Raw genomic sequence first — 286,046 nt, 5'->3', positions numbered from 1 at the left:
ATTCGAGAAGTCATTGTTTTTTACTGCTGAGTAGTACTCTAATATGTATATATTCCACACTTTCTTCATCCATTCCTCCATTGAAGGGCATCTAGGTTGTTTCCAGGTTTTGGCTATTACAAACAATGCTGCTATGAACATAGTTGAACAGATACTTTTGTCATTTGATGTGGCATCTCTTGGGTATATTCCCAATAGTGGTATTACTGGATCTTGGGGTAGGTTGATCCCAAATTTCCTGAGAAATCGCCACACTGATTTCCAAAGTGGTTGCACAAGTTTGCATTCCCACCAGCAATGAATGAGTGTGCCTCTTTTTCCACAACCTCTCCAGCAAAGGCTATCATTGGTGTTCTTGATTTTAGCCATTCTGACAGGTGTAAGATGGTATCTCAAAGTTGTTTTAATTTGCATTTCCCTTATCGCTAAGGAGGTTGAGCATGACCTTAGGTGTCTTTTGGCCATTTGAATTTCTTCTGTTGAGAATTCTCTGTTCAGATCAGTGCCCCATTTTTTTATTGGGTTCATTAGCATTTTAAAGTTTAGTTTCTTGAGTTCTTTATATATTTTGGTGATCAGACCTTTGTCTGTTGCAGGGTTGGTGAAGATCTTCTCCCAGTCAGTGGGTTGCCTTTTTGTCTTAGTGACAGTGTCCTTTGCTTTACAGAAGCTACTCAGTTTCAGGAGGTCCCATTTATTCAATGTTGCCCTTAATGTCTGTGCTGCTGGGGATAAACGTAGGAAGTGATCTCCTGTACCCATATGTTGTAGAGTACTTCCAACTTTTTCTTCTATCAGGTTCAGTGTGTTCAGACTAATATTGAGGTCTTTAATCCATTTGGACTTGAGTTTTGTGCATGGTGATAGATATGGATCTATTTTCATTCTTCTACACGTTGACAACCAGTTCTGCCAGCACCATTTGTTGAAGATGCTCTCTTTTTTCCATTGAATACTTTTAGCTCCTTTATCAAAAATTAGGTGTTCATAAGTTTGTGGGTTAAAATCAGGGTCTTCTACTCGGTTCCATTGGTCGACTTCTCTGTTTTTATGCCAATACCAAACTGTTTTCAATACTGAGGCTCTGTAATAGAGTTTGAGGTCAGGGATGGTAATGCCTCCAGACGATCCTTTATTATATAAGATTGTTTTGGCTATCCTGGGTTTTTTGTTTCTCCATATAAAGTTGATTATTGTCCTCTCAAGATCTGTGAAGAATTTTGATGGGATTTTAATGGGGATTGCATTGAATCTATAAATTGCCCTTGGTAGAATTGCCATTTTTACTATGTTGATCCTCCCTATCCAAGAGCAAGGGAGATCCTTCCATTTTCTGGTATCCTCCTCAATTTCTTTCTTCATTGACTTAAAGTTCTTGTCAAATAGATCCTTTACTTCCTTGGTTAGGGTTACCCCAAGATATTTTATGCTATTTGTGGCTATCGTGAAGGGTGATGCTTCTCTGATTTCCATCTCTGCTTCCTTATCCTTTGTGTATAGGAGGGCAACTGATTTTTTGGAATTGATCTTGTATCCTGCAACGCTACTAAAGGTGTTTATCAGCTGAAGGAGTTCTTTGCTGGAGTTTTTGGGGTCGCTTATGTACACTATCATATCGTCTGCAAATAATGAAAGTTTAACTTCTTCCTTTCCGATTTGAATCCCTTTGATCCCCTTATGTTGTCTTATTGCTATTGCTAGAATTTCAAGCACTATATTAAAGAGGTATGGAGAGAGTGGACAACCTTGTCGTGTTCCTGATTTTAGTGGAATAGCTTTGAGTTTCTCTCCATTTAATTTGATGTTAGCTGACGGCTTGCTATAAATAGCTTTAATTATAGTTAGGAACGACCCTTGTATTCCTAATCTCTCTAAGACCTTTATCATAAAGGGATGTTGAATTTTGTCAAATGCTTTTTCAGCATCTAATGAAATGATCATATGGTTTTTTTCTTTCAGTTTATTTATATGATGGATTACATTGATAGATTTTCGTATGTTGAACCAGCCCTGCATCTCTGGGATGAAGCCTACTTGATCATAATGGATAATTTTTCTGATGTGTTCTTGGATTCGGTTTGCCAGTATTTTATTGAGTATTTTTGCGTCGATGTTCATGAGTGAGATTGGCCTGTAGTTCTCTTTCTTGTTTGGGTCTTTGTGTGGTTTTGGTATCAGAGTAACTGCAGCTTCATAAAAGGAATTTGGCAATGACTTCTCTGTTTCAATATTGTGAAATACATTAAGGAGTATAGGTATTAGGTCTTCTTGGAAGTTCTGGTAGAATTCTGCATTGAAGCCATCTGGACCTGGGCTTTTTTTGGTGGGGAGGTTTTTTATAACAACTTCTAATTCTTCACGACTAACAGGTCTATTTAGATTGTTCACCTGGTCCTGGTTTAACTTTGGTATATGGTACTTATCTAAAAAAGTGTCCATTTCTATAACATTTTCCAATTTTGTGGCATACAGATTTTTGTAGTAAGATCTAATGATTCTCTGAATTTCCTCTGAGTCTGTGGTTATGTCTCCCTTTTCGTTTCTGATTTTGTTAATTTGCGTATTCTCTCTCCGCCGTTTGATTAGTTTGGATAGGGGTTTATCAATCTTATTGATTTTCTCCATGAACCAGCTTTTTGTTTCATTGATTCTTTGGATTGTTTTCTGTGTTTCTATTTTGTTGATTTCAGCCCTCAATTTGATTATTTCCAGTCTTCTACTTCTCCTAGGTGAGTCTGCTTCTTTTTTTTCTAAAGCTTTCAGGTGGGCTATTAAGTCTCCAATGTGTGCTTTCTCCGTTTTCTTTAAGTGGGCACTTAATGCTATGAATTTTCCTCTTAGCACTGCTTTCATAGTGTCCCATAGGTTTGAGTATGTTGAGTCTTCGTTTTCATTGATTTCAAGAAAGACTTTAATTTCTTTCTTTATTTCTTCCTTGATCCAGGTGAGGTTCTGTAGTTGACTGTCCAGTTTCCATGAGTTCATAGGCTTTCTGGGGATAGCATTGTTGTTGAATTCTAACTTTAATCCATGGTGATCTGATAAGACACAGGTGGTTACTGATATTTTTTTGTAACTGTGTAAGTTTGCTTTGTTACCGAGTATGTGGTCTATTTTCGAGAAGGTTCCATGAGCTGCAGAGAAGAAGGTATATTCTTTCCTATTTGGGTGGAATGTTCTATAGATGTCTGTTAAGTCTATTTGATTCATTACCTTCCTTAATCCTCTTATTTCTCTGTTAGGTTTCTGTTTGATTGACCTGTCCATTGGTGAGAGAGGAGTGTTGAAATCTCCTACTATTAGTGTGTGTGGTTTGATGACTGCCTTGAGTTTTAGTAACGTTTCTTTTACATAAGTGGGTGCTTTTATATTAGGGGCATATATATTCAGGATTGAGATTTCATCCTGGTGAATTGTTCCTGTTATGAGTAAAAAATGTCCATCTCCATCTCTTTTGATTGATTTTAGTTTGAAGTCAACTTTCTTAGAAATTCGTATGGCCACACCTGCTTGTTTCTTAGGTCCGTTTGCTTGATAAACCTTTTCCCAGCCCTTTACTCTGAGTAGATGTCTGTCTTTGTGGTTGAGGTGTGTTTCTTGTAAGCAGCAGAATGTTGGATCCTGTTTTCGTATCCAATCTCTTAGCCTGTGCCTCTTTATAGGTGAGTTGAGTCCATTGATATTAAGTGATATTAATGACCAGTGGTTGTTAACTCCAGTCATTTTTCCTTTCTTTCTTTCCTTTGGTAGTAGAGTTTGTGTGTTTCCCTTCTTCAAGTTGTGCTGGTGAAGGGTCTTTAGATGTCTGAGTTATTGTGGGCATTGTTGGACTCCTTGGTTTGTGATTTTCCTTCAATTACTTTCTGAAGGGCTGGATTTGTGGCTACGTATTGTTTAAATTTGTTTTTATCCTGGAAAACTTTGTTTTCTCCATTTATAGTGAACGAAAGCTTGGCTGGGTATAGTAGTCTGGGCTTGTATCCATGGTCTTGTAGTTTCTGCAGTATATCTATCCAGGACCTTCTGGCTTTCATGGTTTCCATAGAGAAATCAGGTGTAAGTCTGATAGGTTTACCTTTATAGGTAACTTGACCTTTTTCCTTTGCAGCTCTTAATATTCTTTCTTTATTCTGTATGTTTTGTGTTTTGATTATTATATGACGAGGAGATGTTTTTTTTTGATCCAGTCGATTTGGTGTTCTGTATGCTTCTTGGACCTTCAAAGGAATATCTTTCTTAAGGTTGGAAAAGTTTTCTTCTATAATTTTATTAAATATATTTTCTGGACCATTGAGCTGTACTTCTTCTCCTTCTTCTATCCCTATTATTCTTAGGTTTGGTCTTTTTATTGTGTCCCAGATTTCCTGAATGTTTTGTGATGAGAATTTGTTGGTTATGCTGTTTTCTTTGATGAGAGTGTTTATTTTCTCTATGGTATCTTCAGTGTCTGAGATTCTTTCTTCTATCTCTTGTAATCTGTTGGTGGTACTTGTCTCTGTAGTTCCTGTTCGTTTATTCAAATTTTCCATCTCCATCCTTCCCTCGGTTTGTGTTTTCTTTATTACTTCCACTTCGTTCTTCAAGTCTTGAACCGTTTCCCTTACCTGTTTGATTACTTTTTCTTGTTTCTCTTGGTTTTCTTGGGTATCTTTGAGATATTTATTCATTTCCTCTACCTTTTTGTTTGTAATCTCTAATTGGTTGTGGCAGTTTTTCACCTCCTGTTTAAGGTCCTCTATTATTTTCATATAATTCACTTTTGAGTCGAATTCTTCTAATTCTTCTGTATTAGGGTTTAGACTTCTCATTTCGGGATTCCTGGATCCTGGTGATGTCACGTTGCCTTTCAAGTTGTTGGGGGAATTCTTGCATTGGCGCCTGCCCATCTTTTCCTTCAAATGGAGCCAGGAGAGGCCTGATGTCTTGGACCAGTCTTTGCTGTGACTAACTCTCTAGGTGTATCTCCTCAGTGTAGGGGCAGGAACCGTTCCCTTCCAGGTGAACTCCTCAACACCAAAACATGGATGCGTGGTATTCCAATGACCCGCGTAAAGAAGGCCGAATGCAAGGGGTCGGACGGGGTCCAGTAGAACACAGGCGACACTGCAGTACAAGCTGGAGGTGCCTGCGCTCCCTTTTGGGGGTTGCTGAGGCCTGCCCGCTGCTCTGGTTGGGTAGCCTTAGTGTAGGGGCGTTTGTGCTCTCTACCGGGACCGTCCGCTCCAGGATAGTACACACTCACCCGTCCCGATGAAACTTCTTGGCACCTACACAGGAACTCCTGGATGCCCCAATGAGCCAGGGACTAATGGAAGTAGGGCACAGGCAGAGCAGGTCCAGCAGATCACAGCAGAGACTGCAGCCCCAGCAGCAGGGGCCCGCTTTCCCTGGCGGGGACCTTGAGGCCTGCCCTCTAGTCAGGGACTCACTGCTCTGGGTTGGTAGCCTTAGTGAAATGGCAGGAAACTGTTCCACAGCTAAGGACCTTGCAGACAAGGCAGGTTTGGGGGTGGGGGTGGGGGCGGGTGTGTAGGAGAGCAAGCCCTGCAGCAGGAGCTGGGGGAGGGGTGTTTGTGCTCTCTACCTGGACAGTCCGCCCCAGGATAGCACACACTCACCCGTCCCGATGAAACTTCTTGGCACCTACACAGGAACTCCTGGATGCCCCAATGAGCCAGGGACTAAGGGAAGTAGGGCGCAGGCAGAGCAGGTCCAGCAGATCACTGCAGAGACTGCAGCCCCAGCAGCAGGGGCCCGCTTTCCCTGGCGGGGACCTTGAGGCCTGCCCTCTGGTCAGGGACTCACTGCTCTGGGTTGGTAGCCTTAGTGAAATGGCAGGAAACTGTTCCACAGCTAAGGACCTTGCAGACAAGGCAGGTTTGGGGGTGGGGGTGGGGGCGGGTGTGTAGGAGAGCAAGCCCTGCAGCAGGAGCTGGGGGAGGGGTGTTTGTGCTCTCTACCTGGACAGTCCGCCCCAGGATAGCACACACTCACCCGTCCCGATGAAACTTCTCGGCACCTACACAGGAACTCCTGGATGCCCCAATGAGCCAGGGACTAAGGGAAGTAGGGCGCAGGCAGAGCAGTTCCAGCAGATCACAGCAGAGACTGCAGCCCCAGCAGCAGGGGCCCGCTTTCCCTCTCTTGAGTTCTTTATATATTTTGGAGATCAGACCTTCGTCTGTTGCGGGGTTGGTGAAGATCTTCTCCCAGTCAGTGGGTTGCCCTTTTGTCTTAGTGACAGTGTCCTTTGCTTTACAGAAGCTTCTCAGTCTCAGGTGGTCCCATTTATTCAATGATGCCCTTAATGTCTGTGCTGCTGGGGTTGTACGTAGGAAGTGTTCTCCTGTGCCCAGGTGTTGTCGAGTACTTCCCACTTTCTCTTCTATCAGGTTCAGTGTGTTCAGACTGATATTGAGGTCTTTAATCCATTTAGACTTGAGTTTTGAGCATGGTGATAGATATGGATCTATTTTCATTCTTCTACAGGCTGACATCCAGTTTTGCCAGCACCATTTGTTAAAGATGCTCTCTTTCTTCCATTGTATACTTTTAGCTCCTTTATCAAAAATCAGGTGTTCATAGGTTTGTGGGTTAAAGCTAGGGTCTTCTATTCGATTCCATTGGTCGACTTCTCTGTTTCTATGCCAATACCAAGCTGTTTTCAATACTGTAGCTCTGTAATAGAGTTTGAAGTCAGGGATGGTAATGCCTCCCGACAATCCTTTATTGTATAAGATTGTTTTGGCTATCCTGGGTTTTTTGTTTTTCCATATAAAGTTGATTATTGTCTTTTCCAGATCTGTGAAGAATTTTGATGGGATTTTGATGGGGATTGCGTTGAATCTATAGATTGCTTTTGGTAGAATTGCCATTTTTACTATGTTGATCCTCCCAATCCAAGAGCAAGGGAGATCCTTCCATTTTCTGGTGTCCTCATCGATTTCTTTCTTCAACGACTTAAAGTTCTTGTCAAATAGATCTTTCACATCCTTGGTTAGAGTTACCCCAAGATATTTTATGCTATTTGTGGCTATCGTTAAAGGTGATGCTTCTCTGATTTCCCTCTCTGCTTCCTTATCCTTTGTGTATAGGAAGGCAACTGATTTTTTGGAGTTGATCTTGTATCCTGCCACATTCCCAAAGGTGTTTATCAGCTGTAGGAGTTCTTTGGTAGAGTTTTTTGGGTCGCTTATGTATACTATCATAACATCTGTAAATAACGAAAGCTTAACTTCTTCCTTTCCAATACGAATCCCCTTGATCCCCTTATGTTATCTTATTGCTATTGCTAGAACTTCAAGCACTATATTGAAGAGGTATGGAGAGAGTGGACATCCTTGTCGTGTTCCTGATTTTAGTGGGATGGCTTTGAGTTTTTTTCCGTTTAATTTAATGTTGGCTGTCGGCTTGCTGTAGATAGTTTTTATTATATTTAGGTATGATCCTTTTATCCCTAATCTCTCCAAGACCTTCATCATAAAGGGGTGTTGAATTTTGTCGAATGCTTTTTCAGCATTTATTGAAATGATCATATGGTTGTTTTCTTTCAGTTTATTTATATGGTGGATTACATTGATAGATTTTCGTATGTTGAACCAGCCCTGCATCTCCGGGATGAAGCCTACTTGATCATAATGGATAATTTTTCTGATGTGTTCTTGGATTCGGTTTGCCAGTATTTTATTGAGGAGTTTTGCATCAATGTTAATGAGTGAGATAGGCCTGTAATTCTCTTTCTTGGTTGGGTCTTTGTGTGGTTTTGGAGTCAGGGTAATTGTAACTTCCTAAAAGGAATTTGGTAATGACTCTTCTGTTTCTATATTGTGAAATACATTAAGAAGTATAGGTATTAGCTCGTCTTGGAAGGTCTGGTAGAATTCTGCATTGAAGCCATCTGGTCCTGGGCTTTTTTTGGAAGGGAGATTTTTGATAACTGTTTCTAATTCTTCGCGACTAACCGGTCTATTTAGATCGTTCACCTGTTCTTGGTTTAGCTTTGGTATATGGTACTTATCTTAAAAAATGTCCATTTCTTTTGCATTTTCCAGTTTTGTGGCATACAGGTTTTTGTAGTAAGATCTAATGATTCTCTGAATTTCCTCTGTGTCTGTGGTTATGTCCCCCTTTTCATTTCTGATCTTATTTATTTGCGTGTTCTCTCTCTGTCGTTTAATTAGTTTAGATAGGGGTTTGTCGATCTTGTTGATTTTCTCCAAGAACCAGCTTTTTGTTTCATTGATTCTTTGGACTATTTTCTGTGTTTCTATTTTGTTGATTTCTGCCCTCAGTTTGATTATTTCCAGTCTTCTACTCCTCCTGGACACGTCTGCTCCTTTTTTTTCTAGAGCTTTCAGGTGTGCTGTGAAGTCCCCAATGTATGCTTTCTGCGTTTTCTTTAAGTGGGCACTTAGTGCTATGAACTTTCCTCTTAGCACTGCTTTCATCGTGTCCCATTGGTTTGAGTATGTTGTCTCTTTATTTTCATTATATTCCAGGAAGACTTTAATTTCTTTCTTAATTTCTTCCTTGACCCAAGTGTGGTTCAGTAGTTGACTGTTCAGTTTCCATGAGTTTGTTGGCTTTCTGGGGGTAGCATTGTTGTTGCCTTCTAAATTTAATCCGTGGTGATCTGATAAGACACAGGTGGACACTGATATTTTTTTGTATCTGTGGAGGTTTCCTTTGTTTCCGAGTATGTGGTCAATTTTCGAGAAGGTTCCAAGAGCTGCAGAGAAGAAGGTATATTCTTTCCTATTTGGGTGGAATATTCTATAGATGTCTGTTAAGTCCATTTGCTTCATTGCCTCCAACAATTCTCTTAATTCTCTATTAGGTTTCTGTCTGATTGACCTGTCCATTGGTGAGAGAGGTGTGTTGAAGTCTCCTACTACTAGTGTGTGTAGTTTAATGTCTGCCTTAAGTTCTAGTAATATTTCTTTTACATACGTGGGTGCTTTTATATTAGGAGCGTAGATATTCAGGATTGAGACTTCATCCTGATGAATTGTTCCTGTTATGAGTATAAAGTGTCCATCTCGATCTCTTCTGATTGATTTTAGTTTGAAGTCCGTTTTGTTAGAAATTAGTATGGCCACACCTGCTTTTTTTTTTTTTTTGGACCATTTGCTTGAAAAACCTTTTCCCAACCCTTTACTCTAAGTAGATGCCCGTCTTTGTGGTTGAGATGTGTTTCTTGCAAACAGCAGAATTTGGATCCTGTTTTCATATCCAATCTCTTAGCCTGTGCCTTTTTATAGGTGAATTGAGCCCATTAATATTAAGTGATATTAATGGCCAGTGGTTGTTTGCTCCAGTTATTCTTATTGTTTTTTGGTAGTAGAGTTTGTGTGACTCCCTTCTTTGAGTTGTGCTAGTGAAGGTTCGCTAGATACCTGAGTCATTGTAGGCAGTGTTAGCCATGTTGGATTCCTTGGGTTGTGATTTTCCTTCTATTACTTTCTGCAGGGCTGGATTTGTGGCTATGTATTGTTTAAATTTGTTCTTATCCTGGAATGTCTTGTTTTCTCCATTGATAGTGAACGATAGCTTGGCTGGGTATAGTAGTTTGGGTTTGCATCCGTGGTCTCTTAGTTTCTGCAGTACCTCTATCCAAGACCTTCTGGCTTTCATGGTTTCCATAGAGAAGTCAGGTGTAAGTCTGATCGGTTTACCTTTATAAGTTACTTGCCCTTTTTCCTTTGCAGCTCTTAATATTCTTTCTTTAATCTGTATATTTTGTGTTTTGATTATTATATGGCGAGGGGATGTTTTTCTTTGGTCCAGTCTGTTTGGTGTTCTGTATGCTTCTTGAATATTCAAAGGAATTTCATTCTTTAGGTTGGGAAAGTTTTCTTCCATAATTTTGTTAAAAATATTTTCTGTGCCTTTGAGTTGTGACTCTTCTCCTTCTTGTATCCCTATTATTCTTAGGTTTGGTCTTTTTATTGTGTCCCATAATTCCTGAATGTTTTGTGATGAGAATTTGTTGACTTTGCTGTTTTCTTTGATCAGTGCATTTATTTTCTCTATGGTGTCCTCAGAATCTGAGATTCTTTCTTCTATCTCTTGTATTCTATTGATTATGCTTGATTCTGTAGTCTCTGCTCGTTGACCTAGATTTTCCATATCCAGCTGGTCCTCAGTTTGTGTTTTCTTCCTTGCTTCCATTTCAGTTTTCAATTCTTGAACTGTTTCCATTACTTGTTTGATCGTTTTTAATTGGTTTCCCAGGGTATCATTCACATATTTACTCATTTCTTCAAACTTTTTGTTATACTTCTCATCCATTTCTATAAGGGCTTTTTTTACATGTTGTTTAAGGGACTCTATTGCTTTCATAAAGTCAATTTTTTCCACTTCTTCTGTGTTAGGGTGTTCAATCCTTCTAATGTAAGATCATTGGGTTCTGGTGTTTTCATGTTGTTTTTCAGATTGTTAGGTGAATTCCTTCCTTGGCGCCTGCCCATCTCCTCCTATCGATGCTATCTAATGAGTCTTTTAAAGCAGGATCAGGTTTCCCTGCTGGGCCAGGGGCCTCGCTTACAAGATGCCCTCGCTCCGTTTCCTGTCTCCCACCGCGGGCCAACGTCCTTCTCACCACTCAGAAGGGTCTCCAGGAACAGGGCCAGGCTCCCCGTTCGCCAGGGATCCCACCAACAAAAGACCCACCACTCTGTGGGCCAGCCACCAAAACAGAGAAACTCCCGCTGCCCTCTGTCCCGAGCTCCCGACCCAGAGCCCAAACAGGCCAAACTGGGTGATCCCACAGCCCCGAACAAGGGAGGGAGAGTGAAGGGGGCCCCCTGGGCGCAAGCTGGGATGGGCCAGGAAGAGAGAGGTCGCAGCAGAGGAGGTGCAGCACCAGCAGAGGGGACCAGCCCTCACAGACTAACCGAGGGGTCAAGGAGGTCTGGGAATGCCCCCGCTATACTTACAGTGGCCCGCCGTGGGCCAAGAACACTCTCCCCACCCAGGAGTGTCTTCAGGGACAGGCCAGTGGATCTCGCCAATAAAAGGCCTCCCAATCTGCAGGTTAAGAACCAAGAAACCTACTTGTTTTAATTGTAGTGGGACGATCTGCTCAGTGTGGGCCTCACTGTTTCATGCTTGGAGTATCCCACATCCACCAGTCTCCGCCGCGTCTGTGTGCCGGTCTGTCTCCACTGCTTCTGCACGCCGGTCTGTCTCCGCTGCGTCTGGTCTGTCTCCGCTGCGTCTGGTCTGTCTCTGCCCAGCGCGTGCATAGGCCCGCCGGTCTAGCTACGTGTTGTTTAAATTTGTTTTTGTCCTGGAAAATTTTGTTTTCTCCATTTATAGTAAATGAAAGCTTGGCTGGGTATAATAGTCTGGGCTTGCATCCATGGTCTCTTAGTTTCTGCAATACATCTATCCAGGACCTTCTGGCTTTCATGGTTTCCATAGAGAGTGTCAGGTGTAAGTCTGATAGGTTTTCCTTTATAAGTAACTTCATCTTTTTCCTTTGCAGCTCTTAATATTCTTTCTTTATTCTGTATATTTTGTGTTTTGATTATTATATGACGAGGAGATGGGTTTTTTTTTTTGATCCAGTCTATTCGGTGTTCTGTATGCTTCTTCGAACTTCAAAGGAATATCTTTCTTAAGGTTGGAAAAGTTTTTTTCTATAATTTCATTAAATAAATTTTCTGGACCATTGAGCTGTACTTCTCCTTCTTCTATCCCTATTATTCTTTGGTTTGGTCTTTTTATTGTGTCCCAGATTTCCTGAATGTTTTGTGATGAGAATTTGTTGGTTTTGCTGTTTTCTTTTATCAGTGTGTTTATATTCTCTATGGTATCTTCAGTGTCTGAGATTCTTTCTTCTATCTCTTGTAATCTGTTGGTAGTACTTGTCTCTGTAGTTCCTGTTCATTTATCCAAATTTTCCATCTCCATCCTTCCCTCAGTTTGTGTTTTCTTCATTACTTCCATTTCATTCTTCAAATCTTGAACCGTTTCCCTTACCTGTTTGATTGCTTTTTCTTGTTTCTCTTGGTTTTCTTGGGTATCTTTGAGAGATTTATTTATTTCCTCTACCTTTTTGTTTGTAATCTCTAATTGATTATGGCAGTTTTTCATCTCCTGTTTAAGGTCCTCTCTTATTTTCATATAATTCACTTTTGAGTCGAATTCTTCTAATTCTTCTGGAATAGGGTATACAATTCTTCTTATTTCGGGATTCCTGGATTCTGGTGATGTCACGTTGCCTTTCAGGTTGTTGGAGGAATTCTTGCATTGGTGCCTGCCCATCTCTTCCTTCAAATGGAGCCAGGAGAGGCCTGGTGTCTTGGTCCAGTCTTGCTGTGACTAACTCCCTGGGTGTATGTCCTCAGTGTAGGGTCAGGAACCATTCCCTTCCAGGTGGACTCCTCAAAACCAAAACATGGACGACTGGCAGTCCAACGACCCGTGGACAAAAGGGTGAATGTGGGGGGTAGGGAGGGGTCGAGTAGAACACAGGCGACCCTGCAGCACAAGCTGGAGGTGCCTGTGCTCCCTTTTGGGGGTTCTTGAGGCCTACCCGATAGGCAGGCACTCACCACTCTGAGTGGGTCCCTAGTGTAGGAGCAGGAAGCTGTTCCTCAGCAAAGGACCTTGCAGACAAGCCAGGATTGGGGGTGGGGGCATGTGTAGGAAAGAAAGCCCCACAACAGGAGCTGGGGGAGGGGGTTTTGTGCTCTCTTCCGGGACAGTCTGCCCCTGGATAGCACACACTCACCCATCCAGATGGAACTTCTCAGCACCTACACAGGGACACCTGGTAGCCCAATGAGCCAGGGACCAAGGGAAGAAGGAGGCAGGTAGGGCAGGTCCAGGAGAGCACAGCAGACCCTGCAGACCCAGCAGCAGGGGCCTGTGCTCCCTCGCGGGGACCTTGAGGCCTGCCTGCTAGTCAGGCACTCACTGCTCTGGGTGGGTAGCCTTAGTGTAGGAGCAGAAAGCTCCTGTAGTAATTCTTGAACATCTATGTTCATTGTTGCTCTATTCACAATAGCCATGAAATGCAAGCATCCTCAATGCCAATCAACTGATGAATGGATATTGTAACTGTGGTACATGTAAACAACTGAATTTTATTTGGCAGCAAATACAAATATAATTATACAATCTGCATGTAATAGATAGAGTTGGAATTACCACCTGAATGAGGTAACCCAGACACAATAAGACAAAGTCAAATGCTTTCTCTCATATGCAGATGCTAGTTTTGAATCTTCAGGTGTCTCTACTTGTCTGGAGTACACATATTAGCCAGGAAACTACTAAGGTGCAAAGGAGAGGGGATTTCACTAGCAGGGAAATAGAACACATGTGGTATAAAGAGGGGAATGGAAATACTGGAGCAGGAAGGGTTAAGTAGCAAGTGATGGGGAACAGACCAGAGGGAGTGTGTGAAGGAATTACTAACTCTAAGACCTTGGAGAAAGCTTATGGAAATGTGCTCCTATAGAAGCTTCTTAAATACATACACTTATAAAGCACTATTGCTGGGGGAGAATGCCTCTCCCAAAGATCATGAACCATTAAGCAAAAAGACAAGTGCTAGGTAGGAGTTAACTGTCTTAAGTTGTTTGCAAATCTTTGTCCCTATACACACAAACATGACCAGCTCTTCCTTTGCTCTTGGTTACCCTCCAAAATCTGATGGCAGCACCAGTTTAGTGGGAACATCACATAGTTGAGTCACAGGACATGGAGTAATTAAGCTGTGACTGACATGGAAATTTCATTCATACCTGCAGCATCCACAGTAATGAAAAGGTTTATACACATTAATAAATAATGTAATAAACTGTCTAACACACCAAAATTCCTGAAACCTACAATTATGACTGGCAGGAAAACATATGCCCACTGATGACATATCTTTATACTGGCATGAATATTATGGGAGTAACCCACAACATTCTTCTCAGATTTAAGTCCAGCTCCACTAGGCAGATACCATGCCCCATTAACCTAAGAAACTGAGGTTAGTTGTGTCATTTGTCCTAAATGAGAGCCTAATAATATTATTATGCTAAATAGACAAATATGTTACCTACCTGCTCAGTTCTTACCTTTAAATGGGAATTTCACTGCATACTTCCCTCATACCTTCTCAGGGAGGCTTCATTTTCCAACAGATGATGTTTAATACATAAACCTGTAAGTAGTCACCAACCAGATAATGAGAGATTGTGGAGTACCCAGCTCTACATGGGACACATTTATCATGTATTCTCTTCCCTCAAAACTCAGAAGAGAGGGTAGAACTTTCTAAGAGCCAAAGATAGTGCAGGACTGGGTTGAAATTGTTTGTTCATTAAATGACATGAACTGACTGAACAGGACCATCAGGAAATGAATACAAATTCCCCGCATTAATGGGAGAGAGGATCATGAATACTGCTCCTGCCTAAGGAGCCATTGGCAGTTTGTAGCTGCTTGGGGTAGGAAAATTGATTTTCTTCAGGATGTGAGCACTGAGAGGATTCCCATTCTCCAACAGAAGGCCTCACTCCCATGTATATGCTGGTAATGCAGAGCTCCCTCTATGGGAATTTACAGAGAATGCACTTGAATTTAGGTGGAGAAAGTGTCAGGAAGGATAAGGGAAGAAGTGGTGAGGGAGGTGGTGTGGATTTCATGAAAACACATTCTATGCATGTAAGATATTTTCAAATAATGAAGACATACATACTTTTATAAATGTAGTGGAGAAAATTTGAAGCAAGTTTAAAAATAAAAAAGAAGTTGAGGGTTATCAGAAAGGGATCTCCCTCTCCTCAGTATTTGCAGACTTCCTGCTGCACAATGGAGGGAGTTCAGTTAACAGTGTGAACTCTTCTATTTCCTCTGGCTTATGTTGTTCCTGTGATTTTGTTGAATGAGGGTCTGATATCCACCAGCCTGTGTTAATAGAAGCCATTTTCCTTCTTTGAACATCAGAGCTCCGTAGCCACATTGAGCTGTGAATTCTAAGGGCTGGCTAGACTCTGTCACTCTTTGGGACCACTCCAGACCATACTGCTCTTGTTGCTGTATAATCAGAGAGTGTCTCTACAGTGACATAAAACTGGAAAACCTCTTTATCATGAGAACAGTACACATGTTGAAAACCTGTTGGTTGTAAACCATCAGGCAGGAGGATGCTGGGTGGATCTCAGACACACCACAGTAACTCTCAGGCTTCACTACAATGATCAACAGATTCACAGATCTACATTTTTACCAGTCCTGTGGGCTAAGGTTCAGAGGTTCCATTCAAACTCCAGCATAATTCTCTAATAAGAAGCTTGGTTTGTGGTTGCCCATGGCTGGACTCTCTTTCTTATGTCCTTCCTAGACTACATGATATGCTGCCTGATCCTCTAGTGCATAGTATTCCTGCACTGCTGTTCTCTAAAAAGCCATGATCTGTGCTTTCTGTCATTCAGAATTTGTAGCAGACTAAATACAGTATCCACAACCGGTGGGGTTTCCTTAATGTCAATTGCTATATTGCTAAATCTTTAAAATTTTTGTATATTGAAATTTTTATATAATTACTTTTCCTTTTTTACTAAAAATGTTTGCAGACAATATATTTTGATCATTTTTTCCTCTACAACACCTCCACATTTAAAATATAATTCTCTTATTTCCTCCTCTTTGCCTTCCTCCAATTCTATCTTGTCTCCCAGGGCCATTTCCTCTCAAATTCATTTTTTTATAATTATTGTTATTTAGAAAAATTCACACATATAAATAAATAAGTATGCATATATAACCAACTGAATCAATTGTTTGGTGTATAGTATTATTTTGTGTCATTGAAAAAACCTCAGTTCTGAACTCAAATGGAAAAAGAAAGAATTTATTCTAGAATCAAATTAGTGTGATCATGGCCAGTGAACACAGATTTAGATGACCCAAGATCCATGTTCCCTTGAGTGGACAGTTTCATGAAGATTTCATAGTAAAATATAAAGCAAGTTGTAAATAAAGTATATTAGTGAGTACGTCAGCCAGGAGGTCTGAGGCAAGTTAAGAAAAACCTACAAGCCCAAGATGGCATCTGATGTCATTTTTAGCTTTTAGGTTGTTGGAAGCCAGTGCTCTGCTAAGTTACTAGATTTCAAGGGAACTTTACTCATTAGTTATAGGAGATTAACTCACCTCCAGAATAGTCCATAAATGGCTGTTTATGGTGATGCAATTAGCCTGGAGTAAGGTAATGAGCTTCTAGATCTGCAAAATTCCAACATCTCCGCATCACTGAAGTTGATATCAGCCAGTCTCTGTAGACACAGATCTTTCCAGGAGTTCTCATGTATGCATTTATACATATGAATACATTTATACACCTCTTATTCATATGCACACATGTATACATTTATACACATGTGTACATTTCTACTGTTAAACACTCAGTATTGAATAATCCCCATGGAAGACAGAGTTCTCCCTCTCTCAATAGTGACACTCATCAGTTATGAACAACAGATTCTCTCTTAACATAGCATCTAGCTATAGAACTCAAAATCACATAGTATAAACAAATGTCATATATTTTCTGCTGCCAACAGATCTCTAGGTAGAATCTCTCCTTTAAGAGAACTCAATGGAGGCATGATTTCTCTTACTTGCCTCCAGTAGGGCTAACCAGGCTCTCATTTAACCCAGGTTTTGAAAGTACATTCTAGGAACCCCTCTCCAATGACCCAATGCCAAAGTGAGAGAGACAATTTAGCCCACCTTCCTACTTCCAAAGTTTCCTTTCCTCTAATTATGAGTGTTTTTACTACCCTCATGAATTTGGGAGCTTTTCCTCTTTTTCATATTCTATTTTTACTTATTATTTTACTTACTTTGTTTCTTTCACTGGCAGGAGACTCTACTCACTGCAAGTTTAGAGAATAATTTTTCTTTGTTTACTAGTTTCTGAAACTTCATAAACATTTCTCTTTTATTTTATGTGCAATTGTTTTGTCTACGTGTGTGTGTGCGTGTGTGTGTTTAACATTTGTACCTAGTGCCTGCAGAGGCCAGAAGAGGAGATGAATCACCAGAAAACAGGTGTTGCAAACTATTGTCACTCAAAGAGTGGCTGCTGTAATCTGAATCAGAATACTACACAAGAGCAGCAAGTAATTCCAGAAACAAATTATTGAAACATAATTCAAATACCAAGAACTTCATTAGCCATGCCCTGATATTCCTGAACTATCAGCAGCTCATTCATGCAAGTTTTACATGTAAGAAGAGAAATCAGGACTTCCTATTCCTGAGTTTGCTAAGGAGTTTCTGAGAATAATGACCTGACTGTGCTCATCATTCTGCCCCTCCTGTTTAGGGAAAGATGGAAGAACTATCAATATTTGCTGACCTTATACTTTGCTATTGAGGAGATCAATAAAGATGCCCACCTGCTTCCCAATGTGACCTTGGGTTTCCACCTCTACAACGCTTTTGACTATCACTACAGAACCTTAGAAGGACCTCTGATGTGGCTGTCTGGAAGGAATGAGTTTGTCCCTAACTACAAATGCAAAACTCAACACAAAGCTCTTGCGATCATTGCAGGAGTCAGGCCTGAATTTTCTGCTGCAATTGGAACACTTTTAGAACTCTACAAATATCCACAAGTAAGTTAATAATGTTCTGGTGACTACACTCACATACCGCGATCTGATGTAGGAAGGTCATTTGTCTATCTGTTGCTTTCATTGGTTAATTAATAAAGAAACTGCTTGGCCTGATAGGTCAGAACATAGATGGGTGGAGTAGAGAGAACAGAATGCTGAGAAGAAGGGAAGTGAGGGCAGACACGATGGAGCCAGCTGCCAAGTCAGACATGCTGAATCTTTCTTGGTAAGCCACCACCCTGTGGTACTACACAGATTATTAGAAATTGGTTAGTCAATATGTGAGAATTAGTCAAGAAGAGGATAGATATAATGGGCCAGGCAGTGTTTAAAAGAATATATTTTGTATGTTGTTATTTCTGGTGTAAAGCTAGCTGTGCGGGAGCCGGGCAGGATAAAAAGCAGGCCAGCTCGCCCCATCACTACAGCGACCATTAGGCATCACTGCAAACAGAAAAACCTTAGATGAAGACCATGCTCAGGAATAATCAAGATTAGAACATCAGACAGTGCAACAATGATTATTATCACTCAGTTAAAAATTGACAAGTGTATTGGATCATGATATAAGAAAAAAATTATATACATGATAATTTTCATTTTTCTCAGATACTTGCATTTCATATTAGTTGCTCAGTGATGACTCATCAGATCTATCATTAGGGAAGGAGAAGGCAACAAAACTTGCTGATATTCCCCTAGATCTTCATGCCTCTCTCTTTTCTAAATGCTATGTTCCTCAAACTAGAGGTTCTAGTACAGATGCTGATATGTAGTCAGAGTACAGCACTTGTTAACGCTTCTGCAGTCTTTCTCTACAACAGATGCTCCGTTCCATTGTTATTGGAACAATAGAAATCTATTGTACCTTTCAAATCTGTCATGAAAAGAATATCTGTCACTTTATAGGTGCTTCAGAACTCTTAGTAACTTTGGAGCCCATAGTACTTGAAAGTGACCATAGTCCATCACATGATGAGAGAGAGAAGCTAATCTTAAAAAGACACTCTCTTCACCAATCTTCAGTTCTCTGATCCTCTTCTGTGAATAATAAACTCATTTCCTCTCTAAGGGTGATAACTCCAAATACCTAGAAACTCAGAATCACTATTTTGTTTCCTTCATCAGGTCTCATATGGAACTTTTGATTCTGCACTAACTGGCAAAGATACATTTCCATCTCTTTATCAGATGTCTACAAAAGACACAGCTCTAATCCAAGGGGTGATCTCTTTATTGCTGCACTTTGACTGGAAGTGGGTGGGGCTCTTTGTGGCTGATGACCTAAAAGGTAAGGAGTTCATCTCTGGCCTGAAAGCAGAGATGGCATTAGAAGATATCTGCGTAGCTTTTACAATAAAATTCCCAGCTAATTGGAAGTTTCAGCTAGTATCTGAGGTTGAGTTGCCAAAGTTAAATCAAGATACAAAAATAAATGTGCATGTATACTATGGTGATATGAATGACCTAGTGCTTTTCTGCCTCAAAAATGGAATCATGTCAAACAGAAGGAAGGTGTGGATCATGACAAAACTACAATTATTTTACTTAGATTCTGCATTATATGTGTTCAATGGTTATTTGGACATTTTTGGAGGAAGCTTCTCATTTTCAAAAAATAAAATTATCCCTGGCTTTAAGAACTTTATCGAAGCACTTACGCCCTCCCAGTACCCAGAAGATCTTTACTTCTATAAATTCTGGATTGACATGTTTTATTGCACACTTCCTCCCGTACTTTGTGGAAATTATATACCCTGCCCACCAAATATATCCCTAGAGACTAAACAAAAAGAAAAGGTTGTGATGATAACTTCTGAACCCAGGGTTTCCATATGGAATGCAGTGCATGCAGTAGCCCATGCCCTTCATAAAATGCTTTTGAGTAAAACAGAAATAGCACCTCACAAAGCGGCAAACAAGGACAGGCTTCTACCTTGGCAGGTAAGCCTAACACACAACCAAGGGACACATATTATTAGTACATAATTCACAGTATTCAAACACATAACACATTTTCACCTTATTATTAAAAGAGTAAGGAGGTTGAGCATGAAAGTGTAAAGGGGTTCTTTCACAGTGGGTGTGTATGTGTCTGTAAATATGGTGCTTGCTTTGGGAAATGGTTGATTTTCTTGCAAGACATTAATTCTGTACATATTTCAGCAAATGGTTTCCTAGTATGATCTGAAATTCTTTAAAATATCCAAAAGCAATTAATGTCAAAATTTGTAAATTCAATAATCAAATTTATACATTTTCATGGAATATTTCTGGTGCCACCATGTAGAGATATAGTGACCATATTTAATCCAAGACCGAAGGGTTAAACTTTTTAAAAAGTAAAAATAGCCTCCCATTGACAAAAAAGTAACTGATGAAGAAATTGCTTTTAATACTTTATTTACTCTGTTATTAAAATTATTTATTTATTTTTGGAAAAACAGTCTTTTCTAATTTTACATGAAAATACCAGTTCCCACTCCCTGCCCTCTTCTCACTCCCCTACCTTCCCCACCACCCATCTACTCCTCAGAGAGGGTAAGACTTCCCATGGGGAGTCAACAGAGTCTAGCACATCGCTTTGAGGCATAATCAAGGCCCTCGCACTATGCCTTGGATGAGCAAGGTATCCCTCCAAAGAGAATAGGTTCCAAAAAGTCAGTACAAGCAGTAGGGGTAAATCCTGGTTCCACTACCAGGGGCCCCACATTCTACCACAGCCATGCAACTGTCAACCACATTAAGAGGGCCTAGTTTGGTCCTATGCTGGTTCCCCACTGTCAGAATAGATTCAGTGAGTTCCCATTCTCTCAGGTAAGCTGTTTCAGTGGGTAGCCCCATCATGGTCTTGACCCCTTTGATCATGTTATTGTTCCACCCTCTCTGCAAATGAACTCTGGGAGCTCAGCTCAGTACTTCATTATGGATTTCTGCATCTGCTTCTATCAGTTGCTGGATGAAGGTTCTATGATGACAGTTAAGGTAGTAATCAATCTGATTACAGGGGAAGGCCAGGTCAGACACCCTCTTTACTATTGCTTAGAGTCTTAGGTGGGGGCATCATTGTGGACTCCTGGAAATTTCTCTGCTGCCAGGTTTCTTGATAGTCCCACCTCAATCAAGACAGCTATTTCCTTGCTCTCCTCTCTATCTTTCCCCCATCTCATCTATCCCATTCCCTCAAGCTCTTCTCCCCCTCCCATTCTCCCCTCTTCCTCCCTTTTTACCCTCCTTTTCCCCACACCCCCACTCTCCTAATTTTCTCAGGTGATCTTGTCTATTTTCCCTTCCCAGGGGGATATAATATATGTATGTGTATGTTTCTCTTAGGGTTCTTATTGATACCTAGCTTCTCTAAGGTGGTGAACTATAGGCTCATTATCTTTTGATTCACTTATGAGTGAGTACATACTTGTAGTAAAAGGAAGCAGCAGGCCATTTCCACCAGCCGGCTCCCAGCTGCCTAACTTTACCCAAAATAATTACACGGAAACTGTATTCATTTAAACACTGCCTGCCCATTATATCTAGCCTCTTTTTGGCTCTTACGTATTAGTTTAACCCATCTTTATTAATGTCTATTGCCACTTGACTGTGGCTTACCAGCATGAATCTAACCAGCATCCATCTTGAAGAGGAGAGCCATGGCATCTGCCTGACTCTGCTTTCTTTCTCCCAGCATTCTGTTAGGTCTACTCCACCTATCTAAATTCTGTCCTATCAAAAAGCCAAGGCACTTTCTTTATTTGACCAATGAAAGCAACACATAGAAAGACGACCCTCCTACACCACATACTGTGCTCGTTATTCTGAGTCTGAGCTACCTCACTCAGGATTGATTTTTTTCTAGTGCCATCCATTTGCATGAAAATTTCAAGATGTCTTTTTTTCCACTGAGTAGTACTCCATTGTTTAAATGTGTTACATTTTCTTTATCAGTTCTCTGGTTGACCCCTCAGGTTCAGAACCTGAAAAATCTAGGTTGTTTCCAGGTTCTGGCTATTACAAGTAATGTTACTATAAGCATGGTTGAGCAAATATCCTTGTAATATAATTGAGCAATAGGAGTGCTGTTGCTGGGTATTGAAGTAGGTTGATTCCCAATTTTCTAAAAAATCACCAAGTTGTTGTATGACTTTGCATTCTGACTATCAATGGAGGAGTATTCCCTTTAGTCCACATCCTCTCCAGCATAAGCTTCATGGTGTTATTGATCTTAGCCATTCTGACTAGTGTAAGATGGTATCTCAGAATTGTTTGATTTGCATTTCACTGATGGCTGAGGGTGTTCATTAGTTTCTTTGGTGTCTGTTGGTCATCGAAGATTCTTCTGTTGAGAATTCTCTGTTGGTTCTATACCCCATTTTTAATTGGATTATTTGGTATTTTGATGTTTTGTTTCTTGAGTTCTTTATATTTTGGAGATCAGTCCTCTATCAGATGTGTGGTTGTTGAAGATCTTTTCCCATTCTGTAGACTGAAGATTTGTCTTATTGATATTGCCCTTTTCCTTAGAGAAAGTTCTCAGTTTTAGAAGGTCCTGTTAATTTATTGTTGCTCTCAGTGTCTGTGCTGGTGAAGTTATATTTAGGAAGTGGTATCTTGTGCCCATGCATTTAGGCTACATCTCACTTTCTCTTCTATGAGATTTAGTGTGACTGGATTTAAATTGAGGTCTTTAATCCATTTTGACTTAAGTTTTGTACATGGAGAGAGAGATGGATCTATTTGCATTCTTCTACATGGTGACATACAGTTATGCCAAGACCATTTGTTGAAAATGCTTTCTCTTTTCCATTGTATAATTTTAGCTTCTTTGTCAAAAATCAAGTGTTCATAGTAGTGTGGATTAATAGAGGGCCTTGATTCAATTCCATTGGTCCACCTGTCTCTTTTTATGTCAAAAGCAAACTATTTTCATTACTGTAGCTTTATAATAGAGCTTGATGTCAGAGATGGTGATGCCTCTGGAAGTTCCTTTCTTATATAGGGTTGTTTTGGTAGTTTGGGGGTTTTTTTTTGTTGTTGTTGTTGTTTTCCATATGAAGTTGAGTATTGTTCTTTTGAAGTTTATGAATAATTATGTTGGGATTTTATTGGGGAATGTATTCAATCTATAAATTGCTTTTGATAGGATTGCCATTTTATTGTCTTAATACCACCTATTCAAATGCAGGAGAGATCTTTTATTTTCTGATATCCTCTTTAATTTCTTTCTTCAAAGACTTAAATTTCTTGTTGTACATGTCTTTAACTTCTTTCCTTAGTGTTACTTCAAGATATTTTATGTTATTTGTGGCTATCGTAAATGGTGATGTTTCTCTGATTCTTTCTTAGCACACTTATCATTTGTATACATGAGGGCTATTGACTCTTTTGAGTTGATCTTGTACCCTGCCAAATTGCTGAAGGTGTTTATCAGCTGTAGGAGTAACCTTATAAAATTTTTGGGGTCACCTATGCATACTATCTTGTCAACTGCAAATAACCAATATTTAACTTCCTCCTTTTCAATTTATATGCCCCTGATCTCCTTTTGTTACCTTATTGGTCTTACTAGAACTTCAAGTGCTATATTGAATAAATATGGAGAGAATAGATAACCTTGTCCCTGATTCTAGTGGAATCTCTTTGTGTTTCTCTCCATTTAATTTGATGTTGGCTGTTGGATTGCTGTATATTATTTTGTTATATTTAGATATGTTCCCTGAATCTCTCATTTCTCCAAAACCTTGAAGGGATGTTGGATTTTGTTGAATGCTTATTCAGTCTCTAATGAGATGACCATATCATTTTTCTTTTTCAGTTTATTTATATGGTGGATTATATTGATAGATTTTCACTTATTGAACCATCCCTGCATCTCTGGGATAAAGTCAACTTAATCATGGTGGAGGAATTTTTTATGATGTGCTCTTGAATTCATTTTGCCAGTATTTTTTGAACATTTTGCATCAATGTTCATGAGGGCAATTGGTCTGTACTTCTCTTTCTTAGTTGAGTCTTTGTATAGTTTGTGTATCCGAGTAATTGTGGTTTCATAAAAAGAATTTGACAATGATCCTTCTGTTTCTATTATGTGGAACAATTTGAGGAGTATAGGTATTATCTATTCTTTGAAGGTATGGATTAATACTGTGCTGAAGCCCTCGAGTCCTGGGGATGTTTTGGTTGGGAGAATTTGATAACTGCTTCTATTTCCTTACAAGTAAAAGGTCTATTTAAATTGTTCAGCTGGTCTTGATTTAATTTTTATAAATGATATTTATCCAGAAAATTGTCCATTTCTTTTACATTTTCCAATTTTGTAGAGTACAGGTTTTCAAAGTATGACCTAATGATTGTCTGGATTTCCTCAATGTTTGCTGTTTTGTCCTCCTTTTCATTTATGATTTTGTTAATTTGGATGTTCTCTTTCTGTCTTTTGATTAGTTTGGATAAGGATGTCTATATTGTTGATATTCTCAAAAAGTCAGCCCTTTGTTTCATTCTTTATATTGTTTTCTTTGTTTCTATTTTACTGATTTCAGCCCTCAATTTGATTATTTCCTGTCATCTACTCCTCCTTAGTGAATCTGTTTCTTTTTGTTCTGTAGTTTTCAGGTGTGCTGTTAAGTTGATAGTGTGAGATTTCTCCACTTTCTTTATGTAGACACTCAGAGCTATAAACTTTGCTCTTAGCATTGCTTTAATAGTGTCCCATTGGTTTGGATATGTCATACACTCATTTTTAATGAATTCTAGGAAGTCTTTAATTTCTTTATTTGTTTCTTGACCCATAGGTGATCAAATTTAGTATTGCTCAATGTCCATGAGTTTGTCGGTTTTCTATAATTAGCATTATTGAGTTCTAACTTTAAGTCATGGTGATCCAGTAAGATACAAGGGGTTATTCCAAATTTTTGTATTTGTTGAGGTTTGTTTTGTTACTGAATATGTGGCCAGTTTTAGAGAAGGTTCTATGAGGTGCTGAAAAGAAGGTATATTCTTATGTGTTTGGGTGAAAAGTTCAGTAGATGTCTGTTATGTTCATTTGAGTCATGACATCTGTTAGTTCTCTTATTTCTCTCTTAAGTTTCTGTCTGACTTACCTGTCCACTGATGAGAGTGGAGGTTTGAAGTCTCCTGTTACTACTGTGTGGGGTTTTATGTGTGAATTAAGCGTTAGTAATGTTAATTTTACACATGTGGGTGCTCTTGTAGCATAGATATTCAGAATTGAGACTTCACCTTGATTCATTTTTCCTGATGATGATGAGTATGAAGTGTCCTCCATCTCTTTTTATTGATTTTAATTTGGAGTCTATTTTGTTGCATATTAGAATAGCTACACCTGCTTGTTTCTTAGGTTCATTTGATTGGAAAATATTTTCCCAGCCCTTTTCTCTAAAGTAATATCTGTCTTTGTAGATGAGGTATGCTTATTGTATGTAGCAGAAAAATGGATCCTGTTTGTGTATCCATTCTGTTAGCCTGTGCTTTTTTATAAGTGAGTTGAGTCCTTTGATATTGAGATATTAATGACAAGTGGTTGTTGATTTCTATAATTTTTCTCTTGTAATAATTCTGTGTTTTCCTTCTGTGGGGTTTGATGGTATGAGGTCATATATTGCCTATGTTTTCATGGGTATAGCTATTGTAGTTTTCCTTCTAGTACTTTCTGAAAGGCTGGGTTTATGGATAGACATTGTTTAGATCTGTTTTTGTCATGGAATATTTTGTTTTCTCCATCTATGATGATTCAAAGTTTTGCTGGATACAGTAGCCTGGGCTTGCAACCATGACCTCTGTAAGAAGTTCTTCTCTCTATATATTGTTTTCATTGGTTAAATAAAGAAACTGCCTTGGCCATTTGATAGGGCAGAGCTTAGATAGGTGCAATAGACCAAACTTAATGCTGGGAAGAAGGGCAGACAGGCAGATGCCATAAATCTCCTGCCTGAGATGGACGTATGTTAGAATCTTGCCAGTAAGCTGCAGTCATGTGGTGATACACAGATTTAATAGAGATGGGTCAATCAAGATGTGAGAGTTAGCCAATAAGAGGCTAGAGCTAATGGGCCAGGCATTGATTTAATTAATACAATTTCTATGTGATTATTTCAGGGGTTAAGCTAGCTGGGTGGCCAGGACGGAAAGCAGGCCCGCTCCTTCCACTACAGACCTCTTAGTGTCTGGAGCAAGCACAGCTGTCCAGGATCTTCTTGCTTTCAGGATTTCCATTAAAAAGTCAAGTGTGTAATTCTGATAGGTCTGCCTTTATACGTTACTTGACCTTTTCCCCTTACACCTCTTAATATTCTTTCTTTATTCTTATATTTAAATATTTTTATTATTGTATGGTGAGGGGACTTTTTTGTCCAGTCTATTTGATGTTCTGTAAGCTCTTTGAACCTTCATAGGTATTTCATACTTCATGTTGCGAAAGTTTTCTTCTATGATTTTGTTGAATATTTTTCTGTGCTTTTAAGCTAGAATTCCTCTCCTTCTTCTACCCTAATATTCTTAGGTTTGATCTTTTCATGGTGTCCTAGATTTCTGGGATGCTTTGGGTAAAGAATTTGTTGGATTTAGCATTTTCTTTAACCAATGAATCTATTTCCTCTATTGTATCTTCAACTTCTGACATTCTCTCTTCCATTTCTTATATTTTGTTGGTTATGCTTTCACCTGTAGCTCCTATTCCTTACCCAGATTTTCCATTTCCAGAATTCCCTTGCTTGTGATTCTTTATTGCCTCTTTTTCAGTTTCCAAGTCTTGAACTGTTTGAACTATTTGCTTCACCTGTTTGGTTTTTCTTGAGTTTCTTTAAGAAATTTATTGATGCCAGGCGGTGGTGGCGCACGCCTTTAATCCCAGCACTTGGGAGGCAGAGGCAGGCGGATCTCTGTGAGTTCGAGACCAGCCTGGTCTACAAGGGCTAGTTCCAGGACAGACTCCAAAGCCACAGAGAAACCCTGTCTCGAAAAACCAAAAAAAAAAAAAAAAAGAAATTTATTGATTTCTTCCAATTCAATTTTTGTTTGTCTTTTCCTCCATTTCTTTGAGAAAATTTTTCATTTCCTCTTTAAGTTATTATTTTCATAAAATTATATTTAAGGTTGTTCTCTTCTACATCTCCTGTGTTAGGATGTTCAGGTCTTCCTGTTGTATGACCACTGGCTTCTAGTGTTACCATGTTGCTTTTTAGGTTGTTAAATGTATTTTTACATTGGAAACTACCCATCTCTTCCTTGAATTGGTGTTGGCAGTGTCTTTCCCTCTTTCTACAATCCTTGCAGTTGGTATATGTGTCTCAGGGATCCTCTCTTAGACCGATTGTTGCAATTGCTGTCTGTGTCCTAGGGAGCCACTCTTGGTCTGCTCTGTGCAGTCACTTTCTGTGTCTCATGGAACCACTGAGGTCTCTGGGCATGGGGAGTATAGGAGTGGAATGGGACTTGTAGCTTACAGGGTCTGATTAACAGGGGTTGGAGCAGCCTATCTACAGGATATTTGCCTTCAGACAGGTAAGTTTAGTGGAGGCAGATAGAGAAAAGGCCTGGAGTTTTGCCCCAGGGCTAGGGTCTAAAGACTGGGATATCCAGTTGGGGAGTTGGTTACTTACCTCTCAGTCTGCTCTGTGCAGTTGCAATCTGTGCCTTACAGAGCTGATGAGATCACTTGGGATGGGTGGGTTTGGGAGCAGAGTGGGACTTGCAGCTTACTGGGTGTGATCAATGCACTGGGTGGAGCAGTCTACCTGCAGGAGACTTGCCTTCTGTCCAGCTAGTGAAGCTCCAGTTTATTTACTCTTAAATGAGATTTTTAAAAAAGATGAAACTTGAGACTGTGCTCCCATTATTAAAGGTTAGAACACAGATGGTGCTCACACATAGACTGAATCTCCATCTATTAGTGGTAAATGGATATGTTTGTGTTTTTTTTTTTTTTTTTGGTTTTTCGAGACAGGGTTTCTCTGTGGTTTTGGAGCCTGTCCTGGAACTAGCTCTTGTAGACCAGGCTGGTCTCGAACTCACAGATATCCGCCTGCCTCTGCCTCCTGAGTGCTGGGATTAAAGGCGTGCGCCACCACTGCCCGGCGTATGTTTGTGTTTTAAACCAATTCAATAAACCAGTCTTATAAACTTGTAATCACTTATACTTTTGAGCATTCACCTTCAAATAGGTTATCATCAAGAAGGTTGTTGACCAAGTCAAATAACTTTTCATTCAGTCAAAGATAAATAAGTAAAAACTTAACTCTGAATGTTTTCTCTATTATGTAGTTTTTACTATTATGGAAAACAATAATATTTGACATAGACTTTGAAATAGCTGTGAACATGGCTTCCACAGATATGCTATTAGTTAAGTTAGTATGTCTCTTGTACATATAACTAAATACCTATAAAACAGGTCTTTATATCACAAGCTGCTAATTAGTTAACACAACAGTGAATCTCAGAATTGAAGTATTAACCCATTGTATTAATTTAAATATGTAATTAAATGATTACATAGAAGGATGGATCAGCAGTTAGGAGCACTTGATCCTCTTGCAGAGGAAACGAGTTTAGTTGTTCATACACACCTGGTGGCTCACAACCATGTGTAAGTTCCATTCTAAGGAATGTGACACACGTAGAAATCATACATGCAGTTTGTGTATATGCATACATATAGACAGTACACCGAAATGAGAAGAACACATATCTAGGAGCCAGAGATGGCTCCACTGTTAGGCATACTTGCTGCTCTTTAGAAGCCCCAGGTTCAGTTCCAAATATCCACAAAGCAGCTTACAGCTGTCTGTAACTCTGCTTATAGGGAATTCAGCACCATCTTCTATCCTTCAACAAAAACTTACACACAAAATTAAAATGAATTAATCTAAAAATAAATCTTTTCAAATTCTAATTAAAGCACCGAATATTTGGATTTTAATTTGCATCCAATAAGGTTCACACCAAATTTAAAAGGCAAATTATGTGATTCAAACTAAATAAAGAAAGAATGGAGGCAGTTAGTGGGTCTCTTTACCATTTCCTAAAGCAGAAATGACACACAAAATTGCTGCATGTTTTATATACATTTTTATGAATTAGGAGATTTGTGTGAACTCCTGCTAATATTATAAGGTTAAGATACTCTGTATATCTACATGTATTACTATCTACTTAGCTAACTATACATATATATGTTCATTGTGTGCTATAAAAATATAAATATCTTAATACCTGTACACCCAAATACATAGTGTTGCTTACATTTTTACCTCATTTTCACTCAAAAACATGTATGTTTTCTAATTGGAAACACGGGGCCTTGCTTCCACTAAGAACATGCTTCCAACTATACTTTCACCCCTTAGATGCCATTTCTATTTACATTCAGCTACTCCTACTTTTGTTTCATGAGTAGCAAAGTTCATCTCACTGAAACAACTTGGGAGACAATAATTCAAATGAAGCCTTTTAAAAAAGAAATCCAGAATAGGGGGAGAGAATTAGAATAATTCTTAGGAACCATCTGTGAGAAACTTTTATGCACCACTCTTATCCAAATGATGTCTCTCCCCAGCTTCATCCATTCCTGAGGAAAATTCAATTTACAAGCACTGATGGAGACCAAATATGCTTTGATGAAAATAAGAATCATGTGGAAAAATATGATATATACAATATTATGATACATGCTAATCATTATACATTTCTAATTAAAGTAGGAGAGTTTGTCTCCAAGAGTCCACAAGATCAAGGCTTGTTCATCAATGAAGTTATGATCAAATGGCCAAGAAACTTCAATCAGGTCTGACAAAATTTCAACCTTTAATATGCTGAAAAATATCTACAAAGAGTTCTGTGAATTGTACAGTATCTCTTTGAAATTTTCAAATAATTCCTTTTTATAATTTATTTTATTTTTTAAAAAAGAAAACAAACTATCTTTTTTATTTTACATACCAATCCCAGTTCCCACTTCCTCACCTCCTCCCATTTCCATCACCTATCCCTACACACCACCCCCATGCACTCCTAAGAAAGAGTAAGACTCATTGTTTTTGGTAAGGTCCAAGGCCCTCCCTACTATACCTAGGCCTAGCAAGGTATCCATCCAAAGAAAATAGGTTCCCAAAAAGCAGTACAAGCAGTAGGAATAAATCATAGTGCCACTGGCAGTGGCCCTGCAGTCTGCCCATCCATACAACTGTCATTGTTGTATGAGGGTGAGGGGGGAAGGGACAGTGGAAGAGGAGAAAGAGGAGAGAAGGGGATCAACTTGGGGGAACAGGATAGATGAGATGGAGGAAGGATAGAGATGAGAGCATGGAAAAAGAGTCTAGATTGGTCCTATGCTTATTCCCTCCCTGTCTGCCTGGAGTTGGTGAGCTCCCATTTCCTCAGGTAAGCTGTTTCAATGAGTGTCACCATCATGGTCTTGACATCTTTTCTCATATTCTCACGCCTTGCACTCTTCAACTGAACTTTGGGAGCTCAGGGCAGTGCTCCACTGCGGGTCTCTGCCTCTGTTTTCATCAGTTGCTGGATGAAGGTTCTATGGTGATATTTAAGGTATTCATCAATCTGACTAGAGGGCAAGGCCAGTTTGGACACCCTCTCCTCTATTGCTTATGGTCTTAGCTGGTGTCATCCTTGTCAATTCCTGGAAATTTCTCTAGAGCCAGGTTTCTTGCTAGCCCCATGGTTGCTCCCTCAATCAAGATATCTCTTTCCTTGCTCTCATCTCTGTCCTTCCTCCATCTCAACTATCTCATTCCCTCAAGTTCTCCTCCTCCTCTCCTCTCCTGCTCTTTCCCCTTGGACCCTTTTTTCTACCCCCATCCACATGCTCCCAATTTTGTCAGGCAATCTTATCTATTTCCCCTTTAGAGGTGGTCTATGTATGTTTTGCCTATGTTATAAGTTCTTAGCTCTGTTGTGAGTTTGTGTGTGAATGTTCATGCATGTGAGTGCATGTGCCTGTGAGGCCACAGTCAGAGTGGATACCATCTGCAATCATTCTCCATTTTATTATAAAAACAACCTCTCTCTCAACTCCTTGCCTGCTGATTTAGCTTTCCTTACTGTCCAGCATGCCACAGGCTGACTTCTTGTCTCCATGACTGTCATATTTGAATAACAGGCATACAGTTTGGCACCTGACTTTTTTATACCTCCATTCTGCATGAACAAATTCAGGACTGCATGCTTATGTGGGAGTCACAGTAAATACAGAGCTATCTCTTTTGTTGTATTTGATGTCTTTAATTTAAAAATAAATCAATCTTTTTAATTTGACATATATATATACATATACATCAACATATGCATATACATATACAAACAGGCAAGAACATATTGTTAGCTAATTCCTGTAAATAGAATTAGGTTGAATTTAAAAAATAAAAAAAAGAATTAGTTTGAATTAAATTTGAACTTGTATGTATTTATTCACATTATAATAATGACTAGATCAGTTGTTTTGGCTATATATATATGATTGTATGTATATTTCCAGTGTATACAAATGCACACAATCATGTGCATACATATACACAATTTATTATACATGCATATTGATGCTCAATGCATTTTTCCATTAAACACAATTCATACTCAAACTATTCCATAGTCCTTATAAAGAAGATGCAAATTATGAATCTTTATATAAATCATCTCTATAACCAATGTTTGTAAACTATCTTATTTGTGTGCTAGGAGTTGACCTCAGGTTTCTCTGCAAGAGTAGTATGCATTCTTAATGGCTGGGCCAGTTCTCCAGCCCCATATACTTGTTAATATGTAGATATTTATGAGACAGAAACTGAGTCAAATTTATGACAAGAAGCATGGCTAAAGGAAAGATAGATATATTTTCTTGTACACACAATTTTCAGAAATATTAACAAACTGATGTTTTGTTAAAAGTATAGTGGTTAATGTAATTAACTTAGAAGTAAATTGGTTTTTAAAAAACAAAATGATTATGTCACTAATGTTTGGAAGAAAAAGCATGGTATTACTCTGAGTGTGTGGAGTCAAGGATGAAACTCACATTAATGAATCATATTTCATTATCTCTGGAACATCAACATGTGATGAAGTCAGGAGAAGCTGTGATCACCCACCAATGGCCAAACTTTCTTTCATGGGACATGTCAATCAGAGTGAATGGTTGTGACTACAAGCTTGGGAAGCTAAAAGGAGAAGTAGATAGGCAAGAGTGACTGGGTTTCTGTCTAACAAGTCAACTGATTTGTAATTCATACAAGGAAGGAGTTTTTGCTTGCTCTTTCACAGGAGGTAATATATGGATTTCAACACATTTCACAAAAGGTAGCAGAAGTTAGTTACAGATTTGTCAGCATAAAGAAACTTTGAACATTTATCATCTTGAAGTGTGCTAACTTCAACTCTACACTCTACACTCTACTCTCCCGTATGGAGACTCCACAAAACCTCATAAATATGTACAACTTTCATAGTCTTCATGCAGTTTAAATTGATTTGGTTAAAATTACCTTAAGTCTGTGACTGATGTACAAAATTATGACCAGGTTTTCTGTTTTGCCCTTAGACGCCTCAATCTATATGTACACAGAGCTGTGGTCCAGGTTTCTGGAAAATTCTAGAAAAACACAAACCTATCTGCTGTTTTTCTTGTGTGTTTTGTCCAGAGAGACATGTTTCCAACCAAACAGGTAATAAAATAATTTTCCTCAAACTTCTTGTTAATGTAGAAGGAGAAAGATAAGAAGTGACCATGATGTCGTAATACAGCATGAAGAACCCATGTCTCTTTCATTCATCCCCATATTCCTTAGTAATCACTACTGATACCACACAATGTGTGAACATTTGAGTGGCATTCTTCATGTTATTGTGTCATCTGCATCCATATTTCCAAAACCTTCTTTTCCTTGCATGGTAGTTTTACCTCAGCTCTTGCTGTGATCCATGCTAGAGGCTGCCCAGGCAACGTGAGATGTGCATATAACCATGCCACCTGTGTGGTCCTTGAATAAATGAATTCAATAATTCTTTCCTGAAAATAAGCCCTGGAAGGACAAGTACATGTGGGGCTGTTTCCAAAATATACCACACAAAGAATTAAAGTTTATAACACTTTTATCTGTCATTTGAAATATCAAAAATAGTATGAAGAACAAGTCTTTGTAAAGAAAGGTACAGCAGCTTGTAAATCTTTGCCATGTTGTGGTCAGCCCTGATATCATTTAGCAGCTAATTTTATATGGACTGAGCAGGTGGTATTTAGTAATATATACACACACATACACTCACACACAAGTCAACGATTAATGAAAAAGAAGAATGAATTTAAGAGAAAACAAAAATAAGGTGGGTCCAAGTGAGGGATTAGAGAGAGTAATGAGAACAGAAGTAATGAGGTAATTATGTTATAATTTTAAAAATTGAAGATATTATAAAAAATAATTGGGAAAAGTAAAATATAAAAATCTAATGATGATGACAATCTACTATTTAATTACTGTCCTCTGTAAGAACAAATCTTAAAAAAAGAAAAGAGAGAAAAAGAACTCGAAGTCATCAACAAAAAAAGAACAACCTTACACAAATGTATAACAAACAGATTATGTTATTCCAACAAATGAAAGGGGAGATTAATTAAATATATTTCAATTTTCTAAGATTTAGTGTTACAATAGGTTAACTTTTTGCAGAATCCTTAGCGATGTCATCATCTTGAGGACAGGAATCTTTATTTCCAATTACAGAGCAGAATTAATAGATATTTTCAGGTAATGAAAAGATTATTAAAATAAGTGTTTTATTATTGTATGTGTATCATATGTGTGTGTGTGCCTATGTGCTTGCATGTATGTGCCACAGCTCACATATTAGTTCAGATGACATCATTGTGGAGCTTGGTCATCTTCTTTGACTTTGATGTGTGTTTAGAGATCACACTCAGGTTATCAAGATTGCATGGTAACTCACAGAGTTATATATCATACTAACACCTACCCTGATTTTTAGAGCATTTGCTACATCAAATATTTGTTTTTGTTTTTTTTTCTTTCTATTTTGAAATTATTATACCGTTGCATTATTTTCTCCTTTTATTTTCCTCAGTGCAAAACCTCCCATATAGCCTCATTACTTTCTTTCACATTATTCATTTATTGGGTTACAGGCATATACATATACATATAAATTACTAAATGTAACTGGATTGGTCTGTATGGATATTACTTGCACATATGTTCGTAGGGCTGACCATTTAGTATTGAACAACAAGTAGATGTGCTCTTCCCTGGAGAAGACCATTTCTCCCTCTCTCAACACTGCTAAATTGTATCCTGTTCTTTCTCTGGGGTTGAGTATAAGGTCATCTACCTAGGGAGGGTTTCCTGCTGCAGAGGACTGAGCCCTGTACACCAATGAAAATAAGGACAGCGCCTCACAGATATCTGCCCCCCCACCCCCACCTTAGGGTCTCGTTCACCTCCTGGATCCTCCAACAATTGCTGATCCATTCTGGCCAGTTGAATGGGAACTACAACTCTTTTCAATTGAATAATGGGTTGGTGACATAAACAGAAATTCTGTAACATTTCCCCTTTTTTGACCAATAAAATGGGCAAGGCTCGAAATGTAACATAGTAAAAGTATAAACAATAAGAATTATCATCAAGTATTGTCCAAATAGAAAGAAAATATAATAAACTGAGCAGAAATGAAACTACTTACAAAAAGGAAACTGTCAAGTAATAAAACCATTCTCTACTGTACAGGATTGTTTTGGCTAACCTGGGTATTTGTTTTCCCATATGAAGTTGAGTATTGTTCTTTCAAGGTCTGTGCAGAATTGTGTTGGGATTTTGAGCAGGATTGCATTGAACCTATAGATTGCTTTTGGTAGGATTGCCATTTTCATTATGGTAATCCTACATATCCAAGAACATGGGAGATCTTTCTACTTTCTGGTATCTTCTTCAATTATTTCTTCTAAGATTTAAAGCTCTTGCCGAATAGGCCTTTCACTTCTTTGGTTAGTGTTACCCCAAGATATTTTGTGTTATTTGTGGCTATTGTGAAAGGTCATGTTTCTCAGCTTCTTTATCATTTGTATATAGGAGAGCTACTGATTTTTTTTAGTTGATCTTGTATACTGCCATATTACTGAAGGTATTAATCAGCTGTAGGAGTTTTCTGGTACAGTCTTTCAGGTCACTTATATATACCATCGTATCATCTGCAAATAATGAAAGTTTGACTTCTTCCTTTCCAATTTTAATCCCTTTGACCTCCTTTTGTTGTCTTATTGCTATAGGCAGAACTTCAAGAACTATGTTGAATAGATATGGAGAATTCAGGAAAAGACATTTGTTCAAATATGTTCATAGAATAATTATTCATAATAGCCGGAACATAGAAACAACCTAGATGCCCCTCAACCAAAGAATGGATAAGGAAAATTGGCACATTTACACAGTAGAGTATTACTCAGTGGTAAAAAACAATGTCATCCTGAAATTTTTCATGCAAATGGATGGAACTAGAAAACACCATCCTGAGTAAGGTAACCCAGACACAAAAGGATGAATATGGTATGTATTCACTCACAAGTAGATACTAGCTGTAAAGCAAAGGATATTGAGCCTATAGTTCATGATTTTAGAGAAGCTAAGTAACAAGGTGAACCCTAAGAAATACATATAGAGTTCCATCTAGAAAGTCAAAATAGATAAAATAGCCTGACAAAATAGGGAGTATGGGGGTGGGGGAAGAAGGGAGGGTGAAATGAAGGAGAGAAAGGGAGGGGTGAGGAGAACTTGAGGAAACAGGATAGTTGAGATTGAGAAAGAAAAAAGATGAGAGCAAAGAAAGAGATATCTTGATTGAGGGAGCCATTATGAGGCTAGCAAAATATCTGGCCTTAGAGAAATTCCCAGGAATCCACAAGGATGATCCCAGCTAAGACCCTAAGCAATACAGGAGAGACTGACCAGACTGTCCTTGCCCTATAGTCAAATTGATGAATATCTTTTTTTTAATTTTTTTTATTTTATTTTATTATTATTATTATTTTTTTTTTTTTTGGTTTTTCGAGACAGGGTTTCTCTGTGGTTTTGGAGCCTATCCTGGAACTCCCTCTGTAGACCAGGCTGGCCTCAAACTCACAGAGATCCGCATGCCTCTGCCTCCCGAGTGCTGGGATTAAAGGCGTGCGCCACCACTGCCCGGCCTGATGAATATCTTAAATGTCAACATAGAACCTTCATCCAGCAACTAATGGAAACAGAGGTCGAGACCCAGATAAGGAGCACTAGACTGAGCTTTAAAAGTCCAGTTGAAAAGTGGGAGGAGTGAGAATATGAGCAAAGAGGTCAAGACCATGTGGGTACACCCATTGAAACAGCTTACCTGAGCTAATGGGAGCTCACCAACACCAGCAGAACAGGGAAGGAACAAGCATAGGAATAAACTAGGCCCTTTGAATGTGTTTGACTGTTGCATGACTGGGACAGACTGTGGGGTCACTGACAGTGGCACCCAAATTTATCCCTTCTGCTTGTAAAAAAAGAAAGACAGCTTTTTGGAAACCTATTCTCTTTGAATGGATACCTTGCTCAGCCTATATGTGGTAGGGAACGCCTTGAACCATCCCCAAAGCAATGTGCCTTACCCTCTCCATGGAGTGGATGGGGTAGAGTGGGGGGTGGGTGGAGGGAATTGGAGAAGGGGAAGGAATGAGAACTTGGATTTGTATGTATAATAAAAAGAGATAGTTTGTTTTATTTTTAAAAAAATAAAATGTATATATAAATATAAAACAATGCCAAGGTCATATGTAATTGGTGTGCTTAGAGTGATTGTTCCATTAGCTGTCCTCTTATTCCATTAGCTGTCCTCTTATAAAGAGTCCAAAGTTTTATATTTAAACTATCTTTTGACATGATTTGGGAGAACAGAAACTGTAACTGTGTGGTTTTCAACCAATCAAAGACCTGAGAAAGATATATTATTACCTGAGTAAACAGGAAGAAAATAGCATATGATTTCCAAAGTTAAGAGAAATTACAGAAACAACTGGCTGTTTGCAGAGTCCCCCAATGTTCCTCCACAATGTTGGGCCATTCATCTTTGTCCTAAAGGCCTAGAACATCTGACAGAATTTTGTGACCTCCAGAATGTTGGGTCATCCATCTTTGTCCTACAGGCCTAGAACATCTAACAGAATTTTTGTAAAGCAGAAAATTTTGAAGGCCTGTTATACCCTGTCTTGGAAAAATTCAGCAGTCTTTTATCTTTGTGTCTTGTTTGTTCAGTTTGAAGAACACACTGTTAGCAGTTGAGGCAAGTGCAGTTTCTTGCCAAAACAGCTAGCTTTTGCAACAAAGAAAACTCATTATGGAATTTCTTTGATGCCCATCATTCTTTTTTGAAGGTCATTGTTACCAGGAACAGATGTTTCTCATCTCAAGTAAAGTCTAAGTCATTAAAACATTTTAAATGCCATATTCTGTAGTTCTTTGAGGTGTTTGAAAATTATCTATTCAAAATATATCTCTGTATGATCATGAAAATATAGCTAACATGAATATAAGTTTAGTTATAGGTGACTATTAGCCTTTATTTCTTTTTATTTTTTTTATTTTTTAAACAATCTTTTTTATTTTACATACCAATTCCAGTTCCCACTCCCTCCCTTCTTCCCACCCTCCCAACCTTCTCTCCATCCCACCCCCATCTACTCCTCAGAGAGGGTAAGGCCTCTCATGGGGAGTCAACAAAGTCTGACACAACACTTTGAGGCAAGATCAAGCCCCCCCCCCCCATATCTAGACTGAGCAAGGTATCCCTCCATAGAGAATGGAAAACTGTATTTCTTACTTACACTAAACAATTTGTAAAGAACTTTCAATGACTAGAAATCTATATTACATTTTAAATGAGTTGTACCTTAAATAAAAGTAGAACAGTATATTCTAATAAAAATAACTTTAAAGTTGTATCAATATGCAAAAATATCTAAAGCAAGAGTAAAAACATACATGTAGTATAACCTTAAATTTCTAAAAAGATATAATAAACAAAAGTAGAAGCATACATATAGTATCACAAGAATAACCTTAAAATTTGTTATCAATATACAAAAATCCATACCAATGTAAAATATTTAAGACTAGTACTTACTTTTTCAGTTTAAAAGTAGATTCAATAATCTACCATTTTCTCCTATCATTTCTATATCCCCCATTTTTTCTTCAGAATGAAATCTCTGAATCTGATGTATTCTGTTTAGCATTTTTCTTGACTATTATTCCTAAGAACTTTCAATCAACCACCCTAAATAATGACAAATATCTACAACCGAGCAGAAGACCAAGAACCACCAATCTTACCTCTAGGGAATGTGAGCATTGTGTTTTCTGGATTGCTTTATGCTGTCTAGGGGTTGATGGCATCCCTAGGGGACTCTGATAAAAATAAAATAATGGTCAAGTTCTAGGAGAGCTAGACATATCATTTGTCCATTCACTGTGAAGTGTGAAAGTGTAGAGCTTGTCTAAATTCCTGGATGAAGCAGTGCATGAGGCTGAATCATCTTAGATAGCCATCCTGAAATTGTCCTGAGTAGTCTGTAATCCAAAACTGATCTTTGGGTAGAGTTTATCAGATTAGTGGTATTATTATAATTCAGGTGGAATTGTCATTGTGGAGCCCCATTATCCCTTTGGACACATTAGAGGTCATTGTTAGAAATGTTTATCCCACACTGTGGAAAATTTAAGCATATTAAATGTCATATGCTCTAAATCTTGAGGAGGTTAAAAGACCATATTCTATTAAATATCTCTGAGATACCCAGGATTAAATCTTAAATATCTGCTTCAGACTCACATAAGAAATTGCATACAAGAAGCTACATGAAATCTACAGTTAGACTTAGTTAGTACTTAATACCATTAATATCAAAACAAAAAATTTAAATTTTGAGATAGGATTTATACTTTAAGAAAGTGTTAAAGAGTCAAAATAAATCCAAGGGATATGAGATTAGTGACAATATAACAGTCCCTAGATTTTGATTTTCTTCTCTTCCATACCAGGTGGTCCTTCTAATATGAGGCAGAGACTTTGGATTTTCTTTTAGCAAATATGCTTGGATTTAGAGGAGAGAGCCATGCTCCAACTTCAGAGACATCTTTATTTTTTTATTGAATAAGAACTACATGAACACCACCTGTTTAACATGTCTGTAGAGTTTAGACAAACAGGCATTTTAAAAGGCTTATAAAAATTTACACTGTTGGAAGTGTGCAATACAGCCAAAACAATTTATTCAGAGGAATCTCTCCTTTTTTCTTCTCATATTTATTATTTATTTTTCATACCAAACACAGTTCCCCTTCTCTTCTCTCATTTTCCCCCTCCCCACCATGTTCACTTCCCCATCCACTCTTCCTCCATTCAGATGGGGTAAGGTCTCGCACGGGAATCAACAAAGCATAGCACATTAAGCTGAGGCAGAACCAAGTTCCACCCTCTGCGCCATGACTAAAGAAGGCATCCCACCATAGGGTTCCAATGATTTAGCCCACGCATCAGAGACAGGTCCTGGTCCCACTGCCAGGGACCCCACAAAAGACCAAGCTACACAGCTATTACCCAAATGCAGAGGGCCCAACTCCGTCCCATGTCAATTCCCCTTCTGTCTATTCAGAGTTCATGAGTTCCCACATGTTCAGATCAGCTGTCTCTGAGAGTTTCCCTGTCATAATCTTGATGACCCCTTGCTTATAGAATCCTTCCATCCTCTCCTCAACTGGACTTCTAGAGCTGGACCCAGTATTTGGCTGTGGATCTCAGCATCTACTTATATCAGGTACTGGATGAAGGCTCCGTAATGACAATCAGGGTAGTCACCAATCTGATTACAGGGGAAGGCCAATTCAGATACCCTCTCTACTCTTGCCAGGGCTTTTACCTGGGGTCATCCTTATGGATTTCTGGGAGCTTCCCTAGCATCAGGTTTCTCTCCAACCCTACAATGGTCGTCTCTATCAAGATATCTCACCAACTACTCTCCCCCTCCCTTCCACACGCAACACCAAACTCCTGGTCCCTCCTTCTTCCATCCCCCCATAACATCCTCCTCTACTCCACCCATCCCCAGTTTACAGGACATCTCATCATTCCTCTTCCCAGAGAGATCCACGTGTAACTCTCAGGGTCCTCTTGCCACCTAGCCTCTCTGGGGGTAGCCTGAGGACTGTAGCCTGGTTAATTTTTGCTTTACATCTATTATCCACAAAAAATGAACGCGTACCATATTTGTCTTTCTGTCTTTATTACCTTACTCAGGATAATTTTTTTTCTATTTCCATTTATTTGCCTGCAAACTTCATAATATCATTGTTCTTTTCTGCTGAGTAATATGCCATTATGTAGATATATACCACATTTTCTTGACCTATTCTTCAGTTGAGGGGCATCTAGGTTGTTTCTAGGTGCTGGCAATTACAAATAATGCTGCTATGATCACAGTTGAGCAAGTGTCCTTGTGGTACGAGTGTGCATCCTTTGATTACATGCACAAGAGTGGTATTGTTGAGTCTTGAGATAGACAGTCCCAGTTCCCTGAGACACCACCATGCTGTTTTCCAAAATGGCTGTAGAAGTTTGCACCCCACCAGCAGTAGAGGTGTGTTCCCCTTATTCCTCATTCTTTCCAGCATAGGCTGTTATTAGCATTTTTTTATATTTGCCATTCTGACATGTGTAAAATGGTATCACAGAGTCATTTTAATTTGTGTTTCGCTGATATCTAAGGATGTTGAACACTTCCTTAAGTGTATCTCACCATTTGAGATTCTTCTAATGAATTTCTCTGTTTAAATCTGTACCCTGTTTTTAAGGTATTTGGTATTTTGGTGTCGAGTGTCTGACATTCTTTATTTATTTTGTATTACAGTCCTCTATCAGATATGGAGCTGGAGAAAATCTTATCCCACTCATAAGATGCCATTTTGTCTTGTTGGCAGTGTCATTTCCTTTACAAAAGTTTTTCAGTTTCATAAGGTTGCATTTATTATTTGTCAATCTCAATATCTGTGCTACCGGTGTTAGATTCAGGAAATAATTTCCTGTGCCAGTGCATTCAAGGCTACTTCCCACTTTCTCTTCTATCAGGTTCAGTGCAACTGGATTTATATTGAGTTCTTTGATCTGCTTGTACTTGAGTTTTGTACATGGGGATAGATATGGAACTATTTGCATTCTGCTATGTGCCACTATCCAGTTATGCCAACAATTGTTGAAGATGCTGTCTTTTTTCCATTGTATACTTTTGGCTTCTTTGTCAAAAATCAGGTGTTAATAGGTGTAAGGATTTATGTCAGGGTCTTTGATTTTATTCCATTAATCCACATGTCTGATTTATGCCAATGCCAAATGGTTTTTATTCCTAGAGCTCTATAGTAGAGCTTGAAGTCAAGGGTGGTGATACTTCAAGAAGTTCCTTTACAATACAGGATTGCTTTAGCTATCCTGGATTTTTTTGTTTTTCTATATGACTTTGAATATTGTTCTTTCAAAGTCTGTAAAGAATTGTGCTGGGAGTTTAATAGGAATTGTGTTGAATCTGTCTATTGTTTTCAGAAACATACCTATTTTTACTATGTTAATCCCACCAAACAATTATAATGGGAGATCTTTCCATTTTCTGATGTTTTCTTCCAAGACTTAAAGTTCTTGTCATACAGGTTTGGTTAGAGTTACCCTAAGATATTTAATATTATATGTGGCTATTGTGAAGGGTGATGTTTCTCAGATTTCTTTCTCAGTCAATTTATCAATTCTACATAGGAAGGTGTCTGATTTTTTTTTTCTTTTTTATTGACTTTATTGAGCTAATGGTCATTCAGTAGACTTGTTCAGTTTTCAAGAGTTTGTAGAGTTTCTGTTGTTTCTGTTGCTTTTGAAATCCAACTTTAATCCACAGTGGTCTAAGAGGACCCAGGGGATTTTTTACATTTTATTGTATGTGTGGAGACTTTCTTTGTGACTGAGAATATATTTTTAAATGATTTATTCATTTTTTATGTGCATTAGTGTTTTGCTTGCATGGATGTCTGTTTGAGGGTGTAGGATCCCATGCAACTAGAGTCACATACAGTTATGAGCTGCCGTGTGGGTGATGGACATTAATCCCAGGACTGCTGGGAGAACAACCTCTATTCTTAAGCTCTGAACAATCTCTCCAGCCCCCAAGAAGGTTCCATGGAGTGCTTAGAAATAGATATAATCTTTTGTTTTTGGTTGAAATTTTCTGTTAGGTCCATTTGAATCATAAAATCTATTAATTACATTATTTCTCTGTTTAGATTCTGTCTCAATGACATGTCAGAGTGAAAGTGGGGTGTTGGAATCTGCCACTACTAATGTGTGGGGTCCAATGTGTGATTTATGCTTTAGTAACGTTTCTTTCACAAATGTGGATGCTGTTGCACTTGGAACATATATATTCAGAATTGAGATCATCCTGGTAGATTTTTCCTTTAACAAGTATGTAATGCCCTTCTCCATTTCTTTTAATTAACTTTTTTGAAGTCTATTTTGCTAGATATTAGGAAAACTACACCAGCTTGTTTGTTAGGTTCATTTGGTTGAAAAACATTTTTCAATCCTTTACTCTGAGGTAATGTCTATCTTGGATGTTGAGGTGTGTTTCCTGTATGCAGCAGGAGGATGTATCCTGTTTTGTATAAATTCTGTTAACTTGTGTCTTTTTATTGGGAAATTGAGTGCATTGGTATTGAGAGATATTAATGACAAGTAATTGTTAATTCTTATTATTATATTGTTGCACATAGTGGTAGTGTGTGTGTGTGTGTGTGTGTGTGTGTGTGTGTGTGTTCCTTCTTTGGGTTTTGCTAGTGTAAGAGTATCTATTGCCTGTGTTTGCATGGGTGTAGTTAATTTCCCTTGAGTTAGAGTTTTCCTTCTAGTACTTTCTGTAGGCCTGAATTTGTGGATAGATAGTTAAACTTAACTTTGTAATGGAATATCTTGTCTTCTCTTTTCAAAATGGTGATTAAAATTTTTGTTGTGTATATTAGTCTAGGCTGGCATCTGTAATCTCTTAGAGTCTGAAAAACATATTTCCAGGCCCTTCTGACTTTTAAAGACTCCATACAGAAGTTGGGTGGAATTCATATAGGTCTGCATTTATATGTTACTTGGCCTTTTTCCCTTCCGGCATTTAATAGCCTTTTTTCGTTCTGTTCCCTTAGCATTTTCATTATCATGTGATACAGTGACTTCCTCTTCTAATCTATTGTATTTGGTTGGTGTTCTGTAAGCTTCTTGTACCTTTATAGTTATATCCTTCTTCAAGTTAGGGAAAATAATTTTGCTGAATTATCTTCTATGTTTTTATGCTGAGATTTTTCTCCTTCTTCTATTACTATTATTTTTACATTTGGTCTTTTTATAGTGTCCCAGATTTCATGGTGTTTTGTGTTAAGAGTTTGTTGGATTTGACATTTTCTTTGACGAATGAATCTATTTCTTCTATTGTACCTTCAATGCTTGAGATTCTCGCTTCCATCTCTTGTATTCTTTTGGTGATACTTGCATCTGTAGTTCCTGTTCATGCACCCATTTTCCATTTTCTGAATTCCCTCACTTTGTGTTTTGTTTATTGCTTCTATTTTGATTTTCATGTCATGAATTGGTTTTTTCAACTGTTTTTTTTTTTCTTATCTTCTCTTGGCATTTTTTTATGGATTAGTTGATTTTCTCTACTTTTTTGGTTAGTTTTTTCTTGATTTCTTTAAGGTAGTTTTTCATTTTCTCTTTAAGGATATCTATCATTTTCAATAAAGCTGTTTCAAGTTCATTTTATTGTGTTGGAATACTCATGTTTGCTATCATAAAGTAGATGGACTGTGGTGAAGCCATATTGCCCTGGCTGTCATTGATTTTTACATTGACATTTAGGCATCTGGGTTTGGGATTAACTCCAGTTACTGATTTCTGAGTTTGCCATTCTTGGGTGGGTATTTTAGTTTCTATTTCCTCTTTGGTTTTCTAGTCTTTGTGCCCTAGCTTTCTGGTGGCTGATGTGGCCTCTGGTCTAGTTTGGAGTCTCTGTCCAAGTTTAGAGTTGGCCTTCTGGCAGTCAGTTTCTACTGGGTGCAACAGGGGGGTTCTGTTCTTTGCATAGTTTGGCCTGAACCTTGGCACCTAGAGTTTGAACAAGCTGGTGTGGGTTAATTTTAGTATTATTTAAAGGATCACTTGACAGTTTTACTTCATCTAAATAAGTAGATTACTATTTTATTCTTATTGCCCAGAAAAACAGTAATGAACTTGATAGCACATGGCTTGTCTTGAAGTAGACATGACAGATGGTAGAAATGGGCTTTTAAAACAGTTATTGTTCTTCTTGGCACTAGAGTAAAGCAGAATGTGCCAGGCTACAAACAACAACAGTGGAAAACATTCTATGTGGCATGAATGTAAAATGAGTAAATAATTGTAGAAGCTGACATGTTGGTTCATTTCCTCCTATAGATCAGCAGGAGTGTACCCCTTGCCCAATTCAAGAGTACCCAAACCCTGAGAGAAACAACTGCCTACAAAAGTCAGTGACATTCCTGTCCTATGATGACTCTCTGGGCATGGCTCTGGCCCGCACAGCTCTGTGCTTGTCTGTCAGCACAGCTGTAGTTTTGGGAATCTTTCTCAAGCACCAAGATTCACCCATCGTGAAGGCCAATAATCGGACTCTCAGCTTCATCCTGCTCATCTCCCTCCTCCTCTGCTTCCTGTGCTCTTTTCTCTTCATTGGCCAGCCAAACACAGCCTCCTGTGTATTGCAACAAATTACATTTGCTCTGGTGTTCACTCTGGCTCTTTCCACTGTTTTAACCAAAACTATAACTGTAATTCTGGCCTTTAGAGCCATGACACCAGGAAGAACAATGAGAAGGCTCTTTGTCTCAGGCATCTATAACTCTGTCATCCCCATCTGTGTCCTGATCCAGTTTATTCTCCTTGGAGTCTGGCTGGGAACCTCACCTCCTTATATTGAAGCAGATTTACACTCTGAACATGAACACATCATCATTTTGTGCAACAAGGGCTCAGTCACTGCTTTCTACTGTGTGCTGGCATACTTGGGGACCCTGGCCCTAGTGAGCTTCACTGTGGCTTTTCTGGCTAGGAACCTGCCTGACACCTTCAATGAAGCCAAGTTCCTGACATTCAGCATGCTGGTGTTCTGCAGTGTCTGGGTCACCTTCCTCCCTGTCTACCACAGCAGCAAGGACAGGACCATGGTGGCTGTGGAGGTCTTCTCCATCTTAGCATCCACTGCAGGGCTTCTTGGGTGCATCTTTTTCCCAAAGTGCTACATAATACTCCTAAGACCTAATAAGAACTCTTTGAAATGTTTTAAGAATAAAACACAATCTAGGAAAAACTGATCGTTTTGATGAATTAACTCTCTCTCATAAAATCTTAGTATAGTCAGGTGAAACTATTACCTAATTTTCAGTGTGTTTTTCTGAAACATTGTTTAAACAAAAATGAAAGAGTCCCTCGCTGTTTCTCACATACAGACAACCTATTTCAGAATAGATGCTACTACTGAAAATGCATGTTAGTAAGTCATGAATGTCAGTTATTAACTTGTAGCCATTATAAATATTCAATATACATTATATGATAATAACTTAGACAAATAACACATTAACTAAATTATTTTCTCTCAATCTTTTATTTTTGAAATATAGCAGGGCTTTGTGTGATAATTGAGTTCTTCTTCTTGGGACAGGCAAAGAACTATCTGGGCTAGGGTCTTGCCAACAGGTCCAGCCACTGCGTAAATCAGTGTGGAGAATTTTCAAAATGCTAAAAATAAACCTACCATATGAAACAACTATACCATTCCTTGACCTATGCACTAAGGAGTCACCATCCCACTCCAGAGATACTTGCTCAGTCATTCTCATTGTTGTTTTATTCACAATAGATAGGAAATAGAAATATGTAGATCTCCTTTAACTGATAAATGGATAAAGAAAATTCTGTATGCATAAATGAACGGAAGTAGAAAACACTATACTAAGTTACGTAACCCAGACCCAGAAAGTCAAATGTCACATGTTCTCTCTTCTCTGAGATATCTAGCTCCAAATCTTCAGATGTGAATATTTACCCCAGACTAACAGTGTCAAAACCAGGAAATAGGGTTGGAAAGCAATGGAGAGTTAAATAGCAGGGTACAAATGATCTGATTGGGGAGATGGTACTCTAAATATGAGGGGGAGAATAAATACAAAAGAAGAAACTGGTTGTAACAACAGCAAATATGCCTGAAAGAGTCATAAGCAATTATACTATGAACTACATATGTAAAACTACCTATAATATACATAAGTTCATGCATAAATATACTGGAAAACCTACAAGCCTTGATTTAACAAGGCAGAGTATAGGCTAATTAAATATTTATCATTACACCCGCAGGTAAATACAGTTCCACACTCACCAAAGGAACTTCCTTTGCAACAATTCATGAGATAAAACCACAAATAATTGAAAGGCAAGATTCTGGACTCTAGTCACCACTGACACATCTACCAAACAATTCCTACATTTATGGCTCACAGACATGCACAACATGGAGCTAAAAGATTGTAAAAGGCAGAGGATCGGAGTTTACTCTGAAACTGTGTCTCCTAATAATGCCAGAAGCAACACCCATAAGAGTTACCAATATGACTGCATGAACATGAACTGAACAAGGGAAACGATAATACAGATGCTGAAGTGGACTAGGAAGAGACCATCAGACTACAACCTTACACAAAAATCTACACAGCTGGGAGTGGAAGAAATAATCTTCCCCAGGGAGGAGCACAATAATGAGTTAGTTATCCAACACCAAATGATCAGCTCTGAAAACAGAAACAATAATATGATAAGATGGAGAAACTTATATGTAGGAGTATATACTTCTGTTCAGAAAGAGGCAGGCCTCCCATGGCTGTCAACAAAGCATGGCATATTGAGGTCAGACTGAGTTCCTCCCCAAGTATTAAGGCTGGGAAAGGCAACCCAGTATGAGGAATAAGTTCCTGGAAGCTAGCAGAAGTGTTAGTGACAGGCCCAGATTCCACCACTAGGAGTCCCACAAGTAGATCAAGCTACACAACTGTTATACATATGTAGAGACAGGGATTCATGGATCCCTGGGAAGGGGAAATAAAAGAGATCTCCTAGGTAAACTGGTGGTCAGTGGGGATGGGAACAGAAGCAATAGGACCTCGTGGCTTTTTTTCTTTACTGTTATTTCATGCTTTATACATACATGTATTCTGAAATATAACCTGTTTAGTTTGTAAAATGCTACCTGTATATATGTTTTCAGGACTGAGCATCATATTTCTTTTTAAAACAAGATTAAATACTCAAAAGTAATTATACTTAAATTATAGTTAAATAAAAAAATAAAAGGTGACCAATATTAATCATTTTTTAAAAATTGAAGGAAACACCACAAAACAACAAAATAATGAGAATTTATAAACATCTTTCACTAATAGCTCACTAGTAATAGACTCAATTCTACAACAAAGTGGCAAAGATTATTTGATAATAAATTCAATTAGAATTTTTGCTGCCTTCAAAAAACTTACTTCGATACATCAATGATAGACCCAAACTTAGATTGGTTCTTTGAAAAGGTTAAGAAGCTTAACTGTGCTGTTAAGTCTCTAATGTGACATGGGGTGGGGGTAGGAGTGGGGTGGGGTTGGAGGAAGGAGACAAGGGAAGAGAGAAGGGAGAAAGGAAAGACTGGAGAGAGCTTGGGGGAGTGGGAGGGTGGAGATGGAGGAAGGGCAGATATAGGAGCAGGGAAAAGGATATCTTAACTAAGGGAGCCATTTTAGGGTTGGAAAGAGATTTGGCTCTAGAGGGCATCCCAGGTGTCCACGGGGATGTCCCCAGCTAGGTCTTTGGGCAGCAAAGTAGAGGGTGCCTAAATTGGCCTTGCCCCACTATCACACTGATGATATCACCATATAATCTTCGTCTGGCTATGGATGTAGATAGAGACAGAAACCCTCATCAGAGCAACAGACTAAGCCCCCAAGGTCCAGTTGAAGAGCAGAAGGAGGGAGAAGATGAGCAAGGAAGTCTGGACTGCGAGGGGTTGGTTCACCCACTGAGACAGTGTGCCTGTTCTAATGGGAGTTCACCAAATCCAGCTGGACCAGTACTGAATGAGCATGTGATCTAACCGGACTCTCTGAATGTGGCTGACAATGGGGGCTGACTGAGAAGCCATTGAAAGGCACTGGGACTTGTTTCTACTGCATGTACTGGCTTTTTGGGAGCCTAGTATATTTGGATACAAAGCTTCCTAGGCCTGGATGTAGGGGGGGAGGGCAGGGTTCCCTGCCCTCTCTTAAGGAGGGTGGGGGAGGGAGGAGGGAGAGTAGGGGAGTGGGAGGGGAATTGGAGGAGGGGAGGAAGTGTACATTTTTGAATGGATAAATAAATAAATAAATGAAGCTTAACAAGCTTTAGACTAATAAACCCAAAGAAAGAGAATATGACCTAATTTGATAATATAAGAGTCAAAAATAGAGGCACTGTACTAGCTAGATTTATGTCAACTTGACACAGGCCAGAGCCGTCAGAGAAGAGAAAATCTCATTTGCGAAAATGCCTCCATAAAATCAAGCTGCAGGTATGTCTAGAGGCCAATTTTTAATTGGATTATTTGGTATTTTGGAGCCAAATTTCTTGAATTCTTTACATATTTTGGAGTTCAGCCCTCTGTCAGATGTGGACTGGTGTAGATCTTTTCCCATCCACTAGGCTCCCATTTTGTCATATTTACTACATCTTTTGCCTTACAGAAGCTTCTTAGTTTCAGGAGGCTCCATTTATTGTTGTTGCTCTCACTGTCTGTGCTACTGGGGTTATAGTTAGGGAGTGCTCTCTTGTGCCATTGTATTCAAGGCTACTTCCCACTTTTTCTTCTATCAGGTTCATTGTAACCGGATTTATGTTGTAGTTTTTGATGCTCTTGGACTTGAGTATTGTGCATGCGATTAGTTATAGATCTATTTGAATTCTTCTACATGTCAATATCCACTCATGCCAGCACCATTTGTTGAAAATGCTTTCTTTTTTTCATTGTACAATTTTGGCTTCTTTGTCAAAAATCCAGTGTCCATAAGTGTGTGGATTAATGTTGGCATCATAATTCAATTTCGCTGATCCATGTGTCTGTTTTTATGCCAATACCAAGTTGTTTTTATTACTGTAGGTCTACAGTAGAGCTTGACATCAGATGGTGATGCCTCTAGAGGTTCCTAAATTGTACAGGATTGTTTTGACTGTCCTAGATTTTTTGTCTTTTTCATATGAAATTGAGTTTGCTTCTTTCAAGGTCTGTGAAGAATTTTCATGGGATTTTAATGGTGATATCATTGAATCTATAGATTGTTTTTTATGAGATGGTCATTTTTCTTATGTTGATCAAACCTATCCAAAAACATAGGAGATCTTTTCATTTTCTAATATCTCTTCTTTTTTTGTCAAAGATCAAAAGTTCTTATCATACAGGTTTGCTTAGGGTTAAGTCCAATATTTATGTTATTTATGGCTAGTATAAAGGTTGTTTTCCTGATTTCTTTTTCAACCCATTTATCATTTGTGTAAAGAAAGGTAATTGTTTTTTTGAGTTAATTGTGCATCCCCCCTCATTGATGAAGGTATTTATCAGCTGTAGGTGTCACCTGGTAGAATTTTTTGGGATCTCTTATACATATCTTGTCATCTGCAAAGAGTGAAAGTGACTTCTTTCCAATTTGTAGCCCCTCAATCTCCTTTTGCTGTCTTACTGTTCGAGCTAGAACTTCTAGTACTATATTGAATAGATTTTTTTCTCTTTATTTTATTCGTTTTTAATTAAGATTCTGCCTCCTCCCCGTTTCCCATTTCCCTCCCCCTCCTCCCTCACATCGCCCCCTCCCCCCACTCCCCCTCTCCTCACTCCTCTCCCCCTCCCCCCCACTCCATTCCCCCTTCCTCTCCATACTGAAAAGCAGTCCAAATTCCCTGTCCTGCGGGAAGTCCAAGGTCCTCACACTTATATCTAGGTCCAGGAAGGTGAGCATCCAAACAGGCTAGGCTCCCATAAAGCCAGTTCATGTATTAGGATCGAAACCTAGTGCCATTGGCCTTGGCTTCTCATCAGCCTTCATTGTCCGCCATGTTCAGAGAGTCCGGTTTCATCCCATGCTTATTCAGTCCCAGTCCAGCTGGCCTTGGTGAGCTCCCAATAGATCAGTTCCACTGTCACAGTGGGTGGGTGCACCCCCTCGTGGTCCTGACTTCCTTGTTCATGTTCTCCCTCCTTCTGCTCCTCATTTGGACCTTAAGAGCTCAGTCCATTGCTCCAATTTGGGTCTCTGTCTCTATCTCGATCCATTGCCAGATGAAGATTCTAAGGTGATATGCAAGATATTCATCAGTATGGCTATAGGATAGGGTCATTTCAGGTTCCCTCTCCTCAGGTGCCCAAGGTACTAGCTGGGGACATCTCCCTGGACACCTGCGAGCCCCTCTACAGTCAAGTCTCTTGCCAACCCTAAGATGGCTCCCTTAATTAGGATATATATTTCTCTGCTCCCATATCCACCCTTCCTTTATTCCAACCATCCGATTCCCCAAAGCTCCCCCATCCTCCCCTTCTCACGTTTCTCAGCTCATTTACCCTTAGCCCCATGCCACTTCACCTGCAAGTTCCCAGTTTTTGCCCGGCAATCTTGTCTACTTCCCCTGTCCAGGCAGATGACTATGTATTTTTCTTTGGGTTCACCTTCTTATTTAGCTTCTCTAGAATCACAAATTATATGCTCAATGTCCTTTATTTATGGTTAGAAACCAATTATGAGTGAGTACATCCCATGTTCATCTTTTTGGGTCTGGGATACCTCACTCAGGATAGTGTTTTCTATTTCCATCCATTTGCATGCAAAATTCACGATGTCATTGTTTTTTACCTCTGAGTAGTACTCTAATATGTATATATTCCACACTTTCTACATCCATTCTTCCATTGAAGGGCATCTAGGTTGTTTCCAGGTTTTGGCTATTACAAACAATGCTGCTATGAACATGGTTGAACAAATGCTTTTGTCATATGATAGGGCATCTCTTAGGTATATTCCCAAGAGTGGTATTACTGGTCTTGGGGTAGGTTGATCCCAAATTTCCTGAGAAATCGCCACACTGATTTCCAAAGTGGTTGCACAAGTTTGCATTCCCACCAGCAATGGATGAGTGTGCCCCTTACTCCACAACCTCTCCAGCAAAGGCTATCATTGGTGTTTTTGATTTTAGCCATTCTGACAGGTGTAAGATGGTATCTCAAAGTTGTTATTTTTGTATTTCCCTGATTACTAAGGAGGTTGAGCATGACCTTAAGTGTCTTTTGGCCATTTGAATTTCTTCTGTTGAGAATTCTCTGTTCAATTCAGTGCCCCATTTTTTAATTGAGTTAATTAGCATTTTAAAGTCTAGTTTCTTGAGTTCTTTATATATTTTGGAGATCAGACCTTTGTCTGTTGCAGGGTTGGTGAAGATCTTCTCCCAGTCAGTGGATTGCCTTTTTGTCTTAGTGACAGTGTCCTTTGCTTTACAGAAGCTTCTCAGTTTCAGGAGGTCCCATTTATTCAATGTTGTCCTTAATGTCTGTGCAGCTGGGGATATACGTAGGAAGTGATCTCCTGTGCCCATATGTTGTAGAGTACTTCCCACTTTTTCTTATATCAGGTTCAGTGTGTTCAGACTGATATTGAGGTCTTTAATCCATTTGGACTTGAGTTTTGTGCATGGCGATAGATATGGATCTATCTTCATTCTTCTACACGTTGACAACCAGTTCTGCCAGCACCATTTGTTGAAGATGCTTTCTTTCTTCCATTGAATACTTTTAGCTCCTGTATCAAAAATCAGGTGTTCATAAGTTTGTGGCTTAAAATCAGGGTCTTCTACTCGGTTCCATTGATCGACTTCTCTGTTTTTATGCCAATACCAAGCTGTTTTCAATACTGAAGCTCTGTAAGAGTATTGAATAGATATTTTTTTAAAAAATAGACTTCCTTATCTTGTTCCTGATTTTAGTGGAATCACTTTGTGTTTCTCTCCATTTAGTCTGTCGGCTTGCTGTGTAATGCCTTTATTTTGTTTAGATATGTTTCTTGTATCCCTCATCAATCCAAGACCTTTATCATGAAGGAGTGTTAGATTTTGTCAAAGGTTTTTCAACATCTAATGAGATGACCATGTTATTTCTTTCATTCAGTTTGTTTGTATGGTGGGTTACATTGACAAATTTCTTTACGTTGAACTATCCCTGCATCTCTAAAATAAATTCTACTTGATCATGGTGGATGATTTTTTAATGTGTTCTTGGATTCAGTTTGCTAGTATTTTATCGAGTATTTTTACATCAATGTTCATGAGGAAGACTGGCCTGTAATTCTCATTCTTTATTGAATCTTTGTATGATTTGCATATCAGAGTGACTGTAGCCTCATAAAAAGAGTTTGACAACGCTCCTTCTGTTACTATTGGATGGAAATATTTGAGGAGTATTGGTATGAGGTCTTCATTAAAATTCTGGTAGAATTCCATGTTGCAACCATGTGGCCTCGGACTTGTTATGTTGGGAGATTTTAATAACTGCTTCTATTTCCTTAGGGGTTATAAGTCTATTTAAGTTGTTTATCTGGTTTCTTTCAGACTTTCCAATTTTGTGGAGTACAGGTTTTTGAAATATGATCTAATGAGTCTCTAGATTTCCTCAGAGTCTGTGTGTGTGTGTGGTTTTTTTTTTTTTTTTGGTTTTTCGAGACAGGGTTTCTCTGTGGTTTTGGAGCCTGTCCTGGAACTAGCTCTTGTAGACCAGGCTGGTCTCGAACTCACAGAGATCTGCCTGCCTCTGCCTCCCGAGTGCTGGGATTAAAGGCGTGTGTGGTGGCGCAAATGAATGTAGACAGATTATATAGATATATACAGCTTTAATAAGAAAATAGACTTACAGGACCACAGGTTCCCCCGGAGTACTGGAAAAGCGGAGCAAAAGAAAAAAGGGCTGCTGGGCTCACGCCCGGCAGATTTATCCGTAAACATTAGCCCGAGGCGAACACGCCCCCAATGGGTGGGGCTATGTCCCTACATCTCCCCCTTTTGTCTAAATAAGATAGAACCAAACCAAATACAACTATATACAATAATAACAAATAATAAATATAACAAACAATATTGAGAACAAAACTTTTGCTAAACATTCTATCTCAAGGAGTCTAAATAACATAGAGAGTAACTACAATTATATAATCTTCAACTCCGTCAAAGATCTGAGAAGGGAATAAATATTACTTAACAATCGAGAGATATCCAAAATGTACAACAATTGACAGAGACAACTGACTACCTGGGCAATCACCCAAAGTCTCGTTTGCAATGTTGAGTCAACCAACTTTGGCTAAGGCCTAACATAACTGGCATACCATTATTAAAGGCAAGGAACTTTCTTAGGACTATCCTACCCTGTCTTGGCAAGATAAGACAATCCTGTTTCATCCACTTAGGGATATTCTGTATCTTTGTCAGAAGTTGAGGTATGGGCTTTTCTTAACCCAAAGGCCAGTTCTGCCAAGAAGACAAGCTCCCAGTGGAGTGAGTGTCTTTGGTGCTCAACGTTCTCTCGGGAGTAGACTGGTGTTGCCAGGAGTAATTGTGTCTCTTTGGCACAGAAATTTTAGGTTAGATTAAAGGCCATTTTCTACAGCTCTTCGAAGAGGCTGAAGATCATACTATCTATACTAAATATAATCTCTATGTAACTAAAAGACCTAATAAACTTAAAAATAAATATGACAAACATATAATTCTCAATACCTATCTAACTTTGAAGACTAAAAGAATAAACAACTGTGCAATATATGAAGACAATGATCTTCAACTGTAAACAATGTCATAGTATCAGAGGTAGAAATGTACAATGTAATATGGTAGATGTATCAATACAATATAGACAAAATTATAAGCATACTCATACAAAAATAGAGGTAGGAACACTCACATTCAATATTCAACATATCAATATACAAGAAACAGTACCAGTACAATTTTCTATAAACAGTAATTCACAAATACCAATCATCCCAAAAAACCAGTTACCCCCTTCTTCTTCCTCTTCTTCTTCTTTTTTTTTTTTCCAAAAAAAATATCACCCCATCCCCTCAACCCTAAACCAACCATTAAAAGATGTCCCCAACCCTGAGGGCAAACTCTGTTGGGAGAGGGGATGTCGTCCTCTAAGATTGCTTCTAGCTGACATGGGGGCGACGTTCTTCTTAGGGGGTCCTGTGAAAGCAAATGATGGTAAAATTCCCAAATTAACCTTTGACCTAAGAAAATTGTAACTAGTCTCAGAGCGTTTTGAGAAGGTCCGACCAGAGTGTTGTCAAAAATGTGCACCATTCGAAATTGTCTCTTGTAGTTGGTACCAAAAAACAGGTCTAATATTAGTGCTTTAAAAAAAAAAAATTCATGACGTCATAAAAACCAGATGGAGTTGATGTTGTGGGGCCCCATCTTCATCCTGGAAACTTCAAAGATTACTGTAGGAAAATTTGTTGCTTGTTATGGGAAATTTAAACATTAACAACAAGGACATATACTGACATATAAAGAAAGACACAGATATGAGGAAAAGCAAAGAAAGTTTAAGACATATATATATATATATATATATATAAATTAATACTTACAGAACAAGTCCCTCCATCAGTAATTAAATATTAGGGGTACCTTAAATTCTTTGAAGATGGGTATTTTCCTGTGGAGATAAGAAGAGAACCCTGCCCCCAACCTATTTGTATTACTTACCATCAGTATGATTGCCATCCATGTGATTGAATTGTTATTTATCTTTCCCAACTGGCTTCTCTTCATCAAAACGAACCTTTATCAATTTTGATGGAATCCACAATTTTTCCTCACCTGTGGAGACAAGAGCAAATCCCCTTCCCCAACGCAGCACATCTCCTGGCTTCCATTGTGAGGTCAGCACATCCTTGAAATAAACTGGTTGATTTAGTTCAGTAGATTTTCCATTATCCAATGTCTTTCTGCAGCCGATGTTCCCTTCTCATTAGCGTTGAGGAAATTCAAGGTTAACAAAGCATTATGTAACCTATTTCTGGGGGTGTTTTCCACCCCTTTCTGTTTGTTCAACATATCCTTTATAGTTCGATTTGATCTTTCTATGACTGCTTGACCTGTAGGATTGTATGGTATACCTGTAACATGCTTGATATTGTAATAATCAAAAAACCGTTTCATTTTCCTAGAGACATAAGCAGGACCATTATCTGTCTTTATTTGTGTAGGTATACCCATGATAGCCATGACTTCTAATAAATGAGTGATAACTGAATCAGCTTTTTCTGAACTTAAAGCCATTGCCCACTGAAAGCCTGAATACGTGTCAATGGTGTGATGAACATATTTTAATTTGCCAAATTCTGCAAAGTGGAACACATCCATCTGCCAGATTTCATTCCTTTGGGTGCCCTTTGGATTAGCCCCTGCAGGCAGTGGCGTTTGGTTATAGAAAGAGCAAGTAGGGCATTTCTTTACAATCTCCCTAGCTTGTTGCCATGTAATAGAAAACTCTTTCTTCAAACCTTTGCTATTAACATGATGTTTTTTATGAAATTCAGAGGCTTGTAGCACACTACCAATCAATAATTGATCAATTTCTGCATTACCTTGTGCTAGAGGACCTGGCAGACCCGTATGGGATCAGATGTGTGTTATGTACATAGGGCAAAGCCTGTTCCTAATCAAATCTTGCACCTGGATAAACAAAGAGGTTAGTTCTGTATCATCAGGTATAAATTCAGCAGTTTCAATATGTAAAATAACTCTTTCTGCATATTGTGAATCAGTAACTATATTAATAGGTTCTTTAAAATCCCTTAGCACCATAAGAATGGCATATAATTCTGCCTTCTGGACAGAATCATAAGGACTTTGTTCCACCTTACCCAAGTCTTCTGATTTGTAACCTGCCTTCCCTGATTTATTGGCATCAGTATAGAACGTACGGGCTCCAGTTATTGGAGTATCACGGACGATTCGAGGAAGGATCCAAGAAGTTCTCTTTATGAAGTTAAGCCTCTTGCTTTTTGGATAGTTGTTATTAATGTCTCCCAAGAAATTAGCACAAGCTCTTTGCCATGGTTCATTATCTTCCCATAATTTCTTTAGTTCATCAGCAGTGAAAGGCACTATAATTTCTGCTGGGTCTATGCCTGCTAGTTGACGAAGTCTCAACTTGCCTTTTATAATTAACTCAGAGACTTTTTCTACATAAGTTTTCAGTTTCTTACTTGGTTTATGTGGTAAAAAGATCCATTCCAAGATAATATCATCTCTCTGCATTAAAATTCCTGTAGGGGAAATTTTTGATGGTAGTATGACGAGAATACAGTCGAGCTCTGGATTTACCCTATCCACATGTGCCTGTTGTAATTTTTCCTCAATCATCGTCAGTTCCTTTTCTGCTTCAGCTGTTAATTCTCTGGGACTGTTTAAATCTTTGTCACCATCCAAGGTTTTGTTCAAATGAATTATTAGATCAGGTGTTATCCCAATAGCTGGCCGTAGACTGGAAATGTCCCCTAATAGTCTTTGAAAGTCATTAAGAGTCCGTAGGCGAGCTCTCCGAATTTGTGCCTTTTGTGTCTTAATTTTTTGTAAACCTATTTTATAACCTAAATAATTAACAGAATCTCCCTTCTGAATCTTTTCAGGAGCAATTTGCAATCCCCATTTTGGTAAAAGTATTTTTATTTCTTCAAACAGTCTGTTCAAGGTATCCATGTTTGAATCGGATAACAAAATGTCGTCCATGTAATGATATACTATCGATTTGGGAAATTTCTTGCGTATTATTTGCAATGGTTGATTCACAAAATATTGGCACAGGGAGGGGCTATTTAACATACCCTGGGGGAGGACGGCCCAGTGGTACCTCCTCGAAGGTTGAGAATTATTATAAGTAGGCACTGTGAAGGCAAATTTTTCTCTATCTTCTTTTTGTAAAGGTATAGTGAAAAAACAATCCTTTAAATCAATAACTATGAGAGCCATCCTTTTGGCAATAAAGAGGGCAAAGGAATTCCAGATTGCAGATGGCCCATAGGTTGAATAACCTTGTTGATAGCCCTGAGATCTGTCACCATTCTCCATTTACCTGATTTTTTCTTAACCACAAATACAGGAGAATTCCAAGGGCTGGTAGATTCTTCTATATGTCCAGCATCTAATTGCTCTTGTACCAACTGTTCTAAAGCCTGTAACTTTTCCTCAGCTAAAGGCCATTGCTTTGTCCATATTGGTTTCTCAGTCAACCATTTTAAAGGCAAGGCTGTTGGTATCTCTGAAGGGACATCAATTGCTTGTTCTTGTACAGCCCGAATGGCCGGTTTTCTCCGTTTGTAATATCTTTTAATATTATCCCCAGAAATATAGGCTCTAGAAGTAGCAGGAATGTTAATTTGGGTATTCCATTGTTGTAATAGGTCACGACCCCATAAATTCATTGCAATATTGGCTACATATGGCCTTAATTTTCCTATTTGTCCCTCTAGTCCTATACATTCAACCCATCTCGTGCTCTGCCTTACTCGAGATAGGGTTCCAATTCCCAGGAGCTGAACATTTACATTCTGAAGAGGCCAATATGGATGCCAAGATTCTGGGGTAATGATACTTACATCCGCACCTGTGTCCAGCAGGCCAGTAATAAAAATGCCATTTACACACACTCTCAGCTTTGGTCTTTGGTCATTTATAGAAGTTTGCCAAAACACACGGAACTCATCTTTCTGATCATTATTGCTTGTAACAGTAGGCATGGGGCTTTCTAATTGTCCTGACGAGTCACGTTCTCTGTAGTAACTGGAAATGACTGAACCATGTTTGCCATGGGGGCCTGTGAGGCCCCCCCTCTCACGTTTCCCGTCTGTATCAGGTTGCCTTGTCTATCTCTTGTAGACCTGCACTCATTCGTCCAGTGTCTGCCCTTTCCACATCTTCTACATAAACCTGAAGGCTGAGTCCTCCTATTTCTGTTATTTCTAGAAGATGCATTATTATTATTTCTGAAAATCCGTTGTCTACAATTCCTTTTCATATGACCCATTTTGCCACAATTAAAACATTTGGTATTCTGATGTCTCCTTTTACCATTGGAAATTGCTTCTTCTACCCATGCTTCAGTGCCATAGTCAAATGTATCAACATCTAGTGTATGCAAGACCCATTCTTCTAATGGTGCTGATCTGAGCTTTAAAGTTCCCAAAATCCTTTTGCATTCCACATTTGCATTTTCATAAGCCAAAGTCTCGATCATTATACGTCTTGCTTCTGGGTCAGATATCCCTATTTGTACAGCTTTAGTTATTCTTTGTAAAAAGTCACTAAAGGGTTCTCTCTGACCCTGTTTAACTCTGACAAATGATTCCATCCTCTGTCTTGGGTCTTGCACCCTGTCCCAAGCCCTTAAGGCTGCTGTAGTACACACAGAGAGTATGTTTTCATCCAAATTAGCTTGTTCCTGAGGCTCAGAAAATAGCCCCTCTCCCAAAATTTGATCTATGGAAATCTCAATTCCCTTTGCTCTTTCCTGCTGTTCTAAAAGTCTAGCCTCTTGCCTGAATAAGCATTTCCATTTCAATTGCGTTCCACTCTCAAGGACAGCAGAGCTCAGTTGAAACCAGTCAGAGAGCGTGACTTTATTCATGGTGGCCCAAGATCTTAGCATCTCTTTAACAAAAGAGGCATTCATTCCAAAAGTCATTACAGCCTGTTTAATTTCTTTGAGATCATTCATACGGACAGGTTCCCATGTATCTTCCTTGATGACCCTAGGGTTTCTGGAACCAACTACTTTCTCTGTTGTTACAACTGGAAAGGCAGGTAGAACTGTAGGTAGAGCTTTGTGGGAATTGTCCCGGAGGGATTTACCCACAGATTTAGTTAAAATATGCCTTTCTACCTCTTGCTCTTCTTCCTCAGAATTTAGAAATTCCTCAATCTTTTCAATTCTATTCACCATTGCCTTCTTTAATGTCTGAATCTCCTGTCCAGAATTATGTTCTAAAGCCTTCATTGAGGATTCTAAAGTATGAAGTTTGTCCATTAGAGATAACATCTCATCTTTGGACATAATTTTTATAGCATATACCGTGCCTTCTTGTATAGATAATCTTTCTGTCAATCTGTCATAAGCTTTAGACAAAATCCGATTGTCACATTCAGCAGTTTTGATTCTCTCAGTTAATGTTTCTGTTCCTACTGAAAGGGACTGAAGCTTACGATCCAAATCAGCTGTTCCTTCTTCCATAGTAATAAATTTCTCCTTAATATCAGCCGTTAATATTTCAGTTCCTACTGAAAGGGACTGAAGCTTACGATCCAAATCAGCTGTTCCCTCTTCCATAGTAATGAATTTCTCCTTAACATCAGCCTGTACCTCTTCTAAATTTTTTTCAGTTTGTCGAGTTGTGTTAAACAAAGATCTGTTCTCTGCCTGGAGAACTTCAAACTGATTTTTGAGAAGATTGTTGTCATTCTCAATTGTTTTTAAGCGTTTTTCAGTTTGTCGAGTTGTGTTAAACAAAGATCTGTTCTCTGCCTGGAGAACTTCAAACTGATTTTTGAGAAGATTGTTGTCATTCTCAATTGTTTTTAAGCGTTCAACCTCGTCTCGTAAAGACTTTATCATATTTCTATTATCAAACCATACAGTACCAAGGAAAACTACGAATCCCAGAAAGATCCATATCTGTGGGCTGACAGACACTTCTTGTAAAATCTCCCACATGGTACAACTGAAAAGGCTGTTAAAGTCTTGAATGGTAATGTTTTCAGACATTTTTCTTATTTATAAAAGAAAATTATGTACCTGTAATGAAGTTTTCCTGCCAGTGGTGGCTAAAGAAATGCACCTGAGTCCACGTGGTCTAAGCCAGAGCCGGTCTGAAACAATTAACTCAAAACAAAAATTATTGTACTGCCTGTTAAGGGAAGGGGTTGGCGGCTTTTGCTTCAAAACCGCAAGTGCTTCACTTAAATCAGGCAGTGAGGGTTTGGAAGAAGCAGGGAGCTATTAAGTGCTCTGTGGGGGTCGCTGCTCTGCGACTGTAGTGGCCTGGAGTGGGGGAAGGGAAAGCGAGCAGGGAGCGCACTGTAAATCGCCTTCCTGAGCTCAGGCAACTAGCCGGGAAAGGTGGAGCTTGCGCCCCCCCTGTGCCGGGTCGGGGGCAAAATAGCCCGATGTTGGGACGCCAAATGTGGTGGCGCAAATGAATGTAGACAGATTATATAGATATATACAGCTTTAATAAGGAAATAGACTTACAGGACCACAGGTTCCCGCAGAGTACTGGAAAAGCGGAGCAAAAGAAAAAAGGGCTGCTGGGCTCATGCCCGGCAGATTTATCCGTAAACATTAGCCCGAGGTGAACACGCCCCCAATGGGTGGGGCTATGTCCCTACAGGCGTGCGCCACCACCGCCCAGCCTCAGAGTCTGTTGTTATATCCCCTTTTCATTTCTTTTCTTCAGGCTAAAAGAAATTTATTATTTGTTTTAAAGAGTAATATAAAGTCAGTTTTCTTCTAACAACTGATCTACTCTAAACTTCTAGAGAAGAGAGAGACAAGAACCTGGGAGATAAATATTCTGCTAATTGCTCTTGCATTTTCACTGTTTTGCTGGAGATGGCAAAGCCTAGCCCCCACCCTCATCCACATGTGGTTCTTGAGATACAGGAAGCAATTCCCTCCAAGTAATACAGTGGCAGCTAAATGAGCATGTTACCTTGAGGGCCAAGGAGAAAACACCTACATGCCCCGAGGACTGCATCTATGGCATCTGCATACACATTTGGCAATGTTACAATGATTCTGGTTTTAGCAATTCTACTAGTGTACTTGCTCTTCATGTTCTTTTTCTCCTTCCACACCAGTGGCTTTTGAAAATTTGGATGTGCTGTATGATAATATGAGTCTTCCTGATCTGATAGAGAGGGCAGGCATCGAAGTTGTAAAGCAAGTTATGGGGGAAAAAACCTGACTGATGAACGAATTGGGGAAATTGGAGGAAAATGCAGAAATTGTTTTTTTTTTTTACCTGATTATAAAATTTGGCAAAAGAATCATACTGAAACAGAAAAGAACTTGTCTATGATAAAGTTTATGAAGAACCTAGGGCTTTAGGGATGACTACCTATAGCCTTATAAATCAAAACGGGAACTCCCAACTTCTTTAACTTTTCTAGCAAGCCAGCAGGGAGTTTCCTGCATCTAGGCTCCCTGAAAATCAAAACTCATCCACTGGAACCCTCAAGATACTAACCACACCCAGCCTAAGAGTTGAAAGCTTCCTAAATTACTAAGGGGACCAAGAGCATGCCACAACACTGAGGGGATTAAGAGACAGCACCAAGAGAGCAAACCAGAAGAGAAGACCAAGAGAGCAGGTATATAGAGGCCTCAGAGACTTTCTGAGACAGACACTGAAAGTACAGAACAGAACAAGAAAAACTCCCAAATACTCAGACACAGCAAGGATTGAACCAAGATGAAAAGACACTGCTGGCCTCATTTGAAGGAAGAGATGTGTAGGCACCAATGCAAGAATTCCTCCAACAATTTAAAAAGCAACATGGTAACATCAGAACCCAGTGGTCACACAACAGGAAGACTTGGTCATACTAGCCCTGAAGTAGAAGAAAACGACTCTATGTGTAACTTTATAAAAATGATGGAGACGTTTAAAAAGGAAGTGAAAAACTTCCTTAAAGAAATGGAAGAGAAGACAAGCAAAAAATTGGAAGAAATTAATAACGCCCCCCCCCAAAAAAAAACCAAAAAAAAAAACAAGAGAACCAAGAAGAAAACTAAACAGGTGAAGAAAACAGTTAAACCAGCCCTGCTTCACAATGTGGGAGTAGGGTGGCAGGGGGTAGAAATAAGGGGAGAAGGGGGGTTAAGGAGAACTTGAGGGAATGGGATAGTTGAGATGGAGGAAGGACAGATATGAGAGCAAGGAAAGAGATATCTTGATTGAGGGAGCCATTATGGAGTTAGCAAGAAACCTGGCTCTATAAAAATGCCCAAGAACCCACAGGGATGACCCCAGCTAAGACCCTAAGCAACAGAGGAGAGGGTGTCTGAACTGACCTTACCCTGTAGTCAGACTGATGATTATCTTAAATATCACCATAGAACCTTCATCCAATAACAGATGGGAACAGAGGCAATGACCCACATCAGAACACTGGACTGAGCTCCCAAGATCCAGTTGAAGAGTGGAAGGAGTGAGAGTATGAGCAAGGAATTCACGACCATGACAGGTTCATCCACTGAGACAGTTTGCTTGAGCTAATGGTAGCTCTTCAACTCCAACCGGACTGGGAGTGAACGAGCATGGGAACAACCAAGGCCCTCTGAAAGGGGTTGACAGCTGGGGCAGACTGAGGGGCCACTGATAGTGACACTGGGATGTGTCTCTACTTGCATATACCGGCTTCATGGGATCCTATTCTCTTTGGATGTAAACCTTGCTCAACCTAGACATAGTAGTGAGGCCCTTGGACTTTCCACAGGGCAAGGTGCATGGCACTCCCATAGGGTTGGAGGGGTGGGGGAGGGTCTGTGGAGGGAGAGAGAGGGGACTGGGGGGAGGGGAGGGAAAGGGAATTTAGATTGGTATTTTTTTAATAATAAAAAGAAAAGGTAAATGGGCAATAGCTAGGTAGGAAGTATAGCAGGGACGTGTAGACAGAGAGAGCTCTGAGGAGAAAGACAGAGTCACCAGCACAAGCACAGGGAACACACATGCAGGAGTAGTTGAAAAGCCCATAAAACAGGTGGCAACATGCAGATGAATAAAAATGGGTTAATTTAAGTTATAGGATCTAGTGGGACAAGCCTAAGCTACAGACTGAGCATTCAGAATTAATAATAAGTCTCTGTGTCATTTTTCTGAGCTTGCCACCAAGCCTGACTACAGAGTTGGAGATCTGAAGAGCATTTTTACATCAGACATGGAGATGCAGTTTGGAATTTGCACAACTGGTTTTCAGTCTTGCTTCAGTACCACATTTCTTCCCTATGCTCCCTTCCCTGTGTTTTGGAATAATAATATATATCTTGTACAATTACATGTTGGAAGTATGTGATTGGGTTTTTATTTTGATTTTCATGGGTGATTACAATTAAGAGATTGCATTTATCTCAAAACAGACTTTGAATTTTGGACTTTAAAATATTGTTGAGATTGTGATAGACTATGGGAACTTTTGAAGTTGGACTAAATACACTTTGCATTGAATACTGTTACAAGCTTATGGGGCTAGGGAGTAGAATGTGGTGGTTTAAATGTAATCAGTCCCCGTAATCTCACAGGGAGTGGCACTATTAAGAGGTGGCTTTGTTGCAGTGGGTAAGGTCTTGTTGGAGAAAGTGTGTCACTGTGGGGCAAATTTTGCGGTCTCTTTTGCTCCAGTTTTGCTCAGTGTGAAAGTCAGTCGACTTCATGTTGCCTGCAAGATGTAGGACTTTCAGCTATTCCTCCATCCCCATGTCTGCCTGCACACTGCCATGCTCCCCACCATGGTGATCATCGACTGAACACTCTGAAACTGTAAGTGAGCCACCTCGGTTTAACACATTCTTTATAAGAGTTGCCATGGCCATGGTGTCTCTTCACATCAATAGAAACCCTAAGGCAAGATCTATCTACCACATTATCTGGTACATTCATAAAAGAGGCCATTTCAGTGACTTATCCATGACAGAAGCCTTTGTGTACACCACAGTGGATCTGCCAAAGCAGCCACTCCATACTCTGCTGTACTCATTACAGTCTACTACAATGGATCCTTCATGGCTTCCAGTTCACTGGAAGTCACACAGTATCAGCACAGTAAATGACAACATGAACAGTAGTAGTATCCTGTGTGCAGATTATAACACGGGCTCCTAAGGGGTCTTCAAATGTAAGATCCTGAGTGGGTCACCTTGTTGACACCATTGTACACAGAACAGCTAAGTTCGTATTGTTGGAACTCAGCTACAGGAGTGAGTTAGGAGCTGATGAAGAACAGTTGTAAGAGAACTCGTGGGAAATAATTAAGTCACTGGTGTGACTCCCAGTGCAGGGGTAAGTTGTACGCTCATGTGGTGAGTTATTACAAATTAGCCAGACTCTCTCCCGTCCCCAGTCTCTGGCTTCTGGTCTTGTTATGTGATCCCTTCCTCTTGCAAATACTTCCACATGTCATTTTCCCTTTTATGATATAGTCAAGAGAGCTCTCGCCAGAGCAGGGCCAATGCCTATGCTTTGAACTTTCCCCGCCCAAATTCCCTCTACCGAGCACACAGGTAAACACATACACACACCAAGGGGGAGGAGAGAGAAGGGGAGGGAGAGAGAGAAAAGAGGAGGAGGGAGGAATGTCTGAACTTGGTTATATGATTCACTTTAGGGAAAGTGAGCAAGTATTTGTTACTAACAAATACCACAAAGTACAGGTTTGGAAAGTGTTTGAATATTGACACTTACTTACTTCCCACTTGGAACCTTAAGGAAACCCCTGAAGTGACCTGTAGAAGATTAGTAATTTCAGATATACCAGCAAAAGCCTCAAGGCACAGGCAATTCAAGACGTAAGAAATGAAAGATAGATGCAGAGCTCTGGATATATCTCAGAAGATAGATAGATAGATAGATAGATAGATAGATAGATAGATAGATAGATAGATGGATAAATGATAGATAGATAGATAGATAGATAGATAGATAGATAGATAGATAGATAGATATAGAGATATATCAAAGGCAGAGTATTTTGCTTAACATACAGAGGGCCCTGAGTTCTATGCCTAGTAGTGCAAGGAAAAGAAAATATTTGACCCAATAATCTCATCTGTGACAGCTAGAGTTTTAATTACCAACTAAGCACAGCCTAGACTCACTGGGGAAGAACACCTCAATGAGGACATCTAAAGTGGACTGACATGTGGGCGTGTCTGTGGGAGTGTCTTAAGTTAATTGAGGTAGGAAGACCCTGCCCACTATGAGAGGCACCATTCCCTAGTCAGGAGTCCTGGGCTGTGGAAGAGTTGAGAAATCAAGCTGAACACAAGCACGCTCACAGCACCCACGCGTTTACTCTCTTCTCACTCTTGACTGACCAACCACAAATGAAATGTGACTGGCTGCTTCAGGCTCCTGCTGCTGTGACTTCTCTGCGATAATGAATTGTAGCCTGTAATTCTGACCTAAAATAAACCCTTTCTCTTAAGCTGTTTTTTTGTCAGGTTATTTTATCACAACAACAGGAATCAAACTAAAATAAATTCAAAGACTATACATCGGCACTGCCAGTTTCAAAGCAGTGCTATTCACAGTAAACCAGAAGTGGATACAGCCCAGCTGTGCAACAACTGATGATTGATAAGAAACATCTGAGATACAAGGCCCTGGAGATAGGCTGGTCAGTAAAGTGTCTGCAACACAAGCATGAGGACCTCAGTTCAGATCTCAGCTCCAATGAAGAAGCCAGCCATGGTGATGCACATTTGTAATCCTAGTGACAGGAAGCGGGAGATAGAAGCCCTGGGTTCACTGACTGGCCAACCTAGCCTAATCAGTGACCCCCAGAACCAACAAGAGGCTTTGTCACAACAGTACTTGCTGCTCTTGTAGATGACCCATGTTTGGTTCCAGATGGCTCACAAAATGCCTGTAACTCCATGTACAGGAGAACCAACACCCTCTTCACAGATATATATATATACTCACAAACACACATGCATACACACAGAATTAAAATAAATATTTTTTTAAAAAATGACAAAGTAGACACACACATACAAAACCACTCATGGTTGCGCTTTGGCCCCGACACTTCACATACATTTGCGTGAGTGCCTGCACACATATAAGCACACTCCACCACATACACTCTCATATGTTATACACATATATGCATGCACAATAGAACACTAATTAACCCCAAACAAACAAACAGACTTATTTCAACTGCAACAACATAGGTGCAGCTCAAGAGCATTAGGTGAAATAACTAAGGCACAGAAACACAATTGTTACATGAGCTCACTCACATTTGGTATCTTGAAAGCCGGGTCTGGCAAGATGGCTCAGCAGGTAACAGTTCTTGCTGCCAAGCTCAATGACCTGAATTTAATTTCTAGGACCGACATAGTGTAAGTAATGAAGCAATTCATACAAACTGTCCTCTAACTTCCATATGCACACCACAGCACATGCTTCTCTCTCTCTCTCTCTCTCTCTCTCTCTCTCTCTCTCTCTCTCTCTCTCTCTCTCACACACACACACACACACACACACACACATTAAAAAATGAATCTCATAAAAGTTGAGAATAGAATGGTAGTTTCCAGAGCCTGAGAGGGCATGGGGAAACTTTGACAGTTCCTAAGTAGACAAGGGCAGGCCATTCTGGTGGGTTATTGCATGATAACATGCCTATAGACAATGACATACTATGCATTTTAAAAGCTGGAAGAGCATGCTGTTATTCCTTGCATTTAGGAGGATGACTCAGAGAAATCTCAGTGAATTCAAGGCCAGGCTGATCTAAATAGTAAATTCCAGGAGACCAAGGGCAAACACACACACCCCAAAAATGACAGGTTTTCACCATAAATAAATAAATGTTTGAGGAGATAGATATGTTTAACCTGACTTAAATTATGCAATGTACAATTACATTGAATATAACACAGTACTACATTAAAATACAGTTTTTACATTTTATGCATCAGCTAAGAGTATTTGCAAGAAGAAACAGGGGCAGGGGGAGAACCAGGATGGTAAAGCCCTACCTTGTAAACATAAGGACCTGAATTTTAGCCCCAGAACCTGTGTGAAAAGGGCTGAGAAATGTGGCACAAAACTGTAATCCAGCACTGGAAAGGCAGAAACAAATGCATCCCTGGAACTTGCTGGCCAGTCATGCCTACATGGTGAGTTCTGGGGCAGTGAGAGACTGTCTCAGGATAGGGGGAGTCAGGGCAGCACCTAAGCAACAACACAAAGGTTGTTCTCTGGCTTCCACATACCTGTAGTCATACATACATATGTATGCATACTCACATGTACATGTGCGCCTGCACAACATTATCACACACATATACACACAAACAGTATGATGTTTTAAGCCACTATCTGGATATGTTTGTTACACAGTAAAAACTATCATGTGAAATTATGTCTCACTGAAAGCCTCAAAAAGTTAAAAATGTGTGTGTGTGTGTGTGTGTGTATTGTATACATATGTATGCTTGGTATGTCTGGTACACAAACAAGAATGTTCAGGTGTGTGTACCTATGCACATGCAGTCACAGACCAGAGTATGATGTCACATGGCTTGTCTCTCAGGCTCCAACTTAGTGCCTTGAGACAGGGTCTGACTGAGTAGAAGTTCACCACTTCTTCTAGACTGGCTGGTCAGGAAGACAGACATCACCTGTCTGTCTCCACCTCCACTCCAAACTGGGGTTATAGATTCATACAACCATGCTTCCTACTGGGGTCCAGAAGATATGAAACCCTCTGGACTGCACAGGCACTTCAAACTCATGGTGCACAGACCACACAAGCAGGCAAAACATCCATGCACATAAAATAAAAAATAAGAAAACAAAAAATTCTAACTTCCAGTTTTCTGTGCTGAAGATCTGTAAGTCTCCTCTCAGAGCTCACTACTTTGGGCTGGGGATGGCTCCGTGAGTAAAGTGATTGCCTTGTGTGCTTGGTTTTTCGTTTGTTTGTTTTTTGCCATAATAAACCCTCTGATCAAAAGCGACTGGTGAGGCAAGGATTCATTTAGTCCATCACCAAAGGAAACTAAGGCGGGAACTCAAAGCAAGAGCTTGAGGTAGAAACCATGAAGACATTCTGCCTACTGGCTGACTCTCAGCTTTCTTATTTGTATATAGCAGGCCTACCTGCCTAAGGATTGTACAGCCCACAGAGTGCTTCCCCTTCCTGCCAATCAACCAGCAATCTGACAACCAAGATAAGTCATCACACCTTCCAGGCACCAAGACCTGAGTTACACATTGCTTGTGCTGTGGTTTGAATAAGAATGGTCCCCAAGGCTCACATATTTGAATGCTTAGTCATCAGGGAGTGACACTCTTTGAAAGGATTAAAAACAATTAGGTGTGGCCTTATTGGAGAAAGTGGGCTTTGGAGTTTCAAAAAGCCTATTCCAGGCCCAGAGTCTCTTGCTCTGCACACTGATCTGATGTAGCTCACAGCTACTGCTCCAGGAGCCTGCCTGCATGTTGTCACAATCCCTGCAATGACGATGATGAACTAAACCTCTGAAACTGTAGACAAGCCCCAATTAAATGCTTTCTTTCATAAGAGCTGCCTTGCTCATGGTGACTCTTCACAATAGAACAATGACTAAGACAGAAATTGGTGCCAGAAACTGGGGTATTGCTATGATAGGCTTGACCAAGATGTCTGTGGGAAGAATATGGAAGATTTGGGGATTTTGGACTAGAAAAATGGTTGGATACTTTAGGTGGGGCTTAATGATTTATCCCAGTGGGAGCATGGAAGACAGTGCTCAAGGTGATTTGAACTGTGAAAGCCCAGCTCAAAAAAAGTTTCAGAGGTTAAGAGGCTTAGAGACCATTCTTGTGATGTTTTGGCAAAGAATGAGGCTTCTTTTTGCCCTTGTCCTAAAAGTCTGTCTGAAGCTAAATTGAAGAGCTTTGAATTGATAGCCTTGGCAGAGGAGATTTCAAGACAGTCTGCACTGCTTTTCCAAGATGTGTTGTGTGGTCTTGACTTTCAGGGGGTCTTGAGACTGTGAAAGACTATGAGGACCTCTGAAGTTGTACTAAATGCACTTTGCATTACAGAATGACTATTAGCACCAGTTACCCCCCTTTAAATGTTTAAGCCCAAAAACCAACATTAAAAAAGTCATCCACGGTGGCATGTGCTTACAACCCCAGCACTAGAGGCAGAAGCAGGCATATCACTGGAATTCATTGGCTGGTCAGCTATGAAAAATCCTGTCTCAAAAGTAATGGTGGAAAGCACTTGAGAGACAATATCTGAAGCTGTCCTCTGCACATATGCTTGCACTTGCACACATGAGCACTAACACACATGTGCATCTGCATCCATAAACACACACACACACACAAATAACTCACAATTTCCCAAGTTTTCATTTAATAAATTTCAAAGTCACAACTCCACCCAGACCAACCTGGATACCACATAAAAAAACAGTCTCAGATAATTTATTCCAAATTTTAATATAAACAAGTAATTAGCCTGTATTGTACATGCAGAACAATTTCAGCCCCTCCCCTCCCCTCACAAAGAAGGCATATTCTGTACATGATGCTACTTGGCTCTTATAAGAAAACATCACTGTTTTAGGTGGGGTTTGAGTTTTGGAGTTTTCTACAGCACTGTGGCACATTTGATCCCACACTGCTGATATATGGGGTGTAGCTACCCAGGCACATAAAGGGGCAAGGAGCAGCAACTTTGATACAAAGGATAAGGACCAAACAAGCCATTCCTGGACATGTGCATAGACACACGGACACACGGACACACACACACATTAGGGTCCTTCCTTCTCAAATGATAACATGGGTCCCAGGTTCAAGATCTAGTTTTTAACAAGTTTTTGTTTTGTTTTGCTTTGTTTTGCTTTTTTAGTGGCTCACATATGGATAAAAAATTGACCAGAGACTGATTCTGAACCTTGACTGGCATCAAGTAAGCGCAAATACTCACTGATCTCTATTTCTTGAGGATCACCTGAGGATAAATATGCCTTCAGTCATGGCCTCTTAAAAGTTTAAACGGCAAGGGATAATCATTTATTCCTATTTCACAACCTCATCTCTGTGTAAATTAATATTCTGAGGAACATTCTGGAAGGTTTTTTAAAATGGCTCTACCCCATGTGTGTCATTTATACAAAATCAGCATTTTTCTTATCCATGTTCAAAACAACTATAATTTTTGAAGATTATATGTTCTCATGAAGTCACCAGCTAGTATCCAGAACACATCCACCTATCAGGAACTAACTAGAAAAACCTTTGGTAGAATGACAGCCACTCATCTGCTAAGATTGCCAGTCTGAACTAGACTTGCACAGTGATACTGCTCACTGGCCAGTGTTATGGTGGACTTCAAATAAATTTATAGTCCTTAACCCCATAATTAATCATTCTGCATGGTAGACTATCTGTCCTGGTAAGATAATAAGGGTGACCTGTGCTTGTACTGGTGACATCACTCCCAATAGCCACAGAAATAGACATGCAGCTCTCCCTGCCCATTTCCACATTCTCCCAAACTGTGCTCAGCCTAACTCCAGAAAACCATTAGTGCTCTTCCCTTCCAGTTAGCTTCAAACGACAGGAAGCATCTAGAAGGGCTCCAGAACATGAACATTTCCTGGTGTGTGCTTGATATCATTGAACCAGACAGAAAACATATCTGCTATTATCCTGGAAGAAATGACTGTGTGGCTTTCACCATGATCATAAAAAGACTTTTAAAATGATGAGACATCTTCCAAAACACACAGTGAAGTGTCAATGTAACCTAGTTTTGTTTTGTTTTGTTTTTTTTGTTCCCCTCTCACCCATCACTACAAACTCTCAGGATAGCCATGATTTTCTAGGTCCCAAGATTCTTTACTTACAAAGCTAACATCTTCTGAAGCCAAAATGAGTCTCGTAACCCAACAGCTACTTATTCCCTCCCAAGCAGCATTAGATATCAAAATGGAATTGGTGAAGTCCTTTTTGATAGGGTCATCCCAAGTTGGTACACCTCTCCAGAGAAGATGGAGAAGAGTGAACTTTCAAGGGCTGTGCCCTAAGATGAAGAAATGGGAAGCCTGAAAACAGGGGCCATGCTGGCCCTGCCTTGACTTCCAGACTTCCCAAAACTGCACAAGGTCAAACAGTGTCAGCTTGAGGGCAACCAAATCCTAATAGAGGGCTCCTATTTTATTGCTTAAAATATGTTCAAGAAACTGATGGGTTTTGGATTAGGATTTTTCCCAAATGCTCTCATACTAGCTGGTTGTATAGGAGGTGCCCTCAGACACCCAAAGCCTCACAGGTCTGAAAAGGACTGAGAAATAACGGTCAGAGAACTCAAAGTGCCTTTGCATTCATGTCTGGGAGATTTCGTACGACAGCTGTCGGTGCTAGCTCATCAGCTCTCCCCAAAAGACCTGAATGTGAGGACCTCACAGAGAGGACTGAAGCACGGCTTGTGTGTGAGGAGTGTGCATCAACAGAAAGCTGTATAAGGTTACACTCAGAAGAATACCAATGAAGAGAAAAATCCGGGTTCACAGGAAGGTTCTAACTTCATTCCAACTCCCTACCTCAAAGTTCTTCCTAGTCTGTGGCATTCAGAAATCAGCTGGTACACAGCTCCCCAACTCAGAGCACGATCCAGCCAGAATTCCAAAGCCTCGACGCCTGTGACTGAACCTCATCCTAACAAGATACTGAGGTAGACTGTGCTGAGAGAAATAAAAACATGACCCACACTCACCTGTTTTTATTTTTTCCTTGATAAAAAAAAATTTACATGCACACCATTTTTTTACAAAAGTGATTTTCAAGAGTGATTTTATATATTAAAATAAATACTTTCCCCAGTAATATAAGAAAACCTTTTGAATTAGAAAAATGTGGAAATTCCTGCTAGTGTAGCATCTGACCACTACAAATTTACTGTGAAAAGGAAAAAGAAACAACAAATATCAGACCTACATGTCTTCCACTGATGCACAAACCCTCTAGTTACAAAGTGATTTGGGTGAAAATAACTGATTGTTTCTTCTTGTACCAACCACTGAGTTCCCTGGTAACAATTTACATCCGTCACTTTTCTAATATAAAGTTGACAGCAACTGGCAATCAGAATCTATGTCTACTTGTGTTCTCAACCAAGAATTAGGAGGATTTTGGGGTGGACACTGTGTCTTTATCTCACATCTCTTAGAGGAGAAGAAAGGTATCAGATATTTGTGGGGAAACACAGGCAGGGAAGAACGTGTGGGAGGATTCTGAGTCCCGATCCATGAGTTCACCATGGCTGTTTGCTTCTTTTACTTGAGCAGCTGTAGTTTTATGCAAAGAGAGGAAGCTGTGGGTTCACATCCTTTCAGGAGTTCTTGGTGGTGGGAAGAAAGTCTCTGATGTCTTCTCCTCCAGACTGTAGTCTCTAGGGACTGAAACATTAGCACCTGAGAAAGAGACTCAGGCACCACACCTGCCCGAGCTGAGGTCCCTGGGAACCAAGGGCAGCTGTGGGAGTTTAGTGTGGAGAACAGCCGATGTCCCCCGGGGGAGGAGACCAACAGCTATCCCAAGAGGGCATCTCCTTATATTGCTTAGTGTTCTCAAAGTCCTCCTGTGTCGTTGGTCTTTGGGATGAGTTTACTGTGTTTATACAATGACTGAGCAACAAGTAGGCCTTGAAGAGGTGAGGTACACAAGCAGAGAAAAACCCAAAGATGAACACAGGTGTTCTGGAAGGCCAGCTTAGCTCCAGGACCACCAGTGTATGCAAGCAAGAGACATCCAGTCCAACTTGCTAGAAGAATCAGTCAAAAATCCAGTTTCCCATATACTCCACAAGGCCTCACAGTGTCCTAAAGGGCTAGCAGCTAATGTGGTATAATTCCCCGAAAAAAACATGTGCTTCAAAGACCAAACACAAGAGGCCATTCCCTCCTGTCTCCCTACACAGGCAGGTGTGCCCACTACTTCCTCTGCCCCCAAAGAAATAATAACTTATTAGGCTCATGCCAGAGATTCCTTAAGCATTAAATATGTTACAAATATACTCTAAAAATTATTATCTGACTTCTTTCTACTTCTGTCCGGTGTGTGTATTTGTGTGTGTGTGTGTCCTTTGCTTTGTTTGGTCTTCCAAACACCCTTGATGAATCCAGACCAAATGGTCCTCCCTCAGTTTTTAGAAAACATTGCCAAAGGGAGGGAAAGAAGACACCTGAGCAAGACTTCTGAAATGACCGAGAAGCATCTCTAGATGGCATAGACACTGAGATCCTAAGAAGGAAGGACAGGGTGAGGTCACCCACTCCAAGCAGCAGGAGCTTCATGAGCCAATAAATTCCCCAAGCATCAGTCCAGATAATGTTTTACACACACACACACAATCCCCACCCCACCCTGTGATCTCTAGCCTGGACACGACACGCACGCAAACACACACAGGTGTGAACAGAAGCACACACAGAGGACTACACACCCTTTCCCAAAATAAAATATGAGAGCAGCAGCTATTGGTCAATTTGAGGAACTGATTTTGTGAATGAAGAAAGAAAAGCTAAAATAAAGCCCCTCTCTCAGATTAATAAAATCTTCTCAAAGCCCAACCCTACAAAGCATGTAATTCTAGAACAGGGTGCTGTGGGTTGGGTTTTTGTTTTTTTCTGTCTCTCTCTCCTTAGCTTTCTTACTTGTGTTCCATAAATAAATTCTGTCCTTGACAACTAACTGTAACTCAGACACTAGCAAGAAAAGAGAAATGCCTGTAAAAACAGGTGCATTCTTTCAACCTATGAGGAAAACAACAGCAACAACAAAATCCTGGTTTGAAACCGTGGATGGGAGAGGGGGACGTGTCCGTGGAAAGCCCAACCCCTCTAGGTTCACAGTTAGCCCTCCACTGGCTTGCAGGGTTGGCAATCACACGTGTGTATTTTTAGGTCAAAAGACAAACAGAAACGTGTATGAACTATCTCTGAGCTCAGTTTCACATCTGGGTAGAGTCCTGATAATCCTGAGTTTCCTGGAGGCGGTCAAACTAGAGAAGAGTTTTAAAAAAGAAAGAGTTCTTCCCCAGCAGGCGCTGTTAGGAAGGGTTTGACCTGGGCAGGGTGAGCACACGCCCATTCTTCTTGCCCCCGTTCATGTGGGTGTATGGGATGTGTTCATCATAGGTCCGTTTGATGCTCAGAGTGGACCCTCCTTCCCGGCCCCCAGCTTCTTCCCTGTGACAGTGAGAGGACCGATCCAAGGGGACATTCTCCATGTCCTCGAACTCCATCTCCAGCTCCTCACTCTCGGGAGCCTTGTTCTCTTCGCTGTAGAAGAAGGAAACCTCTGGAAAGCTGGGGTGGAGGTCATCCTTCAGCAGGTTGACAATTTCCAGGAAGGTTGGCCTCATCTTGGGGTTGAACTGCCAGCACATGCGCATCAGGTCAGTGCTGCAGGAACAAGAACCAGGGTGGATGAGGCTTAATATGCAGCCAAGCCAAGCAGCTCCCTCATACTCCACCCCACTATAGACCACATCCAAGTAGTAGACTCCTTGCCTTGGCTGTGGCTGTACATATGGCAGTCAAGGCTGGACTGACAATTCTAGTGGAATTGGAAGATGGCTGTGAAAAGCAAGCAGGCAAGACTTGGTAGGGCAGGCCTGTCATCCCAGCTACTCAAGAGGCTAGGGTAGGATGACTATAAATTCAAGGCCTGCCACGTTAGAGTGACTTTCAGACCAGCCTGGGCAACTCAGTGAGACCAGTGCCTCTAAATTAAAAGGACAAAGAGGGACAGTGCTCAGTGGAGGAAGAGGGAGGGCAGAGGAAAAGGAAAAAAGAATGGGAAATGGAAAGAAAAGGAAAAGATTGGGAAAGGAAGGAATGGGGAGGGAAGAGGAAAAAGGTGGGAAAGGGGAGGAGAAAATAACAGTGGAGCCAAGAAGCTGTCAACCAGGGAAAGGGCCCCAACTAGGGAAAGTTTAGATTAGGTTGGAATGCTAACATGCCCGTGGGGGTTGTCTTGGTTGTCAGTTGACAAGGCAAGACCTGGATCTGTGAGGATAACACTACACCCTGGGCAGGGCCTCCTAAACTTCACGAGAATGTGGAAAGCAAGCCGAGAGCAAACAAAGAAAGATCACATACTTATTTCTCTCTGCCCTTGACTGCAAATGTGACCTGACTAGCTGCTTCCTACTTTGACCTCCCCATTAGTGATCCAAATAAGGTCTTCCTCCCCTAAATTGCTTGCAGTCAGGTTTTACCACGGTAACAGAGGTGAGGAACTGGACAGGCATTGTACTGTACATCGTTTATTCCCCTACACATCCCCAGTCTCCGGTGTCTCAGGAGTTACCGGTATGTCTCGCTCCTGTCTGAAACTGCTTGCTGAGGCTTACCTGTACCCAAAAGTCATTCTAGACTTAAAGAATCTTCAGGGCTGGTATCCTTGAGCACTGGCAGGTACAGCTATATGAACTGAACATAGGGAGCCTCCTCCTCATATATCAAAAGAAAATGTCAGGATGGGCTTTAGTCATAGAACCAGCCTGGTGGGCTCTGCAGTATTTACAGGACTGAGGTACACTGGTGCCTAACATCATACAAGAATCCATACCTCATTCTTACAGATTCCCCAAGAGCCCCAGGCTTCTACTTTACTCAGTCCAAAACATTAAGAACAGGAACCAAGGACTTCCATTTGCATTTTGACCTTTTCCTTTCTCCCATGTAACTTGACCTACAGCAAATTTCAGACCTTGAATGAAATCTGGCCCCCTGCATGTGTCTATAAAGTTTTATTGTCACAGAGTATAATACTGTTTCTTAGATGCCTCCAAACACTGAGCTGTTGATGCAACACGTTTCCAGGTACAGCTCTGGGGAAGTGTTTGAATCATGAGGGCACTAACCTAGTCAATGGATGAAACCATCAGTGGAGTAAAAGGAACACTAAGAGGAAGGACCTTGTTGAAGGAAGCGGGTTATTGGAGGTATGAATCTAAGGGGTACATTTTACCTCCAGCCTCAGTTCCGCTCTCATCTTACCACCCTTGACCTTCTGCCTCACCAGAGCTCTAAGTAGCTGAGTCAAGTGTGCATGGAGAGAGACTGAAAATGTGAGCCACAGTAAGTCTTTCCTCCTTAAGCTAAACTTCTCGGATATTTCCCAGCAGTGACAGCTAATGAATAGGGTCTCATCCATGCATCTACACGATGCCAATGACTGTATTCAAGATACAACTGCGCAGCCATTGTGCTATGGATATTTATAATAGAGCCCTTAGGGAAAGGCTGTGGACCATTATGCTATCGATATTTATAATAGAGCCCTTAGGGAAAGGCTGTGGACCATTGTACTATCGATATTTATAATAGACCCATTGTGCTATCGATATTTATAATAGACCCATTGTGCTATTGATATTTATAATAGAGCCTTTAGGGAAAGGCTGTGGAGCATTGTGCTATCGATATTTATAATAGAGCCCTTTAGGGAAAGGCTGTGGACCTCTGCCCTGGGGCTCAGTCTCCTTTCCAGTTGTTATGATGACAAAATGCCCCCAATAAAAGAAACCTAGGGAAGTAGGGTTAATTTTAGTTCCCAATTCCAGGCTCAGACCATCTGAGTGGGGGAAGGAAGGCGGTAGGAACTTAAAGCAGCTAGTCACATCACAAGACACATAGAGAACGAATGCGTGCTCGCTGGCTCAGTTCGCTTTCTCCACTTTATGCAGTCAGGTTGCCCTGCGTAGGAAATGGTGCCACCAACAGTCGGATGGTAGGTGACATCAATTAGCATAATCAAGACAATCCCCCACAGACATGCCCACAGCCAATGTTACCTAGACAGCTCTCCTCCCAGACAATTCTAGATTGTGTCAAGTTGATAATGAAAACTAATCATCACAGGTAAACACCCCAGTTCTCAACCAGTTACAGACTGGTCTGGTTAGGAAAGGGCAATGTTCAGAAACTTTTGAATGTGAAGAGAAAAATACAAACACAAGACAAATGCCAAGCACCTACATGAAGACACAGATAGAAACACAAAATGGTTATAAAGATTTGGTATGCAAGGTTGGGAGATGGTTCAGTCAGTAAAGTGCTTGCCCCTCAAGTCTGAGAACCTGAGTTAGTTCATCAGAACCTACATTAAAAAATATACACATTTACAATCCCAGTGCTGGGGAGGTAGAGGTAGGAGATCCTGGGAACTCTACAGCTGGCCTCCAGCCTAGCTGAATAAATGAGTGGAATGCCAACGGAAGGCCATGACTCAAAGGAGGTGAATGATGCCCAAGGTTGCCCTCTGGTCTCCACACATGTATGAAGAACAGGTATGTACAGAAGCATTTTAAAAATTTTTAAGGAGCTAAAGAGATGGTTCAGTGGTTAAGAGGACTTATGCCTCTTGAAGATGACCAAGGTTTAGCTCCCAGTACCCATGTATTGGTTCACAACTACTTGTAACTCTAGGTCCAGGGAATCTGACACCCTCTTCCAGTGTTCTTGGACACCAAACATGTAAGTTATGTATATACATGCAGGAAAACACCCACATACCTAAGTTTAAAAATAAATCTTTAAAACAGATGTATACATGTAGACTGCATGACACATGAAGAGGCATAAATATATGCAGACATAAACACATATGTAGGCATATGTGAAAATGTAAGTCTGCATCCAAAATGCAATATGCAAACACAAGCCTATAAGTAAAGGCATGCTATACAAACATACATGTGGGCCTAAGGCCTGCAAACCCAACACATTCATATACACCTGGGATATACAGACACAAAACATATAAAGTACAAAGCCTTTTGAATAGACTCATCACACTCTTCACCTCTTTACTATACTTACAGTCTCTCGGGACAATTATCAGGTGGATCCAGATAGCCTCCATCCATGACAAATTTCAACACCTGTTCATTAGATAGGCCTTGGTATGGTTGCTCAGCCAGGCTAGTGATTTCCCAAAGGACCACCCCAAAGGACCTGTCAATGATAATTGAGAGCAGTTAACAAAGATGTCAACTAAACACACACACACACACACACACACCCTGTCTCTCTCTCAAACATATCCATTCATACCTCTTTTGACTTACGAGAACTTGGCTGGCCAAGTAAAACAATTGACAGACTGAAACAAAAGCTCAGTTGGCCAAGTGCTTTCCACCAAAGTATGAGTACCTGATTGCCCAAAACCCATGTAAAGAGCTGGATGTACAGGCCAGCAAGATATCTCAGTAGGCAAAGGCTCTTGCTGCCAAGCCTAATGACCCGAATTAGATCCCAAGGGCCCATATGGTGGGAGGTGAGAAGTGACTCCTGTAAGTTACCTTTGACTTCCACACATGTGCTGTGGCATGTTCCTCGGAACACATAAAGACACAGACACACATCTAACTCTGTGTGTCTTTTGTTTAAAGCAGGGCTAGCTGGGGAGATGACTCAGTGGCTCATGTGCTTGCCCGACAAGTCTGAGGATAGAAGTTCAAATCCCCAGAAAATCATGTAAATGCCAGGTGGGCATAGTAACCTAGCTGTAATTCCAGCCTCAGAAGGCAGAGACAGGGGATCCCTAGAACAAGCTGGCTGACTAGCAAGAATAGTCATCGTACCTTGACTATCTCTGGGTTTGATTGAGAGACCCTGCCTCAGTGAATAAAGTAGAAGAGCAGTCAAGGATAATTTCCAATATCAACCTCAGAACTCTACATGCATGAATGCACACTTGGTGTGCACACACAGGCAAACAACCACATACATATGAAAATGGGGTAAGGAAGAAGCTGGGTGTAGTGGTGAACACTTGTAATCCCAGCACTGGGGAAGCAGAGAATCCTGAGATCTCTGGCCAGCAAACCTAACCAATTTAGAAAATTACAGGTCAGTGAGAGACACTGTTTAAAAAAACCAAGGTAGAAGTTTGGCAGTGTGGGTGCACGCCTTTAATCCAAGCACTTGGGAGGCAGAGGCCAGCCTGGTCTATAAGGACTAGTTCCAGGATAGGCTGCAAAGCTATAGAGAAAGCCTGTCTCAGAGAGAGAGAGAGAGAGAGAGACAGAGAGAGAGAGACAGAGAGAGAGAGACAGAGAGACAGAGACAGAGGAGAGACAGAGAGAGACAGAGAGAGAGACAGAGAGAGAGACAGAGAGACAGAGAGAGAGGAGAGAGAGAGAGAGAGAGAGAGAGAGAGAGAGAGAGAGAGAGAGAGAGAGAGAGGAGAAAACAAGGTAGATGGCACCTGAAAAAGAACTATGCCCAAGGCTGTCACATGCCTTCCAAATGGAGACATGGAAACCTGTGTGCACTGTTGTGGGATATTTGTACACTGTGTGAAGATATATTGCTGTGATTGGTTTAATAAAGAGTTGAACAGCCAATAGCTAGGCAGGAGGTAGAGGTGGGATTTCTGAGAAAAGAAAAAAAAAAAAGAAGAGGAATCAAGAGGCAGGAGAAGCCAGGAGACATGGAGAGAAAACAGGATAAAGAAGGCGTGGCACATATACACTTTAGAGTTCTACTCAGTGGTAAAAAAACAATGACATCTTGAATTTTGCATGCAAATGGATGGAAATAGAAAACACTATCCTGAGTGAGGTAACCCAGACCCAAAAAGATGAATATGGTATGTACTCACTCATAAGTGGATTCTAGCCATAAATAAAGGACATTGAGCCTATAATTCGTGATTCTAGAAAAGCTAAATAAGAAGGTGAACCCAAAGAACAACATATAGTTATCCTCCTGGATATTGGAAGTGGACAAGAGTGCCGGACAGGGGTTGGGAGCACGGGGGTGGGGTGGGGATAAGGGGAGATGAGGAGAGAGAAGGGAGAAGGGGAGGATGGGGAGAGTTTGAGGGAATGGGATGGTTGGGATGGAGGAGGGGTGGATGTGGGAGCAGGGAAGTAGATATCTTAATTAAGGGAGCCATTTTAAGGTTGGCAAGAGACTTGACTCTGGAGGGGTTGCCAGGTGTCCAAGGAGATGTCCCCAGCTTGTTCCTTGGGCAGCAGAGGAGAGGGTGCCTGAACTGGCCTTATCCTGTGGCCACACTGATGAATATCTTGCAAATCACCATAGAACCTTCATCTGGCGATGGATGGAGATAGAGACAGAGACCCACATTGGAGCACTGGACTGAGCTCCCAAGGTCCAAATGAGGAGCAGAAGGAGGGAGAACATGAGCAAGGAAGTCAGGACCGCGATAGCGGGACTGATCTAATGGGAGATCACCAAGGCCAGTTGGACTGGAACTGATGGAGCATGTGATCAAACCAGACTCTCTGAATGTGGCTGACGGTGGAGGTTGACGGAAAAGCCAAGGACAGTGGCGCTGGGTTTTGATTCTACTGCATGGACGGGCTTTGTGGGAGCCTAGTCTGTTTGGATGCTCACCTTCCTGGACCTGGGGGGAGCAGGGAGGACCTTAAACTTCCCATAGGGTAGGGAACCCTGACTGTTCCTTGGACTGGAGAGGGAGGGGGAGGGGAGGGGGAGTGGAGGGAAGGGAGGGAAGTGGGCGGAGGGAAGGAGGTAGAAATTTTCAATAAAAAATTAATTAAAAAAAAGATAGAAGAGAGGTAATGCCACGTGATAGAATGTAGATTAATATAAATGGGTTAATCCAAGTTATAAGAGCTAGTTAGGAAGAAGCCTAAGCTATAGATTGAGCTTTCATAATTAATAAGTCTTTGTGTCATTATTTGGGAGCTGGATGACAGGATAGAGAAAGATTCATTACAGCATGTGAACATACACGCACACATGTGCACACATGCACACACACCTGCAACAATTTATGTCATAATTCATAAATAAATTCTTCTAAAACCATTCTCAATCAATGCACAAGGACCCAGAAAGAGCTACCTTCATTTCAATATGTGGAAGGCAGGCTTCCCTGCCTTCCATCAGTGGGACTCCTGCAGGAATTTAAACCCCATACAGACATCTACCCATGCATGCATAACTTACCACATATCAGAAGAAGCAGTAAAGACTCCATCCTTCAAGGACTCAGGTGACATCCACCGTACGGGCAGCAAGCCCTTGCCCCCTTTCCGATAGTAATCTGTCTCATAGATGTCTCTGGTCATTCCAAAGTCTGACAACAAATAGTTCACACGTTTTTCAGTTCATCATCCTAGCATCGAGTGTTCCACCCAACACAACACCACTAGAGAGTACAGAAATTCCCCAAGAAGGAGTTCGGGGGCCTGTACCTGAGGCTGTGGATGGAGAACAGGGGCTACCATGTAAAGGAAGGGGAAAAGAGGTCCCTAACGACAAAGAACCAACAGTCTGGCCTGAAGCTCTCAACAATTCATCTTTCCCACCTACTCCTTCCCCAGTGTCCCGAACAGACCTTTTGCCTTTTTCCAGCCAACCTCCTGCTACCGTGACTCAGCTGCTCACCCCAAAACCAAAAGTTGAGGGTCCCCTTTTGACCTTGTCTTTTGCTCACACCCCCAAACAGTGGGCAACCAAGGCTTTCTGGCTCTACATCTCTCTCCAATGCATCTCACTTCTCATTCCCTTTGAACAAACCAGGCTCACCTCCATCTCTCCCCTGTGCATCCTCCACCACGGTAACATCCCACTATACAAGGGCAGCTATATGAATAGAATCATACCCCTTCCTGTTCCCATTGTTTTTGTTTCTTTTTCTGAGACAGTCTCACATATTCTAGGACAGCCTAGGACTTGCCATGTTGCTGAGAATGACATTGAGCTACTGATCTTCCTGCCTCTACCTCCGCAAGTGTCAGGATACATGCACCACCACACCTGGGTTTTGGGGGGCAGGGTTTCTCATTAATGTAGGAAGGTCTTTAGGATCATAAGTACAGAATCATGTCTGATGTGAGATTCCCCTTTGTATGCTGTGAATACCATTGGTTAATAAAGAAACTGGCTTGGCCTATAGCAAGGTAGAACTTAGTTAGGTGGGAAAGCTAGACTGACTGCTGGGAGAAAGAGGGCAGAGTCAGAGGGAAGTCATGTAGCCCTGCCGGAGATAGACATTGGATGGAACTTTACCTGGTTAGCCACAGCCATGTGGCAATACACAGATTAATGGAGATGGGTTAAATTAATATGTAAGAGCTAGCCAATAAGAACCTAGAGCTACTAGGCCAAGCAGTGATTTAATTAATATAGTTTCTGTGTGGTTATTTCGGGTCTGAGCTGCCAAGCGGCCAGAATGACCAAGAGGCCTTCTTACAACATGTGTCCCATCTTCTTTCATATAGTTCATGCAGGATGATATCACTGGGTCACATTCCTGCATGACTCCTGTTGTTATGTACAAGAATATCTCTTGGAATCACACATAGGTTCACCTCCCTACCTGCTACCATCTTCCTGATTCTCATTGGTGTTGTAGAGGAGAGGCAAGTCTTATGAGTTATGAAGCACTTGCATGCCTGCTTCTTGGCTTTCAGCTCAGCCTTACACCTCACTGTCCTGGGCCCTCCCATCCTATCCACACACTCCAAGCAGTCATCGAGACATTTCACATCTACTTCTGCTATCTCCTACATTCTCTGACTCAACCTTCGGTCTTGTAGTAGGAAGTACTAACTGTCACCTGGACACAGGCTAGAGTCACCTGAGAGGAAAGCCTCCATTAAAGAACCACCTAGATCAGATTGGCCTCGGGGCAAGACTATGGGGGCCTGTCTTAATGGTTAGTTGTTATAGGAGGGTCCAGTCCACTCTGGACAGCACCATTTCTTTGGCAGAGATTCTTGGGCTAGCTAAGCACAAGCCAGAGCAAACCACCAAGCAGCATTCTTTTATGGTTTCTGCTTCAAGTTGCTGCCCTGCCTTCCCTGAGTGATGGACAAATTGAAACAAACTCTTTCCTCCCCAAGGTGCTTTATTTGTTTTTTTTATTTACTTAATTATGATAGAAACAGGCAGGAAACTAGAACAGAAATGTTGACTTTTGGGCTAGGAAAGTGCCCAGAAGTGGGTAAAAGTACTTTTCAGGCAAGCATGAGGACCTGAGTTCTGAACCCCAGACCCTGCCATTCTACACACATACACATGTGGGTGTGTACTAAAGGATTCCAAGACACACCTCCAATTTTGACGGTAAAATCATGAGCAACCATGCAGTTTCGAGCTGCCAGGTCCCGGTGCACAAACTTCTTGGCATTCAAGTATGCCATGCCATCAGCAATTTCTGCTGTCATCTGAATCATCTCTTGCAAGGTAGGGGGAGGACGGCCTGGGTTATTCTAAAGTCAAAACAAGGGTTGCAATTAGCTCTCTGCTGCCATCTAAATTATCTCTTGCAGGGTAAGGGGAACATAGCCAAGGTTACAAAGTCAAAATATGGGTTTGCACTTAGCAAGTTTGGTACACTTAAGAGCAGGTGCCCTTCTAGGGACCTAGAGGAAGCTCACTTCAGCATCCGGACGCAGGGAACGGAGGTGACTCTTCAGGTCTCCATGAGCCATCAATTCCATCACTACCAGTGTTGGCTGACCTTTGGACACCACCCCAAGGAGGCGAACCTGTAGGACAAGCATGGAAGTGATTCAAAGAGCATGAAGGTAACTCAAAGAGGATCCAGGTATTATTTCAACTTGTCATGAACTCTCTGTCTGGTGCCCACAGCACACAGGCCACTCCACACTTGGAAGAAGCCCAGCCAGCCCTAGTATGGGGAAGCAAAAAGACCCACTCATGTATAGCACATCCCAGCAAATCTCACCTGCTTAATGTTCCTCAGTATATAAGCCATGTTCTTACCTCCAGACCTTTGCAGTTCCTCCTCTCCTTGGCCTGTCTCCTCTCATGTATACATGGTTCAGTCTCACATCCTTTTAGACTTTACTCAAATTTACTCCACAATCCTTTCTCTCTCTTTTTCAATTTTTCCTAGCACCACTCTCCCAATATGCCATTCATACATCTATTTTGGGAAATGTCTTCCCTGCAATAGATATCTAAGAGGGAGGTCAGGAACTTGCTTCCACATCAGTAAGAGCAGGGTATTTAGGAGATGATACATATCAATTTCTTCTGAATTGAAGCATTCCATCCTGGAGGGAAGTTTCTTAAGACTAAGGAAGTAAACAATTCACAAGTCTAAGAAAGTTCCTAAAAATTTACAAGATTCAAAACTGCCACCATCATCCCTTTTCACATAAAATCTCTAGAAAGAATAGATTCTCCATCTCTTTAGTGCCTGCAAGTTATGCAGATAACTGAAATTCAAGTTTTCATGAGTTATCACTTATGCTAGAGTGGGCTTTTTGGAGATGCAGCTACCTATGCACATTGTCCATGCGCCTCTAAGTAAACCTACACTCTTGCAAGCTACAATATACTCACTGGTCCATCAGCTAGAGCTCTAATGGAATCCTTTCTTTGGTTTGTCATGAATACCCTATCAGAGTAAGTTTTGTTCACCTCTCTGCAATATAAGTCACACAAAAGGGGACTCTAAATATACCTTATAACAATAAACAAACATAAGGTTCAACAATAAATAAAGAGCTCACACTGGGAACAGAAAGGCAAGGAAGGTTTATTTTGGCTTCTGGGAGAAGAAAGAATGGGGGCAGGCACAAAGGGGTGGCCTTCCGTGTGGTTAAGAGTTATAGGGAAGGCAAGAATAGCAAAGAAACGTAATAATACAAATATCAATGGGAAAGTCTGAAAAGCGAAGGAAGATCCTAGAAAGTGACAGGACAGTTAGAGTTTGATTCTAGTAAGCTGGGAAAAGATGAGGTGGAGATAGGGGGGAGTAGGCATCAGTCTACACCCAGTTCCCTGGGTGGCTCCAGGGAGTGGAGGCAGAGTTAGCAAGGAGCATGAAAGGAAACCTCTGTCCCTCCCCAGCCAGACTCACCACATGATGGCAGGTGAATCCCTTCATGACCGATGCCTCGTTGAGGAACTCGATCCGTTCTCGGAGACTGGCTGACTCATTGACAGTCTTCACTGCGACACGGGTCTCTGCCTCGCCCTTGATGATATCCTTGGCATTGCCCTCATACACCATACCAAAGGATCCTTGCCCCAGCTCTCGTAGAAGGGTGATCTTCTCTCGAGGCACCTCCCACTCATCGGGCACGTACACAGAAGAAGGAAACACTACTTTTCACTTATCTATACAGTATGCTCAGCCAGCCTCTTAAGGGCCCCCTAAGACCCCCCCCCCCCCGCAACACAACTTTTTCTTGAGCTATACACAAACATTCACTCATTCTGTGACTCAAGACATCGGCTGGGCATTGGGTAAACAACCCAGAACAGGACGAGTTTCTGCCACCATCAAGGAGAATGCAGAAGCCAGGGAATGAGCTACAGCTAGTTCAGGATCCTGCTTAGGAAGCACTAAGATGGTCCTGTATCCCCTTCTTTTCCGCCTTGACTCCAGATCCCTGCCACTGGATGGTGTCTCTTCCTGTGATGGTTAATACCCTGAGTCACCTAGGAGACAAGCCTTGGGGGAATGTCTATGAAGGAAGTTTTTAGATAAAATTAATTGAGGTGCAAAGACCCACTCTAAACATGGGCAGATCATCCCGAAGGCTGGAATTCTAGACTGAATAAAAAAGGCAAAAGTGTGCTAAGCAGCAGTATTTGCCACTCTGCTTCCTGACTCTGGACACAATGTGACCAGCTGCCAAGACTTCTGCTCCATAAGGAGCTGCACCCTGAAACTGTGAGCCAAAATGAAACCTTACTCCCTTAAGATGCCTTTGTCAAGGATTCTGTCACTGTAATGACTAAAAACAAGTTAGACACTTCCTACTGGAGATGTTTGACAATTGCAAATGGAATGGTGGAAGAAAGGGAGTAGGTTAAAATAGACTGGGAAAAAAGTATCTATAATGCTCAGCAATCCTTCCTAGAAAGTGGTAGATTCTCTGTCGCTACCCTCTGGACTCCTTCATGGCCTTCTGATTCTCTTCAGTCCATAAGACTCAGCAAGAAGATGCCTTGTAGCCCACCTTAACTGTTAGGAACCCACAGAGCATACTAGGGAAGGGCACCAGGCAAGAGACCACATAGAAGGAGAGACTGAGCCGCCTGTAGCTTGGCTATTCCTTGGGACCACCCAGCCTACTAACCAACACTAGTGAGTGGGGTTATCCAAGGCAACAACCTACAGGCCCAATCAATACTTTCATGCCTTGAAACTCAAACATTGATTGTGCTACATGAGGTGCTTTAAAGAAAATATGCCAAATTATGAAATTCTTGGAAAAGAGGCATGTCTTCTCTCTAGAGGTCACCCATTGTCCTTAGAGACAGTTAGGACTGGTGTTGAGTGTAAATGCTAAGCTCCCAACATCAGCATCAGTTTACATTCAGCTACCACCACCAGCAAATGTTTCCCTAGCCCTCATCCAGCTCCTACCTGACCCATCCTACCTTCACTTGTTTACAATTTGTGTGCATAGGGGTATATACATTTGTGTGTGTGTGTGTGTGTGTGTGTGTGCATACATTTATGGGTAAGTACACATGTGTACTTATACACATGAAGGTCAGAGGCTGACAATAGGAATCTTCCTTGATCACGCTCTACCTCCTTTGCAATCAATGATCTCTCACTGAACCTGGAGCTCACAGATTAAGCCAGGCTGACTTGCTATTAAGCCCCATGTCCCTGCTTCCCCAGTGCAGGAATGACAGGTACATATCACAGCACCCAGATGTTTACATGAACACTATGGGTCATACTCAGTCCTCAGGTGTGGGCAGTAACATTTTACCCACTGACCCATTTCCCAACATTATTATCTCCACTTCTCTTCCCTCAGTGTCCTATCATGACTTCTAATTCCTAACAGGAATGACAAATTGTGTGTGTGTTGGGGTGGGAGGGTCTGGTCCTGACTTTGCAACATTCCTATGGCTGTGGCACAAAGTTTTTAGTTTCAAATTCCAGCCTGAAGATCCCAAGAAGATGCTATCAAGCCACCTAGGCAGGTCCAGACAATGGATCTAAATTCCATAGTAGCAGAGTCTCTGCAGCAAGGGCAGACAGGCATGCTCAGCACTCAAGGGGGTTTCTCTCAGCCTCTTTGAGATATTTTTCCCTTCCGTCTGTGATGTTAGCCAACCCTCAGATATGACTTAACATTGTGGCAAAGAAAATCAAGGGAGAAGTCCTGGCTTCCAACAAAAAAGGAAGAGGTGCTCACCATCACTGGCACTGAGGTATTCAGGGTTTGAAGATGCATACAATGGTCCCATCGGCCCATCCGGCTGCCTAGAGGAGGAAAAGATAGACACACCAGCTTGAGCATCCCATGGCATTCTGGACACTGGAAATAGGCAAATACTACAAATCATGAATGGATTCATGGTTCTACATTTTGTCCAACTTAGAGAAAGTGAGAGACAACAATGTTAATTAGTGTCCAGGTTAGCCTTCATTAGTCAGCCTGACACAGCCTAGAGTCATCTAAGAGAAGCCTGAACTGAGGAATTGTCTAGATCAGATTAGTCTGTGAACATGTCTAAGAGGGTATGTTTTGTTTAATAATAATACAGGAGGTCCAGCCCCCTGTCAGTGGCATCATCCCTCGGCAGGTAGTCTTGGGCTGTATGAGCAAGCAAGCTGAGCAGGAGTCAGTAAAACAGCAAGCAAACACTCCTCCATGGTTTCTACTTCGAGTTTCTACTTGTGAAACACAGGCCCTGACTGTGACCTGTAAATGTAAACTAAAATAAACCCTTTCTTTCCCAGAGTGCTTTATCATAGCAACAGAAAGGAACCTCATACCATAAAGTAGACTGAATTTCAAAGTCTGTCAGCTGTGCATTGGTGACACGATAAATGACACAAAAGTTGTTCTGCCCTGTGTAAAAACTACCTGATTTGGCAAAGGTATTGCTAGTAGTTATCAAATATGTGTTTCCCTTTGTCTCCCTTAACTTTTGTCTTACTCTTTAATGAAAGGAGAGACGGACAAAATGAGGCTGATGCATACCTGTAGGTGGGGAGGCACACACCTGCAGGCCTAGTATTTGGGAAGCTGAGGTAGGAGGTAGGATGATCACAAGTTCAAGGCCAACCTTGGCTATAGTGTAAGACCCTGCCAGAGAAAAACAGAGCAAAGATACAACTGGACATCATCAGGTTAAGTAAAATAACCCAGACTCAGAAAGACAAAGACAGCTATAAATTACAGAACAGTAGCTAGAGTGCTAGAAGGAGAGAAGAAGAGGGTAACAGGGATAGAGACAAAATGATGTGTAAGTGTGTGTCCCATACATATGGGACATTAAAACAAAAAGGTGGATGATTTCTGGGGAAGAAAGGAACCAGTAAGGATGAGAGAGGAGCCGGGGGGGGGGGTCCTATAAAAGGAACTATACTGATATATATGTACAAAACCATCATAATGAGACCCATTATCCTGTAAGCTATCTGAAACAGCAAAAACAAGTCAACCAATGTTTATGCTTCATTGTGGTTTAAATAAGAACTGATCTAACATTGAATGTGTGCACTGTTTTGGAAGGTTACAAGAGGTGAAGCCTTGATGAAGAAGTGTGTCACTGAGGATGGGCTTTGCAGTTTGCCAACCCAGGCCCACTTTCTATTCTCTCCTGACTTTTTGGGTCCAGATGAATTGTGAACAACTAGGCTCATACTCCTGTAGCCGGGTCTTCGCTGTCACAGTGGACTGAATCTCCTTCTGGAACTGTAAGACAAAATCTACTTTTCCTCCTCAAGGTTTTTTATTGCAACAACAGGAAATTAACTAATGCATGATGGAATTATATATGCTTCCTCATCAGCTATAACTCTAGGCTGGCTGTAGATATTAAGATCTGGGTAAAAATCTATCAATGGAAGCATGCAGGGAGAATCAGTGAGCTAGAGGGAATTTGTAATCAAGAGTACATCATAGTATTATACAGTAAACTTATTACCATGAGTATTGCATGTGGCACATCCCTAAGTAAACCTTATAAGAAACTTGCCTCTATCTAATTCAGTATTTATGTTACTGTTTGTTTGTTTTTACCCAAGAAAGTCGGTTGTTGGCCATTTGCCAGCACACCCTTGCTTACCTCTTTCTTAGGAACAGATAAATACTTCCAATCACAACACTGAAGAGGAAGACAAAGATGAGGGGCCCGATGATAATTTTGGCAATATTTGATGGGACATCTACTGCAACAGAATAAGAAAGTACAAGTTTAGGATAAAATGTATTGACAGCAAAAATTACACCACTGACCACTGGCTGTTGTCATCCCCGTACCTGGCATTGGGATGGGAACCGAGGCAGGAGGATCATGAGTTCAATACCACCCTGGGTAATAAAACAAATTCCTAGGCTATTTCGAGCAAGACATGGTCTTTACATGTGGGACCTATGTCCTATGGGCTATGTTCTCAGCATGTGGGAGCCATGGCAACTGACGGCTGCTAAGAGGAAGAGTCAGTTTTCTTCAGGGATACGGCCATGAGAAGCTACTCTATTTTAGTAGATGACCCTACACCTGATACACGCTGGCAACACTAAGTGGACTCAGGGTTTTTGGTGTTTGTCATAAAATTCACCCGAAGTTGAAGGGGAAAAGTATGGGAGACAGCTCAGTCAATAAAGTGCTTGCTTTGCAACCATGAGGACCTGAGTTAGAGCTCCACATAAAAGCATGTGAAAACCTGGGTGTGGTGATACAGACTTGGATTCACAGTACTAGGCAGAGACAGGCAGATCTCCCAGCTCATGCTTCATCATGACTTCTGTCACCAGTTCTGTCCTGAGCAATCCCACTTTGAGCTTCCCTGTGAACTGACAGCAAACTGCCTCCTTGCACTTGCTGGCTCATAGCCCATAGGATATATTTGTAAATACCAGTGGCTGAATAAAACTCAGCAAAGAAATGTTGTCTGTTTACAAGCCTTGTGTCTCTGCCTCCAGGCTAGACTCAGAACAAAATACTCTGAAAACTTATAAAATTTTTGAGTTTTAACTTTTTTGAATTTTAATGTACTATTTAACAATTTTATACATGTATACAATGTGTCTTAATCACACACACTCCAATGATTAATGACTTTAAAGTATATACTTTATTATTAATCAGTGTGTGTATGTGTGTGTTTGTACATGTGTACTACTTGCCCATGGAGGCCAAGAGGTCGATCTACATCAAGTATCTTCCTATCGAGTTCTCTCTCTCTCTCTCTCTCTCTCTCTCTCTCTGTTTGCATGTTGTTTCTTTTGTTTTTTTTCTTGGAGACAAGATCTTAGTATGTTAGCCCTCACTAGCCTGAAATAAACTATGCAGACCAGGTTGGCTCGGGATTCTATCTCTGCCTCCCTAGCGCTGTCATTTCTTCTTCTTCTTTTTAAGATTATAATTACATCATTTCCCACTCCCTTTCCCCACTTCAATACTCCATAAACCCTTCCTTGCTATATACCTTATTTTTTGAGGCAAGGTTATTCAGTGAACACAGATCTTACTGGTTGGCTAGTACGCCCCAGGGATCTGCCCAAGTCAGGGTTACAGTTTGTGCATGGGCATGGCCAGAATTTTATGTGGGTGATGAGGATGTGAACTCTTGGTAGAAAGGGTCAGCAAACATATCGAGCTGGTTATATCACATTTTTGGTAGACCCAAAATGAAAGCACTGCCACTTCTTTCCCTCAGTGCCATTTTTTAAAATGTTCTACCGTTCCTACAGCACCGAGCACAGATCCAACCGCTTCAGGTTGCTATGGAGACTTACAATAATCAGTCACGTAAAAATAGGTGGGTTCTGTCCAGGAGCCATTGCCTGCCAGGGAGGTAGCCCGGACTCGAACACTGTAGTTCCCTGGGGAGAGCCCTCTCAGCCTGCAGCCCCGCTCCAGGGCAAAATGCTTCCTGGAGACACAGAGGTGCAGCTCCTGGAAGAAAAGAGAAGGTGGTTAGTTGAGTTTTGCACATCTGGGCATATCCCTCCCAGGTAGGGACATCACAATTAGGTCCCACACAGGTCAAGCAGAGAGAGTAAAAAGGAAGGCAAGAGTCTGACCTGTCAGAGGCTCTGAGAATTCATTTGTTTCTTTCTGTTTTTATTTGTGGGGAGGATGGAGTTGTTGCTTTTGCTTTCTTGAGACAGGGTCTCATGAAGCTCAAGTTGGTCTCCATAGCACAGGTGATCTGGAGGCCAGTTCTCTGTGACCTAGCCAGGTCCCCAGCCCCTTACTGGAGGATTCTCAGCAAGGGTTCCACCCTGAGCCATGCCACTGCCCCTCGCTTTGGTTGGAAAGCAATAATGGAGCTGTGATTGAGGGGGCAAAGAGCTTGCCTAGCATGCTCAATGCCCTGGGTTCCATCTTAGCCCCACATAACCAGGCTGGTGCACATGCCTCTCAACAAACATAGGAAGATGGAGGTCAGAAATGCAGAAGGCCAAGGCCATCCCCTTCTATACTGGTTACATAAGAAGTTTGAGGCCAGCCTTGTCTCAAAAAAGAAAGAAGAAAGAAAAAGATTTGGCATTCCTCTGAAGACTTATTAGATGTAACATCTAAACAAATTGGGGGCACACAACCCTAAGAAGCATGGACTCAGGGCTCATTAGGAGTGAGTCCAGGATCTCTAAGGAATAACTTTGTCAAGTCTGTGATCACCAGACCCAAAATTCCAAAATTTTCCAAGTAGTTCCATCACTCACCCCTCAATTAAGAACTGGGATGGGAAGAGAAAATGTAAGAACCCCTGTGCTCATCAAGTGATATTAGTAAGGAGAAAAGAAATGTGCTGGATGAGGTGCAGGAGGTGGGTGGAGAACTCAGTCCTAAGGTTCTTCCCAACTGAATGAGTCATCAAGCAGAAAAGGACAGAAGCCCAGGAGAGCTGCTGAGGGTACAAGGGAGGCCCATCTCTAAGGCTGGATAATCACCATAGATGCCTAATGGGTAGAGCAAGGAAAGAATGCAATGGAAGATCAGGAGCATAAGTGCTCTCTGTGAACACACAACACATAGACATATACACACACAGAGATACAACACACAGACACACAGGTACAAACCACAGCCACAGACAGATGCATACGCAGAATCACACAGAGACAGATACACCACACAAAGAACATACAACATATTGTGTTGTATTCATACACACACATATGCACAACACACACATACACAAAGAAAAATGAACAGGGAAATTTGATCAAAAATAAAGAAACTAGGGCTGGAGAGGGCTCAGCAGTTTAGAGCACTTGTTGCTCTTGCAGAGGCCTGGGTTTGGTTTTCATTGCCCATAAGGCTGACAACCACCTGTAAGTCCAGATCCAGAACATCCAGGTGTCTGCACACAGGTGGCACACATTCACACTATTAACACTGATACACACAACCATAGTATACATGCATAAAAGTCAAAAGAAAGGAAGGAAGAAAGGCAGACAGGAAGGAAGGAAGAAAGGAAGGAAGGAAGGAAGGAAGGAAGGAAGGAAGGAAGGAAGGAAGGAAGGAAGGAAGGAAGGAAGGAAGAATGGATTTGTCCTGCAGGTCATAGGGTGCTGATTCCATGTTCTGAGTCATTGTTAAAGTGCCATCTTTGGCTGCCAAAAAGAGATACAGTTCCAGGAGGAAAGGGTCCTCAGAGGAATCCTATCTGCTTATAAGGATTTATTATATGTTACTAGAACTCTGAAAGTTTCATGAAGTCAGTTTTGCTATATAAGGGCATATGGATAAACACGGCCCACCATCTGTTTTATGAAGTTTTACAGGTACACAATAGCATTTACATGGAGTTCATGTTGCCTTCAGAGTACAATAGCAAAGTTAAATATGTCTAAAACTAAATTACACTTCAATCATGAAATTATATTCTCTGCCTATATAGCAGCTGTGAATTCTAATTCCAGAGGCTATGGGGAGAGAAACACCATGAGGCAGAAGAAAGCAACTTATGAATACAGAGTCGATATATATGTAAAACACATATGAATATGTTCACATGTTTGCAAATCTATAAAAATTAAATAGCTTAATTCTATCTGAATACAGAGCCCAGGATGGCCCCCCGAAAAAAATGAGGGTTTAGGGCCTACAGATGGTCCACTTAGTAAAGGGCTTGCTGCAGAAACACGAGTGCCCAGTTCAGACCTGCAGCACCTGCTGAAAGGTGGGTGTTCGCTCTCGGTGGGCTTCCCGACAGCTTAGAGGCAGCTGTAACATCACTGAGTATCAGTCACAGTGGGCCCTCGGGTACCTTAGATATGACTTTAGTCTCTACTGAATTCCTACTTTCTTTGCATGCTCACATCAAACCCCACAGTGTCTGGTGTGGCAAAGAGGCACATAAGAAAGTTTTAAATGAGGCACTCCTGGACTGAGATGAATCTCTGTAAAGTGGAGCGAGCCCCATCCCATGATAAAGGACACAAATCTAAGCCCCATGATGTAGCAGTTTGAAGGACACAGCTAAAAATCCACACACAAATATGATGAGAGACTGGGTCAGTAAGATGGCTCAGCAAGCACTTTAGCTTGAAGCAAAGTCCAGTGACCTGAGATCAATCGCCAGGACCCACGCAGTGAAGGAGCAAGCTGATTCTCAAAAACTGTCCTCTGACCTCCTTAAACACAGCAGGCTATGGCATGGCCACATGCTCCCCTACCTCTTCATAAACAATAAATTAATTTAATTTTTTTTAATTTAAGTGATAAAAGAAATAAAATATTCTCAATTGGCATTTCTGTCTATCTTCCTGGAAAGATGGTCATCAGGGTTTTGAACTCTAATTAAAGACAACATCTGATGTGAGAAGCAATGCGTAACTGAGAAACTTAGTTCCTACCCAGTATTGTATACCAACTTCCAAAAACTAAAACGTTCCAGTCTGGAAGGAAGTTCCTTAAGACTCAGAAAGTTCTAAAGAGAGGCTCTGAAAGGCTCAGGAAGTCCACACCTCACAAGTCTGAGGAAGTCCCAGAAACTTCTGGGACCCACGAGGCCTCACCTTCCCTGAGGTTTGCAGCAGAACTGCTGAGGAGAGGAGACTCTGACTGGGAGGGTTCTCTGCAAAGTCCTGCACAGAGCTCCCGGGTTCCAGTTTTCATGAGTTATCATCCACACTGGGTGGTGGACTTTTGGTGATGCATCTGCTTTTGAATTATCCCCATGACCATAAGTAAGCCCTTATCCTTGCCACTCTAACTCTCAATAAAAAGTCACTGGCTCATCAAATTGGACTCTGGTCACACCCTTACTTTGGTCTGTCACTGGTCCCTATTTGTTCACATTTCCCCTGGAATAGTTCCATACAATACCAAAATCTGGAATCCTTACCTCGTCACCGTATCGCCGATAGCTTACTTCATACAGCACAATCAGACCATTAGGCTCCTTTGGTTCTTGCCACATTAAGTGTACAACATTGTTCTCAAAGATTTCGTGGGTCACAGGGCCAACAATGTCATCTGCCTTAGCTATGAGAAACATTAAAAGCTCAGATATTAACTTTTGAATTGAAATTCATCCCTGCCACCAGGGTCTCAACAGCTGAGGGACCTGGTTGTAATTTTCCCACATCTTATTTTCTTCATCAGAAAATAAAATAAACTCATGAAGTGAGAAGATAGCTCAGTCAATAAAACCCACGTTCAATCCCCAGAGCCCACACACAAGAGCTGGAACATAGTGTTCTGATAATCCAGTGTTGAAAAGATAGACAAGCCGATCCCTGGAACACACTGACCAGCCAGCCAGACCAAATCAAGTACCAGAGCCATAAGAGATCCTAAGTGGATGGCACCTAAAAAAAGATGTCCATGGTTGATTTTTGGCTTCACCACATCTAGGCACACACATGGACACACACAGAGAAAAGATTAGGATACAGTGCGTGATGTTTAATGTTTATTGCCAACCTACATGATCTAGAATCAAATGAAAGATGGAAATCTGAGCTTGTCTGTGGGGGTTATCTCAATTGTGTTTAAGTGAGTTGGAGAGACCCACTTTGGGTGCCACCATTCCCTGTTCGGGATGCGTGATGTTTAATGTTTATTGCCAACCTACATGATCTAGAATCAAATGAAAGATGGAAATCTGAGCTTGTCTGTGGGGGTTATCTCAATTGTGTTTAAGTGAGTTGGAGAGACCCACTTTGGGTGCCACCATTCCCTGCTCGGGATATAGACTGTAAAAATGGAGAAAGGGAACTGAAAACCAGCATGCATATGCTGTTCTCTTCTTCTGACTGTGGATGTGATAGAACCAGCTGCCCCAAGCTCCTTCTGCACTGACATCCCAGGCACAGTGAAATGTACCTTGAACTGTGAGCTAAATAAATCCTTTCTCCTTTAAGCATCTTTGTCAGGACTTTTATCAAAACTACAGGAAAAGAAACTAAGACACTCCAGCAAGTCCCAACTACTCAGGAAACACTTGAGTAGGCAGGAGGACTCCCTAAGACCAGGAGTTCAATGCCATCCTCAGTAACAAAGGAAGAGGTCCGTCTTGGAACAAAAACAACAGAGAACACTTTTAGAAAACATCTACCTATGCAGAGAGGCCCAGTGGGTCTCCAACCCTGTCAACTGTAAACCCAGAGGAAAGCAAGCCCACCTTCAGGCATGGTCCGGGCACTGACGTAGGCAGCCACACTGCACCTCTCTTCTGGGGAGTCTTGGTTGCATGCCTGCAGCTCAATGCGATAGCCAGTGAAGTGTCTCAGGCCAGAGATGACAAGTGACTCCTTGTTCACCACTTTCTCAAAGGGCCTGTGCTCCTCCTGACTCGTAGGTGCAATAGTGGAGGAGGTGTTAGGAAAATCTGGAAGTGTAGGCATGGTGGCTGTCACATTCCCCACCTCTTCAAGGGATCTTCGCTTTCGAGAGGGCCTGTGGGAAGAGAGCATGCGTGGGGGTCATGACATCACCATCTTAAAATAAAATTATACTGAGGAAAGCAATGCTTAATTAACTAAAAAGAGACTTGAGTGGAGGAGAGGTGCAGAGGACACAGACTGATTTCCACATAGATGTCTTTGTCAGAGACACTGGCTATGAAGGCACACCCACCCTGAATGTTCTTGACTCTAGGGCTACCCCCAAGTTCTCCTCAACATGCTTGATTGAAGGTTTCCAATTTTCTGAAGAATGGTCCATAAGGGGCAGAGTAAGTAAGATTTGGAAAGATGTAGGAGTGTAGTTATTGGAACGGGGGTGTCAAGGGTACTATCTACAGTCCCACACAATCAGTCTGTGATGCTCATGTACACAGAGGCATGTGTATGCTCATGTGTGTGCAGCTTCACAAGGAGGCCAGAGGACAATCTCGAGTGTTGTTCTGCAAGTGCTGTCCACCGTGGTTTTTTATTCTTCTTCTTTAAAGCAGTCTCTCTCATTAACCTGTAACTCACGGAGTAGGCTAAGATGACCAGTCAACAAGACCCAGGGAACCACCTCGCTTCACTTCCCCGGCACTGGGATTATAAATTGAGTCACCATGCTGGGCCTTGTTTTTAAGACTTGTTTCTATTTCTAAGTCTTTGTATATGTGTATGGGTATTTGCAAGTGAGTGCAGAGACCCTCAGAGTCCAGAAGAGGTCATCAGATTCCCTAGAGCAGGAGTTACAGGCAGACGTGGGTCACTTCATGTGGGTGCTGGAAACTGAGCTCAGGTCCTCTGTAAGAGCAGTAAGCATTTTAAATCACTGAGCTTCCAGGGTTTGTTTGTTTTTTGTTTTTACTCAATTCCTCATGCTGGCAAGGCAAGCATTTCACTAACTGATCCATCATCCCATTGTCATTCAAACATGCGTTGTTAACAGAGAGCACCGTGAAACTTGAGAGATGAAGCATCGATTCTTGGTAATGAAATTCTATCACTGGGGTTACAGCAAGAAAAAGAAAGAACCATTAAGTGGGCAGATGCCCCTGCCCCTTAAAGAGACACAGAAAATAAATACTGAGAGATGACACATTAAAACTGCAGAAAGTACATGCGGAAATGTAAATTCTTCATAACTCCCAAGATCCACTGCTCCCTCTACACAATTACTTTTGCTTATAAGCCATGGGAGCGTGATGATGATCCAGCCAGCTGCTTACCACACCTGCTAGATGGGAAACACCCCCTGAGTACTTTCCTAAAACATGAGGCTAAGAGAGCTTCCTGAACTTCCAGAGGACTTAAGTTAGTTTCCCAGCACCCAGATCAGGCCTCCTGCAACAGCTCCACAGAGTCCCACACCCTCTTCTGGCCTCTGCAGACACCTGCACACACATGGCATATGCTCACAGATACACAGAAATAAAAAATAAACTCTTTTTAAAAGTCTTAAGATGAAGATTTCTGTTTGGGTATGGCTTTTTCCTCAGCTAAAATTGGGATTTTCTCTTCTCAACTACAAATGGTGTGTGTGTGCGGCTTTTATCTATCATATATATATATATATGTATATATATATACATATATATATATATATACACACACACACACACGTTTAATTATTTCATATATGAATACTGTATTTACATCATTTCCACCAACTCCTCCCATGTCATCCACTCCCTCTCAGGACCTTTTTCTTCTCTAATCATCATTCACACATCATAATATATATACACATATATAAAACCTATGTCAAGTTTATTAACACATACATAGATTATATAACTGTGTATTACATGCACACACATACACACATATTTTTATGGAGTCCATTTAGTGTTGCTCATACATACATGTATCTAGGGCTGATAACCAGGGACTGCATAATCTATCAGGGGCTCACCCGGGATAAACCATCTCTCTGACCCCAGCACATGACCTTGCTGAAAATTCATTGGCTACAATAGATCATCACTTAATTCATGATCCATCCTTCACTTAACCATTTTCCTATTTTTCAAACAAGGGTATCCCCAAGGTACAGTTCAGTGATACAGTGTATGCTTAGCTTACATGAAACCTTAGGTTTGATCCAAAAAAAAAGGAAAAGAACATTCCTATTCTTTCCTCACTATAGTTTTGATTACTGTGTTGTCCTACTATTTTCCAAAGCAGATCTTGGGAAGAAATTATGGCCAGGTTGAAAGAACTCTGAGCCTCTGGAAATCTGTGTGCCTGACGATATTGCACACTGTCCATGGTACTGCCTGCAGCCTCACCCACCACCGTGACTCTGGACTTTGGATTAACATTAGAAAGCTGAGGGTTAAAAACTGGGTTTTGTCTTTTTCCAAAATTTTCAGAGACATTACAAACATGGCACCAGATAGTGGAGTGGTCAGCCCTCACTGGGACATTTACACTCCCCACAGACTCAGCCCTCACTGGGACATTTACACTCCCCACAGACTCAGCCCTGACTGGGACATTTACACTCTCTCCACAAAGGCCCAGAGAGCAGCATGGAAGGGAAGACTTAGCCCAGGATGGCCTTGACTCCCAGGACCACTTCTATCTCCACATCTCACTTGAGATAATTGGATCTAAAGCCACAAACTAAAGTCTGAGCATATTGTCCTTTTATCCCTCATTATGTACAATAGCCTTCTTAAGTGAAAAAAGAAAACAGCTTATTTATTAAGCCTCAATTAGACGCATTCATTTTAGTGAGCCTGAGATAATTTCTATACAGTCACAACCGAACCTGACAAAATAACCAGAATCCTCATGCCTCACAACCCATACTGGGGGAGTCATATCTGAACATCTGAAGACCATGTGCACTCATCAAACACAATGGGCAGAGAATGCATTTTGTTCTACTGAAATTTTTATTTTTAATGTTTATTATTATATTATTTTGGGGGGGGGTATTTTTCACTTTCAGTTTTTAAGATTGAAGATCTATACCAGCTTTACTCTGGATAAGCCTACAAGCTGCATGTTGGCCTTTTCTAGCAAAAAGGAAAAGGTTTTGTGTTTATTTAATTTTTGAAGTGTTGGGAATTAAATTTTACTTTTGCAGCATTGGGTACTAAGTCTTGTTTTATCTTATTTTAATGTGTTTTAATTTTGTATTGCTTGATACTGAGCCCTTTACTCAGTTGCATTCACGGTTTTGCTTTGTTTTTGCAGCACTGTGGGTTCAGCCATTCTTCTACTTTCCATTTAATCTCATTTCTGCAGTGGGAAAGCCTAAACCTATAACTTTATGCATTCATGTAATTATTTACTTTGGTTTTTTGAGTCAGGGTGTCTCTGTGTAGCCCTGACTGTCCTAGAATTCATGCTGTAGACAAGGCTGACCTCAAACTCAAAGATCCTCCTGCCTCTGCCTCCCAAGTGCTGAGATTAAAGGAATGCACAGCCAACACCTGGCTAATTACTATATTTTGCAGTATCTGATATTTAACTCTTATTTTTCCTTTCTTTATTTTATCTTATTTTTAGGGTATTGAAGGTTGAACTCAAGGCCAGGCACATGCTACACAAGTAATCTGCCAGTGCACTAAAACCTTCCAGCTCAATGAAGTACTTTAAATAGATCTAACAGGTAATCAGAGGTTTCTCAAAAAGATATCTGCAATTGCTCACCAACTGCAGTACAGTGTGAGGACAGCTTTTTAAAGATTTAGTTTCACTAGTTTAAGGGGAGAGCATACACACGCATATAGTGCCCACAGAGGCCAGAAGAAGGCAAGAGATCCCCTAGAGCTACAGGTGCTGGTGGTTGTGAGCCATATGGGTGCTGGGAACTAAACCCCAATCCTATTCAAGGACAGCAAGTGCTCTTAGCCACTGAGCCATCTCTCTGACCCCAACCTAATTTTTATATGCACTAGAAAACCAACACTTTTGTGTGAATTTACTTAAATGCAACAATGACTTGAATGTTTTACCCACAAGATCTCTCAGGTACTCAGCATCCCAATAGGATACTATAACAATAAAATAAAGGGCTGAAGAGATGGCTCAGTGGTTAGTAGCACTGGCTGCTATTGCAGAGACAGTTCAGTTCCCAACATCTACATGGCAGCTCAAACTGTCCGTAACTCCTGTTCCAGAGAATCTGATGTCTGCTTCTGGCATCTCCTGGCACCAGGCAGTTACATGGTGCATAGACGTACATGAGGGCAAAATATCTAACCATATTGAAATAAAAATAAGTAAATCCTCAAATGTTATATCAAGTGAAAAGCCACTGTGTTGATGAACGACTTCTGACAAAGAATATCAACTGAGCTCTCTACTCCAGTCAGAAACGTAACTTCATTATTCAGCAATCCCAGACTAAACCAGTGACATCAACCAGAGAATGCTGCCATCACTACTCTGGAAAGCTGAGATGTTCCTGCTGTGGAGTAGGGTGAGTTCAGGAATTCTCCTCAGCATCGTACCATGTCCAGAATGCTCCTCACCCCACTGAGCAATCTATCCCCAAATATCAACTGGGGATAAGCTGAGAAATTCAGCTTGGGGTGTGGGCCACAAAATTCATGAGCTTCACGACAACGGATTATATTTCACTTGGCCACTAGAGGTCATATCTAGCCTGGAAATAGAGACAGACAGACTGCTAGAAATTCTTGCCTGCTACTGTGAACAAGGTCACATCCTCAGCTGGAGAAGCCATCACTGGGGAAAACCTAGTGATGCCTCTTTTTTGAGCCATCATGTCGTCAAACGGCCTTCTAAGTGCTTGTTTAGCTCCTCACTGATTTGTGCTGCTCTCAGCCTTGGTGAGAGAAGCTTCTCATTGCAGTGAGCAGTGATTAAAGCATTGACTTATCACTGTTCAAAGTGGTGAGAGAGTAAGTGCCTGACTGCTCAGCTAGGACTAGCTGGGACATTAATTAGATCAGTCCCACCCCAAAGTCTCTGCAGTGAAAAACCTGTTTAAGAGTCAAACAGTGGGGAATATTGTCCTCTGGACATGACATGGCCATTGTGCTCACAAACCCACAGCAGCTATGACTACTTATACAAAACCTACACAAGATCAAGTCAGTTAAAAATTCCAACATGGGATCGGGGCCCTTTCTGAGGAATTATTGTCAGCTGACAGCTGCTGGGGAGTCGCTTTCCTTTGGAGTGGTCAGTGGTAGGTCGTCATACATCAAAGAAAGGCCCCAGACTTGTTCATAAATGGATAGCACTAATTGAATTCAGAGGGTTAAAAAATAAATAAAATATTATTTTATTAAATCCTTCAAAGCAGCCCCTACCTGTCTCTCTAAACTTGCTTCGTGCTCCAAGAAGAGCTAACAATGTCTCATCTCCCTGTCTGTCTGCATTTGTCCCTTAATGGCCTCCCTACAACTACTATCCCTCAGTTTCCTGCTGAAATTCAGCAACATTGTATTCCTTTGACCGGTCACCTTTTGTGGTCATATTGCATTGTCTAGAGACCCAGAGAAATGGTCATTAGGAAGGATGAGAGTGGGTTTAATAAAAAGTAGAATTCCCTACCACCTGAAGCTGGAACTTCAAGCCTCAGACAGGGTTCTGGGTGTCTGTCTGTGTAGTCAGATATTTAGTGAGCAAATGCCTGGAGGGAAAATGATGCATTGGGGAAGGACCCAGGAAGTGTGTGTCCTTGAGTGCATATTTTAGGAAGAGTGTGTTAGTTAAAAATTTTCCCCACATTCATGCCCAGATTCCATTTCCCAGTGAAGGCATTTAATCAGAGAATTTGTGAAGCATCCAGTCTCAAGAGCTGCAGTTCACCACATGCAAAATAAGAAAAGCCCCAGAAATCCCTGATTTGGGGCTTAGCACCCCACACTGACTGAACAGCGACAGGGCCATGTGGATGTCCCACAGCTGAGTCATACCTAGTGTCCTCGGCACCACTGCCTGCAGAGGGTTTTCTGTGAAAACAAAATTCATTGCTTTGAGGACAGAATTTCAACCAAGGGACAGTTTGACTCTGACACCCCTGAAGCAGTACTCCCTCCAAGAAAGAGCACTGTTATGTTTGGGATGTGGTTTGACTCTGTTCCCCAAGGGTCACCTGCTGGAGATTTGGTCCTTGGGGTGGTAATGAGAGGTAGCAGCAGAAAAGGAGTAATGGAAGAGGAACAGCAGAAGCTCTTCACTGGCTCTTCCCTAGTCTGCACGGCTTCCCGTCTCATGATAGATAGCCCTCCCACTTTGATGTCATCTTTTCTCATACATCACCAAAGCTGCCCAGATCCAAAACTGTGAGCTAAATTGATCTTTTTTTCTTCATAACGTGTCAGATCTCGGCTATTTCATTTTAGTAACAGAAAGAAGACTAACACAAGTTCTGCCATCATTGGCCAGTGGAGAAGATCTATCGATACTTTTCCTGAAGTGCAGGGACTCCAGGAAAAGTGAGAAAAAAATGACTTCAGAATTCCCACGAATGTCACATATGCCTATATCTAGCCATAAGCAATTCATCCATTTCCCCAAATCCAGCATCATTTAAGTCTTTACTGTTTAGTGTGTGTGTGTGTGTGTGTGAGAGAGAGAGAGGGGGGGGGGGAGAGAGGGAGAGAGAGAGAGAGAAGAGAGAGAGAGAGAGAGAGAGAGAGAGAGAGAGAGAGAGAGAGAGAGAGAGAGAGAGAGAGAGAGCGTGCATGCAGGCCACCTTCTGAGACAGAGACTCACTGGTCTGGAATTTGAAGAGTTGGTTGAGATGGCTAACCAATCGAGCCCCAAGCATCCTATGTTATGGGATACCTTCTTAGCTATGGGCTTACTAGCAAGTACCACCACAGCTGGCTCTTTTAATGCGAGTTTTAGGGGTGGAGCTCAGATTCTCGTGGCAGCATAGCAAGAGCTTTACTGGCTGAACCCCCTCTCCAGTCCACATTTTGGACTCAGTTATGGCAGAAGATACTATAAAGAAAGAAAAATGAAAATATTGGTTCTGGAGATGAAACTCAAGGGAAAAACGAGTGGACATTAGAAAAACTAGAACTTTGTTCGGTCCCAGCATAGACTGTCTAGAGCTTTGATATGCTCTGGAAATGGAAAATTCCATCTAATTTGGAAGATGGGTGGGCAGGGAAAAAGTCTGATGAAGAATTTGAGGGAAAGCGACAAGGATGGAAAAGTACAAAGAAGCTCAGCAACAGGCATATTCAAAGCTCGTGTTCTTGGAAACATCTGGAAGTTTCCAGAAGTATTCCTGGCTGTCATATCTGGGATAAGAGATACTACTAGAGTTGAGCAGCTGCGGACTAAGAATGCTGATCAGCACCCTTTTGCCCAGGATGGGTCCCATCACACAGAGTAGCCTGTATCCAAGTATGCAATGTTATGGTTGAGAGTCGTTCAGGCATACAACCTTAAAATACAAGGAGCAATTACAACAAGCCCAGGGCATCCATGAGACCTACATTCTTGGGTTCAACCAATTATTAATCAAAACTATTTGTAGACCTGTCAGGCAAGATGCGCCCAGTGGCACAAGCATTACAAGAGGTAACCAACTGCTCTCAGGGATTTGAGGGCCACTCCACAGGAGGAAATTCATGTGCAGATCTGGTCAAAAGCCCATGATTCAGGAAGTAATGGGCTCTAATTGGAAACCTACCATTGCTGCTCTGCTAAATGAACATGTTATCAAACTACCCTTTAAAATATTTTTATCTACGCACATACGTTCTAATCAGAGAAACTTCCTTTTACACTTAGCAGAGACTCACAGCTGATCAAAGTGCTGAGAATAAGTAACTATTGAGTGCACAGCCCTAAATGGGAAATCTGTATTAGCTCCACTACCGTGGCTCAGAGAATGAAATACGCAGAAGTGGAGAGAATGTAAGAGCCAGAGGATGGGAGGAGTGCTATGAAATGCTATCTTTGGACATGACAGGGCCATTGCACCCATGAACTCAGTGCAGCTGGGGTTACCTGACACAAGATCAAGTCAAGGTCTCTTAACATTTCAGCGGGCAGCAATGAGCCCAGTGAGTCTAAAAATGAAGAGAAGGAGGAAGAAGAAGACGAGAACATGAAGGAGGCAGACATGTTGATGGGAGTATAAGGGAAAAGTGAGGGTCAATATGATCAAGATACATGTATACATGTATGAAACTGTCAAAGAATGATTCTAGAAAGTTGTATCACAGTGAAGACATATAGGCATTTTTCTTGTTGTGGGGCCCATGTTACACAATATGGTGTAACAATTATTTATTTATATAGTATATATGCACTATCTGAAGATGTTATAAGTTATCTAAAAATGAAGGTATGAATGGGTTCTTTACAGATATTATGATGTTTATTTAAGAGACTTGAGAATATGTGGAGTAACCCTCAGGATCCTGGAACCAATCCACTGGAGACACCAAAGGCCAACTGTGCTGTGTCAATTGTGCAGATGAGAAAGCTGGGGCACAGAACAGTATGGTAACTTGCTCAGACCCGTACATGTAAGAGTAGGGAGCCCAAAAGGACAGCTTCTAGAGTCCCTGTTATCAACAGCTTCACCATTCTGTAAGACATATGCATGGGATGGGCTTAGATCCAGGCATGGTTGCTGCTGTTTTCAGTTCAAATCAAGCACAAGAAAAGGAATAAACTTGTAACCCACATGCATATATAAGTGCACATGTGACCCACAGGCATATTTGTAATAGCACCCTCTCCAACACCAAGCTGAAAGACAGAAAAAAATCCAGCACATGCTAAGTTCTGACCTGGGGACAAAAACCACATTATGCAGGTAATCCTCAAAGGTCTTCCTGAACGAAGACTCCTCCAGCTCCTTCAGGATCTGAGAGTCGGTCTTGGGGCAGGAGCAGCATTCGCTGGCCGAGTCGTCATACTCACTCTGATTGTGCTTCTGAGAATCGTCAGACTCAAAGGGTGGGGACCAGGTCCGTGAGGGGAGCTTCAGCCCTGGGGAGAGGCAGAGCAGAGGGCTCAATCTCCGCCAGAACACACACACACACACACACACACACACACACACTGAGGTCAGAGGTCCATCTTGGGTGTCATTCCTTAGGCCACAGCCACAGCCCTTCAATGCAGACTCCAGGCAAGCACTCTATCACAAGCCATGTTTCCAGACCTTTCCTCACTGAGACGGGGCTTCACTATGTTATCCAGTCTGACACTGAGCTCACTCTGTACCCTAGATTGGCCTGGCTTCTCATTCTTGCATCCTCACCCTCCCAAAGGGTCAAATTACAGTCTTATAACACCAGTTCTGGAGTTATTGTGTGTGGCTTGTGTGCACTCTGTGTGTATATGTTTGTGCTACCTGTGTCTATGTACTCTCACCCACGTGGGTGAGTACAAATGCCAGAGGTTGGTACCGAGTGTCTTCTACAACCATTTCTTCATCTTTTTATTGTTATTATTAAGTTAATTTATGGGGGAGCAGAACAAGTCAAGTTACACATGTGGAGATCAGAGGACAACACTCAGAAATCTCTTTTCTCCTTCCACCGTGTGGATTCCAGGGATTAAAGTTAGTCTGTAAGACTTGGCAGCAAGTACCTTTACTTCCTGATACATCTGCCAGCCCTCCACCTTACTTACTAGACAGTCTCCTACTAAACTTGGGCCTCATACTTGCTAGGCTGGCTAACTAGCACACTCCAGAGGTCTGCCTGTCTCTGCCTCCCCAGTGTGATGGCTACAGATGCATGCCACCACACCCAGCTTTCTTCTACATGGGTGCTGGGGACCCAAACTCAGACCCTTGGGTTTGTACAGCAAACCTGTTATCCAACATCATTACCTTAGACCCGAATTTACCACAATTTAAAAATCAGTTGGTGACACTAATAGCAAGCTATTACTGGTGATTTATTTACACTATTGAAAGTATGATTAAATAAACACAAAATGTTGCCATTTAACCTTGTGTTGGTATACAGTTAGAGGCACTGTACGTTTACAGTGTGGCACAATCATTGCTTCATTCAACACTGACTCTCCATTTCCTCCTAAACTGGCCTCCATACTCTGCCTTCAGTCATATAAATTTGACTGTAGTTAGGCCTCCCTGTTAGTCTAAGCTCTTGTGGGCCGGTGAAATGACTCCATGGGTAAAGTGGCTGCCATGTAAGCATGAGGACCTGAGTTCAATCCCTAGCACCCACATAAAAACCAGACATAATAACACTCATCTTACTCCCCAGTGCTCGGAAAGTAGAGACAGGAGGATCCCAGGAACTCGCTGGCGAGCCAATCTAGCCAAATTAGTAAGCACTAAGCTCAGTGATAGACCCTGCCTCAAAAAACAAGGTGAAAAGTCACAAAGCAAACATCCAACATCAACCTCAAACACAGCCCTATGCATGTTTCCAGCAGAGTGTGAATCTGTGCATGTGAACACTGGGGAGATGGCTCAGTCCAAACACACGAGTAGAAATGTGTATGCATGCATAAACACACATGTGCAAATAAATTCTATGGTGATCAAATATCAGACCATTTTTAAACAGTCCTGTTGTATTCATGGATTTAAAGTGGTTTTATGTTCGTTCTGAGCCAGGGTCTCATATAGCCCTGAATGGCCTCAAACTTGCTATGTAGGTAGTGATGATGTTAAATGCCTGACCTTCATGACTCCACTTCCCAAATGCTTCAGTTGCAGGCCTGTGCCACCACACTGGGTCTGTGTGGTGTTGGGAATGAACACGGAATTTCTTGCATGCTAGGAAGCCCTCTACCAGCCAAGCTATACCCTTAGCCCCTGTAATCACGAGTTTCCATTTACAGAATGAAAGTTTGCTGCGTTTAGCCTGGCACTGTAGAGAACACCTATCATCGTAGCACTTGAGCTTGAGGCCAACCTGGGTCACATGAAACCTTGTTTAAAAACAAAAAATAAAAATAAAATAAAACTTTTTCTAAAAGTTTGTGGGTTTTTTAAACAAGACAAAAACAAGCAAAGTCTTGGCATTGCTGGAAGCATGGGTAGCAGGTGGTTTTGTACACTCAAATGTAGAGCCGACAGGTCAGAGCTGAGCCCAGGACTGGGCTTGCTCTCAAGTTATATAAAGTATGCAAGGAGATAAATCAACTTGCTGATCCTGGCCCAGGCGGGCATGATGTCACAGGCATGCATATAGCACATGATCTTAGAGTTGGGACTGTTCCCAGGAATCATCTGTCCTCCAACCCTTCTCCACAAAAGGAGACAGACTACTTGTTGCATGACTTAGCCAAAACAAGACACCAGGCCAGGGGTGGATCTGAGCACAGACCTCAGCCACACCTCTCCAGCAGCCCCTTTGGCCTGCTTCTACAAGGTCACAGGCCAGCTAAAAAGGAATCAAAGACAAAAGTCACAACTAAACGAACAGCAAATTTTCACCTTCTCAGATCTGATGGTAGACTGCAGCAGTTTGTTTTGCTTTAATACATTTAGTGTGGTGTGTGTGTGCATACATGCCATTGGGGGGGGGGTCAGATTATAACTTTTGGCCCTGAGTACTCTCTTTGCACCATGTCGGTCTTAGGGATCACTCGGGTCATCAGGCTTGCCAGCAAACACCTCTATCCACTGAGGCATCTTGCTGCCCCATCCGCCAGGTTTCTTTTTCGATAACCCACTTTTAGCTACTGTGAAATATACAATACAGTGACCATGCAAGACAGCTCTAGAACACTTGCTATAGCTGCTACTTCGGCACCCTGTCCACTAGGCTTCTCTACTGTGCTTGTGCACACACACGTACACCTCAGGCTCTACAACCAGTGGTGGAAAGATTTTGAATGTTTCTATCACACGGAAATAGTGAAGACATTCACTATTCAGATTTGCTTTTTACATATTTTATGTATGTCTATGCACTGTGTGGCTCACGGCTGAAAGAAGCATTGGATGTATTTCACCTTTATATCTCATCCTTGTTTGTGCTTCAGTCCTGCAGACTGCACCCAGGACTTTGGACACTCTGGGAAAGTGCTCATCACACAGCGCTGTATTTGGATTTTTGGCAGCCTCTAAAGTGTGATTCCACGTGCAATGTCTAAAACTGTGTGATTACACTAGGGAGATGTTGAGTGTGGGTCTGTGTGCAATGTCTAAACTGTGTGTGCACTGGGGAGATGTCGAGTGTGGGTCTGTGTGCAATGTCTAAACTGTGTGATTACACTAGGGAGATGGTGAGTGTGGGTCTGTGTGCAATGTCTAAACTGTGTGTGCACTGGGGAGATGTCGAATGTGGGTCTGTGTGCAATGTCTAAACTGTGTGATTACACTGGGGAGATGGTGAGCGTGAATCCATGTGAAATGTCTAAAGATCTATGTGTGCACTGGGGAGATGGCAAAGACAGGGGCCTGAGTTTGATCCCCAAAACCCATGTAAAAAGCTGGTTGTGGTGGGGTACATTTGTAGTTCATTTGTAATCCCAGTGCTGGGCAGATGGAGAAAGGCAAATTCTTGGGGGTCACTCATTAGCCAGAATAGCCAGGTTAGTGAGCACAGACTAGTGAAAGATCCTGTCTCAAATAAAAATAAAAATCCACAAAGCGAGGGCTGGGCTGTAGCTCGGAGGCAGAGTACTTGCCTAGTATGCATGAGGCCCTGGGTTCAGTGCACAGTACCGAAATCTTAAAAACTGAACAGGTAAAAAAGCTTGCCCCCATACCACTTGTGTTTGATCCCTGGTGCCTACATGGCTGGCAAGACAACAGACTCCTGCAAGCTGACCGCTGACCACTGACCTCCTCACACATGTCTGCCCACACAGAAAGTCTAGGTAAATCAGTAAATGGAATAAAAGTATTTTTAATTCAAAGAAAATATGGGATGGGGATGTAGCTCTGTCGGGGTAATGTTAGCACCCATGCAGTCCTGTGTTTGAATTTCTGGCCCCGCATAAACTCAACATGGTGGTACAGTCCTGTAGCCCCAACACTTAGGAGGTAGAGGCAGGAAGAGCAAAAATCCAATGTCTTCCTCAGCTACATCATAAGTTTAAGTTCAGTGGTCTTTGTGAGACCCTGTCTCAAAAAAACAAAAAAGTTTAAAAATAAGGTATACAGCATTCTTGGACTACATCCAAAGTTGTTCTTTGAGCTCTACACTCTACACATACATGCACGCATGACCGGTACACACACACACAAACACAAAGTGTGTCTTATGTGAGAAAGAATGGAATATGAGCAAGTGTGCACATGTATGTGTGTGTGTGTGTGTGTGAGAGAGAGAGAGAGAGAGAGAGAGAGAGAGAGAGAGAGAGAGAGAGAGCGAGAGAGAGAGCATATGCTTGTGCAGGTACCCTGGGAAACAGGAAAGGAAACCTGTGTCCCCATAAGAGAATCAAGATACAGCAACCACATGACAGTTGCCTGTGCTCACCTTTGAGACAATAATCCAACTCGAACAGCTCGCTGTCCTCTGCCTGCCTCTCCCAGTAGACCAAGTAGTGTGTGATGTTGCCATTAGGGTCAGAGGGGGGCTTCCACTTTAAGATAATCTGAGATGAGGAATTAGAAACTGATATGGGATCCAGGGGGACAGAAGGATCTGCAAAGGAGAAAAGAAACAAATTACCATGAACGAGAGTAGGTAAGTTGTTGAGTGTACCTAAGCAGGGGATTGTGGTCCAACTGAAACCACAGCTCTGTCTGCTAGAGTTAATTAGCATCAGAGAAAAGTGGGCACAGTTAAATGCTTGCCCAGCCCAGGCAGGAATGACCATCTATTCACACCGTGGATTTTATGCCCACCATGTGTCATTTACTGCACAGACCGGCTGTCAGATGCCAAAGCCCTTGCTGTTGTGGACACTAGGAAGGTGTTCGGGGCCAAAGACAATCGAGGGAAGAAATGAATTCTAGTTAACAGGGGCACAAAATCAAACCCAGTCACCTAATGCACTTGAAACCATCAAACTGTATCTCTTTTTGAGACAGGCTCTCATGTAACCCAGGCTAGTCTCAAACTTGATAAGGTAGCCAAGGATGTACTTCAACTCCTGTTTCTCCTACTTACCTCATGCATGCTTGGATGAGAGACATGCACCCCAATACCTGATTTATATGGTTGTGGCGATTTAACCTAGGACTTCATACAAGCAAGGCAAGCACTCTACCAAGCCAGCCACATACCCAGCCCCAGATAGTATTATTCAGATGTCATGCACCAGCCTACAAAACACAACCTAAACTCCCCCTCTGAAGAACAGTGGTACCTGAGGCTAGGTAGATGGCTCAGTGGTGATGCACTTGCCACAGAAGCATAAGGACAGTTCAGATCCCCAGCACCCACATAAAGCCAAGTAGCGATGGCTGTAGCACCCTACCTATAAACCCGGCAGCCAAAGACAGAGGATCAGCAACCTCTGGGTGTACTGAGAGAGCCTGCCACAATATATAAGATGGAAAACAATTGAGGAAGACTCCAGTGTCAACCTCTGGCATATGCCACATTCAAATATGATACACACATGCAACCACATGTGTGCACGCACACACACAGAATGTTGGAGACTGAGAGAGATAGAGAGGGTGAACATGGAGTTCTCAAGGCAAAAGCAAAAAGTGTGCAAAGACCAGGGGGGTAGAAGATTCTGGAAACTAAATTTTGGTCTAGATGCTATATGAGAGTAGAGATGGCGAAGAAACTAGAACAATAGATTCTGTTCTGGGGGGGGGGGTTGCTTATTCTCTGCATGCTGACATTTGTGGCAAAGAACTCTTGTCAACCATTCCACTTCCCAACTGTGACAGTAAAAATGTCTCTAGACATTGCCAGGCATCCTCCCTTCCCTGGGAGGGACAAAATTATCCCTACTTGAAAACTACTAAGCTAAGAAAAGGGGTTAATCTTGACAGAAATATAATGAAGTTGCTAGGAGATACTATAGCCAGAAAGAAAAAAATAAAGAAAAATTAAAGAGGAGGGAGACGAGAGTGGCAATAAAACAAGATTGCGCCCTATGGAGCTGGGAGATGCTCAAATGAAGGCACTCTTTCTATACTTGAAAAGTTCTCATGACAGAATAGAAAAAAACATGCAGCAGTCCCTCCTTATCTACGTGGCACATTTTATAACTGCAGTGGATATCTGAAACCACATACAGCACTGAACCATCAATGCTTCCCCATATTACATACCTATGATAAAACTTTACTAATAGAAAATAACAGCAATAACAAACAACAACAAAGTATGACCCTGAACTCCTGATGCCCCTGCCTATACTTTGTTGTTGTTTTGAGATTGTAACAAGGTCTTGATATGTAGCCCAGGCTAGTTTCAAACACACAGCAATTCTCTTCCCTCAGCATTCCAAGTAATAAGACTACAGATGTGTATAACCAAGTCTAGCTCTCATTTTTAATTAACTAATTATTTACTGATTGAATTAACTTCTTTAAAGATGGGTCTCACTGTGTAACCCTGGATGGCCTAGAAGTCACTACTTAGACCAGGCTGAGCTTGAACTCAGAGATCCATTTACCTCTGCCTCCCAAGCAAAGCCTCTCGCCTCCCCATGACAAGTGTTGAAGACAGTCTTGTGCGGGTAATCACAGATGCTGAGTTCAAGAAGGTATGTGTTAATATATGTATGGTGTGTGTGCATATGTGTATGTGCATATATGTGTGCATGTATGTGGTATGTGTCATGTATGTGCATATATGTGTGTATTGCATTAATGTGTGTACATGTATATTGTAAATGGTTATATATGATGTTATATGCATGTTATATGTAATGGGTATGCACATACCTATGTGTTACATGTGGTGTCTGTGTGAGTGTTATTAAGTGGTATGTGTGTATTACATGTAATATGTATGTTATATATGGCATGTGTGAATGTTACATTTGGTGGAAGAGTGTGCATCTCTATGTGTGAGTGTTACATATAGTATTGTGCTATATGTGGTGTGTGTGTTAATTGGAGTGTGTGTGCTATATGTGATGTATGTGTGTTATATGTGAAGTGTGTGTTACATGTGGGGTGTGTATGTATGTATGCATGTGTGTGTTAGATGGGTAGTGTCTATGCATGTGCTGAGGCCAGAGGAGGAAGTCAGGCACACCATTCTATCACTGTCTACCTTACTCTCTTGAAACAGGATCTTTCACTAAAACTAAAGCTAGACTGGCAGCCATCAAATCCTAGTGACCCCCTTGTCCCTGGCCCATGAGCCAGTGTTCCGGGGTTATAGACATGCACATGGCCACACTCTGAGGCATGAACATGGTCACTACCAGCTTTCAATGTAGGTGATGGGAACAGCACTCAATCGTTCCCACTGAGCCATCTGCCCAGCCCGAGTGTTATCCTCTGAAAATATGAGCCTCAGCCTTTAGCTCCTCCAGAAGCCAATCATAGGACATCACTAAGTTGTCTACCAAAGGCAAGAGAGTCAGTTCAACAGCAAGCCCATATTCACAGGACACACTTACTGGTGGCATCTGTCTGCACATAGATGATGTCACTTTTGGCTCCGTAGGTCCGGCGTTCATCTGAGAAGGTAACCAAGGTCTTGACAAAGATGGCGTATTGGGTCCAGGGCTTGAGACCCCGCATTAGCCACCCAGGGTGGCTTGGGGTTTGAGACTTGGGGTCGTTGGACCTCTGGGGTGGGTCAATATCTACCACAGTCCAGCTGTTGGAGCCACAAGCATCCTGACCATCAAACTCCGTCACATTCTGATAAGGGCTTTTGAGAAATAAGAGGGAGAGCTAGGTTACTACTGTGTAAATGTCAATCCAGCACTATGTGGAGTGGGGACTTGGAGAGTTACAAGATGTAGGCGCACTTCTTTTCTGTTTGGTGTATGTGTGTGTGCCTGTATGTGTTTGTGGCAGTTCACTTGAGTGTATGTGAATGGACATGAAGGAAACCATCAGGTGCCATCTTCTTTGTTTTTTCTGTTTGTTGAGACAGACTCTAGTCCCGGCTGGCCTCGAAGTCACATAAATGTGCCGGCCTCTTGTCTCCTCATTACTGGGATTAATTGCATTCACACTTGATTCCCACCTTGTGATTTGAGATAGAGTGATCTTCTCTGGTCTGAAATTCACCTCATAGATTAGGCTAGCTAGCCAGAGATCCCAAAGATCTCTGCTTCTTTGGAGCTAGGATTTCAAGTGTATTCCATGGCTTTCTGAAAGTGAGAATGTGTATGTGAGTGTGTGTAATTGTATGCATGTGCCTTCAGGGGACTGAAGGAAAAGCTGGATCCCCTGGACCCCTGCATCTGGTGACTGTGAAATGACAGACTTGGATGCTGGAGACCAAACTGGGGTCCTGGAGTGCAGTGAGCACCTGTAACTGTTGAGCCTCCTCTCCAACCCCCAGAAGTGAACCTTTTCCTATTTCCAATTCTGAAATGCAGGTCTGCTCCAAAGCCAGCAGCACTGAGTTGTGATAAGCCCATGATGCTGACTCCAGTCACCGAGCACCGAATCTCAGCCTACCAAATAGCCATAGCATAAATGACTAAGACTGCAGCAAAACCAGTTGGGGTTTAGTAACGTAGGTGCCGTCAATGAATTTTCTTTCTACTTTTTTCCTTCCCACCCCAACATTTTCTATATTCTCAATATGAGTTATCAACATATGACCACTGGGCCTGGGGAGAGGGCTCAGTAGGCAAAGCATGTGATGTACAAACATGAGGACCAGAGTTCAATCCCTAGCACACACGCAAAGGTCAGCATCTGTAATCCCAGCACTAGGAGATAGAGACAGGTACATCTCTAGTCTGAATAAAAATGAAGATGGAGGAGAGCTATGAAATGCTGATTCTAGACATGACATGGTTGCTGCACACATCAACTCAGACCAGCTGTGGTTACCTGCACCAGATCAAGCCAGTCAACATTCCAGCATAGATGATGGCAGACTTCAAGGTACTCCCCTAGCCAAGGAGTAGTATGTAGCTGCTAAGAGAGTCTAAGCCACTCCCCTTTGAGAACATGGACACTGATAAGTTGTTCATGCTCCAGTGGATGGGTCCACATGCATGCACATATGGTCAGCACCAACTGGATTAAAGGGGTTGTCAACAATACACAGAGAACACGAAGTTGGGAGGGAAATGGGAAATGTTGGAGGCAGAAAGTGGTGGATAGATATGATCAAACATACATTATATAAATATATGAAGATATAAAAGCACACACTTAAGATATTTTCTTATTTTAAAGGAGAGTGTGAACTAAGCACCAGTTCATCTCTCTACTTCCTGACTGCAGGTGCAGTGTATCCAGCTGCTTCACACTCCTGCTGCCATGACATCCCCACCTCACAAGCTGTGAGCCAAGATAAACCCCTCCTTACAGCTTTGTCTGTCCCTGGAATAAGGAGCATAACAAATACTCCACCTCCTTTTACTTACGCCTCTTTGTAGAAAAGCATGAATCCCAGGAGGTCTCGGAAGTCGGGGGGCCAGTAGGGCTCCCACCTCAGCAAGATCTTGTCAAAAGATGTCCGAATGAAAGAAAATTTAAGTAACTCATTTTCACCTAGAAAGGTTCAAGAGAAAAAAGTCAGGCAATTGGAATTCTGAATAGCTCATTTCAGAGCAAAGAATTCAACCTCCTGCTTCTTGGGGAGGGGATAGATTGAGGGATGGAGGGAGTCCTAGCTTCATTTTGTAGCTGTGATAAAATACTGTGACAAAAAGCAACTTAAGGGTAGAGGAGTTGTTTGATTGTTTGTTAGGTGAGAGTCTATCATATTTCAGGGAAATTAGACAGGAACTCAAACCATTAGTCATATCTCATCATCCACTGTCAATAGCAGAGACAGATGGATGCATGGGGGATGCCTGCTTGGTGCTTATACTTAGCTAGCTTTCTCCATCTCATATTGTTCAAGATCCAGGCCATGCAACAGCTCTTCTCACTTCAATTAACAGTCAAAATAAACCCCAAGTCAGCAAAGCCTATTTGATGAGCTCTGGGCCAGCAAGAAACCACCAAAATGATCAACTGTCATCCAAGAAAATGTCCACAGATATGCCTACAGACCAACCTGATCTGGACAGTTCCTCAATTACGATTATTTTTCCAGGTGATTCTTGATTGTGTCAAGTTGAAAATTAAAATGGGGTGTATATAATCTGCTATTGCTTACATAGGTCTCATCCACATAAGCAGAGAAATGATCTTGCTGAGTTTGAAAGGTGGGGAGTCAGCAAATCAATTAGGTGTTGAAGACTCAACCAAATAAGATGCTCAACTGAACTGTGGATGATCCATGCCAAAGCAAAAAGGACAACTAGTCAGCCATTTTTTGAGCAAAGGGATCATCTCTTTTTTTGTGTATGTATACATGTGTATGCATGTTCATGTATGTGCAGGAGTGATGACTAATCTTAGTTGTCAACTTGACACACCTGGGAAGAGGGAATCTCAAATGCAGAACTTCCTCAATCAGATTGGCCTGTTGGCCTCTGGTCATGTCTGTGAAGCAAGGAAAGAAGGAAGGACCCAGACTACAGTATGCAGAGCCATCTGTAGGTAGGTAGCCCTGGGCTATATAAAAAAGTTAGCTGACAATAAACAGCACTCTTCCATGGTCACTGCTTCAGTTCCTGCCTCTAGATTTCTAACTTGAGTTCTTGCCTTGACCTCCCTGAATGATGGATTGTATCCTAGGAATGTAAGATAAAATAGACACTTTCTTCCCCAAGATACTTTTGGTCAGAGCAACAGAATTGAACCATCTCTCTAGCCTCAAACTTAATCTTGTCATTTCTTCCCTGGTGATGGAGATTGCTGCATTGATTTCATCAACCTTGACACTCTCGGCATTAGCTTTATGCTTATGCAGCATCAGACACTGTACTTTGTGCAACTGACTCAGATAAGATACATAAAACCTGCCTATGGTGGGCTGGGGAGACAGTTCACTTGGTGAATGCTCTCTTTGCAAGGTTGAGGGCCTGAGTTATGTCCCCAGAACTTCATTTAAAAAAAAAAAAGTGGGCGGGGGGAGAAGGGAAGAACAAACAAAAAGAAAAATCTGTGGTGGTTTGAATGAGAATGGCTCCTATAGGCTCATATGATTGAATGCTTGGCCTCCAGTTAGTAAAACAGGGGAATCCCTAAAGGCCAGGACAGACCATTGTGTGAAGCTGTGAGGACAAAACCTGGACAGCATTGGAGACCCCAAGATGCTGGAGATGCCAGAGCCATGGGATATCTGTCAAGGATAGTTGCCCAAGAGCACCAAGTGTGTTGCATTCAGCAAAGCTGGAAAGGAAGAACTGTCTAACACAGAATTTGGAGTCTGCCCAGCTAGCCTTCAATCTTGCTTTGGTCCAGTATTTCCTTACTATGCTCTCTTTCCTCCCTTTTGGAATGGTAATGATATCCTCTGCCACTAAATGTTGCAAGTATGTGATCTGTTTTTTGATTTTACAAGAGGTTACAGTTAAGAGATTTTCTTGCATATCAGAAGAGACTTTGGATTTTTATTTTATTCTTTTATTATTTATTTATTTATTTATTTATTTATTTATTATTGGTTTGTCAAGACAAGGTTTCTCTGTCTAACAGTACTGACTGTCCTAGAAGTCACTTTGTAGACTAAGCTGCCCTCAAACTCACTGAGATCCACTGCCTCTGCCTCCCAAGTACTGGGATTAAAAGCATGTGCCACCACTGCCCAGCAAGACTTTGGATTTTTAAAAAGTGTTGAAAACTGTGGGAAACTTTGGAGGCTTTTGAAGTTAGAATGCATGCATTTTGCACAGGGAGTAGACTGTGATGGTTTGAGTAAGAACGGCCCCATAGGTTCATATGGTTAAATGCTCAGTTCACAATGGAAGTGTTTGAAAAGAATTACAAGGTGTGGCCTTGTTATAGGAAGTACATCACTGGGGGTGAGGTCTGAGATTCAAAAGGCCACGCCAGGTCCAGTTTCTCTCTTCTCTCTACCTGCTGCCTCTGTGTCAGGATGCAAGCTCTCAGCACCAAGCCTGCCTATCTACTGCCATGCTTCCCACCATGATAATGGACTAAGCTTCTGAAACTATAAGCTAGCTCAATTAAAAGTTTTCTTTTATAAGAAATGCCTTGGTCATGAGTCTCTTCAGAGTAATAGGACACTAATTAAGATAACGGTGCACACTCCCAACCCCAGCACTGAGAAAGTAGGAAAGGCAGATCTCTGTGGTTCTCTGACGAGACCCACAAAGCCTACTGGTGAGCTCTAGGCAGCAAGAAACCCTATCTAACAAAAAAGAAAAACAGTGAATGATGGACACCTAAGGTTGTCTTCTGTCCTACACACACACACACACACATACACACACCTGGACACACAGACATGCACATGGACACACACATACACACACACATACACACCTGCCTTTGGTATTTTAAAACTCCTCTCCCAGAAAGCTGTAGCTCAACAAAGGACAATGGCACTTTCCTGGGGACTAGTGTGGTGGCTGAGAGAGGGCAGCCATTAGGAATATAACGATGAAGAGACTTACAGGATGCCTGGTCTCCATTGGTCTTCAGGGCAATATCGTTCCTCTCCTGGCGGCCCTTAGTTCCAGAAATCTCTTCCATCTTATGGATTTCTGACAAGCAGAGTTTGGGGTTGTAGTGGAAGAAGAGCTTGCCCTGAGTGATGGTGAGGTTATGCTTGCTCCAGTCCCAGAGCTGCCTGAGGTTCTGGTTGTCCAAGGCATAGAAAGAGTAGTTCCTGCAGATACACACACGGCTAGTCACTCCACAACCCATCGTCTTCAATCCCAAAACGCCAGGGGCCACAGTACACACAGTGGGTTGTAATTTTGTTTTAAAAGAAAAGAAATGAACTTGAAAGGGAGTAGAGGTGGGGTGGATCTATGAGGAGTAAGAGGGAGGTGTAGGGGCTGATTATGATTACAATATACTGTATGTATATAAGAAATTCTCAAGAATTAATTGTAAATATCACAGTTAAATAAAAACTAAAAACTAGCCATCAAGGGCCAGGCCTGGAGTTGGCCCCTTCAGTTTAGCTGTGGGCCCACTTCTAGCCATTTGCTTCACATAGACTCACAAATTATTTTGGGGATTGCAGATAACAAAGAAATTCACAAGATTTCATGGCCGGGAATGTGCAGAGCACTTTCCTAGAATCCCTCAGTGAGGGATTAGGGGTGCAGTTAAGGGGTAGAGCTTCTGCTTAGAATCCCCTAGTGAGGCTGAGGGCATGGGTCAGGAGTAGAGCACCTACCTAGCACCCCCCAGTGAGGGGCTGGGATGTGGCTCAGCAGTAGAGCCCCTGCCTAGGATCCCCCAATGAGGGGTTGGAGGCATGGCTCAGCAGTAGAGTGCTTGCTTAGCATGCACCAGGCAGCAGATTCAATAACCAATATAACAAAATAAGAGGGAAAAGAAAAGGAACTAGAGAAGAAAGAGGAGGTAAAGTCGAAGGAGCAGGTAGAGGTGGAAGGGAGGTAGGGGTTGGGGTCAGACTGGGTTTTGGAAGGGTTAAAAAAAAATGTGACCCAGGCAATAAAAATAGAAACAGAAATCAAGTTTGGGAACAAAAAGTATGAAAGGTTTTAAGCATGTTTGGTTTGGTTTTGTGTTGTGTTTCTATTTGTTTGTTTGTTTTTAGACAGGCTTGAGAAAGGGTTTCACTGTGCAGCCCTGGCTGGCCTTAGAAATCACCAAATAGACCAGGCCAGGCTGGCCTTGAGAATTGCCAGCTTTCACCTCCCAAGCGCCCACCTGTGTGGCTCTGCTTTAAGACAGTGTGGATTGGCATTCCTTTTGCACCTTTCCCTATTGGCTGCTGCTTTTACAGCCATGAGGCTGGGGAAAAGGCACCCATTTTGTGCTCATGAGAGACACAGAGAATCTAACTTCTCCATTGCATTTCTGAACGATCTTTCTGCTCATGAGTCTATCTCTACTTCTCAGAACACCACACGCCAGATTTCTGTTTGTTTGAGCAACTTAGGCAGGTTCTGTGGGACCTGGAGGAAAGCAGAGCAAATGAGAGTCTCAGAAAAAAAAGGATGGATAACTGGGATCAGAAGGATATTTGCTGTATCTGAAGTTCCCGGCAGTCACCTGAGGAAAGCTACAGAGACAGGCTTGGGTTGTGGGAAAGGAGAGAATTGGGACTGAGTATTTCGGCTTATATAGGGGAAGATCCCAAGACACAGACCACAGCCGAGAGCCCACACTGCCAACTCGGAAAAGATATGGAGACTGGGAGGGAAATGAGAAAGGGTACCTAGGGGTGGGTGGAGAATGCCTTAAGGAAATGGAATTCCAGGGGCCAGGAAAGATGAGGATCTCAACAAAGAGCAGGGGTGGTCTCTGTTAAGAGGTTGGTGAACGACAGTTCTTGGGGTTGGGGAACAGCGACACCATGAACACGACACTTATGTTGAGCCTTCTACAACAGTGATTAACCGGTTAAAATTTCAATAACTGTGGAAAGACTGGAGTGTTGCAGGTCCAAAGTCTAATTACAGTTTATCCTGGTCTGTCTTGAACTCCCCTCTCAGTCACTCCTTGCCCACCTCTGTGTCTGATCAAATACCCTGTGGCTAGCATGTACTAGCATGTGATATCCTTAGGAATGTACTAGCATAGCAGAGCATCAGCTTCCATGAACCAAAACACTACGGATGTCATCGGAGAACACCTGAGGCCTATAGCAGAGACTTCTCTGGTTTGCTGTTAAGCACCTCTTTGATGTGTCTACCAACATCTTTTAAAAGGACCTTGGTTTGGGACTTTATGTGTTCTATTAGTATAAAACTTCATAAGACTGTTACCACATTGGAATATGCAATTTGGGATTACCTTTATCGGTGTTCCTGGGCCACGCTACTCACGATTGGCTCCAGAATAAACTATCTCTTATCCCTTTGCGGTGAGAGTAGGAGTTCTATATTGACAGAACCAAGAAGTTTCCAAACATGGCTGTAACCAGGTATTTGTCACACTTCATTCTCAGTGTAGCTGCGACAGATGCACACGCCATTAGCAAATCCCAGCCTCTGGCTTCCCAGCAAGACTGGAAAGTAGACTTTGGTGTTTCCTAGCTGGATGGACATTCAGGAGTGCTACAGAAACCGTCACCTAACAGATGCTTCATTTTGCTTCAGTTGGGTTTTTAAAAAACAAAAAATCCTAAAGGGTGCCAATTGTGTGTGTATGTTCATGAGTGGGGAAGACAGAGGAAAACCTTGCTGCCATCCCTCATACCTCATCCACCCTGGTTTTCCAAGTCAGGGTTTCTCACTGGCCTCTAATCTGATAGGCAGGTGAGGACTGGCTGGCCAGGGAGTGCCAAGGATCCACCTGTCTTTTCTTTCCAACACTAGTAGGTTCCTTTTGTTAAGCCTATGATCAAACTCAGGTCTTAGCGTTGCAAAGCAAGCAGTCCACCCAGTGAGCCACCTCCCCATCCCTCTGCTGTCTCATCCATGAGTTTCCTGGTTGGCAGCCACAAACACAGCCAGGTTCACATACCCGATTTCCAAGGTCTCTCCTCGAATCAGATGTAGCTTCCGGAAGAAAGAAAGCGATACTAGAGCATAGGAGCGCCGGATCTTTAGGAACCCTGAGATTTCTTCGATGAGGCCAAGGTTAGCCTCCAGCTCAGCTGCCAGATTGTCTACAGAAAAGAGGAAACACCCATGAGTGTCTGCAGGAATTCTTATCCAGTGTGTGTGTGTGTGTGTGTGTGTGTGTGTGTGTATCTATGTCTGTGTGTCTGAGTGTCTGTGTGTGCTCCTGCCCTCCTGGTGTGTGTGTACATATGCATGTGTGTATTCCTACCCTTCTGGTGTGTGTGTGTGTGTCTATGTATGTGTTCCTGCCCTCCTGTTTGTGTGTGTATGTGTGTGTGTCTATGTACGTGTTCCTGCCCTCCTGTTTGTTTGTGTGTGTGTGTGTGTGTGTGTGTATTCCTGCCCTCCTGGCGCATGTATATGTGTGTTCCTGCCCTCCTGGTGTGTGTGTATAAGTGTCTGTGTGTCTGTCTGTTTCTGTATGTGTGTACCAGCCCTCCTACTGTGTGTGCGCATGTGTGTGTGTGTTCATGCTATCCTGTTATCTCAGCACTCAGGATGGGACAAAAGGAGGATTAGGAGTTGAAAGTCACCTATGACTACGTAGTGAGTTTGAAGCAAACCTACAATACAACACACTTGCTTTTATTTTATTTTTTTAATATTTATTTATTATGTACACAATATTCTGTCTGCGTGTATGCCTACAGGCCAGAAGAGGGCACCAGACTTCATTACAGATGGTTGTGAGCTACCATGTGGTTGCTGGGAATTGAACTCAGGACCTTTGGAAGAACAGGGGGTGCTCTGAACCTCTGAGCCATCTCTCCAGCCTTATTTTATTTATTTATTTTTGAAACGAAGGCTCATAAAGTCCAAATTGGCCTCAAATTTACTATGTAACCAACGATACCCTTGAACTTCTGATTTTTGTGGCCTCACTCCCCCAGTGCTTCGATTTCACCAGTATGCTAGTATGCCCTAGCGGCATAGTACTGAGAACTGAACCCATGAATGCTACTTACTGACCTACAGCCCTATCCATACTAAAGTTCTTCTAGCCTGGAGGCTTTTTCTTTACTTATTTCTTTGACATGGGGTCTCATGTAGCCTAGGCTGGCTTCAGACTCACACTGTAGCCAAGAGGAGCTTGAACTACTACCTCCACCTCCTAAGTGCTGGGATAACAAATGTGAGCCAGCAGATTCAGTGCAGATTGGTAAGAATACAGATTCCTAGGGCTGTACAGATGGCCCAGCAGTACTTAAGAGAATCTTCTGCTCCTGCAGAGAACCTGGGTTCAGTACCCAGCACCCACACGGCAGTTCACAACCATCTGTAACTGCAGTGCCCACTTCTGGCTTTTGAGGACACCACACACACAGTACATACATGGAAAGAAAACATACAAACACAAAAAATAAAAAGAATAGATTCCTGATGCAGATTGGAAAATAAGAATTCCTAGAAAACATAGAGCCAGGAACTTTTTTGTTTCAGATTTTAAGGCAACTCCTGCTATGAGTCTCCTACTTAGAGGGCCACTGAGGGATGTTTCACTTTGTTTGCTTGTTATGTTGTTTTGTTTCTTTAGATAGGATTATGTTACCCAGGCTGGTCTGAACTTTCTAGATTCAAACAATCCTCCTGCCTCAGCCTCCTGAGAAGCTGAGACCACAGGACCCAAGTGAATAAGGCCATGAAAGTTGAGAGGGGAAAGTCTGGAATACCCTGGGCTCTGTACTTCCCTGATCACAGTGTACAGTAAGTGGGGGACCTTCCTGGGAGTACTCACTGCCCCCTCGAATGTTGATGATCAGGCTGCCATTGATCACGGTGCAGCCTCGGAGCTCCTGGGCAGATGTTACAGAGTCAATGGTCTTCTCGCCATCAAGGATTTGGCAGACCTTAGGACAGGGTCCCAGACATGGGGTGCACATCAAGCTGAGAATGGAGCAGAGAAAGAGAAACAGATCAATCGGGTGCATAGGGTTCCTTCACCCACTGTGTGGAATACAGCATGCTTCACGGGGACCTGGCGGCAATTACTCTAAAGTGGAAGGGCTGAGCTCACTCAGCACTTGTCCTAGTTAGCTTCAGCTGTCAACAAAATGCAGCCTAGAGTCATCTTGAGGGAATCTCAGTTGAGGATTGCCTAGATCAGATTGGCCCATGACCATGGGGAGTTATCTTGATTGTTGATTGATGTGGGAGAGCCCAGTCCACTGTGAGTGACACTACTTCCTAGGCCCGTGAGACTGGGCTGTATAACAACACTATCTGTATATGAGCCAGAAACTGAGCCAGCAAGCATCACTGCTCTGTGGTTTCTGTTTCAGGTTTCTGCCTGACTTCCCTCAGGCATAGACTATGAGCAGGCAGTGTAAGTTGAAACCAACATCTCTTCCCTTAAGTAGCTTTTAGTCAGAGCATTTTATCACAGCAACAGAAAACTCACTGATACAGAACTCAGAATAACTTATCTGCACAGTGGTAATCAGGCACCCATGGGCAGTATAGGATACAGAGCAAGATCCCCAAGCTATCCTCAGTACCAACAACATCCCATCTCCACGGTGCCACAACTAAAAACATTTCCAGATGTTAGAAGCCGTCAAATGCCTCCCACATACTTAGAATAGCCAATTAGCCCCTTTAAAAAAAAAAAAAAATCACTGCCGGGCGGTGATGGCGCACGCTTTTAATCCCAGCACTAGGGAGGCAGAGGCAGGCGGATCTCTGTAAGTTCGAGGCCAGCCTGGTCTACAAAGGGAGTTCCAGGACAGGCTTCAAAGCTACAGAGAAACCCTGTCTCGAAAAACCAAAAAAAAAAAAAAAAAAAAAAATCACTGCCTAGTGTTTGTTAACGCAAACTAAACACACACCCCAAATATCTGGTTCTCCTTGTTTCAGAAAGAAGCAGCCCTTCATCCTGCCAGACACCTTGGTGTGGCCATAGCTGATGGAGTGTTTCAAGAAATCTATGGAGTTTCCAGAACTCTGTTCTTTAAAACTCCAGAATCGTGTTTCATACTAGCTGAGACTCAGGCAGGCAATCTCCACTCTCATTCCTGTCCTCCATTACAACTTCTGTAGTCTGCTCTCAGCCCTGCAGCTGACTGCCGGGGCCTGTCCTTACTCCCTAACTCCAGTGCCTGAGGACTTAACCAGACCTTGGTGCGGACTCAGCTTTCCTTTAGGCTGTGGACCCTTTTAACCCCTACTTCTAGTCCATCCCCATTCCTCTCTGTCAACCTCAATACCTAGAAATATTCTCTACCGGAGACCCCCAGTGGCCACACACAGTACGGACTCAGGCAGGAGAATCACACTGTCCTTCCTCTCCTCCTTCCTCCTTTATGATCTCCTCTCCATAATCACCCCCAGCCCTAAAAAAAAAAAAAAAAAAAAAAAAAAACTGCCTACCAGGATTTTACAATTCAACTCCCTTCAATGAACACTCCAACTCTTGATTCAGGCCCAGGGCCCCGCTGGGCCTTTCATTCCTGTCTCCCCAGACCCCTGTTCCCACACCTCTAAATCCCTGAGAACACAGGATCCCTAAGCTCTTTCCTGAAGTCCCTCTGCTTTTCTCCCAGCCCACCTCCACCACTTTCTGCCACCCACTGGCCTGCAGAAGCACTTCCAACAAGGCCATCCACAGCCACCACATTGTCCTAAGATCCAGAGAGAGCAACAGAAACCAAGAAACAGAACAGTCACCCAACAGAAGCAAGACCAGATATGAGCACCTAGAATCACCCAAAACACCACCCAGAGCTGTAGATACCAGCACAGAATGACTACCAGCTGCAGAATATTTGTTTACACTGTAAAGAAGGGGCTTTGCCAAGGTGCCTTCTGATTGATTTAATAAAGAGCTGAATGGCCAATAGCTAGGCAGGACGGGATAGGCGAGACTTCCAGAGACATAGAGGACTCTGGGAAGATAGAATGTATATTAGTATAAATGGGTTAGTTTAAGTTATAAGAGCTTCTTAAAAACAAGCCTAAGCTACAGGCTGAGCCTTCATAATTAATAAGGAGTCTCACATTATCTGGAAGCTATCTGGTGGGACAGAAAGACTCATCACAACCAGCTGCATGAGAAGGTAGCGAATAACATATAAAAGCAGACCTATTAGAACTAGTGGTTCTCAACTTTCCTAACGTTGTGACCCTTTAATACACTTCCTCATCTTGTGGTGACCCACAACCATAAAATTATTTCATTGCTACTTCTTAACTGTAATTTTACTACTGTTATGAATCATAATATAAATATCTAACATGCAGGATATCTGATACATGACACCACCTCCCAAAGGCCATGACCCATAGGTTGAGAAACATTGCTGTATTAGAATAAGACCTGAGATTTCAATGAAGATTCTGAAGCCCAGAAGGGCCTAGACAGATGTTCTACAGATTCTAAAAGACCACAGAATACTATACACAGGAAAACTATCAATCACCAGGGATGGAAAAAGAAGAACATTCCACGATCAAACTAAAGTTAAGCAGTATTATCTATAAATCCAGCTCTTCAAGCACTAGAAAGAATATGTCAACCTAAATAGACTAACAACAACCAAGAAAACACAAGGAATAAATAATACCAGACCAGCAAATCAAATAGGGAAGACACATTATAACAACAAAACAGTAGGGATCAAGAAACACTGCTCATTCATAATTCTCAATGTAGATGACCTCAATTATCCAATAAAAAGACAAACACTAACAGAATGGATATGAAAACAGGATCCATTCTTCAGCTGTATCCAAGAAACACAACTCAACATCAAGGACAGACATCGCCTCAGAATAAAAGGATGGAAAAAGATTCTAAGCAAATGGACCAAAGAAGCCAGTGTAGCTATTTTAATATCAGACAAAACAGACTTCAAACCAAAATTAATTAGAAGAGACAGGCGGCAACACTACATACTCATCACAGAAAATCCATCAAAAGGACATTGCAATTCTTAATATCTATGAACCAAACACAAGGGCACCGAAGTTCTTAAAGAAACACTACTACAGCTTAAATCACACATGGACCCTCACACACTGACAGTGGGACACTTCAGTACCCTCTCTCACAAACAGGTCGTCCAGACAAAAGTGAAAGACAAATGCTGGAGCTAACTCATGTCATAAACCAAACAGACCTAACAGATATTTACTAAACATTCTGCCAAAACACAAAAGAATACACCTTCTTCCCACGAACTTGTGGAACTTTCTCCAAAATTGACAACATACTCAGACACAAAGAAAGACCAACAAGCACAACAAACCGAAAATAACACCTGTATCCTATCAGACTACCATGGATTAATATCAACAACAGATACAACAAAAAGCCACAAAGTCATGGAAACTGAATGAAAAATGAGTCAAGACAGAAATTTGGAACTGAAGACTATAGAATTAAGTAAAAGTGAAAACATATCATACACAAACTTACATAACACAATAAAGGCAGTCCTAAGAGACAAGTTCATAGCTCTAAGTTTCATTTAAAAAAAAATGAAATTACAACATAAAAAATGAAGAGATCTCAAACTTAACAGTATACCTGAAAGAACTAGAATAAAGAGAAAAAAATCACAACCCAAAGGAGCAAACAGCAAGAAATAATCAACTCAGGGCTAAAATGAATAAAACAGAGAAAAAATAAAACCAAAAATTAGAAAGAATCAATGAAACAAAGAGTTGGTTCTCTGAGAAAATCAATAAGATTACAACCTTTAGAAAAATTCACACACAAAAAAAGGCATAGTAAGATCTAAATTAACAGACTTAGAGACAAAAAGATGCACATAACTACAGACACCAAGAAAATCCAAAGAATCATAAGTATATACTTTAAAAATCTGTACTCTGAATTAGAAAATAATAAAAAAAAAAAAAGCCCAGGGCCAGCTGACTTTAACACAGAATTCTACCAGACTTTCAAAGAAACAGAAGGAACGTTGCCCAGTTCTTTTTATAAGCCCAATTATTCTGATACTTAAACCACATAAAGACCCAACAAAGAAAGAGAACTACAGACCAACTTTCCTTATGAATATAGATGCAAATATTCTCAATAAAATACTTGTAAACTGAATCTAATAACAACAACAACAAAAAAAAGATCATCCACCCAGTGAAGTAGGATTCATCCCACAGATTCATAGAGTTCAACATTCTTAAATCAATTAATGTAATCCACCATGCAAACAAACTGAAAGGAAAAAAACCACATGATCATCTCATTAGATGCAGAAAAGGCCTTTGACAAAATCCAAACCCCTTCATGATAAAAGTAGGGATACAAGGTACATACCTCAAAATAATAACAAGTACATACCTCAAAATAATAACAAGTACATACCTCAAAATAATAACAAGTACATACCTCAAAATAATAACAAGCCGCCAGTCAACGTCAACTTAAATGGAAGGAAACCAGGAAAAAGACACGGCTGTCCACTCTCTACATACCATATAGTATTTAAAATCTTAGCTAGAGCAATAAGACAACTAAAGAAGATCCAAGGGGATATAGATTCCAAAGGAAGAATCAAAGTACTTTTATTTACAGATGAAATGATAGTATACTTATGTGACCTAAGAATTCTACCAGGGAACTCCTATAGCTGTCAAACACTTAGCCTTCCTATATACAAATGACAAACAGACTGAAAAAGAAATCAGAGAAGCAATACTTTTCACAATAACTAAAAATAAATAAATAAAATATATTGTGGTAGCTCTAACCAAGCAAGTGGAAAACATGTATAATAAAAACTTTAAGGCACTGAGGAAAAAAATTGAAGATGATATTACAAAATGGAAAGATCTCCCATGCTCATGGATCAGCAAAATTAACAGAGTAAAAAAATAGCCATCCTACCAAACGCAATCTACAGATTGAACGCAATCCCCATCAAGATCCCAACACAATTCTTCACAGAAGTTGAAAGAACAATTTTCAGATTCATATGGAAACATACACACACAAAAACAGATTATTTGAACAATCCTGAATAATAAAAGAACTGCAGGACTACAAGTTGTACTACAGATCTACAGTAATAAAAACACCATGGTATGAGCATAAAAACAAACATGGTCATCAATGGAACTGAACTGAAGACCCAGACATAAATCCAGCAAACATATGGACACCTGATTTTTGACAAAGAAGCCACACATATATACTGGGGGAAAAGACAACATCTTCAACAAATGGTACTAGTCAAACCGGAAGCTGCATGGAGAAGAATATTAGACAGGCTCATACTTATCACCCTGAACAAAACTCAAATCCAAATAGATCAACAACCTCAATACATGGCCAGATACATGAATCTGATAGAAGAGAAAGTGGGAACAGCCCTGAACTCATTGGCACAGGAATATACTTTCTGAACAGAACACTGATAGCACAGGCACTATGATTAACAATTAATAAATGAGACCTCATGAAATTGAAAAGCTTCTATAAGGCAAATGTCACTGTCATTCGGACAAAGCAGCAGCCTACAGAATGGGAAAAGAATTTTACCAACCACACATCTGACAGAGAGCCAATACCCAATATATATTAAATAAATAAAATCATAAAATTATCAGATAAATGGGTGGAACTAGGAAAAAGAATCATCCTGAGTGAGATAACGCAGACCCAGAAAGACAAATATGGTATGCATTCACATAGAAAAAGATGTTAACTGTTAGGCCTTGGATAGGCAAGCTACTATAACCACAAAGGTTAGATGTAGAGAAGTAACTAGGGACTAGGGAAGGATATCTCAAGGAAGGGGAGATGGAATACATAATTATGAATGGAGGGAGGGAATCGGGGATGGAGAGAGACTGGAACAGGAGGATTCAGGGAGAGGGAAGAAGAAGGAAGTAAGGGAGGGAATATAGAGAGGAACAGCTAACACTAAGAAACACTGAGGGAGCCATATGGAAACCAACTACAGTAGAAGCTTCTTAAAATATATACATACGTAAAAGAAATCTAATGGGGAGAGAATGCCTCAACCAGACATTTCTAGCTACCAAGTAAAACCTTAGGACCAAGAATCCATTACACCCAATCAAGTAGTTAGACATAGAAAGGAGACCCCCAAGAAATCCCCACACAACTCAGGCTATTGCCAATAAGGCTACTGGTGGCTCGCCACAAACTGATGGTTAAGGCCCTATTACTGAAGACAACAGCAACATGTCTCATTGATCATGAGAAGTCGAGCTTATGCTTAAAGAGCCTTTCTTTATCTTGCTAACTAATGTTGCACGGTATTGGAAGGTCCTCTGCATGCCACCAACCAAAACAAACCCTTCCATCTATGATGACCTGCCTGCATGATACCAGGTGCAATGGTGGCATAAAATTGTAACCAACTGCTATCTGGTTAGATTTAAGGCCCATTCCATGAGATGAAACCCATGCCTGATACTGTTTAGGGGTCCAAGAACCTGAGAATAGCTAGGCCATGGACCTAGGGGAAAACCAAACACTATTGAGCCAGACAGTGGTGGCGCACACCTTTAATCCCAGCACTTGGGAGGTAGAGGCAGGCAGATCTCTGTGAGTTCGAGTCAGCCTGGACTACAAAGTGAGTTTCAGGATAGCCAGAGATGAACAAAGAAACCTTGTCTCAAAAAAGAAAGAAAAGAAAAGAAAAGAAAAGAAAAGAAAAGAAAAGAAAAGAAAAGAAAAGAAAAGAAAAGAAAAGAAAAGAGAGAGGGAGGGAAGGAAGGAGGGAGGAAAGGAGGGAGACAGACAGCGGACAGAAAGACGGACAGAAAGGAAGGAAGGAAGGAAGGAAGGAAGGAAGGAAGGAAGGAAGGAAGGAAGGAAGGAAGGAAGGAAGGAAGGAAGGAAGGAAGGAAGAGAAGTTAGCAATAAAATAACTCCTGAGGACATTTTGCCATACTCTTAGATCAGTGTCTCAGTCAATCAACATCAAGAAGCTTTCTCCTGCCGGAATTGGTAACAAACATAGAAACCTACAACAGAACAATGTGCAGAGGGTCACCATCTTGGTTATGGTGAGCATTAAAAAAATGCTTTTTATTTAAATTCAGTGTCTTTTTCTTCTTTTGAATGTATATGTATGCGTGCTATGTATGCATGTATGTACCTATGTGTGAAAGCCCACAGCTGATCCTAGATGTCTTCCTCAATTGTAAGCTATCATATATGTGTGTGTATGTATATACAGAGAGATGGATGGATGGATGGATGGATGGATGGATGGATGGATGGATGGATGGATGGATGGAGTCAGTTTTCTTCTTCTGTGGGAACTAAGGGTTCAAACCTAGGGTGTCAGGCTTGGTTGCAAGCACCCTTACCTGTTTAACCACCTCACCAGCCCTCCATCTTACATACTGAGTTAGGATCCCTCACTTAATTCAGTAGATGGCCAACTTGCTGTGGGGATCCCTGTCCCTACTTTCCAAGGCTGGGATTACAGGTGGGTCATCACACAGCCAGGTAGTTACATGGGTCCTTGGAATCCAAATCCTGCTTTATCTGGTGGGTCATCTCTCCAGCCCTAAAGTCAATGTCTTTTAAACAAAAGTCTTGACAGAAACCATCAGTCCCTAAATCATTCTTGAAAAACTGAAATGGATAAACAGAACAATGTTTCTTTCTCCAATCTTCCTGTTGAACCTCCTCCCACCCTCAAAATGAAAAAAATACAATAAAAAATAAAGTCCCATTCGACACAGAGACTGATTTATAGAGGTCTATTTGGGCCAACAATGCTTGTTGTTTCATTTCTTTGGGTTTCTTTTTCAACTTATTTAATAAAAAATGAGCAAAACAAAACATATTGTACTTTTAGGTTTCATAAACACTAAAAAAAATTCACAGGAGCTAAAATAAAAATTGTTTTCCTTCTTACCCTTTCCACCCAGGGAAATAAAATTTCCCACCAAAATCAAAACACTCTTTTGCTCGCTCACTTGGCCAGCGCCCAAGTCTGAGAGGAAGAATTTTGACGTCAGCAGGTCAGCTCAAGGCCTTGCAATGTGCGTCTGTTTCTGATTTGGTTTTCTGTTCTTTGCTGGACATCCCCCATCCCACCTCCCTTCTTTTAAACCCAAACACCAAAAACACAAAAGAGATTTAAAACAACTTGGTGAAAGTCCCAGACACTAAAATATCTCATCCACAAAGCTGAAGCCCTGAACAAAGCATCTGGGTGTATATAGGAAGCATGACTCATCACCAAGGAGAGAAGTCCTGTTTCTCACCCAAGTGGTAGGAAATGGCTTGATGGTGCTGATCTTGGAAGGACAGTCAAGCTCTGGGAACAGTGTAGGCATAAGGCAGAGTGTTCCCAGGTTGTGTTGGGGTCAAGTGGGGTAGGATATGGACAACATAGCTACCTTCCTGGTATAACAGTTATTCGCTGAGCCAGGAAGGAGGGTGCAGGTGAAATGAAAGAATCCCATCTTCAACTGTAAGCATGGCACTCAGAAATAGGGTGCTCATGAAGAGGAGTATTTCCTTCTGATCAAGCCCATGACCAAACCCCAGGACACAGTATTAAAGAAAATAAAACAAACAAACAACAACAAAAAAAAAAACAACACTACTGAGAGCTGGTAGATCCCTTAGTTGGCAAATACTTGCTCTGCAAGCATGAGGATGTAGGTTTGCTTTCCCAGCACCCAGAAGAGCCAAGACGGAAGTCACGCCTATAATGCCAGCACTGGAGAAGCAGACACAGGAGTATTCCAAGCTCTAGAGCCAGTGAGAGACCTTTTCTTAAAAGGAGAGCTAGAGTTGGATTAAATTAAAATCAAAGTGGAAGCTGGAGACATGGCTCGGTGGTCCAGAGAACTTGCTGCTCTTGAGGTCCTGAGTTCAATTCCCAACACCCACTCAGAGGGCTGTAGTCACCTGTAACTTCAGCTCAAAGATAACTGATGCCCTCTACCGGCCTCCTCAGACACCTCCATGCGCATAGAGACACTACACATATGCACATATACATGAATAAAAGTAAAATATTTAAAAACTAAGAAAGACAGTAACTGAAGAAAACATCCAACGTCAACCACTGATCCACACACACATACAAGCATGCACACATGTATACACACATGTACCCATCTGCAATATACCTGTCCACACACATGAACACATACACACATATACATACACATGCCCACCTGCACACAATGCCAACACACATGAACACAAACACATACATGTTCACATGCCCTCCTGCACACCCAGGTTCCTACATGTGTGCACTCTTGTACACATGTATGCATGCTTGCACATATCCATCTGCACATACACATGTACACACACATGAACACATACACACACACATACAGAATTTAAAAGATGTAAGTGGTGGTAACCGCATTCTTAGCCAACGCACTCTGGTTTAGCACAGTTGGAACTGATAAGGCTTCATCATCAGTTCTAAACAGCAGTTAACAGCGTTCTGTGGTTTTCTTGAAGGTGGTATATGTTTCTTTCTTTCGAGACAGGGTTCTAAATAGCTCATGCTGGCCTTGAACTCACTATATAGCCAAGGATGACCCTGAACATCTGCTCCTCCTGCCTCTACCTCCCAAATGCTAGGATCACCGGTGTGTACCTCCAGGCCTGATAAATTCGGTGCTGAGGATGCATCTTAGCCAAAGAGTCCTCTTTTAACAGCTTTAACTACATCACCAGCTTCCATCCAGCTACTTCCCTGGACCCACGCACAGGACTCACTTGCTGGAATTCATTGTATAGCCAGAAGGGCACTCCGGGATGCACTTGTTGTTGTGAATGACGTATTGGTGACAGCCGGGCTTCCTAGAGTTTCTGCATTTGTAGTGAAGGTCTTGGCAGAAGCTGAAGTTCACACAGCGCCAATCCTGGAAGTGGTAGTAAGGGGGTGGGCAGGTCTCCACACAGCGACCATCCAGGTAGAAGTTGCGACAGGCCACACATTTGGTGGGGTCATCGGGTTCCGAACAGTTGCCTAGGCACTCCTTGTGGCAGCACAGGCCTTCAGCTGTGCAGCCATGTGACTTACAGATGGTCGGACAAACTAGAGACAAGAAGAAAAATAAAACAGCTGGTCAAGGACTTTGTCCAAGTACTGTCTGCAAAAACTGCCAAACAAAATAATAACAATAACAGCCACACTTAAACAGCATTTGGCACGTGCCTGACTGGTCTGTGAAAAATGGCAGTAGCCCCCAAAGCAACTCTGTACTTGGCAAAAGTTAAACAATCACCTGAGCAAGGGGAAGGCAAGAGGCCTAATACACAGCATTTGCCAGTTACTATTACTAATTACCACCAACTTCAGGCTACTGAGAGGAAATCAAGGAACCAAGTCCTTGACAAGAGACACAATGTAACACACCGTTAAATAAAGCTTCCTATAACCATACAGTCTATGTCTATGATAGATACAGTAGTAGACAATAACTTCAAGGGCACACATACTTTTTTTTAACATTATGCCAAGGACAAGAGAGATAGCTCAACAGTTGCCAGCACTTGTTGATCTTGCAAAGGACTTGAGTTCAATTCCCAGCACCTACAACAAGTGGGTGGTTCACTGTAACTCGAGCTCCAGGGTATCTGACGCCCTCTTCTGGGCTCAAGAGGCAACTGCTCATGTTACATATGCACACACTTAAGTAAAAAGAAAATACTTTCTGAAAATGCCATACAATAGCGAAAAAGTGGTGGTTTCCATCATTTGTTTTACATGTGATTTGTTTTAACTGTAGGTTTGCATAATTTCATTTACTGACTTAATTACTTACCTATTTATTTATATATTGCATTGTTGGGGATAGAGCTCACAACTTGCAACTATCAGGCCTGGTTTCTAGCACTGAGCTACACCCCAGTCCTTCATTGGTGGATTCTAGGTAGGCTCTCTACAACTGACCCATGCCCCCAATCCTTCACTGGGGGATTCTAGGCAGGGGCTCTACCACTAAGACACATCCTCTGCCTTTGTATGTATTTCATTTGGAGACAAGTTCTCATTAAATTACCCAGGCTCTCCTGGAACTCTGTAGCCTAGGTTAGCCTTCTGCTTGCCATCCTCCTGCCTCAGCCTATCACAGGGTTACAGGACCTGTAACCACTTCAGGCTCTGTTGCAACTTAAAAATAGGATCCTGACCTCTACCCCAGTTCCTTCCATCAGCCTTTTCTCCCATTATCTCATTGTTCAACACTTCCTAATTGCTTTTTTTTTTTTTTTGATTTTTTGAGACAGGGTTTCTCTATAGCTAGTTTTTGTACACCAGGCTGGCCTCGAACTCACAGAGATCTGCCTGCCTGTCTCCCAAGTGCTGGGATTAAAGGCATGCACCACCAACGCCTGACTGCCTCTTCTTATATATATGTCAGGGGACACAGGAACAAGTGTGGAGGTCAGACGACAATCTGGGGTATCAGTCCTCACCTTCCAACCCAGCTCTGCCTGGGTTCTGGATTCTGAACTCAGGAGCCATCTCTCCAGCCAATTCCTAACTGTCTCTTCATTGCACCCCTCACTTCCCAGGCTGCGTATGAATATCTGTGACTCGGCTGACTCTAGCCAATCCTTGGTCATGTGCCTGATCTGCCCTCTAAGGTGCATCCCTCTCTCCTTCCTATACACTCTGGAGCAAAATCAGACAGCCAGGAACCAGATTTCTCCCAGATTTTCAAATTTAATTCTCCCAACACTTAGTGGGTCCCTCTCCACTAGCCAAACCTGGGAAGAGAATTGGCCTCCAAGCCCCACATACAAGCAACACTATCCAATTTAATTCTCTAGCATGACAGAAATATGAGCTGTCCAAAGGGTAGTCTCCTGCGGCCTATGCTATAGCTAATGAACAGACAAAGCAAAAACAAATTTTAACTAAGGTAAATAACCTAAAAGCTTCCATCAGTGGCTGAGGGTGTGACTAGAGTGCCTGCCTAGTGAACAGAATACTGGCTTTGATGCTAGCATCACAAAAACCTGGGCATGGTGGTGCACCTCTGTCATCCCAGAACTCAAGAGGTGGAGACAGGAAAATCTAGAGTTCGATATTTAAGGTGGAACATCAAAGAAACACCTGATGTCACCCTTAGGCCTCCACAAGCACATACAAACACACAGAGAGATACATACATACATACCACATATACATACATATGCCATTTTAAACGAATTAATTAATAAACAATAAAAGCATGTATCTGGCTGTGCAGCATCCCCACCAGCCATTCACACATAAACCAACACTCTGTCCCTGCTCATGCTTCTCACAGCCCCTCCCTGGCACCAAACCCACCTGCCTGCTTTCTGCCTCGGCAGGAACTGTGTATGAGTGTAATCCTTTATTTTCCAGATTTATCCACATGGTAGCATATGTCAGCAGTTCCCTCTTCCTTTTTAGGGCTGATATTATCTTCACTGATCCAATCATTTAACAGTGGCCACAGAGACAGCCTTTACCATTGGGATATTACAAATCATGCTTCTATGGATATGGTGTACAAATATCTCTTTTGGTCCCATCTTCAATTCTCCCATGTATATACCCAGAAGTGGTATAATTAAATGTATGCTGATTACACTCCCTGAGCATGAGAAGAGGATGCTGGGTGTTCCACTTCATCACTCTCTATCTTATTCCCTTGAGACAGAGTCTCTCACTGAACCTAGAGCTGGGCTGGCAAGCAGTAAGCTCAGGCACATACATGACTATTCCCTGCTCTTTACATAGATGTTGGGGATTCTTCATGCTTACATATTAAAAACACTTACTCAGCCTCCTCTCTAGGCCCAACTATGTTAATTCTATTAATTTTCTAATGAGCCACCATGCTGTTTTTATTCAGCCACTGAACCATTTTACAATCCCTTCACAAAAACTATGATTTCGCCGGAGGAGCCAAGTTTTTATGTTTCAGTTCAATGCACTACAACTTCAACTGTAATTACTACAGCCAACTCTCAACTCTTCTTTGGGGCAGAACAGATTTGGAGACTAAACATCTTGTCGGGGGAGGCTAAGGAAATGGCCATCCACCTTGAGGAAATGACCTAGAGCTCACCAATGAGACTATGCTAGCTGGCCAGCAAGCCCCATAGACTCTCCCTCCCCACACCAGCAGAGTCTAAGGCTCCATGCACACATGGCAAGCCTACTATGAAGCCACATCCCGTTGCAGTCTACCCTCCTTTCCTTATGGGCACCAACAACAAACCTAAGTGTAATTCTGTCATGGTCCAACTTGGACAACCAAGGAGTTTATTGGACATATGTACAGAGCACGGGAGCTTGGGTGGCCCCAAAGCAGCAACATCACAGGAAAGCCTCATCCCAGCATGGACGATGATGTCTCCAGGACTGCACAGATAGAGCTCTCCCCTCCATCCTCTATACACCCTAGCACTAAGACCACGAGTCCATGGGCATATACATCTGACTGGGAGGTACAGGAGAAAGCAGCTAGAATGTTGGGGTGGAGGTAATCCAGTGATCCACACTGCCGCTCATCCTATGAGAGAATATCTTATCAACAGTTTGCAGGTCTGACTGGGGGCTGGAGCAAGGGGGTGGGGGAGGTGGACAAAACAGTTTATTGTAGGTAATCACAGCTATTCTAATGAAGTTGACCTGTTAAGCTCAGAGGACAGCACCCTGAAACACCTCCCCTAGTCCCTTCCCAGCTATTATGAGTCCAGAAATACAGAAGGCAAAGCCAAGCAGGGCCAACTGTGCCAATGTTATCATCATTAGTCCAGCTCTGTCTAGGGAGATCTGAGGGCTGAAATTCAATTGGAGGAAGCAATAATTCAAGCAGGCGATTATCTTAGGCTCACAAAGACATGGACTCTCCCATACAACACACATAAGAGCAGGAAGAAGCCCATTTCCTGGGCCAGGGCTGCAGCTGAGGGTCAGCCTTTTTCATTCACAAGAAGCTTCATCAAAGCCCTAATAAACACTTCCCAAACACATAAGCTCTGCAGCCCACACAATACTAAAAAGCGGCCAATGGTTGCAAACAAAGCCAGGGCAGACAGCCAGGCACTTCAATCTTGCACTTTGCACTGCAGGATTCCATTTATAGGACATCCGGGAAGAGGGAAAGAAAACATCGTGACAAGGCAGACACCGCTCACTGGCTACCAGGGGCTGGGGAGGATCAGGCTGTAGAGGCACCAGGGAACTGGGGGTAAGGGAGGGGCATGGTCAAACTACTCTTTCGCTTTTAAATTTTATTTATTCGTGTATTGGGGGCGGGGGTTCACCTGCAAGGACCAGAGGGAGAGATCTAGTTGCCATCTTCTTTTCTTTTACTATTTACTTGTGGAAATTCATATTTGCACACAGTGTATCTTGATCATACTTACAGTCCAACACTCCCCACCAACGCCCCTAAGAATCCCTCCCTCATATACATCTCCTCCCCAATTTTATGACCTCTATTTTAAGCTTATTATTTATTTATTAACCCATTAAAGGCCTATTCCTTTGAGACCTTGGAGCTAGGCTAGAAACCAGCAAGCCCCAGGGCCACTCCAAAGCACTGGGGTTCCAGGCTGGCATATGGCCACTGCCAGCTTTTTCTCTAAGTGCTAGGGATTACAAATGCAGATCTCACGCTTGGGCAGCAAGTGCTTTTACCCACTGAGTCATCTCTCCAGTCCTCAATCTCTATCTAGTCTCTTTCTTTTGGTGTTGGTGACTGATGAACAGGTTGTGCCAGAGCTGGTGGTAACCGGTGCCTGGAACAGGACTCCAGAGGGAGACATACTCTGAGAAGCTGGCAGGTCAGTACTAAGTAACAGATACAGAGTCGTGAGACACAGCAGGGCGACTACAGATAACAGCGGCTGTCCATTTGGGAAAGCAACAAGAAAGGAATGACGATAAAGGGGAGAATAGATTGGGGGGACTAATAAGCCCACCCCCATCCCAGGCCGAGGGGCATCTGATGACTGCTGGGGGTAAGGGAAGGATTCAAGTTTGGTTCTGATTGCTTTTGCTTTTGTTTTCAGGTTGTAGCCAGAAAATGCCCAGGTTCCAACGGAGAGGCCCCACGTTCATGCACATACCGGCAGCACTTAACGGACTCTGTGGATTTCAAACAGAGGATATGGAATTTGAAGGAACACATGGGGAGGAGTCGGGGGTGAATATAACTAAACTACGCTTTAAAATGAATGAAATTCTCAAAGAATAAGTAAAAACAATTTATGAAGGAGAAAGGTTTGAGAAGAGATAGTTTGGCTTGGTCTGCTGGGTTTGGTTTTATTTTCCTTGCAGTGCTGAGGATAAATAGCAGGGCCCCCTATCTACTAAGCTAGTGTTTTAGCCCAAGGAGCTAAGTGTCGGACCTCAAATCACAGTAAACAGTGTGTGCAGGCTCCAGATCCAAAGGGACACAGGAGAGCCTGCCTGGTATCCCAGGGCTGGTAGGCTAAGGAGTGAAAGGCCTGTCTCAGCCCATATAAAAACCTGCCTTTAAAAAAAAAAGTTTTATAAAGGTTCTTTTGTGAGCATTCTTTTTACTACAAACTCAGTACAAGAGCCAGAGGGTGTACCCAAAAAATAGCTGTGTTCTTCCATGCACCACTTAGTAAACTGTTCTGATGTCATTCAACAAACACACATCAAACCCACAGCATGCTGAGTGTTGTCATACACATCTGAGGAAAACAAGCGGTTTTGTTCCTATTGAGCAAGGGCAGACCACAGGTGGTACAGCAATGCCATCCCTAACCTCCAGAAGAAACAAGGCCCAGCTGTGTTCTCCCATTGCCCACACCTGCTACTGCAGGACACAGGCTTGGGCTGGGGAGGGGGGAGTGAAAATCTTGTGGGCGGGGGCGGGGGAACCTATGGCTTAGCTGGTAAAAATTCACTATGCAGAGTCCTGGGCTCCATAGTGGTTGCTCGCCTGCAATCTCAGCACTCTAGGGGCTAAGACAGGAAGATCAAGGTCAACCTTGGCTACAAAGTAAGTTGGAAGCTAGCCTGGACTACATGAAAACAGAGAAAAGGAACCAGAGGAGGAGAGAGGGGGGAGGAAGAGAAACAGGGCTGGAGGAGGATGAAAAGGAGAAGAAAAGGAGGTGAGTGAAGAGAAGAGAGGGAAGGAGGAGGAGGAGAAAGTCTTGGAGTGTAAACCAGTAGCCAGGGTGTGCAGGTCAATTTCCTTTGCTTATTGTCAACTTGACACAAGTTAGGGTTTTCTGTGCAGGGGGACCTCAACTAAGAAAATCTTCCATCATCAGACTGGCCTGTGGGCGAGCCTGTGGGCATCTTCTTAAATAGGGATTGACAGAAGGGACACGAGGGCCTTTTGGCTCCCTGTAGAGACAGACCTCTACCTAACTCCCCCAAAATGATTATCCCAACTCTTCTCTCCCTAGTCTGTTACCCACCCTTAGGGGAGATGTCACTTGTGCTTGATGGTCTGCTGGCCTCTAGTCTATTGGTCTGAGATCACCTAGATTGTAGGCCTTTTTGTTTAGAACCTGCCCTCAAGCTGGCAATCAGAACTTGATCTCTTATTTAAGCTCCTCCTTCAGGTCCCTGCCTTCACTTGGAAGCATAACCAGAAAAAAATCCTTTCCTCCCCAAGCTGCTTTCGGTCATGGTGTCTCTGGTAGTTTGAATGTAACTGGCCTAGTTTGAATGTATAAGCTCATAAGGTGTGGCACTATTAGGAGGTGTAGCTTTGTTGGAGTAGATGTGATCTTGTTGGAGGAAGTGTGTTACTGTGGTGGAGGGCTTTGAGGTCTCCTATACTCAAGCTACCCCCAGTGTCTCAGACCACTTCCTATTTTGTGGACTTGTAGGACTCTCAGCTCCTTCTCCAGGACCACGGCTGCCTGCGTGCCACCATGTCGCACCATGTTGATATCAGACTATGAAACTGTAAGCCACCCAATTAAATGTTTTCCTTTATATGGTCATGGTGTCTCTTCACAGCAATAGAACCACTAAGACAATGTCCATCACAACAACCGAAACCAAAGTAATAAAGAATAAATTTTGTTGCATGAATTATTTATCCTGTATGTGTCTTGTGATTGCAAGATCCTCTTCTTAAGGACTCCAGTCAAAAATGTTTCAAATAGCTTTGCCAGTAACATTGAGATAACCCAGCACTGACCTCTGGATAGGGTGTGTTGGGAAAAGCATAGTATTTGCATATTTTTTTCTCCAAACAATAACAATTCATCTTAGAAACAGTCTATAAAACAACTGCCCAGTCCAATGTTCTTCAAAAATGTCACTGTTGTACAAAGAAAAACAAACAAACAAACAGACACCACTAAGATGCCTCAGCCAGTACGGGTGCTTGCTGCCAAGCCTGACAACGTGAGTTCAATCCCTGAGACCCGCACAGTGGAGGACTGAATTGAGCCTGGCTCTCAAAAGCCACCCTCTGAGCTCCACGAGCTCCCCCTGGCATATTCATGCCCTCTCAACACAAACAAACAAATGTGATAAAATAATAAGTAAATAAACTGAAGAGCTGTACAGACAAAAAGAAACTAAAGTGAGACTGCTACTAAATGTGAAGTGCTATTTGGGTCAGGAAGGAAACACTCCAACAAAGAACACTATTAGGACAGTCGGTGAGATTTCAAACTTTTATATAGTGTGGGAAGGCGCAGTCAGAACTACGGAGTCAGTTCTGCCCCCCATCATGTGGGCTGGGTTCGCAGACTTTTATGGCCAGCACCTTTACTGGTTGAACCACCACAACAGCTCCAAATGATGAGACTTTTCCAAGAAGATTAACATATTCTACTAGTGTTGGGTTCCTGGTTCTGGTCACTGTACTACTGTGTACGGAATTTTTTTATTAGAAACCCACTGAAGAAGTAAGGAACATGATTATTGTTACAGACTCCAATGATGAAAAAAGTCTATAATACTCGCATAGGAATAGATTACAGAAATAAAAAACAGGGTAAAAATATCAGTAACTGACTAACAGTAATCCAATTCCTGCAACTTTTCTTTCTTTTTTTTTTTTTTTTTTTTTTTGGTTTTTCGAGACAGGGTTTCTCTGTGGTTTTGGAGCCTGTCCTGGAACTAGCTCTTGTAGACCAGGCTGGTCTCGAACTCACAGAGATCCGCCTGCCTCTGCCTCCCAAGTGCTGGGATTAAAGGCGTGCGCCACCACGCCCGGCAATCCTGCAACTTTTCTTTAAGCCCAAAACTGCATCAGCGGACAGCAAGATGGCTCAACAGGCAGAGGCTCTCCTGCCACACCTGAGGACCCAAGTTAAGCCCTGGGACTCACATGGCAGAACAGCAAAAAACAACTTCTGCATAGCTGTCCTCCGAACTCTGACCTCTACACACATATACAAACAAGGAATAAATATTTTTAACTGCATCAAAACGAACAATCCATTTGTCCAATGGAAGGTTAAATGCTATTGTGGCAGAAGACCAGCTGTGCATTGTAAATAAATAACTAGTCCACAGAAATGCAGCATTGTGACCCCCTCTCCCTCTGCTTCTCAAGCTTTAAACCGTTTGCCCTTTTCTTCCCAAACTACACACGTGAAACGAAACACGGAAACCACTATTTTAGTGTCTTCACAATACTGCACACATTAATAACACTTTATGACATTTCTTTCCAAAGCCTGCCGCTTAAATACACACACACACACTCCTAAACACCATTGCTTTCCAGAAATTTCCAAACAGGAACAGTTGCATCATGGGCCTGAGGGCACAGTCGCAGTCAGGACCTCTCAGCCCTCCTGCCGTCATTGTGAATTTTAGAAACTCCTTATAGTCATGTCTTTGGTTTCCATTCCAGACCTTTCTCTCCTGGATCCCGGTTCTCTGAAGTTTGAGTCCCGCAAGTCAAATTCCTACTACTTGGAATTTAATAAATGATTTAATGGTGGTATATGGTGGGGCAGGATCCTGAACTGTGACAGTTTTGTGGTCAACACTAAAAGCTCACTGAGCACGCGACTTTGAAACTGAAAGGCGTTCCTTTTCCATACCAGGACAATAGGGGCAGGGTAGGCGCACGCGCGCTGGAGACAGCTTGACTTCTCTGCGCAGCTCTCCAAAGACACTTGGTGCTTTTGACGCGGCGGGGGCTGGGGGAGGGGGTGTCTGTGTGCGCACCTAGAGGTTCAGAGACAACAACAACCTCAGTCCGCAACCGAGAGTATGCAAACGAAGGGTGCGGCCTGGCTACTCGGAGCCCCACCCCCCGTGAACGGCGGCGGCCGAGCGACACAAAAGCGTGCAGCACTCCGGCTCCGCTGAATTCCAGGTCGGCTGATGGCGACTGCAGCGCCGCCCTCCGGCTCAGCCAATGGGCGGGCGTGCTGCGGGCTGCTGGCTCCGCCACCCGAAGTGCGCGGGGGCTCTAGCCTCCCTAGCCTCCAGCTGCGGCAGCTACCCGTGTCTGGGACGCCGCGAGAGGGCCTCTCCGAGGTGCAAGCTGCATGGGATTGGCCTGGAAAGCAAGAGACTTTGCAAAAACCTAAAAGGGCAGAGAAACCCTGTCTCGAAAGCCCCCCCCATAAAAAAAAAATAACCTAAAAGGCGACACTAGGATCGCAGAGTACAAGATGCATCCATCGGGTAGTGCGAGATGCTGGGCGTGTGCCCCGAGGAGATCCGGTCACCGCGTGGCACAGCCTGGGACACCCCGGCCCCAGGCCTCAACTGGAGAGAGGCCCAATGAAGGGGTAGCGGCTCAACGGGATCACACAGCTGAATCCCCTTTGTGGAATTGGATGGGAAGGGAGCAAGGGTGTCCTCACATCAAGGTTCTTTGAATTGAAGACTGCAAATTTGTACACTCCAGGCTTCTTTTCAATTTCAGTACTCTAAAGAAGAGTTAGGGAAAGTTATGCAATTAACAGGCCCCTCAGTCATTCATTCGGATGGATGGATGGATGGATGGATGGATGGATGGATGGATGGATGGATGGATGGATAGATATTTGGGGGCAGGGGCACTGGGGAAATGACTCAGTTGGTAAAGTACTTCCTTGCCATGCAAGTATGAAAAAGACGTGGCTTTAGCTCTCTAGCATGCATCAACAAAACCCTGCAGTACTAGTTTGTAATCCTAGGGCTGAGGAGATGGAGATCTGGGGATCCCTAGAGTTTCCTAGCTACCTAACCTGGCCAAATGAGTAAGTTTCAGGTTCATTGAGACTCTTGTCTCAAAAAGTAAGGTGGAGAGTGGCAAGGAAGGCAATGGACATTGAACTCTGGCCTACACACGTGGGGACACACATACCTACAGACATGCACATACTACAAGTAGATATGTGTGTGCATATCCCAAGTATGCATACATATATATTCCATACACTGTGCATAATTACTTGATATATTACTATTTTTAAAATAACCTTCCCCTTTAGATGTGAGGAAATAAAATAATAACTACTTCATTAATGCCAGCACACCCAAAACTGAAAGTGGCCCCCTGAAGGGACTGACTTGTGGTTATCATACAATGGTTATATTTGCAATGGATTATGCTCAAGTGTTCCCCAGCAGGGAAGAATGATACAAGATATGCCAAAGCATGACTCACCAGAGTCCTATGCATAGGTCACAGCTGATGAAAGGCAAACTTGACTACTGAAGAACAAATCCAAGGAGGAGTGTGGAGCCAAGGGGCAGAGTGAGCAGGAAGGAGGAGTCTAGTGCATGACACCTTTGAGAGGTGGAGTTACCAGGACTTAGTACCCAGACAACGCCAGTTTCCACCTTGGGAGGGTGGTGATGTGGCTCAGCTGGTGTTTGCCTAGCAGGCAGGACACCCTGGCTTCCATCCCTAACACCACATAAACTGGGCATTTTAATGCCAGTACTGGGGGGGGGGGGGTCAGGAGTTCAAGGTCATCCTCTGCTATTCAAGCAGTTTGAGACCAACCTCTACTGAGACCCTGATTGGGGAAGGAAAAAAAAAAAAACACTGAACCTGAAAAGTGACTTCTTAAGTTACCCCATCCTGTTCTGAAAAATCTCTCCAGCAAAGAGCTTTGGACCTGTGTTTCTTTTTTAAGATTAAAAAAAAAAAAATGTTTTCCTCATGTATGTATAGAATGCACACATTCTAGGCAGCTAACAGTAGAAGTGAGGTGTGTGTGTGTGTGTGTGAGAGAGAGAGGGGGGGGGGGATGCACATTTGAGAGAGAGAGAGAGGATGCACATTTGAGCCACCATACAAGTGTGGCAGTCAGAGGACAACTAACTTTGGGGAGTCAGTCCCCTCCTTCCACCATGTGAGTTCTGGGAAATAAACTCAGGCCATCAGGCATGGCGGCAGGCATCTTTACCTGCTGAGTCTTCTTGACAGCCCTGAATTAAAATTTTAAAACACCAAGTGGCAGTGAACTGTCTTTTGCGTTTGCTTGGTTAAGCTCCTTGAAGCTTACTTCCCAGGTAAGAACCCTGGTAACTGGAGGCACAGTGCAGAGCACTGACTGTGCTTTGGGTGTGCTCTGCTTTCTTTAACAGAGACTATCTTCTAATACTCCCACTGCACTTTAAAATGCATACTGTTTAGTTTCAGCCCCATCCATCACCATGCTCTTTTTTTTTTTTTTTTTTTTTTGGTTTTTCGAGACAGGGTTTCTCTGTGGCTGTGGAGCCTGTCCTAGAACTAGCTCTGTAGACCAGGCTGGTCTCGAACTCACAGAGATCCGCCTGCCTCTGCCTCCCAAGTGCTGGGATTAAAGGTGTGCGCCACCACCGCCCGGCCCACCATGCTCTTAATAACAGTATTATCTGAACTCTTTGTTACCTAATGTGTGTGTGTGTGTGTTGCATGTGACTATTTGAGTGTACATGCCACTGTGTACACATGTACACGCCAGAGCAGGATGTCAGAAATCTTTGTCTGTTGTTCTATATCTTGTAGCCTTGAGGACAGGGTCTCACTGAAAGGGAAGTTCATGTGTTCTGGCTAGGCTAGATGGATGGCTGGGGGCTCTCAGGATTCATCTGTCTCTACCTACAGGGAGGCATCACATGCAGCCATACTTAACTTTTTACATAGGTGCTGGGGATTTGAACTCAGGTCCTTATGCTTGTACAGTAAACACTCTTACGTACTGAGATATCTCCCAGCACCTTAGCTGAGTTTTAACTACATGATCCAGGTATCCAGGTGTTACTGGAGTCTGCCTGAGTTTTCTGATTTTCTCCTGTGTACCTACACACACACACACATGCCTGTGTGTATATTTGTGTAAGAGGTATACATGTGTGGGTGTAGATACATGATGTACTTTTTAGAAGGACATCAGAGGAAACCTTAATTTCTGCTTTTTTGGCCCTTCATCTTAAATTGGCCTTAAATTTCAACAAGCAGGCCAGGCTGGCTGACTAGCAAGCTTCCATAGATGTACCTCTCTCCCTCAAATCTCAGCATCCCTGGGGATACAAGCTTGGAACACTCCAACTAGCTCTTTACCTTCCATATGGGTTCTTGGGACTTTTGACTCCACTCACAAATGCTTTAGTGATCAGGCTATCCTTCCAGCCCTCATTTTCTCCTTTTAAATCTCCAACAATTTTCTCTCAGTCCCTCTTAATGCCTTGTGCCTGAGATTCCCGGCTGATCTTTCTCTACTCGTGTTAAGCCATATTTATAGGTTTTCTGTGTCACTGGAGGGTGGGGGATATTAAATGTTACAACTTTCTAGATGAGAGAGCAAGTACCACAGCTTCCAGAGGAAAGAGCAAGTGAGAATGGGAAAAGTCTCATTTAGCAAGGGGGGCTGGGGAGGGGCGATCTCAACCACGAAGAGGTCAGCTCGTGTGATCAATGACTTTTCTAAAGTCAGTCCATTGCCAGCTAGGGTTCCTGCAAGTCCACAGATACCTTTTTGCAGGAGCCTCTCTGCAGCTACAAGCCAACTGGGGTTAGGGACAAGAAGCAGGACACTGCTAGACAGCGTCCTGAACTGCCACCAACACAGTGAAACTGGCCACCAGATCTCACAGTAACAAAGGTAATATAGGTTTTAGTTTAGTTCCTGATTGAATTGGTTCCCAACACTAGGAAGGCTGGGTGTGTGCATGTGCGTGTATCTTGTGTGTGTTATCTATGTATGTGCATATATGTGTGCACACACATGTGTGGTATATGAAATAGACATGGCAACAAAATAGATTCCTCAGAAAACCCTAATCTTTATTTTGTTTATTTATTATTTCTTCATTTACTTATTTTTATATGTACTATATAACGGTGCACATGTATGGGTGTAGAGGCTAGAGGTCGATGCGGGTTGGACATAGCTACTGAAGTAGCTGCTGTACAAACAGGAGTGAGTTTGGAGCTCCCATGATAAAAATCAGAGGCAGCAATACAGCACTGAGTGAGTAGAGACAGGAAAAGATGTTCCAGGGGGAGCATCTTGGCCAGCTAGCTAGCTGAATCTCAAGCTCCAGGTTCAGTGAGAGATCGTGTCTCAAAAAATAATGATACAATAAAGAGCCATCCAAAAAGGCACCTGAGATCTGCCCTCTGGCCTCTACATGCACATGCATGTAAACACACAAATGCACATACATAAACACATATACACAGAGGGGAAAAAAAGGAAGAAAGAAACAGACAAAAGAAAGACAGGGAAACCTGTCCCTACCGTACCCTCCCAGAAAAGCCACAGTCAGATCCCTCCAAGTGTCCCTGAACTTCTGAACTCATGGTCTAATCTCTCCATCTTCCCTTTCATCCTCCCCATATTTTTCCCCAAAGGCTCCAACCCAAAAGGGTTATCAAGCAATCTAAATAAAACAAGTATTTTTTTAAAACCCTAATATAAGGTTGTAAAATGACTTCATTTCACACTGTTACCTACACTGCCCTTTACCACTGCCTGGAAATGTCTGCAAGGGCTCCCACACAGTAGCAGAACACTCAGGATTGAAAGGGAATGCCCTTTGAACATGGAATGCCCAATTTTCCTCTCAAAAATCAAGATTCGAAAAACCACAATTTGAGGGCTATTGAGCACATTCCTCCACGAAGCCTATGATTGTGGGATACCAGGGGAATTGGGAACGTGAACCTTGAGTGAAATCTGGGCTCACAACTAAAATGAGCTGTTTGGTTTTGTTTTTGTTTTTTAAGGGAAGTGTACACCCTCTAATTCAGCTTACACATACGAAATGGGGGAAGGGGTTCTGAGACTGCAAGGAAGCTGGAAATCAAGAAATTCTTACTAAGAAAAACGAAGCTATAATCTTAAGGAAAACAAAGGTCCCCCCAGTTCTATCCTCCCACCCTGCACAGAGAATGGAGAATCACAGGAAATTTGGCCTTAAATGTGGAAAAGGATTTACAAGGAAGCACCACCACCCCTTTCTACTCTTGCAGCTACAGGAAAAACACCTTGACCTCGGTGCTCTCAGATGTTCACCCCTTGAAACCAGTTTAAGGCAAACACAATCAATATCTCCCTCCATGGGACCTAACCCCTTCCATGGCCAGCTCCACCTTCCCTTAAAGACTCTTGATTGTACTTGAGCTCCAACTCTTCCTTTGAAGCCTCAAGATCAAAGGTTCACCTGGGTTCTCACACTCAAAATCTGTCCCCAAGTCCCCTTCCTATCTGTTTCCTTGGCAGTTGTTGCCCTTGACTCTCCATTATTCACTGAGTCCCACAGGATACAATGTTAAATTTGAATGTACCTTAGCAATGGAAGGAGAGCGGAAATCCTTGAAAATTAAGCAGTGAATACCCAAATAGAAACTTTGTTTTAGCGAAGTCTTAATACACACAAAACACACTTGTGCAGATGCGCAGCTGCAGAGAACAATTCTCAAGAGTGTAAGAAAGGACAGCAGGGGCGCTATGGAAATACATGGGAGGAGCCAAGAAAAGCCCCGCCCACTAATGATGGCTCCGTAGAAAGGGGGGGGGGGCAAATAAGTCTCCACCCACTCATGTTGGATCCCTGAACACCAGTGAAAGGTTCCTCCAGCCCTCTGAGGCCAGTGAGCTAAAATTAGAGAACCAGGGCAGAGCCTCGTCAGGCAGAGAGAGTATTTACATCTGTGGTTAGAAGTTAAAGCCAGACGGCCATAAAGACCTGGGGAGAATCTGCTATTCCCTAAAGGATGCTGGGATATTTTGGCCAAGTGTCCTAACTTCTCTAAGCCTTTCCGAAAATGGCGTGTCATTAGGCCTACCTTATGGAGCTGACGCAAGGAGGAAATGGTTCTCTAAACTAGGCAAGAAGCCCTCCCCATCTCTAAGACGCCATGAACTCACAGGCCGCAATCCTCTTGTTCTATTCTGTACAGCGATGTCAGCGCTTTCCTTTGAGCAAGGTACTATGCCAGGTGTTCACCAATGTAACTTGGGTTTTTGTTGTTTCATTTCTAGACACAAGATCTCATACATCAAAAACTGACCTCCTGCCTCCACTTCCTGAGTGCGGGGATAACAGGCGTGCACCACCACACGGGGTTTATGCTGAGGTTTATGCAGTGTTTGTGTATGCTAGGCAAGCACTCTACGCACTAAGCCACAGCCCAGTTACTTTTGATCCTCAAACACTCATCAGCTGAACAACACAGCACACCTCATTGAATGCCATAGCTCTGCACAGCCATTTAAAGGAGCTAAAACCAAATTTTACGATGCCTGTTTCTTACACAAATGCCAGATGCAGAATATTGAAGATTTAAGCAATAACCATGGTTGTGGCCTTTCTTAAATTCTGTACAAGAAATGGTGCATCAATCAACTTCTGTTCCACAATCTGGAGCCGTGGGCTGGGGATGTGGCTCAGTGGATAGAGAGCTCACCTAGGTTGCACAAACCCTGGCTTCCATCCCCAGCACCGCCTAAACGGGGACCGCTGGTCCATGCCTCCATGTCATCCCAGCACTGGGGAGGTGGAAACAGAAGAATCAGAAGAGTTCAAGGACATTCTCAGTCAGCTACATAGTGAAATGGAGTCCAGGCTAGGCTACATGAGACCTGTCTCAAGGAAAGAAAAATTGTGCACAGAGGGTGTGCCCTCTGATAAATCTGCTGGTTTATTAAGCAATAAGCTAAATTTAGTTTGGGGGACTGATCCTCTTCTCCCTGCCAGCCCTCCTGCTCATTGTGAGCTCACTTTTAGCCTCAACTTTCCCAAGGAACTAGTCTGTGCAATGTATTCCAGCAAACATTCTTAATGGCCCAGGGCTCTCAGCCAGGTGAGTTCCGGATTTTATTATGAGTAACAAATTAAATCGACTGGCAACAAAAGCCAACAGCCTGATCTGTTGACCCTTGTGAACGGAAACATGGACAACTACATTTGCACAGGGTCAGGGAGGGGCAAGCAGGTGCTTTCTCTCCCACGGATGGAAAGCCTTGGAGCCAGCCATATGGAAAGTCCAAAACTGTTCTGAAAAGATTCACAAATAGCATGCTCCAGGCAAGAGACAACAGGCACTCCTTTCTAAGAGAATTTTAGAGAGAGTATAGGAATAAAATCCGGCCCCCACTCTTCATTCTTCAGTTTAGGCTTGCTAATACTACTGCTGGGAAGTCCCATGTCACCAACTCAAGCCAAATGCTCCCAGCAGATCTGCCTGCTGTCTAAGAGGTAAGTTTACCAGCTTTGGCATGACAGACATTTTGAGCTGGCTTGTTCTCTGTGGTAGGAACCAACCTTTCCTTTGCACAACGTCTGACCGACCTACCCTGTCCTCACCTGCCAGTCCTATGCCAGTAGAACCTCCAAGCTATGACAACATGTCCCCAGACATATACAGAATCACCCCCAGTAAGAATCTAGAGAGCAGCACCCTTGAAAATGACAGGCAGGACCATGCAAGTGAGGAGACAGAAGTAACAGAGCCACAGCTGGGGCCAGGACTCAGCTGTAGAGGACCTGCCTTGTGTTGTAGTGGCTTTTCTGTCGCTGCGATAGAATACTCTAACAAAAGCAACACAGGGAAGAACGGGTTTATTCTGGTTGATGGTTCTAGAAAGCTAGAAGCCACCATAGAGGGAAAGGCAGGGCAAAAGGAAGGAAAGGCATGATGGCAAGAACAGGAAGCTGGCTAGTCACATTTCCATCCATGGGGCGGGGGGGTCTGCCCCAAGGATGTACTTCCTCCAGCAAGGCTACACCTAAAACTTCTCCAAATAGTGTTACCATCTGGAGACTAAGTGTTCAGATACAAAAGCCTGTAGGAGGCGTTCCTCGTTCAAACACAACACAGTATACTTGGAGGCCAGGGTACCGTCCCTAGTACCACATGCATCAGGCACGGAGGTGAACACCTGTAACCCTAGGGTCTGCAGGACTTGGTGAGCTCCATCCATACCAGTGAGAGGCCTCATCTCTACAAAGGTTGATGGCAGGCTGGAGAGATGGCTCAGTGGTTAAGAGCACTTGCAGGTCTTTTGGAGACCCAGGCTGATTACAAGTACCCATGTCAGGTTGCTCGCAATCACCTAAATTAAATACCTTCTCTGGTCTCTGGGGATGCCCACACACATACATACACATATACATATATACATGCACACATATATGTATATATACAAACAGAATCTTAAATGCAAATAAATCTAAAAGAAAAAAGGTAGATGGCGTTCTTAAGGCATGATACAAAAGAAGAGAATAAAAAAAGGAAGATGGGGAAGGAGGTGTAGAAGTAAGAAAGAGAGGTCAGGGTGAGGGAGAGGGTTAGAAAGGGGAGGAGAGAGAGAAAAGTCCTCATACTGCAACAACATAGACGAAGCTTGAAGACATTATGCTTTGCATGTGAAAATGATCCTATGGGGACATGGTGCTGGTCTCCAGAGTCATCAATGCAGAGTCAGCAAAGCAGGTTCTCAGCACCAAGCAGGGAGGGGAATTGGTGTTTAATGACAGAACTTCCTCAGTTTGTGAACAGGAGAAAGTTCTGGAGATGGACGGGTCAACAGGATGGCTCAGTTGGTGAATGTGTTACTGGCCAAGCCTGACAACCTGAGGCCACATGGTGGAAGGAAAGAACGAACTCCCACAAGTTGTTCTCTGAGCTCCACACCCCTGCCTTAGCATGCCACCCAAAAAATAAATAAACAGAATTTTAAAAGTCTTTGATAAGCAATCAATGTTGCTTTGATATATCATATAAAAAAAACTGAAAAATCTCAAGGCTGGGAAACAACTCAGGTGGTAAATGCTGGCCACACAAGCGTGAGGGCCTGAGTTCAAATCCTCAGCATCCACAAAAAAAATCACATCAGTAACGTCACCAGCGAGCTGGGAGGGAGAGTCAGGAAGATGACCAAGCAGATCTCTGCCAGTCAATCTAACCAATCAGTGAGCTCCAGGTTCAGTGAGAAACACTCAAAACTAAGGTGGAGAGTAGTAGAGGAGGTGACCCTCCAGACTTGGTGCACACATACATTATCCTCAAAGACTAAAAAGTAGCAGGCTGAGGAGACAGCTGAGTGGGGGAAAGCACCTGCCATCAACTCTGGTGATCTGAGTTCAATCTCTAGGTCCCACACAGTGGAAAGAAAGAACCAACTCCACAACATTGTTCTCGAACTGCCTGCCACACGTGTTCTGTGGCATGTGCACATACATCCCAATAAATGAATAAAATGTAATAAACCTTTTTTAAGAGAAGAAAAAGGAATCTAAGAATCCTGGGCATACGCAACAGCACACAGGGAAGATGTGAGGATGACAGTGGGAAGGGCAGTCAGGATCTGAAGAGTTTAGACTGGCCTTAAGTTTACTACTGGCAGAGCCTCCTCCGTCCATTCCCCACTCTTCAGGATAACAATAGCAGTCATGATGGCGATAATGAATACAAAAGGGGTGCTTGGATTCTCTAAACACAGGCTTTCGGCTATTTTCAGCCTGGCCAGACAGTCTATGAATCAGCTCACTCATAAATGGCTTTTAAGACTGCCAATTGGGGCTGGGATGGGGCCTGGGGCTCAGTTTGTAGAGTGCTGGCCCAGCATTCATGAAGCTCTGCTTCCACTCCAAGCATGACCTAAAGTGGGTTGGATGGAAAATGCCTGCCATCCCAGCACGCAGGAGGTGTAAGCAAGAAGACAGGCAGCTCAAGGTCATCCCTGGCTGCCTAGTGAGGTTGAGGCCAGCTGGGCTACATGAGACCCTATCTCAAAAAGAAAAGTAAGACTGGCAACTTGAGCAATGTGTTTTCCCTTTACTGTGGTGGGGGCCTGTGGGGAGGCAAGATCAGCCCATACAGTTCTTGTTGCACGTCCCAGAACTACCTCCAAAGACAGTAATGAGCTCTAGTCTGATCAGGTTGGTCTGTGAGGAACCATCTTGATCTCAGCTGATACAGAGGGCTCATGATGAGTGGCACCATTCTCTAGGCAGGGGATCCTGGGCTGTATGAGAAAGCTAGCCGAGCATGAGCCTGTGAGCAAGCCAGCAAGCAGGAACTCACTTGAATTCCTACCCTGACTTCCCTCTGTGATGAACTGTGACCTCTATATAGCACATTTCCTCCCCTAAGTTGCCTCTGGTCAGTGTTTACCACAGCAACAGAAAAAGAAACTTGGATACTATACAAGCCCAAGAACCTGGATTTGACATCTAGAATCCATGTTGTGGGGGGGGGGGTGGCCTGAACTTGCAATTCTAACTCTAGGAAGGTGAAGCTAGGAGGATCCATGGGACCCTCTGGCCAGCCTCCCTTCTGGGCCAAGCTCTAACACAACCCAATGAAAGACCTTATCAACAAAAAAGAAAGGAAGGAAAGAAGGAAGGGGAAGGGGAGAGGGAGGGGAGGGGGGAGGGAAGAGGAGGTGGAAGGGAAGGGAAAAGGGAAGGGAAGGGAAGGGAAAAGGGAAGGGAAGGGAAAAGGGAAGGGAAGGGAAGGGAAAAGGGAAGGGAAGGGAAGGGAAGGGAAGGGAAGGGAAGGGAAGGGAAGGGAAAAGGGAAGAGAAGGGAAAAGGGAAGGGAAAAGGGAAGGGAAGGGAAGGGAAGGGAAGGGAAGGGAAGGGAAGGGAAGGGAAGGGAAGGGAAGGGAAGGGAAGGGAAGGGAAAAGGGAAGGGAAGGGAAGGGAAGGGAAAAGGGAAGGGAAGGGAAGGGAAAAGGGAAGGGAAGGGAAGGGAAGGGAAGGGAAGGGAAGGGAAGGGAAAAGGGAAGGGAAGGGAAAAGGGAAGGAAAGGGAAGGGAAAAGGGAAGGAAAGGGAAGGGAAGGGAAGGGAAGGGAAGGGAAAAGGGAAGGGAAGGGAAAAGGGAAGGGAAGGGAAGGGAAGGGAAGGGAAAAGGGAAGGGAAGGGAAAAGGGAAGGGAAGGGAAGGGAAGGGAAGGGAAAAGGGAAGGGAAGGGAAGGGAAGGGAAGGGAAGGGAAGGGAAGGGAAGGGAAAAGGGAAGGGAAGGGAAGGGAAAAGGGAAGGGAAGGGAAGGGAAGGGAAGGGAAGGGAAGGGAAGGGAAGGGAAGGGAAGGGAAGGGAAGGGAAGGGAAAAGGGAAGGGAAGGGAAGGGAAAAGGGAAGGGAAGGGAAGGGAAGGGAAGGGAAGGGAAAAGGGAAGGGAAGGGAAGGGAAAAGGGAAGGGAAGGGAAGGGAAAAGGGAAGGGAAGGGAAAAGGGAAGGGAAGGGAAGGGAAGGGAAGGGAAGGGAAGGGAAGGGAAGGGAAAAGGGAAGGGAAGGGAAGGGAAAAGGGAAGGGAAGGGAAGGGAAAAGGAAAGGGAAGGGAAGGGAAGGGAAGGGAAGGGAAGGGAAGGGAAGGAAGGGAAGGGAAGGGAAAAGGGAAGGGAAGGGAAGGGAAGGGAAGGGAAGGGAAGGGAAGGGAAGGGAAGGGAAGGGAAGGGAAGGGAAGGGAGAAGGGAAGGGAAGGGAAAAGGGAAGGGAAGGGAAGGGAAGGGAAGGGAAGGGAAGGGAAGGGAAGGGAAGGGAAAAGGGAAGGGAAGGGAAGGGAAGGGAAGGGAAGGGAAGGGAAAAGGGAAGGGAAGGGAAGGGAAGGGAAAAGGGAAGGGAAGGGAAGGGAAAAGGGAAGGGAAGGGAAGGGAAGGGAAGGGAAGGGAAGGGAAGGGAAGGGAAGGGAAGGGAGAAGAGAAGAGAAGAAAAGGAGAAGAAAAGAAAAGAAAGAAAGAAAGAAAGAAAGAAAAGAAAGAAAGAAAGAAAGAAAGAAAGAAAGAAAGAAAGAAAGAAAGGGAAAGGAAGGGAAGGGAAGGGAAGGGAAGGGAAGGGAAGGGAAGGGAAGGGAAGGGAAGGGAAGGGAAGGAAAGGAAAGGAAAGGAAAGGAAAGGAAAGGAAAGGAAAGGAAAGGAAAGGAAAGGAAAGGAAAGGAAACGAAAGGAAACGAAAGGAAAGGAAAGGAAACGAAAGGAAAGGAAAGGAAACGAAAGGAAAGGAAACGAAAGGAAACGAAAGGAAAAGAGAGAAACAGGTATGGTTTGGGAGTGGTCTAGGGTCTGGGGAGGTAGCTCCTGAGTGTGTTCACTGTGCAAGCAGCTTTTGGAACATACTCTTTTCCTTATATGAAGCCCAGATGAGAAGGGCTTCCACTCTTCCTCTGCAAGTTGTCTTTTTTCAAGTCTGGCCACCTTAGTAATCAGAACAGAACCTCATAATTAGTCAAATACTGGGAGTAAGTGACCAGTGAGTGTCCAGCCCTAAGAGAGACATCTATACCAACCCCAAAGTCTCAAGGGCACAGAAAGAATGGAAGAGCTGGAGTGGGATGAATGCAGTGAAGGCTGTCATGGCCATTGCACTCCTGAACTCACAGCAGCTGCGGTTACCTGAAAAAGATCAAGCCACTCCCTAATTCTAACATAGGTATGGGAGGGGCTCTATGCCCCAAATCTAGCCCAGTGGGCAACTGATGACAGCTGGGAGAAGAGGAGTCATTTTCTCTAGAAGTGTGGCCACTGCTAGATGACTCATGCACATGCAAGCAGCACCAGCTGGACTCCATCCCAGTGGCAGCAATTACAACACAGAATACCCCCTCTCCCCCACATCCAGCACAGCACAGAACCTCTCCTCCCCTAGCCAGCACAACACAGAACTCCTCCCCCCAGCCATCATAGCACAGAACCCCTTACTTTCCTCTCTCCCATCCCCCACAATATTCTATTAGTGATGATAGTGGTAGTTTTTTTTTGTTTGTTTGTTTGGGTTTTTTTGGTTTTTTTTTTTTTTGAGACAACTTCAATCCTAAGACTAGCCCAGGCTAGTCTCTGAGCCAATTTATAGCCAAGGGTGACCTTGAATTCCTAGTCCTCCAATCTCAGCCTCCCAAATATTGGGAAGGCAGGTATGTGCCGCCGTGACTGGCTACTGTTTCTGAAGAGATGCTTGCACATCAGTGTTTATTGTAGCACTCTTCATAAGAGCTAAGCTATGGGACCAGCCTATGTGTCCAGAGGAAGATATGAGGAAAATGTAGCAAGTTCAGGGTTCAGCCAGAGACCCTCAGTAAAGAAAGCAGAGAGTAATAGAGGAAGACACCTTCAAGCTTCCAATGCACAAGCAAAAACATATACATGCATCCATGTGTGCACACATGTGCACCTGCACATACACACGCATCTACACACAAGCTAACACATATATACACAAAACACACAAACTAATGAATTTTTGTGGTTCATTATCAGTGAATGTTTGTGTTTGATTCATCTAACTATTTTATATACCTATGTACTACAGCCACATAAAAATTTCTTGGGCAATGAGAGATGACAGTTGGAAAAAGCTGAAGCCGCGCTCACTGTGGTATACACACCAGGTTTACAAATGTGTAACCTGCCTATCTCATTCCTAATTTTCATACTGCTCAGACACTGAAATGAAACCACTGTGGATATGGGGCTGGTTCTAGATATGTGACCCACGAATGTAAGGCCCCTTCATAAAATTCAAGAATCTGCACAGAAGCAGCACAATTCTCCCATAGACGTGCATAGCACCCAGACGGTGATGACTCCCAGTCTGCAGGAATAGATGCTCTGCTGCATTGTTTAGGGAGTAGTGATGAGAAAACATCCAACTAACACACTGTAGTAGATTTCATTTGTATTTTAGTAAATAAAGCTTGCCTGAAGATCAGAGAGTAAAACAGCCCCACCGGGCAGCCTTACAGACCAGGTAATGGTAACATACACCTTTAATTCCAGTAGCCACACCAGTTTGCCAAAGAAACAGGGTGGTGCATGCCTGTAATCCCAGTGGTGCACGCCTCTAATCCCAGCACTAGAGAGGATTATAGAATGGGAGGAGACAGCTCTCAGACACAGTCTCATTCTGAGGTTGCTGGAGGCAGGATCACCATTTCAGACTGAGGTCGAGGGAAGAACTAGTGGCTGGCTGCTTTGTTTTTTGGATCTTCAAGCTGAACCCTAATTTCTCTGAGTTTTTATTAAGCGTGCATCATTCACAATTTATTTCATTTCTTTTGAGACAGGATCTCATCAGGTAGCCCAGGTTGCCCTTGAACTTGCCATCCCACTGCCCTAGCATCTCAAAGGCTGGAATTTTAGGTGTGCACCATGCCACCCAGCTTTTTGTGAATCCCTTCTGGTGCTGACACTTGAACCCACAGACAAGCAGCCTGTAGATAGGAAGACCAGCTAAACTGAGTTAAATCAGAGGCATTGTTGGTGGTGGTGGTTTCTCTGGGGGGAGGTTGTTGCTGTTGTTGTCTGTTTTATTTTGTTGGATTATCTCTACTGAGACCACTGGAAAAATTTAAGTTATAGACTGAGCTTCCATTCTGTAGTGACAGCAATCCACAGCCTCTCTCCAGGAGCTCTCTTTCCACAAATCTGTCTCTTGTCTTCTCATCTTTGCTGGTGTTGCTGTTTGCCCAATAATATACAACATTGCTAAATATCTCTCAAAAATAATGAAACAGGGGCTAGACAAATGGCCCAATAGTTAAGAGCACTGGCTGCTCTCGCAGGGGGCAGGATTCAGTTCTCAGCTCAGATATAGTGGCTCACAACCACATTTAACTTCCAGTTTGGGGTGATCTGATGCCCTCTGCTGGCCCCCAAGGGTCTGCACGCACAGGGTACACATTCTTGTGCACACACAGAATGGAATGGCATGGGATGGAGTGGCCTGGCATGGGGGAGACTCCCTGAAAGGACTCAGTCTGTAAATACTTGTCACACAGCATGAGAGCCTGAGTTTAAGTTCTCTACCTACAAGAAATGGAGCACTGCTGTGTTTCTGTACCCACAGTCCTGAGGGAGCTGAGAAGGAAGATGGCTGTACCTGTAGCCTTAGGCTTGTCCACTGCTTGTTTGGGATGACAGTTAATGAGGTTCTGAAGATCTAAGGCTGAAGGTCTGTCTACTGAGCGTCTATGACATATTAAAAGTAGCATCTAGTCTGTGGTGAACTCTTTGAGTGATGACTATTGTTGGACCTCAGTTTCCCTTTTTGCCTTTTCTGCCTGGAAGCTGGTTTCCTGTTGCCCAAAGTAGCAAACTTCCTTGGAGCTATGGCTTCCTCTGAAGAAGCCTCATCACCCTTTGCCCAAGCCACCAAAGGGACAGGGCAATCACATCCCAAGAGCAAGGGATGGACACAGTTGCCATCCACTGTGGGAAGCAAACTGGGTGCCGAGTTGGGGAGATACTCACACGAAATGTCAGGCCTTCATCATGGTATAAATATGTTCAGGATTAGGAATTAGTACCAAGCTGGCTCTAGACCAGAAAAGTTTAGGATGCTGAGAAGCAGCTGTAGTAGCCAACATGTTCTCTTCTACTGGGACAATAAAGTGCTTGTTATGCAAGCGTGAGGATCCACATGGAAAGCCAGGAGAGCACTCCACCTCCTGAGCCCCGGGTCCAGCCCTGATACAGCCCCAAAGCACACACAGACTCTTCATTCACATCTCCATCCCCCTGATCTCTGTCAGCTGCAGCTGAGTTGGACTGTCTGGCACTTGGCTTTTCATCTGCCAATCATTTCACAAAATCCAAGAGGCCATAGAGTGAAGAGAACAAGACAAGTTCTACAACCTCCACTCATCAACGTTTCCCGGTGTCAGGACAGAGGGGCCTGAGGACAAGCCTTCCGCCGTGCAAAGACTAGCAGATGGCTCCAGGCTGACAAAGTCACAACTCAACCAGAAGAACAAAATCATAGAAAGAAGAACTGGCTTTGTGTCACACACCTGTAATCCCAGCACTTGGAGGCAGAGATAGGAAGATCACAGGTTTGAGACTAGCCTGGGGAATAGAGATGTCAAACCAAACTGGGGAAGGGGGCACTGAGGACGGGGCTCAGCTGGTAGAGTGTTTGCTCAACATACAGGAAGCCCTGTGTTTATCCCAACCATTGCCTACAACTAGACATGTGTGGCACATTCCTATACCAGCACTCACACACACACAATGAGCTTAGGGGGTGAAAGGTGGGAAGTGTTCAGGTTCCTAGCTCCTATTCTGAACCTAACACACCACACCCAGTGCCCTTCAATTCTCTAGGGTACAGTGTCACTGACTATGGAAGGGACAAACTCCCTGGGAGAGGTACTTTTGTGACTTTTCTCTTCAGAGGCAGTGGTGGCGGTACTGAGAACCAAACCTGGGGCCTTGAACTTGCTAACCAGGGGCTATATCCTAGCTTAAGCCCCAGCACCAAGAGATGTTTTGTGTTCTCCACATGTATGTCTTCCAGTTCCTAGAAACATTCATAGCTACCATTAAATGTCTACAGCCTCATGTCCTTAGAGTCTTCTCCTCCAGGGTTGAGCTATGGACCATTGGTAGGCAACTGCTGACTGGCTTATGTGCTGGGTACCAGGTGCTAGGGGAGCACTCCAGCAGCCGAGTAATGGTCCCAGCCGACCATTTGGTGCTGCTTTATTCTACGTTTATTAGATTTTTATGGACATGTTTGTGTAAGGATCCGCACACGTTTCTGTATTGTTCATACAAGCCAGAAGAGGGCGCAGGATCCCTTGGAGCCAGAGCTTGGGGCAGTTGGTTGTGTACCACCACATAAGAGAGCTGGGGACCAGACTCTGAGCCTCTGGGAGAGAAGAATGCACCTTTAACCACCACGCATCTCTCTGGAACCCGGCTTTTTGTTTCTGTGAAAGTGTATTGTTTTGTGGCAAGAAGTCACTGCTTTTGGCTCTGCTGTATAGAGGAATGACGAGGACTCTAGTGCAGAAGCAAGGTCCCCATCACTCTGGCTGCTGCTCACATGCACATTTCACAGGCACTAGAAACCCAACTAATCTAACAGCTGACTAACATGAGAAAAGAAAAAAAAATTGTTACATACACAGGGGATTGTTTATAAAAAGAGAGACCTGTAAGATGGATAAATGGGTAAAGGCTCTTGGCACCAAGGCTGCACAGTACAAGGAGAGAACCAGCTGGGAAAACTGTCCACTACCTCCACACTCCCGCCATGGCACAAGTGAGCTCGTGTGTGTGTGTATATGTGTGTGTGTGTATGTGTGTGTCCTCGCGTGCATGCACACATGCATGCACACCCAGACATGTGGAGGTCAGAGCAGAATTCTATAGCTTTGGTTCTCTCTTCCCCCTATAGGTTCCACATGAAGCCCTTTCACCCACTGAGGCTTCTAGAGTGCTATGAAGAGGTGCACTGCAGGAGGGAGACCGCAGAGGAAGGTCAGGGTGACTTGTACATCTGTTTGTTCGCATTGACTTGCAGCCCCCATTACCACACTCTGGGATGAAGGTTGTTTTTCTGCCTGGAGTACGAAGGACATCTCTCCTCTAAGAAGCTTCCCAACTTGGGGCTGGGCTGTAGCTCAGAGTACTTGCCTAACTAGCAGGCACAAACCTGAACTCCATCCCGAACATGGCATAAACCAGGTCTGGCAGCACAAGCCTGTCACCCCAGTACAGGGAGGTGGAGGCTGGAAAATCAGCTCAAGTTCATCCATCCATGGATACAGTGAGTTTGAGGCCAACCTTATCTACATAAGATATATGTCAAAAAAAGAATAATACTGACTTAAAAATATCCTTTAAGCTGATACACAAATAAATGCAGAATGTGTTCACAAATGTGCATGCACACACGCCCCACACATGCACACCACACACATACATGAACACACATGCACATAACATACACTCACAGCATACACCACACAGAGTATACACACACACACATATATATATACACACTCACAGAGCACACATGCACACACATCACATGCACAAACACTTCACACACACAGCACACGCATGTACACACACACCAGACATGCACAGCAACACACATGTACACATATATAACACACACTCACACATCCATCACACACATCCAAACCTCATCCTCCTGCCTGATTCATGACATCCTGAGCAACGTGTCAACAGCTCCACTTAGAATAGGACATTAAAAAAGCACAAAAGGAGCCACACCCCTGCTCATTTGATTGTCTTTAAATAGTTATTTGCTTATTTATCTGTGTGTGTCTGGGCCTTTGCATGTGGTGGCACATGTCTAAAGGTCAGAGAACAACTTGTGAGAGTCCCTTCTCTCCTTCCACCATGTGGGCCCTGGGACTGGAACTCAAGTTGGCAGGCTTGGCCACAAGCACCTTTACCCACTGAGTCAATTCTCTAGCCCCGGTTCATTTTCTTATTATTACATTTTAAAGGGAAATGTCCCCACAGGCTCATGTGTTTAAAGCCTTGCATCCCACCTTAAGGTGCTGTCTGACTGGGTAGTGGAACCCTGAGAATGCATTCATGGGGTAGGGAGAAGATGGCTGGAGATGCTCGAGACTTGAGTTCTGGGCTTCCTGACAGGTGAGGTGCCTCCAGCACAAGCTCTTGCCACCATGATCTCCTCCACAATCCCTGTCAAGTCTTCACCACGTTGGTGAAAGTGAGCGCCAAGATGAACCTGATACCTTACATTGTTTCTCTTAGATGTTGTATACCAGTTTCCTCCAAGATTCAAACATTCTATCCTGCAGAAAGCAGGAAGATAAACCACTCAGAGCTTCAGGAACTCCCCCAAAACTGACCAGATTCACTAGGCCCCTCCTGTCATAGTGAGCAATAAAAGCTGGGAATCCCTCTCAGAAGAGCAAAGCCAAGCTGCAAAGAAAATGAAGACTGGGACCAGACGGCTGCCTGGAAGAGGTTTCGGGCAACTGAGGCACCTGAGGCACCTGGAAAGGACACTCTTCACCGTGTTGGGACACCTGTAGGCTGTGCAGTGTGCTCCAGGTTTACAGCTCTGTGAGCTGTCGCCCATGCTGGGGTGGGCCTGGGCAATGCAGCTGTCTGTGAGTCATTTCTGCTCCTGTGAGTCCCCCCTCAACCACACACCTGTAAGCAACACAAATAAAATTCATCAGTTCACCAAGTCGGACTTTGGTGATGTCCGTACTTTAGTCTGTCATGAGCTCCCTGTCTGGGGTGATAGACGTATGCATTGCATCTCCCCAGGAAAAGTTTTGTTACACAACATGGGTATTTTGTCACAGGAAAAAAAAAAACCTGTAACTAAAGGCTGACAAAATGGCTCAGTGGGTAAAGACAGTTGTTGCCAAGCCTGACAATTTGAGTTCAATTCCCTGGACCCACAAGGTGAAAGAGAGAACCAGCCCCTGCAAGTGGATCCTCTGTCCCCACCATGCCACGCTGTACATTTACACACAATAAAAAATGTAATAAGGAAAGTTTTAAAAATTAATTAAAGGTAAAAATAACACACACGTGCACAAATAAATAAATGTACTACAGTTTAAAAGAAAAAAACTCAGCAGGAAGAGTCACAATCCTCTGCAGTGCAGCCACTGGGAAGTTGTCCCTGCTTAGGTAAATAGTCCATGGGTAAATGTCCCATGCTTGTGCAGGCACCCCTAAGTATATGAGGTGAGTCACATACACACACAATAATAAAGCAGGAGAGGGATTTGTTGGGAAAGAGGGGTTCAGTGGGTGGGAGAGGGAATAATAGAAGAAGGTGGGAAGAATGATTATGATCATTATATAGATAAACATGAAATTGTGAGAGAATAAAAAATGTTAATGTAGCTACTGTATTCACATTTGAGATTTGAATCTCCCTAAGGTACCAGTGATATTTTTGGAGCAAAACGATAGTAGTCTGTGTAGAAATTGTCCGATAGCCTGAATCGGGCAGTTACAAACTTGGAACCTTTCTGAAGGAGTAATGCCCAAGTCCAAGAGCATCCCCATCTGTGTGCTGCTCCTGTAAGCAAATGTATTCTGGCCATTGTAAGCTGAAGACATGGGGTACAGAAAGGACCCATCCCTAGAAACCACCGGAATCTCTGGGAAGAAAGTAATCTGGGGCTGGAGACTCAGTGGGTAAAGAAATTGCAGCATAATCCTGATAACCTGGGTTTTATCCCTGGAATCTATGTAAAGAACCAAATGTGGCAAGCATCTATAAGCCCAATACTCCTGCAGGCAGAGACAGGAAAATTGGCTGGAAGCTCTGGAGACAGCTAGCACTGGGTACATTACATGGTGTCAAGAGACCCTGTTTCAAAACAAGGGGGAAGGCAAGAACTGTCTAAGAGAACACACCCCACACTCACACATACTTACACTTACTAATAAAATAAGGTGGTGATCCAAATGAGGATATTCCTACATCAACGTCTGGCCACCACACTTCTCTGCATAGGAGATTGCACCTGCTTGCATGTGCATATGTGCATGCGTGTGTTGTGTGTGTGCACACACAAATAATAATTTTTAAAAGACTAATGTAGAATCAATTAAGCCTCAACAGGTAGAAATGAGCCAACACTTCATGAACTGGGAGAACGAAGTGTGGGGTAAAGGCTGCTGTGAGAGCTAATGGCTTCGCAAATGGCCTGTCTTTATAAATACATAATGTCATTTGTATCTGTTGGCCACAGGAGACAGTCAAGAGTTCATGTTCACACCCCATTTGCTAAGCAGAGCCCCAAACAGGAAGGTCAAGAGCCTTAACAATTAGATAATTATCCTCTGCACTGGGACAATTGAGGCGTCCACTCCAATCAGATGGGAGCCAGCTCTGACCACATTCTGGCTCAGTCATTTAACACTGCCTGGGAAGTTCCTGCTGGAACACAATCAGGGACATAATTACTGGCAAGATGCAGCCAAGTCCTCCTGGTCTGCAGGTGCCTGGTGTCAGAACTGGAGAGTTGAAGTGCTTAGACCAGCAGGCAGTTAACAAGGCAGCGAGAAGGTGAGACATCCCGTTCCCTAGTCATAGAAAGTAACCACTTCCAATGCTTCCTTAAAAAGTGAAAAATAAATTAAATCTAAAAATAAACAAGTTTGAAGGAATGTCAGTTACGTAGTGAGTTTAAGGTGAGGCTAGCCTGGACTACATTGAGAACCTTAGTATAAAGTAAATAAATTAAAGTGGGGCCTGAGATACTTGCCCAGAATGCACAAGACCCTGGGTCCTACTCACAGCATAGAAAATAAAAAATAGGAACATTAAAAGGGGTCCAGTGACCAGCTGGACACAGGAATGAGGAGAGAGAATGGCTGGCAGCCCTGAGCACAGCTCAGGCTGTGAACTCAGAACAAAGCCAGCAGCCCATCACAACAGCAGCAACAGCAACTGCTTCCCCTTGACTTTTCTCCCAGCTTCAATTTCTTGCCCATAAATTGGGAACCATACCAGCCTTGACCTTATAAAGTCAGGTGGGGCTGACTGAGATCCAGCATGCAGCGAGTCCTGCTTGCAAGCACACAAAATGATGTACCACCGTCCATACACTTAGCAAACAGCAAATCAGTTTACTGTACACACAGACAGAGAGAGAGAGTCCAACATGCCCGAGAATCTCTGAGGTCATGTAGAAGAGAAACTATCTAGGGAATGTGTTTTCAACAAAGCCAGTGCCAGAGCAACACATGTCTCCAGCACAAGCTGTGGCCTTTAAAAGCCTGCAGCCTCCTAGGATGGCCCCCAGGCACGGGGAAGGCACCTCCTTTGGCTGGCAGGGCCTCCTAGTCAGAGCCAAGAGCCACAAGCTGCACCAAACTTTGGATTCCAAAACTCAGAATAACTCACTATCTTAGTAAGACTCAAGCCACCAAGGAAACTGGGAACCAAGGAGATCTCCCTGGAACGCTGCAGAAGCACCTAAAAAAAGGAAAAACTACAGGAAGCTGTTTCTGCAAAAACTGGGGGGGGGGGTTGTTGTTGTTGTTCAAAAGCTAGAATTGAAAAGTATGCATTTCTACCATCCAACAACTATCAATCATCCTGCTCCTCTTCCAAATTCCTGACAATTGAGTCTCCACGCTTACAAGTCTCAGCTACAACCTATCCAGAGCATTTACCCTTTTGGTGGTGCAAAGGGTGGAGCCCATGGCCTCACACAAGCTAGCTAGTCAAGCACTCTGCAGCTGAGCCCCATCCCTGGTCCCTCACTGTGGAATTCTAGGCAGGAGCTCTACCCCTGAGCCATACCCAGAGACCCCATGTCAACCAGGGCTGGAGCTCCTTTGGAAGAGTACTTACCTAGCCTTCATAAAGCCCTGGCTTCAATCCCCAATTCTACATTAAACCCAGCATAACAGAACACATCTGTAATCCCAACACTGAGGAGGTGAGGGCAAAGTCATCTTCTTTGCCACATACATTAAGTTCAGGGCCATCCTGGGCTACACACGACCATATCTCAACAAATAAGCAAGCCAACACAAACAATGGAAAATTTGGACCTAATTAAACTGAAATCCCTATCTTCTCATCAGAAAGCTTTTAGTTATAATCAGCCATTAATTACAATTTTTGAAAGAACTGATGGTGGGCTGGGGTGATTCCTGAGTGATAAAGAGTATTTACTGCTCTTCTCGAGGTCTGAGGTTCAGTTCTCAGCACCAATGCCAGTCCACTCAGCCACCTATAACTCTAGATCCTGGAGACCCATCGCCTTCTTCTAATATCCACGGGTACTACACTCCCACACAGACACACAGACACACACAATTAAAAGAAAGATAAATCTTTTTAAGGAAGTTTTTAGTAGAAGAGGGATTTGGTGGTACACACCTGCAATCCCTACTAGTAGGGGCAGTGAGGGAAGAAGATTGTTAGTTCAAGGCCAGACTGGTCTACTCTCCAAAACCCTGTCTCAAAACAAAATAGCCAAAGCTAAGGTACAGCTTAGAGGGAGAGGGCTTGCCCAGCATGCTCAAGGCCATGGGCCTGATCCCCAGCACCACGTGCCGACACACCCAAAACAAAAAGCAAAACCTTGTTCCAAGTACTTCAAAGAAGCCAGAAAGAGGTCTGAGGACTCAGCTCTGTCAATCAAGCGCTGCCACGCCAGCATGTGGGCCTGATCCTGACCCAGGCAAACAGCTGAGCGTGACTGTGAGGACTTCTGCTGCTAGAGAAGCCGACACAAGAAGCATCCCCAGAGAGCACTGATCAACGGGGCCAGTCATTCGGTGAGCTTCAAGCTCAGGGAGAGACCCTGTCCCAAAACAATAGGCTCAGTGGAAAAAAAGTCGCTGTTGGCAAACCTCTCCACCTGAGTTGATCCCCTAGACACACAGAAAGGAAGGCAAGAGCTGAGTCCCCCAAGTTCTTCTCTGACCATTGCATGTGAAACGGCACGCAAAAGAAAAAAGTTAATGAGAAATAAATAAGTAAATTTTAAAACGGTAATGAATGATTGAGGAAGACACCCTGCCATCCACATGTATACGCACACAGATGCATGTACATCTGCATGCATGTGATGTACAAGAACACAAAACACACACAACATACACACCTAAAAATAAAGGGGGAAAAAATCTATGTTTTAATTGAACATTTAAAAAGAAAAGTTTTCAGTTGTGTAAAGAAATAGGAAAGAAAAGATGAAAGTGAAGAAAAGGCCTTTGTTCTCAGACTTGATTTTATATAAGACATTTTTGGAAAGAGACTCTTGGGGCAGACTCGACCCCAGCAAGGCCTGGAAGCATGTGAGCACACAGAGATTTGAGGCTGGAGTGGTAAATTATAACCATCACGATTTCCCTCCCACATGAAGGAGGTTTTCTATCTCTCAATACTAACAAACAAATGGAACAGTAGCAAGGAATAAAACTCGATTTCCTGCCAAAATTCTACATTCCACATCCACCTGGGAAAAGTCCACTCCCAGGCCACAGACAGCTGGGCTTTGAGTGGACGCAACAGAAAGTAAGAAGAGAAAATGATCTGGGCCAAGAGGTTTCTCTTGGCCCTGTAAGAAAGGCCACACATAGAGGAAAGAAAGCAGGAGAGAGAAGCCCACATCCTCCCTTCTCCTGTCTCTCCCTGAATCACAAGGAGCAGAATCTCCCTCAGATTTGCAGAAGACACACTGAAGCAAAGCATCTTCCAGACCTGGGGTCCTAGTTACCTTCCTGTTGCTGTGATAAGATCCACTGACAAAAGCAATTTAAGAGAGGAAGGGTTTGTTTAGGCTCACAATTTGAGTGCGCAGTCCACAGGGGAGGAAGCCATGGTGGCAGAAGGTTGAGGCAGCAGGTCATGTCACACCAGAGTCAGGAAGGAGCAGATGAATGCTGGTGCTCTGTCCACGTTCTAGTTTTATGAGGGTCAGGATCCCAGGCCAGGGAATGGTGTTACCCACAGTGGGCAGGACTTCCCATCTCAATTAACCTGATTCTAGATTTCATCGAGTTGACAAGTGAAATGAACCCTCACAATCTAGAGTGTCAGGACAGACATTGGTACTTCTTTGTACACAGAAGCTTTTAAAGATTGAAAGAGGCAAAGGTTTCAGCAGATAAATACACCACCCAAAGAGGAGCAAGTATTCATACACTGGAATTAGCTCGTGCTAATACATGGATTTGCCTTGGAATCAAAGTGCTGTGGAGGATTCTACTCTTAGGAGGTCCCTAAATGGCAGCGCCATAAACATGGAAAGAAAGTGGTAAACACCAGGGGCTGTGAGGGTTCAAGGGGACATATTGGGAAACGGAGCTTCAGTTTGGGAGATGAGAAAGTTCTGGAAATGGATGTCAATAATTGCACAACCATGTGAATGTGTTTCGTGTTGCTTAACTATGCTCTAAAAAATAGCTAAGATGGTAAATTTGAGTTTGTGTCTGTTTTGTCACACACCAGAAATAATAAACAAAGTCAGGCCTGTGATGCAGTCGTGTGATCCCAGCTCTAGGGAGGTTGTGATAAAAGGATCATAAACTCAGGGCCTGCCTGGGCAACTTCGTGAGACCCTGTGCCAAAATGTCAATGAGATGAGGAGATGGTTCATCAGGTAGAAACACTTGCCACACAAGGCTGAGAGCCTGAGTTCAAATCCTCAGAATATGTGTAAAAGTCAGATATAGTGCATATGTTGAAATCCAGTATTCCTAAAGTGAACTGGGAGGCAGAGGCAGGAGAATCACCTGAAATCTCATACCAAGTAGCCTGGTGTACAAAACAGCAAGAAACAGTAAAAAGAGACTGTGCCTGGAAACAAGGTGGATGGTAAAAACCAATTCCCAAAAGGTGTCCTTTAATCTCCACATGTACACCATAGTACGCGCATGCTGATACACACACACACGCACGCACACAACAACAACAACTACTACTACTACTACTACTACCATGGAAGTCAAGCTAAGGATATGCCCAGCAACCTCAAGACCTAAGGTTCAGTCACCAAGTTGGCATCTAAGGTGAAGAGACATTGGTTCATGTCTTCTCAAGGAAAAGTTAGCACAACGCCAGAGCACATACATGTACTCCACATTCTACCACAGCAATGGTTTCTACCTCCTTTTTATTCATTTTTATGTGTTTAGGTGTTTTGCCTGCATGCGTGTCTGTGCCCCCAGAGGCTAGAAGATGATCCGACTGAGGCTGGAGTTACAGATAACTGAGCCACTATATGGGTGCTGAGACTCAAACCTGGGTCCTCTGGGAGAGCAACAAGTGCTCTTAATCATTGAGCCATGTCTCCAGCCCCAATATCCACTTTTATATTCTCCCACCTTGGGATGGGAAGCATTAATTATCAACTTGATAGAATCTAGCATAATCATCTGGGAGATGGACCTCTGGACAAGCCTGTAGGAGATGCTCTTAAACATGTGGGGAAGCCCACTTTATTGTGGATGGGGCCACTCCCTGGGTCCTAGACTGTATAAAGTAGAGAAAGGGAACTGGGCACTAGCATGCAGCCACTGCTCTCTGCTTCCTGATCATGGATGTGATGTGACCACCTGCTTCAAGTTCTTGCCATGATAGTACCCTTAAACTCCTTCTCCCTTATGTTGTCTTTGTCAATTCATTTCCTGACAGCAACAGAAACTCAGACACACCTCCATCTCAGGGAGGAGTCACACAACAACAACAACAAAGAAAGTTAAGAAGACAGGAGCTCTGGTGGGTGCAGTTCACAAAGTTGATTAGATCATTCACACAACACAAGTCTGAGTTGTGCCTGAGGGGACACTGAGGGGGATACACCTATGTAAATATTGCCACAGGGGATCATATAGTGAGTGTGCCCCATACTGCAAGGCTAGTTCCGAAGCGCTGGCCTTGGCCTAGTGGGTCATGAGTCTTGGCTTCCCCATCTCCCCAGCATGGCAGGCCATGGCCCTATTGAACACGTAGAAGCTGCCATTATCTGCAGAAGACCTGCATGTGATTGACCCCAATGACACTCCAACATGAAGAATCAGGGGTTAGCAAGGCCTCGCATTTCCTTGAAAATCTATCAGAGGCAGTTAATGATTCCTAGGGAAAGGGGCTCATAAGTTGCCAGCTCTCCCTGAAGATGAACAGCTAAGAGTTGCTAAGGGTAGGGACTCAGGAGAACTCCCCCACCTCCTTGCAGATCTATTATAAACAGTTAATGGTTACTAAAGAGGCTCATGAGACTCTACCTCTCCCTGAAGATAGACAGCTAACGGTAGTTAAAGGGAGGGGTTCATGAGTCTCCACCCATTTGAGGATTGATAAGCAGTTAGTTAAAGGTTGCTGAGAGAGGGAGGATACACAGTCCTACCCTTCCCAGATAGGCAGTTAACAATTACTAAGAGGAAGGTTCACAAGGCCCACACAATCCTCTTTGAGGATTGACAGCTGGAGTTGCTAGGAGACAGTTTCTTCCGTGGTATGGAAACTGGGAGGTTGCCCATACTCCTGTAAACAATCACAAGGATTCTCACTGAGTCCAGGCTAAAAGTAGGACTGTTAGAAAAAAGGAAGGTGAACAGCAGGAGAGAGAGGAAGACAAACGGGCAAGTGGGAAGACTATGATCAATACACATTACATACATGTGTGGAAATGTCATATGAAAACCATTACGTATCATTAATATGCACTATTAACCAGAGAACTTTAAAAATAGAGAACACTCCTGCCTCACCTAGGCAATAGCAACTCAGGCATACCCTTTGCCTAGGCTCTAACAACAAGGTTCATTTCTTGTTTGCACAATTATCTCCGGAAGGCTAAAGAAAGATCACTGGCAGGAGGGGAGGGGAGTAAATCTGCAAAGTCAACAAAGAGAAATAGCTAAGTTTGCTTCATGGCATTTTGTTTTGTTTTTCAGGCCAATGACAAACTAATCAGGCCTCCAAACAGCCATTCATTCAGGAATTAAAAGTGCAATTCACATCACATATAAGTGGAAAGAGTCCAAACAGATCTAAGCAACACAGACAGATTGCCACCAAAGCCTCCAGTGACAGCCTCATTTTCTTCCCAAATCTTAGGATTCCAGCTTAATGCATACATTGGTTTGCAGAGCCCACTAGGAAACACTGACTCAAGGTGAAGCTGTAGCGCCTGGGGCTGTGGCTCACAAGGATACAGTGCTTCCCTGGCATATCCGGGACCTAAAGTAGATTCTATCACCATATAAAATCGGGCATGGTAGCACATGCCTGTCATCCCAGCACTCAGGAAGTAGAGGCAAGAAATCAAGAGTCAAAGTAAGCCTCTGTTGGAGAGGAGAATATTCAGGTGTGTGACTTTTGTTTACGCTGCATTTAACTCTGTGAAGTTGTGTTACTGCGCCTGTCTAGAACCTAATGATCCTGATAAAAAAGACGAGTGGTCAATAGCAAGGCAGGAGCAAGGATAGCCAGGGCTGGCAGACAGTAGAAATACAAGAAATGAGGAAAAAGAAGAACAAGAGAACAAAGAGAGAAGGACATCAGGGGCCAGCCACCCAGTCAGTCACGGAGTAAGAAGGAAAGAAAGGTATACAGAAATAAAAAAAGATAAAAGCCCAGAGGCAAAAGGTAGTTGGGATAATTTAAGTTTTTAAAAAAAAAAAAAAAAAAGCTGGCAAGAAACGAGCCACACTAAGGCCAGGCATTCATAACTAAGAATAAGCCTCCATATGTGATTTATTTGGGAGCTGGGTGGTGGGCCCCCCAAAAGCCAAGAGTAAAATATCTTACAACATGCCTCAGCTACATTGTCAAGTTTGAAGCCAGCCTGGGCTACATGAGACCCTGTCTAAAATAGTATAGGTCTGGGGAGGATGGGTAAAATTTTTATTTATTACGATTCCTGTTGCTGTTACTGTTGGAATAATATTAAATGCAGAGACCTGCGCATGCTAAGCCAGAACTCCACCACTGTGCCAATTTGCTCAGGTTTGCCTTAAACTCACTCTGTAGTCATAAAAGGTCTACAAAATGTGATCCTCCTGCCTCAGCCTCCCAGATATCTAGAAAGACAGTCAAAACCAACACACCCAGCTAGTGATATAATTTCATCTATAATTCTGAAATAAAGGACAAGTTATAAAACAAAGAATATACATTTTTAAAGACAAAATAAATGGTGTGTGTATCAGCTACGAACACCCATGCAAAGCATATGGTGCAGAAGAAGATATCAGGTGTCTGCTCTATCCCTTTCTACTTTATTTCCATAGAGAGAGTCTCTCAGTGAACCTAGAGCTAAGCTGGCAACCAGCCAGCTCTGGTCATTTTCCAGCTTCCACTCCCCCCCACCCCCCAGGCATAGAGTTACAGAGGTATACATGACCATACCTGCCTTTTTATGTGGATGCCCGGGATTTGAACTCTGGACCTCACACTTGTCAGCAAATGCTTTTAGCCACTGAACCACCTCCCCAACCACTATATGTAGGACTTTTTCTTTAAGTGATGGAGCTGGTCAGTCACGCTACATGCATAGGCTTTAACTGTGAGGCACACCTACAGCCCCCAATTTTTAAAAAAAAAAAGTTAGTAAAAATAACCAGTAAGAAATATGAAAATGTACTCTTAGTGATTTTACTACTTTTCCATTTGACAAGAAGCAAGTGAAGGAAGGAGGAGGCGTTCATTTGGGTTCACAGCTTGAGGGGATGCAGCCTACTGTGGAGGGGAAGGCATGGCAGCTGGCAACTGCAGAGTGGCAAGTGTGTGCAGCCAGGAACAGGAAACAGGAAGTGCGACCACGCAATAAAACCTCAGGACTCATCTCCAACAAGTCACGTCCATCCTTCCCAAACTGAGACCCAGGGGGAAAACATGTGAGTCTATCAGGAATGCTGCGTCTTCAAACCACAATAGAAATAAACACAATTTGAAAAATAGTTTGAGGCCGGCATTGGGAACCTCTAGAGACAGAACTGGCAGGGTGGCTTGAGCCCAAGAGTTCAAGATCAGCAAGGGAACCACCCACACAGCTTTCCAGTTTCATTTCTGCTGCTGGAACTAAATGCTCGACAACAGCAGCTCAGGGAAGCAGGGGGTTTATTTGGCTCACGGTTCCTGGTAACAGTCCATTGCTGGGGAAATCAATGTGGCAAGAATCTGAAGCAGCTGGTAACATCTTCATCCAGAGTAGAAACAAATGCACACATGCTGTGCTCAGCTCGTCCAGGACCCAAGCCCAGGGAATGACGCTATCCACACTGGCATCAACTAATGCAATTGGGACAAACCCCCATGGGCCAAACCGATGTAGACGGTCCCTTAGTGACACTCTCTTCCTGGGTAAGTACAGGTTGTGTCAAGTTGACATTGAAATCCAACCGTCAGCTGGGCGGTGGTGGCACACACCTTTAATCCCAGCACTCGGGAAGCAGAGGCAGGAGAATCTCTGTGAGTTCAACGCCATCCTGGTCTACAAGAGCTGGTTTCAGGACAGACTCCAAAGCTACAGAGAAACCCTGTCTCGAAAAAAAAAAAAAAGAAAGAAAGAAACCAACCATCACAGACACCATACCCAAAAATATATAAATAGAAAAATAAGTAGATATGAAAATATTTTAGCCGGGCAGTGGTGGCGCACGCCTTTAATCCCAGCACTCGGGAGGCAGAGGCAGGCGGATCTCTGTGAGTTCGAGACCAGCCTGGTCTACAAGAGCTAGTTCCAGGACAGGCTCCAAAACCACAGAGAAACCCTGTCTCGAAAAATCAAAAAAAAAAAAAAAAAAAATTTTAAACCTCTGATTCTTCCTTCTCTGAAACAAAAGCTGTAGTATAGAATTGTACAACCAAAGAGGCTTGAATGCCATGTCTCTTAGATGCTTTCTGAAATTTAAAACATGGCCTAGAAAATCAAAGGAAGGTTAGCTCAGTGACTAAAGGACAAGCCGCCAAATTGGGAAGACCCGAGTTCAACCTCGGAAGTCATGGTATTTAGGGGCAGGAGGAGATAACAACAATGATGACACATGACACCAACAAAGACAGGTATGGTGGCATGTGCTTGCAATCTCAACACTGGGGAGACAAAAACAAAAAGGCCCTGAAGTTTGATGCCCAGCCATGCTAGCTTAATTAGTGTGCTCCAAGTTCAGTAAGAAACTCTGTCTCAAAAGCAAGTTAAAGGATTGGATCACTGGCTGTTTTTCCAGAGGACCTGGGTTCAATTCCCAGCACCCGCATGGCAGCGCACAGCTGTCCATAACTCTGGTTCCAGGGGTCTGATGTCCTCTACTGGCCTCTGTGAACACCAGGCACACACTGTTATGCCCATGAATTAGCATAAAAATGCATCTTAAAAATAAAATGAGACAGAGGTACCTGAGGAAAAACAACATCTAAGGCTATCCTCTGGCCTCCACATGCATACACACATATGTACACATACAAGACAGATAGACAGAGAAACAGAAACTCCTGCTAAGCATGATGACCCACATCTGTAATCTCAGGTACGCCAGAAACTGAGACTGGAAGATCACTGGAGCCCAGGGGTTCAAGGCCACTGAGCCAGACAGTGAGATGCGAAGTCAATCAATCAATCAATCAATCAATATTTAAAAATAAAGTACCAGCTAGACGGCTCAGCAAGTAAATATACTTACAACCAAGTCTAATGGGAGTTCAACTTCTCAACCCCTAGGACCCACATGACAAGAGAGAACTGATTGGCTCCTACAAATGGTCTTCTGACATCCACAAACACATGCCTTAGCATGATCTCCCCACCCCCACATGCACACACACCTTAGCATGATCCCCCCCAAATGCACCTGCCTTAGCATACCCTGTCACCCCTGCACACACATAAGTAAATATATATAAATAAATATAAACATACATTATGACACACACCTGTGATCCTAGGGTAGAATAGGGAGGGAAAGGCTAGATGATTAGGCATTCAAAGCCAGGCTCAATATGCAGTGAGTTCAAGGCCAGCCAGGTCACGTGAGACTATACCATACACATAATTACACATTTAAAAAATACAAAGCTGAACCCCCCAAGCACCGCTGCTTCGTATCTGTCTCTGGCTTCCAGAAAAAAATGAAGTTGAGGAAAGAGGAGAGACCCTCTGGGCAAATGTCAGCAATATTGCAAAACCCATTTCCTGCCCCTCAACACCAGTCTTTGTCAAAAACAATAAAAAGAATAGAAGGAACGCAGCCTCCAGATGGCAGATTCAAAATCCCTTATTAGATTTCAAACAAAAACTCCTACAGTCATACTTCTAACGTGATACAGGCCCGTTAAATACAAAGATAAGTCACAGCACCCTTCTAAAGTCTGTCTGACATCACCCCAAGTCATCCTGGCTTTTCAACAAGCTCACACTGAGGCCTGAAATAGACAGGAAGGCCATAGGGCAGGTGGACTGACAGGTCACACTCAGCCCTGGGCAAGAGCTAGAAAACCCGGACCGTAAAACCACAAACACAAGAAGAGAGAAAGAGAAAGTGGTTTTGTAAACACATGCCCTGGCAGCCCCACAAAGCCAGGCATCTGGGCGGAGAATTCTTCCTCCATTTACTGGAGGAAATTAGTATCTTCCCTTGGACAGCAGCATACTCTGAATTGAATTTAGAGTTCACCTCCTGCTTCTGCTCCTGTGGAACTTATCCACTGAAGTCAGCTACCAAAAAGCCACACACAATTCTTCAACTACAGAACCTCTAGCTCACATATTTATTGAGGCCATCACCAAAAAAAAAAAAAAAACAACTTTAAAAGAGTATGGGGGGCACTCTGAGGATGTGGCTCAGGTGATAGCGTACTTCTCTAACATGTATAAAGACCTGGATTCCATCCTCAGCATAAAAAAAAAAAAAAAGGGCCTGGTGGTTCATACCCATCATCTCAGTACTCAGGGGGTGGAAGCAGGAAGATCAGAAGTTCAAGGCCAGCCTCAGGTACTGGGCCAGCCTCAACTGCGTGGAGAAAGTCTGTCTGAAAAATCCAAAGGCTAGCGATAAACTTCAATGGTCGAGTACTGACCTGGCAGGGGGAACCCTGGTTCCACCCCAGTACAACATAACTCTGGGTCTATCATGTACACCTGTCAACCCTGACTGGAGAGATGGAAAATCAGAAGTTCAAGGCCAGTCTAAGATACCTAGGAATTTCAATGACCACTTGGGCTACCTGAGACTCTATCTAAAATAAAAATATGAAACCTTTTAAAGCCCATCAGAAAAAAACTTCAATAACCCACCACACTGAGAATTAGTTTTAATCAACAACCTTACACAACTAAGAGTCACCAGCAAAGAGTCTCAATGAAGAATTGTCTACGATAGGATGGCATGCATATGTGTGTGTTTCTGTGTATGTGTCTGTGTATGTGTGTGTCTTTATCTGTATTTATGTCTCTGTGTGTATGTGTGTCTATGTGTATGTATGTGTATATGTGTGTATGTCTATGTCTATGTCTATGTCTATGTATGTGTGTCTATGTCTGTTGTAATAAGAGCGGCGGGGCTGCGTCCCCGGCACCCAGGCGCCCGCATGGCTAGCTTATGCCCCAAAATAATTACACGGAAACTGTATTCTTTTAATCACTGCATGGCCCATTAGTTCCAGCCTCTTATTGGCTAGCTCTTACATATTGATCTAACCCATTTCTAATATTCTGTGTAGCACCATGAGCTGGCTTACCAGGAAAGATCTTAACCTGCGTCTGTCTGGAGTGAGAGAATCATGGCGACTGCCTGACTCGGCTTCTTTCTCCCAGCCTTCTGTTCTATTTACTCCACCCACCTAAGGGTTGGCCTATCAAATGGACCTAGGCAGTTTCTTTTATTAATTAACCAATGAAAGCAACAGATTAATACAAGACCCACCTCCATCATTTCCCCTTTTTCTGTTTAAACAAAAAAGAAAGGCTTACACTTTAACATAGTAAGATTACATATAACAAAACAGTTATCAAGCAAGAATTACATTTACAATATTTATATCTATTTTATCTTTTATCATAACTAAGGAAAACTATAACTATAACTAACCATTCTTCAACTCCATCAAAGACTCCAGAAGGATATAATATTACCTAAGCAAACAAGAAATCCAAAACTCTAGAAATGACAGAGACATCTCACTGCCTTGACAGTCACCCAAAGTTCTTTTGTACTGTTGGGGCATCCATCTTCAGCCTTCAGGCCCATAGTATCCAGCAGACATTTTCATCAAGCAGGAAATTCCAAAGACAGTTCAGTCACTTTTTGCTGTGTCCTGCAGAATGTCTCGCAGACTCTTTCATGAGTCAGGAACCTCGAAAAACCATCTCACCTTTAGGCAAGTTCAGCAGTCCTCTTTCTGTGGGTTCTCTGTGTTCAGTTTATGCACTAGTCCAGGCAAGAGCAGTTTCTTGCCCAAATGGCTATCAAACTCCATAAGGAGCCTCTTCGATGCCCATCATCCTCTTGAAGTAGATTGGTGCTGCCAGGAGCAGACGTGTCTCATTGTCATGAAAAGCCCTAAGTTATTAAAACATTAAATGCCATGTTCTGTGGTCTTTGAAAGATATGAAGAATGCCTAATTGAAATACATCTCTATATATCTAGAAAATCTAACTAACGTGACTACAAGCTTGACTATTATTTATGATTATCCATTAGCAACCTATATTTCCTAATTATACATTACATTTTTAAATGAACTACACAATCACAATACCTTAATCAAGATCAGAAATACATATACATATACCAAAATTGACCTTAAAATCTATACCAATGCATATTATTCATATCTATATCATATGTCTGCCTATGTCTATATGTGCATGTTTGTGTGTATGTGTGTCAGTGTGTATGTGATCTATGTGATGTGTGTGTTTATGTCTGGTATATGTGTGTATGTCTATGTGTGTGTATGTGTATCTGTGTGTTTGTCTATGTCTGTGTTATATCTATGTCTGTGTCTATGCCTGTATGTTTGTGTGTATATATATATGTGTGTCTGTGTGTGTGTGTGTGTGTAGTCCCATGAAGACTATGCTGATATAGATATAAATAATTTACATTGGTATGGACTGTAAGATCAATTTTGTTATATGTATGTGTACTTCTAATACTGATTAAGGTATTGTGATTGTGAAGTTCATTTTTAAAATGTAATGTATAATTAAAAAATACAGGTTATTAATGGATAATCATCGATAATAGTAAAGCTTGTAGTCATGTTAGATTTTCTAGATATGCATAGATATATTTCAGATAGGCATTCTTCATATCTTTCAAAGGCTACAGAATATGGCATTTAAATGTTTTAATAATTTAGGGCTTTTTATGACAATGAGACATATCTGCTCCTGATAGCACCAATCTACTTCAAGAAAGAAGATGGGCATCAAAGAGGCTCCTTAAGGAGTTTGATAGCCATTTGGGCAAAAATATGCACTTGCCTGGATTGTTGCATAAACTGGACGCGAAGAATCCGCAGAGAGAGGACTGCTGAACTTGCCTAAAGGTGAGATGGTCTTTCGGGGTTCCTGACTCATGAAAGAGTCTGCGAGACATTCTGCAGGACACAACAAAAAGTGACTGAACTGTCTTTGGAATTTCCTGCTTGATGAAAATGTCTGCTGGATACTATGGGCCTGAAGGCTGAAGATGGATGCCCCAACAGTACAGAGGAACTTTGGGTGGCTGTCCAGGCAGTGAGATGTCTCTGTCATTTCTAGAGTTTTGGATTTCTTGTTTGCTTAGGTAATATTATATCCTTCTGGAGTCTTTGATGGAGTTGAAGAATGGATACATAGTTGTAGTTTTCCTTAGTTATGATAAGAGATATAATAGATATAAATATTGTAACTGTAATTTTTGCTTAATAACTGTTTTCTATATGTAATTTTACTATGTTAAAATGAAAGCCTTCTTTTTTTGTTTAAACAGAAAAAGGGGAAATGATGTGGGAGTGATTTCTTTCTAATCTGTTGCTTTCATTGGTTAATTGATAAAGAAACTGCCTAGGCCCATTTGATAGGCCAACCCTTAGGTGGATGGAGTAAACAGAACAGAATGCTGGGAGAAAGAAGCCGAGTCAGGCAGTCGCCATGATTCTCTCACTCCAGACAGACGCAGGTTAAGATCTTTCCTGGTAAGCCAACTCGTGGTGCTACACAGAATATTAGAAATGGGTTAGATCAATATGTAAGAGCTAGCCAATAAGAGGCTGGAACTAATGGGCCAGGCAGTGTTTAAAAGAATACAGTTTCCGTGAAATCATTTCGGATAAAGCTAGCCGTGTGGGCAGTCAGGTGGCGGAATGTAGCCCGTTGTTCCCACTACACTATGCTAATTAAGTTAATTGATGTAGGAAGATCTTGCCCAATATAGGCAGCATCATTCCCTAAGCAGAGGATCCTGAACTGCACAACATTAGAGAAACGGAGCGGAGTAAGCAAGCAGCAAGCATTTCTCTCTGCTCTTCACCACAATGTGATGATCAGCTCTTTGAAGCCCCTGATTTGACTTCCCCACGATAAAGGATTGTCGCCTGGAATATAAGCTGAGGTAAGTCTTTTCTCCCTAGTTACTTTTTTTCATCATATTTTATTGCAGCAACAAAAATGAAACTAAGAAACAGTGAAAGTTCATTTTCTTCAACCCTAAAAGTCAGTGACTCAACCCACTCAACGAGAGAAAGTGCAATCAAAACAAGAATCTGCCTCCTCCTCCCAAGTGTCTACATCCTCAAGTCAGTTCACTTTTATTGAACCTATTTCAATAAAGTGAAAGGTTTTCCAAAAACCTGTTGGAAAATAAAATAACCTATAGAATAAGGATGACTTGGAGTAACTATGAAAGCAAAACAAGATGGTTTATGTAGCATAACTGAAAGTACTACTTTCATGGCAATGGGGAACAAAATAATATTTAGATATCATCAGGGACTCCTGAGACAACAATGAAAACAAGAAGATTATGTATCCATGACTGATGAGAGCAGCAAAAACCAAACCACAAGTGAACTCGTGGCCTTAAAAGTTTTAATTGCATTAGAAGAATGAGATTAGCCCTGGAGGTGTTGCTCAGTGGTAAGCGGCCCGACCTAGACTTGCCCAGTGAGGAGCTGGGGGCACGGCTCAGGGTAGAGCTTCAAATGCAAGGCCCTTGGTTAAACAAAATAAGATTGTTTTATTTGTTAATTTCACAATTTGGGATTATTCCAAAAATGTTTAGAGATGTAATGCCTTCTAAAAGCTTTACACTAAAGGTGGGATTTAAAAAGAACAAAACTAAAAGCATAGGTTAGAATAACCATGAAGTGAAAAGAATTATGTTCACAGCAATTACTGGATTATTAAAACACAGAACTGATGAATAAATCCACAATCTTCAAGACTCTCAGCTCTCAACTGGGTTTAAGGAAACTACACAAACACAACTATGCTACTCTGAATAACACACTCTCAATTTAGAAAGCTCACTAATTCTAAGAAACTAAGAACCACAGAAATTGACCAAAAGATCTAACAATGGATTTTTAAAAAGAAAAAAAAAAAGATTTTAGCCTAATCTCAATACTTTGTATTAAAAAAAAAAAAAAGTTACTCAAAAATTCCTTCCCACAAAGATTTTAAAACCATAACATTTCCCAAGAAATGACTCTGTTGTTCAAGGAGAAATTAATTCTGATGCTAAACTTTGCTAAGAACCTTTAAAATGGAAACTTGCCTAATTCGCTTTCTGTGACTAGGAGATCGGATAACAAAACTTAATGAAGAGATTGCAAAATGAAACAAACCAAAGACACAACCCAATTTCACTCATGAACAGAAATGGCAAAAACCCAAGACTCAGAACAAAACAAGCCTTGCCAGTCAAAGTCAATGCTATGCCAAAAAAAAAAAAAAAAAAAGTTCAACAAGTGGCACCTTCAGGAAAGCAAGGATGGCTTTACCGTAGAAACCCTTAAACATGACTGTCAGGTGACAGATACCATTGCTACAGAGTTAATGAGTCTTGAAGCCCTAAATTCTGTATTCAGCCTGGAGCTTGCCAAGTAGACGAGGCTGACTGGCCAGAAAGCCCCAGTGAACCACCTGTCCCTGCCACCCCAGAGTTCAGAGTACAAGCATGGACCACCATGTCCATCTTTTTGTCCACATGGTCTGATGGATAGTGTTAAATATCCACTTGACACAATCTAGAATCACTTGAAAGGACATCTCAGTGACAGACTGTCTAGATTATACTGGCCTGTGAGCAGGTATGTAAGAGATCGTCCTGATTATACATTAAGTAGGAAGACTACAACTGTGGGAGGCATCATTCCCTAGGCCTGGATCCTAGACTGAAGGACGCTGGAGAAAATGAGCTGAGCACAAGCATGTACACATTAATTCATTGTTCTCTGCTCCTGACTGTGGATGCAATGTGACTGACTCAGTCCTACTACTCAGTGACAGATGTAGCCTGAACTAGGAGCCAAATAAAGCCTTTCTCTATTCAATTGCCTTTGTCAGAGTTATTTTATCACAGCAATGGGAAATGAACTAAGACGCAAGGGCTCTGGGGATCAAGTTTAAGTCCTCTTTACTGGCTGAGCTATCTTCACAGTCCCCAAGATTTCTATGAATGGCTATCAGAAGTTAGCTCAGTCTAGAAGATGAACTCGGGATGAAGATTTTCCCCATCTCCATCTGCACCCCACGTCCTGTCCACCGCACCCATTCTGCTCTCCTGAGGCTGTTTCTCAGAGGAAAAGGTCAAGAAAGAACAAAAACATTCCTGGTTCTTGGTCACCCATAGAGGGACACTCTCAGCCCTGGCCAGTTTCTACCCTTTCCTGGTTCCTCCTCTCACTAGAAGAGTCTTTGTTGAGTTCTATTTTCTCAAGCGACTCTTTCCTCTATTCTTGGACTGTCAGGAGCACAGACACAGAATAAACAGTGTTGTGCTTCATATTAGGGGGTGTGTATCATTCACTTTACTCACAGGGGAGGACAGGCTCACTCTGGCTCACAGTTGCAGGGAGCGCAGTCCATCACAACTGGGAGCCATGGCAGCAGGACTGTGAGGTGACTAGTGAATGCTCGCTTTCTCCCGGTTAGACAGTCCAGGATCCAAAGACAGGGAATGATCATTTCTCAGTGAGGGTGGATCGTCCACCTCAGTTAATGCAATCTAGAAGTGTCACCATAAACACACCCAAAGATTTGTCGCTAGGTGAATCTAACCCTGTCAAGTTGAAAATATTAACCATCACAAGAGGGGAATTCAAACTGAAAAGAATAAAAAGTAATAAATAGTTTACTTTCTCCAAAGAGAAGCTATCAGGGCTGAGGAGATGCACACAGAAGTTTGTGTAGTGGCTCATGGCCTGTAATCCAGACGCCAGGGGAAGTAAAACCAAGGCTGGGGATATAGCTCAGTGATAGAACATTTGTCTAGCATGCATAAGACCCTGAGTCTGAATTTCAGCCCTACAAAAGTTACTTATGAAATAAAGGTAAAGGAATGGCACAGACAAGATCTGGAACACAGATGTTTGCAGAAGCTCTATTTCAAGTAACTAAAGGGAGAAAACATCACAAATGTTGATAAAGTGGTAAAATTGATAGGAGCCATATGATGAAATACTATCCAGCCATTAAAAAAATCAAAACTTAATGAAATTACTATGTGAGTGAATTTTGAGAACATTGTTCTTAGAAAAAGAAAAGAAAGAACATAGAACAAGCTACATCTTATCTGATTCTATGAACAAGAAATGTCCAGAACAGTGAATTACACAGTCTGAAAGCTAATTGCTCGTTGCCAGGAATTGAGGGAATCAGGATAGGGGAGAGAGTAATAATGGACATAGAATTTCTTTTGGGGGGTGATAAGAATGTTCCACAACCAGACCATGAGGAAGGTGACACTACATTATCAATATACTTTCTAAATATATTCTGCCGCAACCAGAAAACAGTGTTTTAGCCAGAAATGCTGGACTCCCAATGCTTGGAAGAATGAGGCAGGCGTATTGCCAAGAGTTTGAGGACAGTGAGACCCTATCTCAAACAACAAGAAAAGTCCAATATCCATATCCCCTCCATTTAATGATAGTTCTAGCAGACACAGGGAAAAAGACGCACACAGAGACAGAGCACACCACAGCTGAACCAAGGTCCCTGGCACCTCCCTGGAGCATGTCAAGTGTTCAGTGACAAAGAACAGATTTCACTTTCCACAAAGGATGACAGGGTGGGAAATAACTAGTCAATGAATTTCATCAAGCCAAAGAAAAACCAGTTAGACCAGTTACCTAGTCACCAAGCAAGTCAGCCAGAAACACCTCTTTATAAGTATGCATTGACCTCTATCCAGCGTCTTCCATAAATGATTGGGACAATATTCTCTCAAGAGAAAAATGAAAAAATGAAGCTTTCCACTGACATCCCAAAGAATCTTCCAGAAAAACAATCTTCCGCAAGACCCAGTAATACCACTTTTGGGTATATACCCAAAGGATATTCAATCATACCACAAGGACATGTGCTTAACTATGTTCATAGCAGCATTGTTTTGTCATAACCAGAACCTGGAAACAACCTAAATGCCCCTTGACAGAAGAATGGATAAATTCTTGTGTGGGACATTTACACAATGGAGTACTACACAGCAAAAAAAAATAATGACATCTTGAAATTTGCAGGTAAATGGATGGAGCTAGAAAACATCATATTGAGTGAGGTAACCCAGACCCAGAAAGACAATTATCATATGTACTTACTCATAAGTGGTTTTTAAACATAAAGCAAAGAAAACCAGCCTCATCACAATCCCAATCCCAGAGAACCCAGACAACAAAGAGGACCCTAAGAGAGACATACATGAATCTAATCTACATGGGAAATAGAAGACAAGATCGCCTGAGTAAATTGGGAGCATGGGGACCATGGGAGAGGGCTGAAGGGAAGGGGAGAGTTAGGGAGGGGAGCAAGAAAAATGTAAAGCTCAATAAAATCAATTAAAAATGGAAAAAAAAAAGAATCTTCCAGAAAACTCTGCACTTGTCAGATCTGTAAATCTGCATATTCACCATTAAAGATTTGAACACTAGAGACAGGGGAGATGGTTCAGTGGGTAAAGTGCTTGCCTGCAAGCATGAGGACCTGAATTCAGATCCCCAGAACCCATGTAAAAAGTTGGAGGCACACACCTGTAATCCCAGCAATGGGAGCTAGAAGCAGGAAGATATCTGGGGCTTGCTGGCCAGCTAGTAGAACTAATTTGGTGAGCTCCAGTTTCAGTAAGAGAGCCTGTCTGGAAAAAATAAATAACACAGGTGGGCCGGCAAGATGGGTCAGTGGGTAAAGGCTTTTACCATCAAGTCTACCTAACCATCTGCGTTTGGTTCCTAGGGACCCACATAGTAGAAGGAAAGAACCAACTTCCCCAAGTTGTCTTCTGACCTCCACAAGCACACTGTGGCACACATGTGCTCCCATTCACATACATTCTCTGTCTCTCTGTCTCTCTCACCACACACTCACACACACACTCTCCCATTTCACACATATGCTCTCTCTCACACACACACACAAACACATGCACACACACTAAATACAAAGATAAGAGAGAGGGAGAGAGAGAGAGAGAGAGAGAGAGAGAGAGAGAGAAGATAAAGTTTATAAGTTAGGCAGTTCAGGATTAACAACTAATAATAAAACAAATAATATACTGTAGTAAACATTGTGTAACTGTATTCTGTCTCTCCCTTCCTTCCTTCTTACCTCATCTCTCACGAAATACTTTCTAAGCTTTCAGCTCTTACTTAAACCAGTGGCTCTCAACCAATCAACCAATGGGTTATGACCCTTTGCGGGGGGGGGGGGGTCACACATCAGACATTTACATTATGATTCATAACAGTAGCAAAATTATAGTTATGAAGGAGCAACAAAATAATTTATGGTTGTGGGTCACCACAACATGAGGAACTATACTAAAAGGTTGCAGCATTAGGAAGGCTGAGAACCACCAACTTAAATCCTCTGCAGCTTCTCTTTGGCATATGAAAATTATTAGTGTTATGGTTTTCATCTCTTTAAGAGACAAGCCACGCCCACTCCTGGTGACCCCTGCCCTCCTCCCACCATCTTAGATTCTGTCTGTCCCCTCTTGGTGCGCACACGTTGCTTCTCTCTCAGGCCCTTCTCTGTCTCCTTTCTCTTCTCCTTCTTCCCCCAAACACACTCTCTCTCTCTCTCTCTCTCTCTCTCTCTCTCTCTCCCCCCCTTCCCCCTCTAAGTAATAAATATCCAATTCTATTCTGTACAATGTGTCTACCCATGTACCTTCTACCGGCCGCCTGCTCACACCCACCCGCCTCGCTGGGACCAGCCCACCAGGGATCTTGCAACCGCTCTGGGGTCCAGCAGCCGTCTCTGCCTGGGACTAGCTGCTCTGCGGACCACCGGGGATCTTGCAGCATTTTAAAAATTAGTATGCCTATTTAAGCCTTAGAACTGAAACTCAGTAAAATGGGTGTTATTTGAAAATGAGCACAGCGACAGCCCATGTAACAAAGATGGCTATCAACTGACTAACGGGAATATAGCGTAACCCTATGAGAACGCTGGGCAAAGTCACAATCATACCACAGAAGGGATGGTGCAAAGTTTTGTCAATCTACTTAAAATGCTGCACTTTAAAATGTGAATTCTAGGAGCTTGGGGATTTTCTGATATGTGGGGGGGGCACATATACGTGCACGCGTGCATGTGTGCACCCATGCATATTCATGTGTGTGATGGTGTACATGTGTCCAGGTGAGCATATTCGTGTGTCCTTGCATGAGAGAGGAAGAGTCTATAATATATAATCTTGGGCGAGATGGGTGCTGTGTAAATGTCCTTAAGAGAGTCATGTGACTCATGGTCCAACACCTTTTAGGTAGTCTCTTTACTCACTATTCTACCACTCTCATTGTTCAGAACGTTTGTTTCTTCTCCTAACTACGTCATTGATCTATTCATTGCCCTCAAAACACAAACAAGAACCTGGCTACTTCAGCAGATACAAAGGGACTCTGATCTGCTCTGTGAAACCATGCAGGCCACAAGTGAGTATAAACCTACCTCCCATCCCAATCTAAACTACCTCCCATCCCCACTGCATCTAGACCACAACCCAGCTCCAGCCCAAAACTCAAAAGGCCCTAGAAAATCCAAGTCCAAAGGTGGTCTTGCATTCTACCAAGTCTATTCCTATCACGCACCTTCCTCTAGATCACTGCTCTGCAACTCTTTGTCCCTGAGTTGCCAGTATTCTCAAAATATTCCCAAAGGTAATGTTTTTGTCCCCTCAGTCATCTATCTTCTCCACTGTCTCCTCCCCATGACTTCCAGGTTTTGTCAGTTTGACACAAACTTAGATATAACTGGGAAGGCAAACTCTTAGTTAAGAAAATGCCTGCGTGGGAAATGATTGATGTGGGAGGGCCCAGCTCACTGTAGGTGGTGCCAAACCCTAGGCTTGTGGTCCTGGGTTCTATAAGAAAGCAGCCAGTAAGCTGTGTTCTTCCATACTTTCTGCATCATCTCCTGCCTCCAGGTTTCTGCCCTGTGTTCCTGGCCTGACCTCCCTAGATAACAGACTACAAACTATAAAATGAAATAAACCCTTTCCTCCCCAAGATGCTTTTGGTCAAGGAGTTTATCACAACAATTGAAAGCTATCTAAGACATCCCCCAACTCCTACTACCCAAGAGTACTCCTCAGAAGTTCCTTAAAAACCTCACCCACAAGTCCCATTGCTCCTTTGAGCTCAGATAGGGGTAAAAATAAATAAGACTTCCTCCCCTCCCTCCTCCTACCCTTTGTGTGCTAACCCATAAGCCACCCACCCCTTTTCTCCCATTCACCAGTCCTTCCCAGGGAATTTTACAACAAGCGAATGAGGTCACTGAAGCCATAAACAGCTAATGAACTGCTCTCTTGGATATCAAAACACAATAAAAGCTAGCACTCAGAACAGAAATGCCCCAGGTACAGGAGAGGGAGGCAGAAACAATAACAGTCACAGAAAGGGGAGACTTTTTCTTTCCTTCTTTCTCTTCCTCCTTTCTCTCTTTTCCTTCCATTTTTTCCTTCTTTAGAATAGAATGTACTCTTGTCTCTTTGCTTCCTTCTTTCCTTTTTCTGGGGTTCAAGGTTTCACTTTGTAACGAGGGGTGGCCTCACATTTGCCACCCTCCTGCCTCAATCTTCCCAGAACTAGGATTACAGATGATTGCTACCACATCTATCTTGATTTATGCCACAAACAGCATCAAGACCCCCCACATGAGTCTCTAGGGGGCACAAAGTACCCCACAATGACTCACATCCATGCAGAGTTCCCCAGAGTCAAGAGTGGAAGATTTTATAGATGGTGATAGTTAAACAGAAATGTTTAACGGAGAACATCTTATGTGTAGAGACGATTTTAAGTATAAGACATGAAAAAGGCATGTAAAAATCAATTCAGAGCCCCTGATTAGAAGCCCCCCTTGAGAGGCTGGTAGCATTGCCCGGTGGTACGGCTTAGTCCTCCCATACACAGGCTTGGGAGTCTGTCTTCAACAACAACACCATCACTCTCCAGTAGCTCTGAACATTCAGATATTTTCTCCACTGAACAAGAAGAGTCACAGATGAAATTGACAAAAGGATTAACAAGCTTCAAAGAAGAAAATTACAGATTAGATTCTGCCAAACCCACACAGGTTCTCAGACAAGGAAAGAGGGGAGCAGAGAAATCCTGAATGATAAACATGTTTTCAGAGGCTCTGCCCTGAAATCAAACACAAGCAGAGATAAACAGTCACAGTATAGGCTTAGCACCCACCCGAGGACTTTCTGAAAGACGTTTTTAAACAACTCTCAAAGGCCAGTTCTCTCCATTCAAGGCTGGGAGTCCAGTCCACAGGTCCAACATTTCTGGAAAGCCATTGGCAATCCAAATCAGGAGCCTCTGACCCAGAAATTTCCTTTCTGGAAAACAAGGCTAAAAGAAACAAACATGGAACTAGAGAAATGGCTCAGCAGTTCAGGGCACTTGCTGCTCTTGCCAAGGATCTGGGTTCAGGTCCCAAACCCACAAGGCAGCTCACAACCATTAGAACTACAATTCCAAGGGACCCAACACCTTCTCCTGGCGTCCTTCTAAGGGCGCACATGTGATACACAGACAATCTTGAAGGCAGAACACCCATGTATATATAATAAAAATTATTTTAAAAAATAAAACAGCCAAATTCTTTTTTTAAAAAATGAAATAATCTAAGTGCCTTATAACTCAGAAGGCTAAAGATATGGAGGCAACAGATCCTGAAGGGAGCGGAGACACAGCTCAAAGATAAAGGCATTTGCTCCCGTAGCCTGACTACCTAAGTATGTGGACGGAGAAGACCAACTTCTAAAAGTTGTCCTCCAACTTCCATGTGGGCCATGGAATACAAGTGCACACTCATATACAGACACGCATGCGTATGCACGCATACACATACACACACACACACAAATAAAAATAAATAGATGTAAAAAATACTACTTTCAAAGTTGAATTTTTACACATTTCTTTTTCTGACTATCTCTTGCAAACTGACTTCTATAAGCAGATAAGAAAAATATGCTACGTCAAATACACACCCTTGCATAGTCTACTACTCAACCAAGCAGAGGCCCACAGGAACATTCACTATCCAGCAGGGGTGTGGCAAACAGCCCTCCCAAAAAATCTGCCCCCCTACTTATTTTGTAAATAAAATGTTTTTGACATACAAGACACACCCATGTCTTAACACCTAACTGTGATTGCTTGCCTACTACAATGGCGGGGTTCAGTACACTCATTCACCTATCAGAGACTTCACTTCACACAGTCTCAATAACCCATAGTCAACTGTAAACTACCAAATGGAAGATTCCAGAAATAATCAATTCGTGTTTTCAATCATGTACTTTTCAGAGTGGCACAATAAAATCTCAAGATGTCCTGTTCTGCCACACCTGATATATGAATCTACTTCAAGTATAAAACTAGTTGTTAAAACAATGATGATTATGTTCAAATTACCTTTATTTTACTTAACGGTGTTCCCCCAAGTGCAAAAGTGATGTTTGTTATTTTATTAGAGAATATCATTATAATTATTCTATTTTGGTATTGGTTATGGTTGTTAATCTCTTACCAAGTAACAGTGTGTGTGTGTGCGTGTGTCTGCATACACAACATGCACAACCCTCAGAGGCCCGGGGTGCTGGATTTTGTGAGTAATATAGTGCTGGAAACTGAACATGAGTCTTCTAAAAGAGCAGGAAATGCTCTCAAATGTTGAGCCATACCCCAACTGCCTCTGTTTATTTTTGTTATAGTATTCTATCATAGCAATAGAAAAGTATAGACATATATAAATACACACACACACAAAAATGTACATGCACCACAGTTGGAAGTGTATCTCTCAAAGATAAGGAGGCGAGGGGTGAGTGTATTGTTTTGATGGAAATTGTAGGGTTTGTACTCTGCAGCCTTCATCACCTAAACCTTTCCAGTGACCAGGAAGGAATGGCTTAGAACGGAGCTGCCTCCAGCATACCTTTCTGACAATGACTGTGTGTCCAGCACCGTTCCACAAACTGCCCATTGATGACGGTGGCAGGGCAGTTGGTCTTGCCCTTGGCAGTACCTGGACAGACATCCCCACACTCCTCATTGTCATCTTTGTTCAGCACGATGTAGTTGTCCTCCACAGAATCCAAGATCCGAGACCAGTCAATGGTGGCCAGGTAACAGAGCTCATTATTCTTCTCAATGCGAACAGAGCCCCGGGTGATGTTCATGAGGTTGTAGAGTCCCAGCTCCTTCAAGTGGACCATCTCAAAGATGACCAGGGCATAGTTGAAGAAGAGGCGGGAGCCTCGGATGACTGTAAGGTTGGGGAAGAGGTCTTTCAAACTCTCCAGGCCATAGACACGGAAAAGAAGCAGGTAGTCTGTGATCATGATGAGTTTGGGGAAACTGAGGTCTCGGAAATCTTCTGGTCTGGTTTTGAACATCAAGAGGATCTGCAGATGGCCCTCGATGACTGAGCAGTTCTCCAGCTCATGCAGCCTGGTCAGGTTGTTCCTGATGTCCATGCCAGGGCACACTAAAGGGCAGACAACAGAAGTAAAGTAGATGAGCCAAGGACTCTAAAACAGCTAATGAGGCCAGAGTCAGGAAGACAGCAGTGTTTGCTGTACAGGCATGAAGACCTGATACCCATGCCCAGGACCCATGTAGTAAGCTGGTACAGCAGCATGTGTCTATGAGGGCTGGGGGCATGCAGAGATAGACTGATTCCCACAGCTTATTGGGCTATTTGTATCAATGAACTCCAGGTCAGTAGGATACCCTGTCTTAAGAAATAAAGTGGAGGGCTTCTAAGGAACGGTTGTCACTTGAAGTAGACTTCTGGTCTCTAACACACACACACACAGGGGCTATATATCCCAGAGCACTCTAGGTCAGCATATCACAGAGACTCCTGCAAATCTATGCTCACTGCTGCTCTGTTCACAATAGCTATATGTGAAAGCAGTTTAAATGGATAAATAATAAAGAAAATGTGGCACATAATATAGACATCTTCTCAATAGCCAAGTTATGAAACAAGCAATTGATAGACCACTTTCCCAGCATGCATAAAGCCCCTTAGTTCCATGCCCAGCACATACTGGATATGGTGGTGCACACCTATAATCCCAGCATTTAGGAGGCAGGAGACAGGAGGTTCAGGAGTTGAAAGTCATCTTCGGCTACAAAGCAAGTCAAGAGGCCAACCTGGGCTATTTGAGACCCTGTCTTAAAAAATAATGATAATAAAAGGTAACAAAGAAAATATGGCATGTAGACACAATGGAGTACTAGTCAGTCATACAGAATGAAATAGTTACATTTATTATATACATGCATGACAGAAGCAGAAAGGAGAGCAGTTGAGGTAAAGAAACATGCATGTGGGCAGAGAGCCAAGTAAGAATAATGGGGCAGGCAGGGGTGATGAGCAAGGTACAATCATATAGACACACAAAATGACATAGCTTGAAACCCATTCTTCAGTGTGACAACCAAAAAGCTTAATGAAGGAAAAAACCAGGACTCCTTTCCAATCTTCCTGGCTATTAACAGAGACAGTGCCACGGTCAATGTGATCAGGTATGTCTCTTCCACATCCAGACTTCGTGAACTGTGTAGAGTTGCCCAGGAAAGGATGATCTGTTTCCAGGCTTTGAGAAGCCTCTATATTGGTTCCCCACTGACTATACCAGCAGACATTCCCACCAACAGTATGTAAGAGCTCCCCTTCCTTAATATTTGCATCATTCTGATGAATAGCCATCACCATACATGTCCATCAATAAATGAATGGATAAGGATATATGGTGTGCTAGGGGTGGTGGCCACTTGTAACCGCAGTGATCAAGAGGCTGAGGCAGGAAGATTATGAGTATGAAGATAATCTGGGATACATGGACTAGGCTGAAGGACATGGTTCAGATGTAGAGCCCCTGCCTAGACTCTCCCAATGAGGGCTGGGATGTGGCTTAGGGGAAGAACCCCTGCCTAAAATCTCCCAGTGAGGGGCTGGAGGTCTGGTTCAGGGGTAGAGTCCCTGCCTAGAGTTTCCCAGTGAGGAGATGGGACAGTGGTTCAGAGGTAGAAGCCCCTGCCTACTGCGCACAAGGCCTTCTGTCCAATCCCCATCAGAGAAGATGGGAAAGCTACAATTAGGGCCAGTGCCAGCTTTGTGGTCACCCACTGTGGGCTCTGCATTTCAAATTCCTAAGACAGCCCCAATGAATGGCTTTCCCTGTAAAGCAACCATGCCTAAATAATTCCTTTCAAAAGGCAAAAAACATAATTCCTTTGGCTGCCCAGTTAGAAGCCTTAACATAATCATAACCCTATCTATGAGGCAATCGGCTGACAGGAGAGTTGAGTAAGACATCAAGTGCAGAGGAAAGGGCAGCCGACCCCAGCCCAGGGCCCCTGAGACTCAGCATGGAAGCTCTTCAGGAAGTGACTGACAGAAAAATGTACTCATATCAGAACAGGGCAAGGAAAAACTGAATGTCTTTGTTTTGTGTTCACCCACCTCCCTGGCTGGCTCGCTTCCTTGGCCTGCCCTCCTGGCTGCCAATCAAGGTCTAATTACCTTTTACCTGGGTGTGGCAAGAGCTTCCCAGGAAACCCAACCTCCATCTCTTTGCTCAAACACAAAGGGAGTGCTGATTCTCCTAAGGGTGGGGGGCCTGCCAAGTTCCTACCCCCTCCACGCCTTCCCATGGCCCTGCACGCCTGGCAATCACAGTCCTCGATATTCCTAAAAACCCTCCCACCCCTTAAGCTATGTGCGCTGGCTAGTTTTTGTCAACTTGACACAAGCTTGAGTCATCTGGGAAGAGAGAACCTCAGTTTAGAAACTGTCTTCATCAGACTGCCCTAGAGGCAAGCCTATGGATTGATATGGGAGGAGTCAGACCACTATGGGCCTCCCCAAGACTGGTGGTCCTGGATTGTCGAAGAAAGCCAGGAAGAATAAGCCAGTCAGCCCTGCTCCTCCAAGGTCTCCACTTCAGTTCCTGCCTCTGGGTTCCTGCCTTGAGTTCCTGCCTTGACTTCCCTTCATGACAGACTAGGTTGTGAAGGTAGCTGTTGGTCATGGCGTGTTTATCAAAGCAACAGCAAACAAATGAGAGCAGCTACTCTCTCAATAGCTACAAAACTCCCTGTCCCCAATGTCAGATGCCCTGTTGGGAGCAATAAAGGAAATGCTCAATTCAAGAGAAGGGCTCAGGCACTGAATGGTATGCAATAGGTGCTCAGCTCACGTCACCTGTGTTGATGTGTATTTTCCCTCAAATATGTAACATACATCTCTGCGTGAGTCTGTTGTATGCACTCACAACCCCCACCTTCACCCCCAGCAAAGGACAAAGGTGTCATTCTTCCTCACATGCCTTCCACTATCTTTTTGAGACAGTTTCTCTCTGACCTGGAGCTTGCTGAGTGGGCTAAGCTAGCGAGTCAGTGAGCCCCAGGACTCCATCTGTCTCTTCCACCCCAGCTATGATTATAAGTATAAGCCGCCACTCCTGGATTCTTGGCTTCTGGGGAACTAATTCAGTTCCTCGTACTTGCAAGGCAAGTTCTTTATTGACTGAGCTGTCTCCCCGCTTCTATTTTAATCTTCCTCATCTTCCTTGTCTTCCTCCTCTGTCCCCATGCTCCCGAGGAAAAGGCAAACAGCTTACCAGCTAAGCTACCTCCCCAGCTCCTGCTGGCTACTCCCAGCCTCATCCTCCCAAGCCCTCAAATCACAGGGGCCCCACCACACTCTGCTTAGCTCCAGGCCATGATCCCTTACAGCCATTCAGAAGCCACCCACTCCAGCAGCCCTCCCTGACTGCCCTTCCCATGAAGACCTCTATGAGTCTCCCCTTCTTTGTGTTCCTTCTATACAAGTTAGCATTTGTCAGAATCAAACTCCTTAGATAGCATTTCCCTACCAACCAGAGCCCTCTGCACCCATACAACCCCTGTTTATCCCAAAACATCCAATATCTTTGAGGCAAAGAGACTCTTACCCTGGAACCAAACCTGACAACTGGAGTTCGATCCCTGGACCTCACATAGCAGAAAGAAAGAAACATCCTCTAACCTCCATATGTATACCGTGGGATATACATACATACATGTGCACACACATGCATGTATGCATGAACGTGCATGCACACATACACATACCAGCTAAGATAAAAGGAACAGATAGCTTGAGCCTGGCAAAATAATGAATCCCTGTCTCAAAATGAAAGACTCCAAGCTGGAGAGATGGCTCAGTGGATGAAATGCTGCCTTGTAAGCCTGATTGCATCCCTTGGTAGTGAGCACTTAGGATTTCTGCACTGGGAAGGTGGAGATAGGGGCTCCCTGGAGACCACTGGCTAGCCAGGCTACCAAGGTCCAGGACAGTGACAGACCCAGACCCTGTCTAAAAAGAAAATAGGGTGTCTGAGGGACACCTAAATTTTCCATTTGACCTCCACATAGATGTGCACATATGTGTAAGTATATACACACTACACACAGGCATGCACACATACACACACATGCACACATGCAAATATACATGAACACACACACACAAAGGGATAGGGAATCTAATCTGAGAATGACTCACAAAAGACGCAAAAGTGAATGGGGAAGTACATCCTAAAGCTCTTGGATTTGGTGTTCTTGCTTCATAACCCTCACAGAGCACATTAAACTCTATTAAAAGAAAAGCCACACACTTATTCATGAGGAAGTTAGAAGCCCCAGCCCTGGCAAGAGTAAAACTGCCACCCTGCCCAACACACTTGCCAGCCAGGCTCGGAGCAGAGCAGAAGGCCCCCTGCAGTGGTGAAGCCTGAGCTGGGAGACAGCTTTGAAGAGACCAGTACACCAGCTCAAATTCCACACAGTCGTACCAAGCAGATCTGAGGTTCCTGACACCTCAATGGTTTTCAAGCATGGACATATTGACAGGCAGAGACCCATAGACATACTGTGTCAATGTTACTCTTGATTGACAAGTGGACAGGATCTAGAAGCACACAGGGGACAAGCCTGTGTTGTGAGGAAGTCTCTACACTGGGTTAACTGAAATAGGAAGACCTACCCTGAAAGTGGGCAGTGCCATTCCACGGGCTGGGCTCCTGGACTAAATAGAGAGCAAGCAATGTTACAAAAACTTAGTCAAGGGCTAGAGAAACAGCTCAGGGGTAACATACTCATCCTGCAAATGTGAGGAGCAGAGTTCTGATCCCAGCACTCACAAAAATGATAGGCAGGTATGACAGCCTGCCTATAATCCCAGCACTTGGGAGATGAAGAGGAGGAGGCCCAGAACAAGCTGGCTTGATAAACTAGACATGCAATATTAGCCTCTGCTCTCCACACATTTGCACAGATACATGCACTCACACATGCTAACATGCATGTACATATCTTTTGCACAGATGCAAAAGAGAAAAAGGCTTAGTAAAGTCCTTGCTGAACAAACATGAACAGTTGTGTTCCATCCTCAAACCCCGCATATAAAAAGCAAGCACAGATGCATACACATAAGAGTTCTAGTGCTGGGGAGACAGACAGGAAGATCCTGGAGGCCCACAGGCACGCCAGCCTACCTTAAGCAGTGAGCCCCTGCCTCAAAATAACAAGGTGGACAGCACCTGAGGAATAACACAGGATGGTCTCTGGTATGTTGCTGTAATAGCAGCACAGGAGCTTTAGGAGTAACCAACCACTATCTGAATGGATTTAAGGCCCACTCCATAAGATGGAATCCATACCTGAAAATGCTAAAGTGGCCAAGAACCTGAGACTAGATAGATCATGGTCCCAGGGAAAACCTAATAAATAATTCTGCTAAAGGAATATAGCAATAAAATCACTCCTAATAACACACTCAGTGCCTTACTCAGCCATCATCAGAGAAATTTCCTCTTGCAGTAGATGGGAGACCGGCAACTAGACAATGTGTAGAGACTGAGAGATCTTGGAACACTCAGTCCTAAATGGGATGTCACACCCCTCCCCACAGGAATCAGGAAGCTAAGCGGAAGAGAGCACAAAAAGACTGTAGGAGTCAAGAGGTGATGGACAACTCCAAAAAAACAGTGTCTTCCAAACACAATAGGACAGGAGAACACATAAACCCTCAGAGACCATAGCAGTATGCACAGGGCCTATGCATCCAGACTGAGTCCCAGCACTGAGAGGGGGAACTGGAAACAGGCTCCCACTTCTAACCAGGAAAAAAGTCATCAGCAATTGATGCACCCACTGACAAAGGAAAAATGAGTTATCCCTGATGGATTATCACTGAGTATATCAACCACACGTCAGGGCACGCCTCATGCCCAGAAGTAGTTGGCCAACACAAAACAAACTCAAAGGTATTTTTATAAACTTTTTTTTTTTGTCTCTTTGCTTTGTTTGGGCATTTTCTCTTATTGGTCTTTAGTTTGTTTATTTTGACTTTCATTTTTCTGTTTTTGTGGGGTTTGTTGGAGAAGTTATTTTTTGTTTGGTTTTGGTCAACATGAAGTTGAGTGGGGGTCAGAGGAGGGCAGGATCTGGTAGAAACTGAAGGGAAAAATCATGATCAAAATATATTGAATTAAAATCTTTTTCGTTGTGCTCGCCTCGGAAGCACATACACTAAAATCGGCCCCTGCGCAAGGGTGCCACGCAATTCATGAAGCGCTCCATATTTCTAAAAAAATGGAGCACAGACCTAAACAGAACTCTCAACAGAGCACTCTAAAATGGCTGAAAGACACTTAAGGAAATGTCATCCTTAGTCATCAGAGAAATGCAAATCAAAACAACTCTGAGATTCCATCTTACACCTGTAAGAATGGCCAAGATCAAAAACACTGACGACAACTTATGCTGGAGAGGTTGTGGGGAAAGGGAACACTTCTGCATTGCTGGTGGGAACGCAAGCTGGTACAGCCCCTTTGGATGTCAGTGTGGCGATTTCTCAGAAAATTAGGAAACAACCTTCCTCAAGACCCAGCAATACCACTTCTGGGTATCTATCCAAATGATGCTCAATCATGCCACAAGGACATGTGCTCAACTGTGTTCATAGCAGCATTGTTTGTCATAGCCAGAACCTGGAAACAACCTAAATGCCCCTCGACTGAAGAATGGATAAGAAAAATGTGGTATATTTACACAATGGAGCACTCCACAGCAGAAAAAAGTAATGACATCTTGAATTTTGCAGGAAAATGGATGGAGCTAGAAAACATTATTTTGAGGGAGGTAACCCAGACACAGAAAGACAATTATCGCATGTATTCACTCATAGGTGGTTTTTAAACATAAAGCAAAGAAAACCAGCCTACAAACCACAATCCCAGGGAACTTAGACAACAATGAGGACCCTGAGAGAGACTTACATAGATCTAATCTACATGGGAAGTAGAAAGTAGAAAAAGACAAGGTCTCCTGATCAAATTGGGAGCATGGGGACCTTGGGGGAGGGTTAAAGGGGGAAGGGGGGTGGTAGGGAGGGGAGCAGAGAAAAATGTAGAGCTCAATAAAAATCAATATAAAAAACTTTTTTTGCTTAGAAAAAAAGCACCCTCTGGGTTCCACATACACATGTGTGCACATGAACACACACACACATGCATATATAAAGATCACACAATCCCACTCCTGTGCACCCAAGAGAAAAGAAAATGCATGTTCACACAAAGAACTTGCATACAAATGTGCACAGCAGAACTTTTCATACTAGCCAAAGACTGGATAGCACCTAAATGCCACTAAGGGACTCATGTATGTGGCATGTCGATACAAAAGAAATATTAATCAGCAATAAAGAGAACTAAAGTTCCGAAGGGCACTACCCTGTGAATGAATCTTTAAAAACATCATACACTTGATGGAAGAACTGGGTCCTAAAGACCGTGGACCTATTTATATAAAGTGTCCAGAAGAAGCCAATCCCAGAGAATCAGGACGTGGACAAGTGGCTGCAGGAGCCAGGGAGGGAGCTAAGGGACCAGCAATTCTTTGAAGGACAGGAAACCGTTGTAACACAGGGACTGTTGCACAATCCTGTGACTACACTCAAAACCACCAGAGCCCGCGCTTGAGCTGGAAGAACTATATAGCACACAAACTTACCTTACTATAAATAAACATTAAAAGGATCTAATTGCAGGGGCAATAAAGAAGCACTTTGCTGTTTTAATCTCTCTGTAAATCTAACTCTTAACTCATTAAAGCCTGATGTGTCCCTGGGAGGTGAAAACAATAGAGCAATTTATTGTTGAAACAGAAAAAATATCCAGAAGATGTCTGAACCAACATCAGAAATTCTTGTAGGAATCCCAGCAGCTTCAGCCCCAACTCTGCCCCTGTGGGTGGGAATGATACTTCACGGTTTAATAAGGGCCTGGAGAAGGCTCAGCAGTGAAGAGCACTAGCTGCTCCTGCAGAGGGAGGACTTGGTGTGATTCCCAGCACCCACGTGGCAGCTCTGTAACCCCAGTCCCAGAGGATCCAACGCCCTCTTCTGACCTCCACAGACACTAGGCACACACAGGGTGTACAGATAAACATGCAGGCAAACCACTCACGAACATAAATCAAACCTACAAAGCTGTAAGTGATTCACAAGGAGGTACAGAAGGCAGGCAATAGGAAGGTCCTATTGGCAGCTACAGTTCTCCCAGCCTTTGACCATCACTTGCTCATGCTTACCCCTCTACTCCCTGATTGTTTGATGATGTTGTTTTCTTTTGCAATCAGTCTTTGAGACTAGGTCTTGTTATGTAGCCCAGGCTAGCCTTGAATTCAAAATCCTCCTAGCTCAGTCTCCTCAGAGGTAGGGTGACAGTTATGGTGTCATACCCACCCAGTTTTCTTTTTTTTTTTTTCCTTAAAATTATTGTTTCTGCTGTTGATAATGATGAAACTAAGAGTTTCATAAAGCTGTCAGGCTGGCCTCAAACTTTCTACAAAGCCAAAGATGGCCTTCCACTCCTGATCCTAGAATACAGTGATGTCTTGGATGCCACCCCAAGCACCACATCAACTGGGCACAGTGGTACATGAAAGTTATCCCAGCACTCAGGAGGGGGGACAGGAGGGGCACGGATTCAAGCACTCAGGGCTTCCTGCTACACAGTGAAATCCAGACAAGCCTGAGCTACATGAGACCCAGTGTCAAAAATAAAAGAGCAAATAAACACACCTACAACTAGGGAAAGAGCTCAGTGGGTAAAGTGCATACAGCACGGGCATGATTAGCCCATACGCACATAAAAGTCAGGCATGGCAGCACATGCCTGTGGTCCCAGCCCTGGGAAAGCAGAGAGGCATGTCACAGAGGGTCACTGGGCAGTCAAACCTAACTGAAACAGTTAGTTCTAACCTCATGTCAAAAAATAAAGTGGAAAGTGATTCTAGAGAACATATCCTGATGTCAGCCTTTGGCCTCCACACACACGCATGTGCTCACACATACAAAGACTACACACAGCACATTGAAGAAAAAAAGAAAAGCTGAAGAGATGTCTTGGTCCTGCAGAGGATCTAAGTTTGATTCCCAGCACCCTTGTTAGGTGGCTCACAGCCAGCTACAACTCTAGCTCCAAGGGAGAGCCCAACACCTCCAACCTCCCAGGGCAGCTGCACACACGGCCACATGCCCTAAAGGAAGCACACTGTATAAACTAACAACATGACTGCACATAGCACAGCTGAGGGCAAGGTTTTTACTGTAGGTAAGAGAGGGAGAGCAAGCAGCCAGAAGTGTCTGGAAGAGAGAAAGTAGCGGACACACACACACACACACACACACACACACACACGACATAGAGAGGACAGTGTAAGAGGATGACAGTGTAGGCAAAGGAGAAATCCAAACAGAGACCAGGAGAGGGCAAAAGAGAAGAGCAAGAGAGAGCATAGGGAAATAGCAGGGTTATAAGGAGAACGCACCGCTGCGGGGAGGAAAACTCAGGAGCTGGAGAAGGTGAGAGAGCTGGGTACCTGTAATACTGAAGGAGCCTGGAGGCCAGCATGCATTTTGGTTTGCTGGTAGGCACCACAGCCATTTGCCTCTCTGCCAGTTATTAAGGGTAATGGCTCCTTTTGATACAGGTAGGCAGCTTCACAAGTTCCTGAGGACCGCTGGCTTTTGTCTAGCCACCAGAATTTGGAGAAACAGTTTCTCTGGGCCTGACACATATAATTTAATTTTTCTTAGTTAAACTTTTTTTATTTAAGAGCTAAAACCATGGCTCAGTGGGTAAAGGTGAGCTGCCAAGCCTGATGAGCAGAGCCCCATTCCCAGGAACCACATGGTGAAGGGAGAAGCAATGCCTCCAATGTCCTCTGACTTCCACATGAACACATACACATACAGAAGTAAATAAAACAAAATTTTAAAAAAGAAAATGGCAAAATATAATCTGGCCAGTTTCAAGTACCCAAGACTGTGGATAGGGGCTGCCATAATGGACTGAGGCAAAGGCGAAAACGTGTGCCAGCACAGAGCAGGCCTCACCTAAGATGTCGTCCTCAGTCGCTCTGCACCTATTGCTCATAGCAGCGATTCCTGTGAAACTGAGGCTCACTATTTCGGGTGACCTTGGCTGCTGGCCAGTGAGCTCCCAGGACCATCAGGCTCTCCCATGCCCTGCTCTTGTATGGATATGGAGATGTAAACTGGGACCTTCCCAGTTCAGGGCAAGCTCTCATCCACTAAGCCACTCACCCAGCCCTCAAAACAGAATGCTTCACTGGAAAGAACTGACCCCCAGTTTCAGGACCCTGAAAACTGTACAAGGGGGAAAAACTAGTACCAGAGCCATATTGGAAGTGTGTCCCCACGGTGAGAACAGTGGAGGAGATGGGCTGGTAGGAGCGAGGAAGGCAGTGCTCAGCCCGCAGATTCCAGTGTTGCCCTATGCTCGGAATTTTTTAGTGTCTCTGCTTTCAACCATCACAACCCTGTCTGTTAGTCACAGATGTCTTCAGAATCATCCCTGGTCCCCTCTTCTGGGGCCCTGGTTGTTCCCTTCTGAATTCTTTCTGAAAACTTTCTCCTGAGCCAACAAGATGGCTCAATGGATACAGGAGCTTGCCACCACATCTGACAACCTGAGCTCAAGTCCCAGGCCAGGCATAATGGAAGGAAGGAACCAACCCCTACAGCTGTCCTCTGACCTCTGCCTGTGTATCTTATACACACACACACACACACACATACACTACATAAATAAATATAATACAATTTAAAGAGAGATAGATATTGCCTTCCAAACTACATGCTTCATGTGTTATGAAAGAGAAATTCGAGGTCTTGTTCAACTACCTAGAGATGGTCCCCACACCTTGCAGGGCAGGTGGGGAAGGGGATGACATAAAAATGGGATCTGTGTGAATGGATGTGATAGAATACTCTAAAAAGATACCAAGAAGCTCCCATCAGTGACACAGGAAGATCTCCAAGACATGTCGATCAGAGCAAGGCACAAGGGATCCAACATCACCTGCGTGTATGGTAAATAATGAGATGTGTAGCTTACTATGCTAAGAGTATCCCCTAAAAAGCTAATCAATGCTCCGGTCTCCATCTTCCAGTGCTGGAGACACCGATGCACACTGCCTCTTGTTTGGTTTCTCCTTCTGTTTTGTTTTGTTTTACACGAATGTTGATAATCTGAACTCTGGTCCTCACGCTTGCATAGCAAATTGTCTTACCAACAGCCATCACCTTGCCTGGGAAAGTTTTCACTACCAAAACTCTTCCTACTTGTGAGTTTGGGCTCTAGGCTATATGAGTTCAGCACTTTTCACATGGTGGTCAAGGGAACAATTACTGTGTTCGAGTCCCAGCTCTGCCTTTTCCCAGCTATGTGGTCATAAGCAAGCCCTATTTTCTCTTCTGAGCAACTCATGAGTCATGAGCCCAGGAAAGAAAATGATATTACCTGGATGCAAAATATGGTGGTTAATCTTTTTGTTTTGTTTTTCATTTTCATGTGTATTTGTATACGGTAAACATGTGTATGTATGTCCACGCATGTTTGTGCATGAGGAGTTAATGTGAACATGTGGAAGCCTAAGGTTGATGTCAGGAATAAAAATGGATCCCTCCTCCGGCTTACTCACTGAGGCAAGGTCTGTCAATCAAACCCAGACTGGATGATATGGTTGCCTTCTCTCTGCCTTCCCAGAATGGAATGACTAGAAAGTACCTTGAGTTTCTGAGCCTTCTGGGGATCCGATTATCTGGTCTTCATGCCTGCTTTCATGGGTCTTTTAAGGAGTGACCCATCTTCCCAAGTCCTGAGATGGTTGATTTTAGCTGTTATTGGATGGGCTTTAGAATCACCACAGAAAGAAATGCCTAGGCATATCTGTGAAGCAGTTTCTAGACTGGGTTAACTGAGGTGGAAGACCCATGCTAATATGAGCAGCAGCATCCCAGGGGCTGGATCATGGACTGAATGAGAAGGAGCAGCTGAGCACCAGCATCCATCTCTCTCTACTTCCTGGCTATGGATGCAATGTGACCACTACCTCAAGCTCCTGCTGCCACGCCTTCCCGGCCATGATGGACTGTGAGCCAAAATACTCCCCTCATCCTTCCTTAAGTCACTTTCCTCAAATGACTCATGGCAGCAATGAGGCAGGTGACTGACACAGACAGATGGAGGGCTCTTCTTTTATTATCAACAGAGAAAAGGAAAAGCAACGAGGACAAGCATAAGGTGAGAGAGTGATGACAGGCCTTTCCCACCCAGCCTTCATCCTTCTGCAAATTCCTCACACAGCTGTTGTGCATGCAGACTCGTGCACCCAGAGGACCTCTCAAAGCAAACAAGAGCCAGCAAGTGGCTCCAAGGGTGTCCCTCAGAACTCCTGGAGGCTGGGGAGACGGCTCAGTGGGTGTCCCTCAGAACTTCTGGAGGCTGGGGAGATGGCTCAGTGGGTGTCCCTCAGAACTCCTGGAAGCTGGGGAGACGGCTCAGTGGGTGTCCCTCAGAACTTCTGGAGGCTGGGGAGATGGCTCAGTGGGTGTCCTATTTTCATTCCCGATACTATTATAAAAGATCTTGAAAAAAGCAGCTTAGGGCACAGAAAGAGTTTATTTCAGCTTACAACTCCAGGTTAGAGGTCATCCGTGCAGGAAGGAGGTCAAAGCAGGAACTTCAAACAGCTTACACGTGCTTGCTCAATTCCACCTGTCTTACACAGTTTAGGACCCCTGCTAGGGAATGAAGGATTTGAAACAATCCCCTCCCACATAGGCTCCCCCAGGCCAGCCCAATGCAGACAGTTCCTCCTTGAGACTCTTCCCAAGTGACTCTGGGTTCTGTCAGGGTGACAATTAAAGCTATCTGTCACAACCAGTAAAGCACTTTCCCTGAAGTGTGAAGACCAGAGTTCAAATCTCCAGCACCTATTTAAATTGTGGATGGGCAAAGTGGTCTCCTACAATCTCAGAGGTCCAAGGAAATATCACAAGAGGGACCCACAGCCAGCTGGCTAGTTAGACTAGCCAAATCAGCCAGTTTTGGGGTCAAATGACAGACATTGTACCAATATGAATAGGACAACTGACATCAAAATCTGGCCTGCACACACACATGCCCATATGCAAGTAAACAATGCATATTCAAAACTCTATAGAATTCCCTCACCTCAGAGGCAGAAGACAGATGCTCAACCCTCCACAGGGACAGTTTAGGATGCCAAAAGTCTAGACAGATCCTCGGATTCTGTAGAACTCAGATCCACCAGGGAAGACAGGATCAACAAAACAGGATTCCACAATGTAGACATGCAGGAAGGCAGGCAGGCACACATGCACACGCACATGTGCATGCACACACACTACTAGTACTACTAACAGGCCCAGTGTTGTAGTTGTTTGTTCCTTCCTGTCCCAATCAACACAGCCTATAGAAGCACCAACCTTTTCCACATTCCCACAAAAGCAAAAGAGACTTTTAGCACAAGTCTCTCTGCACTGCAATAGAGCTGGAAGCCAAGCTACGCCCTTCAGCAGGCAGACCAGAAAACGTCCCCCATTGGAAACAAAACAGATCTCTAAACACTCGGAATTGTGAACTGGCAAAATGGCTCAGGGAGAGTACAGGTGCTTGCCACCAAGTGTGATGACCTCGTTTTGAACTCCAGGACCCACAGTGATGAAAGGAAAGAATCAACTCCCGTAAGTTGCCCTCTGACCTCCACAAGCACCCAGATGCACAAAATAAATACATGTTTAAAGGTTTTTTTTAAACTAGTTTGTTAAACAACAAAGAAAGCGAACTACTCCCTAGCTGGGTCCAACCTGTTCAATGGAACTTAAGCCAGGAGTGGCCCAGGCCACTGAGTGAACTGTCCAGAAGGTATAACCAAGAATCTGCACAAGGATGAAAATATTAGCAAAAACCATTGTTTGCATTTCCAAAGAACTCTAGATAGGAAACTGGCCAGCCAAACTGTACACCAGGGTCATGGGGAACACCTATGGCCAATTGCTCCTGTTCTTTTCCGTGGAACACTCTAAATTGCCTGAAAACAGGTTGAGTTCCTCCGAGTGACTGCCCACAATCATTTATTTATTTACTTTTGAGATAATGTCTCAGGTAGCCCAAACTGGCCTAAAACTCACCGTGTAGCCAAGGACAACAAACGCTTCACATCCTTCTGCCTCCGCGTCCTCTGTGCTGGCATGGCAGGTGTAGGTCTTGCTCATGCGGTGCTGGGGATTGAACCCAAATGCATGCCAGGCAAGCATTCTACCCACTGAGCACAGCCCCAGCTCAACTCTGACTCTATCACAGGCAGTCCATCAACTGATTTCCCACTTCCTCCCCATCACAATCCCCTATATAAACACACACCACACACAGAGAGACACACTACATACACAGATACATACCACACACACAGGCGTGCATGCACACACACCACATACTTCTTAATCTATGCTCCATACATGAGAGAGAGTATGAGGTGGGTGGTGTTTGTCTTTCTGAACCTGGCTTATTTCCCTTAACATAATGACCTCTAGTTATATCCATCTTCCTGAAAGTGCCATGATGACATTTTTCTTCAAGGTATGCATCAAATTCCAATTTACAGACCATATCTTCTTTGTCCACTGTCAATGGACATCTAGGCTGGTTCTCAATCTTGACTCTTCTGCATAGTGTAGCAAGGAACACAAATGGCCAAGTGTCTCTGAGCACAAAGCCTCTTAAAATGACACACAGCCTTCATGCCTCAGGGATAAAAGATGGTACCTTAAAAATATGCAAAGGGATCGTGTTAAGCAGCCAGATCACCAACAAAATATACAAAAATGAGCAAACAGGAAGCCAAATATGCCACACACAGAACAGACAGTTGCAGGCTCCAGATGGAGCTTAATAGGTAAAGTACTTGCCTAGCATGTACAAAGCCCTAGGATCCACCCCCAACATAAACCCTGTGTGCAAGTGTGTGTCTGTAATCCCAGCACTCAGCATGTGGAGGCAGGAGAATCAGGAGTTCAAGACCAGCCTTAGCTACATAGTGAATTTGAGGACAGCCTGAACTACATGAGATACTGCCTCAAAAGGAGAAACACACGCACACACACACAGCAAAAGACACACTTGCAATGATCTCCAGATGTGAACACGGCATAAACTGATCAGCTTAGTGTTGAAGCTGCATTGTTACCTTGCTGGTCTGCAAATTCAAAGCTCCAACTTTTTGAGTATCCTCAAATAACCACAAGTATGTCACAAGAATTAATCTAGAGGTTCCAAATAAATTTCAGCAACTAAGCAGCTTTATAAATCCCAGGGCCTGGGGTTAAGAGGACCAAACATTTCAATTTTAAGAATTTATCCATCTAATTATAGGACTTTTTCTTTCATTCTGGAAAAAAATAAAGATTACAAGGATGAGGTATGCCATCAGAGAGGTAGCACATACCTGTTATCCCAGCACTCTGAAGGCAGAACAATCACCACAAGTTCCAGGTCAGCCTGGGCTACATAGTGAATGTTTGCCTTAAGAAATTTTTTGATTAATAAATTAATTTATTAATATAATTTATAATAATAATAAAAATAAAAACAGTAGTCAGGCGGTGATGGTGCACTCCTTTAATCCCAGCACTCAGGAGGCAGAGGCAGGCGGATCTCTATGAATTTGAGGCCAGTCTGGTCTACAGAGCTAGTTCCAGGACAGGTTCTAAAGCTACACATAGAAACACTGTCTCAAAAACACATGGGAAAAAATACATACCTCTCTATAGGACATGGTTTAAAATCTAAAAACGAGAATGGAAAGATGGCTGAGTGGCTAAGAGTGTGTACAGCTCTTGCAGACAACCAGGGTTCAGTTCCAGCACCCGTGGTGAGCAGCTCACAACTGCCTGGAACTCCAGCTCCAGGGAGACCTCATGCCCTCTACTGGTCTCCAAAGGCACTGCACTCACATGCACAAACACAAACAACACATAATTAAAAACAAAATCTTAAAAAAATAAAAGAATAGGTTAACTATATAGAGAAATTAGGTTTTGCAGTTGGCATGAACAGAGCAGCAGGGGAGGAGAGAAACAGAACATAGTATAGATGGGGCTTGAGAGATGGCCCCTGCTCTTCCAGAGGTCCTGAGTTCAATTCCCAGCAACTACATGGTGGCTTACAACTATTTGTAGTAAGATCTGGCACCCTCTTCTGGCCTGCAGGCATATATGCAGACAGAACACTGTATATATAATAAATACATCTATTTTTAAAAATCCTTAAAGAACATAGTATAGAGAAAGAAAAATAATTTTCTTTCTACCCTTTCATTTTTAGCCAGGATGGAATTTTGGAATCACAGGAGTGAGAGGGAAGGGCTGAGTGTTTGGGAAATGCAAGGAACAGGTCTACCTTGACTTCCTGTTCCTCACCAGGAAGAGGGGAGACTCGAGGGACAGCACTCCAGCTCACACAGAATCTTCAAACAGCAACAGTCATTTTTTAAAAAATAACATTTCTTTATTTTTAAGGTTTGTTTGGTTGGTTTGGGGGTGTTTCTTGTTTTTTGTTATTTTGAGGAAAGTTGGGGGTTTTTTTGGATTTTGGTTGTTTGCTTTCTTTCTGGTTTCTTTTTAGATAAGATATTATATAACTCTGACTGGCCTGGAACTCACAGAGATCTGCCTGCCTCTGCCTCCTGAGTTGCTGGAGGTTAAAGGCAAGCAAGCAACATCACAACCAACTGTTGTTGTTTTAAGTGTGTGTGAGTCTGTCTGTCTGTCTGTGCATTCCTTCAGTGACTCCTCCCCACCCCCCACCCCCAGCTGGAGTTACAAACAGTTAAGAGCCTCCTGACTTGGGTGTTGGGAATCAAACACAGGGCCTCTGGAAAAGCAACCCTTAACCGCTGAGCCATCTCTCCAGACCCCTCCTTCCCCCTTTGTTTTGAGACAGGTTCTCCCTCATACAGCCCAGGTTGGCCTTGACTCCCTGTGTAGCTGAGGATAACCTTAAGCTCCGGATCCTTCTGTCTATACCTACCTCCCCAGTGCTGGGTCACCAGAGTACACGACCATGCAGGGTGCAAGCAGCACTATGGATAGAATCCAGGGCTTCATGCACACTCATGCCTAAGCAAACACCTTACCAACTGAGCCACATCCCCAGTCCCCAGGACAGTATTTTTTTAAATGACTAGGGGAAAGGACTTTGAGTTCTCATGGTGGCAAGTTATGAGCAGGCAGACGAAGGACAGATAAATGCTAGTTAGTGAAGTTTATTAAATAGGAGACTGGGGATGTAGCTCGATTGGTAGAGTGCTCGCCTGGCAAAGCAAAGCCCCGGGTTCAATCCCCAGCTCTGCATAAACCAGGAGGGATGGTACAACCTGCCATGCAAGCACTCAGGAGGCAGAACCAAGAGGATTGAGAGTTGAACATTCTCTCAGCTACACAACGAATTTGAAGCCAGCCTGGGCCACATATGACCCTGTCTCCAAAACAGAAAAGAAGAAAAGAAAGAAAGAAGTTAGAGGGGAAAGGGAGAAGGAGAAGGTGGGAGAAGAAGGAAGTGAAAAAGGAGATGAAGTAAAAAGAAGAAAGAGAAGAAAGGAGAAGGGGAAGAGGGAGAAAAGGGGGAACAGGAAGAGAGTGAAGAAAGAAGGAGGGAGATGAGGGTAGAAGGTGGTGCAGAGGGCTGGGGCGATAGCTCAGTGGCAGGGCACTGTGTACCATGTTCAAGTTCCTCCGTCTAACCCCAGAACCAAAAAACAAACAAAAAAAGCATGATCCAGAAAACTGTGGATGAAAGGCTGAAGTGTAAATATTTTTTGTTGTTGTTGTTACTACTTAACTCCCTAAGATTAGGGCATGAAAATAGTCAAGAAGGAGTATACAAAGGTGTGTGGCCCTGTGCCAATAAAACTTTATTTACAAAACCAGTAAATTTAGCACAAGCACCACAGTTTACTGACCCCTTTTTGTAGAAAAAGACTTAGACTAAATGGAACTGACACAGTGGGTCAGGAGAGGGGTGAAGGGCAGGCAGTCTACACACGGCACATGGAAAAAGAAAAAGCTTACCCCAGCTGGAGGGGGGTGCAGAACACTGGAAAGCCAGGCACAAGGGAAAATGCCTTCCTCGGGCAAGGACTCAGTCAGGCCTATGGTGACCAACAGACAAGACAGCAAGAGAGTGACAGTATGTCCCTAAGGAGGATAGCAGAGCTAGAGGTCAAAAGTGAAGACGGGTTTAGAGTATATTGAGTGTTTAGAGGCTAAAGAGAGAAGGGCTACAGAGGGGTGGAAGATTCTAGAACAAGGAGAGGAGGAAAAAGCAAGGCTTCTTAAGGCAAGTGTTAGAGACAATCTGTCATGATTGGAGCTATTTTTCATCGTTAGAACTTAAGAGACAGTAGGGCACCACTGGCATCAAGTTAGCAGAGACCAAGGGTGTCCACTAAACACATCAACAAAGCCAGGACAGCCCCTACAATCCAGAATAAGCCCACCCCAAGTTTTGAAGCTTGTTTGGGGTCTAGCAAGATGGCTCAGCAGGTGATCCCTAAGACACATATAAAGATGGATAGAAAGAACTGACTGCAGAAGGTTGTTCTCTGGCCTCCACATACATGCCTGACACATAGGAGCATACACAAACACACACGTGCACACAGCATGCACTCAGGCATGCATACATATACAAAATAAAATAATTTGAAAATTAATTTTAAATCAGAATAATTAATAAGGTAGAAAGCAACTTAGGAAGATACCTGGTATTGGCCTCACTCACATCCACTCACCCACATGAACACATACAAACACACACACCCCTCCAAAGGTAACCCAACAGATACCCCTAAAGCTCAGAAGGTTCCAATTGTTGCCATTGCCCCCTGCCTTGTCCTTAACTTCACAGTCCTCAGAGGGCTATCTCGCTCAGAGCCAGCCTGATCAAGGAAGAAATGGAAGAGCTACCCACCGCTTAGCTGAACCTTGCTACCAAGAGTTCACTGAAAGATGAACTGAGTACCCCGCCCTTAGGGACACCTCCCCCAAAAAAGACCCATGCCTTTCTTAAACACCACATAGGTCCTCATCACCACCACCACCCCCCAATCCCAAGCATGATGGACCTTACAGATTCAAGTTCTAGAAAGTTCCTCGCCCTACACCAAGCCTCTAAGAGGCATCAGGACTAGTTTATTTAACAGAATTTTGTTAACGATTACCCCAAAGCAGGGGCGGGAGCTTCCAACCCAAAAGAGCAAGTGTTTGTTAAGAAATCCAGTACAAGGGCAAGCGAGATGGGTAACGACGCTTGCTGCCAAGCCTCATGACCTGCATCCAATTTCCAGGACCCAGACTGGAAAGAGGGAACCGACTCCAGAGAGCTGTCCTCTGACCCCCACACTCAAGCTGTGATATACACATGTTGGCCCCACATACACACAATTATAATAAGTAAAATTAAATTTCAAAAATAAGGAAACAAAAGAGCCGGACATAATGGTGTGTGACTTTAATCTTCACACTTTTGGGGCAGAGGCAGGCAGGTCTCTGAGTTAGAGAGCAGCCTGGTCTACACAGGGAGTTCAAGACTACACAGTAAAACCCTGTCTCAAGATGAGTAATTAATTAATTAATTAATTTAATTAAAAAGAAAAAAAACAAGGAAACAAAGAAACCCAGTAGGCAGGCAGGGAACTGCCGCCCTGGCCAAGTGGTCTGTCGGCAGCCTTTATGAACCTGTCCTTTCTTCTCATGCAGAAACAGATGGCTACTGCTTTGAAGGCATGTGACAAGGACTCAGTGAGATCATGTTTACAAAGTATGGGGATTTTCCAGGAAATAAAGGATTTTTGTTATTCTTGTTGTTTGAGACAGGATCTCCTATTGCCCAGGCTGGTCTCAAACTCACTACCTCAGCCAGGATGACCTTGAATTCCTGATCCTCCGCCTCCACCTTCAGAGTCCAGTGACAACGTGTACGACTCCACATCCAGTTTATGCATGTCTAGGAATGAAACACAGGGGCTTCGTGCATGCTTGGGAAGCACATGCTCAGCCAGGGAGTGCCCTAATGGTACACACTTACTGCATAGACTCCAATGTCTTTGTACCTGTATGCCACTGCGGAAAAAATACCTATATGTACCTGCAATGTACTAGACACTACTCAGGCTCTGACATCAGTGAGGAACAAATACAAGGCCCTGCCTGTGTACAAAGCCAGAGAAGCTCCATTTCCTGAGCACAGGAAGTACAGGCACAGATGAACAATTACCAAAAACGCAAAAACAGAACTCAAGGAACCAACTTGTGTGCCCAAGTGCACAGCACTGCACACACAAAGTAACCCTACTTCCTTAAGGCAATTCCAAGGAGCCTCTGGGAGCAGCATAGGTGAGCCCAGGAGCCTTGGGAAACAGCATAGAGGATCCCAGGGGCCTTGGAGGGCAAGATCGGTGATCCCAGAAGCCTTGGGGAGCAGCATAGGTGATTCCAGGAGCCTTGGGGAGCAGCATAGGTGACCCCAGGAGCCTTGGGGAGCAGCATAGGTGATTCCAGGAGCCTTGGGGAGCAGCATAGGTGATCCCAGAAGCCTTGGGGAGCAGCATAGGTGATTCCAGGGGCCTTGGGGAGCAGCATAGGTGATCCCAGGAGCCTTGGGGAGCAGCATAGGTGATCCCAAAGAGCCGCAGGGAGTAGCATAGGTGTTAACAATTCTTGAATTGTCTTAATAAGAATCCAAACCATGGGCTGGAGAGATAGTTCAGTGGGTAAAAGTGCTTGCTGCTCAAGCATAAGGACTGGAGTTCAAATCCCCAACACCCGCATAAAAGCCATCCCTTCAACACACATCTGTAACCCCAGTGATAAAAGAGGTGAGTGCAGGAGGAACCTGGGGCTCTCTGGCTAGTCAGCATAGCCAAATCAGCAAAGTCTAGGTTCATTGAGAGACCCTGTGTCAAAACATAAGGTTGAGGGTGACAGAGGCAAACACCTGGTGTCAACCTAGGGCCTCTGCAAACACACACACAGGCACACTCATGTACACACACACACACACACACACAAACCAAACCAATGGCCACTCTTCATTGAGTATCTCTGTATACTAGATCCTGATCTTCGGGGTCTCAAAGACCTTAACTGGGTTAGCAGGTGACCCACTCAACAAACTCAGTCCAAACTGTTCAAGAATCTTGGGTGCACGCACACACATGCACGGGCGCACACATACATACCTCCTTCATTCACAAACTTCAGTTCCTCCCCTCACTGATCCCAAACAAACTGCTTTTCCTTTCTTCCTTGACCCCTTCCTCACTGTAATTAATTTCCTTTTGCGGAGGAATCTGAGCCAGTAACTCAGAAGATATTTTTCATTGCATGTGTTTTCAAACAGATCTAACATTGCCCGGGCTGGCCTCAAACTCAATATCTGGACTAGCCTTAAACTCGCCATTCTCCTACCTTGGCCATAACCAGACATAGAAAGCTAGTAAGGGCGACCTCAGAACACGTGAAGTAACACATCCTAAACATGCCTCGCTTTAGCCCTCTCTGAAATGGGCGTGCAACAACTTCGGCCTCCAGGGGACACTGAGAGGTTCTAGAGAAATGAGCTAACGACCTGGAGGCTCATAATCATTCTAATTATAACCATCCCGAAAGCTGCCCCTACTGCTACTATGATTGCTACGGGCCGAAGGTACGTAGAGTTTGCCACTAGACATCTGGAAGTAGAGAATTATAAACATAGCAGCCATGAGCTTAGACACAGTGTCCTCCATCAGTGAGGACACCCTGGCTTTGGCTTTAAACTTTTTAGGTGTTTGGCTTCCTAAATCTGTTGTAACCCTACTTTTTTAAGGCGACCCCAAAGAGCATGGGGTGGGAGGGCAGGTTTGGGTTCAGAGAAAAGAGCAAACACGGTTGAGAGGCACAATGGGGACAGACACCCAAAGGCTGGGCGGGCACTAGGGCAAGGTTCCTCAGACCCGAGTTGGGTACACGCGGGGTGCAGAGCCACAAGTTCAGCGGGCAAAGGCCAAGGTCAGCTGGCTTCTGTGGGGCCAGAGCCACCAAATCCACTATCACCCCTTCCCCGGGGGAAAGACGATCAGTCTTTAGGTAGAGGACTCTACACAGACTAAGGGCGACCTCAACCCTCAGTCCTTGAGGAGAGAGCTCTAAGTTGCCCCCGCTCGGGGGGGGGGATGTCCAAAACCCTTAATCCTTAGTGGAGAGTCTATATGTCTATACTGCTGGAATGGTGAGATGGGTGTCCGTAACCCTAGGTTCTTTGGGTGGCGGGTGCCTCTAAGTTGTATGGGGCGATGGAAGAGGTGTCCCCAACACTCAGTCCAAGGGAAGAGTTCTCTAGGTTGGCTGCGGCGGTGGGGAGGGGTGTCCCTGACCCTCACTCTTTACGGTGGGGGCTCCAAGTTGTCTGGCGCGATGGGGGGAGTGTCCCCGACACACTGATTTCACCCCAGACTTACCCTCGCCAGGGTACAGGTGGCCGGCTGCGCCCACCAGCAACGCGGCCACGGCCACCAGTAACGGCACGGCCGTTGTCTCACGTCGTTTCCCGGAGCCCATGGCTGTAGGAGCGCAGGGACCCCGGCGATCAGAGCACGCCACGCCGTCCCGCTGGGGACATAGTCCGCGAAGAGGTCGCCGGAGAGGCTCTAGGGGCCACGCGTCCGTCTCTTCCACGCCGGTGGCTCGCGGGCCGCAGCTCTCCAGGCGAGAGGGCCCTGGGGACAGCCCCGGGAAGAGCACAGAGGCCTCGGCTTCAACCGACGAGGTGGCGCGGCCCGCAGACTACGGCCCCGGGTCACCCAGGCCCGGTCCCGCGCCTGCAATCGCAGGGTCCAGAGCTCACCGCCGTGCACCCCCTTTCCAGGCCTCCTGTTTCTTCGCCCGGTGCAGCTCTGGGTGGGTCGCGTTCTGTGGAGTCTGAAACAGAGGGACGCGCGAACGGGCGGGCACCTGGGCTGGTGGCGGCGGCGGGAGCGAGGGCTCGACTCCGGCCCGTAAACAACGCGGCCCGTCAGCTGGGCCCCGCGCGGGCCGAGGGAAAAGGTGGCGCGGATTGAAGCTGGGAAGGGACTGTGCGCTCAAGTGAGGCCCGCGGAGGGGGGGGGGGGGCAAGCCAGCAAAGCGCCGGAAGGCGTGGCCAGAGCTTGCAATGCCACGCCTCCTCGCCTCCCCGTGTGGTGCCCCCAACGTTGGAGGCCCGGGGCGCACCTCAGATTCTCCCAACTCAGACACCCCAAAATGCCTATTTAACAAAGGCTACGACTTAAAAGCTTGGAAATGTCCCCAGATTAGTCTGACATGAATACCTTAAACAGCTCTGAGTCTCCCACGTCAGATCTCGGGAGCTGCCCAGCTCCGCGCCTGACTTGAACGCCCCCAAATAGCCCCGAGGTTCCAATTTAAATACCTGGGGCGCCCCAAATCCTCGTCCGACTCGAACATCAATAAACAGACCTGAGGTTCCAATATAAAAGCTAGGAACGTCCCAGATCCTCTTCTGATCGCAACAAACCCAAATAACACCAAGGTTCCAATTTAAAGGTCTGGAGAGTGCTCCAGATCTCCGCCTGATCCGAACACCCCAAACAGGCCCGAAATAACTATTTAAAAGCCTGGAAATGCCCCCAATTTCCTCCGGACATGAATATCCCAAACAGCCCTAAGACCCCAATGTCTTACTCTAACGCCCTCCCAAATATCCCTATGACTTCGATCGCAACATGGAAGCCCTCTAAGGTGCCCCCAGATGCAAGGCTCAACCAGACCCTGTCTTTACATTTTTCACTATTTTTGTCTCCTATGGAGAATTCACTTTAATTCTTTACTCCTGACGGTTTTTTTCTTTGCAGCCTCTAGGATTAATGCCTAGCTGGATTTCTCCGGTTGTGGATCTCTCTAGGAGCTAGTGGGCGCCCACAAGTTCCCTCCCCAATGAGCTTCCTCCCAGCAGCGTGACCCACACCAACTTCCAGGACACAGCCACGTGTCCACAACGCCGGCCGCCTGTGTTCCCTGGCCTGAGCCCCTCTCTACGCAGCACTGGATTCCAGGGAAAAACAATAAAGAAATAACTCCTAGAAGAACATAGCAAGACTTCTAGGAAAACTCTGGAAACTTCATATAGGACCCGGATAGCTGTATTCCATTTTCAACATGCGTACCTGTAGGTGACTGTATAAATGTCTAAAAATGTTAGTCATTCACTAACAGTCCTGCTCAACCACCTTCAGTCTAGCCCTGTCTGGACATTCGAAATATGTGAAGTCCAGAGGCCTCTATCCTTCACTTCCGGTGTCCATTCGGGCAGATTACCACCATATCTGGAGCTGATGGTCTATGCAATGGGTTTAACAATATCTGTAAAAAGCAAAAATAAAAATAAAATAGCAAGCAATTGAAGACACTCAAGATCAACTTTTGGCAGAGAGAGAGAGAGAGAGAGAGAGAAGATCTGGAGTTTGAACTTAGCTTGGAACACATGAGATCTTGTCTTTAAAATAAAAATAAAACAGTTGGGCCGACAAGATGACTCAGCAGGTAAAGGCACTTGTTGCCAAGTCTGAAGACTCGAGTTCAATCATCCGAAGGTCCCACAGGGTATGCACACACACACACACACACACACACACACTAAGTAAATAAATAAATGTAAGTGCTTTCAAAATTACTTTTAAGTGGTAGCCTAGAGCTGTGGTTCCTTAGTAGAGCACTTGCTCAGCATACACGAGACCCTGGGTTTAACCTGTATGACCAAAAAACAAAACCCTTACTAGGAGCTGGGATCATGGTTCTTGCATTATGTGAATGCACTCCTTCCTTAAAGCCTTACCCCAATTTTGCCCCTACTGTCATTCCTCCTTGCTGAGTCTCGGCTCCAATGAGCATCCTCCCCTGACTAGTTTGCAAATGCCCTTCAGTCCCTATGATCCCTTCCCCAGCCCTTTCCATCATGTGCATATCCCTCCGTGACATTTTTATTTATTATCTTGCGTGTCATTGCTTATCAGTCTGCCCTGCACACTGTGCCTGACGTATATATTTGCTAATAAATAATTTGTTCAGAGGAAGAATCAACAAGCCCTTTGTAATAAGAGACTCTCAGTAAACAAAATCAACATGGTATGTTTCCTTGTAGACTGCATGTAGGTCCTGTGTTAGGTGTCGAGGCAGGGAATAGATATAAAAGTATCTGCCGAGAAAATCCTTGAAAGCTGAGCTCTGAAGAGAAGGATGCCAGCCAAGAGACACTGGGAGAGAATATCCTCATGGAGTGAAGGGCTTATGTGGTGGCTGTGGGGCTTTCGGGTGCTGTGGGTACAGAGAGGGGAGAGGAGAACTTGATGTCATGGATGGGAATGAGAAGGTGCAGATACTCAACCACCACATCAGGATGTGCTTGATTTGTGTGTTTATGTGGACATGTGTGCACTTGTGAAGGTAGCATGTGTGGGTATGCGCATGCAAGCGCACCTGTGCTTCTAGAGGCCACACAGGTGAGCATTGGGTATCTCCCTACATCAGTCTACAACCCTTTTTTTTTTTTTTTTTGAGACAGGGTCTCTTGCAGAGCCTGTAACACCAGTGAGCCAGCAAGCCTTGGCGATACTTGCATCTCTGCCTTCCAAACTCTGGGATCACTGGTTTGGACCACAGTCCGTGCACCAGTTTTCTATATGAGTCTGTATGAGTTCTGGGGACCTCAACTCACCGCTTCATTCTTGAAAGGCCAACACTACACAACTCAGCCATTTCCACAGAGACCGGTTTGTACTTTTGTTGTTTTCTTTTCTTTTCTTTCTTTCTTTCTTTCTTTCTTTCTTTCTTTCTTTCTTTCTTTCTTTTTTGTTTTGTTTGTTCAATTTTGAAACAAAGTCCCACTGGGTAGCCTGGGTTAACCACCTGCCTCTGCCTCCCAGGGTTCGGAACTAACGGCATGCACCACCACGTCCAACCTTAATTTTATTTGTGGGGCTGGGAAAGAGCATGAGCAGATGCCAAGACTAGTGGAGACTAGAAGAGGGAGGAGTGGTGTCCCCTGGAGTCAGGAACCAGAAGGTGGCTGAGTGGGTAAAGGTATTTGATGACGAGCTGGACAACCTGAACTCAGTCTTCAGGACTCATATAGTAAAAGGAGAGCTGACTCCCACAAGTTGCCCTCTGACCAACACACACACACACACACACACATTAACACTAACACCAGGTGGGCACCAAAAGCTGAAAGCAGCACACTAGGAGTGTGAACCAGTGCTTTCCAGAGACAGCCAGACTGCAGATGACTTGACCTTAGTCAGTGAGGACACTGCAGTGTTGGAATGATAGATCATGAGCCATATTGATCTTTGACTGTCTTAGATCCTGAATAATCATCTAGCTTAACTTCTGCCCCTGACCCAAGTAACAGATAAACTTTAAAGAATAAGCCATTATTAGCACATCTCCAGCTTCCACCTACCCTAAGGCTAAGAATACTGTAGACCGTCTTGCACCCAAAGAGATTTCATTTTGTTATTGGGGACTGATTATCCGATGGTACCACTAATGTAACTGGTACACACAGACACACAGTAACTGAACACACAGACACACAGTAACTGACAGCTTGTTTCTCTCTGTGCCCACATCAAAGCTCATGCAAGGATTGCAGAATTGCCGCGATGGGTAAAAGCTGGCTGAACAAACGTGTACACCTGAGTTTGGATCCCTAGAACCTACATAAATACAGATGAAGTAGAGTGCCCATCTATTATCCAGCAGAGTGTCCACCTATTATCCTAACATGTCCAACAAGGTGATGGGAAGTGGAGGCTGGAAAATCACTCAGAAAGGCAAAGGACGGCGAAACTGGCACCTTCAGTGGTAAACAAGAAACAGTCATATAAGGTGGAAGGGAGGATCAACAGCAGAGGTCGTTCTCTGCCCTCCACATATGCACAGTGGCACATGTGGTCACTCTTCTCTTTCAGAGCCATTGCTTTGGGCCAAAGCTGGAGCTCAGCTGGTAGAGCAACTGTGGAGCATCCAGGAACCCCTGGATTCCATCCTAGCAACTCTACCCTGGGGATAGGATGTACACTGCTGATATCAGTACTGAGGAGGTGGCGGCAGGAAGCCAGGGAGTTCAAGGTTATCCTTCACTATGCAACAACAACAACAAAAGCAACAACAAAAGAGCTGAGCCTGGTGATTTGTCATCCCAGCTCTTGAGGAAGCTGAGGCAGGAGGATTGAAGTTCAAGGACTACCTGGGCTTCAGAGCAAGTGCAAAGCCAACATGGGTAGCTTAGTGAAGCCCTGTCCCCAAAGAAAAAATGAAAAGAGGGCTAGGAGTCCCATAGGTCAGTCACTGAGATGGAAGGAGAGTGTTAACATCTTGTAATCTCGCTGGTGACCGATTCAGAGAGCTGTCTGTGAGGGCTAACGGCAATGGCATCATCCTTGCTCCTCTGTCTGCAACATGCAACCAATGGCTTGGCTTTGTGCTGAGAGTTGCATCATTGGGAGATTTTTGTCCTTGTGCAAACGTCACAGAGTATATTTGTACAAGCCCAGATAGAACAGCCTGGGGTGTATGGTGCAGCCTGTCATTACTAGGCAACAAGCTTCAAAACACTGTACACCAAACACTCTCTACTAACGCAACACTATGCTGAGTGCTGTATCCAAATAGTAAACACGCATGACAGAGAACATTAAAAAAAAAAAAGTGGCTTACTGAGTAAAGCACTGGCTGGGCAAGGGCAAGGACCTGAGTTCAGATCACCCGTATGAAAGCTGGGCATGGCAGCATGCTCCTGTCACCCCGTGCTGGGGAAGAGGAGAAGTGGGTCCAGGGCTTGCTGGTCTTCTTTACCTTTCTCAGTCTGGTTTATTTCACTTAACACAATGATTTACAGTCCAATCTACTTCCATGCAAATATCACAAATTCAGGGTTTGTCTGTTCTGTTTTTAATATGGTAGAATAAGATTTTATTGTATACAAAGAGAAGGTTTGTTTAACCAAGACATGAGTCCTCACTTTAAGTTTTAAAAGTAACTGGGTGTGTGGCACATAACCATAGTGTCAGCATTATTGGCTGTGGCAGTGGGATCCAGAGTACAAGGCTAGCCTGGGCTACACAATAAGGTCCAGAATCAAAATTACAGTTTAAAATAATATATATGACTATAGAGAAATTAAGATTGTAGAAAACAGCACAGTGGATGAAATGTTGACCATGCAAGCATGAGAATCAGGGTTTGAATCCCCAGCACCCAAAGACAGGAAGGAGTGACAGCCGCCTGTAGTCCCAACACTCCTGAGGCAAACTGGCTATCTAAACTAGCCAGAATCCATAAACTTGGGTTCATCAAGAGAACCCACCTCAGTAAGCAGAGGCAGATTCCTGATGCCTATCTCTGGCCTCGATATACACATGTACACACAGGCAATTGCACTACAAACATCAGAAAGCTAAAATTTTAGGAATAATTCAAAAATGAAAATCCTCAGGGCTGGAGAGATGATGGGTCAGCTTCTAAGAGTCCTCTTCCAGGAGACCTCAGCTCAGTGCTCAGCTTTGACTCACAGCAGCCTTTATTCCAGCTCCATGTAGATCTGGCGCCCCTTCTGGCTTCTGGAAGCACTGCACTCACACACAGAAATACACATAATTTTGAAAAACTTGTTTTGGTTTTAAGACAGGGTCTCATTATATAGCCCAGGCTGGCCTGAAACTAACTATATAAAGTAGGCTGATCTCAAATTCACAGAGGTGCCCCTGACTCTTCCTTCTGACTGCTAGGATTAAAGGCGTGAACCAACAACTCAAAGTACAGGGGACACAGCACAAAGGCATGGGGAAGGCAGTCTCCTACATTCCTGCTTTAAGTTGGTTCAGTCAGAAGTTGGAGATATAGAAAGGTATAGCGCTTACGTAGCATCCACATAGCCCAAGGCTCCATCCTCAGCAGCACATAACTGAGTATGGTGGCCCACACCTGTCATTCCAGTATTCAAGAAGTAGAGGCAGGAAGATCAAAAGTTTAATACAACATACTGAGTTCGAAGCCAGCATGGGCTACATAGTAGACAAACAAATAAGTAGATAGGTCCAATTGCTAGGGGTGATTTAATAACTACTTTCAACAAATAAATTGCATTAACTCCTTCACCCACTGATATCACTTCAAGATATTTACTGTACTGCACAGATTTGTTTGGATGGGGAAAGGATTTATAAGAATTCACATGTATAACTTAATAGAGCAAAACCCACAAATAATCTAAACACTTACTTTCCCCCCAAGAAATGTACAATGTCCTCAAATAACTTCATCCACAGTGTTATGGTTTAAGTAAAATGCTGCAAGTCCCCCAATGGCCCACAGGCCATGAAGCAGATCCCAGGCAGAGAGCTGCATGGCAGGTGAGACCTGAGAGACCTCAGCAGGGCAGGCAGTCCCCTGAGGAGAGACAGAAGGATAGGCACGCCAGGAGACCACGCAGCAGGTTTCCGAAGGCAGCTGGTCCCAGGCAGGGAGCCACGTGGTGGGTGAGAGACAGAGACATGGATAGGTACACCATGCAGAAAAAGTGGGTATTTATTTAGTAAGTTATGGAGGGGAACGGGAAAGGGGGAAGGGGAGAAGAGGAGAGAAAGAGAGAGAGAGAGAGAGAGAGAGAGAGAGAGAGAGAGAGAGAGAGAGAGAGAGAGAGAGAAACAGAAGGGGGAAGGGGAGAAGTGGGGAGAAGGGATCAAGGCAGAAGCTGCCTCTTCAAGAGAGAGAGACACAGAAATGAAGGGACTCAGACTGCAGGCAGGAAGGAAGATAGATCTACCTGCCTCGGTGGTGGAGGGGGGTGGCGGGGGCAGGGCTTGTCTCTTAAAAGACAGAATAGACAATTATACACGGAATTGGGGTTGACTCCATTGGTAAAGTGTTTGCCTTGCAAGTGTAAGGAACTGAGTTCTGTTCCCAGAACCAACATGGGGAAAGAAAGAACAATAAAATCTGTACTTGGCAGTGTGTACTTAGAATCCCAGAGCTGGCGGCAAGCACAGGAGGACTCTATGACTCACTGGCTTGTCAACCTAGTCAAGTGGGCAAGGACCAATTCCCAGTGAGAGATCCTGTCTCAAAAATTAATGCGGGAGGGGAGATCTGGAGATACAATGGCTCAGTGTTTCAAAGCACCCATGTCAAGCAGCTCACAAGGATCAGTAACTCCTGTCCCATGATACCCATCTTCCTCTTCTGTCTTCAGAGGGCACTACACCCATCCATACACAGAGGCATGCGCATAAATGAAACCAAATACTAAGAAATAAAATAAGGGGATCAGCTTCTGGGGTATGACACCTAAGGTTGACATTTGGCCTTCAAGTGCAAATGCACATGACCTACACACACATTTACACACAACACAGAAATATCTGATCCATTCACACATTTTTGTTTTGGTTTGGTTTTTTGTTTTGTTTGTTTGTTTGTTTGTTTGTTTTTTAAAACAGCATGATGTCATTTTAACAGAAAAAGCTTGAGGCATAGTGTGTGTACTTTCTGTTTTACTAATCTGAAACTACTCCCCCCCCCAAAAAAAATATGAAGAAACATACAGCATTTAACAAGTCCAACAAAAGGCCATAAACCATCAGGACATGCCCAAGACGTTAGAATTCAGCTGTGTGTTGTTAGATAGCTAGATGCTGGCTTGTCTATAGACTCCATGGTCTAGTAGAGACGGGGGAGGGGGAACTTCTGAAGATTGATGTCCTGATTTTTAGCCATTACAGGGAACACAGAGAGTTTCTCTTTGCTTCTTTCACTCTCTTTAGATCTGAATAAAGACATTGTCTAAGGTGGCATGTTTGGGGATAGCATATTGTAATACCCCATAAGTTTCTCTCTCTTGTAAAGTGTCTCATGATCTTGCTTTGAACACACTCAGGACATGGCATTTTTGCTCCCACTCCTGGAAAACACAGGCTGGCAACAGGAAGAGAGAAATCTTCCTTTGGGGAATGTCTGGAACCTTGGTCTGACCAGTGTCAAACAAAGTTCCAACCAGTGTCAAATTGCAGGCAAACCCAGTCTGTCCTATCTGCAGGGAGCAGCCTGCTGCGGAGGACACAGCACCTGGATCAGGAGGCTTGTTGCAGGAAGGCCTCCACAGACGCAGGAGGACGTGATGCACAGCCCCAGGCTGAACGGCTCTCTTAGCAATTCTTCCCAAGGCTGCAAACATGGACTCCTGGACTGGGGACAACTTCAACTACACCACTCTGCTCTCTCTTCATACTTTTGTTCTTTTCTTGAGGCCTGGATCCTTTGGTGACTCATCCCTGAGGAAGAGTGGTTCCCCCACTCTCAGCTCTCATTAGCTGTCTATAGTGCTTTGTCTAGGGGTTGTACAACATGAGTTTGCCCTCTCTCAAGTTAGTGTGTCTATTGATACTGCCCTTGCTCAGGTCTTGTTTGCACAGCTATACTGTTGAAGTATCATGGGTGTGTAGCTTCCTTGACACCTCTTGAAGATACAGTTTCACAGCAGACTTCCTGATCTTCTGGCTTTTACAATCTTCTACCCTTTTTTCCTTGATATTCCCTGAGCCTTAGGCACAGGGCTTGTGTAGTAGGTATATACGTTAGGGCTGTGTTCCACACAGTTCGATTTGTGTTTTATGATCTCTTTTGGTTTTCTGCAATAGTCTCTATTTACTGTAGAGATGCTTCTTCGGTGAGAGGTGAACATTACACTGACCTTGGGCTTAAGGATAAGTTTTATAATGTGGTTAGGAATTATGTTGATCTACCAAAGTCCTGATAACAGATTCTCTCCTGAGATCCATGACCTCATTAGTCCCAGATAGCACCAGGCATGACTTCCGGCCTACTGAGTGGACCTTTCATCTAATTAGACAGCTGTTGGTTGCTATAATAACGCCACTATTGCACATTTAGGTGTATCTTATCATATCTGTTATAATTCATTGATTTCACAGTTGGGTGGGATTGTCGGGTACTCCCGCTCTTAGCTTGCATAACACCTTCTGTATGGCCAAACCTGGACTGCGGGAAGAAGGCTTTCAGGTCAAATCAAGCATGAATTTTCCCAAGTATGCAGTGCCTTCCGTAAGAGAGACTTACCTTCATTCTCTTTGAGGTAACCAAGGGCAACGGCAATAGAACGTATTCTTTGGGGGAATCATTTAGACTCCCCTAATCAATAGCTCAAATGGAGGCTTCTCGTACCTGGTACCAGAATTTTTGCTAAATGGTCTATGGCTCTTTGGGGGAGCATTGTCACTTCAAGTGGCGTACCTTCGTATGTGTGTATTATAACAGTATCTATATTTACATATATATGAAATATAAAGTAATATATTTCTTGGGGCTTTATCAAACATCCTTGGTGCCATTTGAGAGTTATCTCTTTGTGTGTTTATTCCTAGTGTGTACACATTTGTCAACATGCATGTGGAGCCAGCAGTCAACCTTAGGTGTCATTTCCTGAGAACCATCAACTTTTCTATTTCCTGAGGCAGGATTTTTCACCCAGGCAGTAGGCTGGCTGGCCGGCAAACCCCAAAGATCCTCCTGTCTCCACCTCCTGGACTATAGAGTTAAAAACAAATACCACTACAGATGGATCCTGGGGATTGAGCTCAGGTCCTCATTCTTGCAAGGGAAACACTTTGCTGACTAAGCCATGTCCCCAGTCAAGACACAGAGTTCCTTTATTTTTTAACATTATTAATTGTAGTGCATTGGCCCAACATTTTTAGTCTTAAGTTTTTCATTTTGGATCTTTGGGAAAGTTTTTTTAAACTTATTATTGTATGCATGATGTGTATGTGTGTGTACATGCCACATCATGCATGTGGAAGTCTGAGGACAATATTGTGGGGTCAATTCTCTCCTTCTACCTTTAAATGAATTATGGATCCCAACTCAGGCCACTGGGTGTAAGTGACAAGTGCTTTTGCCAGAGTTATGTGGCATTTTAATTTTTACCTTAATTGATGTGGATTCCTTGTCCATGCTTCTGGGTGGGATGTATAAGGACATTTTCATGATTCATTGGATACGCCGGCTTTTATTTATTAATTCATATATTTGTTTGTTTGTTTGTATTTGCCCATTGAACACAGGACCTTACACGTGGTGAGCAAGTAACCTGCCATCTGTGTGTGTGTGTGTGTCAGAACCTCACTAAGTTACTCAGGCCTTGAACTCACTCTGTAGCCTTGGCTAGCTTTGAATTTATGGTACTTTTACATTGACCTCTGATGTCTAATCGGTGGTTTCTATGACTGTGATAAAATACCATGACCAAAAGAAATTTGGGGAGGAAAGGGTTTGTTTCAGCTTAAAACTCTCAGGTCACACTCCATCACTGAGGTAAGTTGAGGCAGAAACTCAACCCAAGAACTTGGAGTCAGGAGCTGAAGCACAGGCATCAAAGAACACTGCTACTAGCTTGTTCCCGTGACTTGCTCAGCTTGCTTCTTTTAAACAATCCAGGACCACCAGGGTGGTCCAGAGTGGCACCACCCACAGTGAACTGGGCCCTCCCACATCAATCATCAATCAAGAACATGCTCCTACAGATTTGCCCACAGTGCACATGATTGTTTTATGGAGCCATTTTCTCAGTTGAGCTTCCCTCTTCCCAGAGGACCCTGTCAAGTTAACAAAAACAAACAAACAAAACAACAACAACAACAACAAAACCCCTAACCAGGACAACAGGGCTGTGACTTCAAGCCTGGCTTTCTTTTTTATTTTAAAAATTACTTTATTCAATTATTTTGTGTGTTGAAGGTAGGGGTTGCTGCAAGTATATCTGTGCACCATGTGTGTGCGGTGCCCCTAGAGGCCAGAAAAAGGCATTGGATCGCCTGGACTAGAATTATATACAGTTGTGGGCTGCCATATGGGTGCTGGGGATTGAGCCCTCACCCTCTGAAAGTGCAGCCTGTGCTCTTAACTACTGAGCCATCTCTGCAGCCCCAAATTTGGATTTATTTCTCTTCCCTCTCTCCTCTGCCACCCTCCTTTCCTCTTCCTTCTTCCTCCCGACTCTCTCCAACTCCTTTTTTTCTTCCATTAACCTCTGTGTGATCTAATCCATTGCTAAGAGTGCTCTGCTATGCACACACCACAAACGCTTTTTCTGCATCCAAAATCCTAATGGCACCGGCCCAGTGTTGTGAAATATTATTTTAAGATGTGTTATATTCATTTATGCCATGGGGTTTTTGTTTAATGATGCAAAAATGTATTGCATTCTTTTATGTTGCATTTGTTTAACTTTGCAAAGCTGTGTTACTTTGCCTGTCTAAAACATCTGTTGGTCTAATAAAGAGCTGAACAGCCAATAGCAAGGTAGGAGAAAGGATAGGCGGGGCTGTCGGGCAGAGAGAATACATAGGAGGAGAAATCTAGGGAAGAGAGAAAAGCAAAAAAAAAACAAACAAACAAAAACAAACAAACAAAAAAAAACAAAACAAAAAACACCAGGGGACAGCCACCCAGCCTCACAGCCAGCCATGGAGTAAGAAGGAAAGAAAGATATATAGAATAAATAAAGACAACAAACAAGCCAAGCTAAGGTCAGGCATTCATAAGTAAGAATAAGTCTCTGTGTGTTTATCTGAGAGCTGGGTGGTGGACCCGCAAAGAGAAGAAAAGAAAACCTACAGCCCAGTGAATTTTTTTTGGAGGGGGATAACATGATTAATAAAAAAATTCTTTGCAGCTGGTGCTATTGCTCAACAGCTTCCTAGAGCCTTATGTTTGACCCATAGCCCTGCCCCCAGCACCAAAGGAAATCCTCTAATTAATGTAAATTGCTATGTGAAGTTTTATCATTGAAGTAAAATTGCTTTTCCATCGTAGAGAAACGAAGGGGAAACATTTTCTGTAGAATACCACAGCACACACATCTTGGTGGTTGTTCCTTTGTCCTTTCCTTCTCTTCTTTTAAACACGGCACCTCATGTAGCCCAGGCTACTTCAAACTCACTATTCAGTCAAGAATAACTTTGAACTCAGTGTCCTCTGTCTCTGATTCCAGAGTCCTGGGCTGACAGGTGTGCACAGCCATGCCTGGTTCATGTGCTGCGAGAATGGAACCTGCAGCTTCATGCATACTGGGCAAGCACTTTTTTGAGAAAATCATACAATGTATCTTTAATCATATTCACACCCCTTCCCTAACTCTCGGCTTCACCTGCATCTCTCTACACCTAACTATCTTAGTAACTTTTCAATTTCTGTGACAAAGCACCAAGGCAATTTACAAAAGGAAGAGTTGACGGCGGCTTGCTTATATTTTCTGAAAGTGAGTCCATGGCCATCACGGTGGGGAGCAAGGCAGCAGGCAGACATGGCACTGGAACAGCAGTCCATGGCCTTCATGAGGGGGAGCAAGGCAGCAGGCTGGCAGACATGGTGCTGGAGCAGTAGCCGACAGCTCACATGTTAAGACAATAACCACAAAGCAGACAGAGAGGCTAACAGGGAAGGATGGGGGCTTTTTAAACCCCAGAGCGTACCCGCAGTGACACACCTCAATAAGACCAAACCTCCTAATCCTTTCCGGACAGTTCCACCAACTGAAAAAGAAGCAAGAATATATTAGTCTATGAGGGGGTAGGGGGAATTCTCATTTAAACCTCTATGCCACCAACTTCGTATTGTCTCTGTATCTTTCTTATGTGTATTTTTTCATTTTTGAGATTATAAGATAATTGCATCATTTCTCCCCTAGATTTCCTATCTCCAAACACTCCTATGAACCCCTCTTTGCTCTCTTCCTGTTCATTACCTCTCCTGTTTTAATTGTTGCTACATGATTCTATATATGCATACACACACACACACACACACACACACACACATATATATGGACATCAGTTCACAAACTTAACCTGCTCAGCCTGAACAAGGCTACTCACATGCTTGTCTTCAGGACTAACCCTGGAGAAGACTATTTTTCCCACTCCACATTCCTGAGTTGCCTATAGTTCTTTTGTAGGGGCCTTGAGGACTTTACCCGATCCACTCGGCATGTCTATTGTCTTTGTTCTGCTCACATGTGTGCAGTCATGTTTGTGAGACTCTGTAGGTATAGCTTCTGACATTCACGGGAGACACAATCTCATCGCCAACTTCCCGATCTTCTGACTCTTACAATCTTCCCATATTCCCACAATATTCCCTGAGCCTTAGGTGATGTGCCCCTTGGGACTGGACTCCCCAACTCTGCATTTTGATTGGGTGTGGTTTTCTCTCGTGGCTTCCATTTGTTGCAAAGGGAAGTTTCCTAGGTGAGGGTTGAAGATTACATTTATCTGTGGGTATAAAGATAAATGTTTATGGATTGTTGTTAGGGATTATATTGGTTTAGTAAAGTAGTGGTTGTAGATTCTCCAACCACTAGTTGAGTTCACTAGTCCTGAGTAGTTGGGTCGGTTTCCGACATGGTCTCCCTCTTCTTAAGCAGGTCTTAAGTCCAATAAGAGAGCTGTTGGTTGCCGCCAAGGTATGTGTGCCACTACTGTACCTTTAGGTCTATCACGCCATCCTGGTTGTGGTGGTTCACAGACACCATCGCTGGATGACACTATTGGTAGCCTCTTCTCTTTGGAAACCACGAAAACTAGTCCTTGGGGAGGAAGCATTCAGGTCAGTTCCAGCCCAGAAGCCTCTGGGCCCTGTCTCTGAAGCACACGGTTGCTTCAGCAATAGGGCTTATCTTCTAACTCTGGGGAGCAACCAAGGGCAATAGCAATAGGCTGGATGGTTTGAGAGTCTCTTGGACAACCCTAATCAAAAATCTCAAAGGAGGTCTTCTCATGCTTGGTATTGAACTTTCTGCTAGCTGGTGTTTTGGTGCTTGGAGGAAGCATTGTCAGCCTGGAAGAAAAATGCCATCTGAACTATATGTGTGTTATGGGGATTTTTATTAGGTAAATAGCTAATGTTATAATTCCTTATGAGTTTTTAGACATATTTGCTGTTATTTTACATTTCTCCCTCATTCTTCTACATTGACCTCCCTCCTGCCCCACTAAAGAGGCCCTCCTTTTCCCATTTCCTCCATCAGATCACGTGTGTCCTACCATTCCTTTGCCCTCTTCCTCCTTTCCTCTGTATTTACCTTGCTAAGGAACCCCCCCTTCCCCATTTCCCCTATCAGATCACTTGTACTCTGCTGTCCCCCTCCTATTTTCTGTTCCCAACCCCCATTCCTGACAATGGTTCTGTTTTATTTTCGGGTTTCTGTAGTTACTACAGGATAAAAATGATACTTTTTTCAAATGAATTTTGGTGTCCTCGAGTTTGGTGCATACATGTTTAGGACAGTAATACCTTCTTAGGTTAACTGTTCCCTTGGTTAGAATGGGATGTCCCTCTTAAACTCTTTGGATTAGCTTTAGTTTGAAGTCTATTTTGTCAGATATTAGGATAATGGTTCCTGCTTACTTCCTGGTCCCATTTGAATAGAAAACTTTTGCTCATCCTCTTACTCTAAGGCAGTGCCTATCTTTAGAACTAAGATGGGTTTCTTTTTTTATTTATATTTTTAAAATTTCATTCTACATTCCAACCACAGTTCTCCCTCCCATCCCTCCTTCCACTCCCCCTTCCTCCCTCCCAGCCCACCCCCATCTACTTCTCCCAACAGATAAGGGCTCCCACAGGGAGTCAACAAAATCTGGCATATAAAGTTGGGGCAGGACCAAGCCCCTCCCCCCATGCATTAAGGCTGAGCATGGCATCCCACCATAGTGAATGTGCTCCAATAAGCTAGCTCATGCACCAGGGATAGACCCTGGTTCTACTGCCAGGAGCCCCACAGATAGTCCAAGCTCCACCACTGTCTCCCACATATGGCGGGACTAGTTCAGTCTCATGGAGTTTCCACAACTGTCAATCTAGAGTTCATGAGTTTCCACAAGCTTGATTCAGCTGTCTCTGTAGATTTCTCCATCATGACCTTAACCTCCCTGGCTCATATATTCCCTCCTCCCTCTCTTCAATTGGTTTCTCGGAGCTCAGCCTGGTGCTTGGCTGTGGATCTCTGCATCTGCTTCTATCAGTTTCTGCTTGAAGGTTCTATGATGATAGTTGGTGTAGTCACCAATATGATTATAGGGGAAACGAATGGATTTTGCTTCTTGATCCATTGAGTCAATCAGTATCTTTTAACTGGAGAATTGAGACCTTTGATATTTAAAGTTATTAATGAAATGCATTTGTTAGCTGTGGTCATTGTATTATTGATTTTTGGTGTTATTTGTGTTTTCACTGGCACTTGGTGTTTTAATAATTACAGTTTTGTATTTCTTACCACACTCTCTTTGCTATCTATGCTCATTCAGCCCAAAATATTACTTCCTATAATTTTTTTAGGTTTGGTTTGTTAGGGTAGAGAGGAAGGAGAGAGGTGGGGGGGGGAGAAAATTGCCACCATTAAAAAAAAAAAGATCCCAGCACTCGGGAGGCAGAGGCAGGCGGATCTCTGGGAGTTCGAGGCCAGCCTGGTCTACAAGAGCTAGTTCCAGGACAGGCACCAAAGCTACAGAGAAACCCTGTCTCGAAAACACCCCCCCCCCGAAAAAAAAAAAAGACTAAACAGGGCCCTAAGCAGAGAACATTCATTAAGCCAGCTGTAAAGGGAATTCAGACCTGTGCTACGTGAAGCGTTTCCAAGCTGATAAGGGGTAAGTGCCACCAGATAACGAGCAAAGTAGATCAAGGTGCTGTTTCCAAGAGAAAATAAAGCTGTGTGGGAACTCACATCGTAGTATGCTTACCCAAAGCTATTCCAGGAAAGCAGACTGCTGAGATAACTCAGTAGTAAGGGCAATTGCCACTCACCCCAACGACCTGACTTTGTGCCCAGGGGCCCAAGTGGTGGAAGGGGAATCAGTGCCTGAAGGTTCTGCTCTGGCCTCCCTAGTACACTGTGGCACGTCCTGGTGTGTACATACCCAGCTGCAGGGTCTATGAGAGACATGTCTCAGGGCAATGAGAAAGAATGACAGAGCAGGACACCCAATGTCTCCTATGGCCTCTGCACACACACGCGCACACACACACATACACATGCATGCACACACACAGGCATGCATGCACAGGAGTGCACCATACATAAATACAATACAAATCATGCGAAGATGAGCTGGACAGTCCCACGAGCAGTCAGGTCCCACGGGCAGCCAGGTCCCACAGGTAGCCAGGTCCCACAGGTGAGGGGTGAGCAAGGTGAAGGCAAAGGATGGGTGAGCAGGTAGGCAGACATCAGAGCCTTGTGGGCTGCAGTGGACCTCGTGTTGCGCTGACTGGGATAGGATCAGCTTAAAGGATCAGAGCATAGGATGGACAAAGCACAGCCACACTGACATGGGACAGGGTGACACTGAGGAACAATTCTGAACTGGTTCAAAGCCCAGCCATGAGCTTCTGCCATGGTCAAGGAAAGGGTCACATGACTAGTACATGGCCTCACACCATCCCAACATCCCCCCTCCTACCTTCCCAGGGCATTTGAAATTATGGGACTATATGGCTGGGGAAAGGATTTAATATCCGTCCCCGGGAAGCTGACACAAGGTCAAGATGCTTACAGACCAGGGACACTATGCAGCTACGAAGAAGGAAAGAAAGGGCCTACAGAGCAGAGAGTGAGTCAGAGGCTTGGGCCCACAGCCAGGCAAGATGGGCACAGAGTACAAGGTCAGCAGATTGCCTCACTCCTTCTCTATTCCTATTGCTTCAGTAAGAAGCAGGCTCCTCCTTCCTCATTTCCATTCCTGCTCTGGAACTTCTGATAAACGGGGACTTAGGAACCTTTCACTAACCCAATCCATGCCTCCCATTCATTTGTCTTCTCTGAAAATGGGGCCACTCTTAGAGGACCCATGAGCAAAGCTCAGGGCCCAGCACACAGGAAATATGCCAAAGATACAACCTTGGACTCAGAAGAATGATGGAAAATCCCTGGAAACCAGAAGTCAAGTAAAGACGCATCCGGGACAAAAACTACCAGAGAAGGTCAAGGGGCTGGAATCTCACTGGATCACTCAAAATCACAGCATCCTTGGACACACTCTAGGGCCCTGGTAGGTAAGTCTGAGCAAACACAGACCTCCAACTAAACGAGACCTCAGACATTGGCCTGCTTGTCTTTCTCCTCTCCTTTCCTTTCCTCCTCCCTCTTCCTCTTCTTCCTTCTTCCCTAGTTGGTCACAGTACATTGACTACACTGTGTATCTCACTAGGACAGTGACCTTGACTTCCCAGTACTTACCCCAGCCCATTTGCACTTCTTAACCCAGTTACAAACATGCCAACATGGAAAGATCTCTACAAGATGCCCTATAGTTGTAAAACTAGCTGTGTTTGAACTGAACAGGAAAACACATGAGGCTTCAGTCATTCACCAAAACCTACAGGCATCTGAGGAAAGCTGGGAGCAGGAAAGATGCTCTTCTGCAGGGAAGAGCACACCGTTAGTTGTCCAGTACCAAATGGTCAGCCCTGAAAACGTACATACAAGTAGCATTATACTCACACAACAGGCTATATTTAGGAATATAAATGTGCATATATATACATATATGTATGCAATAGCAGCGAAAAAAAGATACCATGAAGTTAAAGGAGGGTGAGGAGGGGTATATGAAAGGGTGTGGAGAAAGGAAAGGGAAGAAAAAATATAATTATATTATAATCTCAAAAATAAAAAAAAAATAAAAATGGATTTTAAAAAACTAGCTGTGTTTGCATTTAACTTTTGGTTTTAGTTTTTTGTTGTTGTTCTTGATGATATTATTTGTTTGATTGATTGATTTTCATTTGTTTAAAAACAGGGTATCACATAGTCCAATTTGTTTTCCAACCAGTTATGTAGCTGAGTCTGGCTTTGAACTTCTGGTCCTCCTGCCTCAGCCTCCCAGGTGCTGGCATGATAAACATGAGCTGTCAAGCCTGCCATGAAGACAAGCTGCTAAAGGAACAGAAATTAACTCATTAAAAATACTCTGTTAACTAGAAAAAAATCCTGAATGAGGTAACACAGGCCCGGAACAAACATGGCATGTACTTCCTCATAAATGGATATTAAACACAAAGCAAAGGATAGCCAGCCTATAGTTCGTGACCCCAGAGAAGCTAGGCTACAAAGAGAACCCTAAGAGAGACATACATGGATTCCCTTAGGAAGGGGAGTTAGACAAGATCTCCTGAGAAAACTGGGAGTGTGCGGGGAGGGCAGAAGGAGTGGGAGAGGGGAGAAGGAGAGGGGGGAGGAGGAGTATATGAGGGAACAGGATGGTTGAGATGGGGGACAAAGTGGGAGAGCAAGGAAAGAGATATCTTGATTGAGGGAGCCATTATGGGTCTAGCAAGAAACCTGGCTCTAGGAAAATTCTCAGGAGTCCACAAGTATGACCCCAGCTAAGACCCTAAGCAACAGTGGAGAGGGTGCCTGGACTGGCCATCCCTGGTAATCAGATTGCCTTAATTGTCATCATAGAACCTTCTGATGGAAGCAGATGCAGAGATCCACAGCTAAGCACTGGGTCAAGCTTCTGGAGACCAGTCAAAGAGAGGAAGAAGCAATAATATGAGCAAACGGGTCAAGACCATAATGAGGAATACCCACAGAAACAGTTGACCTGAGCTAGTGAAAGCTCACTGACTCTGGACTGATAGCGGGTGAATCTGCATAGGCCCAAGCTAGGTCCACTGAATGTGGGTGACAGCTATGTGACTTAGGCAGTCTGTGCAGCCACTAGCAGTGGGACCAGGATTTATCACTAGTGCTTGAACCTTGAACTGGCATTTTGGAACCCATTCTTTTTGGAGGAATACCTTGCTCAGCCTAGATATAGTGGGAGGGCCTTGGTCATGCCTCAAAGTAATGTGTTAGACTTTGTTGACTCCCCTTGGGAAGCCTTACCCTCCCTGAGGAGGGGATGAGGGAGGAGGGGGGAAGTGGGAACTGGGATAAGTATGCAAAATGAGAAAAGATTATTTAAAAAATAAATTTAAAAAAATTTAAATGAAAAAAATGCTGTTATCTCCCAAACATTCCACTCCAAGCACCCATATGGCAGCACATAATTGTCTATAACTCCAAGATCTGATACCCTCACAGAGATATACATGTGGGCAAAATAGCAATGCACATAAAATAAAAATAAATAAATTTTTAAAAATAAGTAAATAAACATAGTTGAACAAATACATTTGTAGTATGATTGGGCATCTCTTGGGTATATTCCCAAGAATGGTATTGCTGGATTCTGAGGTAGGTTGACTCCCAATTTTCTGAGAAACCTCCACACTGATTTGCAAAGTGGTTGCACAAGTTTGCATTCCCACCAGCAATGGATGAGTGTTCCCCTTACTCTACATCCTTTCCAGCAAAGGCTATCATTGGTGTTTTTTATTTTAGCTATTCTGACAGGTGTAAGATGGCATCTCAAAGTTGTTTTGATTTGTATTTCCCTGTTCGCAAAGGAAGTTGAGCATAACCTTAAGTGTCTTTTGTCCAATTGAAATTCTTCTGTTGAGAATTCTCTGGTCAGTTCAGTGCCCCACTTTTTAATTGGGTTATTTAGAATTTTAATGTCTAGTTTCTTGGGTTTTTCATATATTTTGGAGATCAGACCTTTGTCTGTTGCGGGGTTGGTGAAGATCTTCTCCCATTCAGTGGGTTGTCTTTTTGTCTTATTGACTGTTTCCTTTGCTTTACAGAAGCTTCTCAGTTTCAGGAGGTCCCATTTATTCATTGTTGCTCTTATTGTCTGTGCTACTGGGGTTATATGTAGGAAGTAGGCTCCTGTGCCCATGTATTGCGGGCTACTTCCCACTTTCTCTTCTATCAGGTTCAGTGTGGTCGGATTTATATTGACGTCTTTAATCCATTTGGACTTGAGTTTTGTGCATTGTGATAAATATGGATCTATTTTCATTCTTCTACAAGTTGACAACCAGTTCTGCCAGCACAATTTGTTGAAGATGCTTTCTTTCTTCCATTGTATAATTTTAGCTTCTTTGTCAAAAATCGGATGTTCATAGGTTTGTGGATTAATATCCAGGTTCTTGATTCGATTCTATTGGTCAACATCTCTGCTTTTAATGCCAATACCAAGCTGTTTTCATTACTGTAGCCCTGTAATAGAGTTTGATGTCAGGGATGGTAATGCCTTCGGAAGTTCCCTTATTGTATAGGATTGTTTTGGTATCCTGGGTTTTTTGTTTTTCCATATAAAGTTGATTATTTTTCTCTCAAGGTCTGTGAAAATTTTTGTTGGGATTTTGATGGGGATTGCATTGAATCTATAGATTGCCTTTGGTAGAATTGCCATTTTTACTATGTTGATCCTACCAATCCAAGAGCATGGGAGATCCTTCCATTTTCTGGTATCCTCTTCAATTTCTTTCTGCAAAGCCTTAAAGTTCTTGTGATGCCCCTCAGTGGAAGAGTGGATAAAGAAAGTATGGCACATCTACACATTAGAGTACTACTCAGCGGTAAAAAACAATGACATCTTGAATTTTGCATGCAAATGGATGGAAATAGAAAACACTATCCTGAGTGAGATAACACAGACCCAGATATACGAATGTGGTATGTACTCACTCATTAGTGGATTCTAGCCATAAAAAAAGGACATTGAGCCTATAGTTCAAGATCCTAGAAAAGCTAAGTAATAAGGTGACCTCCCCCAAAAAAACCCATATATAGATCCTCCTGGAAATTGGATGCAGACAAGATCACCAGGCAAAAGTTGGGAGCATGGGGGTGGAGGTGGGGTGGGGGAAAAGGGAGAGAGGAAGAGAGAAGGGAGAAGGGGAGGGTTGGGGAGAGCTTCGGGGAGTGGGATGGTTGAGATGGAAGGGCAGATATGGGAGCAGAGAAGAATGAGGAAGCCATTTTGGGGTTGGCAAGAGGCTTGGCCCTGGAGGGGTTCCCAGAAATCCACGGGGATGACCCCAGATAGGACCCTGGGCAGTGGAGGAGAGGGTGCCTGAACTGGCCTTGCCCCGTACTCAGACTGATAACTATATTGAATATCACCATAGAACCTTCATCCGGCGATAGATGGAGATAGAGACAGAGACCCACATAGGAGCACTGGACTGAACTCCCAAGATCCAGTTGAAGAGCAGAAGGAGGGAAAATATGAGCAAGGAAGTCAGGAGCACAAGGGATTGGTCCACTCACTGAGACAGTGTGCGTGAGCTAATGGTAGCTCACCAAAGCCAGCTGGACTGGGGCAGAATGAGCATGTGATCAAACTGGACCCTCTGAATGTGACTGACAGTTGGGGCCTACTGAGAAGTCAATGACAATGGCACTGAGATTTGTCTCTAAGGCATGTACTGGCTTTTGAGGATTCTAGTCTATTTGGATGCATACCTTCCTAAGCCTGGATGAAGGGGGGAGGGCCTTGGACTTCCCACAGGGCAGGGTACCCTGCTCTCTCTTAGAACTGGAGGGGGAGGAGGGAGGGTGAGAAGGGGAGCAGGAGGAAAATGGGAGGAGGGGAGGAAGTGTAAATTTTGAATTGTATTATTTATAAAGCAATAAAAAATAAAAAATAAGTAAATAAGATTTAAATTTAATTAAAATTAGATAAATAAGTAGGTAAATAAATAGAAATGGAGGAAATGCGTGCATGGTAAGTGAAAGTCAGTCTGAGAAGGCTGTGACAGGCTTTAGCTCCAGGGTGGATCTTCTTACCTCAACTAATGAAATCTAGCTAATCCCTCACTTCCATACCACACTCTACCAACTTGAGATAATCCTGCAAAGATATGCCTACAGATTCTGACAAATTGCCCTCTTCAATTTCTTTCTGCAAAGCCTTAAAGTTCTTGTGATGCCCCTCAGTGGAAGAGTGGATAAAGAAAGTGTGGCACATCTACACATTAGAGTACTACTCAGCAGTACAAAACAATGGTTGCTACTTGATGACTGTAATGTTGCTACTGTTATGAATTAAAATGTAAATATCTAGGTTTTCAACCCTTGTGAAAGTGTTGTTCGACCCCCAAGGGGGTTGCAACCCGCATGTTGAGAACCACTGATCTAGGCCTCTTCTAATTGTAGTAAAATATGCCGAGTGTTATGAAATGGCATGAGATGGACCTTGGCGGGTCCATGGAGTCCCACGGTGGGTGAGGGACAGAAAGGCCTTACAGACAGAGCTTACACGGGGAGTTTATTGGGGGAAGGGAAGGAAGTGTGGGAAGGGAAGGGCGAGGGGAGAGAGAGAAAGAAAGCATAGAGCAGCTTCATGGAAAGAGGGGGGGAGAGAGAGAGAGATGCAAAGAGAAAAATAAAGAGGAAGAGGTAGGCAGAGTTTCACCTTTTAAAGAGACGGGGTACTGCCTACCCTGCATGCAGGGGTGATTCACTCTGCCAGGTCCCCAAGGGGCAGGGCCAGGTGTGCCTGAAGGCTAACACTGTGTACTTAGTGCCACTCTTAACATTGGCCAGAGAATTTTGTCTCTGAAGTGGACAGCAATAGATGCATAGACTCATAACTAGTCTGAGGCACGAGCATGATAATGAGTGAATGTCGAGTGTTCTGCCATAAATGGGACATCTGTATCAGCCTATAAAGGTCAGGGTGTGCTGCAGCAGAGAGGCAGAATGATCTGCCATAAACGAGACATCTATATCAGCCCACAGAGTTCAGGGTGTGCTGCTGCAGAGAGGCAGAATGAGAGGATGGAGAGGAGCGCTGTGAAGTGCTGTCTTCTGGACATGACATGGGCACTGTGCTCATGAACCAACACCATCATTCACCATTCCAATAGGATGCACTAATTGGGTCTTATGGGTTACCAAGTGGGAGCACTCGAAAAGAGAGGAACATGTTGTGGGGACCAACGGGACACTGGGAGAAAGAATCTGCAGTGGATATGACCAAGATACATTGTATACATATCAATATAGACATGTATTAAATTGTCAAGAGCAAATGAAAAACAAAAAGACTTTTAAATTAAAATCAAAAATTAAATTTGCTACTTAAACATTTAGGATCCAGTGACATTAAAACACACTCACAGGTGTACAGCCAACAGCACCTTGCATCTCTCACCTTCCTAAACTGTGAATGCTCAGCATTAACCCCTCATCTCTCTCCCCACCCCCACCATTCTACTTTCTGTCTCTGTGGTTCTGGTGACTTAGGGACCTCCTATGTATGGAATCATGTAATATGTGTTCCTTTATGGATGCCCTTTTTATTGAGCACTGTGTCCTCAAAGTTTAACCATACTGAAGCAGATATCAGAGCTGCCTTCCATCTTGAGTTGAGTAATACTCTGTCACACACACACACAGACACGCACACACACACCACACAGCACATTTTGTTTATCTGCTCTTCTTTGTGAGGGTTTGTGTTGTACTCATCTTTTAACTCTTGTGACTAGGGCTATTGTAGACATTGGAGGAGGATGAGCAGATGGGGAAGGAAATGGAACAAGAAGAGAGGGAGCCAGGAGATAAACAGGAAATGGGGGGATAAGGAGATGAAGGAAGAAGGGAGAGAGAAAGATGTGGAAGAGATGGGGTGGAGGAGGACATGAAAGAAGAAGAGGGGCTGATCAAAGAGGAGGAGATAGAGAGGGAAAAGAGGGGAAGATAAAGGAGGAGATGGGGAGATGAGGAAGCTATAGAGTAGGAGGAGGAAATAGAGGAGGAGATGGGGAAAAGGTGAAAAAAATGCATTGATAAGTGTGGGCCCCTGGAAGAATGGTCTGCAATCAAAGGCCAACTGCAAGTGGCAGAAGTATAGAGGGTCCTGTTTGTCAAGAGTAAAGCATAAAAATGTCATTTAGAACAGCTAAGCCCCAGGACTGGCACAAAGTCATACTTTGTAGATGTGACAGTTGTTGAGACTGGATTCTGAAAGGGGGGAGCTTGAGAGTCATCATAGCATCTTGGAAGGATGAGCTTGAGAGTCACTGCAGCAGCATCCTGGAAGAGGAAGCTTGATAGTCATTGCAGCATCCTGGAAGGGGGAGCTTGAACGTCATCATAGCATCCTGAAAGGGGGAGCTTGAGTGTCATCATAGCATCCTGGAAGGGGGAGCCTGAGCGTCATCATAGCATCCTGAAAGGGGGAGCTTGAGCGTCATCATAGCATCCTGAAAGGGGGAGCTTGAGTGTTATCATAGCATCCTGAAAGGGGGAGCTTGAGCGTCATCATAGCATCCTGAAAGGGGGAGCTTGAGAGTCATTGTAGCAGCATCCTGGAAGGATGAGTTTGAGAAGTCACTTGGACTTAAAGGTGTGATACAAGCACCTACTGGAGGATCCTCCCCAGTCTGACTCAGGAAGACCATGTTTGGGGAAACAATAGGCTTGGAGTTATTTTCCTCAGCTCCCCTGATGTAACCCAGGGCCACCCACACCCACCCTTCAGGAAAGCAGCTGGACTTCAACATTGTTTTTGTACTCTCCCAAAACTTCCAGCCCAGGCACCAACTGACTCTATCTTACCCAACAGCCACGTTTGGAAAAGGAACACGCAAGAAGAAGGAGGAGGAACAGGAGGAGGTGGGGAGGATGAAAGAAAGCCATTCAAAACACTAAGGAGATAAAGAAAGAGACGGGATAGATAGATGGATAAACACATTGAATTGATGGACAATTTAGAAGAAGAGGATAGATAGATAGATAGATAGATAGATAGATAGATAGATAGATAGATAGATAGATAGATAGATATAAGATGATAGATAGATAGATATAAGATGATAGATAGATAGATAGATAGATAGATAGATAGATAGATAGATAGATAGATAGATAGATAGATAGATAGATAGATGATGTATAAATTTGATGGAGACGTGGATAAGAAAGAGCTGCTGACAAGAGAGCAGGTCAGCAGGTAAGGGTTCTTGACACAAAAGCCTGATGATCTAATTTTGATCCCTGGCACACATGACAGAAAAGAGAATCCATTCTAATTTTGATCCCTGGTACACATGACAGAAAAGAGAATCCATTCTTGAAAATTGTCATCTGACTTACACATGTGCCAACACTCACACAGACATGATAGAGACAGACAGACGGAGAGAGAGAGAGAGAGAGAGAGAGAGAGAGAGAGAGAGAGAGAGAGAGAGAGATATTAGATAGCAGACATGGGATAGATCTCTAAGAACTAATAGACATAACCACATCTACCCTAGACCTCTCTGGACACCTCAGTTCATAGCTATCTGGCACCAGCATTTCTACCTTTGTGTGGGTCTGTGAGCCCTTGTCTCTAGGTACACCTCTATCTATACTTTCGAATGTTGGCCCTACACCTCCATGACCATGACCAAGCAATCTAGCACCCTCAAACTCCAATCTCATCCCTGTTCCCACTCTCATATCTCCTACTAACTGAACCTGACCCTGATCCTCCTCCTTCCCCATTAGCACCCTCACAGCCTTGGGTGTCCCCTGGAAACAGTCTCTATTTCAAGACTGGAATATCCCCAGAATTGCAGTGGGTCTGGGGACATTCCCAGGACTGTAGTGGGACCCAGGACTGCTTGGGGGTTGGAATATCCCCAGGACTGCTTGGGGGCTGGGATATCTTAGTGATCTGGGTACCTGGGAGCACATCTGGCTCTTTTGGAAGGGTCTCTGCTCAGAAGCACCCTTCAGGGGTCTGTATCTCTCGGCTATTCTCTAAGCCTTCTTTGGTTCTAGTTTTGTGTTTTGTCTTTATTTTCTTCCAGTTTAGGGAATCTTTTTATTTTTCATACTTGGGTTATGTATTAGTGAGTTTCTCTAGGAGAACAGAGTGGATGGAGTGTGTGTGTGTGTGTGTGTGTGTGTGTGTGTGTGTGTGTGTATATTAGAAGGGGATGTATTAGGTTGGCTTTACATGATATGGCCTTCACACTAGAGAGCTGAGAGCTCAGTAGTTTTTCAGGCTACAAGTTTGTCTCAAATCGAAGGCCTGGAAGATGCTGGGAGAACGGCTTTCTTTAGTCCTTATTAGAATAGGTTGGGTTCTGCTGTCATGAAGGAGTGCAGCTGTGAAGCAATCAGTGAACTTGCCAATGACGGTTGAAAGGGGAGCTGATAAGAACAAAGTTTGGGACCGGAGAGGGACTCAGGTCCCACTGCAATCCTGGGAATGTCCCAGGACCCACTGCAATTCTGGGGATATCCCAGCCCCCATTGAAGTCATCCTGGGCTCAGAGAACTATTTCTTGCAGTCAGATGACTGGATTCTGAGTCTGTGGGAACCTTGCAAGAGAGACCTTCACATCTGGGACCTCCCTGTCCCTGGACACCATGCCCTTCCTTCAGAGTTCCCAGAGTCCCTGGCACACACAGAGGAAAAGGAAGGCCGTCAGCACAGGTCATCCTTGTGAGCTAGCTGCTGGGGTGGAGACGCACAGAGACCTTTCCAGAAAAACCAGAGAAGTGGCTGGAAAATTCCAGGTACAGGAAATGCAAATGTCAGGAGGTGGATAGGAAGCTACTCCCACAAGACGGTGGAAACTGAGGCCAGTATGCCCTAACTTCTGACCCTAGAAAACATCCCCTCTTGGCTGTGTCCATGGGTAAATCAGGCAGAGAGCCAGACACCATCCTCACTCCAACACCTCAAAAACAGCACAAAATCCGCTTACACTGCCTGTTAGAGATCCAAGGCTGGCCTTGAATTTCTGATCCTTCTGTCTTCTCCTCCTGGGGGCTAGGATGACAGATGTGCACCCCATGCCCAGTTTATGCAGCGCTTCATGCATGCACCCAGAGCCTCGTGCATGTTAGACAGCAGTACACCAACAGAGCTGCAGCCCTAGCCCCTCACTGCCTGCCGAGTATCTGTGCATTCAGATTCAGCCTTCTTTTCTCTTTCATGTATCTTCAGGACTTGTCCCCTAAATGACATAATACTATTGCTGGAGCCTTTAGGACATAAGCCTGGGCTCTGGCAATCCCAAAAGGATGATAATCTTAGCCACTCATCCCCAGGACGCCCACTAAAGAGACAAGCAAGTGTGGAAGAATAGCGTGGTCATAAAGCACTTGCCTTGCAAGCATGAAAATCTTGAGTTTGATCCCCAGAAATCTCATAAAAATGCCATGGTGGTATACACTTGTATTCCCAATGCTAAGGGTCCCTAGGCCTGTTGGCCAGTCAGCATAGCCTGATCAGTGAGCCCCAACATGTGAGAACTTGTCTCAAAGGAGATGAACAGCCTTCCTGAGGGTGAGGGTGACATTGGAAGTTGTCTTCCACCTCCCCACCATGCACACCAACACACACACACACACACACACACACACACACGGGGAGCCAGAATGAACAGCAGAGAAAGGAGATTTATTCAATGAGACCACATTGGGAAGAGAAACAGAAAGAGCCTGGTCCAGGTAGGGTCCTGCTCATCACTAACCCATCACTGTTTAGGCTCTAGTTTCCTTCAAGGTGCTTTAACACGTTATCAGAAGTGTGTGTAATCTGGGCTGGGGAGATGGCTTAGCAGGTAAAGGTGCTTGCAGCAAAAGCCTGATGACCTGCCTTCAGCTCCCAGAACCAACTCCACAAATTGTCTCTGACCAAGGGCCTGAGATAGTTTGAAAGAAAATGGTCCCCAAAAGGAACAGCACTATTAGGAGGTGTGGCCTTGTTGGAGTAGATGTGGTCTTTTTAGAGGAACTATGTCACTATGGAGGCGGGCTTTGAGGTCTCATATATGCTCAAGCCATGCCCAGAGCCATAGACCACTTCCTGTTGCCTTCAGATTAAGATGTAGAGTTCTCAGTTACTTCTCCAGCACCATTCCTTCCTCATGTCACCATACTCTCAGCCCCACATGTCCTGCCATGATGATAATGGACTAAATCCTGGAAACTGTGAGCCACCACCTCAATTAAATGGTCTCCTTTATAAGAGTTGCCTTGAAGCCGGGCGGTGGTGGCGCATGCCTTTAATCCCAGCACTCGGGAGGCAGAGGCAGGCGGACCTCTGTGAGTTCGAGGCCAGCCTGGTCTACAAAGGGAGTTCCAGGACAGGCTCCAAAGCTGCAGAGAAACTCTGTCTTGAAAAACAAAAACAAAAAATAACAACAACAACAACCAAAAAGAGTTGCCTTGACCATGATCTCTTCACAGCAATAGAAACCCAAACTGAGACACATCCCCACACTTGCCACAAACACACAAATAATAAAGAAGAGAACTCTTAGAAGTGTGTGAAATCTCTCCCAATGATTTAGGAGCAGGTGAAATCTCTTCCCGTGAGACCAGCTCCCCTCTGGCTGCACCAAGACTTCAGCCTTCTTTCCCCAACATGGGATTCCTAATAAAATTTCATTTCTCTGTGTCCATTGTTCCAATAGTGAGATAGCATCAGCCTCTCTCTTTAAAATGTCTTCTCTCTTGCCAGCACAGTTACTATGCACCCCACTTCCCACCCCACTCCCAGAATCCCAGCATCTCTGCCTCCAGGATCCCACTGTCTTTCTTAACATTCTCCTCGGGCCCAGCCAGAGGAAGATTTCAAATACAAAGCCTCAGCTTTGACGTTCTTTCTCATAAGCCCTCCCACGGTTCCCTATTTCTGTAGGGGCCCAAACCTGAAGCTCTAAGCTAGAGGTGTGGCTCAATTCATGGAGTGCTTGCCTATCTCTGGGCTCTGTCTCAGCGCCACATACACCAGGTGTCGTGGTGCATACATACCTATTGTCCCCACGTGACACCAGGTGTCCTGGTGCATACATACCCATTGTCCCCATGTGACACCAGGTGTCGTGGTGCATACATACCCATTGTCCCCACGTGACACCAGGTGTCGTGGTGCATACATACCCATTGTCCCCATGTGACACCAGGTGTCGTGGTGCATACATACCCATTGTCCCCACGTGACACCAGGTGTCGTGGTGCATACATACCCATTGTCCCCATGTGACACCAGGTGTCGTGGTGCATACATACCTATTGTCCCCATTTGCTTCCTGATGCACCATGTCCCAAGCAACTTGGGAAGGAAGGGGTTTGTTTGGTTTATACCTCCAGGACATAGTCCATCACTGAGGGAAATCAGGGCAGAAATTTGGAGCAGAAACATGGCTTACTGGCTTGTTTCCTTTGGCTTGCTCAGCCTGCTTTCTTATACAAAGACCTCCTGGCTAGGGATGATACTGCCTCAAGGGTGATTTACTCTCCTCACCCCCAACATCAATTATCAATTAAGCAAACACCTCACATTCCCATAGAACAACTTAATAGAGGTAACTCTCAGAAGCTAACAGAGCTCTCTTATCCCAGCACTTGAGAGGTGGAGACAGGAAGATCAAAGAGAGTTCAAGGCCACCCTGGGCTATCTTCTCTCTAATTACTGTAATAATAGTAGTTCTGTGTCTCCCAAATCGGGTATAGCAGATCAAGAAATGACAGCTATGTGCACGGCACGGTCGGTACCTCCCAGGGTGGTCATGTATGACTGAGTGATGATGCAGGTATCAAGCATTGCTGGTAACACCGCATGGCTCATTCTGACAGCAAGACATAGGTGACCCCTCCCCTCATCTCTTCTAGCATAGATAGGTGATAAAATAAATCTTGAGGTGGGAAGTGAGTATAAAGGTGCTTGCCATCAAGACCAACCGCCTGAGTTCCATCCCCAGGGACCCACGTGGTAGAAGAAGAGAATTGACTCAGAATTGACTTCTGACTTCAACACATGTGATGTGGCAAACCCACAGCCACAAACATGAGTTAATTAATGAATTAATTGAAAATATCTACTAGGCTTACTTAAGCTCTTTCTCCTCATGCTCTCATGGCCCACAACCTACTTTCCTGGCCTCCACAGGTACCCCAGGCCACACACACATCTAAAAGTTCTAAGCTGGGATCCACAAATGAAAGAATATGCAACATGTGTCTTCCTGAGCCTGGATGACTCCGTCAATATAATTTATTCCGGTTCCATCTGTCTTCCTGCATAGGGCACAGAGGATGTTGAAAAAAAAGAATAATCAGTGTCACACAAAGGAACACGCTAACAAAGAAAAAGTAATTTGCCTAACAACTTCTTTGTGGAGGGAGGGGAAGGTGGAGAACCCAAACAGAAAGAAAACAAAAAATAATGAATGAGCAACCTGTTTTAATTAAGATGCAAAATAGAAAATCCCTGGCTTGTTAATCTTAAGAATCACTCCAGGCAGTGGTGGTGCACACCTTTAATCCCAGCACTTGGAGGCAGAGGTAGGCAGATTTCTGGGAGTTTGAGGCCAGCCTGGTCTACAGAGCTGGTTCCATAGTTCCAGGACAACCAGAGCTGTTACACAAAGAAACCCTGTCTAAGAAAGGGGAAAAAAGGAAAGGAAGAAAGAAGGAAAGAAAAGAAGGAAGGAAGGAAGGAAGGAAGGAAGGAAGGAAGGAAGGAAGGAAGGAAGGAAAGAAAGAAAGAAAGAAAAAACAAAAAACCCTGAGAATAACAAGGAAAAAAGACCAAATCCATGATTGTCCAATTAAGGCAAGCTGCATATTGTATATTGGGGTGTACTCAGGACTGGTCAGTCAGCTGTCTCACTCTGTGTTGGGATTTTAGAGAGTAGCTCCTGCTGGCTACTTGAAGTCCCTTTTGCAGGATAGATAAAGTGTTTACAGGGGTGAGAGACTTGTCTGATATACAATGTTAGAAAGACTCAATAATGGAGAAGGAACCAGTGTGAAGACAAACAACATGAGAATGGGGTCTCAAGTTTAGTGTGGGTCAAAAAACATGTTTTGCTGTTTACAGCAGATCTGAAAAATAAAAACTTATTCTTCATTACAAATACAAACCTTAACTTATGAGGGTCCAACACAGAACAAACAGGAACATACAAACAGAAACCTTAACCTGCAAGGTATACCGTTCCTGCTTTGGTCCCACAGTGGCAGTCTCTTGCCTCCAAGAGAGCAGCTGAGACCCAGGGGAGAGTGACCTCCCCTACTCAGTAGGTTAGAAACAACTATTTCTGTTTCTCCTCCTGACACCCTCTGCTTCCTGCCTTCCCACCCAGAGACAATGGCTTAGGGAGGGACACCTTCGCAGAGACAATAGCTTATTCAGGGGGGCGGGGGCTCTCTGCAGACTTCCTCTATAATGTTCTGAGAAGTTCCAAATAGATAAACTCTGCTTTTCTCACTTTATGGGAGGTTAGGTAAAAACAGCTGTCATGTGGATCAGTGTCTTTGAACTTTACTCCGGACAGAATGGAGGGCCTCTAGGAATGCCTTGAGGGATAAAGCAGTTATTTGAGCATTAGTAATGACCAAATGCTGGGTACGTGGCTATGTGGGACAGGTCTGTGTTGCCAGATCCAAGATAAAAAAGACTGGCCAGCATTGTCAGATACAGGAAGAAACCATATTGCAGACTGATAGAGTTCCTTTTTCTTTTAGATACAAACACAAGCTTTGATCTAAAGTAACATTGAGAGAAACATTTTCATCAGTAGACACATCTTCCCCTCAGCAAACTGGCTTTAAAAAGAGGAAGATATTCCCTTAAGTTCTAATGGCAAACTGCACCTTTTAGGCTTGCATGCTACTAAAGCCAATTTCACATCCTAAAGATGCTGTTAACTCCAAAGATGTGAAGAGAAAGACTATTGGCTGTTAGCCTCAGTCTGTTTTCAGCAACTCAGCCATCAGCCACCAGCCACCAAATGCAACATGCATACCCTGTAAAAGGTCCTCACCATCACAACAAATGTCTTGTGTGAGATCTGCTGGGTGTGTGATCTCTGCAGCATTCCTTGGGTCTGATTCACCAAGGTACTCCATAGCATAAAACCTTAGTGGTGCTGATGACTTTGTAGGCTATCCTGGTGCCCTCACACACCCCACTTTGGGGTCTAGGCCACACTGGGATCCTATCCCTTATCTCCAGTCCACCTGAAAGAGATTCACCTCCTGGCTCACTATCGCTGAACACCCACAGCATCCAACAACAGTTGGAAAGTTTTCCCTTTGTTCCTGAAGGTTTTCCTGAATCCGAGGAAGTGACTGTTGAGCGTCTAGCGACCCCCCCCCCCCCCCGGTATTCTTGCAGGTGAAGAAACACCCAGCCACTGTCTTCAAGGCTACAGTTGACCCTCTTCACCAACCCCACTTCTGACCATTTTCCTTGGGTAAGGCTTCATTCACCTTTTGAGCTCTGTTCTCACCTTTTGGCTTCATTCGAATGTCCTGGTACCAGGTGCCATATCACAGGTTTTTTTAGCTCTGGCCCCGACCAGTGAGATAATGACCCACTGAATGGCTTGTTCCTCCCTTTTTTGGTCCCCATGAGTTCTCAAGACCTCTTGATTTTCAGGCCTTAGACCCTCCCCTCTTCCTCACCTGTAGGAACTTCATCAATACATACCTCCTTGTTTGGGTGGAAGTTCCAACCCAAGTCACTATCATCCATATACCCAAAGAGTCTGGGATGTTTAGTTGGAAGCATCACCTCAGCCCCTGGCATCCATATATCCAAAGAGTCTGGAATGTCTGGGTGGAAAGTTCCATCCCAAACCCCCTCCTTTGGGAGTTGCTTCAGTCCGAGAAAGCCAGCCAAATGGTGACCCCTCCCCCAGAGATGCTCAAGACCACTCCCACAGGGTATTTAAACTGCTCCCAGAGAACAAACACATGGTTTTAGGGTCTTCCTTCCCAGGCTCTTCTCTGGGGGGGGGGGGGTTGGAAGGCCACCCGGGAGCGTTGGTATCCATTAAACCTGGGCTTTTTTTCTAATTCGGTTTGATTTGGTCTGATTTGGATTATTGTGTTGGTGGAGAGGTTTATCGGGGTGCAAAAACTTTTCATCTGGAGGTCCCCATTCCCTATTTCTTTTCAATGTTCCTTCTTTGAGTTAAGGTCGAATGATCTGTAAGCGTGTTGCAGAGTGGGAACAGGAGCCAGATCCTGCTGGAATGTGTGGTGGAAGCCACGTAGCAGGCCAGCTTCATCATGCACACACCTAGCACACCCGTGTTCTCCCCTGCAATGCCCACTCCAAACCAAGTTACTAGTCTAAATCTTCTGACATATATATGGATCATTTGTTTGTGAGTTTGATTCCAAATTCTAAAGTCTGATTCTTCAGCTCCCCCTCCTTCTGGCCTGTGTTGCCCTCCATGTGGGTACCTATGTGCTTCTCTGGCTCCTGCAGCCGGCTTTGCCCATGTGGACATCTCCTTCTCTCCTGCATCCTGGCCCAGGAGCTACATGACTGCCTTTGGCAGCCTAAGATGCTTTCTTTTTCCTTGCTTCCTCCCACTTAGAGCTTTCTGTTCCATCTCTTTCTGCCTTCCTGGACCTATACTTAGCACACTTCCTTGCCTCCTGCTGGGAGCTGTTCACTATGTTTCTCAGTTGCTGGTTGTTTCTCCTTGTCTCTTAACTCATCATCTCCTTGTCCTATGCCAAAAGTGTCTCTCTGGCTCCTGGAGCCAGCTTCTATCTCTGTGGCTCCCACCATGTGGACAATTTTCTCTCCAGCTTTACCCTTCTATGGACCTCTCTCCTTAAGACACTTCCTGTTCCCTTTTCCCTACACTCTCCTGCTATCTCTGGCTCCAGCCTGCAGCCCTGCTGCTTCCGCCCTCAACTCCTCTTGGAGCTTATAGGAACACACCCGCATGCTGTCCTGTTTCGCAACTCTCTCTCTCCCTCCCTTCTTCCATGAACTTGGATTTTCTTACAACAACTTGGCCTCAGGACAGATCAATGCCCATAAAAGCGCACAGCTGATTTCCAAATTCTCCCAGATTATAACAACTTCTGCAACCACACAAAGGAATGATGCCAAAGTCTATTACCTCTGTGGTTCTACATTCCACTCTTAAAAATCCCTTATGTCTATGATTTATCTGTGCTCTGTTCTCAAACAAATTTCTTAAGGTTATGCTATAGACTCTTAGCTCACGATTTGTAAGTTGCTCATTGGATAAGATTTTAAAAATATAAAATCTGGAACAAAATTTGGCTTTAAACTTATAACAAAAATCTTATAATTAAAAATCTATAAATAGATATATGTGTGTGATTCAACCCTTGTTTAGGGTGTGTGTGTGTGTGTTAACTTAGATTCATCTCTGTGGATACAATTCTGTGTGTATGTATTAACTTGGACTCAATTCTCTCTGTGTATGTGTGTGTGTAAGTCAGATTCAACTCTATGTATGTGCGTGTATGTAACTTGAATTCAATTCTCATAAAAAAAAATAGATCAACGGATGTTTTTAGATAGTAACCGTGTTGTTCTCCTCCATCTTGGCTAGTAAACCCATCAGGATGTAAGCAGTCACATGATGGGCAGCCATGTTTACTAAAGTTAGAGAGTACATACATGCCATATGACTCTGCCATCTTCCAATGATCATGTGACATAAGGCAACAATTATAAAACTTCTTAGTCCTAATGAACTCTCTGTTTATCATTGTGTCTCCTTTTAAACTAAGGAAGTAACAAGTCTCAAACATTTTGAATTGGAGGACTGGAGAGATGACTCAGTGGTTCAGTTCCCAGCCCCTTCATCACAGCTCAAAATTGTCTGTAAATTCAGCTGCAGGGAATTTGACATTCTCACACAGACATACATGCAGGCAAAACAAACGTAAAATTAAAAAAATAATTAAAAAGCCAACAAGCTGTCACAAAAAAGTATTTTAGATTAATATGAATTTTTGTATGCTGATAAAAATCTAAGTTTATATTTGCTAAACATACTATATATGTTATTCAACTCTGTTTTAGAATATACTGTACATGATGACAAAAAATTTTAAGGTTATAAAGGTCTATTCAAATTAACAAAAAGCTGATTTAAGATGTGTGTCTAACTACTTACATCATTGCAACTGTTCAAAACCAAGCTACTAGGAAATTTAGATAAGTGTGTGTGTGGTAGTTTGAAAGAAAATGGCTCCCATAGTAAGTGGCGCAATGAGGAGATGTGGCTTTGTTGGAGGAGGTGTGATCCTGTTGGAGGAGATGTTTGTAATTCTTACCTGATAACTGTTTTTGTTGCATATAATTTTACTATGTTAAAGTTAAAGTCTTCCTTTTTAATTAGACAAAAAGAGGGAAAGGTGTAGAATAAACCTTTTTGAACATTGCGATGTTGTTTTGCTCTCATTGGTTTAATAAAGAGCCAACTGGCCAAGAACTAGGCAGAAAGAGGTTAAGCGGTAGAGCCAGACGGACAGAACACTGGGAAGGAGCAAAGAGTGGCCAAGTCAGACCAAGAAGGGACAGGATGTGTAGAAAATGAGGTAATAAGCCATGAGTCACATGGCAGTATGTAAATGACTATAGAAAGGGGTTAAATTAAGTTATAAGAGCCTAAGCTATTGGCCAAGCATTTATAATTAATAATAAGGCTCTGTGTGGTTATTTAGGAGCTGGCTGGCAGGACAGAGAAAGTTTGCCTATACAGGGCTGCGTAGAGAGACCCTGTCTCAAAAAAAAAAAAAATCTATCTTATGTGTCACTACGTATATACAAAAGCTCTGGTCATGATGCTATTTCCTTGATCCTTGTCTCAATTTTGGTTCTACGTGGTCTCTCTTGCTTGAGGATATTGATTAATTTATGAGATACGCACTTCTGCACCAGGTGCAATGCTTTCTGCTGGATAATTACTTTACACTGAGCTGCAAGTGCCTTCATTCCAAGGTCTGAGCAGTTAATGTACATGTGCATGTGTATAAACGCAAGAATTTGAAGGACTTTAAGGGTAGTTTCAATGACTGCCTCTTTCAAATAAATGAACAAGTTAACAAGCAGATTTTCCCAGATCTGTATCTTTGGTAGAACTATGTAAGAGGCAATACTAAACAACTTTTAATTGTCATTTTTAAAAAACCTGCTTTAAGACTTACAAAAACATCTTAAAGTTTACAGATAATCTTAATGCATTACATCATCATATATTTGGGATAATTCTTCATCCTTCTTTTTAGTTTTTTGTTTGTTTGGTTTTTGTGTTTGTTTTTGAGACAGGGTCTCCCTGTGAGACCCTGGATGTTCTGGAACTCACTATGTAGATTAGGCTGGCCTTTAACTCAGGGATCTAATGGCCTCTGCCTTTCAAGTGCTGACTGGATGTTTTTAAACAAAGATAAAGTATTTTAGGTAAATACTTGTTAAATGATTAACACTTAAGACAAACAGGTGACTGGAAGGAATACAGTCAAGATCACACTTTACCCTGCTTCCTATATCTCAGATCCTAACGAGAAGTGAATGTTTTTGTTTAGAGGCAAACAATTCCAACATGCCTTAAAATCTTTAACAAACAATTAATTTAAAATTAGCTTTTTAAAGACCGCTAATTTACATATATTTGTAACTGTTAAATATTTAAGATACTGTGGAGCTGGGAGGAGTAGAGGGAGGGAAGGCTGTGGTCCAGATGTATTGTATGAGAGCTGAGTAAAGAAAAAAGAAAAAAAATATTTAAGATATCACATACATGGTTTCTATGTTTTAGATACAGCTTTCTGAGTTTTTATTTAAACTTATCTTATTAAAAAATATCTTCCAATTTTTATTAAAAAAAGATAAAAGCAAAAACATCAAGTTTTGAAAAAGAAGATATAAAGGTTATAGGTATAAGATATATTTTTGGTAAAGAAGGTTAAAGACAAGTGCTTTTGAATGGGAAAAAAACTTTAAACAGTGAGATGAAGATTGTTCTGGGATAGAAACAGAAGAGAACAATGTTAGACTAAATTAAGGCTTAAGTTTTAGAAAGATTGTAAAAAATAAAACTTACAGAAGCTGGATATAACTAAGTTGAGTATAAGGTAATGGTTCTTAACTTAATTAAAGTCAAAATTCAGTAGCTGAGACTGATGGACCAGCCTGACTTAAGATTAAAAACCATCTTGTTACAAGATCAAAATAAATTCCTGTTTTCTGTAAATTTGTATCTGACCAGGTCTTAACTAATTTTCTTGGATTTGACATGTTCCACACCCTATGCCATGACCTCCACCTTGGTAAGATAAGATGTTCTGCCAAGTTCCTACATAACCAAAAACCCTCAAAAACTGTTTGTGGGCTTGCCCAAAACCTCGACCTTGCTCAAAAATAGTTTTCATGTTTAAAACATTCATGTGTTTTCACTATCTTCGTTTTAATTTTTTCTCATTATTCAGTATAATTTGGACGTTTTAAATCTTGTTTATAAATTGTCAAAAATGTATTTCAGATCTCCCAAAGGAAACTCCATTTGGGGTAACTATATTTTAAATCCAATTCCTTAGAACTCTTCCTCTACAAACATTTTTGCTATTAATATATACTACGTATATTATAATATATTCGTATATAATTACATTATTTTATGTTGCTATATATTATATATTATAGATAATGCATGATAAAATATTACATATTACCATATATCTTCATCGTATATATAATAGCATATAATAACGTATATTGTAATATATATGGCCCAATCAACACAACAAATTACACCCTGTCAAAGGTGCTATAGCATACTTAGAAGCTGAACAAACAAACTTTAACTGCATTTACTCTAGCTAGAGATACCCAAAGATTTTTTGGGGTCAACTCTTCCTGTACAAATTATACAAAGACACTGGTCTTTGATAACAACAGCATTTACGTCTTCTATCTTAGGAGCTGATGCTCCTTGATTAAATTAGTATCTAAGGTGTCCACAGTACAATTAAAAACCAGTTCAACAATGACTGTTCTGGTGTGGGAGTGCACGCCTTTAATCTCAGCACTCAGGAGGCAGAGACAGCTGGATCTCTATGAGCTGGAGGCCAGCCTGGCCTACATAGTGAGTTCCAGGCCAGTCAAGGTCACATGGCCAGAACTTGTCTCAAAAACACATAACCAAAAACAAAAATTCCCAGTATTTTTATTTTTCCAATTAAAAGCACTTGGACAATACTACAGCAATGTCTCCTGTTAACTCATTTCCATTTGCCTTCCTTTAATTTTGTTTTTATTCTGAGTGAATAAGTATTTGCTTCCATGTATGTCTGTGCACCATCTGTGTGAAGTGCCCTCAGAAGCTGAAAGAGAGAGCTGGAACTCCTAGAACTGGAGTTACAGATGTGGGTGCTGGGAACCAGAACCAAGCTTGAGTCCTTTTCATCACTGAGCCATTTCTCCAGCCCCCATTTTCATTTCTAACCTGTAAAATAAAAAGCATTTGGTTATGCCTACAAAAACTATAAAATCTGACTAGGTCTGAACTCTTGTTTCTATAAGTGTTGTTAATATTTGGTACATAAAAATCTTGTTAAAATAAAGTTTTTAAAAATATCATATTGTTATTTAATTTCTTCTATAATGTGGCTTCTTTTGGTTCACTGACCTGTAGGTGGATTTTTCTGTCCTATCAACCAGCTCCTAAATCATGACATGGAAATTTATTATTAATTATGAAAACTTGGCCAATAGGTTAGGCTTGTTTCTCACTAGCTCTAGCTCTTATAACTTAAATCAAACTATACCTCTTAATCTATGGTCTACCTAACATGTGGCTTTTACCTCTATTCCATTTTGTAAATCTAACTCATTCAACATCTGCTGGCTTCTCCTGGTATCTCCACCCTTCTTCCCAGAGTTCTCTATGCTGAAAATCCTGCCTAGTTATTGACCATTTAGCTGACATATCTTCACACAGTGTAAAGGAATATTCCACAACACTGTCCAAACTGAATCTCTTACGCTGCCAGTGTGGTAAAACAGATCACATCCATGTCCACAGAGAAGAGCTATGTTAATCTGAAAAGTCAGCATCAATCTTCCCTAGAGCGATAGGTAACCAATCCATGTGAAGTTACAGCCACAAGACCATACTGGACAAAAGAGGAACTAAAATTCAGGGGACTTCAGCGATAGCTCACCTTTTTAGAGCATTGGCTACTCTTGCAGAAGATCCAGGTTCAATCCAGCACCCACAGGTCAGCTCACAACTGTGTGTAAGTCCGGTTCCAAGGGATCTGACACCCTCCCTCTTCCTGTCCTTGAGAGTAGTGCACACAGGAGGTGCACAGAAACACATGCAGTACAACACCCACACACATAAAATAAAGTAAATCTGAAAAGAATTTTAAAGAAAAGCTAAAATTTAAAGACAATAGATTGCTTTGTTTTGTTTTGTTTTTTCGAGACAGGGTTTCTCTGTGTAATAGTCCTAGCTGTCCTAGAAAGAGCTCTTGTAGACCAGACTGGCCTTGAACTCACCAGAGAGCCACCTACCTCTGCCTCCTGAGTGCTGGGATTAAAGGCATGTGCTACCACTGCCTGGCCAAGATAATAGATTTTTTTAAATGCTCCAAATATGAATAAGATAATTCATAGGGTACAAATAACTGCAAATACAGGGGAAACATAAATATCTAGCTTTTTAAATATGCAAATTTGGGTTATTTAAAATACATGTTTCCTCCATGTGTTATCTTCACCCCATTAGACCAGACAGTGTTCTTGATTGTTTTAATTTTAGGCATAATAATCTTATTATATGTCACATGTAAATGTTACATCAGACATAGAGTACAAAAGAAAAGAGGAACTAAGATACGGGTCATGATAGTTAATAGTTTTTATGTGATGGGGGTTTCTTTCTTATTGACCTCAGCTATTCCACTCTCCTGAAGACTGCTGTCCTGCCTATAACTCAGCCTCATCTACATCAGATCCTAGGGGCGAGCCGTCCTAGTTATGTGGATATTATATTATAATACTTAATGAGTAATATCACCTTTGGTAACCACAAAATATGACGTGACCAACAGGGTGTATTGTTACTGAGAATCCATGGAAAGAAACTGTGCCCTCAAAAGTTGGTTGGCTCATTAGAATTTCAGTCATGAGGAGAGGTTCAATGCTGGAGATCCAGGGCCTAATTACAATTTATCTTGGGCCATCTCCAGCTCACTAGATAGCCACTCCACACCCCACTCTGTACCATACCTATCATCCCGACTAACAAGACAAAAATCTTTTGGTGGGTATTAACAACAAAATCCTAGTTTTTCATCAATCAGAGGGCTGAGTACTGTCAGGCAGCACCGAATTGTCTTGGTTTAACCTACCTGCTTGACTTACCCACCAAGGTGTTTGAAAAGCACCTTGATTTGTTACTGTATTGTTACTGATCTGTTACTGTAAAAAGTTCATGAAATTACTATCTCATTTGCACATGATGTCTCCAGGCCACAGTCACACTTACATACGGACTTCAAACTAAACAGCTTTCTCTTCTCCCCTTAAAGAGTGTTTGCATCATCAGCTTCACAGAGTCAGAATCTAGAAACTGAAAGCGGTCTGAGGCAGGGAGCTCACTGTCTGTCACGTTGTCTGCATTACTTTTTCCTTCCTCCCTTCCTTCCTTTCTTTCTTGTTTTGCTTCTTTGTTGTTGGTTTTTTTTTAAAAAAAATATTTATTTATTATGTATACAATGTTCTGTCTGTGTGTATGCCTGAAGGTCAGAAGAGGGCACCAGACCTCATTACAGATGGTTGAGTCACCATCTGGTTGCTGGGAATTGAACTCAAGACCTTTGGAAGAGCAGGCAATGCTCTTAACCACTGAGCCATCTCTCCAGCCCTTGTTGTTGGTTTTTTCGGTTTTAGTTTTTTTCTTGGCCAAGGACCAATGCCAGACCTTCTTCCCATGCGCTAAGCAAATATGCTAAACAGAGCTGCTGCACCGCAGCCCTGAATGAGACTGCCCCATGCTCCCTCCCTTTTGAATCCCACATAGCTGAAGGAGAGAACTGACTTCCGCACATTATCCTCTGACCTTAACACATACTTATACCTTGGCATATACACACATGTGCGGGCACACACACAATAAATGTAATTTTAAAGTTTGGAGAAGCCTAGTGAAGAATGAGAGTGAGGACCTGGGGCAGTGACATACTTCTGTACTGCTATCCACTCTGACCACTGTAGCAGGAGAGCAGAGACCCAGACAGCATCAAGATTAACATAGGAAGGAAGCCAATGGGCAGAGAGAGACCAAAGTCCTTCCCTGGACCCACAAAATTCAGAGGGGTGGCACAGCATTTTGGGGCAGCTCACTGGCCCATCCTGAGCTATATGTTCCCTTTTTTAATTACCTGAAGTATTCTAGCCGTTCATAAAATTCTTTTTCCTGGGACACCAGAGCCTGAAGATTTGAGCCAGTGCCTCTGAATGCCCATCCTTATCCGTAGCGTCCATGAGCTCAACGATAGGAGGCCAATTTGTGCAACACAGCAATGCCCCATCTGAGGGGCAGAGGAACAGGAAGAAGAGAGGGAGGGAGAGGGAGTGGAGACAGATGAGGGAAAGCAAAGAGAGAGGGGGAGGAGTGGAGTGGCTCTTGGCTGTCAACTTGACTCCATCTAGAATTAATTAGAACTCGAGGGTGGGTACACCTGTGAGGGGTTTTTCTTGATTCAGTCATTTGAAGTGGGAAGACCCGCCTTAAATCTGAGCCATACCTTCTGGTTGGCAACCTATATAAAAGACATGGGGGGCTGGAGAGATGGCTCAGCGGTTAAGAGCACTGCCTGCTCTTCCAAAGGTCCTGAGTTCAATTCCCAGCAACCACATGGTGGCTCACAACCATCTGTAATGAGGTCTGGTCCCCTCTTCTGGCCTGCAGGCATACACACAGAACATTGTATACATAATAAATAAATATTTAAAAAAAAAAAGACATGGAAGAAGGAAGCTCTTGCTCTTTGCCTGCCTGCCTGTCTGTCCTTCCTGGCAAGTTCTTTCCTTCACTGGCATTAGAGCCTACTTCTTTGAGATTCTGGCATATACTAAAGACCAGCTGAGACGTCCAGCCTCATGGACTGAACGCTGGATTCTTAGACTTTCTGTTGGTAGATAGACCACAGCCTGTAAGCCACTCTAATAAACCCCCATATCCACTGATACTGATACAGATATAGATACAAATTCATTCATTCTACCAGTTCTGTTCCTTAAGAGAACCCTGACTAATAGAGGGAGAGAGAGAAAGGAGGAGACCGAGGAAGAGGGAGAATGGGGAGGAAAGGAGAAGGAGGAAGAGGAAAGAAGGGGGAAGGGCAATGGTGCACAGAACACATCTCCATCTGTGTTATGATTTACAGCAGCACGGGGTGACCCCAGCAGGTCCCACTAAGGGTGAGAGAGACCACGGTGGGTGGGAGACAGACAGATATGCCATGCAGACAGAGTTTGGGTGTAGAGTTTATTGAGTGGCGATTGGGAGGGTATAAGGGAAGTGGGTTATGGAGGGGAGAGAGAAAGAGAGGAGAGAGGAAAGGGGGAGGAGGAGAAGGCAGAGGCTGCCTCTTCAGAATGATAGGCACAGAGAGAGAGAGGAAGGGAGGGAAGGAGAGAAGGAGGGAGGGAAGGAAGGAGGGAGGGAGGGAGGGAGGGAGGGAGGGAGAGAGGGAGGGAGGGAGGGAGGGAGGGAGGGAGGGAGGGAGGGAGGGAGGGAGGGAGGGAGGGAGGGAGGGAGGGAAAGAGAAGAGGCCAAGATCAGCTTGCCTGGGCAGGAAGGCGGAGATTGGGAGTGGGCGGAGCTTGTACCCAGATGACAGGGCAGGCCAGTATAATTATAATTATAACAATCTGTGGTTTCACAAGTCCACAGCAGTAACAGAAGCAATGAAAGTCAGTCAGGAATCAGGGTGAAGGCTCCCAGCTACTCTGGCCAACACAACCAGCCAGAGCCTTTCTCTCTCAGTGAATTTGGTCTGGTCACGTGGTCTCATGTAGTCTAGGCTGACCATAGCCCCATTCTGTAGCTGAGGGTGACCTTGAACTTCTGACCCTTTTGTCTCCGTCCTCAAGTGCTGGAATTTCAGGTGGGCACCACAGCACCAAATGTATGCAGTGCTGGGGATGGAACCCGGAGGAGCTCTGAACACGCCAGGCAAACACTCTATGAACTGAGCCACCTCTCCATCTCCTCTCAATACATCTTCGTTTGTTTATAACAGGGTCTCACTACATAGCCCTGGCTGACCTCCAGTGTACAGAGCTCTGCCTGCCTCTACCACCCACGTGCCAGGACTGAAAGCGTGTGTCACCAGTACATTTTTAACAGCCAGAGTCTCTGTGCTGGCTAGTTTTATGTCAACCTGACACAAGCTAGAGTCATTTAGGAAGAAGGAACTTCAGCGGAGAAAATGTCCCTACAGTTTGGCCCGTGGGCAAGCCCGTGGTGCGTTTTCTTGATTGACAATCAATGTAGGAGGGACCATTTCTGGTCAGCGCATCCCTGTTGAGAGACTGATCCAAGGCTTTCTCAGAGGCGCCGATGAAAGGATAAAGGGAGTTTATCTAGTTCTGTGTGCTTACCTGGGCAGACTCGGCAAGACCAGACTGTGGGGCACCGGACTGTAGGGCCCCTGGCCGGCCTCTAAGGGCTTAAGGGCACAGTTCATGAGAACCCAGCTCTCTCGCTTGAAAGGCTGTGGTTATCAGTGTCTGAGGTACCCTGTGTTCTCTTTGCTAAACTTGGCCCAAACTCCCCCTACGAATAACAGAAAAGGTGTTGTACTGCTTAATAAGCTTACGTCATCGGATTTCTCAAGATTTCCTGTCCCAGCTGTCTGTCTTCTTTATTTTTCATCCCTGGTCCTGTCCCTCACCATTCGGGACCTTTATTCCCATGGATTCAGGTCGCCACCCCTGGGCAAGTGGTTCTGAGTGCTGTAAGACAGCTGGCTGAGCTAGCCTTAGGGAGCAAGCCTATAGGCAGCACCCCTCTGGGGTCTCTGCATCAGTTTCTGCCTCCAGTTCTTGCCCTGACTTCCCTTGGTGCGTTCTCCTTCCCAAGTCACCTCTGATCATCGTGTTTTATCACAGAAATAGTAACTCTAACAAGGACAGTCTCTGAGGGGGTCTACCACAGCAGCCTCCAGGAAACATGGCACAGAGCCTTCCTCAAACATTCTCAGCTTCCACTGCTGAAAAATGATACCACTGAGACCTGCCTCTCAAGACAGCTACAAAGACAGAGCCAGTTGGTATAAGCCCCATGGAAGGCACTCAAACAATTCATAAACAGCCATAGAAATGGCTTTAAGTCGTGGACATTGAGTTATGGGAACATTAAGTTTCCAGTTATATTAAGACATGGTTTTCCTGTTGAGGCTCTGGAGTCTTCTGTGGTTTCCCTGACAGTCCAGGAACAGCAGAGGGGGTGGAGTGAGTCCTCAGCCTAGGACATGGGGAGAAAGGCCCTGCTGTCCCCAACCTCAAGTAACTCTCTGACCTAGGAAACCAGTCCTTGACGATTCGGGGTTTATCACAAAACGGTCCCTTGGGGAAAAGGTCCACGGCTGTGGGATCGTAAACTTGTGCAGCTGCTGTGGAGGACGGTATGGAAACCCTCAGGGGGCTGAAAATAGTACCGCTGTGTGACCCAGCTACATCCTTCCTGGACTGAGACCCTGTCTCAAAGGAAGGAGCAGGGAACCAGAAAGAGGGACACCCAACGCCTTCTAATGGCACTTCACACAAGTGCGCACAAGCTAGCATACATTCACACATACACAAACGTGCGCACACACACTCAGGCACACACCATATTACAGAGATACTGTACATACGTGTGTGGTGGCTAATCTTGGTTGTCAACCGACACACCTGGGAAGAAGGAAGCTCAACTGAAGAATTGCCTCCATCAGACTGACCTATGACTGAGTCTGTAGGGCATTTTCTTGATTGCTGGTTGATGTGGGACGTCCCAGCCTACTGTGGGAAGTGCCATCCCTAGGCAAGTTAGGCAAGTGGTCCTAGGTTCTACGAGGAGCAAAGCCATAAGTAGCATTTCCATATGGCCTCTGCTTCAGCTCCTGCCTTGGCTTCACTCCACCGTGGACTGTAACCTGCAAGAGGAAATAAGCCTTCTCCTCCCTGGGATCTTTTGGATCACTGCGCTTGTCCCAGCAACAAGAAGCAACGCTTATTGCTGTGCTATTCACAATAGCTAAGAGATAGAGTCAGGTTAGATGTCCATCAACATGGAACGTATAAAGAAAATAAAATATATATATATATGGATTCAGATAAGAAGAAGGGTGAATTATGCCTTTTGCAGAACAATGGAAGGAACTGGAAATCACTGTGTTAAGCAAAGTAAGACCGACTCAGAAAGACAAATGTCACATGCTTCCTTTATGTATGAAATCTAGGGTAGGGTGTGTGTTCATGCACACACATGTGTGATGTGGAGATATATGTAAGTGCAGACACGTGTGTACTGTGTGTATTGTCTATGGAGGTCAGAAGATAGGAGGACAATTTTCACCTTCTGTGGGGTGCCTCTTGTAGGGACTCCAGCCTGGGCCAGGCAAGAGCAAACAAGGCTCTGGCAGGCCTTGCCCTTCTCCCCCATTCCCTTTGCCTCGCTAAAATCCCATAGATTACATTCCTAAAGCTAGTCCCCAAGGTCTATTCCCTTATTTGGCCACTTCCTCCTCTTGAGGCTGCCTACCAAGATTCATCTATCAAAGTATTAAAGATTGGCAATCAAAGACCCCATTTGGCTACCCTAATTAACATGCCCAATCAAAATTAAACACCTCATCCTAACAAGGGGTTCCCATTTCACCTTTCTAAGCTGCCATTTGCCTGTGGGCAACTGTTTCTCTCCTCTCTAACCTGACAGTCCTTTATCCCTCCAGGACAAATATCCCTTCCCCCTCCCTGTTCCTTTCCCCTTTTCCCTAGTCCTCTATCCCCTGTCTTTACCTCTTATTCCTACCTTTTGTCCTTCTGGGATAAATAACTCTCCTTTGTGCTGAGAACTCCACCTTGGGGTGTTTTGAGCAGCTTTGAGATTCCCTGTACCTCTAGTTTGCCATTGTCTGGGGCCTCTTACTCTGCCTCCCACCTCACTGCTAGAGCCTAGGACTGCAGACACGTGCTTCTCTATTTGGCTTTTCCATGAGTTCTGGGGCTGTGAACTCAGGTCATTGGGCTAAACCGCAAGTGACTTACCCGCTGAGCCATCTCTCCAGTCCAGTGCTTTTTGGGGTTTTGTTTTAAATGTTGTTACATTTTATTTATTGTATGCAGGGGTGGGAGTGGATGGGTGGGTGCTGAGTGCTGTAGTTTGTCTGTGGAGGTCAGAGGACTATCGAGGCTGTTGCTCTCTCCTTCTGCCATGCGACCCCAGGCACTGAATTCAGACTGTCATGTGGTCATCATGTGGTCACGGCAGTCATGTGACATCAGTCACCTTTACCTCACCGGCCCCCAGTGTCTTTAATCGTTTTGTTTTTACATATTTTATGACAATGTCTGGGAAATCACGTACAAATTAAATATGTAAATTTTACAGATGAATTTTCTAAATTCCAATCTAATTTCAGCTACAAGATGATAATCCACGTCTCTCTATGGTTTCTCTGGCTGTGCTCCCAAGTGTGGCTTCAGCAACCCCTTATGACTGAGATTTAACTCTCTGGGCTCCGGCGACTCCATTTCAACACTGTCTTTGGCTGTTAGACTAGCGCTTTTCATGGACATGCTTGTTAATAATCTCGCTACATTCCACTTACATTGTCTTCTCCTCCTCCTCTTCATTTTTCCTCTTTTTTAAAGACAGGACCTCGTGTGGCCCAGGCTGGCCTCAAACTCCATATCTTCCTGCTTCCACCGCCCAGGTGCTGAGATCTCAGGTGTGTCCCACCAGGCCTGGATGATGGTATTCCGGGGATGAAACTCAGGATGAAACTTTCTGCACTTTCTTACCAATTTGTAAATTCTCTTCATTATCTAATTCTTCTGGCTAGGAACAATGCTACCCAGAGGAGAAGCCATGGGACAGCATTTCACTCTAGTGGCTACAACTGATATAACAGTTACAACAGGGATTACTGTGTGTGTTTGCGGGGTGTGGTCTGGTGAGATGGCTCAGTGAATAAATTGCTTGCCCTACAAGCGAGAGGACTTGAATTAGAATCTCCAGTGCCCATATGAAAAGCTAGAGATGTCTCTGTGCACCCATAACCCCAGTACTGCAGGGCAGCATATGGAGGACAGTCAGAACCAGAAGGATCCCTGAGTTCACTAGCCAGTCAGTCTTGCCAATCCATGATACTGGATTTAGTGGGAGACCCTGTCACCAAAAGTAAGGGGGAGAGCAATAGAGGAAGTTGTCCAGCTTTGAAATGTGACTGGCATACACGTCTCTCTTATTTTTTAATTCTTTTCATTTATTGCATTTTTAATTATTTCATGTGTATGCATGCATGTGTACAAGTGGCACAGCACATGTGTGGAAGTCAGAAAACAACTTGCAAGAGTTGGTCTTTTCTTCCACCAAGTGAGGCTCAGGGGTCAAACCAGGTCATCAGGCTTGCAAGTACCTTTACCTACTGAGCCATCCTACCCACCCACCCATTCAAATAATCTTTCAAAAACAGAGCAAAGTCTCAGTTCTTATTCCAAAATCTCCAAAAAAGCTGAAAGGGAGTGATATTTGCTTGTTGGGTTTTTTCCCCCTCTATAGTATTTTCCTTAATATAAAATTATTTCCCAAGCTGAGGGCTGGTGGCACAGGCTTGCAATACCAACTCTAGAGAAGTGGATGTAGGAGGTCATGAGTCTGAGGCTGCCTTGTACTGCGTAAGTAGATTAATAATAATATTAATAATAATGCTTAAAGACCAAACAAAAATATTTCCCTAAATTAATACGTGAATGTGGATGTGAAATAGAGAGTGGTGATATTCACTTTTCAGTTTATTTTTAACATTTATCTCCCTCTCTCTCTTTTTTGGTTTTTTGTTTGTTTGTTTTTGTTTGTTTTTCAAGACAGGGTTTCTCTGTAGCTTTGGAACCTGTTCTGGAACTAGCTCTTGTAGACCAGGCTGGTCTCGAACTCACAGAGATCCGTCTACCTGTGCCTCCTGAGCTCTGGGATTAAAGGTGTGCGCCACCATATATCTCATTTTAAAAATATTTCTTTGTTTCTTGACTGTTTGTTGGGGCGGGCGTACATGTCACAGCCTGAGTGTGGAGGCCAGAAGAGAATCTGAAGCAGATGGTTCTCTCCTTTTGCCATGTGGGACCCAGGGCTAGAACTCAGGTCATCAAGATTGGCAGTGACATTTTTCACCCGTTGAGTCATCCTGCTTTTCCCTGAATTTTCCACTTCCTGACAGTTTATTTGGCTGGTTTTGTTGTTCTTGTTTTGGGCCATCTATTGTTGTTGTGGTAGTAGTGAGTTGTTTGTTGGCCTGGGTGGGTTTCGTTGTTGCTTTGTGGGAGGTCACTGTGGGAGCGTATTTTCGGGACTGACTGGATCTGGCTGCATCAAGGATCGATTGCCTCACCATCTCCAGTGCTAGCTGTAACACCCGTAAGGCCTGCACCACCATGTCTGGCACCCATCTCAGAGAAAAAAACAAATTCATCTCTAAGCTGTGAAAATTGTTGTGTGGATTCCCTCTGAGATCTGTATTAATTGTTCTTATTTTATCTTTAACCCATGGGGGGCGAGGAGCTTCTTTCCTGACAACATAGAAATATTTCATTCTATGAAGCCTTTACCAAAAGGGCAAGGGGAAAGTGTCCTGAAGCTCACAGCCCAGCTCTGACCACGCCTGGTCCTGTAAGGTCTTTGAGATTCCACATCCAACAGCTTTCTCCTTTTCTGTGACTGCAAGGCTGTGAGAGCATAATCCAGGAGACAGTCCTGCCCTCTGGTGGTCACACTTGGGATAGTAGCAATGATTGGCAGCACTTAAAAAAAGACATCTTAAGAGGGTGTGCGTGCGCGCGCGCGCGCGCGCGTGTGTGTGTGCATGTGCGTGTGTGTGTGTGTGTGTGTGATCTGTATGTCTGCCTGTGCCCTTGTACGTTTCTGTGTGTAGACGTCCGAGGGTGCCTTCCTCAAATGCTCTCCACCTTATTTTTTGAGACAGGGACTTAGAGTCTTTTACAGAGCTTGGAGCTCATTCATGGGCCAGTGAGTCCCAGGAATGTTCGTTCTTAGCCAACCCAGCCTGACACCAGTAGTGAGCTCAGAGGAGACCCATCCCACAGACAGACACCGTGGAGTGGAGTGGAAAGTGGCGTCAGGTTCACGTGGTAGAGTCTCTTCCTATCGCTCTCCGAGTAAGCGAGGAGGGGGAGTTCACAACAGGAGCCTGTAGCCAGTCCCTTCCATCCACCTGCAGGAGGCAGAGAATGGCACTGGGAAGTCTTTAGCTAGGCACTCACAGCCAGGGTCTGAGTAGGATGTTGTGAGTGTCTCAGAGGAGAGGGCTGCTGCAGGCCTGGTAGTGGGAGCAGTCACGGGGTTCTAAGATTCCAGGTATCGTCCTCCACCAATCTCTACAAAAAGAAACTTTTGTTACACTTGTTTATTATGTGGGTGTTTATGGTGTACATGCACGCATGTGCACAACACACTTGTAGAGGGCAGGGGACAATTTGTGGGAGTTGGTTCTCTCCTTCCACCCTGGTTGTCCAGCTGATGGCAAGCGCCTTTACCCCCTGAGCCATCTCACTATCTCTCACGGAAGCTCGAGCTCGCCATCTCAGACTGATTGGCCGTGTCCCAATGCTGGGGTTCCAGGCCCACACAGCCACACTCACTTTTCACGCAGCTGCTGAGGACTGGACTCAGTCAGGCCTCAGGGCTGTCTTGCCTCCTAGCCTCTGCCCCACCCACATCCTGCTCTCTGATGACTTTTCCCAGAAAGTTTAGCTTCTTGACAGCCTTTAGGTCTCAGCTCAAATGGCCTTTCCTGACCTTCCAGGCTGAGGCAACAGCCTTCCCGACCCAGCCTGTGTCCCTTCACCCTGTGTACTTCCTGTCAGCCTTCCACACCATATGCCGGTGCCTCCCAGATGTTTCCTAGGTCACGGTTTGTGTCCTGCACTGACCTGTGATCCACTTCAGGGCATCTGTCTTGTTCAACAGACAGTACCCAGAACAAGTGGGTGCTTAGTAAGGACATGTTGCAGACTGGGAGGGCGATTCAGTTGGTAGAGTGCTTGCCTAGCCAGCATGCAGCGCTGAATTCTGAATAACACCGGACAAGGCGGTACACAACTGTCATCTCAGCACTCAGGAGGTGGAGGCAGAAGGATCAGGAACTCAGTCATCCTCAGCTATATATGGAGTTGGAGACCAACCTGGACTGCTTTAGACCCAGCCTCAAAAATAAATATGTGTCCTTTCCATTGAAGAAATAATTAACCACAGAATGTATACATGCAAATCTGTGCGTTGCTGTGTCTCCTGCTGCCTCCCACGTGCGTGCGTTCGTGCATGTGAGTGTTGTTTTAGTTTTTCTGGACAGTCCCCTGTGTGTCCCTGGAGACAAGTTTGAAATACCGTACTGGTGTTTGTGTGGAGCTGCTTCCGGGACCAAGCATCTGTGACTTTAAGAGACTCGCGTGAGAACCACTGCAGGGTCAGACGTTCCAGACACCAGCGTGAGAGTGTCTGTGTGTGTCGGCAGTATCTGTGCAGGATGCGTGTGCACATTTGCTGTGTGTGTTCACATGATTGCAACCACCCTGTCAGGAAAGGAGATCCTCAGGCTTGTGTGCGTATGCATGTGGAGGGGGGGGGGAGAGCACATGCACTTGGAAACCAGAAGTCAACCTCAAATGTCATTCCTCAGGCCTCATCCACCTTATTATTTAAGACAGCATATTTCAGTGGGACCCAGAGCCCACACATTCAATTCAGCTAAGCTGCCTGGCTAGTAAACCCCAGAGGGGGGAATCTTGTCTCTGCTTCCCCAGGCCTGGGATTAGAAACATACTCCATCATGCCAGGATTTTCTATGTGGGTGCTGAGCGTGCAACTTAAGTCTTTATGCTTGTCTGACAAGCACTTTATTGGCTTAGTCATCTCCCCAGCCCCAAAAGATGGGGTATTCTAATGAGAGATACCTATATCCCTCCTCGTAGTTATCAAACTGTTGGAACAATGACCCTCAAGAACTAAAATTTCCCAGGAATCTCACAATGAGGGAAGAGAAATACTGAAGCCCTGGGCCAGGCGGAAGGAGACCTGGTCTCCCAGGAAGACACCCCCACACAAGCTGACAACATGTCACCTCCCTCGCAGGAGAGACCAGCAGTGACAGGGCTATAAGGATGGACAGGACCACAGCTCAACTCGGGCCACTGAGCTCTGCATCCCTTTGCTATCAGGACCCCAGAGATGAAACTGAGGTCACTGGAACCTCCTAATTTGTTCTTCTTCCGAATGTGGCCACTGCTTTTCACTATTGCTTGTCTCCTTAATTAGAGTCTTGGGTCCAGACAGGTGTGTAACAAGCTTTCTTATCGGACTATCTTTGGATTGCCAGCCCCCAAATAATGACTTGAAGATTTATTATTAATTATGAAAGCTTGGTCTTAGCTTTGGCTTTTTCCCTACTGGTTCTTATAACTTAATTAACCTATGTTTTTAAGCTATGTTCTACCATGTGACTTGGTTACCTTTCTCAGTATGGCCCATCTGACCTGCTCCAAGTCTGCTGGCAGAATCTGCCCAGCTTAATTCCTCTCCCAGTCTCTCTCTCTCTCTCTCTCTCTCTCTCTCTCTCTCTCTCTCTCTCTCTCTCTCTCTCTCTCTCTGTCTTGCCTAATTTCCCCTGCTTAGCTATTCTCACCCTGCCTCTCACTGGGAGATTCTTCTAGACAGGGGTTCTGCCATGGAGCCACATCCCTGCCTCCCATTGGGGGATTCTAGGCAGGAGTTCGACCCTGAGCCACACCCTGGCCCCTCACTGGGGGATTCTAGGCAGGGCTCTACCATGGAGCCTCATCCCTGCCCCTCAGTGGAGGATTCTAGGCAGGGGTCCCACCCTGGGTCATACTCCAGCCCCTCACTGGCAGGCGTGTGTCTCTGCTAGTTTCTAGATTCTAGGCTGGGGCTCTGCTATTAAGCCATGCCTAAACCGCTATGTGAAGTTTCAATATGTTTAGATTGTTAAATTTATATAATTAGCTCATACTTTTAGCTCATGTATCTAATTTTTCATCTGAAAAAAACAATTTACCTTCTGTGATTTTCAAGCATACAATACATTATTTTTTATATAGTCGCCATGTTAGCCAGGCTTTGGTTACTTAATCCTACTCCAGTATTAAAAAACTGGCATGATTGCGAGCATATTCAGCGATCCTGACCCAGATAAAGAAACATTTTAAGACATGATTTTTTTTCTTAAGAAGGGCTTTTCTATGATCAGTTCTCATATTATTCCTACCTGGGTCTCCCCCAACGAAAGGCCCACTATGACCTTAACTCCTTGCCCCACTGTAGGACCTCCTTTTCTCTGCCTCCTTCAAGGAGAAGTCCACACATGACTGTAGACGGATTTTTCTTTGGACTGCCAACTCACAAAAAAATACATGGAGACTTTTCTCATTTTACATACCAATCCCAGTTCCCACTCTCTCCCCTCTTGCCACTTCCCGCAACTTCCCCCTACCCCACCCCTCATCTACTCCTCAGAGAAGGTAAGGCTTCCCATGGAGAGTCAACAAAGTCCCTCATATCACTTTTAGGCAGGACCAAGTCCCTCCTCTCTATATTTAGGCTGAGTAAGGCATCTCTCCAAAGGGAATGGGCTTCAAAAAGCCAGTTCAAGCACCAAGGATAAATCCTGGTCCCGCTGCCAGTGATCTCACAGCCTGCCCCAGCCACACAACATTACTCACATCCAGAGGGCCTAGTTTGGTCTTATACATGTTCCCCCACTGCCAGTCTGGAGTCAGTGAGCTCCCACTAGCTCAGGTCAGGTGTTTCTGTGGGTGTCCCCATCATGGTCTTGACCCCTTTGCTCATATTATCATTCCTCTCTCTCTCTGACTGGACTCTGGGAACTTAGTCCAATGCTTAGCTGTGGATCTCTGCATCTGCTTCCATCAGATGCTGGATGAAGGTCCTATGATGACAATTAAGATAGTCTTCAATCTGATTACAAGAAAAGACCAGTTCAAGCACCCTCTCCACCATTGCTTAGGGTCTTCAGTGGGGTTATCCTTGTGGATTTCTGAAAATTTCTCTAATGTCAGGGTTCTTGATAGTCCCATAACGCCTCCCTCAATCAAAATATCTTTTTCCTTGCTCTTCATCTCTGTTCTCCCCCATCTCAACCATCCCATTCCCTCACATTCCCTCACATTCTCCTCCTGCCTCCCTTTCTTCCCTCTCCTTTCCTCTCCTTCCCCTTTTCCCCCACCCCACATTCCCATTTAACTCAGGAGATCTTGTCTATTTCTCCTTTGCAGGGGGATCCGTGTATATTTCTCTTAGGGTTCTCTTTGTTACCTAGCTTCTCTGGGGTCATAGACTATAAGCTGGTTATGGTTTGCTTTATGCCTAATATCCACTTATGAGTGAGTACATACTGTGTTTGTCTTGTTGGGTCTGGGTTACCTCACTCAGGATGGTTTTATTTCTAGTTACATCAATTTGCCTGCAAATTTCAAGATGTCATCTTTTTTTTTTTTGCCACTGAGTACATTGTGTAAATGTACCACATTTATTCATTCTTTGGTTGAGGGGCATCTAGGCTGTTTCCGGGTTCTGGCTATTATGAATCATGCTGCTATGAACACAGTTGAGCAAATTTCATTGTGTTATGAGTATGTATCCTTTGGGTATATGTCCAAGGTTGATATTGCTGGTATATTGATCAAGGTATATTGATTCCCAATTTTCTGAGAAACCACCATGAAGAATGATTAATTAAAACTCAGAGAAAGAAATTGGGGTTCAACCTGAAGACTAGAAAAGCAAAGCAGCTAGCCACTGGCTCTTACCTCGACCTCACTCCAAAAATGGTGATTCAACCTCCAGGACTCTCAGAATGAGACTGAGAGCTGTCTCCTCCCATTTTATAATCCTCTCTAGGGCTAGGATTAAAGATGTCTACCACTGGGATTAAAGGCATGGACTGCCCAATTGCTATGGCAACTAGTGTGGCTATTGGGATCAAAGGTGTTTGTTACCATAACCTGGTCTGTAAGGCTGATCAATGGGGCTGTTTTACTCTCTGATCTTCAGGCAAGCTTTATTTATTAAAATACGAATGAAATGCCACTACATTACCATACTGATTTCCAAAGTGACTGTATGAGTTTGCACTCCCACCAGAGATGGAGGAGTGTTCCCCTTACTCTACATCCTCTCCAGCATAAATTATCGATTTTTTTTTTATCTTAGTCATTCTGACTGGTATAAGATGGTATCTCAGAGTTGTTTTAATTTGCATTTCCTTGATAACTAAGGATGTTGAACAATTCCTTAAGGATGTTTTGATCATTTGAGATTCTACTGTTGAGAATTCTCTGTTTAGATCTGTACCCCATTTTTAATTGGATTAATTGGTATTGTTATGTCTAGGTTCTTGAGTTCTTTATGTATTTTGGAGATCAGTCCTCTGTCTGATTTGGGGTTGGTAAAGATCTTTTTCCTTTCAGTTGGCTGCTGTTTTGTCTTATTAACTGTGTCCTTTGTCTTACAGAAGCTTCTCAGTTTCAGGAGATCCCATTTATTTATTATTGTTCTCAATGCCTGTGCTACTGGTGTTATATATAGGAAGTGGTCTCCTGTGCCCATGTGTTCAAGGCTACTTCTCACTTTCTTTCCTATGAGTTTCAATGTGACTGGATTTATGTTAAGGTCTCTGATCCATTTGGACTTGAGTTTTGTGCATGGTGATAGATATGAACCTATTTGCATTCTTCTACATGTCAACATCCAGTTCTGCCAGCACCATTTGTTGACGATGCTTTCTTTTTTATTGTATAATTTTAGCTTCTTAATAAAAAATCAGGCATTCATAGGTGTGTGGATTAATATCTGGGTCTTCGATTCGATTCGATTGGTCTACCTATCTGTTTTTATGTCAATACCAAGCTGTTTTCATTACTGTAGCTAATAGAGCTTGATGTTAGGGATGGTGATGCCTCCAGAAGTTCTTTTATTGTACAGGATTGTTTTGACTATCCTGGGTTTTTTGTTTTCCCATATGAAGTTGAGTGTTGTTCTTTCGAGGTCTGTGAAGAATTTTGCTGGGATTTTAATGGGAATTGCATTGAACCTGTATATTGCTTTTGGTAAGATTGCCATTTTTATTTTGTTGATCCTACCTATCCAAGAGCATGGGACATCTTTCCATTTCCTGATGTCTTCTTCAGTTTCTTTCTTCAAAGACTTAAAGTTCTTGTTGTACAGGTATTTCACTTTTTTGGTTAGTGTTACCCCAAGATATTTTATGTTATTTGTGTCTATTGTGAAGGGTGATGTTTCTCTGATTTCTTTATCAGCCTTTTTTATCATTTGTATATAGGAGGGCTACTGATTTTTTTGTGTGGACCTTGTATCCTGTCACATTACTGAAGATTTTTATTAGCCTTAAGAGTTACCTGGTAGAATTTTTGGGGTCACTTATGCATACTGTCATATCTTCTGCAAATAGTGAAATTTTTACTTCATCTTTCCCAATTTGTATCCCCTTGATCTTTTTTTGTTGTTGTTGTTGTTTTGTTGCTCTAGCTAGAACTTTGAGTACTATATTGAATAGATATGGAAAGAATGGACATCCTTGTTTTGTTCCTGATTTTAATGGAATCACTTTGAGTTTCTCTCCATTTGATTTGATGTCAACTGTTGGCTTACTGTGTATTGCTTTTATTTTTTGTTTGAATTTTTTAAATTGTTTTTATTGAGGTATAATTTTTTGTCCAATCTCTTCTTCCTCTCTCCTCTTCTTGTATATTGCTTTTATTGTGTTGAGATATGTTCCTTGTGTCCTTGATCTCTCCAAGACCTTTATCATTAAGGGATGTTGAATTTTGTCAAAAGTTTTTTCAGCATCTAACAAAATGATCATGTGGTTATTTTTTCTTTCAGTTTATTTATGTGGTGGATTACATAAACAGATTTTCATATGTTGAACCATCCCTGCATCTATGGGATAAAGCCAACTTGATCATATTGGATGATTTTTTTATGTGTTCTTGGATTCAGATTGCCAGTATTTTACTGAGTATTCTTACATCAATGTTCATGAGGGAGACTGGTCTGTAATTTTCTCTCTTAGTGTGTCTCAGTGTAGTTTGGGTATCAGCATAACTGTAGCCTCACAAAGAAGTGTTTGGCAATGCTCCTCTCTTTCTTTTGTGTGAAACAATTTGAGGAATATAGGTATTAGCTCTTCTTTGAAGTTCTGATAAAATTCTGCACTGAAATGGCCCTAGGCATTTTTTGGTTGGGAGCTTTCAATGACTGCTTCTATTTCCTTAGGGCTGATAGGTCTATTTAAATTGTTCATCTGGTCTTGATTTAATTTTTGTATGTTGTACCTATCCAGAAAATTGTCCTTTACATTTTTTAATTTTGTGGAGTACAGGCTTTTGTAGTATGACCTAATGAATCTCTGGATTTTCTCAGTGTCTGTTGTTATGTCTCCCTTTTCATTTATGATTTTGTTAATTTGCGTGTTCTTTCTCTGCCTTTTGGTTAGTTTGGATAAGGATTTGTCTATCTTGTTGATTTTCTCAAGAAGTCACTTCTTTATTTCATTGATTCTTTATATTTTTTGTTTCTATTTTATTGATAAAATAGTCTTCAATTTGATTCTTTCCTGTCTTCTACTCCTCCTGGGTTAATCTGTTTCTTTTTGTTCTAGAGCTTTGGGTATGCTGTTAAGTTACTAGTGTGAGATTTCTTGACTTTCTTTATGTAGGCACTTGGTGCTATAAACTTTCCTCTTAGCACTGATCATAGTGTCCCATAGGTTTGGGTAGGTTGTCCCTTCATTTTCACAGAATTCTAGGAAGTCTTTAATTTCTGTATTTCTTCCTTAACCCAGGGTGATTCAGTTGAGCATTGTTTAGTTTCCATTACTTTGTAGACTTTCTGCTATTAGTGTTGTTGTTGAATTCTAACTTTAAGCCAATGTGATCCAATAAGATACAGCGGATTATCCCAATTTTTTTTGTATCTGTGGTAGTTTGCTCTGTTACCGAGTATGTGGTCAATTTTAGAGAAGGTTCCATGAGGTGCTGAGAAGAAGATTGTGTTTGGGTAGAATGTTCTATAGATATCTGTAAAGTTCATTTGAGTCATGACATCTGTTAGCTGTCTTATTTCTCTGTTAAGTTTCTGTCTGATTGACCTGTCCACTAGGGAGAATGGGGTGTTGAAATCTCCCACTATTAGTGTGTGGGGTTTGATGTACAATTTAAACTTTAATAATGTTTCTTTTACATATGTGGGTGCTCTTGTATTTGGAGCATAAAAGTTCAGGATTAAGACTTCATCTTGATGGATTCTTTCTGTTAAGAGTATAAAGTGTTGCCAGGCGGTGGTGGCGCACGCCTTTAATCCCAGCACTCGGGAGGCAGAGGCAGGTGGATCTCTGGGAGTTCGAGGCCAGCCTGGTCTAGAAGAGCTAGTTCCAGGACAGGAACCAAAAAAGCTACGGAGAAACCCTGTCTCGAAAATCAAAAAAAAAAAAAAAAAAAATATATATATATATATATATATATATATATATATATAAAGTGTTCTTCTCCATCTCTTTTGATTGATTTTAGTTTGAAGTTTATTTTGTTAGGTATTTGGATAGCTATACCCACTTGTTTCTTAGGTCCACTTGACTGGAAAATCTTTTCCCATCTGTGGTGGCGCAAATGAATGCAGACAGATTATATAGATATATACAGCTTTAATAAGGAAATAGACTTACAGGACCACAGGTTCCCGCGGAGCGCTGGAAAAGTGGAGCAAAAGAAGAGGCTGCTGGGCTCACGCCCAGCAGATTTATCCGTAAACATTAGCCCGAGGCGAACACGCCCCCAATGGGTGGGGCTATGTCCCTACACCCATCCCTTTACTTTGAGGTAATGTCTGTCTTTGAGGTTGAGGTGTTTTTTGTGTGCAGTGGGACAGATCCTGTTTTTGTATCAATTCTGTGAGCCTGTGTCTTTTTATATGTAAATTGAGTCCATTGATATTAAGAGACATTAATGACCAGTGATTGTTAATTCCTGTTATTTTTCGGTGGTAGTGTGTGTGTGTGTGTGTATGTGTGTGTGTGTTTGTATGTGTTTCCCTTCTTTGGAGTTTGTTGATATAGGTTATCTATTGACTGTGCAGTTAACTTCCTTGGGTTGGAGTTTTTCTTCTAGTATTTTCTATAAGGCTGAATTTGTGGATAGGTATTGTTTAAATCTGGTTTTGTCATCAACTATCTTGTTTTCTCTGTCTATGGTGATTGAAAGCTTTGCTGGGTATAATAGTCTGGGCTTGCATCCGTGGTCTCTTAGTGTCTGCAGCACATCTGTCCAAGACCTTCTGGCTTTTGTTGTTTACATTCAGAAGTCAGATGTAATTGTAACTCTGATAGGTCTGCTTTTTTGTTTGTTTGTTTGTTTGTTTTTTTGTTTTTTTTTTTTCAAGTTTTGTTGCTTTATTTAGAATTAACTTTTTTTGTGGCAAAGAAGGTGAGCTTAGGCATGCATAGCTTTCCAGGTAACAATAGATTTGTGTTTGACTTTATTTCTTTTTTTTTTTTTAAATTTTTTTTTATTCTTTTTTAATTAAAATTTCCACCTGCTCCCCGTTTCCCATTTCCCTCCCCTCCTCCCAAGTATTGCCCCCTCCCCCCACTTCCCTCCCCCTATCCCCACTCCTCTTCTCCTCCCCCCACACCATTCCCCCTCCCTCTCGATACTGAAGAGCAGTCCAAATTCTCCGCCCTGCGGGAAGACGAAGGTCTTCTATCTACTTCCAGGAAGGTGAGCGTCTAAACAGGCTAAGCTCCCACAAAGCCGGTTCATGTATTCGGATCGAAACCTAGTGCCATTGTCCTTGGCTTCTCATCTGCCTTCATTGTCCGCCATGCTCAGAGAGTCTGGAATCAACCCATGCTTATTCAGTCCCAGACCAGCTGGCCTTGGTGGGCTCCCAATAAATTAGTTCCACTGTCACAGTGGGTGGGTGCATCCCTCGTGGTCCTGATTTTTTGCTCATGTTCTCCCTCCTTCTGCTCCTCATTTGGACCTTAAGAGCTCAGACCATTGCTCCAAATTGAGACTCTGTCTCTACCTCGATCCATCGCCAGATGAAGGTTCTAAGGTGATATGCAAGATATTAATCAGTATAGGATAGGGTCATTTCAGGTTCCCTCTCCTTAGTTGCCCAAGGTACCAGCTGGGGACATATTCCTGGACACCTGCGAACCCCTCTAGAGTCAAGTCTCTTGCCAACCCTAAGATGGCTCCCTTAGATAGGATATATACTTTGCTGCTCCCGTATCCTTCCTTCCTATATCCCAACCATCCCAATCCCCCGAGCTCCTCCCATCCTCCCCTTCTCATGTTTCTCATCCCATTTCCCCTTTGCCCCATGCCACCTCACCCGCAAGTTCCCAGTTTTTGCCCTGCAATCTTGTCTACTTCCCCCTCTCCATGCGGATGACTATATGATTTTCTTTGGGTTCACTTTCTTATTTAACTTCTCTAGGATCACAAATTATATGCTTAATGTCTTTTATGTATGGCTAGAAACCGATTATGAGTGAGTACATCCCATGTTCCTCTTTTTGGGTCTGGGATACCTCACTCAGGATAGTGTTTTCTATTTCCATCCATTTGCACGCAAAATTTGAGAAGTCATTGTTTTTTACTGCTGAGTAGTACTCTAATATGTATATATTCCACACTTTCTTCATCCATTCCTCCATTGAAGGGCATGTAGGTTGTTTCCAGGTTTTGGCTATTACAAACAATGCTGCTATGAACATAGTTGAACAGATACTTTTGTCATTTGATGTGGCATCTCTTGGGTATATTCCCAATAGTGGTATTACTGGATCTTGGGGCAGGTTGATCCCAAATTTCCTGAGAAATCGCCACACTGATTTCCAAAGTGGTTGCACAAGTTTGCATTCCCACCAGCAATGAATGAGTGTGCCTCTTTCTCCACAACCTTGCCAGCAAAGGCTATCATTGGTGTTTTTGATTTTAGCCATTCTGACAGGTGTAAGATGGTATCTCAAAGTTGTTTTAATTTGCATTTCCCTTATCGCTAAGGAGGTTGAGCATGACCTTAAGTGTCTTTTGGCCATTTGAATTTCTTCTGTTGAGAATTCTCTGTTCAGATCAGTGCCCCATTTTTTTATTGGGTTCATTAGCATTTTAAAGTTTAGTTTCTTGAGTTCTTTATATATTTTGGTGATCAGACCTTTGTCTGTTGCAGGGTTGGTGAAGATCTTCTCCCAGTCAGTGGGTTGCCTTTTTGTCTTAGTGACAGTGTCCTTTGCTTTACAGAAGCTACTCAGTTTCAGGAGGTCCCATTTATTCAATGTTGTCCTTAATGTCTGTGCTGCTGGGGATAAACGTAGGAAGTGATCTCCTGTACCCATATGTTGTAGAGTACTTCCCACTTTTTCTTCTATCAGGTTCAGTGTGTTCAGACTAATATTGAGGTCTTTAATCCATTTGGACTTGAGTTTTGTGCATGGTGATAGATATGGATCTATTTTCATTCTTCTACACGTTGACAACCAGTTCTGCCAGCACCATTTGTTGAAGATGCTCTCTTTTTTCCATTAAATACTTTTAGCTCCTTTATCAAAAATTAGGTGTTCATAAGTTTGTGGGTTAAAATCAGGGTCTTCTACTCGGTTCCATTGATCGACTTCTCTGTTTTTATGCCAATACCAAGCTGTTTTCAATACTGAGGCTCTGTAATAGAGTTTGAGGTCAGGGATGGTAATGCCTCCAGACGATCCTTTATTATATAAGATTGTTTTGGCTATCCTGGGTTTTTTGTTTCTCCATATAAAGTTGATTATTGTCCTCCCAAGATCTGTGAAGAATTTTGATGGGATTTTAATGGGGATTGCATTGAATCTATAGATTGCCCTTGGTAGAATTGCCATTTTTACTATGTTGATCCTCCCTATCCAAGAGCAAGGGAGATCCTTCCATTTTCTGGTATCCCCCTCAATTTCTTTCTTCATTGACTTAAAGTTCTTGTCTAATAGATCCTTTACTTCCTTGGTTAGGGTTACCCCAAGATATTTTATGCTATTTGTGGCTATCGTGAAGGGTGATGCTTCTCTGATTTCCGTCTCTGCTTCCTTATCCTTTGTGTATAGGAGGGCAACTGATTTTTTGGAATTGATCTTGTATCCTGCAACGCTACTAAAGGTGTTTATCAGCTGAAGGAGTTCTTTGCTGGAGTTTTTGGGGTCGCTTATGTACACTATCATATCGTCTGCGAATAATGAAAGTTTAACTTCTTCCTTTCCGATTTGAATCCCTTTGATCCCCTTATGTTGTCTTATTGCTATTGCTAGAATTTCAAGCACTATATTAAAGAGGTATGGAGAGAGTGGACAACCTTGTCATGTTCCTGATTTTAGTGGAATAGCTTTGAGTTTCTCTCCATTTAATTTGATGTTAGATGACGGCTTGCTATAAATAGCTTTTATTATAGTTAGGAACGACCCTTGTATTCCTAATCTCTCTAAGACCTTTATCATAAAGGGATGTTGAATTTTGTCAAATGCTTTTTCAGCATCTAATGAAATGATCATATGGTTTTTTACTTTCAGTTTATTTATATGATGGATTACATTGATAGATTTTCGTATGTTGAACCAGCCCTGCATCTCTGGGATGAAGCCTACTTGATCATAATGGATAATTTTTCTAATGTGTTCTTGGATTCGGTTTGCCAGTATTTTATTGAGTATTTTTGCGTCGATGTTCATGAGTGAGATTGGCCTGTAGTTCTCTTTCTTGGTTGTGTCTTTGTGTGGTTTTGATATCAGAGTAACTTCAGCTTCATAAAAGGAATTTGGCAATGACTTCTCTGTTTCAATATTGTGAAATACATTAAGGAGTATAGGTATTAGGTCTTCTTGGAAGTCCTGGTAGAATTCTGCATTGAAGCCATCTGGACCTGGGCTTTTTTTGGTGGGGAGGTTTTTTATAACAACTTCTAATTCTTCGCGACTAACAGGTCTATTTAGATTGTTCACCTGGTCCTGGTTTAACTTTGGTATATGGTACTTATCTAAAAAAGTGTCCATTTCTATAACATTTTCCAATTTTGTGGCATACAGGTTTTTGTAGTAAGATCTAATGATTCTCTGAATTTCCTCTGAGTCTGTGGTTATGTCTCCCTTTTCGTTTCTGATTTTGTTAATTTGCGTATTCTCTCTCCGCCGTTTGATTAGTTTGGATAGGGGTTTATCAATCTTATTGATTTTCTCCATGAACCAGCTTTTTGTTTCATTGATTCTTTGGATTGTTTTCTTTGTTTCTATTTTGTTGATTTCAGCCCTCAATTTGATTATTTCCAGTCTTCTACTTCTCCTAGGTGAGTCTGCTTCTTTTTTTTCTAAAGCTTTCAGGTGGGCTATTAAGTCTCCAATGTGTGCTTTCTCCGTTTTCTTTAAGTGGGCACTTAATGCTATGAACTTTCCTCTTAGCACTGCTTTCATAGTGTCCCATAGGTTTGAGTATGTTGAGTCTTCGTTTTCATTGAATTCAAGAAAGACTTTAATTTCTTTCTTTATTTCTTCCTTGATCCAGGTGTGGTTCAGTAGTTGACTGTCCAGTTTCCATGAGTTCATAGGCTTTCTGGGGATAGCATTGTTGTTGAATTCTAACTTTAATCCATGGTGATATGATAAGACACAGGTGGTTACCAATATTTTTTTGTAACGGTGTAAGTTTGCTTTGTTACCGAGTATGTGGTCTATTTTCGAGAAGGTTCCATGAGCTGCAGAGAAGAAGGTATATTCTTTCTTATTTGAGTGGAATGTTCTATAGATGTCTGTTAAGTCCATTTGATTCATTACCTCCCTTAATCCTCTTATTTCTCTGTTAGGTTTCTGTCTGATTGACCTGTCCATTGGTGAGAGAGGAGTGTTGAAATCTCCTACTATTAGTGTGTGTGGTTTGATGACTGCCTTGAGTTTTAGTAACGTTTCTTTTACATAAGTGGGTGCTTTTATATTAGGGGCATATATATTCAGGATTGAGATTTCATCCTGGTGAATTGTTCCTGTTATGAGTAAAAAATGTCCATCTCCATCTCTTTTGATTGATTTTAGTTTGAAGTCAACTTTCTTAGAAATTAGTATGGCCACACCTGCTTGTTTCTTAGGTCCGTTTGCTTGATAAACCTTTTCCCAGCCCTTTACTCTGAGTAGATGTCTGTCTTTGTGGTTGAGGTGTGTTTCTTGTAAGCAGCAGAATGTTGGATCCTGTTTTCGTATCCAATCTCTTAGCCTGTGCCTCTTTATAGGTGAGTTGAGTCCATTGATATTAAGTGATATTAATGACCAGTGGTTGTTAACTCCGGTCATTTTTCCTTTCTTTCTTTCTTTCCTTTGGTGGTAGAGTTTGTGTGTTTCCCTTCTTCAAGTTGTGCTGGTGAAGGGTCATTAGATGTCTGAGTTATTGGGGGCATTGTTGGACTCCTTGGTTTGTGATTTTCCTTCAATTACTTTCTGAAGGGCTGGATTTGTGGCTACGTATTGTTTAAATTTGTTTTTATCCTGGAAAACTTTGTTTTCTCCATTTATAGTGAACGAAAGCTTGGCTGGGTATAGTAGTCTGGGCTTGCATCCATGGTCTCGTAGTTTCTGCAGTATATCTATCCAGGACCTTCTGGCTTTCATGGTTTCCATAGAGAAATCAGGTGTAAGTCTGATAGGTTTACCTTTATAGGTAACTTGACCTTTTTCCTTTGCAGCTCTTAATATTCTTTCTTTATTCTGTATGTTTTGTGTTTTGATTATTATATGACGAGGAGATGTTTTTTTTTGATCCAGTCGATTTGGTGTTCTGTATGCTTCTTGGACCTTCAAAGGAATATCTTTCTTAAGGTTGGGAAAGTTTTCTTCTATAATTTTATTAAATATATTTTCTGGACCATTGAGCTGTACTTCTCCTTCTTCTATCCCTATTATTCTTAGGTTTGGTCTTTTTATTGTGTCCCAGATTTCCTGAATGTTTTGTGATGAGAATTTGTTAGTTATGCTGTTTTCTTTGATGAGAGTGTTTATTTTCTCTATGGTATCTTCAGTGTCTGAGATTCTTTCTTCTATCTCTTGTAATCTGTTGGTGGTACTTGTCTCTGTAGTTCCTGTTCGTTTATTCAAATTTTCCATCTCCATCCTTCCCTCGGTTTGTGTTTTCTTTATTACTTCCACTTCATTCTTCAAGTCTTGAACCGTTTCCCTTACCTGTTTGATTACTTTTTCTTGTTTCTCTTGGTTTTCTTGGGTATCTTTGAGATATTTATTCATTTCCTCTACCTTTTTGTTTGTAATCTCTAATTGGTTGTGGCAGTTTTTCACCTCCTGTTTAAGGTCCTCTATTATTTTCATAAAATTCACTTTTGAGTCGAATTCTTCTAATTCTTCTGGATTAGGGTGTAGACTTCTTATTTCGGGATTCCTGGATCCTGGTGATGTCACATTGCCTTTCAAGTTGTTGGGGGAATTCTTGCATTGGCGCCTGCCCATCTTTTCCTTCAAATGGAGCCAGGAGAGGCCTGATGTCTTGGACCAGTCTTTGCTGTGACTAACTCTCTAGGTGTATCTCCTCAGTGTAGGGGCAGGAACCGTTCCCTTCCAGATGAACTCCTCAACACCAAAACATGGATGCGTGGTATTCCAATGACCCACGTAAAGAAGGCCAAATGCAAGGGGTCGGGCGGGGTCCAGTAGAACACAGGCAACACTGCAGTACAAGCTGGAGGTGCCTGCGCTCCCTTTCGGGGGTTGCTGAGGCCTGCCCACTAGGCAGGCACTCACTGCTCTGGTTGGGTAGCCTTAGTGTAGGGGCGTTTGTGCTCTCTACCGGGACCGTCCACCCCAGGATAGTACACACTCACCGTCCCGATGAAACTTCTCGGCACCTACACAGGAACTCCTGGATGCCCCAATGAGCCAGGGACTAAGGGAAGTAGGGCGCAGGCAGAGCAGGTCCAGGAGATCACAGCAGAGACTGCAGCCCCAGCAGCGGGGGCCCGCTTTCCCTGGCAGGGACCTTGAGGCCTGCCCTCTAGTCAGGGACTCACTGCTCTGGGTTGGTAGCCTTAGTGAAGTGGCAGGAAACTGTTCCACAGCTAAGGACCTTGCAGACAAGGCAGGCTTGGGGGTGGGGGAGGGGGCGGGTGTGTAGGAAAGAAAGCCCTGCAGCAGGAGCTGGGGGAGAGGCATTTGTGCTCTCTACCGGGACAGTCCGCCCCAGGATAGCACACACTCACCCGTCCCAATGAAACTTCTCGGCACCTACACAGGAACTCCTGGATGCCCCAATGAGCCAGGGACCGTCCTGATGAAACTTCTTGGCACCTACACAGGAACTCCTGGATGCCCCAATGAGCCAGGGACTAAGGGAAGTAGGGCGCAGGCAGAGCAGGTCCAGCAGATCACAGCAGAGACTGCAGCCCCAGCAGCGGGGGCCCGCTTTCCCTGGCGGGGACCTTGAGGCCTGCCCTCTAGTCAGGGACTCACTGCTCTGGGTTGGTAGCCTTAGTGAAATGGCAGGAAACTGTTCCACAGCTAAGGACCTTGCAGACAAGGCAGGCTTGGGGGTGGGGGTGGGGGCGGGTGTGATGATAGGTCTGCTTTTATATGTTACTTGGCTTTTTTCTTTGCAGCTCTTAATATTCTTTCCCTATTCTGTATGTTTAGTGTTTCAATTATTATATGGTGATGGGACTTTTTTTGGGGTCAGTCTATTTGGTGTTCTGTAAGTTTCTTGTTCCTTCATAGACATATTTTTCTTTAGGTTGGGAAAGTTTTCTTCTATGATTCCTGAATATATTTTGTCTTTGAGCTGGAGTTCTTCTTCATATACCCCTATTATTCTTAGTTTTGTTTTTTTCATGGTGTCCCAGATTTCCTGAATGTTTTGTGTTAAGAATCTGCTGGATTTAATATTTTCTTTGACCAATGAATCTATCTCCTCTATTGTTATCTTCAACTCCAAGATTCTGTCTTCTGTCTTTTGAATTCTGTTGGTTATGCTTGCATCTGTAGTTCCTGTTTATTTGCCCAGATTTTTCCATTTCCAGAATTCCCTTGGTTTGTGTTTTCTTTATTGCCTCCATTTCAGTTTTCAAGTCTTGAACTGGTTGAACTGTTTGCTTCACCTGTTTGATTATTTTTTCTTGTTTTTCTTGGCTTTGTTTAAAAGATTTGTTGATTTCTTCCATTTTTTGTTTATCTTTTCCTCCATTTCTTTAAGGAAATTTTTTACTTTTTCTTTAAGGATAAGAGTTATTATTAATTGTGAAAGATCAACCTGTAATGTAGACTTATCCTACTGGCTCTTATAACTTAAATTAACTCATTTCTATTCATCTACATGTTGTCATGTGACTCATGACTTTTACTGTTCCCCCTACCTACTTGTTCCTGTGTTTGTTGGAAACTTTGCCTTTCTTCTTCCCAGAGTTCTTTCCATTCAGAAGTCTGACCTTTACCTCCTACCTAGCTATTGACCATTTAGCTTTTTATTAAACCAATCACAATGACACATATTCACACAGTGTAAAGAAACATTATTCTTTATCAATAAAAACTCAGGAGTCAGATATGGGGTAAGAACCTGAATGATCAGAGAAGCAACATAGAAACCACAGTGACCTTCTCTCTCTCTTCTTCCTCAATCCAAAAAGGCCAAGATCCTCTCTACTACTTCCCCGTCCTACTACTTCCTGTGTCTCTCTGTCCTCAATCCTCCAAAACCTCTATGATTAATTTTGGTCAACTAGTAGCTAACTCCACTCTCTGATTCAAAGCAAACTTTATTGGCAGTCTCAGGAACATCAGAAAGCAATCAAAATATCACACAACACATACCAGTATTTAAGATAAGACCAATAGGCTCCTCCACAATCCACAGTCACTTTTGTTGTCAGACTGCTTGTCCACAAGTTGTCACTAGCTAGGACTGTCTCTAAAAGGAATCATAGACTGTTTTTACCCGTATAGACGGTTCCATCACAGTACGGCCCATGGCTGGCCTACTTCTCGGTAGAAGCACCACCTAGAGGAGATAAAGCAGAACCCCTCTGGGAGCAGTTATATTGAAGGGTGTTAGGAATTGGAGTTGTCCTGGAGCAAGGTTGACCTCCGGACTAATTGATGTGACAGGATCAGAGAGGCTGAGTGAGGACTGCACAGACGTGTGTCCGCAGGATCAAGATGGACACCTGGAAACAGAATAGGAGCTGAACTGCGGTCCCCATTTCAAGGTCATTTTGAGCTGATCAGTTTCAGAGGCAGGTTAGATGGGCTCGCCTAGTCCCTTCCTGGCTCAGGACCAAAGCAGCCTTGGTATGGGTGTAATATATCCACTGCTTGACACCTGCAACTTTAAGGGCTGAGGAAGTGGGCACATTTTGTGCAGTGTCAGCCAGGTCTTTCAAGAACCACTGGAGACAGGTGTGTCCATATTCTCAGAGGTCCTTTGAGTCCTTTGGGAGCAGTGGCCAAACATGATCTCAAAAATAGAGTGGGAATAGTGGAAGTGGGTGGCCAGTCATGATCTCAAAAATAGAGTCTCCACATTTACAGGGCACATGATGCATCCTAAACAGAAGGTCTGCCTGGGGAGGTCTGTTTCTTGGCACTATCGACCAGTGCCATGTTAAAAGTTTTTTTTTTTTTCATCCTCTTGACTGGTCTGATGGTTGAGGGTGGTTCCACATGTTAAGTTCCAAGTTAATTCTCTGCAGATAAAAAGAGCTTCTACCTGGCCTGGAAAAGCACACACCATGGCAGCAAATATCAATAGCCTCTACTGGACTGAATATCGGTAAAGACCATTTCTAGATTTCAAATGTGTAGGACCCCTGTTTTGTGTCATCATAGGAGCCTCAGGTCCGTGCTTGGGATAGTCTGAGCACACTGCAAATAGGTTTTGCTAGCTTGTTGGGTCCGTATTGACAACCTTAGGTCCACCGAGTATCTCTGCTACCAAAAGTTCCTGTACGGGAGTTTTTCCAGAGTCTTGTTTCATGAGCTTGTTAGGTTAGGCTGAAAGCTGAGGTAACCACCATCACTCCTGGTTTCTAGTAGCCCCTTTGTCAGTTATTAAATATACTAAATATATTAAATATATAAATATGTAGGGGGTAATAGCTCCTGGGGACTTCTCGGCTATGTCTTCACATGAGGGCAGCCTGTGATTGCCATTGGTGTCCCCTGACTCACTCAGCCTTGACTCTGTGTGAGCCTGCCAGTGCACCACTGCCACAGCTGGGCTTCTAGCCCCTGTACGGTATGGTCTCTAGGTTTGTCTGTCTGTTTGTCTGTCTGTTTGTTCTTGCCCCCTGGAATACACAGTCTTTTGGTGTGAAAGGCTCTTTCCCCTGTTGGAGGCTTCAGCTCCCATCAATAAAAAGTTCCATATCTGAATTGGGGAATGGCTCATCCTTTGAGTCAGGCTGTGAGGAGAAAAATCTCTCTTATAATTTCTCTGCAATCATGGATGGGCTCTCCCTCCTCTTCAGACAAGCGTGTGGCTGGATTTAGGGCCTGGAACCATAGCTGTCATCTTCTTGGATGAAGGGAGGGCCTGGCATTTTCCTCAGCAGCACACTGGAAAGGACTTCTCCTGTGAACACAATTGACCTGACCTGGTGAGCATCCCCATGTAGTTGGTGAGTCTGGCAGAGCAAACTGGCAGGATAAAGTTGGTGAGCATTGCACTGGGGTGGATGCCATTGGAGGGATAAGGTTCAAGGGGTCTTGCAACTGCCTCAGAGCCATGTGGCTGGCACTTGCAATCAGAGCCAGTAGGGAGGTGGCCTCATGGGCAAAATTTCATCCTCAGCGGAAGCTAATGGGAAAGCTTAGTGTCTTCAAGTTTAACAGTCTTTGCAGCCAATATGGTCCAGGGCTGGGAAGGTTCTGGTAGAGCAGCCATTCTGGAAGCTCTTGGGTCAACAAACTCAATGAATCAATATGTGGAAATTGATCTGTGTGGTCAGGTGTCCCATACAGAACTCTTGGACTTTGTTAATCAGAGTCAAGTCTGGAGTTCCTTCTGCTAGCCAGCCAACACCAAAGGAAAGCCAATTAATTTCACAGTCTTCAATTTGGAGGCCTCATCTTTATCCCACAGTCAGCAGCCCCACTTTTAAAAGTGTTGAGTACAGTTTGTAGGACTGCACAGGTCTCATAACAGAACTATGTAGACCCCATGAGGAGCAGAGTTCCTGAACTAGGAGTTGAGAATATGGGGTAGATGTAGCTAGCCCTGTTGGTGCATAGGCTGGGGTGAGAAGTCTGGCTTCTCCCTCAAGCAGGTTCTCACCTACCCAACCACCTCTTAGCGACTTAAGAAGTTTTATCTTAGGGACACACTTATAATTCTATATTCAGTCTCCCGTTATGGAAGGTGAGTGCCCATCTAGTTGAAATTATCTCAGTGTACCCACAAATTAGGACCTAATATGGTTCTGTAGCCACAGAGCTGTGGGACCATTGCAAGCGTCCTCACGTTCATTCACCATTCCTTCAGAAGTCACACATTCCCATTTTAAATTCCTAATTTGTCTGTTCCTCCAAAGACAATCTACCTTTTCCTTGGCGAGGAGTACCATCTTGGTATCCCATCAAAGCTTCAGATGTAATCTCCTGTGGGGTGACTAAGCCCTCACCCCTGCCTATCCCCAGGGGCCTGACCTGATCCAAACTTCCAGCCCAGTCCTGTCTTCTTCCTCTCGGAGACTCTGATCCTGGGTCTCACAGTTCCCTTGCCACTAGAAGCTCCTGAAAGACTTCGATCCCAGATCCAGTTTGTGTTCTCATTTTATGCTCTAAAACCACAAGGTGGGGCAGAAAAGCAAGCAAGATGTTACTGAAGCGTCCACGGCGGTCAGCAGTCAGTTAGGGGCGATGTTACTGAAGCGTCCACGGCGGTCAGCAGTCAGTTAGGGGCAATGTTACATGGCAGTCAGGAGGCTGTTAAGGGCCATGACCTACCGCTTCGGCTCTTTCTCCAGATTGTTCTGTTCCAGGTAACAGGTGAAGTCGGCTGTGGAGAACAGGCAGTACAAGCAGTGCTTTAAGTGAGTCACCAAATAAGTTAACAAACCAGGAACTAATAATTGGTCTTTTCTACTTTATTCTACTTTAGGCTAAGAGTTCACAGTGACAAGATAACAAATCACAACAGAGTCAGGAGAGAGGTTCCGTGGAGGCTGCCTGAGTCAGGATTGACAGAAAACAGTGAAATCCACGAAACCAGGAAGAGCTGGAAATGGCAGGTCAGACTAAACAGGTGAACAGGCAACCACCGAGTGGGCTGAGTCAACGGGAGGGAGTCCAAGTCCAGATGAAGATCAAAGGACAGTCAGGGTGTCCTCAGCCTTGACATACATATCAGGTGTCAGATATAGGTTGGTGTGGGGCTATTTCACCACACTGTTGGGTGTCCATCACTTTATGGGGTCCAGTTGAAGGAGTTACACCTTTACCTGAGTCTGGTGTGTCTGATAAGTTCTTGGGCCGTGTTTCCCTAATATGATTTTAATGTGAACATGTGAAACCAAAATTTCAATTCACCCAAGTAAACATATAGTCCAGCACCCTTGCTGTTCTCGGGAATAAGTCTTGTATCGGTCCATGCTGGATGGTGCAGTTCCTGGGTTCCTCAAAATACAGTCAAGGACTCCTTGTAAAATGGAGTCTCCTAGGGCAAGACACAGCCTGAAAAACCACTGTTTTATACAACATGGAGTAACTCAGAATAGGGCTGTATTAGTCAAAGTTCTCTAAAGGGGCAGAAATGATAGAACAAGTGTACACACACAAATACACACACACACACGAGTCTTATTAGAGTGGCTTACAGGTTGCATAGACTGTGTTTGTTTAGTCAAGACTGGATGTCCGGTGCTGGAGTCCTGGAGGATTCCTGGGTAGAATCCTTCTGCTGGTCTTCAGTCTAAGCTGGAAGTCAGTTCTAATACCAGAGAAGTAATGTCTGAGCAACAAGGTAGATGAACCTGCCAGTAAAAGTGAGGGAACACAGGCAAAAAGTAAAAACTGTACCAAGTCTTTCTCTGTCCCAAATAACATGAAGACTTACTATTAATTATATAAACTCAGCCTTAGCTTAGGCTTGTTTCTAACTGGCTCTTACAACTTAGCCCATTTCTGTTCATCTATGTGCTGCCAAGTGGCTCGTGGTTTTTACATCTCCTCCTGTATGTCTTACTCCCTTTATTCTTCCCTGAGCTCTCTCTGTCTAGAAGTCCTGCCTAACCCCTTCCTACCCAGCTATTGGTCATTCAACTCTTTACTAAACCAATCAGAAAGCACCTTGGCGAAGACACATCTTTACAGTGTACACAAAGATTATTCTACAACAAAAAGCTCCCTTCTTTCATGTCTTTTTACGTATCTTACCTCCAGAAGATAGAGCTCATATTTAGGGTGTTTCTGTCTCAAATAATCCAGTTGAGGAAACCCCCTCACAGAAGTGTCCAGTTGCTTGGGTTTTAGTTAATTCCAAATGTAGTTAAATTTACAATCAAGGTTACTCCTCTTAAGGGCATAGCCTGACCTCATCAAGGATACACACACACACACACACACACACACACTGTCAAAAACGTAGGTAGGCATGGAGGCACACGCCTGTCATTATAGAGTGAGGCAAGAGTCATGTAAACTAGGAGTCTGTCTGAACTACAGATGAGTTCAAGGACAACCTGAGTAACTTAGAAAGACCCTGTCTTAAAACAGCAATGATTAGCCTGGCAGTGGTGGCGCACGCCTTTAATCCCATCTCTTAGGAGACAGAGGCAGGTGAATCTCTGTGAGTATGAGGCCAGCCTGGTCTACAAGAACTAGTTCCAGGATAGCTAGGGCTGTTACACAGAGAAACTTCTAAAAAAATCAATGGCCGGGTGGTGGTGGCGCACGCCTTTAATCCCAGCACTCAGGAGGCAGAGGCAGGCGGATCTCTGTGAGTTCGAGACCAGCCTGGTCTACAAGAGCTAGTTCCAGGACAGGCTCCAAAACCACAGAGAAACCCTGTCTCGAAAAAAAACCAAAAAATAAAAAATTAAAAAATAAAATAAATAAATCAATGATGATAACAAAACAATACAAGTTGAGTGGTACTGAAGGTGAAGAGCTTACCTTGCGAGTTCAAGGACCTGAGTTCAATCCCCAAAATCCATGTAAAAATATCTGGACATGGTGATACACAGTTGTAAGCTGGGGAGGGAGATAGACAGATCTGGTACCTGCTGGCCGACAAGCCCCGCCTACTTATTGAATTCCTGGCTCCAGGAGAGACCTCAGGTAATTTATGCCAAAATAAAGACGGGAAGCACCAATGGGATGACTCTCACGGTCCCTCTGACCTCCACTAACACGCACACTTGTTTGCACACACAGACAAGTGTTTAACCACCAGCTTGCAATTGTCCTGAATATTTTTATTTTTATTATTACATTTTTATTTATTTAATGTTCATGTGTGGGGGTGTGCATTCCACAGCACACATGTGGAGGTCAGAGGTCAGCTTGCAGGAGTCAGTTCTTGCCTTCTGCTAGTGGCAAGATGGGGAATCCAACTGAGGTCATCAGGCTCAGCAGCAGCCACCTTTGTCTGCTTAGCCATATCGCAGGCCCAATAGTTCAGAAGATTAATGATCCACTCCTGTGAGTCAAGACAAGCCAGAAGAGTTGGTGGGGGTCTGGTGAGTCTGAGAGGCCAGATACGGTTGAGGCTTCGTGAGATCCCATGTGTCTCCAGATACCCATGATTGGCCCTAGGCAAATACCTCTGAGGTAGCTCAGAGGTCTGTATCCCCTTTGGGGTAGTACAATTGAAAGATGTCTCACACGGGTTTATTTACTTGAACATTTGTCCCCACTGTTTGAAGAGGTTCTGGAGGAAGACTATCACTGGGGATGGACTTTGAGAGTGTGTAACTTTACCGCACTTACAGTTTGCTGCTTCTCGCTGATTTATAAAGATGTGATCTTCAGCTTCCTGCTGCTGTTTCCGTGCCTTCCCCAGCATTCAGCACACCTAGCCCTCTGCCAAAACAAACTTTCCCTTCGGTTGCTCTCACTCATCCTGTGCACATGGTATTGCCTCACTCCCTCTAGCCTTGCACTCTGTGTATGTTCCCCTGGGCATGTGTGTAGCTGGGCATGGATCCACATGTATGTGCAGAGCCCGGTGTAAAATGTAACCAACCAGGCTTTCTGCACGTGTGCACGTTACTATTTGTACATACCTGTTTCCCAGAGGGCCACATTTGGGAACCCACCAGAGTAACACGCTAGAGAACACTCAGTTTCAGTTTGGACCCAATTGGGAACCCTTCTCACCTTTACAGTCACTGGTGGGCCCGTCCTGGCAGGACTGGAGATAGTCCATATTATTATTACTGTTGTTATTATTATTATTCCCCCCCCCCCGAGTGTGTGTGTACACATACATCTGTGGAGGTCAGAGGACAATTTGCAGAAGTTCTCTTTGCAAGATGTGGTGGGTCCTGGAGTTGAAACTGGGACCTGCGGGCTTGACGACAAGATTCTTTATATGTTGAGCAGTCCCACCTAGCCCAGGAATATTCTAAAGCAACATTTGTGCCGCTCCCTTTGACTGTTTGACTGTTGAGATAACAAACCTCAAGTAAATGGGACTTCCTCAGGAATTTCGAGCTGGACCAGTCGGACAGGGAGCTTGTCTTTCAGATTCCACACAGTTCTGAGACCACGTTGCAGAAGATACTAGAGCCAAGACCATGATGGCAGAAGGGAACCACACCTTGATCCAAACTGCTTAGCTATGCTGATCTTTTAAAAAAAAATAGTTGTCATTTATTTTATGTATCTGTGTGTGTGCCTAGAGGTATGTAGTGGACTATATAAGTGCAGGAGCCCAAAGAGGTCAAAAGAGGGTATCTGACCCCTAGAATTGGTGTTACAAATGGCAGTGAGCTGTCATGCCACCATGTGGGTGCTTGGAACTGAACCTGGGTCCTCTGTAAGAACAGTAAGAGTCCTTAACCACTGTGCCATCTCTCCATATTTCTGCTATCACTTTTTAATTAAATATTTGTTTATTTTTAATTATGTGTATTTGTTTGTGTATGGATATGTTCATGTGTGTGCAGGTATCCATGGGTATGTGTGTTTGTGTGTGGATATGTGCATGTGTGTGCAGGTGCCCGTGGGTATGTATGTTTGTCTGTGTATGGATATGTGCATGCGTGTGCAGGTGCCCATAGAGGTCCAAAGAGGCTAGGATCCTCTAGCGCTGGAGTTACAGGCAGTGTGAACCACCCATGTGGGTGTCTTGAAACAAGCTCAGGTCCCTAGAAGAGCAGCGAGCACTCTAACCACTGAGCCATCTCTTCAGCCCCATGCATGCCTCCTGCTGTCTATATAAACCTAAATCTAATGTCAGGACTCTAAAAATGGACTTGGAGGGCAGGGGTAGGAAGAAGCACTGGGTCTCTTGGTTCCTCTTCCCAGGGCAGCCACTTTGAAATAACTTGCTTTTCTATTTTTTTTTTACTGTGGCTTGTTTACCCCAGTTGGACTAGAACTCACTCTGAACATCTGGCTGGCCCTCAGAGATCTGCCTGCCTCTGCCTCCCCAGTGCTGATAGTGAAATTGTATACCACCACCCCCCACTCCCAGTTTAGTTTTTAAGACAAGGTTTCTCACCGAGCCTGGAGCTCACTAGTGTAGGCTGGTTGGCCCCTGGTATCTTCCTGTGTCTGCCAGCTCAGTGCTGGGATTATCACAGGTGCCCTTAGCATACTGGGCTTTTAGTCAGGTGGAGAGGGCATCTGAAATCAGGGCCTCTTGCTTGCAGGGCAAGCATTTAACCCAGTGACCCCAAGCCTGACTGAGTTTCTGTACCTGGTTTGTTAGGGGACTCCGAGGACTCAGGGTCTAACCCTAACAGCTCTGGTAACAGTGCATTAGCTGAAGAACTGGAATCAGCCATGGTGACGGTGCTTACACTAGAAGAATGGACAGATGCCAAAAGGAATGATAGCTGTCTGACATTTACCACCACAGCCTTCGGTTCCACTCATGTCTCCATAGCTCCACACACCCACGT

At 43.2% G+C, this 286,046-nt stretch overlaps 2 protein-coding genes across 4 annotated transcripts in view; one reads left to right on the top strand and one right to left on the bottom strand.

Annotated features, from left to right (window-relative positions):
- Window positions 1–45,100, top strand: part of LOC130871344 (vomeronasal type-2 receptor 26-like) — a 74,419-nt gene extending 29,319 nt beyond the window's left edge. The window contains 5 exon segments of the mRNA XM_057764691.1: window positions 17,339–17,630; window positions 18,759–19,574; window positions 29,197–29,424; window positions 32,194–32,317; window positions 44,187–45,100. Of these exon segments, the coding sequence (XP_057620674.1) occupies window positions 17,339–17,630; window positions 18,759–19,574; window positions 29,197–29,424; window positions 32,194–32,317; window positions 44,187–45,100 (2,374 nt within the window).
- Window positions 45,101–69,105: 24,005 nt separating this feature from the next.
- Window positions 69,106–210,909, bottom strand: Insr (insulin receptor). 3 transcript variants are annotated; one of them, XM_057763844.1, is made up of 22 exons: window positions 210,320–210,909; window positions 187,302–187,853; window positions 131,806–132,127; window positions 121,840–121,988; window positions 120,004–120,148; window positions 117,009–117,223; window positions 113,901–114,027; window positions 111,960–112,216; window positions 108,896–109,063; window positions 104,264–104,465; window positions 101,420–101,455; window positions 95,255–95,529; window positions 93,974–94,113; window positions 90,408–90,567; window positions 88,732–88,834; window positions 86,850–86,917; window positions 84,542–84,786; window positions 83,088–83,198; window positions 82,760–82,919; window positions 80,650–80,779; window positions 77,524–77,658; window positions 69,106–74,097 (listed from the first exon to the last, which is right to left on the bottom strand). In XM_057763844.1, exons 1-22 carry the CDS (start codon window positions 210,417–210,419, stop codon window positions 73,743–73,745), a joined length of 4,155 nt encoding a protein of 1,384 aa, XP_057619827.1. In that variant the 5' UTR covers window positions 210,420–210,909; the 3' UTR covers window positions 69,106–73,742. The 3 variants fall into 3 exon arrangements, with proteins under 3 accessions (XP_057619827.1, XP_057619828.1, XP_057619829.1); XM_057763845.1 differs by having other exon boundaries at window positions 88,732–88,831; XM_057763846.1 differs by lacking the exon at window positions 101,420–101,455.
- Between the last annotated feature and the right edge of the window lie 75,137 nt (window positions 210,910–286,046).

The sequence above is a fragment of the Chionomys nivalis genome, chromosome 3 (genome assembly GCF_950005125.1).
Source record: "Chionomys nivalis chromosome 3, mChiNiv1.1, whole genome shotgun sequence".
NCBI lineage: Eukaryota > Metazoa > Chordata > Mammalia > Rodentia > Cricetidae > Chionomys > Chionomys nivalis.
This window is presented reverse-complemented; position numbering and strand designations above follow the sequence as displayed.

Bases quoted from the DNA above. Each gene is read 5' to 3' on its own strand.
- Insr (XM_057763844.1), bottom strand. From the start codon at position 210,419: ATGGGCTCCGGGAAACGACGTGAGACAACGGCCGTGCCGTTACTGGTG. The intron at 109,064-111,959 runs GTAAGTGTGTCC...TCTCCTTTGCAG, and splicing joins TGTGCAGACAGATGCCACCA to ATCCTTCTGTCCCCCTGGAT. The intron at 94,114-95,254 runs GTGGGCTTGCTT...TGTTTCTCATAG, and splicing joins TGCCCGGACCATGCCTGAAG to CTAAGGCAGATGACATTGTT.